Consider the following 240,303-nt stretch of genomic DNA (forward strand, 5'->3'; position numbering starts at 1 on the left):
GCGGCCAAATGATGAGTCCATCGAAGGTGGCCGTCTAAAATCACGCCGAGAAAACGGTGTTTCCGAACCAGCTCGATATAATTGCCGTCTGTTGAAAGACCAAAATTCCTGAACTTTTTTCTTGTGAAAGGCAAAACCGTTGATTTGGCATAAGATATCTGGATGCCCCGTTCTCTTAAATAATCATCTATTGCATTCAAAGCTTCCTGCAGCCGATGCTTGACAACCTCTAGAGACTTGTTCGATGTCCATACGCAAATGTCATCAGCATACGTTTATGTCTGCTGGAAGTAGTGCTTGTAAACCTGCTATTGATGCATTGAAGAGAAATGAACTTAATACACTTCCTTGCGGAACATACATCGCGTATGTATGCGGCGATATCTCCTTTTTATGCAGTTAGCGAAGGCGTTGCAGCTAGCCCGTGTTCGCTCCGTCTCTCCTTCGTATGCTTTGGTGGTAGCTCGAAATCGATATGTGTTCGATCTGCAGGCCGATGATGTTAAGAATGCACTGGTTGAGTAACAGGCACACCTACAGTAGGCACACGTACAACAGCTTATTGCTCTTATGTTCGCGGCCAATATTGTTTTTCGTGTGAAACGTTTCGCTGGTCACAGGCGGCGTGCATATTCATGCGCCAACCGCATCCCCAGCTCCTTAGGGTCAAAATGAGAAGCACTATCAGCCGAAACAAACTTTCTGAAATAGAAGCCCAAGCAGGTGGACACGAAATTTTATGCGTATAATACGTACGCGATATCCTGCTTTTTCGTGCCTTGGCAAGTGATGACACAACGCCAACGTCGCCGGTGGGCGACGTGATTGCTGCGAGCAGGGATCCTCGAGCGATCATTTTCGGGGATACAATCACACGCGATTTCGCATCTTGGCATCGGACGCGTCGGAGGCCGTCTGTTACGCTGTTCAAGGTGAGGTGTTTTGTTCACTTGTAAACATATATATATTCATGTATGACGGTTCTAATTGTATGATGCCCTTTGATTTTTTTCCGAAATCTTATCAGATATGCTTGAATGTTGTCTGTTTCTGTATAGCAAGGCAATTATCCTCTCAATAGGCTTATACATGAATATGTTAAAATTGATTTTGTACGGGTTGAACTGCTTTGAACTGTTTGTTCAGTGCTTATGTTACAAAGGACTCCCTGTTATCGCACTGTCATGTACATGCAACAACGCCTCTTGGGTCCAGTCGAGCTCCTTATGGCACCTTTTAGCCCACGGAGGAGGACGTTTCTAGTGTATACTAGAAGAAGTAATAAAGTTCAAGTTGAAGTTGCAGGTTGGCCCAGTGCGCGTCCTGTGCCGAGTCGCGCGAAATCTCGCGAAAGTGATCGTATCTCTGAATGCAACTATGTATTTTCAAGCTGGCAACGCATAAATGGGCCGACTACACCGAGCGTGCGCCGGCCTCGCGGGGCGCTGCCATGCTGGTAGCATGTTTACATTTATCCCTCGGCCAGCTGGCCTGGCGTTCGATTTTGCAAACTTCAGACAGCTTCGGGTTGTCTTGAGATCCCAGCCCACGTGACTTCCTATCAGGACCGGAACTAGCCGGCTGCCGTCTGGCTGCCTGTGGGCTGCCAGAACTCCAAAAATCGAAGAGGCCCAGTGGGGGGGTCAAGTGCCCCCTTGTCCCCCCCTTGCCTCCCCCCCCTTGTCCCCCCACCCCTCTGGTAAATACGCCTATGGAACGGCCGAACACATTCGCCCCTAGCACATGGCGTACGTGCACGTGGGCTTGGGAGTTCCTAATTCGTTCCATTGCTTTGTTTCGCGCTGAGGAGACGAAGTACGTGATAAAATGGATGCGCAAGCTCAAGTGCTTGCCACCTCTTTTACGTTGTTAGAGTATTTCTTTGACCTAAACATACGAACGGAGATTGTCAGCAACGATTTAAATGTAGGCAATGGAGCGCGTGGTGTTAAGAGCCCAAGAATTCCTACACAGCTGCTAAGTGGTTACAGAGAGAGCAAGTTCTAAGCCTGCCTGCCGCTGGGAAAATGCTTATACGAAAAAAAGCAGTGCCGATCGTAAACGCCCCGGCATTTTTAACTTAAAGCCGCCCTGCAACACCCTCCGCTGACGCATTTATTTGCTTTTCGTCTCGACAAACGCTTCGGATCAACGCCTCCTAGATGGCACAAAGCTGGTAGCTCCAACTTATGAAATCAAACTCCTGGGCGGCTGCCTTCATAGATATAAGCGCGTAGCGGCGAAAACATGAAAGCGATAAGCACTTCATGTCTGCTGGACGCAAAGCGTCCTGGATAACTTCCACTGACACTAACGTTGCAAATCGTACTTTGCATTAAAAAAAGAAAGAAAATAAAAATGACAACCATTCCACTCTGTGAAGATGGAATGGCAGAGAAAGCTGACGACACTCAAACAAAACGACACTCAAACTGACGACACTCAAACGAAAAGCGAAGTGCTTTCGCTGCCATTCCATCTTCCACAGAGTGGAATGGTTGTCATTTTTTGCGTTGCGAGTCTGACATTGTTGCTCGTTCGGAGGTGTCCGGGCTCGCGATTGTCGTTTTCGTTCAGCATCGCGTGAACGTTCTCCGTCGGTGGTCGTTTCCCGCCAGCGCCGTTTACACTCTCGTTGCTGTTCCCTCCGGCGCTCCTTGTACGCATGTTGCTCTTCGGGTGCACGAACTATACGTGTCCGCCCCATCGATAACGCAGCTGTTTTTAGCGCCGATACCTCTCCTGCTTATGTACTGCCATAACCTTGACGTCACGCATTTGTTCACGGCGAGTGTTCTAATCTGTTCCGCATTTTGACATCTGCGTCGCCGCACTGCACGCGTATGGCTTTGTTAGAAATAGCCAAGTCCGTTTCTGTTGCCGGACGCCGAAAAAAACTGCGGAAGGTTATTCATATACAGCTTTCGCTGTAAAAAAAAAGAAAAACATGTATAGGCGCGTCAAGCTTCGTTGGTTTCCCGTTGTGTTTTATAGGCTGTAGGCTAACATGCGTGACGTCACTGTTCAAAATGCAAGTGTTGTGTTATCTCAGAGGCGTTACCTGCTGGAGTGACTATTGAAAACATGTGCTGTCAGCCAGGGGCGTAACCAGGAGACCATCTCTTGGCCGGGCCGGTCGTTCTGCCATCTGAGCTAACCAGGAGTCTAGCAGATTGCGGTGCGAGGGCGAATTAATCGACAACTCGAATGCACATGAATATGGCAAATCAATTCTGCGGAAGGACGAGGAACGTTCATAAAAGGGAAAAATTATCACTCACCCGACTGTAGAACGAAGCTACGGGCTACATTCCGGACATAATTACGTGACGGATGAACACATACAAAACCAGAGCTTTAAGAAAAAGTAAGATCAGTTATTGCATTCTTGGAAACAATACATTGCCTTATGTACCCTGATGCGCCCTGATATTCCGTACTGATATAGTGATATAATAAGTCAAAATGTGCTCTGTAATGATATTTTTAATGTGTTTCATATCAGCAGTGCTGCTTCATTTTCATTTTTCTTCTTTTTAGTGCATTGTTCAAGTGCACTAATGCACTTCTCTCTTTGTGCACGTTAAATCGACTCCTTTAATAGCCCGTCATGGGTTGACAGTATCAATAAATGACCAAATAATAAAATCATAATTGTGCTGTCTGACGCGGCAAAATCATGATCTTACATATGGCACGTCGGGGGGGGGGGGGGGAGGGGCTTCGGAATAATTTTAGCCACCTGAGGTTCTTTAACGTGCACCCAATGCACGGCACATGGGTGTTTTTGCATCCCACCCCTATTGGTATGCGGCCGGGATCGAACCGGTGCCCTCGAGCTCAGCAGGGCGACGCCAAAGCCACTGGGCTGTCGCGGCGGGTAAAACCGAAGTTCAGACGAACAGCGTTGCGCAGGCTGGAATTTGTGCGCAAATTGTTTATTGCATCTGATGCTGCGCGAAACACTGCAAGTCTCATTGGACATATCATTGCTATACAACTGCACTGCCTATCGCTGCCACTGTTGTTCGCGCTTCTCGAAACTAGTGGCAGAAAGAGTTCAGGGCTCTTAATACGGCTGCGTGCCATATACAGGGTGTCCCAGCGAATTTTAGCCAGAGTTTAAAAACATGCGAATGCCACGTAGCTGGACAGAACCAAGGTAATGTTATTTGCCGTCGCTTGGGGATACTCAAACTATGTTTTTCATTCCGCCTAATTAGATCATTAGTCTTAATTAATTAATCAACTTCTAAAATATTATAATTAGCTGAAAAGTGTCAATGAGAAAATTGTAGAGCGACATGAAAAACTCCCGATACAGCTTTCTGTTGCTCAATACGTACTACTTAAAAGTGTTTTCTCGAGCGGGAAAGAAGCCCGCAAATGCACGCAAGATTGCCGCGCGACTGGCCGCTCGAGGCACTTTGCACGCATTCGCGGCCTTCTTTCACCCTCGGAAAAACTCTTTTATGTAGTACGTATTGAGCAACAGAAAGCTGTATCGGGAGTTTTTCATGTCGCTCTACAATTTTCTCATTGACACTTTTCAGCTAATTATAATATTTTAGAAGTTGATTAATTAATTAAGACTAATTATATAGTAAGGCGGAATGAAAAAAAATTATTCTGAGTGTCTCCAAGCGACGGCAAATAACATTAGCTTGGTTCTGTCCAGCTACGTGGCATTCACATATTTTAAAACTCCGGCTAGAGTTAGTTGGGACACCGTGTATATACTTAACGAACACTTGGACAGAAATTGCCTCAAATTAAAAAAAAAAAAGAAAAAGAAAATTAAGGTGAAGAGGAAGCTTAGCTCGGGGCGAAGTCCGATTTTCCAGTTCAAGTACATTTAAAACGCAGAGATGGCTTGGTGAGACGACCGCTGGACCTATCGAATGAGTTTTCTTGCATTTGAGAGAAAAAGTTACACGCTGGCGACTCTAGAAAACAGAATTTTGATTTAGGGCCGCGAATTTTTAACAATTGCCGACACCTGACAACTTAAAAAAAATTGAAACGTAGTTTACAAATTCGTAACTCGGCCAAAAAAAAAAGAAGCGAAAAAAATAAACTCATATCGCTGTTTTGTAAACAGCACCTGTTAGAGTATTTCAAGTGGGCACGTTTTATCAATGAGTTTACAGCTTACGTTCAATTTTTAGTGTTTACGAGCGTTCTGCAAGAGCCCTACTCCCGTCCCAAATTTGATATATATATATATATATATACATATATATATATATATATATATATATATATATATATATATATATATATATATATATATATATATATATATATATATATATATTTTGATACACCCCCTTTGTACACTTTGTATGTATTATTAGGTGCAGTTTCATAAATATGATATCGTTTATTTATTGCTGCGTTTCAGAGCTGTGAACTTAGTACTTCATTTTCTTCACTTTTGCAATCTTAAAGTGTTTGTCTAAGAAGAATTGCTGCCATAAATAAATTGAAAATTCGCTTCCTACAGTTACTGACTTTTAACACTTTCTTTTAAATGCAACGAACCTCATTATTGTCGGTGCATTGGTTGCCGAGAAATACGATTTCTTCGTTCCCATACATATATATAGGAGCTCTCGAGCTAATGCTTCCTTTTAAAGACGAGAGCGAGGATATTAAAGGCAATGGGACGGCTCATATAATGCAGCAGACTTCATTCGACGATACGGCACACCTCTTTCACAGCAGCACCGACCGGCCGTCATAAAATCGTGAGGTACCCACTGCTCGCGAAACCTATTCGTTCATTACAGTTGAGTTGAAACGACGAAGCAGTTTGTTACAGCGCCAGTTGGAGTGCCAGGTGGTGCAGCCGAGTTCGTGCTGCCCTAAAGAGGGAAACCAATATACCTTGCGCAGCACGATGTTTTGAACGCTCTTTTTAAGCGCAAACAGAACTGTTCCATTCGCCAGTCCACGAAGCACCTTCTCATAAGAAAGACACAACAGGTTACCTATGAGTACGCTTCATTTTGGCCACCTCAGTGACCTATTGTAATTTCAGTGTGCGCTGCACAACTAATGATGCTTTGGCTTCTTGTTGGCTGCAACCGCACGCGCACGGTCTCGGATGCATATTTAGCGTAAAATTTTGGGCCGAGCTGCTGCGTCAGATTTGTAAAATGAACCTGTCGTAACTGTTCCCGAAGCAGCATAAATCTTTAAATCATTGACTCGAGTTGAACGTGCACCGTTAAAGGGGAATAAGTTCTTGTCACTGCCTTTCCATATACTGACAACTGAGGCTCTCAACTCGTTTCATTCTATAGTCACTGTCTCTTATGACCAGCGTCAAACAGCCTACTTTTGGTAAGCATCACAGAGAAAATAGCGCCGGCAGAATCTCGATTTCAGTACTATAGTTCAGTCCTGAAACGCGGGCTGCGTACAAAACCGGCTCGGCAAAGACAACACGCAGATTGTTTGTTAATTGGTATCCGTGCACTGTGCGAAGCAAGTCTACTGCGCCTATAGTCGGATACAACTTAAGTGTGCTGCGAAGCCCCACCCACGCCCTCATAACTGTCAGCCACTGTCCCTCCACGAGGCTGCAAATAGTTAGTACTTAAAACTTTCCCTGTTACCTAAAAATGCGGTAACCATAAAAATAAAATTATAAGCGCGTAATTTAATTGGTACATTTTCACTCGTCTATTATACTGAAACGGTGAAAGCCGAATTCTTTATTGAAATGAAATAAAATGCTTGCTTCGCTGCAACTTATTGTCAAGTTTCACTTCAGTTGGCAGTGAAGTTTCATGAGTAAAACGGGCTCAGCACTGAAATGAGCTGTACAGCGGACTTTTGAAGAGCGAAATTCTCAGACTCCATACACTTTATTCATGGCTGTTGCACACCTCATCGCTTCCGGCGATGTAAAGACTCTTCAAGAATAGCAGACGCTCTGGAGGTATCAAGTACCACGCCATTTTGAAAAGAACGCATGACGACGATTGTGTTTGTTTCTGTGATTGGCTGGCGGAGTAACACAATCCCGCACGGTCCATGTGCCTTGGTGGCCAACTGCTGTTTTTTTAAACTTGTATCCTACTGTATTAGTATTGCATATATATCAGTGTTGCCTTTTTAGCCGATTTTTCGCTCTAGTGAATTATTTATTTGCTTAGCGATAAAAATGCGCTTTCAGCGGATAGCGAACACATTAACAAATTTTGAAAAAATATTTAAGCCAGTGGGGTGCGTTATAAAGGTGCGCATTGACTAATGCGCGGTTGCAGTAAATTTCCCATGCAGCCCAATGCTGGCGTCTACATGGGAAGGCATGTGCTTTGAGCACACCAGCGTGATGCTGCGGCTTGGAGACCTTTCGTAATCTGAAATAGTATACATATTTAAAGGAAGTTATGGATAATGGGGGTGAGTGCAAATTTATTCCTAAAATCTTGGTAGCTAACCGCAAGAATATCCCAAGCACAACCACGGATATCCGTCGGAAGTCCTACGGATATCCGTTTCCGATATAACAGCCATCCAGATGTCCGCAAATCTCCAACAGACGTCCATCGGCCGTCCGATGGATATCTAAAAAGAAAACAGATTTGTACATCAGTCGGACATCCGAAATGGGATCCTGTGGCGGACGTATTTCGGATGGTATGTGTGTCGTGTATATGTGTTTGTGTGTGTGTGCACATACGCACAAACATCTCTAAGCAGCGATAGTGGTATGCATTCAAGCACACCACCAATGTTATGTAACAACCGGTCGGGTGCTTCACTGCATTTCCCTGTCGCCGCACTTTGTAAATAAACAAAAGCACGGGTCCGCACCAGATTAAAAATGCAATAAATCCTTTACTGCCACGTTATGTTACAAAATCCACAAAGCAAACACGAATACTGTTCATAGCAACAAATATACGTGCTGATAAAACAAAAACTTGCAGATCTAGATATCATGACTGTAGTTAGGACAGCACAAAGACATAAAAAACAAAAATAGAAACATCTTTCAGGATGGTAACGAGAGTCTAATAAATGTGAGGAAGACACTACAAATAAATGAGGTCTCATGTGATTATACTTATTTTACTTTTTCATACTGTCAAACCTTACGAGGATTTATTATAGACACATGCTTTAGAATAAAGAAAGGAGACTGACAAGCAAGAATAAACGTGTGCCCGAAATCACAAAAAGACAGCACAATGCGTAGTGAAAGTGTAAGCATCAAGTTTAAGCTAATACAGACATAAACAACAATCTACACAGAATAATGTAGGATAGCATTAAAACACAGTTATGTAGAATATGTCAGAAACAAAATGCATTTGGAAAGACATGAGAAACAAAATGTGACGCACCTGGCAAACTCATAGTGATGGAAAGGTTTAACACAGAAAGTACTGCCATTTTTGCCAGTTCGAGGAATTGATGTATCGTTGAACAATTATTAAAATTTATTACGCATACAAAAAGCACTTTTTTCACCCGGAAGCTTAGTAAGAAAAAAAATTAAGGGCATGACACTTGAACCTGCGATCCTCTATACAGCTTTGTCTACAAGAAAGATATAGCGTGACAGCCATTACACATATTCATAACTGGATGCGATAATGTCCACCACAAATGTATATTAATAACAGTACAGCCAGTACTTGCACTTAGCGACCACAGAATGGCGAATTATCTTTACCTCTTTAAACATAAATCCATTCAATTTAATGCTATAAGGATCTTTAATACCCGCTGCGCTTGAGAGCTGAGCCCGAGGTCGGGGGTCGCGTTGTGTTCAAATCACCGGCGTTAACTTCTGAGGCCAACATCGGCCAACATCGCAAGGCACATAAACGTTCGCGTGGATAGGACAATCCAATCAACGCATGTGTGCGGCGTACATATGCATGCTGTGTACAAATCACGGAATGGAACTATTTAGTCCTTCTTTAGAAAAGGACTAACAAAAGGGGATACTGTAATGCACAGAGTGACTACAGTCCCTGTGTTCATTATTTTCCCGTTTTGTTAGTCCCCAGGGTTCCGCTGAATAGACGAAACCATTGCTTCTCTCATGTTCTCTGTAAATGTTCGTGAGAAATAAGATGTGACAGCGCTTGGACTGTGCTACTTTATGTACAGGTGGCCTTTTAGAGCGCAGCTGAGAAATGTATAGGAGGAGGAGGAAATAAAGAGAGAAGGCAGGGATGTTAACCAGAAATGCGCCTGGGTGGGTACCCTACTCTGGGGGACAGGAAAGTGGGAGGGAATAGAAAGACACCTCTGCGTATATGTTAAAGTCTCAAACTCAGCCATCCGGCGCGCTTCTGCGATGCACCGCACGAACTCGGTATGCAAAGGCTCGGTGTATGCTTGGTACGAAGCAAACAAGGTACTTCTCGGCGACTACAGACTAGTAATAAGGCCATATGTGCACTGGTTTTTGTTTACTTTCTAGAATTTCCCGTTTAGGTAGCATATTTCTTACTTGCTGTGCGTAAAAATTTCAGCTTACTACGTTTGATCTAGTTTCTCGGCGCATTTGTTTCTTGGTGAATGCTTAGCGGATTCACCTATATTTAGTGAATTCTAACAGATTGTCAGTGCTTATTTGGCAGACTCTATTCACAAAAACAACAACAACAAGAAAATGCAACACAAATGGCTATCACTATCAGTGCTTTGCACTTAGGGTGAAACTACAATATTTTAATGCAATTAGCATTCTTTGGGAAGTGGACGTCAGAGATAACACGTCCTCAGTTGCGCGCGAGGCTTCAAGAAGCCGCGACTTCCATGTCGGCTATCTTAGCGAACAAGGCCTCCAGATTGCACCTGAGAAATGTGCGCTGGTCGCGTTTACGCGGAAGTCAATGACGTCCCACGCCATATCTATCAATGGAATGGCGTATCGTAATCGCCGATGATTACGATACTTCCTAAAGCGAAATTTGAGCGCAGCTGCTTAGGTGTTTTGAATGCGCGATATATTGAGGCAACGAATTTGAATCTGAACGGCCGGGTCCACTCGGCGGCGGCGCTGCAGCCTCTGCTCGGGCAGCTCGTTTAGCAGCAGTGGCAGACGAAGCATTTCCACCGGTGGCCTCGCTCATTGTTCAGAAAGAAAGCGTGAACACGGAAACGCCAGGCGCACGTGAATCGCATTCATTAGCGGCGGTGCGTGCGCAGTGGGTTCGAAGCCCACCCCAGCGCTTTGTTTCCATATGTGGTGTCGGTGGATGCGCTCGCCACCGATGGAGCTATCGGCTACCGGGTGACGTCGCACGCTACATGTGGCGCCATCTCGTAGCGCCCTGCCGCCGTGGAGCACGTCTCATGCGGCACTCCACTTTCCTCCTCAGCCTCACGGAATACTCTCCCCCTCCACTTTTCTCCTCATGATTCTGTTGTATCCTCCTCCTCTGCTTTTCTCCTTGCGCTCTCTTCGCTATCGCCGTCTTTGATCTTCCGCTGCACTCTGCGTTCGCTGTTTATAGAGCGCAGCTCTTCGAGCCCATTCCTGCGGCGAGCGTCGGCAGGGACTCGGCGTAACCGAGTTCCTGCCTGCGTAACCGAGCACCGTAACCCACCGTTTTTTAGCGTAACCGAGCGAACGAGCACAGCGATAGATGAAAGCGAACGCGGAGCACAGCGGGGGATGAAACACGCGAAGAGGAAAGCGGAGAGGGTGCAGCGGCACCATGAGGCGGAAAGCGCAGGAAGATATGGCGAAAGCGTGAGAAGAAAAGCGTAGTGCGGTGACGAGATGGCGCTAGAGTAGCGCGCGTCATCTGGGAGGTCAGTCGGCGGCGGCTGCTGAAAATCGCGCTGCCTCGCTAATCTCCCGATTAGCGAGGCAGTCATGCTGCACCTGGCTCCATTTTCAACGTGCCGCACGAGACAGATTGTCCGCGCCAGTCAAAATATCGCGAAATGAAAGCATGCATAGAGCTGCACTGAAATTTTGCGTTAGGGAGTATCGTAATTGTGGGTGAAGTTTTTATCCTTCGGTGGGCTCGTTCGTTCAGCGGGTTACGTCGACGCTCAACGCAGAAACGGGTGCCTGATTGCTGCGCTCTAAATATTCTGTAGTATTCTGTAATATTCTGATATATTCTGTGAATATTCTGTAATATTCTGTAGTATATTCTGAAGGTAGTACAAGCCTACGCTCCAACATCCAGTCACGACCATGAGGATGTAGATCAGTTTTATGAAGATGTTGAATTAGCCATGAGAGAAGTGCAAACTCGGTATACAGTAGTAATGGGTGAATTCAATGCAAGAGAGAGAGCAAATAATAAAGGAAAGGTAGGGAGGTTAACCAGGACTGAGCCCGGTTGGCTACCCTACACTGGGGAAAGGGAAAAGGATGCAAAAGTGCGGAAAAAGCAGGCGGGTGAACAGGCAGTTGGCAACTACGGCGTCGATCCTAGAAACGCTAGAGGAGAGATGCTGGTAGAATTCGTAGAAAGGAATAAGCTGAGAATAATGAACACCTTTTTCAGGAAACGTAGCAACAGAAGGTGGACCTGGAAAAGCCCTAAGGGCGAAACAAGAAATGAAATTGATTTCATACTGTCTGCCGATCTCAGCATAGTGCAGGATGTAGAAGTGATAGGTAGGGTAAAGTGCAGTGATCATAGGTTAGTGAGGGCTAGGAGTCACCTGAATTTGAACAGAGAAGGAGTAAAATTGGTCAAGGAAAAACAGGTCAATTTAGAGGCAGTAAGGGTAAAAGCAGACAAATTTAGGCTGGTACTTGCAAACAAGTATGCAGCCTTAGAACAGAGAGATGATGATGATGACATAGAGGTAATGAAAGAAACCGTAACGAGGCTGGATTCAGAGGCAGCAATTGAAGCGGGAGGCAAGGCACCAAGCAACCAGTAGGCAATCTCTCCCTAGTAACAAAGGACCTAATAAAGAAACGACAAAGAATGAAAGTGTCCAATTCAAGAGATAAGGTAGAATTCGCGGAACTGTCAAAACTGATCAACAAGGCGAAAATAAGTGATATTCGAAATTATAACATGAGAAAGATTGAAGAAACCGTAAAAAATGGACGCAGCCTGAAATCAGTGAGAAGGAAACTTGGCATAGAACAAACCAAAATGTATGCATTGAAAGATAAGCAGGGTAATATCAGCAATCTCGAAGGTATAATAAAAGCAGCGGAAGAATTCTATACTGACCTGTACAGGACCCAGAAGACTCAGGAGTACTCCATTCGAAACAATAATGAACAGGATACAGAAACTCCTCCTATAACTAGAGATGAGGTCAGAAGGGCCTTGCAAGACATTAAACGGGGAAAAGCGGCAGGGGAAGATGGAATACCAGTCGATTTAATTAAAGCTGGAGGAGACATGATGCTTGAAAAACTGGCGGCTCTCTATACAAAGTGTCTATCGACTGCAATGGTCCCATAAAACTGTAAGAATGCGAACATTATACTATTCCACAAAAAGGGAGACGTTAAAGAACTGCAAAATTATAGGTCCATTAGCTTACTCCTAATATTATATAAAATATTTACCTAAATAATCTCCACTGGAATAAAGGCAACACTGGACATTAGTCAACCAAGGGTCGAGGCTGGCTTCAGGAAGGGATACTCTACAATGAATCACATCCATGTCATTAATCAGGTTATCGAGAAATCCGCAGCGTACAATAAGCCTCTACCCACCGTGGTTGCTCAGTGGCTATGGTGTTAGGCTGCTGAGCACGAGGTCGCGGGATCGAATCCCGGCCACGGCGGCCGCATTTCGAGGGGGGCGAAATGCGAAAACACCCGTGTACTTAGATTTAGGTGCACGTTAAAGAACCCCAGGTGGTCGAAATTTCCGTAGTCCTCCACTACGGCGTGCCTCATAATCAGAAAGTCGTTTTGGCACCTAAAACCCCATAATTTTTTAATAAGCCTCTCTATATGGCTTTCATAGATTACGAAAAAGCATTTGATTCAGTAGAGATGCCAGCAGTCATAGAGGCATTGCGTAATCAAGGAGTACAGAGCGCTTACGTAAATACCCTGGAAAATATCTGCAGAGATTCCACAGCCACCGTAATTCTACACAAGAAAAGTAGGAACATACCCATAAAGAAAGGGGTCAGACAAGGAGACACAATCTCTCTAATGCTAGTCACTGCGTCCTTGGAAGAAGTATTCAAGCTATTAAACTGGGAAGGTTTAGGAGTAAGGATCGACGGCGAATACCTCAGCAACCTTCGGTTTGCCGATGACATTGTTCTATTCAGCAACACTGCAGACGAGTTACAACAAATGATTGAGGACCTTAACAGGGAGAGTGTAAGAGTGGAGTTGAAAATTAATATGCAGAAGACAAAGATAATGATGATTAACCGGGCAAGGGAACGTGAGTTCAGGATCGCAAGTCAGCCTCTAGAGCTTGTGAAGGAGTACGTTTACCTAGGTTAACTGATCACAGGGAACCCTGACCATGAGAAGGAAATTCACAGAAGAATAAAAATGGGTTGGATCGCATACGGCAGACATCGTGAACTCCTGACTGGAAGCTTACCGTTATCATTGAAAAGGAAGGTATACAATCAGTGCATTTTACCTGTGCTGACATATGGGGCAGAGACTTGGAGACCGACAAAAAAGCTTGGGAACAAGTTAAGGACCGCGAAAAGAGCGATGGAACGAATAATACTAGGCATAACTTTAAGAGACAGAAGGAGAGCGGTTTGGATCAGAGAGCAAGCGGGTATAGACGATATTCTAATTGACATTAAGAGAAAGAAATGGCGCTGGGCAGGTCATGTAATGAGCAGATTAGATAACCGTTGGACCATCAGGGTGACAGAATGGGTACCAACAGAAGGGGGAAGCGCAGTAGAGGACGGCAGAAGACTAGGTGGTGCGACGAAATTAGGAAATTTGCGGGTGCTAGCTGGAATCGATTGGCGCAGGACAGGGGTAATTGGAGATCGCAGGGAGAGGCCTTCGTCCTGCAGGGGACATAAAATAGGATGATGATGATGATGATGATGATGATGATGATGATGATGATGAAACATTCTGTTGCGCCAGGACGCACAGATTCTTAAAGGGCCCCTCACCACGTCTGGCCATTTTGAGCTGACAAGCGCAGCGCATACATTGCGCGATAACAATCGTGTCTGCATAGTACAACATCGCTACGCGCCGCGGAAAGATCCGAAATTTCAATCCGAACGCCGTTTTTCCTTCTCCTTGTGGCCGCCGCGCTCCAAGCTGGAGGATGACGTGCTCGCGTCCCGGCGCCTGCGTACTCGAGCCCGCAGTGTGACGTCGCTCGTGGTGACACGCGATTTCGATAATTATTCAAGACAACATCTGTTATTTGTGCGATGTGTTGCTTGAATTTACGAATTGAAGTTTAGAGAAATAATAAAACACACTAACGGAATGTCTGCGTCTTTTTTGTTTTACTTCGCACCGAAGCAAGAGAGATGTACTTCCGTTTCGTGTGCTTGTTCCCACGGTCGTGCGGTCACATGCGTAGGTACCGAAATTATGCCATTTTCTACCGTGCTCCAGGGCGTGATCACCTCCGCGAATCGCTTGTTCTGCCTCAGTATTCGTGTAGCACTGAATTATACCGCTTGTTATGTGTCCTTGTGCACAGCGCGCAAAATCGTGCGCCGCGCGAACGAGACAACAGCTCGCGCGCGACGCCGTCGGCGGAAGTGCGTCGAAAAAAAGAAAAGCGAGGAGCAAGAAAGAAAGAAAAAAAAAAAAAAAGAAGGCGGGGCCTGTGACATATGCGTCACGCGATCCTCGAGGTCCGGAATGGGAGAACGCAGGGAAGGAATTTCGCTTGCGTATCACTCTAAGAACAGTTTACACCCTTTGGCGTGCCCCTTCTGCCACACAACGATAATCGTCATCTGCCTTGATGCGTTTCCTTTTTTAAACGCTGCGAGCCCGGAACTTTCCAGTAACGAACGGCACGCGCGTTATCAGCATAGAACAGTTTACACCCTTTGGAGTGCCCCTTCTGATAACGCGCGTGCCGTTCGTTACTGGAAAGTTCCGGGTTCGCAGCGTTAAAGAAAGGAAACGCATCAAGGCAGATGACGATTATCGTTGTGTGGCAGAAGGGGCCCGCCAAAGGGTGTAAACTGTGTTAGACGGGGCGAGGGGAGAGAGCGTGTTGCTTGGCAGTGGAGTCCGCCTGCTGAAATCACGGGATCGCGGCACTGAAATATATCTATCTCGGCTATTAATGAGCCGACTTGAAAAATGTTTTCGGCAGAACGCCCCTTAGAGGACACGTAACAACTTCCAGCGTATAACCAAAATTTGCTATGGGGCCTGGTGAGGGGCCCTTTAAGGGTGATCATTGACCGAGAACTCAGCTGGAGTCCTCATGTGGCCTACCTGAAAAAAAAAAGAAGAAAAAAAACGTCTAACGGCCATTTCAGACCTCTTCAAATTTCTTGGAGGGAAAACGTGGCGTACGTCAGTACACGCGATGTTACAACTCTACAGGAAGCTGTTTCTCGGGTATCTAACATACAGCTTACCTGTACTGAGCAATACCTGCAGAAGTAACATCCGCACAATCGAGAGTGCTGAGGCGCAAGTACTTAGGGTTTGTTTTGTATTGTCGTGCTGCATATCAACAGCGGAAACAGTTGGGATAGCCCAAGAATAATTAGCCAGTCACAACTCCATTGGAAGTGCTCAGAGCACACATTAGGCACATTACCCGTGCACCTTTCCACCACCTCGCCGCGCTGCCAAAATACCGGCCCAGTGCCTCCTTTTGCTAGGAGATATCGGCGTACCGTGACTGCCTCCTTAGAGATTATACGGCTGCCGAAAGGCTGCTGGCACCTCCTTGGTGTTTGGCTCGCCCACAAGTTCTACTCTCGGTAGCAGGAATTCGAACGAAAGCCGTATTCTTGTCGCCAGCTCTCAAGCAGCTATCTCGACTCATGCTGTACGAGACCTACAAGGACCATATTGAAATTTACACCGATGGCTCGACAACTGTGGACGCATGTTCAGGAGCTGATCTTCTCCGCAAAAGTCGTTACCATTCAGCAACGTCAACTGCTGCGTTGCTAGCTGCACGTCGCAGCACATTTCGCATGATTCATGAAGACCATCCACGAGTGATGGAGTATATTTACCGATTCCAAGGCAGCCCTGTAATGTCTGCTATCCGCTCTACGTCGTGGACCAGAAGACCAACATTTGCTGGAAATAAGGAGGCAGTTATATCACCAACTAGCAGAGAAAGGACATCACTTTTCAGTGACTCCCAGGCCACTGCTGCATCATGGACAATGAACATGCCCCTGAGACTGCTAGGAGGGCTCATGAAGATGCCGTGAAGGAGCCTGTACTCCTATCGAATTATGGGGTCTTACATGCCAAAACCACGACCTGATTATGAGGCACGCCGTAGTGGGAGACTGCGGAAATTTGGACCACCTGGGGTTCTTTAACGTGCACCTAAATCTAAGTACACGAGTGTTTTCGCATTTTACACCCATCGAAATACGGCTGCCGTGGCTGGGATTCGATCCCGCGACATTGTGCTTAGCAACCGAACAACATAGCCACTAAGCAACTACGGCGGGTAAGGAATGTTGGCAGTTCGACGAAGGTAACAGTGGGCACGTGAGACAATTTGTTTCCATCCTCATTGCGCTAGAATCGATACGAGTCGCCGAAGAATGACACTGTAGAGTGCATTGTATTTAATGTGATGTAGTCCGCGTCCAAAATTTGAGACCCGAATCACCCTGTAACGACTGACGACCAGGCATCTCGCTTATACGTGCAGTCGCCTGGTAGCCGCCGGGCGCTGGCATCGGGCACAGGACCTACTTTTCCTCTCTTTAACACTTGCCGTCATTCTCGCCTTATTTCGAACCATCGCATTTCAGCTGAACTGCTTCAACAGCCAATTTATTTGTCCCGATGCGGCTGCCTTGGCCGGGATTCGATTCCGCGACCTTGTGCTTAGCAGCCCAACACCGTAGCCATTAAGCAACCACGGCGGGTATCCCACTATCAAGAAGCGATGCAGCAAGAAAGCTTCGCATGCTCGCCCGTGCAACTTTTATAGCCAACGTCTTTAAGTATGATTTTGAAAGAAATTAAAGCAGGGTTGGGCGGAATCGTAGCGATATAAATTGGTAGAAGAAGGAAAGGTAGGTGGACGGGTTCTAGAGAATAAAGAGGTGACTATAATGGCAACGTGCATGGTACTTATTCTGCTTGGCTATTATGCGCACTATAACCACAAATAAATAAATAAATAAATAAATAAATAAATAAATAAATAAATAATCAATCGATCGATCGATCAAATCATTCAATCAATAAGAAGCAGCGACGCCACTCCGAATTTAGGAGTATAACGGACCTACACTCTTGGCATTGACACCTCTTGAATCTGAGTCGATTTGCGCACCTCAACTGGTTTTGCGGACAAGAACAACTTAATTAATCGAATTTCTACACTGAAATAATTGAATTCCTGGATAAAAAGAACATATATAGTTGTTAGTCTGCGGTGTTCAAATCTCTCTCCCTCCTCCCCCCACCCCTTTCTTTTTTTTTATCGTCCGCGTGTGAAATTAGGCTGGCATATGCAGTTCCCACCTTGTCTATTCAGGGAGTTTCGCGTAACTGGTGCCAAGGATTTAAAAAAATTGGTTAGCTGCAGCTGAATGAAACTAATGGCGTATGGTTCGCCGTCAGTGGCGCTCCTTAGAGCATTTTTTACATACCGCTTAATTAGTTATTTAACTAAGGTGAATTATGCAAAATTTTAATATTCACTTTAGGGCCAAGTGCGTTTCGTTGCATTGTAGAGCGGGTTTAGAAATGATCGATCCAATTTTTTGTGGCTACGTATACATGCTGCGTGGCGATTTCTTTCGGCGTTTAAAGAAAGCCCGCGCGAAATATGGAATAAAACCACGTGACTGCGCTCGTGCGCTATCGTATTGCAGCGCTCTCAACCGTGCGTCGAGCCTATCGCTTATCGGGGACGACGGCGCTTCCTTTCCGTGTGCCACCGCCAGAGATGCTGACGCACTGTGAAGCCGATGTGCGGCCGCTCACTTCGCCACGGTCCGCGCGCACGGTTCTTTCGCACGAACCGCGAATGAGAGGCACTGTTAGTGAAGTACGGAATTCTCCCACTGGAAATCGCCATTGAAAACTGAGAGTGTCTACTTACGAAGTTCTAACCCGGAAGTCGCTGAGGGCCATTACGGAAGCGCGCGCGGCGACCACTATACGAGTACAGTTGCCTCTGGTAACTTCCTGGAGTCGAGGCAGCGTGTAGAGTCAAGAAACATTTCAGAATAACTCTGATAATAGCGTGAGCGGACGTTTCTATCCCGCGTTGGCTAGAATGACAGGCTGCTTGACTTGTTTAGGCCAAGAATTTGGAAGGCGGGAGGGGGGGGGAACGGGGGGGTGCTTTTGCGTAAAGCTCGGTCGCTGCTTGAGTCTGCGCGTGCCGACCTGCCGTGTTCTCTTGAATTTTTTGGTGCATGCTTCAATGCGCAGGTCGTCAACTCTCTGCACTGTCGGTGGTTATTTTTGGGTGCAGTTCCCCGCACTTGGCGCGATCAAAAAAGGAACAGCGCATCTGAATTCTGCCCCGGGTCTGGGTGATTCATTTGTGTAGCAATCTCGATCCAACTCGGGCAAAGGAGGAGTGACAAAAAAAAAAAAAAAATCTTGGCTACCATACCCACATGTTGGTCTACCATACGCACATGAGAGACGTGTTCATTACCAATTACGAGTCAAGGGAGCATACTTTACGGAAAACAATAAAATAAAGAAAGTGCGCCTAATTGAGAATTCGCTAAGATATCTTCGCCTTTGATTTTAGCAGTGTCGCACAGTAACTTAGTACGTATGCGGCAGGACTGTAAAAAGACAGTATCGGAGCTGATTAGACACGGGCATGAAAAGAAGCGCTTGAGAGCTTCTTTAATATAACCATAAATAGCAACCGTAGAAGAGAATCGCAAATCCGAAGGACACGTGTTGGAAGCCGGGAATGTTCACGCTAGATGAGTGGAAATAATGAAGTCAGCAGATCGAAACTCCCATGACGCATTTAATTTGCACATATTGACAACGTGCACGCACTTGTGAGTGACTCCGACGTCGGGTATAGCGCGGACCACGCCCTATCTTAAAATTGCACTATAATATTGGCAAAAAAAAAAAGACTTGGCAGACACGATGCCGCGGATTATTCCCGTCCGGGTTTCTTGCGTCTGCTTCCGCCAGTCTTCTCCCGTTTCCTGGTTGCGTTGGCACAAGACCCTTTCTTTTCTGCGCACAAACAGGGCCCTGTGTAAAGGCGCGCCAAATACTTTCGGGTTCTTAGGAATAGTCACAGTGGCGATGTTGGAGGGAACGCAACAAAAGCATCATCCGCATACGCGTGCGAAGCGTTCGGTGATATGATGACAATGATGATGAGGCGCCACGACGACATCATTTCAAAAATAGTCAACTGTAGTCCACGGGTCGTTTACTTGTATTTGATGAGTACACCAACAAGCGAATGATCTCATCTTACGTCCACCGCGCTTTTTAAGAGATTTGCTTTAAACCTTATCGGAGTGGTACCGAAGGTACTAAATATCTAGTAGACACATTGGGGGCCAGTTACTATAGCTTTAGATCCTCAAGAGCACTGTTTCAGGCATGTCACCTCACGCCCAAAGAGGACACGTAAGCTAAAGTTATCTTATTTCTTTTCTTTTCGAGCGTGTGGACATTCTTTCGCTGTTTGGTGGTATGAAATTATTCGTATGTCGGCCGGATCAATTCTGTAGTAGTAAATGAAGCGGAATATTTTCTCCTGGCACTGTCCAAAGATGCGAAGCTTAAAGGACGTACTCGCACGTTGCTCTATCAAAGTTATCGCATCTGGTGCGCGTGCTTGTTCCCGCAGCCTGCACAAAAGAAGAAAAGGAAATAGCCGAGAAAACTGAACACAGTGGCCATTTGTTGGCCACTGTGTCGGAAGACGATGTTGTTCTTTGTCAAGTGGTCTATACACCCGAGCGTGCAGTGCTTTCGTGCACGAATGATGGTCATGTATGCAATATGGACTTGATGATTGAAACTGATCATTCACTTAGTTTTACAAGCGGTTGGCTAACATATCACAAAGTTGACAAGAAGAAATGTACAACAGAATATCTAGCATACGCGCTTTCCAAGAGGCATACCTTAACATAAGTTCTTCCTTCTCGCATTCTTTCCTTTATTTCGTCTTCTGAAATGAATGAATGTAATGTGTTTGAGAAGAGGGGTGGGGGGTGGGGAGGGGCATGTTGTAGGGGTTAATTGAGGCTTAGCTGCGCCGCTGAGAGAGTTTGCTGCGCGTTCATTGGACAGCTCGCGCCCATGAACTGACCAATCACGCAGTCCGAATCTGAATAATACAACGAAGAACGAAAAGTACAACGAAACCAGCGTACGGGGAGGTAGGTCGGTGTTGCGAGATGAGGGAGCAATGTTTTTTCGAACGGAACGCTGCAATCTCCCTGGACACACACGCGCACACTCACGAGCGCGCAGCCCCACGCGGCGACTCGCGTTTTGTTTATAGGCCGTGCGCTCCAAGCTTTCCCTCCACAAATAAGACGTCCGCGTGGCCGGCACCCAAGGCAACAACTCCACGCCCGCACGCGCTTGCGCACCACCGCGGTGATCAGCGAGCCAAGGCTATGCAGTCAACCAGCGGCCGAGGGGGGGGGGGGGGGGGGGGGAGCTAGGAAAAAAAAGAAAAAGAAGCGGAGTGGATGCGGCGCGCGCACAAAACAGACGCCAACACCTTTTTGGCAGGCTCCCGTCGTGGCCGCGGGAAGGGGGGGGTGGAAGAGGGGTGGGAAAGCCTGCGCCGGGGCGTCATCCCTCTAAAAACGGACAGACGAACCCGAGGCCCCAAGTCGAAAAACTCCGACGCGCGCCGACGCTATAGCGCGCTCGAACCCGAACAGCCGCCGACCGACGAAGCAATACGCACGCACTCCGACGACGCACGAGGGACGTTTCGGCACGACACACTGGTCACTGCTCTGGCCTCGTGATCTCTCTGCTTGCGGAGGCTCCGAGCTTCTCAAGGAGAAGACGCGACTCACTCCCTCACGCCAGAGTTTGCCGCGTCAGCAGCGAAGACGAAAGAAGAGCAGGCAGCCGAGGAACGACTGGCAACGCGTCCATCTCCGAGCGTGACCATGGCGTTCCAGCGGCCATTCCTCATCATCCTCAAGCGTGAAGAGCCCGGCCTGCCCTGGGGATTCAGGGTCTCTGGCGGCGCCGACCTAGCTACGCCCCCCAGGGTGGACAAGGTAGGGCGACGGCATACGTGCCGGCTAGCACGTAGACGTGCACCCACGGTGCCGCTGAGCGCGCTACTGGTGACTTATAAACTTGGGTTCTGACGTAGAAATTAAAGGACGGGCACTTTCCAAGACGGAAAATGCTCGTTGCTCTTGTTTTCTGCGAGTTCTCTGTGACAGCTACACAGTACTACTGTCGAACAAAGCAGATGAAATGTCTTTTTCACCACGAAATTTATTTTTTTAGATGTTGTTTTCTGGCGTATTAGTTTGAAGGTAGCCAGGATAAGATGCGAGCTCATGCATATAAAGGAGTCCACTGCATGCTGATGGTACGGCCTCGAGGCGATGGGTGCTACTTTTTAGGCGTCGCGCATTGCTTTTTCTGAGGTGTTTGGAATGCTTGTAACAATTAAGCTCAGATACATGATCACCTTAAATGCTAACTGGTTAATGCCTGCATGTTCGTCGCAAGAAAGACACGTTTTATGCCACAGATAGGTGTGCATATTGTCACGCGTACATTGTTTTACTTAATATTGGTGTGCGTGTCTCTGTGTGTGAAAAAAAGTAAAACAATGTACACGCGAAAATGTTTCACTAAGGACTCGTGAGGGTCACGTGTTAGAACTCTCGGTACGGTTATTGGCATAAGAGCATGCCAGATATTTCATACGTACACAGGAGGGCTAGTGAATTCCTTTTAAAGCAGCGTTTTTAACGCCTCACTGCACTGGTACGTACAGCTGCAAAACCCTCATTAGATAGCTAGGTGCACGTGTGTTAATTTGGAGAATGTGGAGAATATACTTAGAAACAAAGCTTCCTGAGATCTACCCCAAAATAAGTAGAAGCAAAATCAAGCAGCCGGAAGCAGATTGCTCTCACATTTTTTGTCCGGTCCCCCGGTTAATTTTACCTGCACTCTACACCGGAACGTATTGCATGAGCAAAGGAATTGAGAGTGACACCAGCGTTGCAAAAGCTCGCAGGGGTCTTGTTCCCTCAGGCTCTATTTTGAGATGAGTCGCCTACACGTCGACTTCACACCTGTGACAAGCGACAATGCGGCGAAGCAGCACAGCTGAAGATACCGGTGAAATAAGCTCGGCTTAGAAATTGCCATCTGTGATTTCAACGCAGTTTTGTGCGTCGACCTAAGGACGCATGAAATAGCTGCACGAACTTCGAGGCACTGGTTACTTATGAGAATTCTGGCAGTGCTGTAAATAGCCTTTCTTCGTTTAGCCATGTAGTGACCCACTGTCATAAAGCCTTTCCAGTTTTTAACTTTCTTTGCCATTTCCTTCTACTTTTCCACTGCTGCTGCTGCTGCTGCTGCTGTCTGGAACGTCGCGTTGGGGGGGGGGGGGGGGTTCAGAGCATTTATGTAGATTACAGGAACGTGGCAGAGGTGAAAGGCGACGTCAGAGACTTATTTGAGATCTATTAGACCTTTCCAACGCGTCGCTACAGTACCCCCTAGAATGTTGTAATCATCAGTGAGCCCCACACAAAAGCATTTCAGAAACTCACGCGCAACAGTTCCGAAGGGAGTTTGATAGAATGGTACAGAAGAGCTAGACAAGGGAAACAGCGAATGGGTAAAACCAACGCAGTCACGAATTGAATGAATAGCAACTTTGTCTTTCTTCGCTCGTGGCAGCTAACATACAAACAGGAGAGAGCGGGAGAGAGGAAAGGCGACGTAAGAAGGCATGCATCGTTTCGGGGCTCTTCAATAGAGGAAACGCCACTGCTAGACATGGTTGCAGTTGAAGACAAATTGGATAAATGTAAATTCAAGATACGGTACGTTTCTGCTGTTTCTGAGAAGTAAACACAGTGCTGCAAATTTGTCCATCGGACAAATGAAGCAGGCGTGTGTGCAGACGCAGAGCTGCATTATGGCACCGCAGCGTCAAGACGACACTACGCCAGCGGCGGCCAAGCAGATCAACACTTCTGTACCCGCCGCTGTGGTTTTGTGGCTATAGCGTTGATCGAGGCCGCGGGTTCGAATCCGACCGCGGCGACCGCATTTCGACGGGGACGAAAGGCAAAAAAAAAGAACACTTCAGTCGTTAGATTTAGGTACATGTTAAAGAATTCCAGATAGTCAAAATTAATATCCCCACTACGGCGTGCCTCATAATGAGATCTTAGGTTTGGCACGTGTAAAGCCCCCTAAGTTAATTAAATTTGACACTTCTGCCACGATGCGATGCGCCGTGTGAAGCAATGACAGTGCTAACCTTTTCGCAGGCTATGAACAATGGTGCAAGCTAACGTTTACCATCAACTCATATCACTCGTATTGCCCTAAACGTTGAAGAACTTAAAACATTTGCCGTGAGCATAATCGCCAATTATCGTCAATGAACGTGGACAGCTTAGCTCACATCGATCCCACAGCGCGTAGAATCCGAAATTTCATTTTCTTTTCATAAAAAAAAAAAGAAACGGTACTTCGTGCACACGAGCGCAGTTAATTATTGCTAGGATTCTGCGTTTTTGGAGTTAATTTTGGTTTAAAGTCAGAGTGTGTATTTCGGAGCTTATTTTTAAAAATAAATTCGGAGTTTATCGGCGCGTTTGAGTTTAGCGTACGATTCAGTTATCAGTACGATTCAGAAAATCAGTTTTCAGGGTCTTTCCTTATTTCTTCCAAAATTTAGACAATTTTTTTTCTAATACAAGAACACACTGTCAGTACTAAAAAAAGGTTTATTAAGCAACTAGTACCAGAATTATTGTCGCTAGTTACAACGTGTTGCAATATATACAGGCATACTTTCCGATGTTTTCATCCGCGACTGTGGCACGCTACTTCTTGGCAACAACACGGAACATAGAAAACGCCCTTTCAACGTTCGCACTGTACTATATACAGAGGAGGCTAGAGTGGCACAGTGCATAGCGTGAAAGAAGAGGGAAGTCATGGGCATGCATGCGCCAGAACACCATCGGCTCAGCAATTTCTCTCACATCACATGCCTGATACTGCAAGAAATCTGCCGTAATCTGGCACAACTAGGATAAACAATGGCAAGTAAGTCTCGAATGTCCGGGCCAAATCTGTCTTGACATTGGGGTTGACAATTTGCACCCAGTACGAGAGTGAATCGCTGTTATACTGCCGTGCACTGACAATGTTCCTTTCGACAGTACGGTTCCACTCCTAAGCCATTGTGTAAAAAACAAAATTATGGGGTTTTGGCTGCTAAAACTACGATCTGATTATGAGGCACGCCGTAGTGGGGGACTCCGGATTAATTTTTACCACCTAGGGTTCTTTAACGTGCACCTAAATCGAAGTACTCGGGTGTTTTTGCATTTCGCCTCCACCAAAATGCGGCCGCCGTGGCCGTATCAGCCACTGTGTAGTAGTACTTCTTAAAACTAGTATAGTATAAGGGAACGGTTAGGCCGCAGGTCTTCCTTTTATTTCATCGAGCGAACCACCCACCACTGCGGCCCCAAGTGGGGATAATGAGTATGTACAGATGAGGAAGATGAAACGCACACGAATCGCTCACACTGATAGCAATTGGTTGCTTATCTTAAATAACTAGATAAATAAAGGAAAAGGAAGAGAAGGAAGGAAAAGAGTGGCTGGTGGCTGTAACTGTCTAGCGAAGTCTGATGACACGTGAACCGCTGTTAGCAGTGGAAAGGGGAAGGGGGGGGGGGAGTAAATGCACAGGGAAAGTGTATAGAGTAAAGGAGAACTATTTAAAACATATTTAACAGTATATCGACTAGGTTAAAAAAGAAATATCCATAGTTCGCTTGTGGAGTGACTTCTCCGAGGGAGCTTCTCACCCAGCCGCGCACACCGGCACTGTTAGGCCACGCAGAGCAGCCGGATGGCGAGGCCCGACTGATCGAGGAAGTCACACAGCGTATTATAATGTGCCCCCCGCGCACGAGGGGGACCGCGTGGCCATAATGGCGCCTCGGCGCTGTCAACTGCGTCAGATCGCTTTTCCTGCTCAACAATGCCCAGCATGCAACCAACTTCCTCACCGAAGCTCACCAACGTCTCATCGCTTCACTGGGCAAAGAGAGCATTCAGGCGCACAGCAAGTTCACGGTGGACTCTGCACCAGGAGAGGTGCACATGTGATTATGGTGTGTTATCACAAGGAGGAAAGCGCGTGTGGCGCCGCCAAATGGGAGAGCGCAGCGCGGCGAGCAGCGCTGTCTGCGTACTCCTTCTTGCTGACCGAACATTTTCTTAGCGAGGAAACTTGTTTTAATTATGTTTTTGTATCTAGCTGTTTGTTGCACTTTGACTTGTGGCTTTTCTAAACATGTCATATGCATTGCGGTGCTTGCGGCAAAATGTATTGGCAAGAAGTCCGAGCAGCAAAAGCCTTCCACGACTATACCGAGGCTACGTGCCCTCAAAATTCGAGTTTTCTGGATAAATCCGAATACGGAAAAATATTTTACCGGCGAGCGCTCTTCGGAGTTTTTCGGACTTATGCGAAAAACAAGGAACGCTGGTTATGGCGCAGAGTCCAACTTTGTGTTGTGGGCATGCCATTCTACTAAGTTGCAGTTTTCTTGTAATCGTAATACAGCTATACACCGCCACGTAATAAAGGCGTTACCAGACCTAGCGATTGAAAGGGAGAAAAAAAGGATGGAAAAAGAAATATAAGCAAGCGTCGTTCGCGTCACATTTATGTCAACACCCCAGCGCTTTGGTGCGTAGTAAACTGCAGTGTTAAGGAACCTAATATATAACAGGCTCGTTGATAACTAATTAAACTGATTTAATCGACAAGAAACTCCCTTCCACTGCCACTCGGCCCTTCTTCATTTTTATTATTATTTTAACGTGTATACTTACATTTCAGCATGCTGGCGCGAAGGCTTGATAGTTTTAGTAATTTATGAACAATACAAAAAAAATAAAATAAACAAAGGCTGTCTTCGTGTGCGATGGCTGATTAGCAGTGGTCAATGCCTGTCCAGCACCTTTATGTCAGACATAAGAAAGTTTGACAATAGACTCACGTGGGCAAAGGGTAAACTAAATCTCATTTTCGCTGTGGTATCAAGGGAGGGGGTCCAACAAAAAGAAAGAAAGAAAGAAATGAAGAAAGAAAGAAAGAAAGAAAGAAAGAAAGAAAGAAAGAAACCAGACACCGGTCGCTATCTTCCGTTCGAAGGAATGCGGGGAAGGCGTGAATACACAAAGGAAAGGAGAGTTGTTTCTCGTAGTTCAGTTCAGTTCAGTTCAGTTTTATTTCCTTAAAGACCCCTGTGCTGGGGGTATTACATAAGGGGTGGGTACAGTTGATAATGCAAATATAAACACAGGTATACAGAAAAAATTGTACATGGAAGCTAGATTTTCGCAAGTGCATAAAAACAAATAATAACACGTGAAAAAAGCAGGTTATTGATTAGCCAACAAGGACACATTTTCGAGAAACGATGTCGGGCAAGTGATTGCAGCTACGTGGTGGGGAAGGGCGTTCCAATCTGATGCTGTGCGGGAAAAAAAAGACGAGGAAAAAGTAGTTGTGTGGGAGCGTGGGCGTAAGACTTGTAATGGGTGCCCAGTTCGTAGCGATATGCGTGCGGGTGGTGTGATATATGGCTCGTGAAATAAGGAACTGTAAAAAAACTTATGAAAGAGGCAAAGGCTAGCAGTAGCGCGGCGACGTGCAAGGGGCTGTAGATCAGATTTTGCTCTTAAGGATGATACGCTTACGTCGTATGAGTAGGATGAATGGATGTATCTGACGACGCGGTTTTGAAAGGACTCGAGCTCATTAACTAGATAGACTTGATATGGATTCCAGATGGGTGATGCGTATTCAACTTTCGGTCTGATAAGGGATTTCAAAGCTAGGAGTTTTACGTTCTGCGGGGCGTCACGCAAGTGTCGTCTCATGAAGCCAAAAGTTCGGTTAGCTGATGAAAGTATGTTGGAAATATGCGTACCCCAACTGAGATCACGAGAAAGCGTGACGCCCAAGTACTTAAATGATTCTACTGATTCTATGGGAACGTTTACTATAGTATAAGAGGACAGGAAAGGGTTACGGCGACGGGTAAAAGATATATGTTTACATTTGTTGGGATTAAGAGTCATCAGCCAATTTTCACTCCAAGACTGCACGTTGTTAAGACTTTGTTGTAAGGTGTTTTCGTCAGTAGCATTAGAAACTGGATGGTAAATCACGCAGTCATCGGCGAAAATTCGTATCTTACAAGATACGTGTTGGGGTAAATCATTAATGTAAATTAAAAAAAGAAGAGGACCGAGAACTGATCCCTGAGGGACTCCAGAAGTCACAGGGAGAAGAGTGGATGATTTGTCATTTACAGAAACGAATTGGTAGCGATCAGTAAGGAATGCTTCGAGCCATTTGAGTACGTCATTGTGTAAGTTCAAAGAAGAAAGCTTTAGTAGTAAGTGGCGGTGAGAAACTTTGTCAAAAGCCTTTCCATAGTCCAGAAAAATAGCGTCAGTTTGTTGGTTAGAGTCAAGGTTTACATGTAAGTCGTGTAGAAACAGAGCTAGTTGCGTTTCGGTAGAGAAACCTTTGCGGAACCCGTGCTGTGCCGAATGAAAAAATTGATTTGCTCCCAAATGATTTATGATCAGGGAGTAGATGACGTGTTCCATGATTTTGCAAGGAAGACTAGTTAGAGAAATGGGTCGATAATTTAGCGGTGTGTTCTTATTACCAGACTTGTAGATGGGAATGACCTTCCCCACCTTCCAGTCGTGAGGCATGGAACCTGTAGAAAGTGACTGCGAGAATATAAGACACAAGAATGATGAAGAAATATATTTTGTATTTTTTAGCAGTTTAGAGTTTATACCATCTATACCTGCTGAGGATGAAAGTTTAAGGTTTTCAATTATGCGCAAAACACCATCAGGGTAAAACACCACGCTCGGCATGCTAGAAACTATGTTGCAGGGGACAGTAGTCAATGGAACGTTATTATCATTAGAAAATACTGACGAAAATGCGTTGTTAAATATGAGTGCGCACTCAGTTTCAGGCACGATTTCACCCATATCATCAACAAGAGTTACAGTGCGTGTGTTACTTGGGTTGATAACTTTCCAAAATTTCTTGGGGTTGTCTGTTAACATTTTAGGGAAGTCATTATTGAAAAAAGACCATTTGGCATTGCGGACAGCACGTAAGTATTCACTCTCAGCGGCGTAATATTTATCCCATGAAGTTGGGCTTGGTTTCAACTTGGCACTACGAAAAAGTCTTTTTTTTCTTATTTTCCAACCTCTTTAAATTGTTATTGAACCAGGGATTCTGATGATTCGCACGGAATGTTAGTTTCGGAATATACTTGTTTGCTAGTTCATTCATTTTATTTCTAAACAGTTCCCAGTTGTCTTCAACAGACCGTTCATTGAATGAGGTTTCAAAGACTGCAAAAAAAGTGCATAATTCTTCATTTATAGCTTCAAAATTTGCTTTTTCATACAGGTTGATAGTTTTGCTGGAAAGAACACGGGGTGCTGGGGCAAAGTCAAATGTGGCATGAATTACACTGTGGTCGCTGATAGGACGAAGGTAGGTAACCGATGATAATGTCTCTGGATGGTCAGTAAGTATAAGGTCCAAAATGTTTGCGCAGTCGCGCGTTACACGTGTCGGCTCTGAGATAAGCTGTGTTAAGTTGAAATTCAAACAGATGTCGATGAAATCCTTCGCCTCAGTGTTATTTATTGTGGAAGTTAGGTTATTCCAATCAATAATGGGAAAGTTGAAATCACCGAACAGAAGGATATGGGCGTTAGGATGGCTTACTGTAATCTGGCATAAAGTACTGTTAAGTTCTGGTGAGAAGTTTGGATTACTGGTAGGTGGCCTGTAGCACACACCTAGAAGGACATATCGAGGGGAAGAGCGAATAAGAAGCCATAGTATTTCTAAGTTCGAAGAAATAATAATGGGTGTACAGGATAATTCACGACTACAAGCAATAAGAACGCCCCCCCCCCCGCATGCCCCTTGACGGTCGCAGCGATAAACATCGAAGTTTGGCAAGTCTTGGACTACTTCGTCGTCCTTAATTTCACTTGTGAGCCACGTTTCTGTTATAACTAGCAAGTTGCTGTTAGATGACGTCACGAGATTTGATATTGCGTCACGTTTGGGAATGGAACTGCGGGCATTAGTGTAAACGATAGATAGGGAAAGGTTTTTCTTAGCGGCGGAAGGGCGGTTATTAACTGCATGAATTTTGTGCAATGATTGCTACTGAATATTTTTAACTGATTTCGTCAAATCGTCATATTCATAGCGCTGGGAACCCATAACGAGCGTTTTGAAACGCATGGAAAAAGGCAGAGAGTGACTTTTGGCGTAGGCGATAAGATGTTTTCGGGCGTTCCGAACTGCGGGTGAAAAATCTTCGCTCACGCTATAATTTGTGCCTTTCAGTTTGCGGCCGTTAGACAGGACAGATTCTTTGACGCGAATTTGATAATGATGGGACGGTGCCGGTTAGGTGAATAGCGTCCAAGGCGATGAGCACGTTCAATATCTTTGGACTCAAGGTTTACATTCATGATATCCATGATTTCATCAATGATCAGCTTTTCTGATTGTGCAAAGGTTTCTTTGGGGTTAGTATCAGGAAGGCCATAGAAAATTAGATTATTCCTTCGGGACCGGTTGTCTGCATCGTCTAGGCGATTTACGAGGCCGGATATCACGCTGGCAGTTTGAGCAGCGGCATATTTGACAGCTTCTAATTCATTTTGAAGTGGTATCATGGCCTGGTAATGATGTTCCAGTTCGGTCATTCGTTTGTTCAAGTCCATTAGAATCTTATCAGTATTTAAAATCTGACTTTTTAAGCCTTGAACTTCACTGATTAGTGTATTCTGACTGGCTGAAATATTCTGCAATTCTTTCAACACAACGTTCGTGTCGGGTTAGTTTCAACGTCGCCAGAGAGTATTAGTAAGCGGCGAATCCCTTCCACACATTCACCCATAAGAGCAATTCAGCAATGGGGGCTCGGAAGCTGCACCAGACAATAGTCGCTACACCTCTTAGCAAAAAGGCTGTGCCTTGTACCAACCTGCATGGCGAAAACCAGTGGGTTAGACGACAGTGTCGTGGCGCAGCCACCGAGCCCACAGAGCGGCCGCAGTGGTAGGCTGTCTTTTACAGTGGACGAGCTGGAGAGCGTCGATGTCGATGTCGATGCAGGAACCCACGATGAATCGAGCATCCATTGCTGTGCTGGCAGTACGTAGGTAACCGGAAAGGCGCAGTCATGTGCGGCGCCTCGCTGATCCAAAAACCGGTCACAAAATGGCGCATGCTCCGAGGGGGTCCGAGAACAAGCAGCCGCCATAGTCTATAGAGTGTTGTTTTAAACAACAAAAAATATCGCAATTTAGTTTCGAAACACTGCACTTTGACTTGAGTGAGGGTTCATGGCTTTCAAAAACAGGACTACAGCGTCACGAAAACAGCTGACGAAACTTCACTTTCAAGGCACACGCCGGCGTATACACCGCGCCTATTGCATCCGTCTCGCGAAATGCGAGGCTTAATTCGCCTTCCCAAATTAGTCTCGAGCTCTCGAATTGAACTAAACTGAGTCTTCGGGTCAACCGAACGTGTGCTGAGCGGCCAAAGGTGGTATCGCTTACGGGTACCGCCGCTGCAGAGCTGTGCATGTTTCAGGAAAAGAGGGATTACATGAGAACTGTATAAGTAATGAACTCTCAGAAAACTAGCTCGCTTGCCGGGTACGCCTACTTTGCATAAGTTTCGGAACTTTGGGCTCAGCCTTGTTACTTAATCCTTCAGGACATTTCAGCTTAACGCGATGCGTGATGCGCTACTGCGATACGCGGTCCCGAGATATCACGTGCGCCTGTGCCTGCAGCACACCTGCGCGTGCGCAGACTGCACCTCTGTGGAGTTGTTAACGTTATGCTAAATCTCTAATTTAATCACGTACCTTTCCTACGAAGGCAACTTTTTTGTATGGTGGAAATTGAATAACTGCCAAGAAAGCTACGATGAAGTCAGCTCATCGCAGTTAAAAATAAATTCACCGGATTCGAGCTCTGAAATTTTGCGAGTGCGGTGCTCCAGCGTGCATCGTGTGATTGGTTGGCACAATACACTAAAGGTGGGTTAGGAGACTAGATAAAACCATGCCTCTCGGAAGTGGACAGATCATAATAGCTGAAGGGGGTTACACTCAGAATTCGTTTTTACAGCTGACTACAGTTATTTATAGTTTATTTTTTTTTGGTTCCGTTGAAATGTTACCTTTGAGAGCAAAATGTGGCTGCGATGGACGACGGCTGTGCTTCCGTATACAGCTGGCACATCTGCTAGGAAACGAACGACAAAAGTGAAGTGACAGATCTACCTGAATTCTCTCCAACCTACTCTCTCGCGGTTTCTGTTAAAAAACGCCCCTCTCCTATCAGCTATGAAAAATTTATTCCCTTCAGAACAAATAATATGTAAGCTTATTAGGTGGGCCAAATAATTGCCGAATAAATTTCGTCATGAACTTTAAGACAAACACAAGAACAAAACAAACTTGAGGAACTGTTTTCGCGGAGCAGTGAGAGAGGGCTGTGAACACGAACGCTGAGATGTTGTGCCGGGTGGACAGCTTCCAACAGTCAAGCTAACAAACGAATACGTGCTGAAAGCATGTCTTCGTTTGATAGAAAACAGCAATAAAACAGCGACTGTTTTACAAAGCGATGGAGTTGCTTTTCATCGCGGTGCAGAGACAGTTGCACTGCAATTCCCAGCGAAGAACGGAAGAAAAGAAAGGACATCACGCACTTGTTCATTTGTTTTGCTTTGCCTTCGTGCCCAGCATCGTGGGGCGCTGTGACGAGACACCATGCGGCAACTTTGTAGGTGAACCAAAAAAAAAAAAAAAAAAGAGGGGTTTTCGGGTTGTCGGAGGCACTGCAAAAATGACAGCGACCCGCGGTTTTGTCTGTCGTTCGCTGGTCCTCACTGTCAGGTGTCCCCGCAGATGTCCTCGTCAGTTGCGGGGCGCGTTCCGGCAGCGCCACTCGCCGATTGTGACAGTCAGACCGGCCGGCACCCGGGCACACGTATAGCGCGCGCGTTGCACCTAGCGCGCCGCCCTTCCAGGAGCAACAGCGACAGCTATCAATAAGGAATTTCCCCGTGATGACTCGGGGTCCTCGTGTGCACGCGAAACCTCGAGGGTCACGGAACGAATGTTTTCTCGCGCAGTAGGGGAAGTCTGCCTCATTGACAACAAAAGCGGACTTTGCTTCCTTCAAGCACCAATTCTGCACTTCCACCGCATACGGCCCCCACGCCGCTCCCCAAGAAAAGGAAAACTTTACAACTATCGCTCCCCTCCCCACTCCCTTCTCTGGAAGGTGTAGCATTGAACACTGACAGAAACCAGGCAAAAAGTGCTTGGCTCTTTCATATATCTGCGGCCATTTTTATTGGCGAATTACAGGGTGTCGTCACCAGCTGATCGTAGTGCCTGCTTTCCCCCCAAACGAAACCAATAGAAGAAAGAAGAGTAAAAATGGACAGGAGAGAAAATGTGGCCCCTTCCGCAGCAGAAGAAAAAAAAAAGGAAGTCAGCTTGTACTTATGTCAATCTAGTTACTCAATTTAACCTAGATTGCGATGGTGCCGCGACGAAACGAAGACAAATTGAAGTTACAGGGGATTTCAGAAGTGCTAAAATTCTAAAGAAAAGAGATGCGTTGTAGGCGTAACTGATTAACGAAACGCTGTTAGCAGTCATTTTGAGCGACGCGGAATACATATTGCAAAGTGCCTATTTAGCTAATTATTAACGGTGAATGCGTCAAACTTTTTAAAAAGCTTTCTTTCTAGTGTGCAAACGCTATACGAGTTGCAAAGCGATGCCGAAAACGCTCAGGGCACTTTGCAAAGAGATACATCTTGCGTGGTTCTTCATTCGGGGCCCTGAATGAAACTCATAAATATGAGGGAAGATTTAGCGTTCACTACGCGCGATGGGCCTAGAGTCAGGCGCTTTACAGCGTACCTTTAGAGAACGACACTCGAATGCTGGCCACAAGAAAGCGTATGACGAGCTTTCAACCGGCTTTAGTTTCTATCCTGTCGCTTACAAGTGGCGGCCGGAGGCGCTTTGCATCGACAAAACGAATTTCACAATTTGAGTTCACAGGATGACAAAGAATAAAACTACTCTTTGTATGAAATTACATCTGGCGATGGAAGCCCTGCATGCCGTGGCTTGTTACAGTTTTGTAGGAAAGATGTGGGCTTCGTTGGTTTGATTTTCTTTCCGTATCTCACTTCATGAATCGAAAGAAGTTGTTGAAACAGTGCGCCTAGGTTGCCTCGACACCGCGTCGCTGGTCTCGAGGCAGCCTAGGTACACCGTGCCACATTTTTTTTAAGGCGAAGCTCTCAGCCTCACTGATTCGTCCGTGATCGTCGAAAACGCACTGCAGGAAAGCCAACTTACAGATCTCTGTAGAACACTACAGTTTACATTCGCAGTACCGCGCCAGCGTCGACTGGCCAGCCGGTCAGTGGCTGATAACGGCGCGAAGCGATGTGCTCCGCAAGTGTAGCGCATGCGCACACATTTCACTGGAAGCTTAAGTTGCGTCTGCTAGACATGACACCACCCCTGTCGCGATTAACTGAGCTTTCCTGCTTATCGGAGACAGCAAGTGCGCGTGAACGCAGGCTCGTTTTAGGATATGGAAAAAAAATGAAAGCCTATTTCTTAAATAAAGATGATTGAACGCCACGCTATCCAGACGAACTGTTTATATCTGCATTGCATTACGCGCGTCACACAATGCATTCCCGGCCGCCACCATGGGTAGGCCGCGGGTGCAGCGCACGGCAGAAGAGGCTCTTGTACAACGTAAGCGCGAGCGCGATCATGCCCGTAAGGCCGATCCCGTGTATCGGCAACGGCATGCAGAAGCCATGTGGGAGACGCTTGTTCAGTCGAGATGCCTACTGGTCTTGTGATCGTCAGCGTGTATACATCAGACCGAACACGTCTCGTTGTGACGGGGAAACGTTCCTGGAAGAAACGATGAAGACCTTAAAGCCACAAAGCATACGCCGATCCTCGTGTGCGGTTACTTTAATATTGATGTGGTAAAAGAGCACGGCAAATGGATCGAGGGTTGAAACTGAAGACGCTACAGAGACCCACGACGCAACACCGTTCCTGCATTGATCTCACGTTTGCAAACTGGCTGTGTCACTTCACGATGGCAGAGCCTCTGACCGTCTACCACAGCGATCACAAGGAAATACTGTGCAAGTGTAGAGTCGTCCGTGAAAGTGTTAGTGTGTGCGTGTAATCAACGCCTACATGATCTAAAATCACATTACCTTGGTTCGGTCCAGGTAGGTGGCATTCGCATTTTTTAAAACTCTGGCTAAAGTTAGCTGGGACACCCTGCATACGATGCGGGTTCGATTCAGCCCAAGCGGAGGAAAACTTATGTAATATATATATATATATATATATATATATATATATATATATATATATATATATATATATATATATATACCATTGAAGAGCGGCGCATACTAAGTGGCACATGTCCAGTGACCCAAGTTTGCATCAAAGAGGTTCATTGAAAAGTGGCGCATACCCAATGCACATACCGAGTGGTCTTGGCGGTGGTGGTGAGTTGTAGCAACAGGCGGGTTTAATCTGGCGATCAAGGCCTAAAATTGCTCCGTTCGAGAGCCTCTTATAGTGTATCACTGTGGTGTTTCACCATATGTCCGTCAGACCAGTCTCTCTTATGAATGCGATAAGGAGACGTGAAGCTTCTTTGCGTTCTATAACTGTTCCTTCGGGGAACACGACGGGTTGCGAGCACGCATGCGGGAGGTCCTTTAGTTGGAGATTTTCCAGGAGAGCGTCCCTTTCATCTTGGAATTTTGGGTACGAGCAAAAAAAGTGTTAGATGTCTCTTGTCTCGTCGTCGCATGTCGTACAGTTTGGAGAATTGATACGCCCCGTCTTAAATAACCATGCCGGTGCACTAGCAGATCCTGTCCTTATTCGACGTAGAAATGAGACTTCCTCTCGACGAAATCTTTTGGTTACGCATGGCATATGTGGTGGAACCCACAGTGAGCCAAAGAGATTTCGAATATCAGATTTTTTAACTTGGTTACTCTTTGGGCCCTTGACTTTGGGAGGATGATGGAGCGCTGCGCATGCAAGAGCATCAGCTTTTTTGTTGCCAGCAATACCAAGTGGGAAGGAATCCACTAAAAATTTACTGTGAAGCCGTTGTTGCTGAGTTCTTTCACGAGGGCTAGTGACTTGCGCGGGAACTTGATGGACAGTAGATCACGGAAGAGTTGTTGCAACACGCCCTTTGATTCCGTAAGGAGGAGCACATTCTGTGGAGGCAATGTCTTTAGTTTGCGCAGAGCAGCAGCTATTGCCACCCTTACCATAACTGTCGACGAAGCTATACAGTCTAGACGGCTAGACCATGCATATCTCAGAGAGGGAATATAGAATGCAGCTGCGCAGCGGCCTTCGTCTACTTTGACAGAGCTATCTGTGTATACTTGGAGGTGATTTGGGTAAGCCTTGCTCAAATGTTCCAGAACTAGTGACGTGGCTCGTGCAGCTGGAATGCATTTCTTTGACTGATATCGTAGCACACTTCAGTTGTATGCGATATACTCGAATATCCAGGGTGGGTCTACCTTTCCCCTCTGTCTCAAGCACCGCAATCCTAAGACTCGAAGCGTGTTCAGTGCTGCATGAAAATGGGAGCGCGGCCTGTTACCTACACGTTTTAAGAGGGCTTTACCGGGCGAAGACTCACTAAAATGTAGTAGCTGGGCCATGACAGTATGGGAAGCCTGAAGTCGCAGAGGCCGTGACTCAACTTCGTAGAACGCTTTTGTGTTCGATGCCAGCTGAGGGGCTCCCAAGCACAGCCGAAGACCTTTTTTATGTATGGCTTCTAAGCGCTCGTATTGACTATCTGGCGGTGACATCAGAGGTAGCTGGTATAGGATCCGACTTGTAACATGATACATTGTGGGTGAAGCAGCACACTGACAAGCACAACACGAAGACACACAAGAAAACACGACACTCGCTGCTTTTTTTCCATATCTATATACCAGCGCATCCTCCGACGTCAAACATATGCGAGGCGAGATTAAAAGCATTTTAATTTGCCCGCACGTACTCGGGCGTCAAAGATAGGCAACCTATCTATCATGGTGTGCAATCCTATCCTATTTGTTGCACCCCTAACAAAATTATTTTATTACGCATTTTTTTTCTTTCTTTCTCTTCTTTCTTTTTCCTAATGTTCTTCCAAAAAGGCAACCTCACTATGGCTCAGAAGAACAGATGGTTGACTGATACAACCCTCTCCTCTCTTGTAAATGTGAAAAGCTTCCACTATTTCCCTGGGCAGCTGATCCTTATGGTGTGATAAAACTGTAGTGTCATTGTAAAGCGGCCAGCACCCGTGTTGTGAGCGATGCCCTTTAATGTAGAAACGAATGTTTTCCCCCAGTGACCTTTTGTGCTCCAGCGAGTGTCGTAATTTCTTCTGTGTCTTCGCGTTGTCCTTGCCAGTGCGCTGTTTCACCATCAATGTATGATGATTAATCACCAACTCGCCCAACTTTCCACATTACCTAACCGACTTGTAATCAACGCTGTATGTAGCCGTAGCATCGACGTCGTGTGGTCGCCCCAGCGTATGCCAGCAGCTCGCTTGAGCGCATGAAGCCTCTGTAACGATGACGCCACAACGTGGTCAACAGCGCGGCGCCAGAGTAGCTTGTGGTCCGAGGTAATGCCAAGAAATCGGACGTTGGTGATTTGTCGAATTTCGTACCCGTTCAAATTCAGCTTCAAGCGTGTAGATTTTCTTCTGATTCCAGGAAATCGTATGAATGATGATTTATCTGCTGATAGTGACACGCCAAGCGTTGTCAAGTGGCCCTGGATGGCGTTTACTGCTTCCTGGGCTATTCTGAGAAGCGATGATGCTGGTAGCCAGAAACCAATATGCCGATATCACCGGCATATATGGACGTACTCGCGATTGTTCGATGGTTTAGTATTCTTAGGGGAGTCGCCATAGTTATGTTAAATAATAAGGGAGATAAACACTCCCCTGTGGTATGCTGCGAAATATACCAATTTCATCGCTCAAAGTGTTGCCAAGACGAACTCTGATGCGGCGCTCATAGAGAAACGTATGCATGAAGTGCAAGAGATGGCCCGTGACGCCTATAGCTTGCAAATGGCTCATGATGGCTCCAAGCCGGCGTCAAGGAGATTCATTGGCGAGTGGTATACATACGCGATGGCACATACCCTGTTCCGCATCCCCAGTGACCTATGTCGGCGTGAGGTTCGTTGAAAAGTGGCAATAGCATACATGCCTCATACCCACCGACTCAAGTGGGTCCAATGGTTTGTTTCGAAACCTGGTCCGTGATAATGATGATGATGATGTATGTTTTTTTTTTTGCGGGGGGGGGGGGAGGGGGCTCGAGGGCCAGGGATGGCCAATGAGTGCCAGAAATTGTATGAAGCAGTCAATGACGCGGTAAATGACAAATGGTAAAGGTAACATGGCTGTATAGAGGCCTAAAACATTAGATGTAAAGGGCGTAAAATATATAGGTATTAGAAGAACGACAATGACTAGTGATATGGCCGATGACCATTAAATGCATTCTACAAAGGAATAATACAATAAAATGTGTCCCTACCGGTAGCACAACCACCTTACCTGGGCCCTTGAGCCAAGGGCCCAGAAGCGCGTACTTTATTACCCTGTATACCTCAACAGAGCAGCCCGATGCTCTAACCTTCGACCATGGGCTATCCAGTGACTCAGGTTGAGACATTTAGAGACACAGATATAGAGAGATACGCAGTTAGCTTCCGGAAAGTACGTGAAGTACTCTATTCTTAGGGTACTTCACGCACTTTCTAATCGCATTAATAATGTTTTCGGCGCGGTCCACTGAAAATGAAATTGGCTATTTTTTGTGCGAACGGTAGGCTTGGTTGTAAGATTCGTCGCAACAAGACGAGGTCATTGCCGGCATCCTCGTCATATGGCACACGAACACATAGTATTCGCGGCACGACTTATTTTGATGGTGCGGTCTGTATTGGAGAAATTGTCCTTTGAATAATCGCTATGATCATTCATTTCTTTTTGAAGCAGGGCACGTGATGATCTGACTTACGCCCGACCAACGCACGTCGTCATGGACCTCGCAGATTGTCCCTCGTGTAACTTCAACTGTAAATGGACTATGCAAGAAGTAACTTGCTGGCAGAGAATTGCGTCCGATATTTCTTTACGTGCACTATACGGATTTTCGAAAACTGTATATGTTCAATAAGAGACAAAATACCCAAAGTAGTGCGAGTATTATGTACATAGTCCATTGTTTTTGTGTACATACCCATCATCATTCATTTATTCATCTACGCACTGGCACATTGCTCAGAAAAAAGCGCTTAGTGTATAGCTCAGTTGGCCTGTCTCGCAAGTGGTGGAGATGCGGCGTAAAAATACGCAGCCAGAGCCTTAAAGTGAAGTTTTTTCGTCGGCCATTGTACGTATCAACTCGTATTCATCATTCTCAAATAGTTGATGTGTCCCTTGGTCGCACGAATACGTGCTTGGACTCATTTCTACCGAGGGTATCAGAGGACTGGAACTACCTCCCTGCCTCCTTCACTGCTATCTATAGACGACTTTATATAGGCTTCATGGCCGTCACCATCTTGGGCTGTTGCACAAATAATGACCATGCTTTATCAGACGCAACGTGGTCGTGAAACGCTGAACGCATTTATACAACTATTTTCATGCTTGCGAATCTACTGTAGTAACGCACACTTTGTCGTTAAAGACAGAAAACAGCAGCGTTAACAGCCCAAGATGGCGGCACCTAAACCACTTCCATAATATAGACTATAGCTCCAAGAACTTCAATAAAGCTGCTAAATCATATTCTTGCCTTTACTCTCTGTATAGCCTTCGGGCGATTTATGGTATGAAAATAAATAAGTAAGATCAGCAGCGCCGGGAAGGTGACAGTCGCTGTAATCTTGGTGAAGGGAAATGTATTGAGGCTTGTCGAGGCGCTGGCACGTGGCTGTAACAACGCGAAAAGTGGGCCGGGTTTTACATGACGAAGGCGTTGAACGCGACGGAGCCGAAGCAATAAGATGTGACGGACGTTTTCAGTCTCCTTCACGCCACTCTTCTCACTGCGGTAGAGAACCCGAACATTCTCAATGTGCGAGGTGTCTGACTTGTGGGATATAGTTGGAGGTGGATGTATCATTTCTGTTTGACGACCTCGGAACGACCTTATGGCTCCCGGAGGTGAAGGTAGGACGCAACTGGGCGGTGAACTCAGATTAGACAGCCAATGTCGGTTTCGCGGTAAAAAAAAAATGCTTTTGCAACAGGGCAAAGATAAAACGCGACGTTAATCATGTTCTGGAACTTACATATCTGTAGATGTCCAGACAATAGGGGTGTGCACATGGTAGTTTTTGAAAACAAATGGAATGCGAATCGAGTAGTGCCAGAAGCGAAACGTATCGAATGCCGAATACATATAGAATAGTTTTGCGAATAATTTACAGCCTTCTCACCATGTGCATCAAACAATTTTCACATCCTGGTATTCGCAGCATTACACTGCACATCATAAAGCATGCCTTATTAAAAGCGCAAGTGTAGTATTATGTAGGAACAAATAAGCAGTTTATTCGCAAACTCAGGACTCTTCGGAGCATACACGGTCATGTATTATCATACACAAGTTATCATACAACGGGTAATCCTGCCTGCCGATATAAAATATGTGTGTACTTTCCCGACCAAACCAGAAATGCGCGTCATCTGAAATGGTTGCAGAGGGGAAAAAGCAACATTTTTTTATCTAGTTCGAATGGTAACGGCAAGATGGGGCCACTATCGTAGCAAGTCAGTTGCAATGAAACGTATTCAGATTTAATGCGATGAGAGGACACAAGGGCTGCATCTGTATATAGTACTAAACAATACCCGCGGCGGAATGCAATCTCTAAGAACAAGTTAATGGCAGTGGTCGTGTCTAGCCGGCAAAGTATGAATGTCTGATTGGTGCAGCGTACGTTATGTTCTCTGTGAATGGGATGAAAGTTAACGCATCTCTCTTAAATTTTATTTCTGATGATGTACAATCAGCGACGTGAGATATTCAAAAACTATTTGACAAATATTCTGATTTCCGAATGGTGACTATTCGATTCGAGGATCGAATCACTAGGACAATGTTCGATTCGTTATTCGAAAATTGTGAGCATTCGCACACTTCCACGGAGACATTCGTCGATGTCGTCACTGCGAAGTTCGGCAAATGCGTGTCGTGGCTGTCGTCGATGCTGAGGCGCAGCTTCTTCTGTTTCAGTCTTCAAGTCGCTGCTCGCCGCAGAGCGTTTAGAACACTGCGTTGTGCTGCCGGTTATCGTTTGTCCTCCGCATGTCGAGCACCTTAGCTGACGGCACATTGTAAAACGCTACGCACTTCATACACAACTTGATTCCGCATGCCGATACATATACTTTGTTACTTTCGACGTTTTATTAAGTGCGCTCAGAAATACCAATCTTCGATTTATGTCGCCTATTTTATGTTCTCGTATTCCTAAACGAATCATATTTGTCCTGCGCAATGCGCAAACATTTGCACTCGCACCTCTTTGTTTTGATGACCGTGGTTAGCAGGGCGGAAACCGAAAAACTTGGGACGTCTGTTTTGTGAAGAAAGCGCTACGATGACGTCTTTTGCAAGTTTAAAGTGTGGCAGCGTGAAGACGGTGCATGCAGTTAGGACACATTTTTCTCGGGGCTAGAGCCCGGGCCATGTTTGGCTGCGTCATATAACCGCTTCATCACACATAGCGTGATGAGCTAACTGCTAAAGCTTTGCGACGACTTGAACCGCGCGCCCGTGTGCGCCAAGGTGACTGCACATACGAAACAAGCGTCTCAAAAGCGCGAATGGTAACTATAGGTCTCTTGATTCGGCTGCACTTTCGGCACTAGTTCCGTTGCGGTACCGTGCGAGTGCAGCAGAGTGCAGTGCCAGTTAAGAAAGTTCAAGTGCAGTGCCCGCATTAACACTGCACGTTTATTTCCAAAATGAATAGAAAAGTGCAAGCTTTGTCGTCTGCTTGGTGCATTTCGCTCGTTTTGGCACATTGTGTCGGAGCGTCTGCCATTGTGATGCGCCACAGCGTGCCTCGGGGCGTGTTGCAGCGTCTGATGCAGCTGCATAGCAGGCGACCGAACAAGCCGGCGCGAGTGTCAAATGTCGCCAAGTCTTGCACCCACGTGACCACCTTCTATGCCGGGACGCCACAGCACAGTGACCTCCTAGGAAACAGAACCGAGACCGGCCGCGCAAAATTTATTTATATTAAATTATTTAAGGTGCTCTGAGGCCCCATTGGCAGCATTTTCCATCATTTTCGAGGTCCCGGACATTAATTTAAACAAGAAAACAAAATGGGAGTTAGAAATATCATGTCAATACGGCTTTAAAGCCGCGCTGAGACACTTCTGGATGTACTCCATATAACGGAAGGCTGTCGGCACCGCATGGAAACAAATTTTTCCCATCCATTCACATTCTTCAGAGTCAACCGGGCTGTTAACGAGGAAAGGATCCCTCCAGCGGGTCAGTTTGGCCCACTCCCGCAGCATACGTCAAGCGCGACTTATGTAATCCACAGTTTAGCTTGCGTGTGTGCTCGTGGGGAAAATGAAATTTCTTTTTTTCCCAGGAAATTTCTTGGATAATCTGGAAACATATGTGTCGAAAGCTGTAGCAATTCGTTGATCGAGCACAAGCGAAAATACCGCTCTAAGAGCGCGGTGTCTGTCCACGAGCCGTTTCTCAGCGCTGGTTTCACTCGCTCTAAAAGCTCGCAGGTCACGAGTGAGGGCAAGTATTTGATGCTTCTGCTGGATCGCCACGTTACTAAAAGCCGTGATATTTCTGACAATGGAATTTGAAGCATTTGCCGGCGCGCGGCCCTGTCGCCAACTTTTGCGCCATATAGCACGCAGCGTGGCCTTGTTCGGGGTGCGGACAATGCACACTTCAAAAAGTTAAAACGGGGGAAAAAAGGGGGGGTGGTGTGGGGGTGGAGGTTAAACTAGAAATGCATGTAGACAAAGCCGTAATCTGCGAGGTGCATGCTCGTATAGCACCTTATCTTAGTGTCTGAAGGACTGTGCGACCTCGCTGGAACAGTGACGCCTAGTTCTTTAACTGCAGCAGCACTACATACCTGGGAAGAGCACTGTTAGTGTACTCTACGTATGCAAGCGTCGCAGGTATCTTGGACACATAAGTTGGAAAGTTGGGAGTTAAAAAAAAAGAAAAGGAAGCTATCGCCGCGACAAGGTTTCAAAGTCCCGAAAAAAGTGCAAAAACATCCTAAAGGTTTTACTATACAGTTACTAGCGAAGAAACTAAGTGACTAGCAGTAGAAAAAACATCCTAAAGGTTTTACTATGCAGTTACTAGCGAAGAAACTAAGTGACTAGCAGTAGAAGATCACAGTTAGCTCCAAGAGCGTATGTTGGCAGTAGAGAGCGAGAGAGAAATTATTTGTAGGAAGGCCGAGAGCTCGGCTTGAACTAGCCCGCTCTAGCCTGCTGCACTTCACTCTGCACAGGGTAATGGGTGACCGGGACGTATAAAGGCCAGGTGAGGGATGGTGAAGACATCGGAAAGGGATGCACAGCGGTGAAGGCGAGTTTAATATTCTGTTGATAAACAACCAGGAATGTCACCCAAGAAGCCACCGGGTTCCAACTATTGGTGTAGGTCACTAATTCAAATGAAACTTTGGAAATAGGCACAGAACCAGGGCATTACAGTACGTAAAGAGCTGCTGTAAGCGGCTCCAGTAAGGCGAGCACCTGCACGTCGCTTTTAGTGGCCGGAGCCTGGAGGCTACAGAGAATTACGTGCATTGATTCGAGCAAATATTTCAACATTTTCTCAACGCTTTCATTCTCATTGTGTCCACCTTGTTGCTTGCCTATAGTGTCGCTGGCTTTGTTGGCCCTATCATCCGCTTCTTTGCGTTGCGGACCACTGTTGGCAATAGAAAAAGGTCGTCCATCCATGAGGTAGAGACGGCCTACAGAAGATCGCTTGCTGTTGCTGAAGTTGCCGGCATTCGATGAGTAAGCGACCCACATAAGCGTATGGGTGCCAGAGTGAACACATTGAATAAAGAAACACTTGTGGATGGATAGAAGCTACTTGCTCGCGACCATCTCCACTTACCTTTGACTGCAAGCAGCTTGCAGCACCGAATGGAAGTAAGGAACGTCACAGCACAGGAGTTACAAATGATTTGACTGGAAAACTGGAAACGATATAGCCAAACGTGGTGTCGCAATCAACCGCCAGTAAATAAAATATAACGGCACGGCTTTAGAAGTTCAGTTTAAGTCAGTGCTCTTAAGAGGCTGTGCCACATGCAAAATAAAAGGATATTCCATTGCACGCAACTCTCCTTTCAGGACCTCAAGCAGCCTATGGCGAAAAAACAGTATCTAAAGATGATCGAATATTTCCTAGCGCCAGAGCTTGACGCGGTACTTCGCCTCCGCTGCGAGCGATGAGGTAATCTTTTTGCGTAGCAGCGCGTATGAGAGATGCTATACTATTCGGTTTGCCACACTTGCACCATAAACATTCCTGCGTCAGTTTCAGACGAAAAAAGAAAATCTTTCGGTAGGTAGCGTACACCCGTAGTGGATGTAACATAAGCGTTCCAGACGGTGTTGAACGTCCCAAAACAACAAGTCTATTAGAGACGCCGTAGTGGAAGGTCGCGAAATAATTTTGATCACCTGGGGTTTCCTATCGTTCACACAAAGAGCTGTCCACAAGCATTTATGCATTTATTGCCAACCAAGGTGTGGCCGACACGGCCTGGCGTCTACCTCGCGACATCGTGCTTAGCGGCAGAGCGGCTTGTAGCCACTGAGCTACCATGACGGGTGAACAGAAATGTCACTGCTTTATCAACGTACGCAACTTAAGGGGCAAGTCCGAACTGACCATCCCTAACATTTTCTCCTAAATTATGTATTTAGAAGCAATGGATAATTTAGAAGAAACCTGAATGCTAACGTCCTGCTGCTAAAGTGGAGACCGTTTTCATCTATGGGTTCATGTCTATGCACACCGTGGATGTACATGCATACAACAACACGCCCCATTCTTCGCTTTGCTGATTGTCACCTGTGTTGCCTTCGTGCCACGCAGGTGGTCGACGGGGGCCTTGCGGCGCTACAGGGGATGCACGAGGGCGACCTCATCATACAAGTGGGGAAGCACAACGTGCAGGATCTGACCGAGGCCCGTATCAACGCCCTCCTCGCACAGCCCGCCAAGAGGCTCGAAGTCTTCATCGTCAGGTGAGCGCCCGAAATTCGTCGTCGAGGCCGCGAGGGTGCGTCTACGGTTTCCAAGTTTTCTGTCCCGAAGCCTAATCACGTATTAGCTCTACAGGTTCTCTTTCTTACAGCTGGTGGGTTGCTGTACATCTCAACAGGACAGTTAAATTAACTAAAACATGCAACTTCTCAATAGTAAACATGCGAGACTATTATCTGGTATCTTGAGTACTCTGATTTGCGGGGACGTTATCAATATCGGTAAGTTTGGCAGTAAGAAAACCAAAGGGCCGGAGGTGGGCGGGATAGGGGCAGAGGTCTTTATCGGCTGGGCGAACGTATATACATCACTCTATTAGACACGTAGACACGCACAAAAGAGAAAAAAAGGAATGTAAAATCTGCTGTCAAGAAAAATTAGCAACGTGCTGTCATTCACTGAAATTGCAAGCTTGATGTTTAAGGGGTGCATTTTCCCTGATCTGTCACTTCTGTTGTCGCGAGTTTCATTCGCACGAAGCCGTGCCCCTGCGTGACTTATCGTTATATTATATGGCCCCAGAGCCGGTGTTATGTAAATATCCTTTTAATTTTCTATTATTGCTGTCCTCCGTCGTCGGATAGCATGGCTCCTTCGTTATCTCCAGCATCGGCCACTCGATGCGGCGGGTGGTACGAAATGAATAGAAGGAAAAAAGGAATACTTACATAGTGCGGCACAGAACATGCCATCTTTTCCGTGTGCCTAATCGTTTGGTGAATAGTTACTGCAGTATACGATGATCAGCAAGTCGGTCAAGTGTGTGGGAGCTGTGGGTTCCCACCAGTGGCGGGTGACTTTTTTTGTTGTCATTATCCTTTATCACCGAATGCTGAGATAAACCTCAATTTAACAATGCTGTGCGATTGTTTGATAGTATAATTAAATAAATATCATTTCCCTCGGGATTTCCTTGGCTTTAATGTGCTTGCTGGCTTGACTAAAACCGTTAACTTGGGCCCGCCTCGCAAAACTCTTTGTACGCGCACGTCTTCCGTATGTAGGCCTGCTCAGCCAAGGACAAAATTTTCTTACGAAAGAAATTTTTTGTGAATTCGGCCTGACCGAATTGCCTAAGTGCCTAACCACCGCCTACATTGTTTTCAGTTTCGGCTGTGCTCATCAAAACAACGCCAAGTATGCTGCTGTTGTTCGGTAACCAAAGATAAATAATATCAATATGGCGGGGCGGGGGGGGGGGGTTGTGCCTCCATACGTATAGAAGAGAGAGAGAGATGAAGAGGAAAGGCAGGGAGGTTAACCAGATATCAGACTGCGGTTTGCTACCCTACACTGGGGATGAAAGATAGGGGTTAGAAAGAGGACAGAGGAAAGCGTAAACACACACACACACGCACACGCACACGCACACACACACACACACACACACACACACACACACACACACACACACACACACACACACACACACACACACACACACACACACACACACACACACACACACACACACACACACACACACACGCACGCACGCACGCACGCACGCACGCACGCACGCACGCACGCACGCACGCACACATACATACATACATACATACATACATACATACATACATACATACATACATACATACATACATACATACATACATACATACACACACGCACGCACGCACACACACGCACGCACACACACACACACAAAAGGCGTTCCAGTTAGAGACGTTCACAAAGGCCGGTAGATTGCAAAAAGCGCAAAAAGCGCGATGGTGTAGAATTATTTTTTCCGATAATGGTTGGTCGTCCAGCTGGTCAAGTTCGTGGCGAAGGTATTCCCTCTGTGGACTGTACTGCGGGCAGGCGCACAAAATATGGCCAATCGATTCTTCATGGCCGTAGTGGTCACAGGTTGCGGTGCCGGTCATCCCTATGCGGAACGCATAGGCTTTGGTAAAGGCGACGCCCAACCACAGTCGATACAAAAGCATGGCGTCTCCACGGCGAAGCTTTGATAGGGCTTGAAGACTTAATGTTGGATCAAGGGAGCATACAGTCGAGAATTTCTTAAATGTGGCTCATTCCATTGCGATTTGGTGCACTTCCGAGCAAGCAGGCGGAGCTTCCGTGCTGCGTCAGTTCTAGAAAGTGGAATTGGTATGTGGTGGTCCTCAGTATGGGCTGAACGGGCTGCTTGATCGGCCCGTTGATTGCTGATAATCCCATAGTGATTTGGAAGCCATTGGAAAGTTATTTTATGGCCTGCATCACTTATATGATGTAACGTCTCTGTAATCTGAAATATTAGCTGTTCGTGCGGTCCGCATCGTAAAGGTGACAGTAGAGTGCAGTGCCGCCTTTGAATCGCAGAATACTGTCCACTTGTGTGGCTGTTTATTATACCAATGTAATGAAGGGCAGTAAAGAGCCCTGCGAGTTCTGCTGCTGTCGACGTTGTCGCGTGAGTCGTCTTAAATTTGATTGTTGTGGCTGTCGCTGGTATCACGATTGCCGCCGCGGAGCTGTTTGGCAAGACAGATCCATCAGTGTAGATATGTGTAGAGTCACGGCAGCTCTCGTACAAAAATAGTAGCGTGAGCTGTTTAAGGGATGGTGATGATAGATCAGCTTTTTTCGTGATGCCGGGTATTGTGAGGTTGATTTTTGGCTGAGTGAGGCACCATGGAGGAATCGAACGTCTCGCAGCCGGAGTCAAACAAGATAGCAGTGATTCATCATGTGCGGTAATCATTTGGCTGAAAGATGTTCGAGGTCTGCCCGCTGGTAGAGAGGCTAAGTGGTGACGAGGAGTCCTGGTTAGATGCCTTATATGGGTCTTGAGCACTTCAATTTCAATGTGGGTCTTCACAAAGTAGTCTCTAGCCATTGCTATCGTAGCCGCTGTTGATGCACTCTGAGGCAGGCCTAGACAGATCTGGAGCGCTTGAGCTTGTGCGTAAATTCGTTTTACCTGTGTTGGTTATTGCTGGGAAGCTGTGCTACAGAAAGCATAGAAAAATCACCCTGTACAGTTGTAACATGGCACTTGTCGACATTCCCCAAGTCTTGCCAGTGAAAAACTTGAACAGGTGGCAGATGCCTGTCAAGCACTTTTTCACGTATGATACGTGAGGGCTCCATGAAAAGTCCCTGTCGATTATGGCACCTAGAAACTTGTGCGACCGAAGTTGTGGTATTATTTGGCCATTTATCATTACGCTGTAGTTCGCCATGGGTTTGCGCGTTAATGGCACTAGTGCGCATTTCTCGGAGGAAATTTCCAGGCCTCGATTACGGAGGTAGATAGCAGTTTGAGTGGCGGCTCTCTGAATTCTTGCTTGCAACTGTAGGCGTGTTACTGCAGACGTCCATATGCAGATGTCATCCGCGTACATTGATAGCCTCACTATGCTTGGCACGTGCTGAAGGAGAGCAATTAGGGTTAGATTAAATAACACAGGGCTAAGTACACCGCCCTGGGGGACGTTGCGGTAGCTATATTGTAGAGAAGTATGGCCTACTTCGGTGCTTACTAAAAAAAAAAAAAAAAAAGATCGTATGGAGAGATAGCTCCGTATCCATTGAAACATCTGAACACCCACTCCTACCTCTGCGAGAGCAGAGAGGGTGGGTTCATGCGTAACGTTGTCATACGCCCCTTTGACGTCGAGGAACAAAGAAGCGCAGAGACGCTTACGGCATTTCTCATGCTGAACGTAGGTGACCAGGTCGACGACGTTATCGATCAATCGACCACGTCGAAAGCCCGCCATGGCGTCCGGGTAGGTGTTGTGGTACTCCAAGTACCACTCCAGGCGTTCTAGGACCATCCTCTCATTTACTTTGCCCACACACGTATAAGGGAATGCTTTGAACTGCAAGTCCTCCACCATTCTCGAAAACCTTGTGAAATGGCGCGGGAGTCTAAATGCGTTAATCGAAAGGGTAAAAGTCAGAGACGACGATAGTATGTACTGACACTAATAGAGGCTTATGTCCCAGAAGGAATCGCGCAATTGAGCAAAGAATAATAACATAACAATAAAAAGACGTTGTTTTGCCCAAAGCTCGAAGAAGTGAAAGCGACTACAAGCGAAAATTTGAGCATATGGAGACTCCCAGTGTTTCGTCCAGTATCATGAAGTTTCAGTAAACAATCGCAATGGTGCTCCTGCAGCCTGCGCAATACTGTCGGGTACATAGCTATATTCTATAGCGTATATACTGTGTGCCGCAGCTAACATTAGCGAAGCTTGTTCAACCAAAAAAAAATATAGTTAGAAGGCACGGTGCAAGGTGCAATTTTAAATATCACGGTGTTCGGTCGTTGGAGGCCTGACGACCGAACACCGTAGGTCTGAAAAACGTATTTTGCACCATGTTCTTTTAAATATATTTTTTTTTTCGTACAACAGCTTGGCTAATGTTAGCCCGGACACCCTATAAAGGGTGTATTTTTTTATTAGACCGTACAGATTCTTTATAAAAAATTGTATAAGTGCAGTGAACGTGGTGTTTTTTTTTCGCAGAGTAGTTCCTAGGCGATGTAGACATACTTTTCCGCGAATAATATGCGCTTCCTAAGGTAATTAACCACAAAAGATAATTAATTAACTTTTTATTAGTGACTCAGGGACAGTTTAAACGGGGAAGTTGAAGACAGTCACATTTGAATGCACCCTCAATTAAAAAGAATCTTGAAATTCGCACCTAATTTAAGATATCATCGAATTACAACGGTAAACGCAGGCGATATGGAAACCTAGCGCGCCGGGAGCGCAGAAGAGGTGGCCGCGCTGTCATATCAGGCGGAAACGCCCCGTGTCGGCAAGCGCTAGCAAGCTTGAAACTGAGCGTCTGGACCAGTCGGGGCGTCGTGGCAAGCATGTGCCGTGGGTTGCCGTGCCAGGGTTTGTCGCGACATGCCATCATTCGAACTTCACCCCACACTTCTTTACGGGGCGTTGCCGTCTGACGTGCAGCGGGACACACTCGGTCTCGTATTGCCTCGATTGAGCTGTGCAATTTGATGATCAATGTCTCGAAATACGTGCGATTGTCAAGATTAAAAAAAAAGAAGAATGGGTGTGCAATAAAATGGGACCACCTCCAAATTTAATGAATGTTATTTAATGAATGTTTGCTAAATAGTCCTTTGCAGCTCACATTATTAGCTGCAAAGTATATCCACCTCGGAAAGGAACTCGTCTGCAAAACCGTCACGTTCGCTACGCTCATAACTTTTTTATAAAAAAATCTGTATGGTCGAAAAAGAAAAAGAAAGAAAACAAGAAACAACAGTATAACAACGAAAAAAAAAAAACGCCCTGTGTACTGGAAGCACTGTCTCCTCTTTAGAGGAGTCATGTGCGCTGCTATACACGAGGTCGCGGTATCAAGTCCCGGCCACGGCGGCCGCATTTCGATGGGAGCCAAATGCAAAAAAAAAAAACTGTACTTAGGTTTAGCGGCACGTTAAATAACGCCAGGTGGTCAAAATTAGTCCGGAGTCCCCCACTATGGCGTGCCTCATAATCAGATCGTGGTTTTCTCACGTAAAAAACCCATAATCTAATCGTTACCCGTTAACCCCTTCTCCTATCAGCCGTCACCCACGGCGTCGTTCCTATAACAACCACCACGTTTTCTGCAAGTCAAAGCCTCCACTTGTGCTTCTTCAGTCAGGCAAAAGTGTCATTTTTGGTGTCTCTGTGCTTGCTGTCGTGCGTGAGACAACTAATTTTGTATAATAACGCACAAAACAGTTTTAGTAAGGACAAAAAAAAAAGCACCATTAAACACCGCACGTCAACATCAGCATCAAGTACAAAAATTTCGGCGGAACGCGTCTCACGATGCCTGTCGACGTTAGTGTGGGGAAATAGGCTAACAACGTTAATCGCATTAATACACGCATGCGCAACAACGTGTACACATTCAGAGGCCGCTATGAAAACTTCACTAAATGCGGCCTCCCAACCGCAGCCAGTTTGTCCCGCTGGAATTGTGGCATTAAGGTTCAACATACCTTGTTTCGAATGAACTGCGGTTCAATTGCTCAGGCGTTTATTTCAGACGTAAAACCTTCATTCATTGTCAGTTCGAAGAGCGGGTGTTTTCACTTTTACCAGTCGGACATGCACTTGTGGTGTGCGCTCGCAGCAGGTCGATAGAGGTTAGAGAGGCAGCTACCGTTAATCCCTCTCTCCCCGCTGGCATTCGTGGCGCAACGCGGCAAAGCGCAGGGTTTGTTGCGCTTGAGGAACCCGTGTGACGCAGGTGTGTATACCCAGCAAGGGATACATTTTTTAATGAATTTTTAAAATGCGATTAGCATTCTTAGGATACTTCGCGCACTTTTCTGTTTCTGTGCCGGTATCTAACCGTTTTTATTTCACGCCAGCTCGCATGGGTCACTGGGTATGCTTCTTGAAACTGTAAAAGCGCACAAAGTTGAAAACGAAGAGAGTGGACAGGACGGGGCGCTTACTCACAACTGATTTTTTTTCATGCGCCGCTCTTCAATAAACATTTTTGACGCCAACTTGAGTCACTGGATATGTACCAGTAGATATATGCGCCACTCTTCAATGACCAGATATCCTTTAACGTTTCTCCGGTGCTGGGCAGAATCGACTACGCCTCATACAAGACGGGTTCCGACGGTGGCACTATGGTGTGTAGCTACATTGCCTCTATGCTAATCGCATTAACGCCGACAGTCATTGTGACTTGGGCTCTGCAGGAAGGTCGGGGAATGTGGTGCGACACCGATCCACCGAATCCCAAGAATGCTAATCGCATTAAGGAAAACAACACTTCATCGAAACCGAAACTTGTTTAGGCAGCCCAGAAGGTTGCTTCTCGTGACGTTAGTGGAGGCGATAGAGTAGGCGCGCGCACGCACGCACGCACGCACGCACGCACGCACGCACGCACGCACGCACGCACGCACGCACGCACGCACGCACGCACGCACGCACGCACGCACGCACGCACACACACGCAAATGTAAAGTGGAGCTCTAATCAAGCAGCTAATTAAATATTTTACAGCCAAATGCGATCCGTACGTACAATTGTGTTTATTTTCACCCTATGCAGCGTGTAATCCCATGCATTGTTTATACGGATGCACTACACCGTTCACGATTTATGTCCAAAATGCCAACACCAAATCAAGCGAATGCAGAGTGCGAGACCTCGGTGCGGCAATGTCACGAAAAGAGGACGCATAAAGCTTGTTGAGGGAAGAACGGCGATGTGATGTGCGTGGCACACAGAAGTATGGCGCATTTCTGAATGCATTTAAGGAGTATATATGCATTGTGTCAGAGGGGCTCATAGCCACTGGCACATACCCAGCGGAACACAACCAGTGGCCCGAGAATGGGGCAGGCTGATTATAAGAAATTTAAGAAAATAAGGAGGACGTTGAATATAATGCGCTATTTCATTAAGAGGTCTGTGTACTCGAGATACCTATGAGCCGACATTGCATGCACACATATTTTTATCGTAATTTATATTTTTATTAGGCAGAACATATTTGCGCTCGCTGGCAGAACTTTGTCCATGAACATTCAGTGCTACACCGGGTATTTCACGGAATGCGTTCGAAATTGATTAAAAACAAGAAAGAAGAGATAATTGATTGATCTACTCTTGATTGATTTTACCACAGATGCATTCATTCGAAAATGACTCGATGTAGTAATTACTCAAGTAATTAAGCAAATCAGACGAATTAATTTTAAACAAATTAGTCTTACGATGTAAGGAAGACTTGAAGCGTAACTTGAAGCTCATAACTGTTCCCAGAATTCCAAAGTCTTGACGCTGCTAATTTTTACAGCGTAATGAATTTCGGCCAATTTCACACATTGAGGCGAAACGGAACACCCGAAGAACGCAACTGCCACGCTTTTAATAGATGCCCATGAGTGACGTGACTGCTTGCGCCTCACTGGTGGGCGAGCATCGATCGAGCTTCCTTATTAAGCCGCGATTTCGGCCGCTTCATGCTGGTCTGGTGTAGGTTTCTTCATACGATGAAGCGATAGGGAGGGGCGAAGACACTGCCTGCCGAAGCCGGGAAATAATCCCGCCCTACCATTTGAGCCACCTCTTTCACAAGCAACATCGGGTTCACGAATTAGGGTCGGAGATGTATGTGCAGCAAACGACGTCAAGGGCAGCATGTGCCCCTCAACTTTAGCACACCCTGCGTGGCTAACGAAAAGTTCGCTAGAGGTTAATAAAGGTTGGCAAGGACCTGTAGAGTGGTTTCGCGAACCTTCCGAGTCTGTCGATAATCGCCTTCCAGAGTCAGCAGTACATTGGTGCATCGTTGTTTGGCTTTTGAACGCAGTGTCGATATCCGCGCTATCTGGACGAAGGCGTAACGAAATAAAGGCAACGAGGGCGTCCACTTCGCTAGTGCAATGCGCTTTACTTGGCATGTCCCTGTGCGACTTCGACCGAGAAAGATTTAGTATCGTTCAAAAATGTACGAGCTCTCTTTCCCGCATGCAACTACCGCCAATATTCGCACGCTACAAGTTCAAGTGACGTCCCCCTTACAAGTTACATCGCCCTTACGTCACCCTTACGGTACAAGCTCAGATCCGTGGCTGTAAATAATGCTATACGTTATAGTGTGCGCCCACAGCAGCGAATTGAAACATTGGCTTGCTCGTAAACTATGTATCGAGGGCAAACGCTTACCGCGACGACAATTGTTGCGGTGAAATAATCGTTCCCTTCTTTGCGCATGCTGTCTAATATACAGCGCACGTACGAGTACTTCACATAGCTGTAGGTTTAGATGTAAAGCCTTAATGTTAGTGGCACATACCCACTCTGGCGAATTGGCGAAGAACTGTAGAGACCATTTTATTTCCACGAAAGCAGATGATTCGCCGCACTTAATAGTTACTCGAACAATTGTAAACGTCTCAGTGTGGCGATGCAGTGTGCGTAATGTATGTATAGCTTTTGAACTGCTAACGACAATCATTTCAACAGCGAGCCACCTAAACAGTATAAAAAAAAAAGATGTACACGAGTCCCCGCAGCGTGAACACCGGCTGTCTATCTGCAGCGGTCTACTTCGGGATCATATACTTCCGACGCTGCGCCGGCGCTTTCGGCTTGAGACGTGTGGTATAGCGTACCTCACGCCGGCTCTCTAATGTGATAGTGTAGGCACATTCAGTATCCCAGTTGTGTTCGAAAAAGGTCTGCCTGCCTTATTGTTCCACTGTGGTTGGGCTTTATATCTAGCGAAACGAAAAAAAAAAAAAAAACAATAGTGCATCAAGGGCCTCGGCGGACGCCAGACTTCTCCCAAACGATGATGTAAAGACTCCTCTGATTACATTCCGCTCCTGCAATCATTCCAAGGTTTCTTTTCATAGCTGATAGAACAACGCGTAGATTGTTTTTTTTTGTAACTAGCTACTAAGTAGAATTTCAGCAGTGTGCGTCGGCGCTTTATGATCGTCCCATTGTCGCCCTTCATACCAAAACCTGTAAAGTAAAGGTCTCTTGCGTCCGGAAGCGTACTTTGCAGGATGTTTCTAGACCCCAATTCTTACACCTTCCTTTGAATATAGTTGAGTGTTTGGCACTAGCGACCTTTTGGTATCTTCGGAATTACCCATAGAAAATGGCTCAATTTGTCGGGCAGTTTCAGTATGCCAAACCACAAATCGGGAATCCAGTTCAATTTTTCACTAACAGACAGGACCGCTTGCCAAGCCTGTACAAAACATTTCTTTTTTCTTCTTTTCTTTTTTTTTTGCCTCCAAGTTATGATGAACCAGTTAGCATACAAGTAGTTCTTTTGTTTTGTTCTGAAAAATTCAGAGCCAAGGGTTACATCATTTTATACCGGTTCAGGTTCTGCTCCAAAATGGCAGCACACATTTCGGTGCGGTTTCAGTTCCTGCTCCGCAACAATATAGGCAGTTCCATTTCGGCTATAATTAGACTTTCTGCTGTCAAGCGTTGCTTTGAGCAGACGTAACAGGCACGAAGAGTGGGAAGAGCGCCAGCACATCGCATACCCTCTTGGTGCTATTGTCTAGTCTGTACATTGTCCACTCTCTTGGTGCAGACAAAAGTTGCACGCGAGTGGGACCAGTCATTTTCGTTCACCCTGTATCCTTTCTGTAAACATTCCGGCAACAACATGCGCATTCATTTCTACAACGTAAAGTGTCACATCTCATTCTTGTCCCCGATTTTTCGTAGAACGGGTGGTATAGCAGTGAGTTGTACGCCACATTATACCATTCGGAGTGCAGATATCTCCGCAGCCGCGGAAGAAATTTGTACGCACGCCTTACTGCCCGACGAGAAAGTAAATATCGACACGAGTGAGTAAAGGGGTCGATGGTGTCTCGAGTAACGCCGGGCTTCAGACTTTCAATCACGCTGCGAAAGGAAGCAAGTATATTCGTGTTGTGTTTTGAGCGGCTTACGAAGTCATAGCTGCCAGCTTGCTGTAGTATAGGCTCGGCTGCGCGTGGTGCGCCGGCCTCGCAAGAGCCCTCGCTTCGACGGAGAAGGTATAGCGCGGCTGTGCAATCTCCGGGAAGCAAAGCGCGAGATTCTCCGCGCAGTGCCCTCTGCCTGTGCGCTTACGTGTCGTCGGAGCTAGACGACGAACGACTGCCCCGGCGGCGGGCTCCAAAGGGGCACAGTGCGAGCCAGAATAACATTGCCGCGCTGCGCATCAATCTCGCGCGTCTGGGTCGCCGACTTGGGCCCGGAAAACGACCGCCGGCGAGACGGCTCACTTCGTCCTGCCGCGGCACGCTTTGCATTTCGCCGCGCCGGCAAGGCGGGGCTGCTGCGCGGGCCGGTGTCTGGCAAGCGTCTTCTCTGCCCGGAACACACTGTTGCGTAATCGAGCCACTTCGTTCTGTCAACCCTATAGCGGCGATGATTAATCACCTGTGCACGATTGTCGCTGGTTGTGACGAGCTTCTTTAATGACGTCACAACGACATCGCAACTCGGAGTATATAGGACTCCCAGATGATTGTGTGTATGAGTGGGCGCTTCTATCCGTACAAAAGTTTATTTTACCGTAGTCGGACAATAAACTGTTCGCGTGGTGGATGGAGCGTTATGTGCGGGCCATCCATTGCGGCGTTTCAAGCGACAACCACATGGAACGTATTTCGTGCGCTACGCTACAATCGACGATAGGGCGTGCTGCATGCGGTTGCCTTTTTCGATAAAATTAAATGGGAGTCCATTCAGCATGACAAGTGCGCCGTCATATACATACCGAAGATACTTCGAAAGTATCCGCCGTTGACTTTATGTATGCATTACATGTTTGTATAACAGAATAGTCAAGGAATAAATATGTTCTTTAATTTCTCGTGTCATCCAGTTATAACGCTTTGAACTTATTGTTTACTAACAATACAGTCTCAATATGGTGGTGTAAAGAGTTGGCGTTTAGCTAGTCTGCACGGACACACTGAAATTGCCATTAAGTTGATCCTCGCTTAAACCGAGTCTATTTTTGCTCTGCGTTTCTGTAACGATAAAACAGCATTACAACAAATTGATGACCGAGGACATGTTGTGCACACTTTGCGTGAAAAAGAGACGCCTCTCATTTGAAAGTTATTTTGACAATAAAAAAACAGAGAAATGAACTAACATAATGAGAAATATTCAAAGACAGCCAAGCTGTTAGGCTTAACTCCGACTTAAATACTTCGAGACAAAACGAATTTGTTGCGAAAACTTCAATTACTCCACGGAATGCTGCTTCAGGTGTCTGGGTGTTCTCGGCCTGACTGTACTTTCCTCAAAACCTTTTCTCTGAGTCAGGCTGAGAGACGCAATCACGAGAGTCTTATCGAAACTTACCTTATGGCCGGAGCCACCTGCATTCTATACGATGGTCCGCGCGCATTATTCGCTTGATGGCTTCCGCCAAACTGCTGCAGTTATCTGTGGAGCCTGCATGTATCCGGAGACTGTGGCGCAGCTAAAATGTTCTCTGTCTTCTTTTTTCTTTAAAGTTTTTTGTGTGGAGGTTTGGAGTGAGCTGATGGGCTTCTAGAACTTGGCAGAGAAAGCGAGGGCTTGCGGCAGCATTTCCCCGAAGCCCCTGCCCTTAACAATGCGAGCAAGCGTTGCAATTATTCATGAAGTTACTACATCATATATAGAGTAGTTTGTAAAGAGCAGGCGTGGCTTTCGAGTCGTGATAGCAAACGTGTTATTACCGAGGTTGGCCAGCTAATGAGAAACAATTATGCGCGAAAAACTTTGTCAGTTCGATCCCAAATAGTGTAAAAACCATGCAGTGGGCGCGCACAAGGCCAGATGCGTGGCGAAAGCGTAAATGGGGGGGGGGGGGGGGGGGGGATAATGGAGCTTTAACTCTATCATGAGTGGCTGGCCTCTGTTATCACGAACTCATGTCGCATGAAGTTGAGTAGAGTAACTAGTTGGGCTTGTTGGTTTAACATAGTGAAAGGCTACAGGGCGAAAACCGACGGAGGCAAAGGAGGCACACAAAGTACACAGACACAGCGCTGACTTTCAACTATAATTTTTGTTGAAAGTCAGCGCTTTGTCTGTGTACTTTGTGTGCCTCCTTTGTCTCCGTCGGTTCTCGCCCTGTAGCCTTCCACTATGTTCCATTATGTAGCATGCAAACTGTTATATTATATGGCTCCTGGGCTCTATTTTGCGCTCTAAGTTATGATCCATTTACGTTTGCTATAATCTTACTGGCGCCGATTGACCGCGGCAAGCTACTTATATGTAAAATTTTCTCTAAAAAAATACTAAGTTGGCCAGAAGAGGTAATCTCAAGTCACGGCTAGTCCTTCCCTTGACGATAAAAGAGTTTCTCTCCGCACAAATCTAAGCCAACACAATCGACCATACACGGAGCAGATTTTGGTACTCCGGTATCGGCCGTATATCAGGGAAAGGTTTTCGAGCTCTGTTACTATGCGCGTGTGCGTGCTCAAATACGCCCTTTGCCTTGTCCGTTTCTCTTCATTTCTTTCACCTTTCCTCGTCCTCCATTGCAGGGTAGGAAACCAGTCGCAACTCAGTAAACGTCCCGACATTTTCACTTTTTTTACTCCTTCTAATTTGAGCGAACAAGTTTTAACGACAAGACAATAAGCTTCACCATAATCCCTGAAACCAGCTTGTGCACGAAGCACACGACTCAAACGTGTTCGTTCATCGGAGCTATTGTTCGTTTGCTACAATTTCAGCTATAGTATCTACTTGGCTATCACGATAGGCGGCCGACTTTTCTACTTCTTCTTGGCTGTAAGAAGTGTTTTGTGAACCAGGGTCATATAATTCGTGAATAGGATGTTTCGCCTGTGGAAGAGATATGTTACCTGTACACAATAAAAAAAAAATCCGATTGAGATAAGAAACAATACGAATACATGCCATTGTAGAAGCAAATTAAGGTGGATGCTTCAAGTAGATGGTAATCATGTGAAGGAACGAGGGTAGAAGACGAAGACAAAATCAACTGCGTATGTCCGCCTGTTTCTCTGTTCTCGTCCCCTGGGTGTGCTAAAGTGCTAAGATGTAGACGTTTTTGAGGACGTGTTTGTATACTTTTGCGCTTCCTATCCACAAGCCTCTGGGAGGCTCAAGCTGCGTGTCCACTAGCTGTGTTATGTTAAAGTCGCAGTGCATCTCTAGCGCAGACGCCTTCTACAGAGTTCCCAACAAGGGCCCGCGGCGTGCGTGCAAAGGTCGATGCGCACAGGAGAGCTGAACTCATTCGCCACCGATGCTCTCAATCAGCACCGCCACGATCGGCTCGACGCGTGGCGCCCTGCCAGAGGTGCCATCGGTGCTCGTGTAGATATACCCCGGTTGCGCTGCCCGTTTCTGGACGCGGCGCAACGTCCGGTCGCGCTCACACACTTACACACGTGTCGACACGTCACGCTTCCGTTCTCATTCTGGCAGCTTTTTTTTCTTCTTTCGTCGCCGATGTCCAAAATGACGTGGCACACGCCGGGTCCAGCCGCAAATTTGGGTTCCTAGGGGAGAGAGCGTGGTGTGATCTCTAAAAAGTTGGCGGAATGCGTCTCGGGAGACGGCGCGGGGCATCCTACAGTGGCCTCGCACTGACTCATGCACCGGAGAGCCTGGAAGGGGATCGGCGCTGCACCGGCGTAACCGGTGCGCGCACGTGCCAAAATTAGCCGCGCTCGCGCGCACCGCACTGAGGAGGGGGGGATCGCTGGCACGCTGGAAAGGCAGGGAGGGAGGCTGGTCCACAACCACACGCCGCTAGGGGCCAGGTGTCGAGAGCGGAACACGAGGACGCGAGAGACCCACTGGGACCGATCACCGCCGAGAGAAGCCAGGGAGAGCGCGCATGTGAGTACACTTGCGCTGCACGCATGCCACCCGCCTCTTCTTCCTCCCCCGCACCGCGCCTCCAGCTCGCGTCGCAGGGGAAGAACGAACGCTGTCCGGCGTTGCGCCTTCGCTTCGGCTTTTTCGGCGCGTCCTCTTGGTGCGCGACCTCACCGCAAAGAGCGGACGCGCCGGGACTTGAGCATTTCGCTCATGCAAAGCACGCGTCGCGTCGCGAGTCCTGCCACGGCAGAGCCTCTGTCAGCTGTCCGCGCCAACCTCGTGCCGTCGCATGCCGTCCACGCACGCGCGCGCTCAGCGCACTTGACTGATACCGGAACGTAGCTTGGATTCGTGCAATGGTTTCGTGGCTGGACTGCTTGGTCAACCAGTGCGCGAGTGTGGCTGGAAAAGTTTAGCGCGCAACGGACTAAGTACGCAAAGTTTCGTTATGTGTCTAAAAAAAAAAGAGGAGAAAGGAAATAGGCTCAAACCTGTAGGTGCGCCTTTCGTATCGCGGTCGTAGATTCGCGCCGTCTCTCTCGTTTTACCGGTGGTTTCGAGAAGGGTTTTCCCGCGCAGTACGCGGTCGCCGTCGCAGGCGGATCAGTCTGCCACTGAGTTGCGCGTTACCCACGCTCTTGTTACGATCCCATCTACGTCTAATGTCCAAAGGTGGCTTCTGAAAACAAAAACACTTTTTAGCAAGCATTTCACACTAAATACAAATTAAGCGAGGAACATATTTGAGGTGCGACAAATAAGCTACAGACAGGAGATGTTGGCTGAGGTTGCGGCGACAGAAGTGCTGAAATCGTATGGCATGTTAGAAAGAGCGATTTTTCTGTATGCGGTGTGTCATAGTATAACTGCAGCAATCTTGGGTACTTTCTGTTCGCTGGGTAGTTTTTTTTTTTTTGCTGTAAATATATACTGTTCTTAGTGCTGGGTTATGCTGCAGTGCGCCGCAATTCAGTACAGGGTTTCTTTCTATTGTGTGTGTGTGTATTTTTTTTAGTATAGCGCAATGCTCAAGAACAGAAACTGTCGAGGAGAGCAGTACTTCAGCTTCTTCGCGGCATTCGCAATTTGTTGGAGCTGCAGGATCTTTGTTATAAAGTCAATGCTTGTGTAGATGCCAAGCAGATTTCCGCTCATTCTAGAGCTTTTTGTTACCTTATTGATCGTATAATGCGCTTGAGAAAGGAGAAAACTTTGTCATCTATCTGCTTTCGTGTGTGAAGCACCACGAGCGCCATAACTGCGCACCTGGAAGGGTATGAACATTCGGAACAGATGGCATGCAAAAAAGAAAGCAGTTTTGTTCGGTAGTTACACTTACCCAGACAGTAGTTATGAAAATTAATTTTGGTCTAGCTTGTTTTTCGTCGTATACCGTATTAATTACGATGCTCGCCAGGCAGCTGGTATACTAAACATTATTAAACGAATAGATCGAATGTGCAGCAATAAAGAAATTAAGTTATTGGGTTTTACCTGCCACAATCACAACTTCATTGTATCGCACGTCGTAGGGGTGGGGGGAGCTAGGGATTAATTCTGACCACCTGGGGTCCCTTGACGTGCACCAAATGCACGGTGCACGAGCGTTTTTGCACTCCGCCTCCATCGGAATGCGGCCGCCGCGCTTTCTCGCAATATTTTCAAAGCAAAGCTTCCTGCAGTGATAAGTATAGCAGAGGATGCTGCCGATTGTGCCATAAAGAGACCAAGAAGCAGTATCGATTTCTTTTTAGAAGCCGATCATTGGTTCAAGTATTCTCAATCTACAGTAAAACTGCTGCGCAGATTTAATTAAGTCAAAATACTACAAGTATACGTTATCGGCAAGAAGGCAATGAACATTGACTCCAGTGGCAAGAGAAGCAAGGTCGGGCAAGAGGATGTGTTAAGACAGTATCGTGAGTGGTTTAGGCGCCAAGAAGCTGAGAAAGGAGAGAGGTGTTTGTTAAAGAGATGTCGGAGAGAGTAATCAAAGTACCAGTATATTCAGAAGCGGGGCGAACGTATCACATGAGAATTTGTTACATATCTAGTAATTTCGTTTGAAGTTATTTTTTTTGTATACAATTTGGGGCATAAATTGACATTACTGTATATGAGTGATATTAGAATGAGTTTTTTATATACTTGTAGATAAATCAGTGCTGTTCTACAAATTGGTTACAACTATCACATTTAGTTAAGAAATTGTAGCACGTACTGTTTAGCACATATTTTACAGTATTCATATGCCACACAAGTGTGTGAAATTTGCACCATCAATCTTTTCAAGGAGGCAGCAGATTAGTGCATCTTGATGTTGTCACCCTCTCGATGGGAATGGGTCGATGAAGTGAGTATGAAAAATAATTTCTTGATGTTGGAACAATAACTATATTTGCAACCAGTTACGTTTATTATTTCGAGAGCAATGTCATTTAAAGCAGAGGTATGCCTTCAGTTATTTTTTATCTTCTAAATTTCGTTTCTATTTATCACTTTACTCACCAATACTGAGTATAGCGGGCCAAACCTTTAAGGCAAGCGTTCCACATTTTTCTTCGCAATGAACATTAAAGCGCGCGATCGGAGATCGTTGTTCGAAACGCGGGTTCAGTTTGCGGTCAGTTTCCGCTCACGCTATTGGCCTAGGCCACGGCTAACGACTCGGCGCGGCCTAGGCCAATCGCATGAGGCGAAATTGAACGCAAACAGAACGCGCGTTTCGAAGACCATCTCCGATCGTGCCCCTGATGATGATTCCTGGGCGTGTAACGTGCCAACACCATGATTTGATTATGAGGCACGCAGTAGTGAGGGACTAGCGATTAATTTTAATCACCAGGGGATCTTTAACGTGCCCTCAATGCATGGCAGACGGACATTTGTCCATTTCGCCCCCATGAAAAAAAAAATAATTAACTATATATATATATATATAATTTGCACTGGTGCTCTTAAAGCGCAAGAGGTAACAAAACTGTTCGGAGAGTCTATGTTCTTGTGCACTTCCTCTGGCACAGCCTGTTGCTGAGACATGAAGTATCGCAACTTTCCAAGGTGTCCTACAGCCTCGGCTAGAATTACAGGATTTGAATCTGCCTCTGCCAGTGCATCTTCCTCGTCACACTCTTCTTCTTCGGGACTATAACACTGGAATCAATTTCCAAATCTGATAGCTCAGCGCAGGTAACCAGTTCACTGTCACACTGCACATACCCGCAGCTGGAGGGGCGATTTGGGGGCGGCGGGCATCGGCTACGCCAGCGCTGCAGAGCGCAAAACTTCGTTGAGCTGATTTCAAAAATGAGCCTGGGTCCACTGATCAAGTTCGTTCAACTGAAATATTCGCTATGCAGAAATTCGTTTAACTGAAAGATTTTTGCATTGAATGCATCGGAAGACTGCCGGGGATTTTCTAGAAGTTCGTTATTCTGAAATATTCGTTAAACCGACGTTCGTGCAAGTGAGAGTTTACTGTAGTTGCTATAAAAGGAAAGCATGTGTGAGTGGATACTGCGAAAAGGTTTACTAGCGTCCGCTCTTGAATGTCGCATAACCATGACGCACTCACTTTCACAGCGCAGAATAAAAATAATTTTTCTGTAGTTGCGATTCTCGGAAGCACCAACTTCTTTTGGATTAAGTTTAGTGCCAGCGACTAGAGTTTGAAACGAATCTCCTGTTCGCTTGAGGGTTTATAAGCACGCTCCTCTATTTAAGCACGGAAATTAAGAAACCAGTGCTTCCGGCAGTGGTTGTAAAATAAAGGCCGGCGGCACGACTTTTATTAAAAAAGAGGGGTGGTTATATAGTCTAGAAAGAGCGATGAAATATTATGTCTTTCTTTTGTGCCAGACTTAATCTCTGCATGTTAAGAGCAGGAGAAGTTCCCGAGAAAGGCAACGGCGATACGAGCAAAAAGATAATGCGCATTCAGAAATGCAAAGCTAATTCATAAGCTTGTAAAGGGATACGCGTTATTGTTCCGTAGGAGACCAGTGTTTTCAAATATGGCTGCCATGTTTGTGACAAAACACTGCAGCAACAAACGTTAGTTGTGAAGTTCGGTTCGCTTTTTCTTGCTCGGACGCGTTGAACCGGGATAAGTGTTTTCAGGAAAGATACGCGTATATCTGTACATATCCTGACTGACACGGCAAATTATGATTAAGCGAATGAAAGGTATCGACGGCGTCGTTCAATGAGAAATAGTTGTCACAAACGAGAGGCTTCGTAAATCTCGTGCTGTGGTCACAAAACTTCTGTAAGAGTGTTTTCTTATTGGCCGGCGCTCGGGTGCTGGCCACTCACGCTAGTGATTGCCGTGATAATGAGTCGTCCGCAGCGGCATTGGCCAATCGCGGATAGCCTTTACGAAAGAGAAGTTTTGTTAACGCTGGCCCCAGGCCCTTCAATCGTGATACGCACGGTGATAATGGCATGTGCGTCAGCGAATAACAGCTATTAGTCGTTTATCCATGCCCTCGGTATCACGTAGGTCCTAGCCTTATATATAGTATAGTACCCGTATCATCGAGGCTTTACTTCATTGTATCACGGCTAAACGTTTACCACAAGGCGTTACAGAACGTGTGCAAAACAGTACTAATCACTCCAACACCAATAAAGTGGCGTCGGCTGGCTTGAGTATACTGTCAGTACAGAATGGTTGGCGCAATTTAATAGCCTTAAAGCTAATATCTACGCCGTGTTCACATTGGGTCTCGTTGAACGTCAGGAGCTAGCGAAATTCTTCTTACAGAGAGACTGTGTGTCGTGCACTTTTATGTGAACATCCATGCCACTGACATCATCGGTACGATAGCGAAGCCTCGAAATTCTGCCGAGCGATCTATGAATGGGGAAGCCGAAACCTGCTTGACGTGACGCCATTTTCAGCTTTTAACGCATGTTCGCTCGCGCTCGTGACTTTCTCACCGAGTTCTCATTGGCTGGCAGCGAGCGATGCAGGCACCAGTCTCGAACTGATCAGCGCAGCGACTTGCTTTATTGTTCTTTGTTGTTGAATTGTTGTGTTGCGTTCGAGCCTCACAGTATTTCATTAGAGCAGTCACGCGTTTCGTATTCGTAATTAATTAACTTTGATTGCGTAATCTTTAGCGAGTAAATAAATCACGGCACTTTCAAGCTTGCGTGTCTATCATATTTTTTTTATATTCTAAGCACTTATCCTTTTGCTTGTGTTGTTCTAAAAACCACCGAATGGTAAAAATGACAGTATAAATGGGCCTGATCGCTGGCACGCAACGAATTTAAGACGAATCTAGAGATTATTAACATAAAGACTCCAAAATTCTCTGCAGTACAAATGGGCGAAAATTTAGACAAGTCCATGTGTCGCTCATCATTCCCATGCTGACTGAGCAGCCATTGGCACCAGATTTCGCTGCAGTATTTTTCGCATATGGATATTAAAGTCGCCGTTTTTGTCGCTTGCGCAGCATGCTTGCGTACACGGGTATTTCTAATTCACCTGTAGCTGCATTTTTTTTTAATTATATGCTCGCATTGATATGTTGGTAGCTGTAGAAGGCGCCGGCAATTCCTCCTGAAGTTTGAATAAAAATCAAGAGAGTCCAGAAGAACGGAGGCCTTGTGTTAAAATGGTCACAGAGAAAAATTGCTATACATGAGCATCCTGGATCTAATTCCCTATATTCGCCCAAAATTTGAAAGACAGCACTGTATACGCACGCGCTGCACTTCAGGCATATCACTACAGGCATCACTGGAAGCGCCGTGTAGCATACTAGTCCTAGTATTCTTTTTCCCTGTAAATCACAAGTCCTTATTTCTAGTACGGTCACAGAGGAAGCCTGTAGGTTTGCGACGAATGAAGCAAGCCGCTGCCGGGAAAGAAGAAAAGCAAACGAGGACAGGTGGCACAGGTTGCTGGCAGTACAGTTGGTCTCAGTAAATCGTGAACTCGATATTGACGAGCCTCCCAGCTGGATTTGACATCAAGGCCGCCTGTTTGTTTGTTATGGGCGATAGAAAAGAGAAGCACAGAAGCGTCCTTCTTTTTTGGGGCCGCTTTGGCAGCGAGCTTGAAAACATGCTCGCTGTCTTCTTTGTGCAGTGTTGATGACACAGGAGACGGAAGGACCTGGCCCGGCGCCGCCTAATGAACCCAAAATAGCAGGCGCCGGTTTGTTGCTCAGTTATTTTGGCAGGAATGTGGCCACCGCTTTCTAGAAAGTCTGCGAATGCTATGCCAAATCTTCGAGTAGAGAAACATGTTGATCACGAATTTGAAGAAAGTGCGATCGTAATAGCAGTCATGTAACAAGTTGGCGCGCTGAAAAATAAAGTTTTGCACTTCTACCGACCTGAAAGTCCACACGAGCACGAAGAAGTGTGAAGCTGATTGTACAATTTGTAATAACTCCAAAGTAACGCAAATGGGTAGCTAGTAAAGAAGTAAACATTAACCTGCTCTGTTGGTGTGCTTATGCATAAAGATGCGAATGACTTTGTGATCCTGCCTCGCTGCTCGTGGGTACGTATTGCTAGGTTTTTTCTTTTGTTTTGTTTTCGTGATTTCTTCAACATGCATCCGAAATGAGAAATAATGTAAGAATGAAAAAAAAAAAAAAACTCTCAGGATTGCGGAAGCACGACTGTTGCAGGAGACTATCATACGTCCTTGGTGTTTAGCATTCAGTCCATTGACATTTCAAATGTTCGGCCTGCTCCATTAGATTTTAACCTTAACAAATGAACTCTCAGTATACATACAAAAGTAAGGTCAAACGGCAACTCTCATACTGTATGGCACGTTATGTGAAAAGCTGAGGGGCCTTGTGTTAGTAGTTTCTGTCTGTCTTGTTGCGGCGCTCGGTTAAGTCTCGAACCCGGCTCCATATGGTAGCATGGCGGAGGCTTCGGGTTGAAGAAATCAGAAACTCTGAAGTTGGGAAAACGAAAATCAACAGGTTTACTGGCACTTTAACAAAACTTATTTACATCGATGAATATGAAAAACAGAAAAAGGTAAAGTGTTTAGCAACGAGCGTCTGGACGAGCCTCGTTTCCATGGCCCTTGTTTTCTCTGCACCGTCATTATGACACCTCTGTTCAAACACTCCCTCCTGGCGGTAGCCAATTACAGACAGGCTGCGAGGAAGACAGCCATTGATGAAGTACATAATACAACACTGTCGCAGACGGATTATCGGACCAGCAGTTAGAGCGCGCGCAAAGGCGGAGAGAGGGTCTGGCTGTGGGAATGGGAGAGACTCGCAACTGGTCTTCTCCACTGCTTCTCAGTAGATGGGCAGGCACCAGTTCGTGGCAGCTTGCTTCCGGGAAACGTCCACCAGTGTTTCGCGTCGTCTCGGCCTCCCCTGCAATATGACAACTCTTTCTTCCCTTTGTGTCGCTTCTTCTCTGACGAGGGGATCTAGTTGGGGGAAAATCAGCAGCGCCCAGCATTGCATGCGAACTGTCTTCCGACTGTCTTCCCAGCGTGGCCCTCGCATTCTATTCTTGCGCGTGACAGCATGTTGTCTACTGCAGTGATAACAGCCTTATTTAGAAATACACAATTTCGCTCGCCCGCTCCTGCGCTATACCAGTGCAATCTCAAATTGCGCCTCAGTTTTATGAAAACACGACTTCGCAAAATGTGGTTCGAAGGTAAACGAAAAGGTGGCACCATGGGTCTCAAGCACGCGACCATATACGCAAGAAGCTTAGTATGCGGCCCACTTGGCTCTGTTGACTACCAGCCATATGCCTTGTTTCCTACACTTTTAAAACGCGCTCTTGAAAACTTCACAGTGTTCATGATGTACTATTTTTCGCTCAACGATAATTGGCGTCATTCTCGTGCAAGCTTAATCCGTCTGACGTTCTCTATATGGCCGGTGATTTCCTGTCAGAACAATACCCTTTGCGTATGCAGTGCGTTATCAAGAGGACCAGTAACGTGTTCACGCTGCACGTTATTGGCAGTAAGTGAAGTCGAAACAAAAAGGCAATTATTGCTGTCAAACAAAAGTACTCATGAACCTGCTCAAACTCATTGAGCGGGTAATGGCCGTAACTAAATGTATGCACCACCCACTTCTCCAACGAGTACACCAAGTAGAGGCTGGTTGGGGAGCCGCGTGCTTTTTAAGCGGCCTGATGGCCTAAAGTGAGTTGGAGACTACTGCGCTATATATACGTTGAATTTCTGTGCCACACCGCGTGCCGGTGTTTATTGACGCGTTTGACACTTAGTTATTTTGAACAAAAATATTTGCAACGAATAAGATGTCACTTTACCAACGAGATCACGCGTCCGACGTGGAAAATACAGCTTACGGAAGTGATAATCGCCTAAAAAGAAAATAGATAGCCGGAGCCGCGGAAACTTCTAACGTTTGAGTTGTGGAGCCACGTATTTGCGGATGTGCAAATGTCTGTCTCCTTGTCAGATTTAGAGAACTTTGACGTTAAGCCACGTTCGAAAGCGGAGTACGGTGTTTGATCTGTACTCTGATCTAACAGCGGTCTTATGCACGCATTTATCACCTTTCGTAAATGCATAGTTATTTTGGGGTGGCTTTCGAGCACAGCAATACCATTTAGAACAATGCGTATATGAACACTATAGAAGAAAGAAAAAAGAAAGAATATACAAAAAAAACGCAATGACTAAAATGTTACCTGCTATGACGTTGTTCGTTCCTTAGCGCATTTTGTACCGTGCACTAAAAGAACGCACTCAACCGGCCAGGACAGCTGCTATAACTACGCAGCACGCTTGCAAATGTAGGCAGATTGAGAGGGAAGGTGGACGTGAAATTCGAAGGTAGTGCGCTCTCGCCGGCTGCTGCTTGCTGCAGGATTTCAGCGCGAGAGGAACGTATAATCAATGTTGGCTGTCTGCCCGGAGTTGTGCGCTGTAGGTTATGTCCGATAGCAGCGTTAGGTGTAAAGCGAAGAACAGTCGTCACCACAGTTGTCTAGAGCGCGGTGCGGCTCGCTTAGAAGAGCGTTTTGCGCCGTCTGCTGTAGGCCACTGGTTCGAAACAACTTGCCTTGAGCATGTGCCGCCAGGTGGGCTGGTCGCCGTTACTCGTGATTCTCGCTATGCGATCGCCCACCGCGACCATAGGAGCTTTGCGGTCGCGATAGGTGACTCACCGCCCTTCACTGCTCCTTAACAATACCGAGCAAGTCGCAGCAGGGGACAAGATGCAAAACAAAATCGTGCCTTTATCGCCCCGCCTGAACAATTGCTCAATGCAGCGGCTGCCTTGGCTGCACAGTTTGCAGCGTGGGTAGCGATGGATTGCCAATGGATTGTAATGGATTGCCCCTTGCTGAGAAGGAAATTGTCTTGACCCAGCGACTTGCACTATACACGGCGCAAACGTACGCTTCGCACACTGATCTCTCCGCTTCCACGATTTAAACTGGGGCTGCACATGCTCCTGGTCGCGCGGTTAGGACAGACTGCGTCGTCGATAATATCGGTATGCATAATGTCAGAATGCATATTGCTATTATATATATTAATGCAATATCATCTGCTACCTGCTAGCCAAAGGTAAGCGAGCGGTGTGTGTAGCGTAAGAAACGATTACGCTGCCTATTATATATGCGACGTTCCCAACACCCAAGGCGCGCGCACAGCTTATGCAAAACAAATTCAGAAATTGGGAAGTGGGTGGGCCGTGCAGGCTCATTACGCGAGCGCTTTAACAGTCCGCGCAGTCAGCTGTGTCGTGCGGAGGCTTGGCGCGCGTCCCCACGACCTACCGGCGCAAGGCCGCGTGGTCTGTTCATCTCTTACAGACGAGCACTGCGGCTATATCTGGTCGTCTGCGCTTCGCTCTCTCCAATTTGACGCGGGGCTTTGTTTTCATTCGGGGCAAGCACGCGGAGCCGCGTTAGCTCTACTGTAAATCGGAGTAGGCTCTGCAGCTATCCGGGGGTGTGGATGAAAGGGACGTCTTGTTCATATCCGCGACACCGGAAGAAAACTGGAATTGCGCCAATGGCGAATAGACGTGCGCGCGCGTCCCCTACTGGTCTACGCCAGACCTGCGGGCCTTAGGCCCCACGGCCATGAGACACGGTATAGCTTTGCGCTGAGTATATCGGGCGCTCCGCGCGGGGTCGACGTGGGTTGAACGAAGTGCCCCAGGGTGGTCGCCGGGAACTGATTCGCGTGGCCTTCATTAGTTGCAGCATTTAGCAGGTGCTACATGCTTGCGGGATGAGCTAATTGATGCTCAGCATGTGTGGCCGCAATCTAGTCTTCTCCATCTCTCTCTATTTCTCTCCCCCCCCTTTGCCTCCTTTCCTGTGCGCTCCGGTTGGTGGTTAAACAAAAGCGGTGGTTTGTCTCGCGGTTCAAGCAATGCACATCAACCAAAAGAGCGCCGTCGTTGTTTTGGGCGATATTGGCGGTACGTGCGCTGCGTCGCGTTTTATTTGAGCACACCTTTATCTTTCTTTTCTCTCTGTCTTTCTCTTTTCATTTCGTCTCTCCTTTTATCATCTTTTATTCCCTTTGCTCCCCTAAGCCAGCACACAGTAGCCAGTGGCTATTAAAACAAATAACTTTCTTTGCTTCTGTCGGCCATTTTTGTGGTTGGCGGCGGTCGGTGATCGGTGGTCGTTGGTTGACGGCCGGTATACAGTCGGACTTGGGATACAAAGGCGTCGAAGGAAAGGGTACGTGCACTTGCACAACTGAGTGGCAGGGAGAGAGGGTCAGGCGTGACGCAACTGTCGCACATGATCTTTGTGGAGTGCAATGGCAATGAAAACTTCGTTCGTTCGATTGTTCGTTCGTGCTATCCGTGTTCACTGACAACCATTGTCAATGGTTTCTGCACAATTTTTTTTACACTGCAACTTTCTTATATTTCCCTCTCTCCCTTTTGGTGGCACGCGTTGATTTCAGTTTATCGTTGCCGCCGAACTGGTCTTCATAGACTCCGTTTTATACATGAAGTACAACAGTGTGGCGGTACGCAAATATGACCGCCGCATTTCACACTGTTTCAATCCACGATTTTCGCGGTGTAGGGGTTTAGATGCAAGTCTAACTCTGGCGCAATGTGTCTTGAGCTGAATGCCATGCGGAATAGCTTGTTTATTTTTTTCTTCTTTGTGACTGAAACCCAACAGCAGTTATTCCACGTAAAACTTTCAGGGCACCTTGCGAAATTAGAGCTTTAGTTTAGGAGACGCAAGCGGCTTGCGTACGCAAGAACTAGGGGCCATGGTACTGCGCATGCGCAGACGCTGACGTAGGGGTCTGCGCATGCGCAGTACCGTCGCCCCTATTTCTTGCGTACGCAAGCCGCTTGCGTCCCCTGAACTAAAACTCTCTAATATCTACGTGCTACCCTGCAAAGCAGGTTCAGGTGAGAGTCAGCCTCGTGCGTGTGCGAGTCCAGCTTGCGTCGCCTACGGGACGCCAGACCGGGAAGCGCAGTGTTCTTGCCCACTCCGGATGCGTTGATCTTCCATCGCTAATACCCTGCTGCAGCATTACAGCAGCGTGGCGTCCTTAATTTACCCTTCAACCGCGGGTGCGCCTGCGCTCAGGCTTTCCAGCTGTAACGCCGTTACGAACAAAGCGGTCACCCCAGCGCTCACTTTGACGGTGCATGCACACCTGGCATACCCCGCGGGCAAAAGATGTGCCAGCTAGAAAAATTCCCGCATGCCGAAAGAGTTGGTCACCGGGGCGCTTAGAGGCAGGACGAGAGAAAGCTAGAGTTGCCGGCAGCTGTTCAGCAAAAATACGCGCGAAAAAAAAAAAAAAAAAAGGAAGGAGCATACGGAGACGAATATAAACAAACGCAAATTCTCTAAGACATCTTCTCTAAATTCATTCTTATCTGATACCACTCTGAAACATCCGTTGATAATTGCCTCGACTCATTCGGCATTATTATATTCTTTGCCTGGCTCCGGACAGGCCGCCATTGGAATATGAACCTGGCAACGTTTAACGCTAGAACGTTATCTAGTGAGGCGAGTCTAGCAGTGCTATTGGAAGAATTAGAGGGCAGTAAATGGGATATAATAGGGCTCAGTGAAGTTAGGAGGCCAAAAGAAGCATATACAGTGCTCAGAAGCGGGCACGTCCTGTGCTACCGGGGCTTAGCGGAGAGACGAGAACTAGGAGTCGGATTCCTGATTAATAAGAATATAGCTGGTAACATATAGGAATTCTATAGCATTAACGAGAGGGTGGCATGTCTTGTTCTGAAACTTAAGAGGTACAAAATGAAGGTTGTACAGGTCTACGCTCCTACATCCAGTCATGATGACCAGGAAGTCGAAAGCTTCTATGAAGACGTGGAATCGGCGATGGGTAGAGTGGAAACAAAGTACACTATACTGATGGGCGATTTCAATGCCAGGGTAGGCAAGAAGCAGGCTGGAGACAAGGCAGTGGGGGAATACGGCATAGGCACTAGGAATAGCAGGGGAGAGTTATTAGTAGAGTTTGCGGAACAGAATAATATGCGGATAATGAATACCTTCATCCGCAAGCGGGATAGCCGAAAGTGGACGTGGAGGAGCCCGAACGGCGAGACTAGAAATGAAATAGACTTCATACTCTGCGCTAACCCTGGCATCATACAAGATGTGGACGTGCTCGGTAAGGTGCGCTGCAGTGACCACAGGATGGTAAGAACTCGAATTAGCCTAGACTTGAGGAGGGAACGGAAGAAACTGGTACATAAGAAGCCGATCAATGAGTTAGCGGTAAGAGGGAAAATAGAGGAATTCCAGATCAAGCTACAGAACAGGTATTCGGCTTTGACTCAGGAAGAGGACCTTAGTGTTGAAGCAATGAACGACAATCTTGTGGGCATCATTAAGGAGTGTGCAATAGAAGTCGGTGGTAACTCTGTTAGACAGGATACCAGTAAGCTATCGCAGGAGACGAAAGATCTGATCAAGAAACGCCAATGTATGAAAGCCTCTAACCCTACAGCTAGAATAGAACTGGCAGAACTTTCGAAGTTAATCAACAAGCGTAAGACAGCTGACATAAGGAAGTATAATATGGATAGAATTGAACAAGCTCTCAGGAACGGAGGAAGCCTAAAAGCAGTGAAGAAGAAACTAGGAATTGGCAAAAATCAGATGTATGCGTTAAGAGACAAAGCCCGCAATATCATTACTAATATGGATGAGATAGTTCAAGTGGCTGAGGAGTTCTATAGAGATTTATACAGTACGAGTGGAACCCACGATGATAATGGAAGAGAGAATAGTCTAGAGGAATTCGAAATCCCACAAGTAACGCCGGAAGAAGTAAGGAAAGCCTTGGGAGCTATGCAAAGGGGAAAGGCAGCTGGGGAGGATCAGGTAACAGCAGATTTGTTGAAGGACGGTGGGCAGATTGTTCTAGAAAAACTGGCCACCCTGTATACGCAATGCCTCATGACCTCGAGCGTACCGGAATCTTGGAAGAACGCTAACATAATCCTAATCCATAAGAAAGGGGACGCCAAAGACTTGAAATATTATAGACCGATCAGCTTACTGTCCGTTGCCTACAAAGTATTTACTAAGGTAATTGCAAATAGAATCAGGAACACCTTAGACTTCCGTCAACCAAAGGACCAGGCAGGACTCTGTAAAGGCTACTCAACAATAGATCATATTCACACTATCAATCAGGTGATAGAGAAATGTGCGGAATATAACCAACCATTATATATAGCTTTCATTGATTATGAGAAATCGTTTGATTCAGTCGAAACCTCAGCAGTCATGGAGGCACTGTGGAATCAGGGTGTAGACGAGCCGTACGTAAAAATACTGAAAGATATCTATAGCGGCTCCACAGCCACTGTAGTCCTCCATAAAGAAAGTAACAAAATCCCTATAAAGAAAGGCGTCAGGCAGGGAGATACGATCTCTCCAATGCTTTTCACAGCATGTTTACAGGAGGTATTCAGAGACCTGGATTGGGAAGAATTGGGGATAAGAGTAAAAGGAGAATACCTTAGTAACTTGCGCTTCGCTGATGATATTGCTTTGCTTAGTAACTCAGGGGACCAACTGCAATGCATGCTCACTGACCTGGAGAGGCAGAGCAGAAGGGTGGGACTAAAGATTAATCTGCAAAAAACTAAAGTAATGTTTAACAGTCTCGGAAGGGAACAGCAGTTTACGATAGGTAGCGAGGCACTGGAAGTGGTAAGGGAATACATCTACTTAGGACATGTAGTGACTGCTGATCCGGATCATGAGAGTGAAATAATCAGAAGAATAAGAATGGGCTGGGGTGCGTTTGGCAGGCATTCTGAGATCATGAACAGCAGGTTGCCATTATCCCTCAAGAGAAAAGTTTATAACAGCTGTGTCTTACCAGTACTCACGTACGGGGCAGAAACCTGGAGGCTTACGAAAAGGGTTCTACTTAAATTGAGGACGACGCAACGAGCTATGGAAAGAAGAATGATAGGTGTAACATTAAGGGATAAGAAAAGAGCAGATTGGGTGAGGGAACAAACGCGCGTTAATGACATCTTAGTTGAAATCAAGAAAAAGAAATGGGCATGGGCAGGACATGTAATGAGGAGGGAAGATAACCGATGGTCATTAAGGGTTACGGACTGGATTCCGAGGGAAGGGAAGCGTAGCAGGGGGCGACAGAAAGTTAGGTGGGCAGATGAGATTAGGAAGTTTGGAGGGTCAACATGGCCACAATTAGTACATGACCGGGGCAGTTGGAGAAGTATGGGAGAGGCCTTTGCCCTGCAGTGGGCGTAACCAGGCTGATGATGATGATGGTGATATTCTTTGCTTGCATTATTATGATGCACTGTTCTTTGGTCACGAGTGTAAGTAGTGAGAGAAGACGCGCCTGCGTTTACAGGGTATAGCGTAGCACTAGTAGTATATGAACTAGAAGAAAGGCGACGAAATATTAGGGACATGGTTGCATCATGTGTTTTTTCTTTTACATGTTAACTCTAATTTCTTCTATTTGCGCTACCAGAGTTTTGGCCAATCCACATACGTAGTAGGTATGTCACATACGAGTACTGCTTCCGCTACTTGTACAGGAAAGATATGAACACGAAATGACGTGGGGCTGTTTTTTCTCCTTTGAAAGCCAATAGCTTTGTTTGGTTCCTTCGCCCTCTTTGGATGGGAGTTGGTAGTGGCTGGGCTTTCACCGCTGATACAAAGAGCACGTGGTCTCGCGCAACTGAGTTGCGGGGCGCATCGGTTCACCGATCGCTCTTTGAGACGCACGTGCTGTTGCGCGATAGCTTTGGGGCGTCTGAAAGTTTGAATGCTGTGATGGAGCACTCGTTCTATACACTACCACTACAAATGCGCTGCTTAACGGCTCTGTTCTCTGCAAAATGCGCAATGAAACAACAAACGTTACCTAAATGTTCTCATTGCAACCAAAACACGCCTTCAAGTGCATCTTTCCCTTAATTAAATGAGTACCTTTCTAGAAGCGTTCGGCTATTTCACTGTAAACACAGTTGCACCCTTTGGGTTGTATATTTGCCACACAACAATAATCGTCATCTGTTTTGCCCGCATTTCTTTTCTTTAACGCTGCGAGCCCGGTACTTCCACGGCAGCAACGACATGCGCGTTATCAGCCTAACAGAGCATTCTCGACAGGAAAGTAACGAGTGCAGCGTTTTCAAGAAAGGAAACGCAAGCAAGACAGATGACGATTATTGTTGTGTGGCAAATATACACCTCAAAGGGTGTAACTGTTTTTAGAGCAAAGCTTAAATTGGATATCATCGTCGGTGGTTTCTGCTCGATGTTTCTTAGCACGGCGAACTAATACGATTCAAAGCTATCGACTATCGTTAACTTCTACCGCTTGATGCAAGAACCATTACTTAAACAAGAAAGCTATTGCCGAAATTATGATACCATGTTTGTCGCGGCGTCGTTTGGCTAATAGACAAACTAAAATGACTTATTTTCTTTGATTTATGGCTAGAATTAGGCGCACAAAGTAGCAAGCAAATCCGCATATGCATGGAAAAGTTTAGCTGCAGCTTAATTCCAACCTTCTCTCTCTATATACTGTTGAAAATAAGCTATCCACACATGTTTATATCAACCACGCAGCAGTCCTGAGAACGCGCACGTTATTTTCAGCACTGCAAGTCGGTGTTATATAAGAGTGTAAGTCTTTCGACGTGTACTCTTACATAAGACGCTCGCCTATACAGCCACACGTCGTGGTTGGGGCATCATATTCTCAGTTGCTAACTCGAAAGCCCGTGACCGGCCTAGCCTGTAGCTGGCCGGGCACGGTCCACCAAGTCTTTGTCACGAGCTCGGAACGGACCCGGGCCAAAGTGTCGTAACTGACGGGCACGTTATGTGCAAAGCCCGGATCCAGAGATGTACTGAAATGCGAATTGTCCAGTCGGCGTTGCAGCTGTTTACCGCAACCGACATTGTGAGAAGCGCCACGAGCCTTACTGCACGTAATATTAAGCAGCCTGTCCCTGTCACTAGTGCGCATTTTCGGAGAAGCTTTGCTTGCTTTCACACGCACAATTGTTTGAAAATAAGCACAAGTTTAGAGAAAGCAACGGAATTCTGAGCAGCCGATGCTTGTGAACAAATCAAGCAATCGTTTACAGATGATAGTCGGCCGCGTTGTCCAGAACGATTCCACGCAATTTCTTGAATAGCCAAAGCCGCATGCTATCCGTTCTGCATCAGTCGTCGCGCTTTCTTTATACATATACACGTATATCTGATGGCTTCACTTTCCTTTAAGTTAAGCTAAGGAATCGTGCATAGAATTTCATAGGCGCTGGACCGCTCTGTAGGAGTGAAAATAATGAATGTGACGAATTTTGCATCTACAAATCCGAATTATTTAGAAAGTGCGTTTGTAAACTCCTACTGTACAGGTAAATTTGCATGAGGGCCCGCAGTTCTCATCGCAGCGCCGTTGATATACGCTATACGTACTGTATATCTAACGAAACTTACTTTCTGGATACTTTTGATAAAATATATTAGAAAGTTAGACTGTGAAGGAAGTCCTCCGTGCTTCTCTCTGCATTCACGCAAGTACAACTATAGGCGATGATCCATCTTTGCCATGAGAACCAATTGTATAAATCTACATATTCATAATTACCGTGCTCGTGCGCGATCCCTTCAGCTGATCGAATTATCGTGATTTTGGAAGGATGGTAGTTTGTCTATTTCATGATTAATTACGTAAGCCTTACGGTGCTACCACGACGAAAAGTTGATATCAACGGCTCTGGATGCATCAAAACCTCAATCATTGCGCGCCCTCTCGAGCTTGCTCGCATTGCACAGCCAGATGTTTGCACAGCTGGGAAAAGCACCGACAAAAGCCTGCGTTATGGCGATTGACGCGATAGAATTCGTTAGCGCAAAAGAAAAAAAAGGCGCAAAAAACATACAGAGAGACACATACAAGATTTGTACTGTCCCATCTTCTTGTGTCCTATGTATTGGCGGGCTGCATTCTATGTGACGTTATTTCACTTCTTCACGAGACATCATTACCTGCTGAAATGTTTGTCCGCCCAAAGGAACGCGGTGCAACTGCAGCGTCTTTCTCAATGGGCCTGCTGACGTACCACATGTGGCGGTCGGCGTCCTCTGAGCAGCGCGGCAGCCATTGCGTGCGTGGGCCGCATACCGGTCCGCGCGCCGTCCGTGCGACGGCCCGCGTTACTCGAGTTTTCTCTCCATAAAGTTTGCTTTTTTTTGCCATCACCGAGTAAAAGCACCGGGTCTGTTTGACTGCGCGAACGCTTTTCAAAACAGGCACGTCCGAGGAGCGACATCCATATACTACACTCACCTCTCTCGGTCTCCCCCGCGTGCGTTCTGGTGTGTGTGCGTTTCCGTTAGCCGAGCCGTCGACAGCGTCGAAATAGCCGCCTTGCTGATGCTCGGCGACGCGCTCGGCCGCCGCCTTATAACAGAGCACTATTCATCATCTTCGAGTACTCTCCTTCTCGGGGAAGTGCACTTGTTTATTCTGCGAGATGAGTGCTCTCGCGCTAGCTCGCGAACGCCGTTTCGCAGAAAGCGCGCGTTGCGCAATCTGCGTGGAACGCGGTGGCAGCGGCGCGCGCGCGCAAAGCCTACACAGCCCGATTGAGAGCGGGTACACTACCATCACTGAGGGACCCGTAAATTCGACGCTGCGGCAACAAACAGGGCGACCCTTAACCAAGGAAAGCCGCCTGTTACGCGCTCTGGCAGTGGTACAAGAAAAACACTGAAGGGAGGGCGTCGTCGCGGGCGCTGCCGGCAAGACAAGCAATGGGCAGCGCAAGGTGATTTGAACTGAAGCTCGCGCGCAATGCGCCCGGGAAACACGTGTTCCGCGTTGCGAAGCAGATGGGAAAGAAACACATCCAAAGATAAAGAAAGGTTGGATGTTGGGGAAGGGATGATAATACGGAACTCGAACTGAAAGTAGGAAAAGTGCCAGTCGTAAACTTTGCGACGACTTGACTGCGCTGTCAAGACAATCTGGCGAGTACCATGGCTACACTTTAGAAGAGTCCAGGAAAAAAAAAAAAAAAAAACGAATGAGTAGTTGACACGGAGAAGGAGCGCGAAAGGATGTCGGGAAGCATCATAATGCATGCGAGCGCGAGTCTTTTGATGTTGTCGTTCTCTGCGTTTCACCCCAAGGTATTTTAGAGACCTATAATATAAAAAAGGAGCGTTGGAGTCCAATAGGACAGCACCGGCCACTGCTTTCTTCCACGTGGCACCGCGAGAATCGTAACGCGACAAAATTGGGAAGCTAGGAATATACAGTGGTAGAATTTAGACTCATTTTGCAGCAAATGCACACGCTAGGCGAGGTTCCAACGTTGGGGACTTTCAGGCCGTCCTTTATGACTGCATTCGAGAACTAAACGCGAGAGTGGTTTACTTAGGCCGCTTGTTCACTACTGCATACATAATAATAATAAAAAAAATTCGGGTACAAGAACTTTGCAGCAGAATATTCACACTAGTGGTATTATTCATTTCTTCGTCTTCCTCCCGTTATAGGTAAAAATAATAATCGTCGGCTCCAGGCGGTGCCGCGCATTCAGGATCAGTGTGGATGCATATATTTTCAAACTTTTTTTTTTAACTTCACTATGTGTGTTCCGTTCTATTGTAAGGGGTGAACATGCAGCACTTGTGGCTTGAATGAGCGTGAGGTGCTTTGCATTTTGAGAGAAGTGACAGTCGACGATCTCATGCAATAGAAAGCGACGTCGTAACGGTCTCGGGATAGTTTGAATAGTTTTCGTTCAAGAGAAAGGTGTCTAAAGGTATTTGCTAATTCTAAAAAAATCATTCCCAGTTCAAATAACAAGTATTTGCGCAGTTACGCATTCAACGAAATGTGCATTATTATGAAATGCAGCGTGCTAATGACTAGTCAGCGCTCGTAACGCGAGGGAAAGACGCGAAAAGACGCGATAAACTTTTGTACGCCCTCAACTTGAATATGCTTCATGGATCTGGTCTCCTCATCAACAATACCTAATAGATAAATTGGAATCCATCCAAAATCGTTCCGCCCGCTTTATAAGTTCTAACTACAGTCGTCAATCTGGCATTCCCCAATTTAAACGCGATATTCCCCTGCTGGACTTGGATTCCCGCCGCTCTGTTGCTCTTCTATGCCTCTTTCATAAATACTACTATAACTCACGGTCCAGCCGTTTGTCGCTTGAAATTCCTTCTCGCACATCTACTCGACTTCATAATCATCTCAGTTTCAGGCGCATTTTTGGCCGCACACAGTCATTCAATAACTATACATTACCGCGCGCCATTGCACTATGGAATAGCCTTCCAAATAATATTGTCTCATTAAAGGATCCTGCCAAATTTCGTGAACTTTGGAACTTCACATGTTCGCTTGACAATGTTGTACGACTTTATATTGTATTCGCCTTTGTATCGTTTTTCGACTTTGTTTTCTATTGCATGCCCTTGACTTTGTATGTATTTTTTCCAATGTTTACCAGTGCTCCTTTTTTCCAGTGTACGAACTTATTTGTTTCTCCTACTATGTAGTTCCCTTTTTTTGCCTTACATATTTGTCACTTTTCTGTAACCCTCCCCCCCTACCCAATGCTCCTCCGAGCCTGTAGGGTAAACTGAATAAACTGAATAATTTATTACCGATATCTGAAATTTGAGCAATCCTGCTGTTTTTTCAGAAGGGCTTTATAAACGGTGTCAAAGCCGATTTTCAGCGCCCATTCGTAAGGCCATTACAACACTGAAGTAAGTGCATAACAATGACGTTGCTTTGAGCGTGGCGAAAGTTGCTTCCATCAAGGATTGCAGCCCACGAACACGCGAGATCATTTCCATTAATGTGAAACCTGCTCAATATATTCTGCTAAGCGAACGCCGGTTGAATACGCCATCCCGATCGACAAACTGTATAGCCGATGAAGACCCTTTCCATTTCGGTGTGGTTATGGTCACACTGCAAAATTAATGGGCATCGCGTCGTTCACGAGGGACGCGCTGATGAAGAAAGCCCACTCGTTGCGATTATTCACGGCGATGTACCTATATAGCTGCTTCAGTAGTTGCGCGTTGGTCATGCGTATCAACCTGCCGAAAATTCCCGCAGACTCTCAAGACGCACCGACATTGCGGGAAGAGATCCGAACGAGGACACAGCGGCACATCGTGCGGGAGCATTTCACGCTGCAAGTTGAGCGTGCAAGGCCAAAAACAGAAGTGTATAGGAGGGGGGGGGGGGGGGGGGGGCGAAAGGAAGAGTAAGACAGAGAGTCAGCCTTCGAGTCGGATAATCGTCAGTGCAGCTTGTTCAGAAGCAGAAATGTTTTACATTGTCACTTTATATGTATCAAAAACCAGCCTCCAGTGTCTGCGTCTCTTCACAACAAGGGAACGCGTTAACAGCACCCTCCCCCTCCCCCCCCTTTCTTTTTTGTCTTTCAAGTCTGCGCGTCAAGCAAACGCCGGGTTCCCCGTCGAGAAGGGACAGAGTCTGATGTAAGTGAGTGAGAGAGCTGCCAAGAGCTCGAACAGCTAGACAAACTTTCGAAACGGCACAGCTCGTGCTCACTTGAACCTACGGGTAATTTTAGGTAAATGGGGGGGGGGGGGGGGGGGGGCATAGGCATCGAATATTCGACTAATGGATGAATTGCTTTATTTTCTCGTGCCACGTTATACACATTAGGGAGCATTAGAATAAGGGCGCCCAAGCTAAGAGTGCCCCAACCAGCGACCTTTTTGTGTTCCCGTGTTACACCGGTGCGGAGGCCATTTAGTATAGGGTTCCCGGAATACGTTATGGCGTCGCGCAGTTGCAGCGCTCTTACAGCTTCAGAAAGAAATTCTAGAAACAGTGCTTGCGAAATAAAATAATAAATGATTACAATACGCTAGTAACGTATTATAATGTTGTAGTTGTTCAACGCTACGGTAATTGCTTCACGTAATGATTCCACATAAGCCAGAGCTTCGCTAAATAATTTGTCTTTGGGACATTCGCAGTCAAGACAATTTTGGTTTTCCTGTTGGAAGTAATGCAAAGTAGCTGCAGCGCCAGCAGCTAAGGGAATCCAAATTGGCGTACACCATCCGAAAACATCAAGCATTAAGCCTACGAGCTCTCGATTGACAAACGATGTCGTGAACAGCGGCGATTTATTGTTCAATTTTTGAGTGAAAGTGTTGGCGTTTATCAGCGTTTGTTTGCCACAAACTTTACCAGTTACTGAGAAATGAGGTCAGATTTGGTGTTCGGCGGGAGCTGTCGCTTCGATGGGTGCCACCATGCTTGTTCACTCAAAGCTTAGGGACACCTGAGTGCGAGCCCAAACTGAAGGAAGCAGTTTGCGTTCAGCGCATGCGCCGCGACGAGACGTTATTCGTAGCACGCCCCGTCCGCTCCCCATCTACCTTTCTTTATTATTTTGTGGTACTGACATGATCTGTTATGAGGAGTTGGTTCTTTAGGAGGTACCGGCTAGCTTGGTGGCTTGGCAAAGAAAAATATTATCACAAAACTTGTAAAAAAAATGTAGCACAAAAGTATCACACACACACACACACACACAAAAAAAAAAACTCAGTCAGCCATATCACAAGGTTCTGTGCAGGGGTCCAGGAACCCACAGAAGGTGAACATGTATACAGCTGCTTATGTAAACACATGTGCTTCGTATTGTCCGAGAACACATAGAGAAGTTCAATTTCACAGAGGAGAGCACAGACCGTAAGTATACCAATACGTAACATATTACATAAAGATTTGACAACCTAACAAGCATAGATTTACATCATACATCACCTTTCTACGGTCACTAAAATTTAATATAGGCCTAAGAAACTGGTGTTCGATAAGAAAACCTTTAAAACGGCAACTGCTTTTTCTCTGAAGATCCGCTGTTACCCATGGGTCAAGTATATATCTTTATGTTAAATGGTCGTCGATCTAACGCATTAAATCTGCCCTCAAATTTCATCTTCCAGTTTCGTGCCTTGGGCACTCGAGAAGGAGGGGGTGCACATCTTCGTCTGGGTGGTCACGCGAGCACTGCGGACTATAGGGGAACGTTTCATCCCGCACAAAAAGTACCATGTATATGCTGTACCAAGTCGCAAGCAATGCAGTAATTCTCAAATTTTCTGTTATTTCTCAGTTTGGGCGAAATTGACATTTTGATGCATTGGTCTATAAACAACAACTCGGAACTCTAAGACTGTTGATCAAACCAGGTATTTTCGCTTAGACGACCGCATAACTAACTCAGGAGCAATCGGACTTCACTACGTGAGAGAGGAAGATTTGATCTTTCTTCATTATTGTGTGCCTGATTCGCTGCTGCATCCGAAGCAATGTTTCCAGGGATATTGCAGTCACCTGGTAGCCACTAAAACGCTATAACGTGATTCTTCGCATTTGCTTTTATGAGCTCTTCAGCGCTTCGTACGTAAATATGCATTAAACAAATTTTTGTCTATGCCATAGCAGCTTCTAACTCTTCCATAGAGAATGGAGCCTCCATACTTGTATCCATACTTGTATCCGGACTGAGTGACCGAACGATATCCGCAGTAAGCTTTCTCTTCTTTTAATATTTCCGTCCCCTTTTCCCTTTCCCCAGTGTAGGGTAGCCAACCAGGCTCAGTCCTGGTTAACCTCCCTATCTTTTCTTTATCATTTGCTCTCTCTCTCTTTTGTCTATGCCTTTTAGTGATGCGAGTGCGGCTTGAGAATCACTAAAAAGTACCAATTTTAGCGCATTTTCTACTGATGCTATGAAGCGCTACGCCTATATTATAGTAGACTTCAGTGACGATGGGAGATGTCACACGGGATAATTTAATGTTTGCGGTAATGCCAAATGAGGTATGAACGTGTCTCTATTAACTACTATTATCTCAACTGATAGTTCAATTTGGGTGTTGTTAGCATCCAAGGAGGATAAGTAATATCCGCTTTGTATGATTCAAAGCTAGGTAATGCTTCATGTTCCTGAACAACCTCGTGAATTTTGCTTTTCTCTCTTTCTTTGAGGGTTTGGTTTAGTGAATGCTTCTCACGTTGCTTTAAAATGCGGTAAGCGTGTCGACAAGTTTCAACCGTACGTATAACTGACAATGCCGGATAACGAGTTTCGGCGATGAGAGGACTCGAGGTTGCTTGGGGCACGCAGAGACACAATCCGAGTCCTCTTGCCAGTAAACGTTGAAGCCGACCCTTAAATGTTTGCCACAAGCCTTGAAGAATAGGTGCGATATGAGCAATTTCATGCTTTGTGAGTGCACTATGTACTTGTAATAGTGAAGTGACTTACGATCCTTTGTGCGAGTTTCGCATGCCATGTGGCATGACAGGTGCTATCGGGCATGTCTGCACTGCATTAGGCTAAATGTTACAAATAGCAAATACGTCCTATTTGTAAAATCAAAGTATAAAGATCGCCACTGTGCCTTGCGTGCAAGGCACACGGGAAGACATAGCCCATTAATCTGCGCTTGCAGGCTATTTGCACTGGAAAGAACAGCCTTAATGTCCGCACTGATCATTCGTCAAAGACTGTCATCCCTTGAGCTAAGACACATCCGTGGCCCACGGACTAAGGCTGCCTGTGCGCGTCGGGCTATGAAAGCAATTTTAACGCAATAGCGTCAAGGAGCCCGCGTCGCAGAAAATCTGGCGTCCGGCGTCGGACGTCGTTCGGCAAACATACTTTCGAACCACCCATACGCAGGACCTCCATGTGACGCAAGGAGTTTACTGAACTATTTGAATTTCTCATGCTACAATTTGGGGGAAATCGCAAACTGCGACTTACACACAACCTACAGACATAATAGCTCTCGGATTGTAATTCGACTATACGAGAAAACATAATTCTGTTACGCGAAAACTCAAAGAAACCCCTTTTCCAGCGTTTCTACCATTCACAGACCGGCCGCGGTATCCGCCATTTGCGCGCGCCGGCACGCTGGTTTCTTCGAGGCCACGGAGCGGGTCACCCGCTTCCTTGCAATACCTTCAGCTGGCGCTCGCCTCCGTCACATCGCGGCCCATGCAAGAAGCCATGTTTCTACCACAAAGCCCGCCTTCGTGCATAGCACTCGCAGCCAGTGTTTGCCGCTAGACATTACGGTTACATACGCTCCAGTTGCCGGGAAGCGTGAGAAGCAGTCAGGGATCTTTGAATGCTATCGCGTTCCATTCTTGAAGGCGAAGCTTAAGCGTCCTCCAAATTTTTAAGCTTGCTCAGAGAGACTGATATCAAGGGTATATTTTAGCTTGTGCATATTTTAGCTTGTGCCGCATTGTGGTGGTGTTTTTTGTACGTTGTGTGTCTGTGACGTGCACTGTTGCATATCATTTCATTTTTTATCATACTCTTCTGGAGTAGCATGCTAGGCGTTTCGCCAGGCAAACCTCTCCAGGATTCATGAAAGAGTAACTCTCTCTGTAAGGGTCCTTATTCACAAAAAAGTTCTTATGCTAGAACTATATCATATAACAGATGCCAGGCGATGCTAATAATATGCTGGACATATTATTAGCAAAGGCAGCCGGCCAACGACAAACAGCTCTTACGAACGAAAAACTTCCTGAATTCTGCCGCTGCGGTGGCTGGACGTCGTTTTGTCTACCTGAAGTTGCTTTCGGATGCCTTTTTGTCGGCATTAGGGACGACAAGGATCAAACTAAAAATTGGAAACGGAAACACAAACGCCTCTGTCCAAAGAAGAACAACAACAACAAAACAAAATGCCAGAAACCTTCACAAGGCAAGGTTGAACTAAATGCCTGCGTCCGTTCTTCCACTTGGGGCGCCTCTCCAAAAGTGCTCTATTTACAGGTCGGGGAAGAGCTGCACGCTGCCGCCGCCATCTACCTGACTCGGGTGCACTTAAGTTGTTTTGGGATGCTTGGGGCATGTCGTGCTCTCATGACGCGGAGCCTTCCACACTAGAGCTTGAGGGAGCACAACTCATATCTTGCGTGTTTATCTTGGCCTGAGCCCGTATTCACAAACAGCTCTTACGATACTAATTGTTCGTCAGAAAAATCTAGCTTGTCCAGATGCTAAACATGTCATTAACGAAGGGGCCTGGCCAATAGCAAGGAACACTTACGAATGAAAAGTTTTGTGAATTCAGCCTCTGGGCCCGCATTCTAGCGTAAGATTCCAGCCAGTCCCAATGCTGGACATAGTATTAGCAAAGTGCTCAATGCCAATGCCATTGAGTGGCATTGAGCACTTATGAACGAAGTACTTTGTAAATTCGGCCCCTGTTTCTTAGGCATTCTGTCGGAGCTGACTCTGTTCTTGCCATCGAAAGTTATGGCAGCGAAAGGACAGTAGTGTTGCGATTAATATAATGAAACTAAAAATAAAAAGATAACTAAGAAAGCGTCTTAGTACATGAAAACTTATGCTGATGATATACAAAGTGTTTGTTCTTCGCTGCACCAAAATTTTAAATATTGCCTGTGGCAACTAAAACCCTTGATCTAAATTACTCAATGAGGCGGCCATTGGTTCTACGGGAAATGAAAATGCTTAATTAAATAAATAACACAATTATGCTGATTAATTCTTCAATTAATTATTCTACGGCACTTGTTTTAATCTACGAATTGTAGCTAGGGAGTTCGCATGGCGTATCCACGTGGAACGAATTCTCTGGACTGCACCAGTTTCAAGGTATTAATTTTCAAAGCGTCCGACGAAATGCCTTAGTGTTCCAGTTACTTTTGTGGTTCGGTGCATTAGAGAACGTTTTCTTTAAAACAAAGTAATTAGAACGCCAACGCATTTCGTCGAACACATTGAAAATAAGCATTTTGAAACTGGTGCCGTCCAGAGAATTCGTTCTAAGTGGATACGTTTTGCGAACTCACCGGCCATATTTCGTAGATTGAAATATGTGCCACAAAGTAAATAATTCAAAGTTAATGAGCGTAATCATGTCAATAATTCAATTAATCATTTTGATTTCTCGTAGAAGCAATGACTGCCTCAGTGAGTAATTTATATGGAGGGTTAGAATTGTGCTATCTACCTTAGGCAATTGGTGCAGCTGAAAAAAAGAAACACACGCAAACACCCTATATATATATATATATATATATATATATATATATATATATATATATATATATATATATATATATATATATATATATATATATAAATATATATGCAATGTAAAAATAAGGCGCATTCGATTGTGCTTACACTGCCTTAATAACGCTCAACGCATAATTTCTCTATAGATGAGCGGTAGGCTCATCTATAGAGAAACGCTCATCTGTATTGGCTGTGCACGAATAGAACTTTTCACATTACTGCTGTTATCATTACAACTGCATATAAGTGCACCTTTGCTAACACGATGCACCTGATACAGCCATCACACATGACGACGGTTAGTGAATCGCACAACTGTCAGCGCCATTACATTGATGACAGTCCTTACATGACGGAAGATTATAATACTTTTTTCTTCCCGGTATGGACATCAACGCCTTGCTCCATAACTGAATCAAAACCTCTGTGGGGCGGCAATTGGACAAACCCAAACATCGACAAGAGCGCCTCCATAGACTTGACGCTGGTTTGCGATTCCGGCTTCCACTTCGGTTGCGGAAACGTCAGGAAACACCCATCCACCGATTACGGCTCGGTGTGACGTACACTCACCGATACCTTCGCAAGGTTGGACGAGAATGGGACCCTGACTGTAGTGTATTTCACACTTCCGACACTATAGCTCACATACTTTACACAAGGGAAATCATGCATACACAAGGAAAATCATATCGTAGCAATCACTGGTGTAGCTGTCTGGCTGGTTGGCCAAGTAAGTGAGGAAGTAAAAAAGCACCCATCACAGCAAGACGAATGCGCGTCGTTGCAGCAGGGTTCAGTTCAAATGATGGCTGGCCTATTGGAAGTCGCAAGTGCACGAATGTTGGGGAATCTTGACGACAAAAGTCATGAAATTATTTGAGCTCTGATGAGCCACTGTAATCTCAAGCCTCAGCGAACCAGGGTTGTTGTTACGTTCATTCTTAAATCGAGAATTGAAACAGTTCGACCGCGATTGTTGGAACATTGGGAGGCTTCGTCAGCCTCACATCCTCAAACTGATGCCGCCATTCGGTTTTAATGTCACAGGTGTTATTGTTAGCTCCTGACGATGCCGCAGTAAGCCGGCTAGTCAGAAAAAATTACACCGTGTCTTTTCACTCTTCATATATGATGAAAATATTTAGTCATTGTTGTTTACTAAGTTATGATGTCCTGGGAACATAGGTCACCGAAGAGCCGCCTGTCCAAAAAATCAGCTTCGGTGACTAAGCAATGTAAAAAAAACAAAAAACAAAAAGGAGAAGCAAAGATAAACAAACACTAGAGGAGAGATATAACATCGCATATAGCTTAGGCATAGCCTGTTATAATATACGCTTTGTCAGAGCACGATATATCGGCGAGCTGTGAACGTGTACGCAGCCCTTTCAGCACTTTTAGCTGCGTGACAGTGCCCACAGAAACAGTCTGTGTGTACGTGCATGTGTGTGTAGTTTTTTTTATTATTTCTTTTTTTAACCTTCTCTCTCTCACCTATCGCATCCCCTTGCCCCTCCCCCAGTACAGGGTAGCCAACCGGAGATAATATCTGGTTAACCTCCCTGTCTTGCCTTTGCCTTTCTCTCTCTCTTTCTCTCTCTACACAGCACTCGCAGCGCTCGTTACGGGAACACCCATTAACTGTACAGTCGCAACGCGACTTGCATGCAGCGAATACTTTAACGCATCATTACAGATACTACGCGTAAGATATTGGCAGTATACATTCCCCCAAATAAAGCAGAAAAGATTGGTGCAAGTTCGCATTCATGAGAGTGAACGAATTCAGATTATGGACGCAATTACCATCGATCGTCTTTCAATGAGACTGCGTAAGGTTACTGTCTATTAAAGTAAAGTGACAAAATGCTGTCACAGCGTGTCTGTTTGTCTCGGCGCGTCCATTGACCAAGAACCTTGCCTCTATAGCAAAAAAGTTCTTACGCTAAAACTGTTCGTAAGAGCAGATGCTAGCAAATTGTGAAGTCGAACACAAGCGAAGGCGGTCGGCTAATGGCAAACATCACTTACAAACGAAAAGCTTCGTGAATTTGGCCCCTTGTCCATGTATAAAGGACGCCTATCGAGCATGTTGAAGTGGCTGCGCAGGTTTTCTCCCTGCCACTAGTATTGCCGGAAATTGTTTGTTCACTCGGTCATCGGTGCATGCACCGCAGTGGGATTCAATGCGCTTTCTTTGCTGTACAAAATAGGATGCGTAGGTGGCGTGGGGCTGCAGAAGTCTGTGAGCGCCGATTCGGTCTATCTTGTGAGATAGACCGAATCTTCACTTTTAGCACGACACAAGCTTTTCCCAAAACTGCATCGCATCGATGGAGGTGCAGAGTATTAACGTCCCATTAAATACTACTGTGCCTGTAATGAAAAAAAAAAAAAAAAACCTAAGGAAATCACTGCCCAAGCACTTCGTACAGATGGTTAACCCGCGAAGCTGAAACGTGCGGCCCTGGTGTTTACCACTGGGTTAATGCCGACGGTTCGTTAAACGACGGCTTGGTAGGCTGCCGGATCCTCGGTACGCAGTTGCTGCCTGCGCTCGGCTGCAAGAGCCTGTTCTTGGGCCCGGGCTGCAGCATATCGGCACGGCGTAGACGAGCTAGTTCCCGGTTCTGCTCGCGGCATTGCTGATCTAAAGCTGCCTGCTCCTAAGGAGTACGTATGACGCGTGGCCTATCCATTTCGAAGCCGGAGAGAAATTGCACGCGTGCTTGGCTGCGACTCAGAGCAACGACGTCACTACTAGCACAGCCAATCACGCGCCTCTCTTTCTCTCCCTTTTTTTTTTTGCGCATGCACATGGGGTTGCGCCGGAGGAGTTTTCGGCGTACAGGCGACAATCGGCTAGCCATATACAGCTTCGCTGTAATAATGCGCTTTGTCTGAGAACTGGCGATGTCAGCGTAGCTTTGCCTTTGTTACCAGGAATGCACATACATAATGTACACATTTTTTATGTCATTAGCCGCACACACGTAACTGCAACCGGTACTTTGACCATGCTATCCCTTTCTACCTTGGTGTTCTCGTACCTCTCGTCTTCTTTGGAGAGTAGTCAGGATGTATGTCTTGCTGACGTCCTTGCCTTTTTGTTCTCCATTCCAACTTATTGTTTTCATCGCTTACGACTGCCACCATGTTGTCGTCCTCGCCTTGTTGCATCAGGATATCAAGAAATATATATCTATGTTATTATTCTTCCACTTATTTTGTCACACAGAACTTCCCTTCCTCAATGACGAATTTAGTGCCAGCGCCAAGAGTTTCAATTGGCTGCTCGCCATTACTGTTTCATTTTGTTTGCTTCGCTTGTTGCCAGCACTACCAGTGTTAGCACTGAAGCAATATAGGTGAACAACGCGTGCAACCGCTCATCTCTATCAGCAGAGTTGACCTGGGGAGCATCGATGAGACCACTCCTGACGGATGACGTTTCCCTTGGTTGAGTTTCACGCCACACAGTTTCAGCAGGAATGTGGCAATATTCGTGCAGAAACGAAACTAACTTGAGCACTGTGCCAACCACAGTGAGAAGGTCATGTATGTAGTTGCGAATACTTCTATAGAAAGTGGACGTTCCCGATTGAGTATATATTGGGCATAGCTTAGTGGTCGCGAATTCCTTAGCATGAATTAAATATGAGGCATCGAGCGCCTTATGACGAACCCTCTCTGCTGTGTACTTTTACCAAGGCAGTTGACTGCTATGAATGGACAGATACTTCAGCGAACAGCTGTGTAAAATATATCCTACTTGGTGCTCCTCCTTTTGGCTAGCCCGCAATGCAGGACCCATTGTAAATAGAAAAAGAAAAACTGCTGGAATATTAGAAAAAGGAAATGTAAGCCCCTGTCAAAATTACTGTGAGAAGAAACTTTGTACGACGAAATTTTGCAGCGAGTTTTCGACATGCATTCGCCGAGATGCTGGCTTTATGCAAAACAACAGAGGATAGAAAGAACTACAACGAGGCAGCGTCAAGCTTGCAGCACCGCGGCCGCTCTTGGTTGCGCAAGCACTGCGGGTAACCCCCGCCGAACAAGACGGTACACAATTCATCTTTTACGAATCTGCCAGCCGCTTTTGCCCGGTGTCTCGAAGAGAGCGTTCCGGGCCGCACAGACAGACGGCTTATAGGCAGCAGCTCCCCCCCGAGGGGAGCGTTCCGGTCGCTGCGGCTATTTTGGACGCGCCGGAAAGATGCCTGCTGAGCATCGGGTTTCATAAGCGGTGACTCAGGCACCATCGCCGCTTCGTATAGCGGAAGTGAATACACCTGCCGTACTCCTTTCCGCTCCATCCTTTCTCCATCTGCTATCGAGCAGATATCAGGTTTTGTTGTTTCCTTCTTTCTTTTATTTGCAGCAGCACGCCGATGCTTTCGTCCGGAATGCCAAATATTTTAAATAAGTGTATGCGGCAGCTTTACTGCCTCGCAAAGAAAGAAACAAACAAGCTGCCTTTGAGAGATGTCTTATTCGACTGGTTTCAACGTGGGGATGAAATCTCGGCTCGCTGGCGTTGCTCCACTTCTACGTCAGAAAAAAAAAAGTAAATAAAATCGCGGCCACCGTGACCCGGGTTGATGCTGGAAAGAAAACAACACTTCGTTCTTTTTTCTTTGCACTGCAAATAAAGAAACGCCACATTCGCTATGCTGCTGCGCAGAGTGGCAGGGAGTTCTTTCCAACCGGGCTTTATCGCTTTTTTGTCTTCCTCTTTCAGTAAGAAAACCCCGTAACAGCAACCTCATTACTATCGCGGAAAAGCGCAGTTATCAATTGAATTGGTGCCCAGAGGCCCAGAGTGCATAGGCTATGCCGCTCAAGTTTCCACGCCAAAGGGCTCGTAGGGTGAAACGGGACACGAATGGCGGCGCTTGAGTCATTTGTACTGCGCTCATATAATTATACAGATTTTTTTACACTCGGAGACCTTGATAAACACAAGCAAATAAACTCCATCATATGGCTTTGTGTCGAATACTGCTTCCAGTGCTTTGTCTTGTTAACTTCTTTGACAACTGTTAGATCACGACGCTGATGTTGGTTATAAGGGTTTCCTTAATTGCCGGAGTGAAGCCGGTAACTTATGCTGCAAGTGTGCAAGGTTGGCTTTCACGTTCGGCATTTTTTAACATTGTGTGCTGTAATGTCTGTCGCGTATATAGGTATTCTACCGTGCAGTCGTTGGCATTTAGCAGGGAAAAAAAGCTTTCGAGAAATGCGCCATTCTTGCCGGTGACCCTCTCGTGATAGCCCTGCCTTGTACAAATATTTCTGCACGATCAACAAACATTCGTCCAGAGTAAACATTTATACCTATTGGACTTAAGCCATTGTTAAGACTGCTATAGTTCCTTTCTTCATTCTTCGTATAGAAGTGCATTAAATACCTGTTTGGATGTCGTGTAGATTAAAGTATGTCTATTTGCTGTAACGCATATGCACGTAAGAATTATGTGTGGTCAGTTTCTTACATTTGTCGAAATAGCTTCGAAGTATGATTTCTGGTGGGTTCTATATCAAGTGCTAGACATTTAAGGCCTTGAAAGTATAGGTATCAGTTCTTTCAGAGCGGCTGAAATGCATACTCACAAAGACATTCAAAAGATATTCGTACGCAATTACCATCTGCAAGGACCGGCTTGACCAGTCGCGATGACGAAAAAGGTCATAGAGGACGTGTCGACCAACGCGAAGCAGCGTTTACAAATGAGCTTTGTGAAACCGGTCCTAGAATGTGTTCTTCCTAGAAAATGTGCTTTGAGCTGTTTATATAGTGAACATGAATGTGGGGTCATGCAGATTACGTTTAATATAATTTGAGATGTCAATTTATCTACAAGCTTGTCATGCTATTCCAGATGAGTGATGAAAAACGAGAAAAAAAGTAAATAGAATGGGCCCTAGCACATACACGCGCACACACCGTTCCGAGGCAGTTTAATATGCTTGGTTGAGGGCCTTTGTTTTCCACAAAAAATATCATGGCCCGTATTCACAAAAGTTCTCACGCAAGTGCCACCTGCGATTGGCTATCGCCGCAACGATCGTCTCGTTGTCAATCCGATCGGTATAATGGCTGGCAAGCGCTCTGAAGCAGTTCAGTGAAAAAAAGACTCCTAGCGTAAGAGAAGTTTCGTGTACACAAGCCTAGGGGCGACCTTGCAGCGCCTGATGAAGAGACAACGAACTACGGTGGTTCAAGAACGCCTCACATCGCATCTCATAGCGCATGTCATGGCATATTCGTTCAGAGTAGTTTTTGAGTTGGTCTTTCGTCTGCGCGTTCAGATTACGTGGTTCATATGCTCCTTATAACACTGCGCGTGTAGCATAAATAGGTAAATTGCGAGCAAAGCTTAAGCAGGAAATTATTTGTGCAGACAGAGTGCAATTAAGTGGGACGTAGGCATATATAGAAGCTCGGGTCCATCGAGTTCACGTATCGAGGAGAAGTTGCAGCTAAAATGAAGGCCGCGCAAGGACATGTGTTATCGCTCAGCGTCACATTACAGGCTGTGCTGCGAGCGCCATTCAACAGCGGACACAAGAGCCACTCGTCAGTCGTTATAACAGCGGTCAAGATGAGCTCTTCCAGGAGGCCGATCAGCTGTGACGCTGCCGGCTAAGGCACAATGGGCGGGAAACAATGGCTGCTATGCAGTATAACTAACCGACAGGCCTTTGCAGCAGCCTGCGAAACTGGCCATGAAGTTTTCGGACAACATATGCCACTAAAGCTCTCCGAATACCATGCAGCAAGTCTTGCTGACGGACCGCAACAATGACTTTTGGCTGCATTTAGTACGTGGTACTCTTTCACGCGTTTGACACTCAGGACTACCCAATAAAAATGCTGAGATGATTGCGCCAATGAGAGATGGCGCATTTTCTTTCATGCGAGTTCTATAATCGCGCCGACTCAGAAAGTTCTCTTTTTGCTACTCGCTGCTACAGGCAAAGACAAAATAGATCGATCAAGGGTGATGATATTTGCTTCTTACATTTAAGTGCTAATTCTGTTCGGAGTCAAATGTAGACGAAATGGTTCTCGGAAGGAGGCGAGTGAGGGAGACAGAGAAACACAGGAAAGTCAGGGTGGTTAATGAGAAAAAGGTCGTGTTTGCTAGCCTGCACGGGGAAAAAGAGAACAATGAATTGAAAAAGATGGGAAGGGAGAAGAGTTGTGAAACCGAAATAGGCGTACAAAATTCTGAAGTGGCACACGTCACCATCACCATATCAGGCCCGTTGACCGCAGGAAGCGAATTGGCGCTCTGGTTTCCTATAGCGTATATGTCCGTAACGCACTTGACAGCCGGCCATTGTCAGTAAAAAATATATTAGGAAGGTGGAGAATGATGAGAAAATAAGAGATTAGGAGGTTAAGGCAGCTTTTCTAATCTTTTGTTGCCCAACGACTGCAACAAACGTCAGGGCGCATCTTCATAAAAACGCACTTAGACTAGGATTGTTCGTAAGAGCAAATTCTAGTCAAGCCTAATGCTCGTCGTTTTATTAGAGAAGGCGAAGAGCACCTAGGAAATGCACTTACGAAGAGCGCTTATACAAAGAGCACAAAGAAAGTGCTTACGAACGAAAAGCGTCGTGAACTCCCCCCTCAACTGCACACGTCGCCACCACAATCCGAAGCACACCATTCGCGCTTTTTTATGGACAAGCAAGATATTGGCCGCCTATTTTGGGGTTTCGGCGTAGCAATCGGTCATTCGCAGTGAGTAGATCGCGTGGTGATGATCGTTTCTGCATGAAATTACGCCGATTTACACCGCGAAAACAGCTGAAATTTCGCATGATACCCTGCACGCTCTTCTTCCCGAAGAAGCAATGCCGGCCTCGAGCGAGTTAACGTCACAAGCATGGTGATTACGCGTAAAACGCATGCCACCCGCAGAACACCAATAGCCAGCAGCAGTGGGAACAACTAAACGCCTCTGGAAATGCGCCGTGCAGCAAGAAAAGAACGGAGGAAAAATGAAAAATAATAAGGAGGTCTTTGCAAAAGAGAAAGGGGTGGGCCCTGGGTTCCAATATGGGAGAAGGCAAGAGAGGAAGCTTGCTATAGGGTGGTGGCTTGGGCGAGTCGGTGATGCACAATCTACGTGCACAAGCGCATACAAAGACGAAACACAAAAGTGAGAATAACGCACGCACACGCAGTGCCGTGTGCGCGAGCAGTCTTTTTCTTTTGTGTCTGGCCTTTGTGGGATCTGTACGTAGAAGAGCAGCAGAGAAATGTCACTTGCGGGTGGGAAGCAACTGGCCAACGCGCGGGGAGGGTAGCTGGTCTCCTCGCACTACTGCTTTACGACCTTGCTTTGCTTCTATCCAGGCTACTATGCAGAACCTTTCTAAAGAAATTCTTGCGATTAAACGCTTCCTGCACGGCTTTTTACAACCTCTAGCGTAAAACAGAAATTTACGATTGTTCATGACGTTGGACACTTTAACGATTAAGAGCTCAAAAGCAATTAAGAGCTCAAAACTGGGTTTGCTGCGCCCGTCCTTCCTTGCCGTTACGTCGTCTTCTCGTCGTCGTTATCGTGCTATCGTCGTCAGGCCATTTCCTCACCTCACCAGCTCGTCAGAGTCATTTTCGCCATCATTATATGGCAAAGGAAAGCAGAACTTTGCCCACAACCGCTGCCGGGGACCGAAGTAATGGCCCTGGAGCAACCCCTGGATGCCGGCTGCGCCAATTGCTGCAATACCACTTAACATTTACGCTTGGTAGTCGGTGCGGTTACGCTGAGTGTGCTACGCACACTGAGTGTGTTTTTGAGATACTTCCAGGTATTAATCCTCGGTGACAGTCTCGAAGTGCTAGCGCAGCATACGCGTATATCTATTGCGTGATGCAGCAGGCGTTCGTAGCGCTGCTTTTAGCGCAGCAGCAATTCTCGCCGTACCTCCTGCTCTTCGCTGTCTTGGATGTCAATCAACGAAGTGTCGTCATGTTGCTGCCGTCGTCATCATCGTCGTTGTCGTCGCCGTTGTCATTTTGTCATCCTCCTCCTTGTTGAACGTAGTAGTTGAGGCAACCCACCGTGGTTGCTTAGTGGCTGTGGTGTGGGGCTGCTAAGCACGAGGTCACAGGATCGAATGTCGGCGACGGCGGCCGCATTTCGATTGGGGCAAAATGCGAAAACACCCATGTACTTGGATTTAGGTGCACGTTAAAGAGCCTCAGGTGGTCCAAGTTTGCGGAGCCTCCCACTATGGGGTGCTGTATAATCAGATCGTGGGCTTGATACGTAAAACCCCATAATTTATTTAATTAGTTGGGGCATTGTGAACAGGATTGAAGGTGTTTTGCGCAAAGTGGGGGTTGTTTGGAGCAGTTGGGTCAATAACTGCTGTCGCAGGAAATGAGTTCAGAGACAGAGAAATTGGTGAATTCTGTGGGTTCTTAATGCGCTTAGCATTATTTAAGTACTTCACCCATTTTGCTGCATGTATCTAACCTCTTTCACACACCCAGTGACCCAAGTTGTCTACTAGCTTGGGCCTCTAGGTATGTGCGGACTGTTGTCTCGCCTAGTAGACAACTTCGGCACTGTGTATGTGATATTTGTATGTGCCCATTCTTGGCTAATCCCCCGGAATGATTATGCGATGGTGCCATCGAGTGGGTATGTAGCCTTAAATATATTAAAGCGGTAGCGCCTCATCCATAACAGACACCTCCATCAAGCGGCCGTGTCGAGCGTGGCCAAACAACAAAATATACCGTGCCGTGCAACAAAATTGCAACAAAAGATACGGTGCCTTAGTATCATTCGGCATTGTAGTTGGCAGCAAGATTGCCATTCGTGTGTCTGCTGATGTGCCGAAAAAGTTTTGTGATCCTCGAATGGCACGGGGATATGACATGAAGATACAATAATCACAATAATAACCATCATAACATGTAAAATATGTCATCACCAACAACACAACCATCATAAGGAAGATTGCCAATCGTATTAACGTCACGAATGATCTCCATATTATGAAAATTGTTTCCTCTATGTTCTACCTGTCCAATTCATGCCAGAAAAACAATTCGGGGCTCCGCTACGCCTTGTGGGCAATGTTGTATTAGCTGCTTGGAAGGGGTGATGCACATCTCCGAAAACGGGCGAGCAGCCAGGCTGACAAACTGCTTCCACCGAATCCGACTCAGGGACGCTTGCTCAAGATTACACTCTATCTTATGAGTCATTCTTGGGCAAGTCAGAGCCGCCTTTGCTGCTGCCTTCTTTGCTGCCATGTAGCACTGTAAACGTGTTTCCCTGAGGTACGCCAAACTCAACGCCTCCGATTTCCAGTAGTACGCGCAAGCCACGCCGGTGCATCAGCGACACCAGTTGGACGCAATCACGCGCCGGCTGTCGAGGGCTGGCGGCCCCCGGTGCACACGGGCGGCTCTTTTTCCGTCTTCCCGGCTCGCGGGCCTTGGTTCGTGCACGGCTCCCGACGGAAGAGCAGCGAGAGATGAATTTGCCCCGGGCAACCCTGGTGGGGCTGGGAAAATATATTTTAGGACGCTGTTGTGAAGGCCTCATTCCCTCTCCTCGCACGCTGCTCCAAGAACGTGCGGTCTTCTTCGCCTTCCCGCGGTGCCCTCTTCTTGTCCTTTTTTTTTTATTTCGCGTTCCTCCACCTTGGGCTAGGGCAGTTTTTGCTGAAAAGAGAAGAGAAGGGAGGGAAAGAGTGGTGAGGCTTCCTTCACCCTCATCGCCGTGCTAGAGTCGCGCTGGAGCTCGGGTCTCAGACACGAAGAAGGCCACCAGGCAGGAAGAAAGCAGCGAGCGCTCTTGGAAGGCAGCTCCACTCACAGGGTTGACACGCGGTTCCCCGTCCGTGCCGCAGCTCCTGACTCATCAGGTGACCATCACTGCTCTTGTCGCTTTCCTCTCGTCGGTACACTGCCTCACTGGTCGCTACCACCGCTTAACTAGTCTCTTGTCTCGTGCGCTTTTTAGGTTGTCGCCACCTCACCGTTGACATATCGGTTTTCTCGGCTCTGAAGCGCTCATCAGGATGTTCGAGCTTCCGCCGTAAGTGGGACCTTTCTTGTCATGCTGAGTGGCAGCGCGTTTGCGTTTTCGCCGGAGCGAAGGACGCGCTCGTTCTCGTCTCGGAATATCACTTCACCGGCTGGAACCTCTGGCCTTAAAGCCGAGGGCGCATTTTAGACGGGTCGCCAGCGCCCGTGGAGAGGAGGAACCTCGCAGGCGTCGCGTTGTGCTCGACTAGACGGGCTCTGGCGCCGATGAAACGAGAACGACCGTCACGTCACCGTGAAGGAGTGGCCGCTGGCACTCTCGTTCCACACTTGTAGAACACTGTGCGGACGGCCCGGGCGTCAGGCGTTGGCCTCTCACGCAAAGACGGGGAAGTTGCGACATCGAGGTTACCTTTATTCCTTCTTTTGTTTACGTGTACTGAGCAAAAAGAAACGCCCTGGAAATGGACATTTCGTGCACGGGCTCAGCACTTGCACATATGAGTATCGGTTCAGGCATATTGCTTCTTTGTTACATTATTAGTTATTCGCAACTCATTCGGGCATCCGTATTCATTCATTCCTACCAACCCAGTACTTCAACTAAGAACAACAAGAAATTTTGCAGCTGTTCTTCTCCGAGAGAACTGTGAAACTGAGCATTGAGGTAGCATTTAAACGTCAATATTGCAGCGTGCGCCCTGATGTGCGGCGTATAGATTGCGTATGTCGAAAAGCCTGGCTATTACTGGCTTTGTTACCCGTCATAGCCACGCTTCTCCTAACTTTACGACTTGCTGCATTTAAAATGAAGTAAAACGCACAAGACTGTAAGGGAAGTTAATAGCTGAGGTTATTTAAAGTTACTTGCTTTTTCTACTCGCAGTGTGTATTGTGTTTCGGGTGTTTTCGCTCCAAATTGCTCTAAAACATTTAACTCTTCAACTTCGCCACAACTTGGCTAGAAAAACATCATGCCGAGGATCGTCTTCCTGCGAAGCACAGACGGATGCCTTACTTCTTCAAATGCGTTCTTGTCGGCTGGAACTGGTGTGCTGAAACAAACCGTTCTCACGCCACTAATTTACGAACACTTCAATATGGCCGAAGGACAGCCAGTGCACAGCTACTATTGTGGTCCTCGCAAACTTACTCCTTTCCCTCTGAAATTGTGGCACATTTTGATGTGAGCGTGCAGCGCAAGACGGAGGCCAGGACCACTAACGTTTGCCTCTTGCCTCACAGTTTCCTAGGTGTTTTATCAAATAAGAAGACAGAGCAGAGAGAGCGACGGACTTGGGCCCAAGGTTTCAAATTAGAGTCAGAGGCAAAGAATAAAAATTAAAATAAAATAAAATTATGCTTGGTCATCGCAGTCATACCTTGATTATGGAGGCAGTTATGCACCGTCTGGTTTTGATGTAGTCTGAAGTAACCTTTTACATTCCTCAGCACATCGCGCCAAAAGTTTGATGAATGAAAATGTTAGGAAGAAAGACACGCCCGATAAGCTCATTTCTTTTTGCTCGCGAAGAGAAAACAGGTGTGAGGAAGGGTGGGACACAAAGAGAGAAGTCAGGGTGGTAATCTGGGTGAGTTGGTTATTTATGGGGGGCTCGTTTTAGGGCTTGCAGACACGTACACTTAAAAAAAAAAAAATGGGCCAGCACACACGCTTCGTGTGTCCTGTGCCCCTTTTCATGTGTTCTTGGCTGACCAGCTCTAAAAACAAGTTTAACAGAGAGAGAAGGCTCGTAGCTGACAACATCAGCTGGCCTCGCATACGCGTGCCGGCAACGCCTCCATCAGAGGGCCGCCCCCTTCGGGCATGTATTGTGCATAATTACTGTGCCGAGGTGGAAGTAGGCTCCATTGTTTGACGTCGCCGAGTTCAGCAGGCTTTCAGCTGTCCTCGTGCCTTGGCGCATTAATCTTACTCTTGCGCAAGCGCATGCCGTGCCATCGTAGATTTATCTAGATCTCTCGTTTTCTCGATGAGGTCTTGCCGTGTACCGTTTAATTCCCACTCTACTTGGGCCTGACATTCACAGCCGTACGCTTTGATGTTCACTGACTGTTAACAGTCTATACGCGGGGATGTTGCCATCTTTGCTGTCAGTCCGATACTTCTAAGATCTGCAGCGCTTGTAGTCATATTCAAGAAGAATGAGAAACAAAGGAGATAAAAAAAGAAAAAGCTATAATGGAGCCCCTCTCTTTAAAAGAATTAGCGCGTGCGATACTTTCGTGCCTGTCTGGAGGAGACGTATCATCTTTCTATCCATCGTCATTGTGCAATGCATATAGGTGAGCTGGTATAAAAACCATACCATGGTACCAACAAAGCAACCAATACCAGGGTCACTTAGGAGGTCTGAATGTCAAGGACTCGTTCCGCGAATCATGAATAGCAGGAAACGCGTGCTATATATATATATATATATATATATATATATATATATATATATATATATATATATATACACACAACAACAGTTGAGAACGCCGTAAATGACGTACGAACCGGATTAGTCAATTACCCGTCTAGCTTCTTTAACTGCACCTTCGCCGCCTTTGCTGAATATGGGTTAGAAGTGAAGTAAGATGCCCGGCATTATCTTGCGTGCGCAAATGACACACCGTTGCGCAAAAAAAAAAAAAAAATATATATTTATATGCAACTCGGGAATCTTCAGCTAAATGAGCTCCTGACCAGCGCTTTCATGATAAAACTTGCTAAACTACATCTACCTCGTTTTGGCGGCACTAAGATAACAATTACAGAGATGCATCTTTTTTATACAGACTTGATGAAGGGACAGAGCGAAGGACACTGCATAGAACAAGCTGCATAGCAGTTGCGTCTACGTCTATTTGTTCCTTTCTGTATCTGTGTTCCACAAGTTCTGCTGCTGCAATCTTCGAAGAAGGAACAAAAAGATACCTGAAAAAAATTTGGGCAAATGGCAGGAACCAACGGGATACAGAACGTAGTGGTGCTCCAAGGTTTGGAGCTTAGTAGCGGAGGCACTTATTTTGAGCTGGTTCACTTTAAAAGCCACACGTTGCGGGCGGCTCACATATCTCTTGATTTTTGGCACATGCAGCCTTTAAGTTTAGGACACGCCGAAGGTTTGGACAGGCATCCCTGCCTCGCGCAGCAGCGTGCGACTGAAAAAAGCCTCACGGCCGTGCGGGGCACATCGCGGGCCTGGAAAGTAGCCACGACGAAACGATGAACTTCGTGAGGGGAGTTAAATTGTCATTAGTCGTGAAGCTGTCAGGGCCAACTAGTAAGACGATACCAGACAAAACGGCGCATACGCTGAGGACCAGCGCGAATTTCACTAAAGAGCAAAGAAATGGCTGAGAACGGCTAAATTGCAAATGTATCTCTTGTCAAAAGTGTGTACCTGACAACCTGCGCCTTATTTTTTCGGTATCAAGTGCACGCGAATGGGAGAGAGTGCAAATTCAGGAATGCGTGTTTGCTGTTCTCCAATGAAATGGCTTCTTCATTGAAGCTGGAAGCACGAGATCGGAAATAGTTTCTCTTAACGCTGGTACAACTTACATCGTGTAAAGATGTTTTTAATTTTTTCATCTTATAGTGTGGTGCGCATGCGGCAGCACTGTACAAATCGCTAATGCATTCTTAAAATAACTGACGTTGTTCTTGCTGCCTTAAAGAGAGCAAACTTCATAGGCGGCTGTGGTTATTTACAAGATACGTGCGCGCAGGCGTTCTTTCGCACTTCAGGTGAATGTAACCACGGCTTGTTATTCATTACCTTTTGTGTTTCCGGCATCAACAATCTTGTCCTGAAAAATGCCTGTCCATGCGGGTGACTAACACAGAATAAGTTGCAGGTGCGTTGTGGAACTCAGTGTGTACGGAACCGTTCTACTATTTCTATTGCTGGATTTCCTCGTCGAAATATCCGATTTGCGCTGCAAGAACGCTGGTTTATCGTAAGAGTCGCTTTTCTCGCACGCCTTAAATATGTGTAGTCCCACCTTCCTTTCAGGCATGTCCTGGGCGTAGTGTCAAAATTGAAAAAAAAGGAAAGAAAAGTTCTGAGAGGGAAGGACAGAGAGAGAGAGAGAGTAAGAAAGCCAAAAAGTAAGCGTCCCTGTCGCATCTGATAGATTGGATATAAATCGAGCGTTGCCTGCAATATCGCGGGCTACAGCGTGATCACCATTCGGCTAACTTAAAGAATCTCATAAGCAGGACAGAACAGTGGGTCTTCCTCGGGCCACCAATGAAGAATTTATCAAGAATAGCACGACACATCCCCCGGTCGCCGACGAAACTAACCGGTTCGCCTTAACTCATGATGCAACGCGATGCTGTTTTGCTCTGTATAGGCCAGTTCGATAGGGCTCCAGTGAAGGCCCCTAGCTTCACTAAATAATGAGTCTGTGCGCCTTCCCTGTGCTGACAGGTGAAGGTTCTTTCAGACAGGGACAGCTTAAAGCTCTTTGGCATCAATTCCCGTAGTTACTGCCCAAGGCTCACTCTTGTAGTACCTGTAACGTGCATTATAAATTAATACCAGCATGAAGGACAGAAAAAAAGAGACTACTTGTAAGAGCATGCATTCTGCATTATGAACGATGCATGCGCGAAATGCACTTTCTGAACATACCAGACTACATTTATCGATGCCATGCCATTACTTGGGAAAAACAGCGCCGTGAAAATGTCGCTCGAGCAAATGTAAATACGAAGCCTGAGAGGCGGCAGCAAGCCACTATGATATGTGCATATGGAGGGATGTCAATTTACACATACATTTCATTTCTTTTTCCTTACAGAGAAGACTTTCTCCAGAAGCCGAGAAAGGTAAGCCAACATTTGTTCTTTGTCCCCGTTAAGCAGGCTTCTCGAAGAAAATGCGTGCTTACTAGGAGAACTACACCCACTAAACAGGATTATCTTCGACGTTGTGCTGTTAGGATATAAGGGCTACTTAGGAGTAAGAGGTTTAGGGGATAATAAAGTATTAGAGGCTGTGAAACTAGGTCGCAAGCTAACAGACATACTGTGTACCACGGGAATATTCGTTATGGCTGCGGTCGAATTTGGGGCTTGCATGTTGCGGACGCTCAATGTCAAATTGGTGCAAACGAATAAAGGAAAGAGGTGGAGTAGGGTCAATGAGCACTTTCACGTCCGACTTGAGAGAGTCTATACGTCGACGGAAGCAGTGAATGCAGTGATTGGAGAATGGGGTTCTGCTGTTCGATAATCTGGTTAACTTTATGGAAGCAGAAGCGCTGTTGTGTCAGCCGCGCTTTCACCTCTGTCACTTCAGCAAATTAGATCGACAAAAGGCAATAATGAAGCATTCCAGTCAATAATCAATCTTCTCTACTTTCAGAAAGGAGGCGCGACAGCTCTTTTAAATTCTTATTTCAGTAGTTCATTGTGCATATTCATTAGATGACCTGTCGAATACCGTGCATGGTTTATGGAAGAAAGAACCGTGATCGCACTAAGTGCCACCATAACTGGCAAACCAAGAGATGCCATCTGTTAAGGCGTGACGAACTTATGACTCCGGGATTCTACGCTGCACTGTAGAGCGCAGCGGGCTAATTATCAAGAATTTCGGATCATTTCGCCGCACAGAATTGTGCGAGTTCTTAATATGCCAAGTGATGCCGTAAACCAGGACACACTACTTCGCACTGCTTACGTGAGGCAGCGCCACTCGCAGTTTCAGATGTGGCGGCAGCAGACTGTAGCTTATAAAGCACAAATGTTCAATTCTCCAGGGACATAAAAACAGAACGGGCTTTCGCTCACCCGCTAGCGTAATGGCACATCTTTCTAAAGATTGCTGTACTGCTGTACGGAATGCAAGAACGCTCGCTTACCGGTGATTAAGGTGCGGGTAATATAAACCCAGGTGGCCAAAATTAACCCAAGGACCCCCCCCCCCCCCTCCCATGGTGTCTCTCATGGCCAGGAGTTGCTGTGGGACGTTAAGCCGCATGATTTCTTTCGAATTAATCACCGTGCACTTTAATTGCGAAACAGCAGTGGGACCTTGCGAATGTAACATATTTGCAGATAAATATGCAATTTTGTGTAACGCCCTCTCCTTTTGATTTTAAGCATGTCTCGTGATTTGTGAACGTTATTCTGGATTATACGTTACTGATGAGTTGTGCCTACTGTATGTGTGCAGGGCGAGCCCTCGACAGTGAAGGCAGTTGTACACAATCAGTACAACTCGCCCCTGCAGCTCTACTCGCAGGAAAAAGTCGCCGAGACTTTGGCATATCACGCCCAGGCCATCACCGCCGAGGACGGGTGAGCACTACCACCGTCATGAGTTGTATAACTCTCATATTTCCAGACGAGCGCATAACGCTCTAAATAACTCACTGACGTTTGCGAAACTAGGTTCTCGAGCAATTAGAAACTCTGAAATTGGCACTATTATTAGAGATGTGAAATACCACAGGGAAAGTGTCACTACGAGTTCTGCCGGAGTTAGCGAGACGTCATCTCCTATGCGACATCACGCTGTGCAGCAGAGCCGGTTCGCGTGTTTTGAATATCATGTCTCCTGTCAGGCTGTGGAGGGACCACTACACAGTCAAGAGAGTGCGCAGCAGTCGGGAAGAAACTATGATTTCAATACGAAGAGTTCAAAGAACATAAAAGCCTATAGTTCCTGAAAGAATAGTGTGAGGATAAGATAGTACAAATATACACCTGGGAAGGACCATGGACGCGTGGGGGCGTGTTCTGACCTCCACCATACCCTCACTCTACCACGTCCTACCTACGCCAGTGCGCCGTTGATAATAACTTGCACACAGATATTGCTGCTGGAACGCCACAAGTCAAATGCACTTGTATCCTCAAGTGCTCATTATAGACGCAGCAGCTGGTAGAATGCAATAAGTGATTCCTGTTTAAAGCTAAAAGGGAGCAACCTTTGTAACCAAGACGTACGCGGCAAGATAATGTGAACGCCATCATTTATCCTACAGCTGCCAGTAAGTGTTGCAGCATTACTATTGCGATGAGGTGCTCACCACTCGCATGTACAGCATGTCCCACCTAACCTTACCCAAGCTGTTGAAAGAAAAAAAAAAGATTAAAAAGGCATGGTGCAAGATACGATTATAAGACGGTGATTGGTTGTCAGAGCTAGGCCTGACGACCGAACACGGTACGTCTTAAAATCGTATCTTGGGCCGTGTTTATTAAGTATTTTTTTTCTTCTTTCAACAGCTTAGCTAACGTTAGCTGGGGCACCCTATATGGTTGCTCTGGTAATAACACTTCGACAATGCTGCTCTTAACGAAAATTATCACTGATACGTAGCTAGAAAGAGAGCGTCATGCGCATTCCTAGCTGTATTGGTAAGTTGCTCTTCAATGCCAAAAATAGCCACACTGACCGACAGGAGGCGTGATAAGCCAGGCAAGTCTCAGCAACGAAAGACGGGTGGCGACGTCGCCTTAAAGTTTGCGCATCAGCTCGCCGTGACGCCACAGATTTGGAGGGCGTCTGATTAGGCCTAGTTTGTTTCTTTTAATCGCTAAAGGTAAACTAGATTGTATTCTAACTAGAGCCAAATACTGAACATAGCAAATTTGGATAACTTTTACTGCGCCACAACGAGCCAAATACGAAAAAAAAATTTTCGACATCTGTGACGTCATACTGTTTTCATTTTTCTCTTTCAGTGATCGACCACTTACCGCAAAATTAATGAGAATATGGTTTTTAACGACTACTTTGTCAGTCTAGACTGATCTTGTGTTTTTTTTAGCGTCCCTTTAACTGGTGTCAACGAACCAACTGTAAACTAAAGCAGGACGAGGAAGTAGAACGACGATATGCATACTATAACAACTGGCGTGAAGCACGACAAATTAGTCACCAAGAAGACTAGTCCAACGAGGCGAGCAGGTGACAAGCAAGGGTGCAACATTTTTTTCCAGATGCTCTGTGCTTGGCGCATTATAGCCTGCACGGATGCTGCGCCATTAAAATACCCAAATCATCATCACCATTTTCCAGCCGCTAGTTATGAGCTGTAAAAGAAGGTGGGGAAAGAGATTGACGGACGCAGAGCGCTCGCTAAGCAGAAAAAAATGCATTTAAGAAGAATATGTGAGAGCGAAGCGACGAGCAGATGTAGAACATCTTCGCGTGCTTTAGTCTACGGCTTGCGGCATCAGCAACGAGCACAAAGACACGAGTATCGGAAAGCGAAAAGAAAGAACAAAGCCTCTGTATATAGCGCGGAGTGTCACGTCGAGGTAGGCATGTCCTCGACGCGGAGATTTTGACGTTTTGCCAGACGTCAAGAATGGCAGCGCAGGCAAGCGTGAAAAATGCGCGCTATACTCATGGCGTTGCTAAAAGGCGCGACCGCTTCCTAGCACAGAAAGAGTCATCGCTGTCTCGGCCTGCTCAGTTTAGAAGTGGCTGCAACCAAGAGAAACCGGAGATGGATTTTGTTGCACAGTGAGTGAAAAAAAAAAATGTATATATCGCAAGAGAAGGGAATCGCAAACCTGTACCCGTGCTCACAAATTTCTCTTACGTAAGAGTACGCCATTACTGGCCAACATTCCGGAGCCCATCAATCAAGATAGCGATCGGCGTGATAACTAAACGTCTCGCCACAGCGATAGCCAATCACAGACGGCTCTTACAAAAGATGATTTTTGTGTATACGGGCCCTGAAACCGCATAGTGATAGAGAAAGACGAAAGAAAGGAGAGAGGCAAGGAGGTTTATCAGAACAGAAATTGCGGTTTGCTACCCTACACAAGGGAAAGGGGGGAGGGACTAAAAGCAAAGTGTGACGAGGCAGCGTACGCTCTGTACTTCGAAATACTTGGGCGCGGATGCGCCAGTAACCGATGCGTCACCATAACGTGTTGACTTTGCGACTGGCGTTTAGCTTTCATGAGCGAAAAGAAATGAGATCGAGACAAATATGCTTTTTCTTTTCTTCTGCTATTAAGATAATACTACCACGCAGAAGGACGCATTTGGATGAATTTCTGGTGTATTTGTCATTTCAATTGTATGATCTATGATGCCGATGGTATTTGTTTTTTTTAATTTATCAGCGGAAAACACCGTAGCATGTAAAATTGCACGAACATATAGCAAACGACCTGCTTTATGCTCCACAGTGACTGTAACAATTCACGGAAAATGGGCTTCATTAGAATTGCTGTAGTCGTTATTATATGCAACACGGCCTCCATTTTTTCCTGATAACATAGGCAGAGATATGCAACCAGTGTTTATTCTCAGAGTTACGAGAAAATACATGTTGTCCATATTTGTCAATTTAAAACATTCCTGGATTCGCAGAGCTGCTTCATCTTTATAGGAATATTCTTGTGATAAATGATCCGAACAACCATTGCGGTGTTAACGTCGAGTGTTATTGTGCTTCCTGCGCGCGCAAGCCGGAGCGCATTTCGTGTCACTCCGTGAGACGCTTCCGCGACGACTCGAACATATCACTTCGCCAATTATAAAATTTTCAATCATGCCGCCGCGTCTGTCTGCCGATAGAGGTTATATATACACGCTGGACAGTCTACAGTTTGCGAATGTCTCTGACTACTTCATTTGTCATTATTAAAACTGAACGACAAAAATCACAATGACTTACTTCGAACAAGACAGAGAAGATTGAACTCGATTTAAGTGTTCGCTGACTACCGCCGAATTAATCGAGCGCTTGTTGAAAGAGCATTGTCCACAGAGCATGGATAGGGTTTGAAAAGCAGAAAAAAAGAATGTTCGCAAAGCTTTACCTTTGTGAATATGAAACCTGAAAGAAGTTGGAAAATTTCCATTAAGAAACAGGCCCGTTGTCTGGAAACGGTAATCAAGTATCGAAAAATATTCTTGGCGCATACGACACGGTCTATGATTAGCATAGCCATCAAAAAAAGAAGGGAAATAACGTAATGGGGAAGGGCATTCGTTTCCTGAACTTTGTCCTGTAGGGCATACATATTTATCAAGGGCCGAAAATACTACAACGGGAGATACCATAAGTTCTCGCTACTCTTCGTTATAATTTTTCAAAAATATATGAGTTATAATAAACAAAAACGTAGCAAAATTATATACAAAAGGGTGACACTTATCACAAAATGAAGTTCAAGAAATTGTTTTGCTCATGGTAGAAAAGAAGAAAATAAGCTATTTCACTCGCTATACGAATATGCAGAGGCAAAACGCGACCTTACATCGTCAGCTTTCAAGAATAACCTCAGCCTATTCATATTACCAGTGTGTCATTGAAATATATTATTTAAGCATGGCAGATCTCAGCGTACGTTACCCAAAGAACAGTTTTCGTAGGCTTTATTGTTAAAATTCGCACATTAATCGTGTTTTCAATTAAGGGCGATTCGGCACTGGGACTGTAGTTGTCATGCAATGATACTACTGAAGGGAGCCAAGGCGTGACCTTCCAACATGCATCCTCTGAACTACAAAACGGTGTTGGCTCATGCGCCGCCTGTAAACGTTCACAAAGTGCAAAGGAACAAAGAATTTCTTTGGTTACGTGGTCAAAGTGTAAATGAAATGATGTTTCGGAGACATTCGCAGGCATTTCGGAGACATAGTTCAAGCTTTTCAACCGTGTGACCAAGGAAACCGTAAGGGCTCCTCTGAAACATATTTCCTTTTACACATTGACTTCATCAGTGACTGCAGTAATTTTTGTAGCTTCACATCTGGCCAGACGAGCTTTCGTCGCACCATTCGCTGCCTCCATAGAATTTTCGCGCTGAAGCTGTTGATGGTTATCCTCAGTACTTTGCACATGCTTAGTAGTACTGCTGTCACGCGAGTGTCATTCGTCATTCGCACAAGTGTCATGCATGCGCAATGGATGCAAGTATGACTTGTGAAAAGACCCGAGTGCTGGTTGTAACTGGAGCGGGCTTCGTGATAAGGGTGGAAAAGGGGAAGCGTGATGGGACGATAAAAAGGCGCATCATTTGAAATTTGGGCTGCTAACAGACGCAGTTCTTTACGAGAATGTTGAGCCAGGGCTTCACTGTTGCTGTCCCGCGAATATTCATTCCATAACGACTGCTGTCATCCTGGAAGCTTACGCGCAAACCTACGACGTTGCCCGCAGGGTCAACGACATCCAACCCGTGGGGCTGCCCCAGAACCTCGTTCGCTCCGCTGTCCTACAGGCTTTGAGCGAAGACGAAATTGGTAAGCCCTTCTATAGTGGGTATGTGCCACTTGTGATGAGAGAAACGACGACAACAATAGGTACCAAAGTGCAAGCCACAGTTTACTCGCAACACTCCATGGGCGGAAGTGACGCCGGCGTCACACATTGTGTGTAGCAACTATAGGAAGCCAACAGACAACGAAGCCAAAAATAGGTGGTTGTCACTAAATATCGGGCACCTCGATCGGTTTCCCTTATTCTTCACACCCTGGTGAGAATTTATTTTGCAGATATGTTACATATATGTGATTAGAAATAAAAGAAAATGTTATGAAGCCAATGAGCTTGCTGTTATTGACAAGACAAGCCAGTAGTTGGAGCGGGACATGGCAATTTCTGTAAACAAGCATATACATTTTAAGAACAGTTTAAATGGACTTCAATGATTTAATAAGTGTTAATTAGTAGACATTTAAATTGCTGTCTTGTACTCTAAAGCAAGAGCAAATAACCGTCAGTATATTCTCTCCGAAACAGCCAGCAGTGCTGTTAATTGCGACATTGAATTGCAACATTTTGTTATTACGTTAAAATTAAAATTAAATTCTGGGGTTTTTACGCGCCAAAATCACGCTTTGATTGTGAGGCACGCCGTAGTGGGGGACTCCGGAAATTTGACTGCCTGGGGTTCTTTAACGTGCGTCTAAATCTAGGTACCCAGGTGTTTTCGCATTTCGCCACCATCGAAATGCGGCTGCAGTAGCTGCTATTCGATTCCGTGACCTTGTGCTTAGCAGCCCAACACCATAGCAGCTAAGCAACCACGGCGGGTTTGTTGTTAGGTCGCTTTCGAAGTTCATTACCGTAACGACTGTTAGATTATGAAGCAGGCGCTATGCAGTGCCCATAAACCTCGTGGCCCCGTCACGTTGCGCAAGCAAACTTTGCCGCTGCCGATGTGGTCAGTTACTTAACAGCGACTTATTTCACGCGTTTCGTGGATTTGCGCAGTAGACCGGAAACGTTCGTCCGTCTTACGGCAGTTGTGATGCGCTCTTGGCAGTTGTTTCCTTTGGCCACCTGGCTGGTCAAAAAAGAGGAAGCAGAAGACGCGGAGGAACTGAGGCTGCGGATAGCGCGACCTGGTAACGAATTTCAGGGCTGGAAAGCAAAGCGCAGGACGCCTGGCCACCGTGCTGCGCAGGAGCGAAAACTACGACATGAGAAAGCCCAGCAACGCCTCCCGCCGCTTGCACCGTTTCGCCGCGAAGCAGCCGCCGTCCCTGCGACGGAATGTCCCTGCGCCAAAATAAACCGGCTCTTGGGCCGAGCCCAAGGAGAAACGCCCGGCGAGACGCGGCGACGCACTGCGCTAAAACCAGCCCCGGAATGCAAGCTCGCCACTCCGCCGCCAACGCTGGGGGTTCCAGACCGAGTGTTTTCGATAGCGCGCCTCGGGCACCGCTTTCCTTTCTTGCGATCGTTCGTTTACCTTCACCGTCCGTTTACTTGCCGCACTGCGATTTAAATTGATCGCTCGCTGCTGCTAATAGCGCTCTAACGGGTGCTGTTTTGGTAAAGAGGTCGGCCATCTTCGTCACGCAGTGCCACATGGTTGCTGCAGCGGCCCTCGAAACGGTACTGCTACGCTATTGCACTACGTTCGCGCTTGGTAATTCGGGCACGGTATTGCGTCCAACACAGGCTCTGAGAGCGGTGGCGTCTGTGCGTGCATTTTCCCAATCTTTCCTGTCAGCTTGGAAGCATATTTAAATATAGCTGCTTTCTTATTATAATTCCGAGGGAAGATAATAATTACCCGTTAAGGACCAGTCCTGCCGAGCCTGGTATACGGCTGACGGATGCTCATTTAATGGCGAGCTTATATTGGACTGTCTGTGTAATTTATACTTAAATTGCCCCTCACCAGGCCACACAGCAAATGTTCGTTATACGCTGGAAGTTGTTACGTGGCCTCTAAGCAGTGTTCTACCGCAAGAAGTTTTCAGTTAGTTAATAGCAGAGATAGAACTATTTGAAGTGCCACGAACCCATGATTCCAGGAGGCGAGCGTTACCGCCAACACATGGACGCTCTTTTCACTTGCCCCCGTCTAGCCTCCGCAAGCGAAATTCCTTCCTTGTGTTTTCCCACACTGGAGCCGGAGGCTTGCATGACGAATACGCCACGGGCTCCGCCTTTCTCTCTCTCTCTCTCTCTCTCAAGTTTTTGCGGAGTGGCGCACTTCCGGTGAAGGTCTCGCGCGCGAGCTGTTGCGTTTGTCTCGTTTCGCGCAGCGGACCATATTGCGCTATGTACAAGAACACCTGATTAGCGGTAAAAGTCAGTGCCGCAATCACGAGCACGGGGGCAGGCGTGAGAGGATGAAAGAGCATGATTGCGGCGCTGGAACACGGTAGAAAATGAGACAGTTTCGTTCTTTAACGCACGACTGCACGACGTGGGAACAAGCAGATAAAACGGAAGTGCATATCTCTTGCTACGGTACGATGTAAAACAAAAACACGCAGACATTCGGTTTGTATTTTTATTATTTCTCTAAACTTTAATTCGTATATTGAAGCAACAGATTGAACAAATACCTTATGTTGCCTTGAATAATTCTCAAAATCATGTGTCACTATGACGTCACAGCACTGCCATGTACGTAGACGCACTTGCGCGATAGACGTCGACTCTCCAGCTGAGGGTGCGGCGCCCGCGAGGAGAAGGGCGAACGACGTTTGGTTTTAAATTTAACCTCTTTTTGCGGAGCGTAGAGGTCTAATACATGGCAGACATGATTGTTAGCGCGCATTGTATGCGCTGCGCTTGTCAGCTCAAGATGGCCAGATCTGGTGAGGGGCCCTTTAAGATCCGTTTGTCTCATTTGGCTGTTCGGGGATACTATGGATGACTAAAGTAGAACGCCTACTTCCATACCAAAGAGTTTGTGAGCACGAGAATTCAGACTATTAGAACGTTTTCGTGATTTTCCCGTGACGCCAGCGTTTGCCGTATCTTTCAGGTGGAAACCCATATCGAACCGCGAACGGGACGACTGCTGTCCAGAGGTAAGTTACTGCAAAAATTAGGTATTCTTTTTTAATTACTGTTTCAACCAAATGAAGAGGAGCAGCCGTTGCAAACACACGGAGACAACGACTCCTCTAATCATTTTCATCTCAATGTAAAAGAAAAAAGAATAATGAGCCATTCCACTCTGTGAAAGTGGATGACCAGCGAAGCTATTTAACACATGACACAGAGATGACAGAGAATTTTGAACAAAGGTAAGAACTCATTTACCGTGCTTTTTATACACATTCGCGTGAACGACGGGACCACCACCGCGAGGATCCATAGGAAACTAGACACGCGGGACGTTTCGACGGAACCGCCATCACGGTAGAGCGGAAGGAAAGGAAAGTAGACACGCAAGCGCTTGGAACGCCGACAAAGAGAGGGCTGTACGAACGTAGACATGGCCGACGCGGGTCAAAGTGTAGTACCTGTTCTTATCAACTTAATATCTGATACGGGTTCTGTTTGGACCCAAGATATTAATCTTATCTTTGCACGTTGGCGGAGTGCTTGAAGCCTGCTTCACCTGCGCCGCGGGTTGGCCGGCTATGTCACTGTCTCCGGGATCGGCCCACGTTTTTTTTTTTTTTGCACACGTGGAAGAAAAATGCACGGGACTCAAGCCTAGCCATAAACAGCTCGCTGTAAAAGAAGTTTGCCCCGTAAATTCCCGTTTTTCGCTGTTCATTACACTACGCTAAAATGTTTCGAAAACAGTAGAAAATACAAGGAAATCACGCTGATGACACAAGGATTCTCCAATGAAACCCGCGAATCATGCGCAACTACACTAAAAATAAAACGATGTTTTATCCCCGAGCTTATCGAGCTACTTTTTTTTTTCACTCTGAAAACAGCCCAAGGCTGCTGAAGGCATACGTTGTGGCGATTATGAAGCAATCACTTTAGGAATTTGTGGTTCCAAGCGAATGCTACAAGAAGATTCTTGAGGTGACTAATTCGCATCAGTAATTTTAATGCGAAGCATTCTTCGCCTGATTTTCGGCACTTTACGGTAGGTAGGTTGGTGGGTAGGTTACTGTCTCGCGTCGCTTTAACCCTTTAACTGGCAGCTAAACAATATTGTTGACCTTACAAAAATATCTGGAAACACTATACAATACCAAATATTAGTCTGTGCCTTTCAATTTACCTTAATTTGTGCACCTGCTCAACAGTGGTAGTCACAGAAATGCCGACCGTGAGCAGCAGCAGATGTTTTGGTGACAAAACTCGGAGACCTCGTCGGTATCGTCTTAGCGGACGTGGTGGTCATATTATCGCTAATGCGAAATCTTGCCTTTGTTTAAGAAGGCTAGTATTTTTTTCTCCATTGAGGTGCATCTCAAGAACACACATTTACCTTGCCAAACCAAGTACCAAGCACAAGTTTCGGACCATGCATTTGCCTCAAACAAGCTGGTCAGCAATATTTTCGACCCGCTGTATCTCACTTAGTTTTCAAAGAAGCCGTTTAATATTTAATATGGTGTGTATTTGAACGATATCGAGAAGAAATAAAGCAATAACAACATACTGGTTAGGTGTTTCTTATCTTACCTGTTAAAGGGTTATTAAAGAGAAAGCAAGGTGTGACCGATGGTGGAATTGAACCTCAGCCGTGGATCACAGCAGCCTGGTGCTCTAACCACTATGCCACGATCTGTTGTTCTTCTTTCGCGTCTTTATTGCGACAGCTCGTGCTTTGCGGTGCCGTGTTAGACTGCACAATCTCCGGGACCGGTACACTTTCGCAAGCACTCTCCTCGTAGCAGTTTACGCTAGGTAAGAACCATATGCGACGTCGTACCAACTTCATGACCGCCCAAGTTAATCGTGTTTTCACATTTTTTTTCGCCGGCATGCCATCGTCGTTTAAACATATGCCACGTGACATAGCCATAGGTACTTGTATAACACGTAGTTGCTGATGACGTCACAGTCCGTGTTTCTCTCGGTTATCTACTACTCATGTTGAACCCAACAATCCTCACGTCGTAAGCTTGCCTCCAATGGACAGCGCAGAAATCATGCCTTTGCTGCCATACGATTGTGTTCGTCATGGTTGTCGTCGTGCTGCTGTCGTCACACGCGCGTACTCGCGACCCAAACGCACTACTCAATTTACACAAGCACTCATCTGGTAATGGCTTGCGGAACCCCAAACAATGCTGGATAGCCAGGCACCTTCAAAATGCATCGCATAACATCGATTCCCACAGTGCGTGATATCTGCACAAATATTTAATCTCAGTTTTTAACGACACCAAAAAGCGTTCGCTTCAAGAACGTACAGCCGAAGACAGAACGCACACACACATGTTTAAACAAGCAGTATGATTTTGCTGGCATCGCGGGTGTGCATGCACTTACAGAGGAAATCTTTCCACTTCTTTACGAGGGCTCTGACTTCCCGTGATGTTGAAGCCTGCCCACCCATTGTGACAGTAGCAAACTCCCCTGTTGTTGTCTGCAGGGTTACTGCGCCTCCAACACCTCCACCAAAACCGCGGCCTCCATCTTATAGCGGTGGACCGCCGCAGCCAGAGAGGCCGTACTCTTCGTCCGGGTACCACGTGACCTTCTCCAACCCGGGAACTCCCGGCACGCCTCCTGTTCAGCCGCACCACACCTACATACCACCTCCCCCGCCGCTGCATAGCTACCAACAGCCTACCTACCAACAGCCAGCTTACCAAGAGCCGGCTTACCAACAGCCAAGCTACCAGCAGCAACCAGCGAGCTATCCGGCTCAGCACGCGCGGCAGAGCAGCTACGAGGAAGTCGACGAGCGTCAGCAGAAGATTCGGGAAGCCGAGCTAAGGCAGCGCCAGTACGAGGAAGAGCGTCTGCAGCAGGCGCAGTACGAAGAAGGCCGCTTCCGTCAACCACCGCAGGACTTCCGGCGCGTCGAGTTCGACGCCGAGCAAAGGAGACTCCGCGAAGCAGAGGAGCGCCGCCGACGCGTGCTTCAGGAGGAAGAGAGCAGGCGGCGCCAAGAGGAGGTGCAGCGCCAGAGGCGACTCGAGCAGGAGGAGCAGGAGCGCCAGCGGCGCCAGGAGCAGCAGGAGTACGAGCAGTACCAGCAGCACCAGCAGCAGTACCAGCGATACCTCGAGGAGCAGAAGAGTAGGGACGACGAGCTGAGGCGGAGGAACCTGGAGCAGCAGCAACAGCAGCAGCAAGAGGCCGCCCGCCGCCGGCAGTTCGAAGAGCAACAGAGAAGGGCCCAGCTCCAGCAGCAGCAGCAGCAGCAGCATCAACAGCAACAGCAACAGCAGGTGCGCTTCCAGAACGCCCAGCGGGAGCCGCTGAACGTGCAGCGAGCCCAACAAGAAGCCCAGAGGCGCTTCCAACCGAGTACAGCCGTCGCCAGTTCGCCGCAGCACCAGGAGCAGGTGGGCTCTCAGGCGCAGCGCTGGGAGAATAGGATCTGGGAGGAACAGCAGTCCAGGATGCCCGGCACGCCGTTAGGATCGCCGACCGTTTCGCGCCGGGCGCGCGATAACGTGTGGCCACCAAAGGTGGGTACTAGGACGGCTGCCGACGCGAGTACTCCACCCCACCCCTCCCCCCACCGCGGCTGACCATGGTTCAGGGTTCAGCAGACTCCGCCAGACAGTTACTGCAGTCAGCGGCAATTTTCCTTCCCTTCATTTTCGTTTATTTACCTATTTATTTAAACAAACAACTTAATTACTACTTCTATGTACCAGGACTTCCATATTCGACCAAAACGTGGGACGGTACTCCGAAATCTCGCTAAGCGCTGGTCTTTTTTTTAGACCGTTGTCATCCATACCACATGCAGGTAACGGAAAGAGTAGCAATTTGGACGCGACAGCACAGAAAAGTACTAGGACAAGGGGATCGGAATTTCCGTCAGTCTTTATGTGCACACAGTCTGTACGTGACACCAGTGATACTGCACAGACTCGTTACATGCACGTTGCTTTGAACGTTCAAGTGTTTAATTTCATGCGTACGCTATGTCCTACACCGGAAGATGCTGTTGGTGTAATTTTATCAAGATAAAGTGATGGAGCGTTTATGGTCCTACACATAATCAAACTCAAGGGAACACTTTGACCAGTTATAGTCAGCCGGACACCAAAGGAAAATAATCTGGTTTCAGTAATCTGAGCATCTTATAGTACTTATAATGCGGAGCAGCATTGATCAGGGTTTAATCTCTATACATGAATATGCTGCGTTATGTTTGGTCACGCTTACGCCTGTAAGAATTATGACCTTGTGCTTGCGTTTGATAGGCACTCTTGCAAGTGAAGCAGGCAGCTGTAATAAAATATTTTTGTAAGTACTGCGAATTTCTTTTCGTGCCTTCCTGCAGAACATCGCTTGCTGAAACCGTTCTATTTAACAAATTGCTCTTAAAGGGTCTCTTTACCATTTCATGTTGCTATAACTCGAACATATTGACGTTCACATGATACAACGAGTAACTGTCACTACTGTAACGTGGCTAAATGTGCTTCTTTTGTTTTAGTTCTACTACAAAAAAAAAATAAAGAACACGATGTTAAAAATGTCGCGGATTTATAACCAATGCCTCTTTTTTTCTTCTTTCCAGGAATCGAGCGTGCGATGGACACCTAAGACGGGATTTTCCCCGCAACTGACACGACAAAGTTAGTGAACACTTCATGAACCTTCCATATAGTATATATGAGCCCGATTTGCAGCGCGCATACAGTAATACGATTGGTACTTTACTAGATGTATTAGCGATAAGCCTGCCGACACTGTTGCTTTCGTGCAATGAAATAGACACACACACACAAAAATAGGAAAGAAAGAAGAGAAACCTGTGAACAGGTTTATTTTCTATCGCACGAATTCCGCTGTAACACCTTGGAGACACATTAATTCAGCCGACTGTGTGGAGAAAATTATTGCTCGGAATTGACACGCCTGCCGCTTTCCATAGAATTCAAAACTTGAAAATAAGAAAGGATTAGTTCAAAAGGAAAAGTTAAACTGGTAGCAATGGAAGGAACAATTGCAGCGATTTCATTAAAATCTCCCGGTTGTCTTGTAATATCAAGATACTTAAAAAAAATCGCTGGTGGTGCGAGCTGGCGTAAGACGCAGCGCGAGTAAACTTCTGTGTTCTACATGACAATGATAACATTTGAGCGCGTGGCTCTTGCTTCCTCCTAGTAGTTCGCGTACGGTAAGCGGACTGACGTTGCATCAGCGGACACCACGGCGTCATCATCTCCTTACGCGCAGGTTCGCAGGGTGCCAAGCAGTTCGTGTGGCCACCGCCCAAATCCGGCATGGCCAACGGAGATGAAGGCGGCTTCCCGTCTCGGCCTCCGAGCCGCTCGGCCGTGAACGCGTGGCACCCACCACAGTCGCCCACGTCCGGGACGCGGACGCCGCCGTTCGCGCGCTCCCCGTCACTGGGCCGCCGCACGCGCGACATCGCCTGGCCGCCGCCGCAGGCCGAGTCGTCGCCCAAGTTCGTGCCGCGGCCCGTGAGCCGCAGCGGCCTGCACCGGCCCGACGAGTACATCCACCAGAACGCCAGCTGCGGCGTGCCGCCCACCTACAGGCCGCCGCCAAACTCCTCCCAGTACCTGTAGACCGTCCCTCCCTTCGGAGCCACGTAGGGTTCCCTTACGTCCCCCGCCATAGGAGATGTGAGGGAACGCTACCACCACACCTCCGCGCCCTAACACTGCGTGCGCACACCGTCCCCCGTTGCCCTCGTTTTCCCTTCGCACCGCGCGCACGCACGCTCCCCAGACCACGGCCCTTTGGCGCCTTCGCTGGCCTACCGGACCCGTTCTTAGGACGGGAACCCGTGAAGCCAGGCCGCTGCTGTTTCGAGACCGCGAAGCGCACAGGGTCTCTGCTTCGCGATTGACGTACTAGCATAAATTTTAAGCTCTCGCTTGTTCCCAAGCAGCAAGATAACGCTATTGTGACTCAACCACATCTGGGTGCGGCCACACCTGAACTGGGACGCTTTGAGCGACACTTATGTGTTTAGCCTTCGTAAATATCTGTCAGTGACTCGCAGAACAGATAGTGCCTCGTGCTTGTTACAACTCCGCCGCCGAACGAAGCCGCCCTCGTTCCGAGCGAGTTCACTCGCCTGGCCCTACGATATAAACTCAGCATCAGGGATTTAATTAAAAGTAATCGAGTGCTAAGCTTCACCGTTTACTAAGAGGCCGTGGTCTGTGGAGACAGTATACCACCCCAGCGTGATGGACTAGAAATATATGGGGAGTGGTTAGATACGTGATGTTCCTGGTGCATGTTCTGAGCATGGTTATTCTTGTTTTATTCTTTTTTATCAAAGACAGCGTGGCGGGCAAGGAGACAATAAAAGTCCGGCAAGAAGAAAAGTAAATGTCTAGCGCGATGTTCAGACAAGCGCACCTAAAGCAAATACTCACCCGCCACGTGGTCCGCCCATGAACACAAGACTCGACCACGTGCGTCTAGAACTTGCACCAGGGACGTCGCCCTTCTTGCGTTGCACACATACACACACACACTAGCTGAACAGACTGCGAAGAGTTCGCAATATTTTGCGGCCCCAGAAACGAAAAAGACGAATTCGTTACCGGGTGACCTTAGAACGGACTTAGTGTGTATGTGCACCGCGGAAATGGCTGCAATTCTTTTTAGAGAGACGTTCGCGAGACGTTGGAGTTTTTCACTGCTTATTTAAGTTTGTCTGTGTTACATAAGCCCGCCCCTCCGCGGATTGTACATGCGCTCTCCACCATTGGCTGGTGTACTATTTATTTTTCCTCTTAAATGAAGCCAATTTACAAAGAATCGCTTACGCACTGTTATTCGTGGCATAAATGTTTTGTTAAAATTAAATTGCGAGAAAAAAAGCTTTTACAAACTACACGCGCACACACATTTAAAAGAACTGTGATACGATATGAAAGGGCGAAATTTTTCTACATTTCGCCCGCTGGCGTCAATAACATTTTTTTCAAGGTGGCTTGGTGACCTAACATATTCTGCCCTCCGTCTTCTGCCCAGGATTAACAGACCAGAGGGGAATGTGACTGTAAATATACAGCAACGCAGCTGGTTTTACTCTGCACATAATCTGCCTCACTTTTACTAAACCAAACACACTAACACTGACTCAGGACCAGCGGGGCCACAGATCACGCCTTTACCAAGCGGTGTGCTGTCCTTGTTAAAGGTAAATATCATTCGTGCCCCTCTGAAATTAACGAAAAATAAAAAAAAAACAAAGATTTATCGTGAGTAGTCCGTGTTTCACAAAATTTAGCTAAGTAATATTCTTAAACTCACTTTGTTACACGTTAACGTCTAAGAAACCATACTTAATGTACGAGAAGATACAAAATTTGTAATGCTTCTTTTTCAGTTCTTAATTTTTTTTCAACTCACTGTTACTTAAGGGGCCTAAAAATAGCTTCGCAAAACTATATACTGGTTTTGTTACGAGCCATAGCTTTATTTTTGTAAACATTTAATACGGTAAAATACCTTTTCAAAAGATGAAACCAGTGCTGATGTGCCTATTTTAGTTTCGTGTTAAAATGTGAAGTAATGCTTCGAATGAAAGTTCCCCTCAAGAAATTTAGCGTAAGAAAGCACGAGCGATTAGAGCGCCCCAATGGAACGAGCAGTAACACCTGACCCGCGCACAGAGTTGACGGACAGCGGAGTGATTTGAGCGTGTCTTCTGGTAACATATTTTCACTAACATAGTACGTTGATATTTATATCCATGTCTCACGCTTTTATGACACCCTTTTTGTCGGGTGTAAAAGTATACATGCTGTTTCGAGTTCTTTCGTTCTATGTCTGCTTATGTGTGAGCCACTTTCATTAATACTTGATATAACTTTTTTTTGATGCTGTGATTAGATATGTTCGGTGTGTTTCTCAACTAACCGGTGGATGGTATTTCTAGTCAGTGAACATAGAAAAAAAAAAAGAAGTGAAACCTCGCTAGGTGTGCTCTCTGCGCACGTACAGTTTGTGCCACAATCTTGCAAGAGCTCCAGAAGCCTCTTTGGAATTTTAGTTTTCAACTTCTCTCTTTCTGCCTTCTTCCCCCGCTTTCTCACTATCCTCTCTTCTTCTTTTTCTCTCTTTCTCTCTTCCACAGTCGGGACGCCGAATGCGCACGTGATGCGTGACCTGCTACCTCTGTCAGGAAAAAGAGAACGAACGTTATTAGGCAATGCTCTTGCAAAAACGCGCTCAGAACATCAATGCTTTAGGCGAGCACGCATTTTTTAAACATTTGTTATACGCCTGACTTTCTGTTTGGGTGCTGTTTTTTATGTTGATGTTTGAATAAACGATGAAGAAAAAGATACCCCTTGTTGGCGAGACCATTGTCTTGTGTGCTTCTTGTGTGGCTAACGCCGCGCGCGTAGGCGAGCTTGAAGAGCTCCCCTGTTGTTCGTGCGGGAAGGGACCGAGGAGAACAGTGACTCTTCTTACGATGGAGAAAGAGGACGATTTCCTTGGCTTTCCATGGGAGCCTACAAAGACGACACTTTGTGAGAGTTGGCCATCCACGCTGTTGTATACATTACTGCGAACCAGGTGCGGACATGTAGGAGTGAACGTGGTACATACACTGCGCCGTCCATGTGCGCATCGTACTTCTTTTTTTTTGTCCATGCCTTATTAAAGTTAATTTTTGTAATACCCTAGAAAATTTGCGAAATACGAAGCAGCTTATCGGCCAAGTGAAAATGAGCAAGAAAAAATCAATATCGCGCGTGGTTTGAGCTAGCTTTTACAACAACAACAACAACGTCGACAACGACGACGACAGAGCTTAATATAGAACCACATGGGAATAAAGAACCTCCATCCAGCGTTCAGGGTTAATTGTAGTAAATTTGCAAGCCTTAATGTGAAGCGGAAAGAAACTTTGTAACGCCGTGGTAGACTTGTTAACGCTGTACCATTACCACAGAAGGCAGGAGCAAGCAAATATGCTCGCACGCAGGTTGCACCTAGAAGGAGCAGCAACAGTAGCGGAACAACAGTATTGATATACGTTGCTGACCATACAAGTCAGCAGGCAGCTAGCTTCGGGATGACTGCCACATGCAAGTACTCGGTCCGGCAATTCGGCGGTGAACAATGAACATCATAATTCGCTACGCAGTTCCAAGTTCCGATGGTTCCGGGCATTTGATCTTTAGTGTGACTATAACGGCTTAATATGTGGGTTTGGTTTTTAACCATCAAGAAAATTGCGAGTTTATTTGACATTATACTGTAAGAGCGCCGCGTCCTGATTTACCCTGATTTGTTCTTTGACAGTACGGTGAGGAGCGTTGCCATCCGATAACGCAAGAGCGCAGTTACGGCACTTTTTTAATAATTCGCGGGCTTTTTTCAGGGCCTCGAGAAAAGAACCACGTAAAACATAACGTCATGGAAACAAACTGCGCATTTCTGAGAACGCTCTACAGCTCCTCCAACACAACTTGTGCCTTAAAAGAAATAGTAACGCGAATAAAATTCTTGGTAATGACAGACTATAGTTTTCTTTCCGGCTATCTAGCTATCCAGGTACCGCACCAAAAAAGCGTGCCGATCTTGAAGGTGGCGCAGTCTAAAATCCGGATCGTTCACGTGGGTATGTGCTACTCAGCAGGTGCCGCTTTTATAAGGAACCTCTTTGGCACCAACTTGTGTCACTTTGTGGGTGCCACTAAGCATGCACGCACTCACGGTGGCGCCGGCAGAAGGCGCGGCGTGTCCAGGGGGAATAAGCGCCAGAGAGGAGCCCCGATGCAGCACACGCACATCTCATGAGTGAGGCGTTTCGGCTATTCGCATGCTTGGATGGTCATCGTAGATAAGTTATGGCCAACGTTTTCTTCAAAATTTACACGATTAACCTAATTAGAAAACTAATCACACTTCAAAAACTAGTCTGAATAACTCTGGACGGCTACGAATAATATACCGTTGGTCCCATTCGTTTAATGTGCACCAGTCTACTTTTAAAATTTAGTTTAGATTACGTGAAACACCCTGTATTCATAAGCTTCCGGTCGATTTTAGGTCATGATTTATTGTTTTCTTACCCAGAACAGATAAGGCTGTTTCACATGCTGCGACTGCAACGACGAAAATCGGTGCTGTCGCACGCATCGCAATGCGATTTTTTGAGGGCTCATTTCACATGATTGCGATTTCAACAATGCGACTGGTGCGACGCCCAGGGTTGCTTACTGCCAGGCTTCGTGGCACACGCTGCATAATTCTTTTATTGTAGTGAATAAAACGTTTACACTATAATATTATTGACTTCTCTTGATTAGAAGCAAATAATATGTACGTTTACTAATTTAAATACGTTAGTTAAGATTTGTCTTGGGGTGCGCGACGGCGGTTTCTGTAGTTCAGTGCGACATCACGCACGTAAACAGCTGTTCGCAGGTGGTTCAGCGCTGTGTGTTGTCTTATCTACATTCTATGACCGTTTCGTTCTGCCTGCGCTACAACATTCTACAAGATGACCTATCGACAAGTTCATATAGCTACCCTCACCGCATATGCAGTATTCGGAATTCGGCTGCCACGAAGTTGTAGTGTCAGCCCAACAAGATCCTCGCGCTAGCCGTGCTCGGCGTCAGCTTCTGGAGAAATGATGCGTGTATATTGCCCGTCATTGCGCATATGTGGTGCCTGCTCCTAGCCATATTCTTATGCCAAACGCAACAAGAAGCACCAACCCGAACGCCCGCGTGTGTCCCTGAACGAAGCCTCAAACGATCTGTGTGATTACGACGTGGAATGAAAATCGTGTTGTGAAATTCAACCTTAGCGCTAGCCTGGTTCGTCCATCGCCGTGCCTGCGCTGCGAATATATATATGGGAGCCCTCTCTAAATATTTCTAAAGGCGCAAAAGCCGACGCATCAAATGTTTCGAGCAGTTACCGTCACTTTTGTAGAAACCTGTACGTTGTAACATAGCATTCTAAAAGACACGCTTCTCGTCCACTTTGTTGTCCCGTGTCTCGCGCTGGTAGTATACTCGGAACTTCTAACAAGAAGACCATATCAATACGCGCTATTCGTAATGCAGGATCGTAGGCCCACGGCAGGCGCACTTGCCGTAGAATTTTTCAGCTTTCTGCTCAGCCTCGCACGCCTCTCACGGTTAGCCTGTTTTGTGGAAATAAATATTATTATTATATTATTAATGTTATTAGATATTATAGTTTCTTCACTGTAATATATAGCAATCATCCAGATTTCTTAAGCTAGTCATGCATTTAATCTGTATTAGATCAACATTGTTACGACATGCTTATGGGAGTCATTTCAAACTAGATTGCTCAGCCAGAGAAAGTACAAATGCAAGCCTCAATGTTTATTCCAATTTGGTATTCCTAAACAGATTATATTGGCAGAATTTTATGCCTGCTTGCATTTCCTGCAATTCAATGTTCAGAGCTGGAAAAACTGATTCCTTTTCTAGCTGTCGAAAGGCTGCTTCAATGTCGATAGCAAACTATAATTATTCATTTCGAAAGTGTGAACCAATGACTATATGTCTAAGCTTATCAATGCGTTTTTGTTCCACGCACAAAATGAATGCATGACGTGCTTATGTACTTATTTATTTATATACCTCGCAGGCTGCAAGGTTGGAGTATTATGCAAGGGGGAATAAAAAAGTTGTTACAAAAGAAAGAAGGGCACAACATTAAGAAAAAAACCAGCAAAAAAAGCAGTACCAATACATTGCACCAACTAGCCCAACGTGTTTTACTGGCACAACATTATACAATACTTAACAAACAATAAGAGAAAACGTTACTGCCCATGCACCCTGTAGAGACGGTGAACCAGCAAAGCTGAAATGTGCAGCCCCGGTGTTTATCACTAGGTTAATTCGAATGGTTTATTCAAGTCTTTCTATATTATTGGTTATGTCTGCGTTTCTTAATGAGGTTATGCACATGTTTGGCTTCGGTTTATCACATTTTTTATTTGGAATGCCACACATTGCACTTTGCAAGATCACCATCATAGAAAGTGCAATGGAGTGGTTCATTGTGTTAATCCAGCGGGTCCATCAAAGTCTTTCTGAATTATGTTACGCACTTGTGTTCTGTAATGCGTTAATCATAATGTTTATGACTCAATTATGCACTGTAGTTACGAAGTGACACACTGGGGCTGCACATTTCATTTAATTAAATACAGGGACACATTTTCGAACCTATTGGGAAGTCGGAGAGACTTCTGCACGCGCACTCTGCTGCTAGAGAGAAACGACGCCACTATCTGTCTAGCCAATGGCCCACCACACCTTTGCTGTGATAATAATGACATCATGATCTTGTCTTAACCCCATCCCCCTCTGTGTCCCTTCCCTGCAATAATACGCAGATATAATGTATGTTTGAAATGCATAAGCATTTCTATGTCTACCCAACAAGAAATGTCTCCGTCCATCATGCAAGACGATTGCAATGGCTCATACCCCTACACTAGGGTTTTTGGGATCGGACCATGAGTGTTTCGCCTAGGCATATACAGCTTCACTGTAAAAAGAATGAACGCCTTTCTGCTAGAGACCAAGACAATCATGAGGTGTATTAACAAATGAAAGTTTATTGAACATGCCGAGTAAATGCTGTTTGACAAGCAATAAATCGAATTTACACAAAAAGCAGAAGCAAGATCTGATGTGTGTCCATACAGATCCCAACAGGAAACGCATCCATCTCTGAAAGTGTAACAGCGGCCATGCTGACACAAGATTCTCCCAGTGTATTTGCATCTACAGCATCCACAATTTCTCTAGGCAGCCGATCTCCACAGAATGCTAGCTTCTTCCTCTACAATGCACTCCACATCTGAGCGTGCATTGTAGAGGAAGAAGCTAGCATTCTGTGCAGATCGGCTGCCTAGAGAAATTACGGAAGCTGTAAATCTAAAAATGCTGGGTTAATCTTGTCAGCCCGGCCTTCGTTAGAAATGGATGCATTTCCTGTCAGGAAACGCACATGAATTTTTGCTTCTCCTTTTTGTGTATGTTTAGTCTATTGCTTGTCAGCGAGCATTTACTCGGTGTGTACATTAAACTTTTGGTTGTTAGATCATCTCGGTTTTCTTGTTTGTCCTATGTGTTCTCTGGTGCCATTTGCAGACAGGCTATTCATTCTTTTTTTAGACTGCAACAAGTCACTTTAATGGCCCTCATGATACCTTATGAAATCTTTTATTTGGCCAATGTAGCAAGAATGTACAGTGTGAAGCAGTAAGAACAGGGTATGCTAACTTCTAATTAAAAGGTTTATTGTGAAAATGCAGTGATCTATAAAGGTTACCACAAAGTAGTACAGCAATAAAACCTGATAAAGACTAGTGCTTCATGAAACCAAACATAAAAGCGGGAAAAGGAGAAAATACATATAGATATACAAGTCCAGGGGAAAAAAACATTGTGATCACCAAGTGTGCATGTGGCTACCTTCAGGAAACTCATTTTTTTCCCAATGGCATGGAACTGGAAGAATGTGCTTGCATAAGCAAGCTGTCAGTCTGTCTATTGGAATAACAACAGTGTTTCTTGAAAGGTGCCGGCATGCAGGATTGGCAATTGTAATGATTTTTTCCTGCACTTGGAATTTTTCTCTATTTTCTTTCTGTAGCATATTTATTTATGTTTGGCTGCATCAAGCACCAATTTTTATCTATCCTTGAAAGATGTCTTTCTTTTTCTGGGGAAAACTCGGGGAAGGCAGGAGATGGAAATTCAAGACGATGAGCAACATGAGAACAAGGTGAAAGTAGAAGCCAACGTTTCCACACGTGGACCTTGAAGAAGACAAGTCCACTTGTCGAAACATTATATGGGGTTTAAGTTTATGTAGTGTCATACTACTGTTACACTGCTATTGCCAGATCAGTGTACTATATGTGCCTTATGTTTGCTTGCATCTTCTTGATTAGCAACCTCCTCTGTGTGTTTGGCAGTTGCATACAGTCTCCTGGCCTAATTCTTTGCCCCCATATTCCACGGTACGGGCCTGTTATGTTTCAAGTTCAGGTACTCCCGAGGTTGTGTTTCTGAAGGGAGGGGTAGTCGTCTTTGCATCTCATATGCTAGCTGGCATAGTATCTTGGGACGAGGTTCTGAGCTCTTGAGACAAAGAATTTGTGCTGCAGGCTGCAACTCTACTCTGTCTAGGTGCTTGTTCGTTAGCTCTTTCTCATAGAGGTCTTCAAGCATGGTACAATTATAAAGACCTGTTATTACTACCCGATGCCTGTATTCGATGAGTTGTCTTTTTTGTGTGCTGCTGGTAATGCATACCGTACCACACCTTGGACACAAGCACAGCATCTGCGATTTTCTATAGTATCCACTCGTCCACCCCCATTATTTCAAGATTATTCTTTTCACCAGGTGTGGAAGTTGCGTCCAGTCATTGCATAATTGTTTCACCCACGTGCTGGCTCTGCCGTCATGGGCTTACACTAGCTGAGGATTTGCGGATGTTGACTTGCGGGCATATTTGTCTAGCTATGTGGATCACAATGTGCAATCTGGGGTAGTTCTTGATTCTAGTCTTTCTTTTTTTTCCGACGTCGATATGAGCTGACTTATCAGAAAGCGAGAGGCCAGACTGGCCAAGAAAGTCTGCCGTGTTGTCGAGGGCTTGTTGCATCATTCTTGATTTCTGTACAAGATAGCTTTCCCATAGACTGTAATACACCATAGGCTGTAGTGTTTCTTGTAGTATGCCTGTGTTGTTGGTGTGTGTGGGCCTGATGTACCTCCAACTCTCACCTGGAATTTTCTGTCTTTCAGAAAGTTACTGTTTAAGTGCTCTACCAGAAATGTTTTTGCTCATCGTTCCTCTTATTAGAGCAGCATGAGCTACTGCTGTTAAAAGCCTCTTCACTCTCTTCATTCTTTCATAAGCGGTATTACACAATGTCCTGCAATAAAGTTTCTGCTGCTTATGGCCCACTCATATCTGCCAGAAGGGACAACTCTTGAAAAAGGTTTTTTTTGTACTATGTGTGCGACGTAGTATGAGCATTCATGCCTTGACATTTATACATCTGTAGAACCAGCTTCCTGACAGAGTACTTGCTATATCTGATCATGCTTATTTGTGCAGTGCTGTTGAACAGTACATATTGATGCAATGAATATTTACACACTCGAATTATCATGAAAGATGGTTGTTTTACAATTCTGCCCTTTGCTTTCTATTGGTGTTAGATTTTGCATAAGCATGCCCCCCTATGCAATAGCATTTTGAAGTGTAAGGGTTCAATAAAAGGTGAACTAAACCTAAGTGCAAGAGCTTTTTTTCTCACCTACGACTCCCATCGAAATGCGACTTCCATGGCTGGCAAATCAACCCCTCGCCTTGTGTTAGCAGCAGATTGCTATAGCCACAGTGGCAGGTGAACAAATTGAAGAACAATATTTCTGTCTATAATTTTTTTTCTTCCCTATATGTAAGTAAAGTTTGGAATAAGTTTGTCATTGCAAAAAAAGCCCAGTTTGTGGTCTTTTATTGAATAAACAACATATTGTGTATAGTTGAAATGCAGAAATTTGTTCTAAAATCCTCGGTGATGTATGTTCTTGCAAGTAGCATGGTATTTCATTACTTATAAAGATAGTAATCGCAGTGGATATCGTTATATGGGTTTACACACTAATATATGTGAGCACAAACTTATTAGAAACTTACTAGAAACATGTAAGGCATGAATGTTTCTGCACACTTGATCAGCTGTGAACATGCAAGAACTGCTTGTACTGGCTGACTTCACTGCACAGTTTTGATTTACTTTTCTTCAGCGTGTCGTTTTATACTGGTTTATCTCCACAAGAACAGGCCGTTTGCCTGCTTTTCGCATTGTTGCACGAGCTCTACATAATTGTGCAGGAGGGTACGTCGTCACTTTGCCACTATAGCAAGCAATTTAATTAATCTACTAGCTGTACAGTTAATTACCTTGCAGAGCAAGTGTTCATACAGATGCAGTAAGGATACAAAGTCCGCAACATAGTCTATGTTTATTGGTTTCTGTGCAAGAAAAAAAAAATTCTCCAGAGAAGAGGTGCAACTTAACGTGCATGTAATATTTTATTCAAACCACGGATTTAATGCTATCGTAGCAAATTCATTACGATAGCCTACACTTTTGCTCTGTCAAATTTAATAAGAGGCAAGATAAGCTTTCAAGATGCATCGGGAAATTCATGCTTGAAAACCGACAAGAAAATGCAACTGAACGGTACCGCGTTCAGCGCAACGTTGAAACTTCGGGTACTTTGCTGTCTTGTCATTTGCCCTTGCCGAGGTTGAAATAATTCAAGCTGCTCCGTAAGCGCGATTTTACAAAAGAACATTGTGACGACCTCGTCGTCTGCTGGGGATCGAACACCTCCTAGCACTGACAACTCGCAAAGGCGTACGAAGCAAACGTGAAAATGCACTTCATTTGCTGTGTAGCGTGTCAACAAACGCATAGCAATCGGAGAATGCAATCTGCGGTACAAGTTTTTTTATTCCCCCTTCGCGTACGTACCGAATTCGACGATCCACGTCTCCGCGCATTGCACTTGTCGTACGAGACGCCATTTTCCAAAACAAACCGGCGAAATAGCTCCGTTGACAGCTCTCCGCGCAATTTCTACGGAAAATCGCAGCGATCGGTGCGACAGTGCGACTGTGCGACCAACCGGTTGGTCGCAGCCGAAAATCGGGGGGTCGGCACTGCGACTGCGATTTTCATCGCAAACGACGGAAATCGCACTTCCGGTGCGACGAAAATCGCATCATGTGAAACAGGCTATACGCGCTCGCTGGCAATAGCACTCGGAACATTGGTTGCTTATCATTAAATGCAATGTAAGCTGGTTTATTTGGCGAGAAAGCCATGAAAAACGGGTAGTCCGTTATTGTAGACAAGACATCGCTTTAATCATTTTTCTACGGACGACGAGCCAGACCCGTCATTGATATTTGCGCCGCTAATATTGAGGACCAGCTGGGCCCGTCCAACCTAAAAGCTGCAAACACGAGTTTGGCTTCGCTGCGCATAGGATAGTTTGCCTTATCTACATGCATTAATTTTTTTTTATGTGTGGCAGGTGATACGATAGAGCAGCATGCTTTGTTTACTACAGCTTACCAAATGACGTCCTTGTCTTGTAGAGGCTCTGAATGACGAGAACTCTCAATCTCACAAAATGGATGCAGACTTACAGCTACTCATTCCACGGCTTGTCGATCGCCACTTCCCCATATATATTCTACTGCTAAACGCCAAAAATCAACAAGGAGATGCTTTTTGCGCTCAAAACAATTCTCAGGTGATCGGAAGAGAAGCACTTGAAAGGAAACTAGGCCTTGTGCTAAGACTGCGGCGTGGCTCGGTGCCTTATTCCTTGCTTTCGAGTGTTCCACAGAAAGGCCAACTTTTAGAATGGACGAAGCCAAGCTATATTGATGTTCGTCAAAATCATAGTATCGAAAAGATTACGTCGTCTTCAACTAACCTTACGATTTTGAAGCTTCGCAGTGAAGCTAATATTAGTGCTCCGGTTAAGCAATGTTTCCGTTGTTTTAAAGATATTTTCAAAGACTTTCTCTAAATAAATATTTTCAGCGGTATACTTCTGGCTCTCTTATTACGGATCAGTTTGTTTGAACGAATAAACAATCGGTATATTTGGATCGTTTTTGCAGAGTACTCAGTAAAGGAAGGGTAAAAACAAAGTTGCGATCAGTGAGTTTTCTTGCAAAATTCTTGTGCGCAGCAGCAGAAAACAACTACAGTATTGCAACGATGCATTTTCTGCGGTTAAGTAGTCTAGTGAAAAGGTTTCGATATGGTTCGAGCTACATATCAACACGAAAGAGATTGAAGGTGCACAAAGGTGCACCAGAACGTGGCCAGGTATTGGAAATAAAGGCTTTCATAAAATCATGGCCCTTAAGGAACACATGCACAAAAACAAAAGAGAGCGAGAAAGAAAAAAGACTACGACAAGGCAGCGTGAACATGACAGACTAATAGTTCCCTCATTTCCTTGCATGAAGCGATGGGATAAAGAACAAGTATAATATATTCCGCGTGAAGTTGAACTTTACCGTACATAAAGTTTGGGTGGCCTAAAACAAAAGCAATCTGGTTGTTCGCAAATTATAACGCAACACCCGTTACCCTTATAACCGGTAAACTCGAGTCCCTGATGGGGACAAATTAAGTTTTCTTTTTTGGCGACTTCTTGTGGAAAGTAAGCATGACCCGAAAACAGATGACACCAAACCTGCATGAAGCAGTAACATGATCACGGAAATTAAGCCTCGGAGAAATTAAGTGGGGCTGAAATTGGAATGTAGAAAATGATAAAGAAAAGGGGGGGGGGAATAAAAGTGGACGAAAAAATAACTTGTCACCGGTGGAAGCCGAACCCACAACCTCCGCATTACGCGTGCGCCGCACTAGCAATTGTGCTATACGGTGACGGCTATCAATTCGCCCGCTAACTTGGGTATTTGTGCTTACTAGATCTAGCTCTAGGAGTGTTATACTAGGAGAATGCCAGCAAACTTGAAAAAGGGAAAAAATTGAGAGGCAGGCCTGGACAACGTGACAGGAAGGTGGCTGGTCTAACAAATGAAGTTTATTCATGAAAACGACGTCCCCGAAGTCCCTACTGAAGATGCGCAAGGCACAACATATCATATACACGATAATCACTTTATCTATACACGGCGAAATTGATCAAGAAATTCAAACTCTTTCTTAGGAGCACTGATGGACACACATATCGGGGCCAAGTGTGACAAAAGAAGGTTCGTGGCAGAAGCCCATTGGAAGGTTCTTGCAACGTTCTTTGAATGATCTTGCTACTGAAGACCCGTTAGGCATTGACAGTTCGAACGTAGTGGTCGACGCCTTGAAATCGGGAGCGCTGACAGCGAGCACGGACTTTTCCGTGGATATTGAAGCTTTGTATTACTCTATCCCACATGAAGAATTTTTTGTAGCAGTGCAGGGAGCTATTGAATATTAAGGGGAGACTTCTTTTTAAGGTAGTTGCGGCCTCTCACCTGTGAATGTTGCGGAACTCTTATCTTTTTACCCGTCGGCAGCTTTTGTTAAATTCGAGGGCAAGGTGTTTTTACAGAAGACTAGTATATGTATCGGGACCAGTGTTGCGCCGGTGCTGTACGGTATTTTCTTAGCGAAGTTTGACAAGTATCTCTGTGACGCCATTAATGATTACCGTGCTGCCCATATTTTTAGCTATGTAGATCATTTCCTTGTTCTTTTAAATATCGGACGAAGTGATTGTCTCACTGGCATCATTCACAGTGTCTTATCAGTGTTTCAGGATTGCTCTAGACATCTTCGTTTCACCCACGAAGCACCACACGAAAATACCATCAGGTTTTAGATCTGACTCTAGCCTTTCATACTCATGGTCACATTTGCTGGGTTTATAGTCCACGAACTAAGATGACGCCGCTACCATGCCAATCCGTCCACTCGAAACTGGTCAAGCGTGGTATAGCCAACTTGTGCTTGTCCAGTGCGGTGGAAAAAAAGTTGTACGCGTCTAGTGCAAGACAGTGCCACCCAGCAGGAGAGGAGACTGTTAGCGGCAGGCTATACTAATGCTTTGATCACTGCAATGGCTGAATCTGCGCACAAACGTTTGAAAATGAAAAACAGAAGGAATCGTGAAGTGCGGGACAAAAGAAAAACGAACCTGATGGTTATGCCGTGTGTGCGTGGTATTTAACACAGACTGAAAGCGGTTGAGGCAATAAACGACGTCACTTTAATTTGTTCTGCGCCTTGTAAGCTTGCAAAACTTTGCATGAGGGTCTCGCAGCACAAATCGCGACTGAACGCGTGCAGTACCAAGCGTGTTAACAAGTTTTGCACGTGCGACCCATGTGTAGTGTATAGTATTCCTTTAAATGTGTAAAAAAGTTTACATAGGGCAACCCGGTCGCTGTGTGAATGGTCGGATGCGTGAGCATGATAATCTGGTGCCCACAGGCACGGGTGGTGGTCTGCTACATTGTGAGGAGTGCGGTTGCACTGCCATTTTCGGCAACGTAACAGTCACGGGGAAGGCTAAGACTCAGTAGGAAAGACAGTTGATTGAAGCCTAACACATCTACAAACTTGGCCCCGAGAAGTGTGTAAGTGCGATATCAGTGAACTGTAGTACGGTAGCTATCTGGGCGAGTCGGTACATCTGCATTATTGCTTACAGCGCACCTCTCTTCTTTGTCCGTGTTTGAAGTGCGCGCTGTAAGAAATAATGTAGCGTATAGATAAAGTGATTATGGTGTATATGATATGTTGTGCCTTGCGCTTGTTCAGTACGGATATGGCGGACGTCGTTTTCATGAATAAACTGCAGTTGTTAGACCAACCACCTCCCTGTCGCTTCGTCTATGTCTGCTTCTCGATTTTTCGCTTTTTCAAGTTTGCCGGCATTCCCCTAGTATAACCACGTAGCAAGTAGCCAAACGAACCCCTCTTATGAACCTAGGAGTGTTAGCCAGCGCTTATCGAAATTAAACTTAATTTCCCCGATGCTTTCCTTGGTTTCATTGTCTGTTGGCATTATGTGATCATGATTAACAAAATAGAGCCCTCCGGTTCCCCTTCTTCTCTCGTTTATTCTATCACTGCGAGGGTCTCCAATCTGGCAACCTTTATTTTATTAGGTAACATGCGAGGGTTTATTAACCACGTGCCTGCTCTCCTAAGATCACGTGTTACGTGACGCCATCGGGCTAAAAAGGATGTTCCAGATCCGCCCACCATGGTTCTAAGTGGTGCTGGCTAACACTCCTATGGCTAGATGTAGTAAACATAAACACACAAGTTAGCTATAGCCTCGAGATTGACTGCTGCTGTAGATGGGGTGTGCGCCGTCATGCTGGAACCATGCGTCCCTTAGATCCGTTTGCCACGAAAAAATAATTTTGAAGATTGTACTTGCTGAACGACTTCAGCAGGCGCGTCTGTATGGATATTACCTCAGCATGTAGATGTTTGATCAGTATGAACAGTATGATCAGTATGTGTCGCAAGGATTCTTCTGCCGAGGCACTTGCACTTAGCTGATCAGGTCACCAACCTCCTTTGGCGACACCAACTAAAGCTACTACGGGCTCACGTGAACAAGGATCGACGGAAAGCAACCAGTGACGTCGTCGTTCCAGAAGGTTTCAGCCTTCCCAACAGTGTGCGCAATGTTTTTGGTCTCGGTCCAAAATCTACCCAAGCTACCAGCCGGACTAAACCGGAGCTTCTGTCCGTCGTAGGTGAGTGTCCAAAAGAGCCCCGGAAGAAGACTGTGGGAGGATGAACTCGGAAGGTTTCGACGCCTTGTTACGATGTAAGCCCCAACCTTTTGAGTTGCCTGTAAAACGCGTAGTCTTACCTGAAGAGTAATCCTTTGTGTGTCATACTGGCAGACAAAGAGGGCGGTTTTGCCGTTTTTCCCTATGAATGTTTCTCGGAAAAAGCCTATCAAGCAATTTCTGCAGTGTTCAATGAGCGTAAGGATGTGTCACCTACGAAAGTAGAAGCGAGAGCAAGTGAAATTTGCAGAAAGTTGAATCTAGATAAACTAAAGAAAAGTCTACTGAAATCAGACAAGAAGTTCCTAGATGTATTTCCTTGTGCTAAGACGCACAAGGAAAACGTTCCTTTTCGGGTTATAATTTCCGAAAAGGGCACCTGGCAGAAGCAAGCTGCCCTGTACCTGCTTTCAAAGCTGAACGTTCTAGAGATTGATGACCCGTTTCTCGTAAAAGAGCCTGACGAAGTCCTCGATTTTGTTAGGTGTCACGCCGAAAAGGGCTTCAAGGCCTTCTCAGCTGATTTCAAAGAATTATATTATTATATCCCCAATAATGACCTTCTTCAGTGTGTCAAGGATTGTATTCACAAATATGGCGCCATAAGGTTTCTACATGGAGCAGGTGTTTCAGCAGAAAGGCTTTTAGAATTATTCCGTTTTTACCCGTCGTCAACCTTTGCATAGTGAAACAATAGGCCTCATCTGCAGAAGAAAGGCATTTCCATAGGGTCGTGTCTGGCTCCCGTCCTTAGCAACCTATATTTAGCACAATTAGATAGGCATATGTATGGACGCCTGACGGGTCTAACAGTTTTTCACGGAGCTTTTAGATTCGTCGACTATTTTTAGTGTTTCTAGATTGCCTTAGCAAGAGTTTCCAAGAAAAATGTGCTGATGTCTTTACGAATTTTCACGAGTGTTTGAGATCTCTTTACTTTTGAAGTGCCTGTCAACAATAACCTTCGGTTTCTTGACGTTCAGTTAATTTCTACTGATAGTAGGGCTTGCTGGGCTTACAGCCCCGTGGGCTAACAAACCTCTTTTCTAATTTCAATAATCCCATTAGCAGTTGGTGAAGAGCGGCATAACTAATGTCAAAAACGCCCTTAACAAATCATGCCCACCACATAATGAAAACTGGTTTGCAGTAGCAGTCTGAGTGTCTTGAGGAGGCTGGTTATCCAAACCATGTCTTGAGATCGGTGGCGGAAAGACTGCTCAAACAGGAACAATAGAGAAAACGCCCCCGTGAGAATGCGAGAGCTAGCGGCCGTGACCAGGTAAAACTGCCGTGATACCGTACATACACCAGGTATCGCATAGTCAGAAAAAGATAGGAAGTCGAGGTAACGTGCGGATTGTTTTTTCAGCTCCAAATCAGCTGAGAACCTTGTGTAAAACCGCTAACCCAATGAGTACAAAAAAAGCTGGCGTGTGATAAGAATAACAAAGGTCAGTCCGTCGGATGCACCGTAGGGGGCGGGGGGATCTATGGTATTTCGCTGTCATGCGGTAAATCCTACATAAGCCAAACCGGAAGATACATCAATGAGCGCTTAAGAGAGCACAGAAATAAGTATCAAAGTGTATCAGGTGACGGGTTTCTTGCTGTTTATTGCAAAACGTGTACTTGTCGCCCTCTTCTAAAAGGCACCGCTATCATAGCCAGGGATAAGCGTGAGTGTGCAAGATTAATAATAGAAAGTGAGCGAATTCTCTCGTCCACTGACCAATGCATCAGCAAACCGTCACTATCATTGTCCGCGTGAGAGATTATTCGCGCAGGTCATGAAAGCTGACTGCATTTGCAATGTATCATTTGGGTTTTCTTCGTGTTTTCTTGATGTACCGGTTTTAGATAGTTTTCAAGCCGTCACGTACGTATCTTCAAGGTTGATATCGCTGTGTACGCGCTTTTTTGGTCGTAGAAGTACGACCGATCCCGGAAATAAATTTCGTTATTGATAGTTAGCGCTTGTCTTCGTCTTTGTTTCTGCTTGTGCCCGTGTTTTGCTGCGCTATCCTAATACCATTTCATGCTAACATGAGGGTCCGCATCCACGAACGCCAGGATGTCTGTCTCCATGTCTTCACTTATGGCCGAAGTGCTATGCATTATCTTCTTGAACGTCCCCGTCTAGTCTTAGCGTCTGGTAAGTTTTCATTATAGTGGATGCAGTTGGTCTTTCTCGACAGTGCCAAAACTGGTATAACTTTGAGGGCTTTCTCCTATTGCCGGCCGGCGCTCCCAAGGCAAGCACCATATTTGCGTTTTGCTCATTTGTAAAGCGCGTTATTCAAGTCTCGGAAAGACATGATGAACTGATGCCTTTGTGTCAAAAAGTCCCTTTGTCGTTTTTGTGCCTTTTTTCGACACTCACACTGTGGTTGTCGAGAGGCAGCGTGCTTGTGGAGTCGCACAAGTCGCACTCCGCTTGCAGCCAGAACGTCTGTGAAGTCCGCATATCGCAGATACCGGTCGGCTTGGGCAAGCAACAAGGCAGCCTGAAACTGTACTGAGCAGCAAGGCCTAACCATTATTCAAGTGAGAGAAGTCATGGAGCGTGTCGATGCAACCGGCATACCTGCTTTGCGGGAGGATGGGGGCTTTAACTCTTGTTGAGGCCAATTCCTTGGGGCTGAAACACTTGTACTTAAGCTACGCCAACCCCTCCATGCCTACAGATACGGATCGGTCGGCGTGGATTTTAACAGCTGTACCGATTCATGTTAGATCACGTCACTCGGCGCTCCATGATGTGGCCGTTTGGACTGCCTGTTTTCTTCGGCTATTGAAGAGATTGCTCCTGCTCTTCACATACTGAAGAGCTGACCTGGACAGAACACTGTCAAATTCACAGATTCGAAGTCAGCATATCAGCAACTTTCTGGTAGCATATGCCTCCAAACAAGTCCTGTCATCAGTAGCTGACTTCACTTAAAAAAATCGCGAACAAAAAGGAATAAATTAACGATTCAGCGCATATCTTCTCATGCTGGTGTCACCGTTAATGAAAGAGCAGAATATCTTGGCAATGAAGTGCTTTTCAGGACAACAAACTGTCAGAGCTCCGGTATATCACCAACTTCCTAAATATAAAATTCGTCGCCATTTTTTCTAAGTTTGGAAGCCGCCGCATAAGCCCAGTGTTGTAGAGGGACTCAACCACACGGAAACGTGCCCACTATACAGAGTAAAAACAGTATCAGCCTACATTCCAGCATGCGCATTTACGGCCGGCCGGGCTGCTTCTCCATGTTACACTGAGTGGAACGAAGTGAGCGATGTAAAGCAGTTGATCTGGTCCTGCAAGCGCTTCTGTTCTGAAAGGAAGATACTTCTCGACAGCATGATGAGAAGGAGGGGTTTTTCTCACGGACGTGTAGAACGGCTATAATTCTGTCGGAACGAGCGCGGAAAATCATAAAGGGGGTGTCGCGCATTCTATGCACATTTCTGCGAAAAACCGAATGGAGAAATTTATGATGACCTATATTCATGACATGCTAATAGCCCGTCTGAATGGAAGGATGCGGTCATGCTGAACAATTGCCGGGCCAAGTCTGCCAAGTTAATCCCGCTTATCGCTTCATAACCATGCTACGGCCAACGAAAGAGAACGGCACAAAGAATCAGTTTCTGGCCTTTGACTTTAGACATGCCGAGTACCTTTACTCTCAGTCTTCTGTAATGTGTGCATCGGTAGCTTATCCTGCGTGGTCTCAGTTCGGGCAATTGTAGCAGATCCCAGGAGCCTTAACATTAGTTTCGACAGAGGGAATCAGTGCCACAGCTTCTAATTTGTGACCCATATGCGACGTGTTTCGTTACAGACTTAACTATTCTGCTGAGTTGCATTGAGGCTTGGCACTTAGCTCAGGTCAGAGGCGCATGTCGTTTCAAAAGGAGGCTTGACATAAGTTTCGGTTTCAAAACGCTACGTCTCTTGAAGCTACGGTCCCCTGGCTACACAGCGAAGGCCTTGGTTCACTAATATGTCCAGATGATGAAGGCGACGGTTGCATTTTGCAGGCGTGAGGGGGGGGGGGGGGGGCTGCGATGGCGATGATCACTGAGCCTTTCAGCATACAGCCGCCTCTAAACTATACATCATAGGAAAGAATGGCGTATACGCTAACAGGGTTTAAAGAGTACTCGACATTTTGAATGTCCCCTTTAATTCGCCTTGTGATTGTAGTGACTTCAAATGATGCAGAACTGCCGCCGAGTCAGCAAAACTCGGTGTGATACATCATCATCATCATCATCATCATCCTGGTTGCGCCCGATGGTTGTCGTCAAATGGGAAGGAAAGCTGCCTCGCGGTGGAGCCAATTACCCAGTGGTAGTGGCATAATTCTTGCTCGATTTTTGTAAAATACTATGCTCCGAGTAGTAGAATGCAAAGGTATCGGGTGCTCTACACATACAAAGATGTGAGATTAAGATATTGAAAGACGCAGTTTTCCGGCACCCATATCCGAAAGGCCGCCTGTGCCGCTGTTTAGTTAACTACGCTTGTGTTTGACGGGGGATCATAAATTAACAATCTTCGGGGTGATATGCCCCAGTTTTGCACTGCGAGCTATAAGAGATGCAAGCGGGGAGGACTCAGAAATAAGGGAGCTTTTGCTGGCACGCGAGCGCCACCAACGGCGGAGCAAGCACTTATGAGAAATGTGCGTATGCCGCAAAGACGGGCGTCGCCCTTTTGCTTTCCTCCTACGCCGTACGAGCATCTGTCAGCAGTAATAAATGAAGTAAATTTAGCAAGCTTACGCATGTTACTACTTAATTCAAGCAAGAACGTTCTACTGCATTGTTTAGCTGCGACGGGCCTCTCGCCTCTTTGCGATGCCAACCGTCCAATGTTCCCGCCTGATATTACGGCTTTTTTTTTCGGTTCTTTTTCCAGCTCAGCTAGGACGCCCCTTCATCTATTTAGTATACACACCCTTCGACTCTGATTAATCTTGGTGATGGCCAAAAGTAAAACTTATACATAATAAACAATGCGCAGATTGAATACGAAACCCAGCAGCATGTACCACCGCTGCAGAGGCAACTGTCATGTAGACTTATTGGTTTATGTTTCGCCTTGTTTCATATTCCGTTTTTTACAAGTGAACGTTATTTCACTCTTCAATGCCAGGTAGAGGGAGAGGAGTTTGCTTGACAGTTTCTCGCACATTTATTTAAAGCATAACAAAAACGATTCATTTCCTTCCATATTAGTTTTGCGGTAATGTGAAGCGGACCATGTCATAAATGCCTGCGACACGTCTGAGAGTGAAAATTAAATTTTTTTTTAATGTGCTCCGTGACGTTGAGCAAGCGTTCTGAAAAAGAAAATCGCTTAGCTGCGATTGGTGGTTTAATAGAGACTTTTTAGCGTGTCCGCTATTCCGGCAAACAGGGGCAGTTTGGGCGCATAGCCGGATGGTCGGGGCCGTAAATGTGAGCGGCCGGAGCGGTGCAGCCGCCTGGTGTTGTAGAGCTCAACCAGAGCAACACTGGGCTAAAATTGCAGTAACCTACTTTATTCTGCTTCTCTGCTGGTACAAATTTTCGGCAGCGGCGTAATTGTGGACACAATTACGCCGCTGTAGAAAATTTCACCCCAGCTAAGAAGAATATAGTAATTGGCTCTGTGTTTAGGTGGCTGAGCTTTGCGCCACCAGCTGCCCAATGTGGCCGCTCACGTTTACGCACCCGCTCGTCCAGCAAACCACCGGCGCTTGTCGGAATACCGGACGCACTAAAATTCTCTAATGCCTGAACCATGCTGCGTATAGCACACGCCCAGAAACAGAGGGAAAACGTTCTATTAAGTTTTTACGCAGTGCAGCTGTTTACAATTACTTTCAAAGTGATTGTCACCGCGAAGCAGCAGCCTGTTTCACCTGTGACAAATGTGCTCAAAAGAATATGCTACTGCGAGTTACGTCGTAGTTTCGGTGGGGGTCACGGCACACGAAGGCAATATTGGGAATACTCGGGCCATACATTCTATCGTAGCTCAATTTTTTCTCATGAAGAAGACGGGAGTATAGGCGACATTTCTTTCCTTCTTCCTCTCTATCTCTCTCATCTCTCTCTTTTGAGAAATCAAAATACATGAGCGCCCAACTTGCGAGCAACCAACCGGCGAGTGCCCTTGCCGTTTCTAAAACCTCACAATGTATATGTGCTTCTCTTCTTAGACCACTTTGGCAGCAAAAGAGGCACAAACAGCTCGGTGATAACCGCATGGACTGCGTTATTGCTTTGCCATTTCTTGCATAGAGATACAAATGCAGATGCTTGCGGGTACGTGCACTTAAGTAGCGATAAGTGTCAAGAAAGAAGCGGCGCCCTTTTTCTCTGTGTCTCTTTTTTAAAGGCGAAAGCCTTAAGTGGCTCGTTGAAATGGCTCATACCCCCCCAAAAAAAAGCGGCGTCTAGTCTAGTGAGACAAAAAATATCATCATCAGGAATGGTAAGCAAGCAAAGGTGCGATGACTGATGCATCACGGCGATACCAACCTTACAGGAAGATATCCAACTCAACACAATTGCAGAGCTGATTTTGCAACGTGAAAAAGCACGTGAAATCAAAAAGCAACTTCTTCCGGCTATCGCTGCGTTGCATACTCATTTTCAATTCGGCTCTCGGATTGACAATCAGCCCTATCCAATGCCTCCCTGGGAATTCACCAGCATTACAAATAATAATCCAACGAAGTTAGGATGCAGCGATACAACAGGTATTATTGACGAACACAATATCATCGATTCATCATGCGCACCTGCAAAGTCTATACGGATGCTGCTATCCTACCAGACGGCGGGAGGATATCATTCCTCAGTACTACGCGTAGTTTCATCAGTGGTCACCCGCGTTATTTATCTAATGAAGCCAGCCCTCTAGTAATGGAACTTCAAGCCATCCACGACGCTGTGCAAGATGCCACATCTAAATTGACTACAATCAAGCAATTAGACATCTTCACTGATTCTTTAGCGGCTATTCAAGAACTCAAGAAGGTTTCCCATACCCGAAAGAACGTCAGCAGTTTCAATTCTATAGATTTCTCATGAGTAGTTGGGTTACAACTGCTACACAGCCGACCGCGTACAGCATTGAAACGGAACAGGAAGTTGAACAGAATTGTTACGTTTCCTTTGCTGCAGCAAGGTGTATGAGCAGGCTTCAAGAGCCTATATATAGGCGTTATAAATACCACGAAGTAACGTAAAGCAGTTCTCGATTACTCGCGTAGCACCCACTTCACAACTGTAGATTCTCAATTAGAACTGGCCTAAGTTCGCGAATTTTTTTTTTTACTTTATTTTCCTTTCCGGGTGCTTCGAGTGTCATGTTCAAGGGATCGTGATGGTACAAATGATACACAGATACGTAGGTCATAACTGCTTAGCGCAGTAGAGTGGTACAAGACCACAGGATGGTGTAATCATGTGCCTATTATAGACAGAACAAAATGTAAAATGGAATATATATTGACATTCAAGTTTTATAAGAACTTCCGCAGTATGCTGGAGTGGGGGTGGCACATGCCACCACCCAGTTCCGAATGGTAATCGTGGCACCTCATCATCATCATCCTAACATTGTAATGATGTCCGAAATACGGAATGATATGAAGATTAAAATTTATTTCTTCTTGATTCATGACTAAATATAGCTCATTACTTTCTTCTGTAGGAATTCAGAAAACCAAAATGTATGAAACCCAATAACAAAAAGGTAACGGCGCAAGTCCACGTGAGAATACAAAGATACGCCTACATTACTGGGGCTCGAGCGCACTCAAATACTCGAGTACTCAATCGTTGTGTCTGTGCTGCAGAGAACAGGTTAATCGATTTCGGATGTGTGGTTCTCGTCTAACCGCCGATAAATTTGATGTGGCAGGAGGTCAAGGTCGCACTTTCCTTTAGACCAGAGGTCGGGGTGTAAGCCATAATTGATAACAGTCCGGAAATTGTTGAACTTATTGGTAATTAATATCAGTCCAGCAGACGGGCGCGATATGCGATTTGAATGTACGACGGGTAAACGGAAATTACAAATGACTAGCGTTGCTAAGTTTACGCAAATATTTCGCCACAATGCGGCTAGACATTGTAGCATAAAGAAGATGTGAAGGTAGCATTTCCGCTTTCCGAAGCCTGGCGCATGCGTGTCAAAGGCTCGTATCTAACGATCACATGCAGGGTTAATCGGTGTATGGTTAAAGCTGAATCTGCTCCGGGCGAAATGTAAATGCACAAGACCTGTACGAAAATTTAATAATGAGGGTTTTACGTGCCAAAACCAGGATCTGATCATGAGGGACGCCGTAGTAGGGGACTCCAGATTAATTTTGACCACTAGGGGACCTTTAACGTCCGTGCCGGGACATTGACGTTCTCGCCCCCATCGAAATCCCGGCCGCCGCGGCCGGGATTTGATCCCGCAACCTCGTGCTTAGCAGCCCAACACCATGGCCGCTAAGCCACCGCGGCGGGTACCTGCACGAAAAAATCAGTAGAAGAGAGAAAAATTGAAACGTTTATTTGAAAAAGAAACCCGAAAAATAAAAGCAAATATAACAAAAGGCAACTCCCATGGGGCTTCGAGTAGCGTGCCTAAATTAAATTTATTGTTTTATTCCTCCAACGTTGAAGCAGCAAGTTGACGTAGATGGCTTTGTCGTGGGCTGAGGTCCCTCAAGTAACGACTGAGCTCCCTAGCCCTGCAAGGCAGCTGTTTCGCAGTGTTGATAGGCTAGAACCTATGGTGCGCAGTGGCGCGCTCACTGGCGTCACAGGTGCCACTGGTCGGGCCCACACTCTTCAAACAGTTGCACACTGTGGGGTGTATATTTGTCCTACAACAATAATCATCTGTCTTGCTTGAATTACCTTTCTTGAAGACGTTGCGCTCGTTACATTCCTGTCGAGAATGCTGTGTCACGCTGACAACGTGCACGCCGTTCGTGACTTGGAAGTACCGGGCTCGCAGAGTTAAAGAAAGCAAATGCGAGCCAGACAGGTGACGATCGCTGCACGGCAAATGTACACCCCAAAGGGTGCAACTGTTTTGAGAATGCAGGGACTTGCCGAGCTCTCAACGCTGCCGTGAACGCCGCGCTTTCAGGAAGAGGGCTCGCCTTGCAGCACACTTGCAAACACATGATGATGGTACAATTTTGAAATATCCATCTATACGAAGAAATACACCGATGAAAGAACGCCTGTAAATTGAAAAGCATTACTGCTCATAGAGAGAGAGAAAACAGAGAGAGAAAACAGGGATAGGAAAGGCAGGGAGGTCAACCAGAACAGCATCCGGTTTGCTACCCTACACTGGGAGTGGGGGAAAGGGGAATAGAAAGAGGAACAAAGGGAGAGAGTAAGCACTGAGTACGTGTGGGAGGGACACCATACACAAGGACACTATAAACGGTCTCTTAAACCGGTGCACTTCAAGTACAGCACTAGTGCACGAATCGCTTTTCGAGCCAGTGACGGGTGTGGCCACGGTCCGAGTATCTTTGACTCGGTGAACGGTCTCGAGTCCAGTCGGTGTAAAGTTGCCCGCAGAGAGAGGCGTTGGACATCGTAGCGAGGGCAGGTACACAATAGGTGCTCGATGGTTTCCTCGCACGCACACGAGTCGCACATCGGGCTCTCGGCCATTCCCATACGGTATAGAGTATGCGTTTGTGAACGCCACTCCCAGCCACAAGCGGCACAGCAAGGTTGTTTCGCCGCGGGAAAGGCTAGATGGTAGTTGTAGCCGTAGCGTGGGGTCCATTTTGCGTACTCTGCAATTGAAGGCACTTGAAATCCAGAGATCTTGTGACTTCTTGCGTGCAAGTAGGCGAAGTTCCCTGGCAGCGTCCGACCTCGCCAAAGGTGTTGGACGCGTCTTGGTATCTTCGTGGGCACACCGGGCAGTCTTGTCAGCTAGGTTGTTGCCGACAATGCCACAGTGAGCAGGAATCCATTGAAATATAATGTGGTGTCCTCTTTCCAGAGCTTGGTGGTGCATTTCCCTGATGTCAGATATCATCTGCTCGTAAGTTCTATGATGTAACGCTGATTTTATACTGTGAAGAGCTGCCTTAGAATCACAAAATGCGACCCACTTCTCTGTTGTCTGTTCGGTGATGTACGTCATAGCGGCATGGAGAGCTGCAGGTTCTGCCGACGTAGATGTAGTCATGTGTGACAACTTGAATTTAACTGTAACCTGCCTAGCTGGAACGACGAAAGCGGCAGTTGAGCTGGTAGGTGAGGTCGAACCATCGGTATATATATGAATGTGGTCATGATACGTCTGGTGCAGTAATAGGAGCGTAAGTTGCTTCAGAGCCGGCGCTGGATGATTGGACTTTTTTGTAATTCCAGGAATAGCAAAATTTACTTGACGCTGTCGCAGGCACCACAGAGGAGATGAAGGCTTCGCCACCGGTGTAAAAGATGTCGGTATACACTCTTGATGACCGCTAATCACTCGTAAAAAGGTCGCTTGAGGTCTCTCGGCTGGTAGGGAGGCCAAATGATGGTCGGGGATCCTTGACAGATGGCGAATGTGCACTCTGAGAGAGTCGACAGCTACGTGTGTCTGGATCATTGGTCTCCCACGATGGCAATTGTTGCTGCTGTTGAGGTGCACCGAGGCAGCCCTAAACATGAGGTCTCCACGAGAGGTTGCGGTCAATGAAGACGCCTAGAAAGCGATGCGTCTTAACAGAGGAACAGCTTGACCATTGATGGAAACAGGATACAATGGCATTTCTTTGCGCGTAAAACCAAGTAATGCGCACTTTTCAGTAGACACACTGAGGCCTTGTTCTCGAAGATAAGACGCCGTCATGGTTGCCGCTTGCTGAAGCCTGGCTCTTAGCTGAGGGCGAGTCACCGTAGAGGCTCAGATGCAAATGTCGTCGGCGTATATTGAGACATGAACTGTCTGTGGTAGGTACTCCGCTAGTACTACCAGGACGAAGTTGAACAAAATAGGGCTCTACACTCCACCCTGCGGCACACAACGGCAGGTGTAATGGTCTGAAGTTGGGCCGTCTTCGGTCTGTAAGAAAAAGCGCCTCTTAGTCAAATAGTCCCGAATCCATTGATATATCCAGCCATCAACTCCAACAGCCTCAAGTGAGTTCAGTATGGCCTCATGGGAGACGTTGTCATATGCTCCTTTTATATCTAGAAAAAGTGCTGCAGATAGGCGCTTGAGGCTATTTTGATTTTGGACGCACGTTACTATTTCAATGACGTTGTCGATGGACGAGCGACCTCGACGAAAGCCTGTCATGGCGTCCGGATAGATGTTGAATCATTCTAGATACCATTCCAAGCGAACAAGAATCATTCTTTCCATCACTTTGCCGACGCAGCTCGAAAGCGCAATCGGACAATGTGATGAGATCTCAAGCGGAAACTTTCCAGGTTTCAGAATGGGGATCAAGCGGCTCGATTTCCATTGTTTAGGAACGGCGCCGTTCTGCCAAGACCCATTGTAGTAGTTGAGCAGCTCATCACGTGCGTCACGTCCAAGGTGGCATAGGGCAGCATACGTGATGCCATCAGGTCCTGGTGACGAAGAACACCTGCAGGTCGCCAACGCAGCATCGAGCTCTTCGAGTGAAAATAGCACTTTCATGTCTGGTACACATGCCTCAGGGATGTCATTTAATGCTGCGTCAGTATTGATGGCCACGGACTCAGCAACCCGTGCACAGAGCTCTTCAGCCACTTGAAGTTCCGAGCGGAGTTGGTATAGGGCCAGAGTAGCAAATGGCTTCCTTTGATGCGGAGATGAGTGAATACCCCTAACCGTTCTCCATATGTGCGAGAGCGATTTTCGGGGATCAAGCGAGGGACAGGAAGTTTTCCATCGCTTATCTTCCAATTTATCCATGCGACACTGGACTTTCTTTTGTATGCGTCGTGAAGCCCTCAGATCCAAGACGGACTTCGTGCGCCGATACCTCCTCTCCGCCTGTCGGCGTGCCTCACGCAGCCTCTGTTCGCCTTGCTGGCCTTGTAACCGAGCAGATGGATGTTTTCAATGCCTCTGCGATTGCTTCTTCGATAGTGTGTGAAAGGCCTTCCCGACATGTGTCATCCATATCCTTCTTAAACTTTGACCAATCAACTGTACGCAAGACAGTAGAGGAGCGTTGCTCAACTCCTCTAATGTTTATGTATGTTGGAATATGGTCGCTTCCATGTGTTTCTATGTCGGTAAACCATTGGACGCTCGAGGTAAAGCGCCGTGACCCTAAAGTTAAGTCCAAGCAGCTACTATAGGTTGTGCCTCGCAGAAATGTAGGGCTACCGTCATTCACACCGCACAAATCATGGTCGCCAGCAAAGGAGGCAAGACTCCTGCCTTTGGAGTCAATTTTAGTGCTTCCCCATAGCTGGTGATGCGCGTTGAAGTCACCTGTGATAACCCAGGGGCCATTGTTCATTACTAATATTTTCTTAAGTCGTTCGCCGTCAAAGTGACCCGTTGGGGATATGTAGGCTCCAAATAGTGTAAATGACACATTCTTCTTTTGGACATTTAGGCAGACATATTGGTTGTCGTCATGAGGCTCTACCGCGTTAGTGACATATGTTAAGTCCGTGCGGATGTAGATGATTACTTTCGTGCTCGTACCGCATGTGGACGAGACGAAAGATTCGTAACCGGACAGTTTGAGTGGAGTTGATGTATTTGGTTCGCAAATGACCAGTATGGGGAAGCGATTTGTAAAAATGAATTGGCGAAAGTCTGCTATACGGGTCCTTAGACCACTGGCATTCCACTGAAAGATCGACGCACTTTTAACTTCAGTGCGGAAGGGGACTATTGGTCGAGCCATGATGCTTAAACGATGCTAGCAAGCACTGGATTTAGTGCATCCAGTACTTGCAGAGCACTTCGAGCTGCTGGTGTTTGCAGCTTGTTCAGTTTAATGCCCATTGTATTAGTTAGCGATTGTAGCATATCAGCCACCTGCCTGTCTTGGTCGCACAAATCGCCGACAGTGGACGTCGGGGGTTGTCCAGCGAAAGTTTGCTGTGATTCTGTTGGTGAATGCTGTCGTTTCGGTAGAGCCGGCCAAGATTCTGCAGATGTGGTCTTCTCAGTGGCCTTGTTCTTCGCGGTCCTTTCCACAGTGTCTGGCTTGGGCGGCAGAGGAGGAGGTGGTGTTGTAGGAAGTGGCATGCGCGTCGCAGAGACAACAGCCTTCCTTAAGGAGCGCCGGCGACGTGAACGTCGCTTCCTGATTTTATCGGCGGCTTCGCGATGAGATGAATGATCTCTCGCCATCCCTTTCAAGATGGCCATTTCCTTCTTAATATGTGGGCATTTCTTCGATGAAGCTTCATGTGATCCTCCGCAGTTTGAGCACTTCATTACAGTCGCGCCACATTTATCTGCAGCGTGGCGTTCGCCGCAGCGGGGGCATGCTGCCTGATTATCGCAGACGCTGCTCACATGTCCCAGTTTCATGCATTTGCGGCACTGAAGAGGTTTTGCAATGAAAGGCCGCACTGCATGTCTGAAGTGTCCCACTTTAACATGCGAGGGTATATGTTTACCCTTAAATGCTATTTTCACGCAGCGTGAACTGCCTAGCCGCTTAACATCAACAATGACCTCATCATTGGCTGGCTTGATAAGAATCGGCAAGTCGTTATTAAGGATGGAGACATCTACGTCGTAGATAACGCCGGTGACTACGTCAGATCCCAGAGGGATGTAAGAGCGCACCTGAATGCCATCGAGGTACGTTACGCTGCGTAGAGTGGTCAAAGCAGCCGCATGCTGGCGTTACGTTTCGCCTACGACGCGCGGTATAGCCGGCGCGGATGCAACGGACGCCGCGGCTTCGTTCAAAGCGGCGGACATTTTGGCCCGTTCAGCGCTGCCGCAACGCCTCCCCGCCAAGCGCGTCCAGGCATGTTTCAATGCCACGTGTCTTCGTGTGCGCGTGTGTGTGTGTGTGCATGTTGGTGCCCACGCTTGTCAAAGCGCGGCAGCCGGGGAGAGGAGCTCCCCCAACTGTGAAGCGAGGAGGTCTGACCGGCGCCGCCCCGGCGGATGCGTCACCATCTAGCCTCAACGTGCCCGAGCACCGCCGTCACGTGGCCTCATCCCAAGCCGTTCCTTCTTGCCCTCGACTCCGAGAGTATAAAAGCAGCTGCTCCCGGACGCCGAGAGAGGCTCCGATTTCTTCCGTTGAGTAACGTGCTCTCCCGTCTCTCCACTTCGGTCGATCTGACCGGCCGCTCTTTTGCGATGCTAGAATAAACAAGTTGTTCTGTTAGCAGTCGACTCATGCTTTGCCGGGACCTTCGGATGCTTCCAGTTGTGCCCCAGGCCGCCAGGCCAACGCTACCCTTGGGGCTTGCGACCCATATGCAACACTGGACATCAACCGCCAGTAGATTTTTTCGGTTGTTCATTCGAATGTCCGATATTTCATTTGGCACCAGGGCTTCCAGTGACATCGACACAGATTGCCTGTTAAGTATCTTCTGTAGCAAGTAGGTGACGCCCCCTCGGACATAATCTTGGTTCACCTGCCAAGCTCGGTGGCCTGCTATAGCTCGGCAGGCAACAGTGGTCACCCCGCACCACAATAAACACCGACGAGCACGGCAGCTCGCCGGTCAGTAATCTTTCAGCACCACCAAGCTGAGAAGCCCTCCCTTGTTCACGACCCGGGGTGGATTGTGACTCTGGCGACGAGGATGGGATCCTCGTGACTCTGGCGAAGAAGCTGGCGACAAGTACCTACGGAGCGTCCCACGCCGCCGCGAGCGGCGAAACACCGCCCCCCGTTGCTGTCGCCATGCCGCTGTACGGAAGGCTCGAGCCGTTCGAGGGAGATGGGTCCGCCTGGCAAATTTACGAGGAGCAAGTCCACGTGTTCTTCCGGGCAAACGACACACCCGAGGCCAAACAGCGGGACATTTTCCTGGCCAGCTGCGGGACCCGCGTCTTCAGCCTCTTGCTCGACCTTCTGAAGCCAGCCACGCCGCACGTTAAGACGCTGGGTGAGCTGCTTGCCATACTGCGCTCGCATTTTAACCCAGCACCGTCCACGCTAATGGAGCGTTTCCGCTTCAACAACCGGAGCCGCCGGGAAGGAGAGACCCTCGGGCAATTCGTTGCTGCGCTACGAGGGTTAGCGAGTGCCTGCGCCTTCGGGGACCAACTGGACTCGCTGCTCCGGGACCGTTTCGTCTGCGGAATCAAACACCCCGCCATGCAGACGCGACTCCTGGAGCTTCCCGACCCGTCGCTGGACGACGCCGTGAAAGCAGCGCTGGCAATGGAAGCTGCCGCCAAGGACGCCGGCGAGATTTCCCGTGCGACTGGCTCACCGTCGGCGGAAGCGGCGGTCAACAAGTTCGCGACAAAGGGCAGTACCTGCGGTCGCTGTGGTGGTGCCCACTCCCCTTCACAGTGCCAGTTCTCTCAAGCACAATGCTTTACGTGCGGGAAAACTGGGCACCTGGCACGTGTATGCCGAAGTGGGAGGACGAACAGCAAGCAGCAGCCGCATTCAAGCCCAGGTACAACACAAGCCCGCGGCCAGGGTAGCCGTCGCAAGGGTACGCGGCGGAGGCATGCGGCAGCAAGCTCAAGCTCTTCCGCGGCCAGGCTCCACGTCGTGGCCGAGGACCCGCCGATTTTCGACATGTGGCACACAGGCTTTGTACCGTCGTCTGTGCCGCCATACATGCTGACCGTCGAAATATGCGGGCACCCCATTTCCATGGAGCTGGACACGGGGGCCAGCGTGTCTGTAATGGCCGGGAAGCTCTTCAAGCGGACTTTCCCCGGCGTGTCCGTCGAGGCTTCGGGCGTGATGCTGCGCAGCTCCTCCGGGCAACTCTCCCAGGTCCAGGGTCAGGCACAGGTCAGCGTTCGTTTTGGCGACAGGGAGGCAACCCTTCCCCTTTACTTAACGAAGGGGTCGTCGCCGACGCTGCTGGGCCGAAACTGGATTCATGTACTGGGCATTCGTCTGCCAGAGTACCCGGAAGCCAGCTTGCATGTGATGCAGAGCTGCCAAATCTGCCAGGAGCATCAGCGAGCCTCGCGTAATGTGGAAAGCACCCCCTGGCCGTTCCCACAGAGACCCTGGTCCCGCCTACAGGTGGATTTTTGGGGCTGTGGCGGTGGTGGCGGAGCAGCCCCCCTGCGCTTGGAGGACCTGCAGAGCCAGCTCGAGGAACAGCGGGAGCTGGCATCGGCACGGCTGCTGGAGCTGGAGCAGCTTCAGCTTGACCACAAGGAGGCCCTGAAGACGGTGGACCGGCTGCGGATAGAGCTGCGGTCGCTGCCCAAGAGCCTGGTGGTGAGCACGGCAGAGTACAAGTGCCTGCAGAGCCAGTTCTCCGTGCTGTACAACGAGAGCATGCAACTCAAGACTCAGCTGGACGAGTGTCGCTCCTTGCTGTCGACAGCCAAAACCTCACACCTTCGCCACATTGAGCAGATGGAAAGCGAGGAGCTGGTTGTCCAGAAGAAGCTTCGCTCGGAGGTCATCCACCTCGAGGACAACATCGCGCAGATTCGTCGAGAGTACGAGAATCTACGCACTGAGTTTGAGGCGTCGTCGGTGTCCAGCGAGCAGGCTAAGCCAATCAACCGGGAGATGCGGCACATTATAACGAGCCTGCAGAGCCGCAACAGGCAGCTCAAGAGCGAGGTCTCCCGCAGCAAGCGCAAGCTGCGCAAGGCTCAATCAGAGAAGCAGAAGCTGGCTGCTGACCAAGGGTGCCGTCCCGGGCCTTTGCCAGAGTCGGGAGCTCCAGTTTCCGCCAGGAATTTCCGTCCTGGCCCACCCTGGTCTGCCGGACAGGTGGTGTCTCCTGCCAGCGCCTCATCGCTGCTCGTCCGCATGCCAGATGGGGCCATGTGGCATAGACACGCCTACCATGTCAGACCTCGCCTCGGGACCTGGCCAGCACCCTCAACTGCCACCGAGTTCCAGCCCGCAGGAGGACTAGCGGCAGCACCAGTCGCTTCTAGCGGAGTACCACCTACCTCGGAGGCGGCAACCGTAGCCAGTGGTGCGGCACCCGTTGGACCGGTGTCGAGCTCTGCACCACTCACGAGGCCGACCACTACGGACCCTCCGGATGGAGCGAGGCTGGCCCAGGCAGCACCCGGTGTTGCCACACCCGACCCGTCAACACCGGTGCCCAGGCGGAGTACTCGACGGCGGAGGCCACCAGACCGTTACTCGCCTGGATAGCAGGCACCGTCGACCCAGCTAGGGTGGAGGCAGAGCCTCTAGTGTGAACTTGGACGTTTGTTTTTTATTTAACAAACAAACTGGGGGTGAGGGGTTGTAGCAAGTAGGTGACGCCCCCACGGACATAATCTTGGTTCACCTGCCAAGCTCGGTGGCCTGCTATAGCTCGGCAGGCAACAGTGGTCACCCCGCACCACAATAAACACCGACGAGCACGGCAGCTCGCCGGTCAGTAATCTTTCAGCACCACCACGCTGAGAAGCCCTCCCTTGGTCACGACCCGGGGTGGATTGGGACTTCTTCATGTTGACGGTGGGAAGCAGGGGCACAAATATGATGGTATTGGTGTCCGGCCTCTGCGTCTGTCTTACTGTTTGCGTGCTTGACGATGAGGACATCCAGGCGTTCCTTCTCTTCGCTCTGCAGCTCTGCACAAGCTGGAAGTCGTCATGGGAAGTGTCCTCACTGCTGAGAGAGTAGACATGGGTGTCCTCACTGTCGCTGTCGCTCTGCAGACCGATGCGCTTCCTGGAGGCGGCCGCCGCTGACGCCGCCGTCACCGGCAGACGTGCGGGTCGTCCACTTCCATAAAGACCGAGCAGGGAGCGAGGACCAGCGGATGAACTTAGGTTTTTACAGAAATAAACCGGAGCTAGAAAGAACAGCGCTGTATGGTATGGTATGATATGGTATTCCTTATGCGATGGCGCACACCCACTGTGGGGGATTGGCCAAGATTTGGATGAAATTAGGCAATCTTTATGAAATACTAAAATTGGTAAAGCTAACTGGAGGCAATGAACAAAAATAAAATGTTTAAGAATTCAAGACAATCTCCTTGTAGCAATTATAAATTCCTCCACGGTTGAGCAAATATCCCTGTGGCACTTTCCAAGAGAGGAGGCTCCTATAGAGAAAGGATATTGTGAACGGTGCAGACGACGAAGACGTCGAAGACTGGTTTGCGTCATATGAACGGGTGAGCGCGCACAAGTGGGATGATCCTGCTAAGTTAACCCACGTCATCTTTTATCTGGCTGGTGTTGCCCAACTCTGGTTTCACAACCACGAAAGTGACGTACCCACATGGTCAGTCTTCAAGACAACCTTTACGGAAGTGTTCGGCCGACCCGCTGTTCGCAAGCTGCGTGCCGAACAACGCTTGTGCGCCCGAGCACAGCAGATGGCAGAAACATTCACGAGCTACATTGAAGACGTCGTGGACCTTTGTAAACGAGTCAACGCCGCAATGTCCGAAGCTGAGCGAATTCGCCATATACTGAAGGGCATCGATGACGGCGCATTCCAGATGCTCCTAGCCAGGAATCCGCGCACTGTGTCTGAAGTCGTCAGCCTGTGCCAAAGTTACGATGAGCTAAGGCAGCAACGCGCTTCGACTCGGCGTGCTCTGGGAAGCGACGACTTGTTGGCGAGCCTTGACAACATGTACGACCCCTCCTCATTCTTTCAGCGGGTCAAGGACTTCGTGCGTGAGGAAGTTGCCCGCCAACGTTCTTTAGTCCCCTTGACTCAGGAGCCCACCTCCCGTCTTCCAAACACGCTCCGCACCCTCATTTTCGAAGAGGTCGCTCAAGTTGTCCCTTCCACATACCATCAGCCGCCTGCAGCCGCGAATTTCAACTCTGCGCTGGCAGTGCAGCCTGTCGCCACGCCTCTCACCTATGCGCAGCCAGTCCTGCCTGTGGCCGCGCCTCTTACGTACGCGCAGGCAGTACGCAGGCCTCCACCGGCGTCGTTTGCGACCCAGTCCCAACCGGTGCCACCGGAAGCCCATGCTGCATCTTGGACCGCACCGCGAGCTAATCCTTGGAGGACACCTGACAATCGTCCCATCTGTTATTCTTGCTGCACTCCCGGACACGTCGCCCGATATTGCCGCCGTCGCCCTCAAGCGTTCGGCGACGCCTCTCGGCCCTTCCAGTACGGCAGCCAGTCATTTCGCCAATACGCCGCTCCTTCCCCCTAACCGTACGCTCGTGCTGACATCCCAGAATTTCCTTACCGTCGCTCGCCATCCCCTCGCCGACGCTCGCTCTCCCCAATGCGTCGGCGACCCGCACCACCTGACCAGGAAAACTGAACGTCGCAGTTCAAGAGGCAAGAACTGCGCCCCATTCGAACTGTCTAAGTCCTCGCGCCTCTCCTGCTAACGTGGTCGAAATTTGTGTAGAAGGTATTCCCGCATTCACTCTTGTCGATACCGGCGCAGCCGTTTCTGTGATAGCCGCCAAACTGTGCCGTTCGCTGCGCAAGGTGACCACGCCGCTTTCTGGACTGTCGCTTCGTACGGCAAGCGCGCAGCACGTCACTCCGCACGCAGCCTGTACTGTACGTGTGCTTATTCACGGCATTGTTTACATCGTCGAATGTATTGTTCTTCCCACCTGCTCACATGACGTCATCCTCGGATGGGACTTCTTATCCCGTCATTAAGCCGTGATCGACTGCGCACGCGCCGAAGTTGAATTTTCCCCTTGTGACGCAACCTTGGGCGAAGATTGTGACCGCCCTTCTAAACTTACTTTGCGCGAGGACACAGATATTCCACCTGGCTCCTTCGCCCTCGTACCCGTCTCTTGCGACGCCGTCGCTGATGCAATGGTCCTCTTCACACCGCCCGACGTCTTCATGAGCCGTAAATCTCTCCCACTACCCTTCGCGACGCTTGACATGGCTGGCGGCTGCAGCAATATATACTTTTACAATCCCCTCTGCACGCCTATTACGCTGCTCGTTGGTGAATGCCTTGGCTACGTGGAACTCCTCGACTCTTCGTCTTTGGTTGACGTCCCAGGAGATTCTTTTGATGTCGACTCCGGCCAACCAACTTCGGTTTCCGCGTTTGAGGAATCGTCCAGTGATGCGTTTTCGAATGCCATCGCCGATACCCTCACACCTTCCGAACACGCCGACCTCCTTGATCTCCTGCACAAATTTAGAAGTTCATTTGACGTTTCACAACCTCACCTGGGCCGCACGTCGGAAGTGCAGCACTACATTGACACCGGTTCACATCAGCCGTTACGTCAACGACGGCTGATGTGAACCGGTGTCAACGTCACGACGGCAGAGACGCGGTAAGCGTCTCTGCCGAAGAGCGTCGTGTCATTACCACCCAAGTCGAAGATATGCTGCGCTGTGATGTTATTCAACCTTCGCACAGTCCCTGGGCATCTCCTGTCGTTCTCGTTCGCAAGAAGGACGGGTCTATTTGATTTTGCGTCGACTACCGTCGGTTAAATAAGGTAACGCGCAAAGACGTCTATCTGTTGCCGCGCATCGACGACGCGCTCGACAGTCTTCAGGGAGCAGAATTCTTCTCGTCCCTTGACTTGCGTTCAGGGTACTGGCAGGTCCCGATGGCTGTGGCAGATCGCCAGAAAACCGCATTCATTACGCCTGACGGCTTACATGAATTTAAGGTGATGCCTTTCGGGCTTTGTAACGCCCCTGCCACCTTTGAGCGACTCATGGACAACACGCTGCGTGGCCTCAAGTGGTCTATATGTCTGTGTTACCTCGACGATGTCGTGGTTTTCTCGCCTGATTTCCCTACTCACCTGCTCCGCCTCAGACAAGTTTTGACCTCTCTAACGAACGCTGGCCTTCAACTCAACCTTAAGAAATGCCGCTTCGCCGCGCGAGAGCTTGCCATTTTAGGTCACGTTGTGTCCAAGCACGGCGTTCTACCCGATCCTGCAAAACTTCGAGCAGTCGCTGAGTTTCCGAAGCCTCAGACGATCAAAGAACTTCGAAGCTTTGTGAGCCTATGCTCATATTTCCGGCGCTTTGTTCGGAATTTCACATCGATCATGGCGCCATTGACTCAGCTTCTACGCGGTGGCGTCGCCCTCTCTTGCTGGTCCCCTGCATGTGACTCCGCCTTTGCTACGCTACGTCGTCTTCTCACCTCCCCCCCTATTCTTCGCCATTTCGACCCGTCAGCTGCAACTGAAGTACATACAGATTCCAGCGGGGTCAGTCTCGGCGCCGTCCTAGCCCTACGAAAGCCCGGCTACCCCGAATATGTAGTCGCATATGCGAGTCGCACGCTGACGAAGCCTGAGGCCAATTACAGCGTGACCGAAAAAGAGTGCTTGGCTTTAGTATGGGCACTTGGCAAGTTCCGACCATACCTGTACGGGCGCCCATTCGACTTGGTCACAGATCACCACGCGCTTTGTTGGCTCGCCAACTTGAAAGATCCCACTGGCCGCCTATAGCCCGTTGGGCACTACGCATCCAGGAGTACGATATTCGCGTCGTATACCGCAGCGGACGCACACACTCCGACGCAGACGCCTTGTCTCGTTCACCTTTACCTCCAGACTCGACCTCCGGAACAACTTCCGCACATTCCGTGTCATCTTTCGACATGGACTCTTTGCCACCGCACAGCGTCGTGACCCGTGGATCGCTTTTCTTTTCGACTATCTTTCTGGATCATCGACCATCCCTGTATCCCGAACCCTCCGACGCCAAGCAGTTCATTTCGCCATTCGTGACCAGCTGCTGCACCGACGCAATTACACTCCTGAAGGTCGTCGGTGACATCTGGTGGTTCCTCGCAGCTTAAGGTCTCAAATATGTGCCGCTTTCCACAACGATCCGCATTGTGGCCACGCCGGAGTCTTCAAGACGTATGAACGAATTCGCCGCCGCTACTACTGGCGTGGCATGTACAATCTTGTACACAAGTTTGTTCGGTGCTGTCTTGACTGTCAACGCCGCAAATCGCCGCCTTTACGCCCGTCTGGTGCCTTGCAGCCGCTCCCGTGCCCTGCCACACCCTTCGATCGCGTCGGCATCGACCTATACGACCCGCTTCCTATGACGCCAGACGGCAATCGGTGGATCGTAGTTGCTGTTGACCATTTGACACGCTACGCCGAAACTACTGCTTTACCAAGTGCTACAGCGCGGGATGTAGCCTCTTTCGTCCTACATCGCTTCGTGCTTCGACACGGCGCACCTCGAGAACTCCTCAGCGATCGAGGTCGCGCCTTCCTCTCAGAAGTCGTCGAAAGTTTGCTTTCCGAATGCCATCGGACAAGCAGGGCATACCATCCACAGACTAACGGGCTCACAGAGCGATTTAACCGCACACTTGGTGATATGCTCTCTATGTACGTGGCATCTGATCATGGTAACTGAGACCGCATCCTTCCATTCATCACGTTCGCGTACAACACCGCGATCCAGGCCACTACGGTATTTTCACCTTTCTTCCTCCAGTATGGCCGCGAGCCTACGCATACCATCGACACGCTCCTTCCATACCGTCCTGATGCCTCCGAGTGTCTACCTGTGTCCGACGTCGCCCGACAAGCCGCAGAATGCCGCCAGCTAGCGCGCTCCTTTACGGAAGAGCAACAGCAGCGCCAGAAAGAAAACCGCATCGACACGCTTCCAAACACCACCTACGCTCCAGGCGTTCTTGTGAGGTTGTCGGTCCCTTTTCAAACGCCGGGGCTTTCTTCGAAACTCGTCCCAAAATTAGAAGGGCCTTACCGAGTCTTGGAGCAAACATCCCCGGTGAATTTTCTTATTGAGCCCCTGTCACCACCTGAAGACTTGCGCCGGCGTGGACGTGACATTGTCCACGTCTCGCGTCTCAAGCCCTACCACGACCCTCTGTCTCCCGATTCTTAAGGCGCCAGGATGTCTCTTTTTGTCTAGGGGGAGATTGTGAAGAAGAAGACGCGCCTCACAGCGCAGCCGCATCGCCAACGCGCGGCTCGGTTTCGGCTCACGCTGTTGATTGCTGGCGTCCTTTTGGGACAGTGCTTCGGGCTGCCTCGCCGTTCCCGGTTGCTGTGCCTTTGCATTAGGAGCCGCCAATAAACCTCTTCTCAATATTTATAATTGAAAAGCTTAAACCAAGCTTTGTAAATCTTGATTCTAGAATATTTTTTCTTAAAGAAGTAAAACGGTGGCAGAATATGAAAAAATGATCTATTGTATCAAAAGACACTTCGTCGTCGACCTTCTACTGCTCATAGGTTTCTATTGCGTCTACGGCATTCAGGAAATGCTTTCGAAAAGTGTTGCCAATGGCTGCTTTGTTGGCGTTATATATATATATATATATATATATATATATATATATATATATATATATATATATATATATATATATATATATATAGGCGACGTAACTTTCAACACATATTATATATATATTTATATATATATATACAGGGTGTCCTAGTTAACTTGGACCAAGGTTTTAAAGATACTCAAGAGCGCTCTAGAGAAATCGTACCGACTGCATAGTAGCCGTAGTCGTATGTACTTTCGCCCAGTATTTTTTTCATCCTGAAATATTACTAAATTAATTACTTTTAATTAGTGAACTTTTTAATTATAGCTTAAATCGCAAACATATCGATTACAAAGTTGTAAGGCACCTTAAATAACCTCCGAATCAAGCACTTGTTTAGTGCTCAGCTTTGCCTCGTTGGTTTTTCCGAGAAAAAACAAAAGCGCGCAAAATATCCGAAATACGAAATAGATACGCGCTTGTGCGCCGCTACTCAAGCGCTCCCAAGCGAATAGCCACGGATACACGGCTTTACCAGCGGTGGCAGCTCGATACAGGGCTTCACACTGTGTGATGGTCGCGGCATCAAGAGAACACGCAGCTGGTGCATTGATAAGCGTAGTGGAGCCTTGTACGATGCGACGACAAGAGAATGCAGCTGTATATCTTTGAATGGTTGCTTGTAGGCGCTTGAGTAGCGGCGTGCGAGCGGGCATCTATTTCGTATTTTGCGGGCTTTCGTTTTTTCTTGGAAAAAACAACCAGGACCGCTTCTGCACGAAATAAATACTTGATTCGGAGGTTATTGAAGGTGCCCTACAACATTGTAATTAATATGTTCACGATTCAAGCAATAATTAAAAAGTTAACTAATTAATAGCAATTAACGAATTAATACTTCGTGATGAAAAAAATCCTGGCTGTAAGTACATACGACTGTCGCTACTATGCAGTCGGTACGATTTCTCTAGAGATCTTGGGATTTAAAAAAATCTTGGTCCAAGTTAACTTAGCCATGGTAGCCCTAAATTATCGAAATTGTCAAAAAAAAAAATTCTGCAGGACCTGAGAAATGGCAACATTGAAACAATTTCAACGGCTAGTTTTGGAAATTTTTATCACAAAAATAAACATTTCTACTTAAAGGGGCTTTAAATTGATGAATTGTAACATGTGTTACAATGCATGTATTTATTGTATAGGTCTGGAATTTCTTCAAAAGTTGCGCTCACGAAATACTGCGAAATTAGTCCACTTTTTACCTTCTATTTCTTATAGTTTATGCAAATACAAATATGTTATGTTAAGGTTGTGGAGTTATTGAGTTGTAAACACTATGTTGCTTTTATTTTATATTTAAAGTTATTTATTTATTTCACAAATCTATTAGCACAACGCTGTTTGAGGACCTCCCGTCAGTTAAGGCATGTAGATCCAACAACATGATTATGTAAAGATTGAAACCATAAAACAATTTCAACGCACTCATAGGATGGCATATGCAACACGTTGACATATTACATTGCATATGTTGATTTTCGGTAGGCCTTTCGGCTATATTTAATAAACAAATAACTAAATCTGTTTTGAAGACATCCTACGTTTGAGAAAACTAATACGCTCTAGAGCCGCCTATATCGGAAATTTGCGACCATCGTTCACTATCAATTTAAGTTTTCCATTGTATGTAATAAATTTTATTGAAATGAGTTCGGTGATTCCATAATGAAGCTATTAACACGTGAACTTACTTATCTTTCTCCGGTGACCGCTTTATACCGGCTAAAAAATGTTAAACGTTATCGTTCGGCGCAGGACGCACCTTCATGTATGGGAAGTTTCTCGCATGTTATCGATGGTTCTATCCGTTGTTTGTTGTCACCGATTGTATGCGTGACACGTATTGTGTAGTAGTTTCTGGAAGGCACGCGGGAACCAGCCATTAAGCTGGAAGCTTCGTCGAGTCATGTATAAAAGCCGACGCGCTTGGACCGCAGATCAGGTTTTCGACGATCGCCGACTCTGCTGGCCGCCATTCGAGAGTTACTTGTGTTGCTGGGCACAAGTTCGCCAGGTAAAGAGTTCGTTTCGCAGTACACAGTTTTTGATACTGCGTTCTTCAGTCATTACAACGTCACAATGTCTCTTCCACAAATATTTCAGTTGGCTCGGAGAAAAGAAAAGAAAATTTCAGTTGGCCCGGAGCTACATGTTAAAGCTATACTAAGCACATACTCATAAGGATAGACTTGTTCCGCATTTATGTGTACAAAGGACAAGTGCAAAATCAAGTAACAACCTGACTCATCCCGGCCCGTAGTCGCAAAAAGTTAATACGCTAGAACTGGTCGTAAGAGCAGATGTCAGTCAATCATCGTGTCGGACATATCATTAGAGAAAGCACACGCCCAAGGGCAAAGAACAGTGACGAACGAACTGCTTTGTGAATTCGCCCCTAGATCTGTAAACGCAATATGCATAAACAAATACTGTTACAAGTAAGTAACGTTGCTTCCAGTGTCGTCAACAAATAACGGACGACGTGAGTTCAGGTGTTGTCAAAACACATGCATAGCCTGTCGATATAGAAATAATGTAACAATGAGATATCTCTTCACGAAGTGAAACTTCGCAGGAAGGTGGAGGACGTTCATATCAGATCACAAATTTATACATAAAGTACTGACTGCTTTTCTTGCAGGTAGTGATTGTTTTTACTTTTCTACAAAAGTTTGCATCGGTTCAGAGGCAGGTAGAACAAAAATGAGCGTGCCGGAAATTCCAACGGCGAGTCGTCGTATGACGTTTACTCGTATTTCATCGTCCATCACAATTCTAGGCCAATCAGCTAGGGGACTGAAAGCCACAGATTTGAGTACATGAGACAAACGTGAGACACAAATGTGGCGTTATCATTAAATAATATTTTTGTTGTTGCCATACGAAATATACGTATAGTATGCAAGAAAACAACGCGAACATGAAATCAGCATCGTGGCACAAAAATCACGTTCTTCTCCGTTATTCAAAACTCCATTTTCTGGGTCAGCTTATAGCATAACTGAAAAAAATATTCAGTGTAAATTTTGGGAAGGTAACCTAAGAGGCCCTTATAAGCATAATACTGAGCGTCTACATTATTTAGGCCTTTGACGAGCTTCACAGGCGTCAAAGGTGTCACCGAAGTGGTCTTGGAATCTGGTGTGCACATCGCTGTCCTGCACTCTCAGTAGTGTCATAGTCACTGTGATTTACTGAATAGTACTAGCTTTTAACAGTATTTTCTTTTCTTTAGCCACACTTTTTTTTTTTTTTTTTTTTTACAACGCGCTCTTGAAGGCACCTAGGCCGCTAAAGCCCTTCTGTGATCTGGCCACAGGGCCGCGGACAAAGTCGTCTTCCTGAAGTGATTGCAAGTGCAGGTCCTCGCCTCTTAATTCACAGACGAGGGTCATTATAACGGCTGTACGAACGTTACAATATGGTAATTGACGACGCTCTGATAAGATTCGGACAGCTGCATTTGCCTCATCAACACCACACGATGGCCAGCAATGGACCCAGATTTAGGAGCGCATTTCGTTTCGCCACTTTTAAGGGCTCAAAGGACATTTAGTTTCTGTCTACCACTTCTAAGTTGGACTCCAACCAAAGCTAGGTTGATAGTCTTCACAAACGAGCACTCGATTCCCATTCAACCTTATGAAAAAGAGGAAAGAAAAAATAAGAAAGAAAAACAAAGCATAAATCTCAGTTTCCCTTTAAATATTTCTTTGCAGTACGAAGCTGCTCTGTGGCAAAGCCCGCTTACGTTTGTGCAAGTATTCTTTATTGTTTTCTTTTAGCTTTTCACATTTAGTGTTGAGTAGTCGGCGAGAATTGTATGCTCATTGAGAGTACATAGCTTCCATTAACGAAGTAGATAAGCAGAACAAAATATACGTGTGTTTTTGGACCTATTGTGCTGCTTTGTGTGCGCAGCATCGTTTTGACGACGAGTATAGAAGCGCAGCTAGGCAATTTACGAATTGTTTTAACTTGATTCTGTTCTTTTCTTATCACCCACCCCTTATGACGGGCCGATAATTGTAACAACATAGACAGAGCGATGTTCTGGCCCCAGACAAAGCGCGGATCATCTTAATGATCACATTATTCCGCCCCGCCTCTAGTTCGTGGGTAAAAATGACTGGTCCTGCCTCGGTGAATAGAAGGACAATGTGATAGAAGTAGAAAGGGAAGGCTCTAAAAGGCAGCATTTTCTGCAGACTCTGATCTCGTATTCGCTTTCTACGCGCTCTTACCTCTAGTTGTATTTTTATTTCTTTTCGCCTTCAACGCTCATAACACTAAGTGGGGTTCGGTGCACAGAAAAAGCCACACAACGTTGGCGCGATGTGCAGCTGGTGTATCTTTGAGTAGTTGTATTGAACTCTCAAATGAACAAAAGCTAAATAAATGCAGCAGCGCTTCACATTACAAAATTCCACCAATCTTACGCGAGCATCGGTAACACCGCTACACTCTGGGAGCCTGAAGACCGCAGGCGATGCTCCTCCACACCGCGACTCTCTTCAATTTGCGGCGCGCATTAGCTGTCCATTCAGGAGTGCTGAAAAAAAGATGATATTGTGTGCACACAACATGATCGGGTTCGCCATGGGAAAGTGCACTTATGCGAGCAGCACCATCACTTATTGTGCAAAGTGCCTGACTGGTAAGTGCGTTCTCAAACATCCCCGTATCTCATGTGCGAAAAGCTTTAGTCGTTCAGCATGAACTTAACAAGTGTTGTGCGATGCGGTTCGGTTGAGTTTCAGGTGCCAAAGACCTATAACTGCACTCTGGAGGTTTGTGTCCTTTTCATCTGGAACGATGAACTCGATGACGAAAACCATTTTTCGAAACTGAATGTTCGGCTTGTCGCGTTTTGGTTTACTATCTTTCTTCGACTTAACGCACGAGACTGGTGCAACAAATGACATTACCTTTTAGATCTTGCTGTAGACGATACAGGCCCTTTCGAATTGCTTAATGTTGTTGCGGTCCATTGATTCCGGTAAACTGGCAAGATAGGCTATGAACGAACCGACCAGAATGATACTTTCTTTTTATACTGGCGTGTACTGGAAAGAATTGAAGGTTGAATAGTCTGCCTAGTCGCATGCACTGTGAAATAATTTACACCCTAAAAAGGAAAAAAGGGCGTAAATGTGTCTATAACTCACACCCTTAGGGTGTCCTTTACATAGACAACACCCTAAGGGTGTGAGTTATAGACACATTTACACCCTTTTTCGATTTTTAGGGTGTAAATTATTTTACAGTGTGAATCTACAAATGGTAAATTTGCGGCAATACAGAGGTGCTGATGGAATCTGATTATAGAGCAGCAGAGTACGCTTCCATGCCTGGTAACTGCACTTGAAGAGTAACTTACAAAAGCAAAAATAAGTGTCCCCACAACAAAACGCACTCGCGCGCACGCACGTACACAAACCCGTAGCGATCAAGAAAGAAAAAAGAAAGAAATATTTGACATTGTTGTGATAATTTTTAAGTTTTCAGAATTTTTAAAGATCGCCTGTTGCAGATAACACAATTCTAGTCCTTGAGCTGTATTGCTCTTACAGGCGGACATAATTTGCACTAAAAATAAAGGCACATATTTGGTTAATTAACGCAACTTCATTATTTAACATTCTAATTGCTTAGATTACGGTGAATATTGCAATTTACGAATTGTAGCCCCGAAGTGGATGCATCAGGCGATTTACCGATTGGATACGTCAGGCGTATCCACTAAGAATAAATTTACAGAAAGACATAAGTTTAGAGATATGCGCCATCAAAGTCGCCGTAAAAATGCACACTGGATTCCCTTATGTTTATAACAATACGCTCTTTTATGTTTTGAAGCACAAGAGTAACTGGAACGCCCATGTATATTGTCATAAATTTTTGGGAAATAATATATCGCAATCAGTATCATCCTGGAAATTAATTTCAAGTGGATTCGTCTTGCAAACTCACCGGCTACAATTCATAAATTGCAATATGTACCGTAAAGTGTTTAATTAAGAAGTTAAGCAGTGAATTTTGTTAATCAGTTGAATATGCGTTCCATTTTTTTTTGTTCTAGTAGTGTCCGCCTCTTCGAATAATCCAGCTCAACGACAAGAATTATTCTATCTGCCACAGGCGATCTTTAAACATTCTGTAAAACTTAACAATGATCACTCCGTATAATCCTTCACAAAACGACAATTCCACTTAGATGAGTTTCGGCCGTAATTCTATTTTTGTCATTGTTCTGTTTTATTCTCTGAGATCTGTCATCTCGTTCTTTCTTTCTTGCCTGCTTAACATTTTCCATGTCTATGTTTCTATCTCCTCCTTTCTGAAGAGTAAACCGGCGTTGTGCCCCTTCCAGTGGCAGTTGCCAGCCTGTTCCTTCCCTTTCCTCTCAAGTGTACATATGTTTTCAAACCGAATAATAATAAAATTCTGCGGCGATTGTAACGGTAAGTGCGAGAGAAATGCGTGAGCATTACGTCGCACTGTTTTGAGGTCCCGGAGCAGACCAGCATGAGTTGCACTATACATGGAATCCCAACTATCATGCACCGAGATTTAAAATATGCAAGTGCCACGTAGCTGGACAGAACCAAGGTAATGTTGTTTGCCATCGCTCGGAGATACTCGTATCGTTTTGATTCTATCCAGCTACGTGGCCACGATAGTTGGGACGCCCGGTATATTTATACAATACACACTTTTCTAAATTCTCCCAACCCCTCTCTAACTCTACCACGTGACCGGCTTCCTACACTTCACACACATACACTTTTTTTTCCACTGAGGCTCTCCTAGTGCTAAGGCATTAACAATAATAATTCTTAAAGGGCGCTTTACCACGCGCCGTCGAAAATTTTGGTGCAACATGGCAATTGTAAAACTCCGTCTGGGCATCGTTTTTCCGAAGTGACTTTTTCAATCAGTTTATTATTGGAGGAGGTGTAGGAAATTGAATGGTATGTTACCATACCGCCAGGAGGCGACCATAACTGCCAAAAGAGATACTCTCTTGCTCTGCCACGAGTAGCATCCGCAAGCGATGTTACTTCACCCTCCTTCTGCCATACCGCAGCCTATACTCGCGGACAACTTTCTGTGGCTATGAAGGGAAAGCTGCGGAGGCAAAGCGCGCACAAGTGAGGGCGCTTCTGAAAAGAGTCCCGGGTTTTAATCCACGTTGGTTCAGGCTGGGGAAGACAAAACATAAACACCTTATTAGAAACAGTTAAATAAGACAAAACACACCACTGACTGTAAAAGTTTACTTATTTTGCGGCTTTTCCCTTCCGCGTCTGGTCAAACGCGAAACCGTCGCACGCGGATGCTGCGTCGATTCCGCGTCTGTTCCGAGCAACCAAAAGCGCTGGCAAACGCTGGCGGACTACTCGGCGCGGTAACACATGTGCAGAAGCTCCGCCCACGTAGCTTTCCCTTCATAGCCACAGAAAGTCGTCCGCGAGTTTAGGGACCGCGTCGAGCTTACATGACGAGCGCCTCCTCCTTTTTTTTCTTCACTTCTTTTATTGCTGCACGGCGCATTTCCAGTGGCGGCGTTCCGCGTTCCACATTACCGAAGCAATAAGTCATGGCGAGTGACGTTGCTAGGAATGCATTTTACGTCACGGCGTCTTACGTGTTATCTCGACTGCCTGGCTCTTGGCGAAGCTTCCTCAAGAAGGAGGGCGTGTGGCGTTTGGCTTGACATTTCAGCTGTTTTGGGCGGCACGCAGTGCTCTAATACTTGGCAGACACGATAGTTCGCGCATGGTGTATACGCTGCACTCTTCTTTTTAAAATGGCTAAGCGGGCTGAGGGGCCCTTGAAGATCAACTCCGGTGATTTCTCGACCTTGATGGATCTCAAGATGCTTTATCACAGCGTCTACTCTTTCACATTCTGATAATCTGTGCCATGCGCTACGGCTGAGAGTTATTTAGTCTCGCTGAAAATGAATTGAAAGAATGTCACACAGGCTCCCGAACCACTCCGGCGATTTGCATAATTTTTTACTGGGCACACGTGTGCTTGCTGACGCCAGCACCTATTTCGCGAGCAGCCGACGGTGACCGTAAAGCAGGTGCCTGCCAAGTAGTGGCAATGAGCACACTCGTGTTCTACGTGATCAAACAATAATACACGACATAAAACTTGAACGTGTACGTAATGTCCACTCCTAGGTGCACACAGTCCTCTTTATGGAATGGCGCGTAATATTGAACGGCTTCATTGATTTTAATAAAAATTTTTATATCTGGTATTAATGAAAGCTTTCGAGCTCGCGAATCCGAACTGCTGTATGCTCTTGAAGGAAGACTCTTTGCCGACGCTGTTCGCCTTCGCGAAAAGTAGGCTCCACCTCTCTAAGCTACCCAGTTGATTTTCAATTTTGATTCTTTATTTTTGATAATTTAAAATTATGTTCTAGCTTTTAAACCGATAGACGCACCCTGCGTGCGACAGGAGCATCTATGCAATAAAAATATTAAAAAATCATTTTCCTAACGTTTTTTTTCCTTGCGACAGCGTGCCTTTTGACATAAATGCACGCTGTTGCTGTTTTGGCATATATAAATTCATTTACTCAACATGGTAAAATAAAACGGCGGAGTTGCCATTTAAGTACTCAACTCTGCCTCATGCATTTTAAGATTTTCCTTTTTCTATAGGTTAACTATTTTCTTTGTCCCATCGCATATTATTAAATACATAATTGTTAGAAAATGTTGGCGCTTATAAGGGGCGCCAGCTGCTCCTTTTCAGATAAAAGTTATAATGTTGCGTACATTTGCTCTGAGTTCTCTTTTGAAGTGAAACGATTGTGTCACGAGTAACAGTCTTTCATTACCGCTAATATGTGATTTCATATTGCGTTGAGGCTGTTTCATAATTGAAAAAGTCACTTTTGTAGATACCAATACCTTAGCAAATATACACTGAAGAAAATCTATTTTCCGTACTGACCATCCAACAGTGCTGTTGAGTTTTGTGCCATAGTGCTTGCTGCTCTTCGTTGCTCACTTCTTGGGATTTGGTTGGTGAGGAAACACATCTCTGTGAGAGAACAGGACTGGTGGACACATAGGGCGCTATAACGTCAGGCTATTTCAAACTGTTTGTATTCCACTTTTGCAATCAGCCCCCCACAATTAGTAAAAAATTTGGACAGTCGCAACACTTCACCTGTATGTCACGAGACGTCACGAAAACCGCAAAAACTCTCCATCTGAAATGACGTGTACACACTGATTATGCATGATTAGACCGAACAAAATAAAGATAATTATTTTCGAGTACACACCTCTTTCGCCAACAGCCAACCGCTATTGGTCATAAGTTTTCGGGTTGCATCCACTTCACCTGTCTGTCGCGCGACGTCACAAAACTGCGAGAACTCAGCACATCAAATGGACTTGCACGCATTAAATATACATTAATATGCCGAACAAAACAGATTTTTTGGGGAAGAATAGCGGCAGGCTGCTGCGTTCTGAAAGGAATAGAACATGTCGGCTTACCGATCACTTGGACACTGTCTGCTCGTAGCTGCTAGGGAGAATAAATTTACTTACGTGTAATAAACATTTTAACGTGGCAATATAGCGTCGTCGAGCCTGTTCAGCACGTTTACGACATAGCTCTGCCAACTCTTCTTTGCTGAAGATCCGTTTTCGCGTCATTCTTAAGCTTCCGTTGCACGCCGACGCGATTTTCGACGGGTCACCGTAAGCTAAGCAATGAGAAGCGGGCCAATCGTAGACGACAGCACCACCCTCTTCATCCAGTTATCTATTTTCACTGCACCAGCTTAACCCTACTGACACCCTCTCCAATTCTGCGTGCTCCTAGCCTCTTGTCATCCAATTAGATAAGAGAAACCTGCCAAAATAGACTATGCGATTCGTTTCAAACAAGAGTGACTTGCTATAAACGAGGCGATCGTTTCATTCGTCGGTTCAAACAATGCCGTGGGTCGCCGCCCGATGGTTGCGTCGGCGGTTACGTAAATTTGATGCCAGTTGATTGGAACAAAAACAGATCAGTATAGCGGCCCTACAACGCAACACTATTCCAACCTGTTTTTATTACAATCTCTTGACGTCAAATTTACGTAACCGCCGACGCAAGCACCGGGCGGTAACTCGTAGCCTTGTTTGAAAAGCCCAATCAAACGCGCTTCTTGTTTGCAGGATGTCACTGCCTTCTGCTTTCAAAGCGAATAGCATTGCCTACGTTAAGCAATTTTTTTAATCTAATTTGCTGAGGAGAGGCGAGAAGCACGCTGAAGTCGAGAGAGTTTCGATGGTGCCGAGCCAACATAGTGAAAGTAGATAACCGGACGAGGAACATGGTGCCGGCTGAAGCCGGCGCTTGGGATTGGTTCACTTCCCGTTACTACGTTTCGCTGGCTGGTCGAAAATCGGGGCGGCGTGCAACGGAAGTTTAAAAATGCCGCTAAAACGGATCCTCAGCAAAGAAGAGTTCGCAGAGTGATGTCGTACACGTGCCGAAAGGTCTCGATAACGCTATACTGTCACGCAAGATTTTTTATTATACGCAAATAAATCCATGCTCCCCGGCAGCTCCGAGTAGTCAGTGCCACAGCAATCGATGGACAACCATCTTCCATTCCTTTCGGAACGGGGCAGTCTCCGGCTATTCAGAAAATATTTCAGTTTTGTTCGGCATATTAATGCGGCTTTAACGAGAACACGTCACTTTAACGCGGTGAGTTTTCGCGGTTTTCGAACGCTGCGTTACAGACAGGCTAATGGGCGCAGACCGAAAACGTTTGACCAATAGCCATTGGTGAAACGACGCCTTTTTCTCTATAATGGCGGAAAATGCGTCGAATCAGGAATTATTTTTTTTTTCTTTTGGTGTAATCATGCATAACCGCTGCTACGATTCTAAATAATGCGTTTATAAATGTTTTCACACCTACAAGACATGATAACGAATTTCCAGGGCTATAGTAATTTTTTCTCTATGGATCCCACAATTTTTAACTCTACTGCATAAAAAATGAATAGACAATTTCAAACTTACGTCTTCTTGCGGAGCAGATGATATCACGACAAAATTTCTCAAGAATACTTGTGAGTACTCCTCTATGATCTTAGAGAGCATTTTTTCACAGTCGTACCTGTCTTCATCCTTGCCTCATGAGTGGAAAACAGCAAAACTTATTCCGGTCCACAAATGTGGCTGAACTCACGATCCCTTCAACTGCAGGCCCATGTCCATCACGTCAGTACCGTGCAAAATAATGGAGCACATTATATTTTCTACCTTATTAACTTTCTTGAAGAAAACAATTTTGTCTCTAATAGACAAGATGGCTTTCACAAATTCTTTTCTCGTGAGACTCAGTATGTTTCACTAATAACTCGCATGTATATCTTGATAGCGGTTTTTTGACTGATTGCATAATTTTGGATTTTTCGAAAGCTTTTGACAAAGTTAACCATGTATTGCTCCTACACAAACTAAGCACACTAAAAATTGACCTGGGGTAGCTGGATTCAATCGTTCCTTTCGTTTCGTTTTCAATTGGTTGTAACTAATGACTCTATATCTAACATGGCCCTAGTTGAATCCAGTATTTCACAGGGGTATGTCCTTGCATGGTCCTCTTTTATTTTTGATAAACGTAAATGATTTACCTGATAACATTTCCTCACAAATTTGTTCATTCGCTGACGACTGCGCTCTATATCGTAACATAACTAATGCTTCAGATATAAGAAGACTTCAATCTGATTTAAATAAAATACGTGATTGGTGCCTCACTTCGCGCATGGAGCTCAGCATTACTAAATGTAAATCTATGTACATTTCTCGTTCTAACGCCACTTGCCACATCTACTCGCTCAATAACTGCCCCCTTCAATCCCTTGCACCATTATCTTGGCGTTCATATTGTAGCACTCTTCAATGAAGCACACTAAACAAACTGGTTTATTTTGGGCGGACGTGCCCGGAAACTCAATACTAAAGCATTCACACAATTTACAAGAAGAGTTAACAGGAGCCTATTCAACAGTCAACCACGTCTCCACACCGAACAAACTTTCACGCGCCCCCGAAGGCCAGGAGCCACGCCGTGGCTTCTCATTGGACGGCAGACTCGGGCGCTGCCGGGTACGCGTGCACGGGAGACACGCGCTGTATCGCCATTCGCGAGGCGTTGCTGGCGCTCTTCTAATGGCGATGCTATGAGTAATACCTAGGGGCTTTAGCGATGAGGCGCTTGGAAGGGTATCTCATGAGACTGCTCGTAACTGACATGTGGAGAGCTCTCTGCGGCAATATAAGCAATGATATTTCTTGGAAGCAGCATGTACGATACCTAATATCTAAAGCTAACCGCTCGTTAGGATACTTCAAGAGAAATTTTTCGCCGGCGCCTGTTTCATTAAAACGGCTGTTGTACACAACTTACGTCCGCCACCAATTGGACTATACCTCATCCATCTAGGATCCTCATCAGGTCACATTAACTGACGAAATCGAATCAGTACAAAATCGCTCTGTTCGTTTCATCCTAGCTAACTACCATGGCACTGCTAGTGTCACATAAATGAAGAGTAACCTTCAAATGCGATTATTATCTCTTCGCAGAAAGGAATCACGCATATCCTTTTTCATAAAATTTACTACCACGGCGCACGTCTTCGCTCCCTTTGGATCCGCCCAGCGCCTTATTATTCAGCTGGTCGTGATCACGCACATAAAGTTAACGTACCCCGTCATAACACCGTGGCGTGCTCACAATCATTCCTGCCTAGGATTTCGGTTGACTGGAATAATCTAGCTGCGTAATTAGTAAGCATCAGTGACCCTACTCGATTTAAGAATGCACTAATTAACATGAAATAACGTATGGTAGCAAATGGTACAGTTATATACTCATTCGTGGCCATTGCCTGTTTGGGAAAGTGTAGTCATTCTGTATTTATTTGCTCATAATTATTATGTGATGTTTCCCCGGTTGTTACTGAAATTACTACTGCTTTATTACCTTGTTTTGTTTCCCGTACTGTGATTTCTTAGAACAAATCCTATATATATATTTTACTGTTGCATTGCCTTCTCGCCCCTCCCCTCTGCAATGTACGAATATGTACCTTGAGGACCCGCCGTGGTTGCTCTGTGGCTATGGTGTTCGGCTGCTGAGCACGAGGTCGTGGGATCGAATCCCGGCCGCGGCGGCCGCATTTCCATGGGGGCGAAATGCGAAAACGCCCGTGTGCTTAGATTTAGGTGCACGTTAAAGAACCCCAGGTAGTCTAAATTTCCGGAGTCCTCCACTACGGCGTGCCTCATAATCAGAAAGTGCTTTTGGCACGTAAACCCACATAATTTTTAAATATGTACCTTGAGGGTTTTACAAATAAACAAATAAACAAACTGTACTGAAGGCACTGGGCAGTGGGCATGGTGCTGGTGTGCTGGTGCAAGAGAAGACGACGAGAAGTGCTTGCTTCCCCGTTACGATATAGCGCCGACCTGTTTACGCCTAGTGCTACAACCTATATCTAGTTACCCTTCTGCTAGGCGAACACCCCCATTGCATTTGGTGGAGGTGCTGGGTTTCTCTTCGACATCCTGGAACTCCGCAGCCGAACGCTACCACCAGCTGTTGCAATGGATGAACCGGGACCGTCCCAGGCTGCCGCTCCCGTGCCCCCCGCCATCGTCTGTTCTGGCGTCATCCGGCAGCGCGATCCGGCTATATTTAGCGGCACAGACGACCACGACGTGGAAGACTGGCTCGCCGAATATGACCGTGTAAGCGCCTATAATAAGTGGGACGACCGCGCCAAGCTCACAAATGTCATCTTTTACTTGACTGACGTGGCAAACCTATGGTTCCGCAATCATGAAGCCGATTTTACCACCTGGTCGGCTTTCACGGCAACTTTGGCGGAGGTCTTCGGCCGTCCCGCCGTTCGCCGGCTTCGCGCTGAGCAGCGCTTGCGTGGTCGAGTTCAACGCCAGGAAGAGACCTTCACTAGTTATATTGAAGACGTGCTCTCGCTATGCAAGCGCGTCAACTCATCTATGGACGAAGCTGACAAGATTAAGCACGTCATGAAAGGCATCGATGACCAAGCCTTCCAGATGCTCGTCGCGAAGAGTCCGCGGACGATTGCCGAGGTCGTACAGCTCCGTCAGCACTACGACGAGCTGCGCAAGCAGCGTGCATCAACGCGCGCTGCTCAGCAGGACACCACGGATCTATCTCCGTTGAATTTCGGCCGCGACGCTGCCGATATCTCTGCCTTAATGCCGGAGATAAAGCAGTTCATCCGTCAGGAAGTGGCACGCCAACTCTCTCTGGCGAACAGCACACCCGAGCCGTCGACAACCTTGGCTCCCTCGCTTCGCCACGTCATTCAGACCCAAGTTGCCGCGGCGCTGCCATCTGCCCCTCCTCCGCAGCCTGCAGCTGGACCGCTCACTTACGCTAACGTTGTTGCCCGGCCTTACGCTCCTCCGGCTCCTGATGCCTACCGGGCCACTGGCACCTTCCATGTGCCGCCGCCACCTTCACGCCCGATGGTCGTCCCTTACTCGGCCGCTGGAGCCCCTGTCGTCAACCCGTGGCGTACATCTGACAACCGGCCAATATGCTATTTCTGCCATTTTCCGGGCCACGTAGCACGATTCTGCCGCCGTCGCAGCCCCCGTTTACCTGCCAGTGGGGGCGCCTCAAGCTACAGGCCTGCTCGACTTCCGCGTCAGGACCCATCTAGCCTTCCTCCGGACTCATCTTACAGTCGCCTCCCTTTCGATGCACGCCGGTCACCTTCCCCACGTCGCCGATCCATTTCCCCGATGGTTCGCCGACCCAGCCCGGCCCGTGAGGAAAACTAACAGTCGCAGTTCCAGAGGCAAGAACTGCGTTTACGTCGAACATTTCAAGGCCTCATTCTAACCCGGTGAACGAAATTGAACTGTCCGTAGACGGCGTCACCGTACACGCACTTATCGACACCGGAGCCGCTGTTTCTATTATTAGTGAGAAGCTTTGCCGCAATTTGAAGAAAGTGACCATTCCCCTTACCTCTCTTTCTCTGCGTACGGCAACCTCGCATCGCATTCAGCCTTCAGCGTCGTGCACAGCCCGGGTTGTCATTCAAAGCGTTATGTATGTTATAGAATTTGTCGTCCTACCTCGTTCCTCACACGACGTTATTCTTGGATGGAATTTCTTATCTGTCAATCAAGCTCTTATCGACTGCGCTCGTGCCGAACTTACGTTATCCGTGCCGTGCTGCGACCATGACGACCATTCTTCTCCTAAAGTTGTTGCCGCCTCTGACATCGATATCGCACCTTTCTCCGCCGCTCTGGTTCCTGTGTCATGTAACTCTGCTGCGAACTCATCTGTTCTGTTTACACCGTCGGCCACTTGTGCGCGCCGCCGGAACTTTCTACTTCCGTTTGCTGTCGTCACTTTTTGCGACGGTTCTGCTGCCCTTTACGTGTGCAATCCGTCCGCCTGCCCATCATCCCTACTCCGCGGCGAGTGCCTGGGTACCGCTGAAGCTTTCGATAGCGTTCTCCCGGCCACCATGTTTGGCGACACGGCATCACTTCCGATTTGTTCCGTCACTAATCCTGCCGCGACTGATGCCCCTGTAGACGTCTTCGCTCGCGCCGTCGACGCAGAACTCACACCTGCGCAGCAAACAGAAACCATTAAACTCCTCCAACGTTTTCGTTCCTCATTTGACATTGACCAACCATCCTTGGGCCGAGCGTCCGCAGTCGTTCACCGTATCGACACCGGTCCACAAACACCATTGCGCCAGCGTCCGTATCGTGTGTCGGCTGCTGAACGCCGTATCATCGACCAGCACGTTGACGACATGCTGGAGCGTGGCATCATCCAGCCCTCTAACAGTCCCTGGGCATCTCCGGTTGTCCTCGTTAAAAAAAAAGATGGCTCCATTCGGTTCTGCGTCGACTATCGCCGCCTTAACCGAATAACGCGCAAAGATGTCTATCCTCTGCCGCGCATCGACGATGCTTTGGACTGTCTGCAGGGAGCGGAATTCTTTTCGTCGCTCGATTTGTGCTCCGGGTACTGGCAAGTGCCAATGGCAGAGGCCGATCGTCAAAAGACAGCCTTCGTAACGCCTGATGGGCTATATGAATTCACTGTCATGCCGTTCGGCCTCTGCAACGCGCCTGCCACTTTCGAGCGAATGATGGACACCATTCTTCGAGGGCTGAAGTGGAAAACGTGCCTCTGTTATTTAGGTGATATTGTGGTTTTTTCCACCGACTTTGGGTCGCACCTCAACCGCCTCGAGCAAGTACTTGCGTGCCTCTCCACTGCAGGACTGCAACTAAATTTGAAGAAATGCCACTTCGGCGCTCGTACACTTACTATTCTCGGCCATGTAGTTTCAAAAGACGGTATCCTTCCGGACCCCACAAAACTTAGCGCCGTATCCGAGTTCCCTAAACCAACCACCATGAAAGAGCTTCGCAGCTTCATCGGCCTGTGCTCCTATTTCCGACGCTTCGTCCGTAACTTTGCCTCTGTCATTGCCCCCTTGACGCAGCTTCTCACCGGCCGTTCTGACCTATCAGCCTGGTCCTCGGCGTGCGACGACGCATTCCAAGAACTACGACAAACAAATAACAAACAAATAAATAAATAAATAAATAAATAAATAAGTAAATAAATAAGTAAATAAATATCATATAAGATGGGGCGTTTTCGCAGTTTTCGGGACGTCGTGTGACCGACAGTTGCAGGGAGGGGGGGGGGGTGGCTCACATTTTTTTTTTTGACCAGTCGTATAGGGCTGAGTGCAGAATTGGAATAGAAAAGTTTGGAATAGCTTTACCTTATAGCGCCCAGCTTTACTTTATATGGCCCATGATGAGATATTTCGCAAAGAAAGACTTGCTCAAACTGAGCAATCGCCGACCAGGTCTGTCAGGCTAACCCCGCCTGTAACATCAGCCTCACCACCATACACTACCACCACCTTAAAAACCGATCATCTTCAGTGATTCTAAGGGAGCTCTGCGTTGTTTGCAATGCATCTCACAACGTAAACCGTGGATGAGCAACTATTGCTAGAAACTCGAAAGTTCCTTCATCGGCTCCCCGAGCAAGGACTCAACCTCCCTTTTCAGGGGCTTCCAAGACACTGTGACATAATGGGCAACCTGCATGCCGACGAAGCTGCTGCTGCGGCTTAGGGTGGCTCTAGGGCAATGAAATCAACCAAGCCCATCGAATACTACGTCAGGTTGTAGAAAATAAAGGAAAAGGGTTTATTGGCTTCGTTCACGGCTTCAGTACGGAAGCCCACTTCATGCCGGAGCATGTTCAACGTTGAAGTTCACATCAGGACCCTCTGTACTCACTCTCGAGAACTCTCTGCTTTTAATCCCGTCGTCTTCCCTAGGCGAGTCGACTAGGGAATCTGAAGGCTGTCCAGCCGCAAATCACACCCCTCGACTTCGTGGCTATACCACGCCCATGCTCACAATAACCTGCAGTAACTCCGCCTCCAAAGAGACTGGTTTGGAATATGTGGCAAGAAAGCAACCTGCTACTCTCAGGTCGTCGACGTTGTTCCCCTCCTTTTCATCCTTCGCTCAGGCAGTCAGGTAAAGGGCGGGGTGAGGGCCTTTTGTGGGACCCGTCAAGAGTTGGTGTGCACGCTGCGTTGACGTCTGGATAGGCGCTGATGGATTGGTGGTGGTTTGACTCGCGGCAAACGTCCAATTAACGCCTTTGTGGTGTTGAGACGGAACACTGCTCGATCTGCTCATGAAGAAGGTGTGCAGGAACTTCTCCCGTTGTCAATACCAGCTGCAAAAGTGAAACTCCGCGTGCTTGCGAATGATAACACACCGTCTTTATGGAACATACCACGTTCCGAACACACTCGCCTGCATCACTTTATATTCGGCTCTTCGACTTTGTCGCCCATATGGACTATCCCGAACCGAGAAAACAATGCTCTGACGACTGTGCTTTGACGCAACCTTCATGAACTTGTTTAGTTTCCGCATAGGAATGGCCGACAATGCTGCTTGTGACGATTGCGCCAGCGGGAAAACTATCGAACATGTTCTTCCTTGCCGCTGTTTGCTACAGCGCGCAGACGCCGTCGTTTTCGACCGCATTGGCCTGTTTCGAAGACCGGCCGCTTCCGAAGACTATCCTGGACTGCCGGCCTCTACGGTCGTCACGCGAGAAGTCTGTCAAGGCGCTATTGAAGTTTCTACGTTTTAGTAACTTGTTGGAGACACTCTAATGCCGCATCATTCTCCTCCCCTCCCTTTATTTTCTCCGCTTTTATTTTTTATCCGATATTCTCCTCCTGTTTTCTTCCGTCTTCCCCGGCATACGGCAGCACACCAGAAGGCAGGACTTAAAGAGCGAAATATGCCCTCACGGGACTCATGAGCAGTTGGTACGTGAGATAATAGAGGACCGCCATCACGCTCTCGATAAAGGGAACGGAATCAGCTTTCAGTGGCTTTCTGGGCACACCGGCAATGTTTGTAATTATCTGAAGTAATTATATAATATTAGTTGGTAATTATCTGCTGGTATTTATCTGAATTATGAAGGAGCTCGAACGGTTCTGATCACCATATCCAGAGCCGACTCTGCAAGGAAACTTGATTTCGTGTCTAGAATTATGACACACACATATTGGTATTCTTCTAACCTCTCCTACTGTAGTCTACATACACTTGATGCTTTCTTAAAGGGACACTAAAGGTTAAAATTAAGTCAACGTGGACTGTTGAAATACCATCCCAGAAACCTCGAAACGCTTGTTTCATGCGAAGAAGAGACTTATTTTAAGAGAAAATGCGTTGTGAAGCGTCCGCGTACCTCTAGCGCAGTTCAAATCGCCCGCCCTCCGATCGAAGAGTGATGACGTCATGGTCTCATAGTGACGTTGCGCCGTCGGTGAGTAAAATGTCGCCCGCAGACGGCGCTACGGCTTTTCTGCGCAAAACGCAAACGCGCGGCCAGAAACAGAGCCGGAACAGAGCCTACAGCAGCGCGAAAGCGGAACTATATATGGTGGCTAGCGCGCGACGATAAGCTGATTCTTTATTTTATGACGCCAACTTTGACGCTCGTTGCAATGGACGATCCTGACAATGACACATTGGCTCGCGATTTAAGCACTGATGAACGTGACCTGCTGCGGAGGGCTCGCGCTGCCGGCGTCGTTGCGTACTACTACGACGGCAACTGTATGTCATGGCTGTACATGTTCGCACATTTGTAGCTTTTGCTTCGTGAAATTCTAATGCGGCACTCACTGCCCCGTCTTCGACCTGCAGTTGTTTTTGCGCTTCGAAGAATGCAGGAAAAACCGACGGAACAGCGCCACGGGAAAGCATTGCTTTGAAAGGCACTCCACACGACTTCAGTAAGTCGGCGTTGAACTCGCAATCCTCTGGACGAAAGTACAGCGAGTACACTATGCGATTTTTCGGCTCTTTGCCAACGCGCTGTGGAAGAGGTACGGCACTTAACCACTTCGAACGAAGAGGTTCACTCGGCACACAGTGATAAGTAACGTTGGATTCGCCGTTGAAACTGCCCTTGGCCAAGTTCCGCGGACCGTTCGCGCATCCCACGACATCCCATGGACGTGGCATTCTTGCTATTTGTTCCAAATGCAAGTTTCACGAGCCAGCAGAACCAGCGCAGCGCAGCACGACGCGATAACGAAACAACTGAAACTCCAAAGCACGCGCCGCGCACAGTCGAGCGCACAGAGTCAAGCGAAAACGAAATTTTCGACCACCCATACTACTGAAGGGTAACGTCAAAATGTTATGTTTTCTTAGAATCGAATAGAAGTAGATAAGTAGCATTTTCTTCCGTCTTATAACCTGATGAAATTATCTTTTTAATACGAGTAGTTGAGTACTAGTGACATAAATTATGATGAGGAGTGCATTCGTCATCGGGCTCGTACCGGAACGTCGCTGGGGTGGGGTCTCAAATCGTGTCATGCATGTACCTCACTTTCTCGGTTACTAAAGCTCTGTTCGCTATTATATTGACACCTTAGACGTTCTAGAGCATTGCTTTATCACTTTAACTTGACTTCATAGTAACCTTTAGTGTCCCTTTAAAGCTAAACGTACCGTCAAAAGTTTCCGGCTCTTATGCCACATTGTTGTGGCGCCTCTGCCTTGGGATGATCATTACAAAAGCTTACTCGTCCCGCATTGAAATTGGTGACACGTTTGTGTATGACTTGTTCAAGCAATGAAACTATTCAACATTCTTTGCGCCTTTGTCACCGGTTCGACGTCGAGCGTGAACCCCTCCGGACAGCATTAGGCTGGCTGGACACACGACTATTTTCGGAGACGAAGATCCTTGGGCCATGGTCGTAGGCATCGATGGAACAGAAAGCAACAAGAGCATTATTGCAGTACTTCAAGTTATACAGGTTTCTGCGACCGTTTGTAATCTTCCTGCTCATCTTCACGTCTCCGGACAGCTAGTGCTAATTTTCTCTCCAATCTGTCTCTTTTTGTCTCTATATACATATTACTCAGCGCAGAGTAGCAAAACTGACGCGTGTCTGGTTAACCTACGCGCTTTTCGTCTCTTCTATTGATATCCCCATATCGTTCCCATCTATATAGACCCTCTCTGTTGTTTGGCTGACTGAAAGATAGAGCGACATTATTAAATGGACAGCTGAGAAGATTACCTGTCCGTAGGCATAGCATGCTACTTCAAATTGCGTGTATTATACAAGAAATAACACACACACACACACACACACACACACACACACACACACACACGCACACGCACACGCACACGCACACGTACACGCACACGCACACGCACACGCACACGCACACACACACACACACACACACACACACACGCACGCACGCACGCACGCACGCACGCACACACACATACACACACACAACACAGAGAGAGAGAGAGAGAGAAAGCGCAAAGGAACGATAGGGAGGTTAGCCAGAGGATACCTTCGGTTGGTTACCCTGTAACGGGGAAGAAGGAAAAGGGTGCGAAAAATGAAAGCAAATGAAAGAGAAAAAAGAAAGAATATAGAACTGCCTCTGTGGGCGCTTCACACAGTCTGCGAAGACACCACGTAGTCTTACACAGTGTAAACGTCCTATTAAAACATTCAGCATCCCACAATACACAGTCTCAAATGTCCCACAGTCCAGTTTCTCTTACGCAATACACTGCAGCTGCACCTATATAACGGCTTGCGCTGATGTCCGTGTTGGCTAGCGTCCAAGAATTTTACTTTCCCTGAGTGGGCGCTTCTCTAGCTGGTCTAGGGAGGCTGCGAGCGCTGCTCTTTGCGGGTGGAAACGAGGGAACTTGCAAAGAAGGCACGCAATCGTTTCGCTACACCCGTAGACGGCACAAAGGGGGCTATTGGCCATCCCAGACATAAAGGAGTACGCGTTTAAATATACTACTCCGAGCCATAGACCGGCTAGAAGGGTGCAGTAGATGGTTGCAGGTTATGAAGGCGTGAGGTTGTAAAGTCGGACGATTTACATTGAACATGTTATGTTATGTTACGCACAAGCGCGCTAAGTTTTCTTTTTTTTTCGCTGAATCGGCTCTCGAAAGGGAGTGAAAACACAGTTGACGCCATACACAGAGAAGACACGCACACAATATACGCAAGCATACATACTGAGCTGCGATTAGCGCATCTGATTATTGCCATTGTGCCCCACGCACCGATGTAATGAGCTTGCTTGCGTTTTCATAACATTCGTTGTTACTTGCTCATGGTAATGCGTCGCTAGCAAACGTGTGCACTGAATGCCATGAGATTCACTAAGCTTTCATCATTGTTTCGTTAATGTCGCACTAATATGTGTGCTGCCTCGTGAGTTCACCATGTCGTAAGGTTAAATACTTAATGCCTTCCTCTTCTTTATTGACTGCAAAATATGGGAAGTCTATGGGAAGTCTGCCTGGGTAGGTCTTCCTGACCTTTCATGTTTTTCCCTGCGTTGTCTGTACTACTAGAACGCCAATTAACAAACAAGGGATTATCAGTTGTAGCATATCGAAAGAGGATAAGAAAGCTGATGACTGTGGAGAGTTGTTGCTTACAATAAGAAGGGAGTGGGGGGGAGCAGCGATTCATATTGTTAAGCACATTTATTTCGTCTCTGCGCACCAGACCACCGCCGCAGGCAAAAAGTTCACTCAACCTATAGACTTATTACGAGGCCAATGCTTTTAGAGTTAGTCTCGCGTCCGGCAATACAAAATGCTGACACAATTTAGTAAATACTCGACAGCGGGTGCAGTTTTAGTGTCTAGGCTGCTCTTTCGAGAATAGCGGACGCGTAATCTAGAAATCCTTCCAGTGCACATCTGAGGCTTTCGTTGCCTTAAGCGATCTCCTAATGGCTTCTTCCAAATGCTTTTTATAAGAGCCGGGGTAAACAAACCGGCAGGGACTACTTTGATGAAGAGTTGGAAGTTACGCGCAAATATTGCACAAAACCTGGGGCAGAAGCACTGCGGTGCGAGCGAGCCACGTCAACTCAGAGACGAGAGCGATTGATGGCTACTACATAGGCGTACACTGCCCGCCGCTTTATGACATGAGATTGAAGTACCGATTACTTACTACCCACAGGAATATTTGATTAAGCTGATGAATTACATATTTTACCTGTGATAAGGAAATTTCACCGAGACAGGAGTATAGGCAGGAAAGCGAAGGCTGTTTGATGACGTTGATCCATACCGTGCAGGGTCTTCCAGAGAACTGGCTGGTTGCAGAGCGAATGAAGCTGTGCAGCGTTCGGGCCGAAGACGTACGGATTCTACTGTCAAATATACATGTCAATGCCAAGGCGACTGTTTTAATAGCCTTCACAGAGATATAGGCGCAAATTTTCCAACGATCAATATTTAACTACCTGCAGCTGAGGATCTTATTCTAGTGAATGTATTTAATGCGACAGCATTAAATCATGAGATGCTATTAGGATGAACTTTGTTTAGGTGTCACAGTGCAGAATAAAAGCACGGACGCTATATGTGAACCAGTGCTGTCATATGGTAAAAAAATAAATATGCAGAAGTAGCACACATGTTGGAATCTACGTGAAGCGGTTAATTAAACGGAGTAAAGCAAAATACACTACGTACAATCGTTCTTATTATCATCCTATGCAACTTGTAATCTCACGCAATGCTTATGTTTATGTGCCACTAAGGTCATAACTTTAATGTCACACAATGTTCCAGCATCGAAAAATCTGTTCAGCATTTATATGACACCTATGACAAGTTAAAGGGTTCTCTCAGTGGGCAGGAGAAGGGAATTTGAGATTTGCGCCACCGAGTCGACACTGTCGAGAAGTCAGAAGAAATGACAGAAATTGTCCGACTAAAACGGTAAGTTATCGAGTTCGAGCAGTACAGCCGACTACAAATCATCCAGACTCATGGCCTTGCTCCTCGCGAAAATAAGAACCATTTACAATAAGTTAATAAAACAGGACGCTGCCTTGAAATTTCTGAGATTTCCGAGGGTGGTGCAGATAGGATGCACCGACTCCCGCCTAAAGAAGGCAGGCCTCCAGTTGGTATTCTCTGATTTTTATCAAGAACAATGCGGGCGAAATGGTTCGAGAAACGAAAGCAACTAAGGATCAAGCATCTGTGTGCAAGATATTTTGCCAATCTCACAGAACAGCCAACAAGCGACTACTCTGACTGGCGAAGCAATAAGGGAAGGAAAAAAAAAGCTATAAGTTTGTGTGGACGTCAAAAATGACGAATCTTTGCGTGCAAGCGTTCTGAGTTGCACGCAATCAGAATCTCGACAGAGGAAGACCTCAGCAGAATTGCGTAGTGTTTGCGTGATAGAGAAAGGCAGTTACTATTGAAATCATTGCCCCTTATCATACTTCTGAATCTTTCAATAGATTATAGTACAGGTTGGGAACTGTTTCTGCAAGAACCGCGTTTCCCTCTTTCACATGAATGCAAGAAACCTCCGAAGCAAACGGGTACAAATGGAGGCATACCTACAGCTTTCTCTGATACTTGGTACTTAGACGATGCAGAGGTGCACAATTTCCCCTATCGATAGCCATGTTTTTATTAATAGACATGTTTCTAGACGGAGTAGAGGTGTGTCCCTGTATGTTCGGCAGCACAATCATTTCAACACTTTAGGAGATTTTACCTACATCTACGATGATTTCGAAACAGATGCTATTGTGTGTCGCACTTTTGTTGTTATTTACCGTCTGCCTCAAGCGGTACTTTCAAACTTCGTAGGCTACGTTGAAACGCTGTTTCGTTACGCCAATGCTAAAATATTGCAAGTTATTGAGGCGAAAGCCTTAGATGGCTCATGGGTCGAAAAATACGATGTCCGGCGTTTTGGCACCAAAACTGTGTGCCACCAAAAAGTGGCACCAATACACATGGCCACTGGTGGGGAGTCGAACCCACGAGCTTCGCTGTTAATTAATGCGAATTTAATTAAGAGACAGTTAATTAACATATAGTTAATTAAGACACTCGAACCCTCGACCTTAGTGCGAGTCGAAATCACGACATTTGGTGTTAATTAGGGTGACCTTAATTAAACCATGATTAATTAATGTATGGTTAATTAAAGCACTCGAACCCACTAACCTTGGTGGGAAAAAATAAGTAATGGGAAGTAACAACGCATTCGAATGAGAAGGTCAAGTAATTTAATGAATGTCTCGGTTGCGCAGGCTTTCGCCTTCATCCTCTTTAGCATATGCTAAAGTGACTGTTAACCTTTACTGTCGGCGATCTTAATGTAAACTTTTTTTCCAATATTCAAGCAAAGTTTTAGCTACTTGAGGTTATGGTTGCGAACAGATGCGATAATTTGATCGAACAAGCTGCTATAGGGTTACCGTGCAGTCTTATACGCATATTGTTTATGCTTTACAAATTTACCAAAGTCTAAAAGTTGTTCTGCAGTACTAGGTTCGAGTATTAGTGATGACGTATCCGTATTTGCAATTTTTCCAGCACGCGATCATTCAAATAACGTAAATTTCACTACAGGAAACATAAGTCATTGCAGCATAAGCTTCTTTCAGTGGCTAGTCGCAAGCACAAACTGGGCAAGCGTTTATTCCGAGCATAATCCATCTCTATCTTATGAAGTGTTTATTTGAAAATTACAGCTAAGTTACAATACTGCATTTCCTCTCCTAAGAATAGTTAAGCATAAGAAAGCCCGAAAACCGTGGATTACAAATGACCTTTATCAACGTATTAAACATAAGGAAAAATTATTCAGTCAATTTCTAAAGACACGCGACCTTCATATTTTACAAAAATTTCAGAATTTAGGAACACGTTAAGCATGGGCATGTAGAAAGCTAGATTTGCGTTTTTGAACGCAAGTTCGAAAGCGTTACCCAAAAAAGCCGCAAGACATGGAAGGTCTTTCATGAATTGACTAACGCTCCTGCAGCATGTGTGCCATTAGAATCACAAATAAATGGTATAAAATATTGGGGTCATTCGTTGGCCAATTCGCTGAACATTTATTTTATAAACATTGGAGCCACTATAAACATTGGAGCCTCCCGTTCTGTTTGACGAAGCTGTTTGACGTATGTGTGCCATGTCATAAAAGGCGCGCTATTTTTGACTCCTACATCTGAAGATGACATCATGTGTGTTTTGAAATCTCTTGTAAACAAGTCAGCATCCGGAGAAGATGTCATAAAAGCTTTACCATTTAAGGCTGTTGTGTAGGAAATTGCAAAGCCACCAAACCATATTTTCAATGAAATGTCATCTGGTGTCTACAGCAACAGGCTAAAAATTGCTCGCGTAATTTTACTTCATAAAGATGGAAAATACAATGAATTAGATAATTACAGACCAATATCTCTGCTATCAGTTTTCTCTAAAGTTGCTGAGAGAGTCTTGCACACACGCTTTACTAAATTTTCATAAGCCAATAATATTTTTAAGGGAATGTTGGGAGTATAAAACTATTTACAATATATATACAAGAATAGTCAATGGGGTTAAAATGGCTGACTAGTAACAACACGCAGCAGCCAGCGTCTCGCATCTTCTTCTTCCTCTGTCTTCTTTCATCCTTCCGTAACAGGATCCCCGGGTGGTGAAGTGCCGTCTCGGCGCATGGTAGGCGAAGAACTGCGAGCGAAGCATGGCTTCAGCAGCGAAACGTGCACGACGTCAACAGGCGGCGGACTTGAGGATGGATGAAACTGTAACGGCGCGATCTCGTAATTGACGTCGTTAACTTGACGTAGGACTTCATAAGGCGCTGTGTAGTGACAGAGAAGATTCTGAAAGAGGCCGACCCGACGACATGGTGACAAAAGCAGCACTCAAGCACCTGGGGCGAACTGAACATCGCGATGGCACCGGTCGTAACGCTGTTTTTGCAAATGCTGCGAGGCTAATAAGCGAGATCGGGCGACTTGACGCGCTATGTGGACGCGATCGATGACTTCACGAGCGTACTCAGTGGCAACGCGGGCCACAGAAGGTAGGATGGTGTCAAAGGGCAAAGCGGGGTCACGACCATACAAAAGATAAAAGGGTGAATATCCTGCGGTGTCATGTCGGGACGAGTTATACGCGAATGTCACGTAGGCCAGCGTGGCGTCCCAGTCGCGGTGATCGTTGGAAACGTACATCGACAGCATCTCTGTGAGTGTTTGGTTGAGACGTTCCGTAAGACCCTTCGTTCGTGGGTGGTAGGCGGTGGACAGCTTGTGCTCAGTGGCACAAGAGTGGAGGAGGTCGTCCACAGCTCGCGACAAAACGAGCTTCTGCGGTCTGTAAGCAACTGTCGAGGTGCACCGTGCTGGAGAATGACGTCGTGAAGGAGAAAATCGGCGACGTCAGTTGTGCAACTAGTCGGCAACGCCTTTGTTATCGCCTAGCGTGTCGCGTAATCAGTAGCGACAGCGATCCACTTATTCCCTGTAGTCGTCATCGGAAAAGAGCCAAGCAGGTCAAGGCCTACGCGAAAGAATGGTTCAGAGGGAACTTCAATTGGATGGAGTCGACCAACAGATGGCAGGGGAGGTTTCTTCCGGCGCTGACACAATTCTCAAGTTGCGACATAATGATGGACAGAGCGGTAGAGACCCGGCCAGAAGAACCAGCGTCGTACGCGGTCGTATGAACGCAAAACTCCAAGGTGTCCCGCCGTCGGTGCATCGTGAAGTTGTTCGAGAACGACGGATCGCAGATGACGAGGAAGGACAAGGAGCAACTCAGGGCCATCAGGGTTGACATTGCGGCGGTAGAGGATGCCGTCATGCAGCACGAACAAGCGGCACGGGCAGTCGGTGCTGCAAGATTGCACTTCGGCGATGATGGACTGTAAGGATGCGTCGCGTTGTTGTTCAGCGAGCCTGTCGGTCATGTCAGTCAAAGCCATCACGCAGGTCATCGGATCGTGAGCAACAGAATCGGAAGGATCCACGGGGTGACGCGAGAGGCAGTCAGCATCCTTGTGCAGACGTCGAGACTTACAGTTGACAACAAATGAAAATTCCTGGAGCCGCAAAGCCCAGTGACCAAGCCGTCCGGTGCGGTCCCGGAGGGAAGACAGCCAGCAGCGGGCGTGGTGGTCTGTAACGACCAAAAACGAGCGGGAGTACAAATATGGCCGGAACTTGGCGACAGCCCAAACTAAAGCCAAGTACTCCCGCTCGGTGATGGAGTAATTTCTCTCAGCTGGAGACAGCAGGCGGCTGGCGTAAGCAATCCCGCACTCGGTACAATTCTGCTGTTGGGCGAGAACAGCGCCGATGCCGTGGCCGCTTGCGTCAGTGTGGACTTCGGTCGGTGCAGATGGATCAAAGTCGGCAAGTATGGGAGCGGTGGTCAGAAACTCGATGAGAGCGGCGAACGCGTGAGCTTGCTCAGGGCCCCATGACAACGGCGTGTTCTTCTTTAGAAGATATGTCAAAGGCCGAGCAACGTCGGCGAAGTTTTTGACGAAACGGCGAAAGTAAGAACACAGGCCGACGGAGCAGCGCACGTCAGAAGCAGAACGTGGCACAGGGAAACTGCGTACGGCGCGAACTTTTTCCGGATCTGGTTGGACACCGGATGCGTCAACGAGGTGTCCCAACGCGGTAATCTGACGGCACCCGAACTGACACTTCGTGGAGTTCAGTTGGAGGCCGGCTTTTCGGAAGACCGCAAGAATGGCAGTGAGTCGGGTGAAGTGGCTGCCGAACGTGGAAGAAAAAAACAATAACGTCGTCAAGGTAACAGAGACAGGTGGTCCATTTGTAGCCTCGCAGAAGAGAGTCCATCATACGTTCAAATACGCCGAAGGGCATGACTTTGATCTGATATAAGCCATCCGGCGTAATGAAGGCCGTCTTCTCGCGGTCCATTTCATCAACTGAAATCAGCCAGTAGCCGGATCGAAGATCGATGGACGAGAAGTATTTAGTCCGTGTAAGCAGGCCAAGGCGTCATCCATGCGTAGTAGTGGGTAGACGTCTTTTCAGGTGATCTTGTTTAAATGGTGATAATCGACGCAAAAACGCCAGGTACCATCTTTCTTCTTCACAAGGGCGACAGGCGAAGCCCAAGGGCTAGCTGATCGTTCGATGACCCCTTCGCGGAGCATTTTGTCCACTTCTAATTGGATGACTCGACGTTCAGCATGCGATACACGATAGGGACGCCGACGAATAGGATTCCTTTCTCCAGTGTTGATACGATGGTGAACAACATATGTTTGTCCTAAAGGCTTGTCGCCGAAATCTAAGATGTCAAGGTACGATTCGAGGAGGAGACGTATATCCGTGGCCTGTGCAGAGGTGCGGTCAGGTGCAATCATTTTCGCAAAGACATCCATTAGGGAAGCAGAGCTGTGAGCTGCAATTGGTGTTAAGAAACCACGCTAGGCATTCAGACTTTCAATGTCAAATTCAGAAATATTAGAAACGCTGGCCAAAGACAGGCCGGCTGGAAGCACTTGAGAGCACAGGCTGAAATTTAGAAGCGGAAGAACGACGTTGTTATTAGTAATTGCCACAAGCGTACGTGGAAGGGCTACATTCCGGTTCAAAAGCACGTTGATGACGGGGCGAAGGACATATTCACCGTCGGTAATCTGTGGCTGTGCGATCAAAGGGACGTAAGTGACTGCCTCAGGTGACAGACGCACATCTTGAAGCGAACACAAGTGTGGTGGAGCGGTGCTCGGAGCATCAGCGAGTTGAAGCAGTTCTAACTGAAGAACGCCTGTCGCGCACTCGATGAGAGCAGAATGAGTGGATAAAAAGTCGAATCCAAGGATAACGTCATGAGGGCTGTTGTCGATCACAGCAAACAGAACAGAAGTAGGGTGGCCGGCTATACTTAAACGCGCAGTACACGTCCCAAGAACAACCAGCACGCTACCGTCGGCCACACGAAGCACTCGGGCAGCTGCTGGGGTGAGGACCTTCTTTAAACGTCTACGTGAGCTAGCGCTCATCACATAAACGTGGGCTCCAGTGTCCACGAGTGCTTGGACAGGTACGCCGTCCATTTGAACGTCAATTACGCTTCCCCTTGTGGGCACAGACAGAGGATTTGCTGCAGTAGTAGGCAATGCAGCACCACCTCCGAGGGCTGTATTTCTTAGTTTTCCGAAAAGTTGCGGCCAAAAGCCGCAGGGTACGAAAGGCGACGTGGCTGCGGCCAACGGGAAGTTGGGCGAGGTGTTTGCGGTGAGCGCGACTTGTCCGCGCGGCGATTATGAGCGACTGTACCACGTGTTCCTAGAGTTGTCGGCGCTGTTGGACTCGGTGGTGGGCGAAACATTGCGGGCATTTCCATTAAAACGGCTCAGGTTGGTCGCCGTGCGAGGTGTTGAGGGCCACGAGTTGCGACAGTATCGGGCGACATGACCAATGCGGCGACAGGTGAAACATATCGGCTGGTCGTCCGCAGTTGTCCACTCAGTGGGGTGGTGATAACGCGGAGAGAAGCGTCGGGGTGGAGCAAAAATATTAGAAGGGTGTTCGTTAGCTCTGGGGATTGGCGACAGCACACAGAGACTGTAAACCAATGTTTTAGGGTACCTGGCGAACGATGGCTTGTACGAGGGGAACTGAAAAAGGGGTAGCATCAGGGCTACGCGAACACAAAGCTGCGGGCGCCATCGCGTCCAGTTCACGTCGAATGATTCGCACCACGTCCTCTGATGGCGACGCATGCTGCTGTGCAGGCCGATCTCCACACGTCGACGTTGCGGCAGTATTGGGAAGTCTGGTGAATGGGTGCAGGACACGTCGGCTTTTGGCCTGCTCTAATTGTCGGCACTCTTTGATGATGGCATCAACTGTATAGCAGCTTTTGCACATGAGCAGATTAAAGGCGTCGTCAGCAATTCCCTTGAGCACATGCCCTACCTTCTCAGCTTCTGTCATGTCGTGATCGGCTTTACGACAAAGCGCCAGCACGTCCTGGATATACGAAACATAGGACTCTGTGGCGAATTGGGCACGAGAGGCCAGTTCCTGCTTTGCGGCAATTTTACGGCCGGCTGGTTTGCCAAACAACTCTGTTAACTTCTCTTTGCATTGGTCCCAGCTGGTATGCTCCTCTTCATGGTTTTCGAACCCCACCTTTGCCGTGCCTCTTAGGTAGAACAACAGGTTAGCTAGTATAAGAGTAGGGTCCCATTTGCTGATTCCACTCACACGTTCGTACATATAGCCACCCACTCTTCAACGTCGGCGCCATCATTCCCGCAAAAAGTTCCGGGATCCTTTCGTTGCACAACCACAACCGAAGGGGACAGCGACGTAGCGGCGATGGTGACGTTGGAGGCGGCAACGACGTTGATCCCGAGTGCTCACGGTCATTCATGCTGAGGACGGTGATGCGACGTCCACTGCGGAGCCTCATTTCCAGCCGTGGTACCCCGCACCTCCCAGCAATATGTTACGGAGATGTTGGGAGTATAAGACTGTATTTGCAATGTATGTACAAGGAGAGTCAATGGGTTTAAAATGGCTGACTAGTTAACAACGCGCAGCAGCCAGCGTCTCGCGATCTTCTTCTTCTTCTATCTCTTCTTTCATCCTTCCGTAACAATATCATCGTAGAACAACAATTCGGATTTCAAAAGGACAAGTCGACAGAAAGGGCACTAATGGGAATTAAAGATCAAATCATCAAAAATATTGAAAAAAAGGTTTATTACAGTTGGGACACATCTAAATTTTCAATAGGTATTTGATTCCATCAAACACTATATTTTGTTCCGTAAGCTTGAAGGGCACGGCGTTAGAAGGAAAAGCGCAGAGCCTTATCAGTAGTTATCTACACAATCGATTGCAATACATTTGTATCTACGATGTTCAATCGTACAGAAGTCCAATCAGATTTGGTACCCGCTGTGGTTGCTCAGTGGCTATGGTGTTGGGCTGCTGAGCACGAGGTCGCGGGATCGAATCCCGGCCACGGCGGCCGCATTTCGATGGGGGCGAAATGTGAAAACGCCCGTGTACTTAGATTTAGGTGCACGTCAAAGAACCCCAGGTGGTCGAAATTTCCGGAGCCCTCCACTACGGCGTGGATCATAATCAGAAAGTGGTTTTCGCACGTAAAACCCCATCATTTTTTTAATCAAGTTTGGTGTGACTCAAGGCTGTGTATTTGATCCCCTGCTATTTTTAGTGCATATAAATGATATTGTAAATATTCCTACTACTAGTCAGCTATTTATGTATGCTGATGACACGAGCGTCTTCTTCTCTGGGGCTGAATCGGAGGAGCTCGAAGCGACATCAAACAACCGGTTGTGCTAATTTATGGGTCTCGTCTAACAAACTAAAAATAAGTGCAAAAAAGACAAAAATTATCTTGTTTCCTACTAAGAATAGAATAGATTACGCAGTAATACTTCATTACGGTACCTCATTACTTGACCTTGTTGATTATCATTCCTTTTTAGGCGTCTCGTAAGCGTCACTTAAGCTGGTCGTGGCACATAAACAACTTTAGAATAAAGGTCGCAAAGCCCCTTGTCATGCATAGCCATTTACATAGTTTCTTACCAATAAGGATAAAGAAGGAGTTGCATTTTTCTACCATCCATGATCGATTCAGTTATTGCGTGCTCGTGTAGGGAACGGAAAATAAGATTGATAAGGGTAAACTGTCTGCGTTACAAAAGAAAGCAATTAGACTATTCAACTGTGAAGGTCCCATTGGTGCATCGGCCATCATGTCAAAGCTTGAAATTCCACACTTCTGCCTTGTTTATTAGGTTAAATTATCAATGTACATATATTGTAAGGTATCGAGAGACTGCCGTGCCTTTTATTGTCAGTTCCTGAGAAGGAACATTGGTCCTGATTTGTGCAAAATGCGCATCATTGCAGAAAGAGCGTGAGCGAATTGTGGAAAACAAACAATAGATTATAAGTTATATACTTGTGTAACGAGCACCCTGCTATTACTGAAATGGCACAAACAAGTGCAACTACTCAAAATTTCAAATTCCATAATCGCTCATTTCTCAATTTAAAGAAAAATCCAGAAAGATATACGGTCCAGTTTGATTACGGTTAAGTGTGCATACTGCCGTCTCTCGTATATTTGGAACTTATTGTGACTTTTGCCTACACTATTACAGAAGTTTGCACCCATTGGGTCGTATCTTGTCCCACATAAATATTCGTCGTCTGTTTCACTCGCATTTCCTTTCTTTATAGCTGCGAGTCCGGTACTTCCAAGTCACGAACAGCATGCGCGTTATCAGCGTGACATAGCATTCGCGACAGCAGGAAAGTAGCGGGCGCAGCGTATTCAAGAAAACAAACGCTTTGCACCACGACCACCACCACCACCACCACCACCACCACCACCACCACCACCACCACCACCACCACCACCATCATCATCATCATCATCATCATCATCAGCTTCTTCTTCTTATTATTATTTTACTACTTCTTTTAAGTCCACTGCAGGATGAAGGCCTCTCCCTCCGATCTCCAATTACCCCTGTGCTGCACCAACCGATTCCAACTTGCGCCTGCGAATTTCTTAATTTCATCACCCCACCTATAGTCTCTAACCCTAACCATTCTGTAACCCTAACGGTCCACCGGTTATCTAACCTACGCATTACATGACCTGCCCCGCTCCATTTTTTTTTTTAATGTCGATTAGAATATCGGCTATGCCCGTTTGCTCTCTGATCCGAACTGCTCTCTTCCTGTCTCTTAAAGTTACGCCTATCCTTCTTCGTTCCATCGCTCTTTGTGCGGTCCTTAACTTGTTTTCGAGATTCTTTGTCAGTTTTCAAGTTTCTGCCCCATATGTTAGCACCGGCAGAATGCATTGATAGTACACCTTTCTTTTTAATGATAATGGTAAGCTTCCAGTAAGGATCTGAGTATGTTGTGGGACAAATATACACCCCAACGGGTGCAACTGTTCTAACAGTGTATTGAGTTTTTATGTTATAATTTTCCTTATAATGCGTCATAACAACGTTTACCAAATGTGTGAAATGTTGCTATTAGTACATTGTTATTGTACAACTGGAACTTGTGTAATTTTGACGCTTCTTGCGTGGCAGCACTAGTCTTCATATTTGTAAAAAAGAAATTTTGTTCATTTTGTAATATGAGTGCTGTTGCTGTTGCGCCCAGTGCAAGTAAGACCTCGTCAAGAGGTTAATTACCTCGGCTTGCCCTGACTCGCGGGCAATGTCCTGCAATGTCCAAAGAAGTTGAATAAATAACTAAACTCACTAAATAAATAAATGTTTGTCTTTATGCAGTACACTCTTAGACAAAATTACACCCTTTGGCTCGTACCTTGACACACAACAATAATTTTCATCTGTCTTGCCCGCATTTCCTTTCTTTAACGCTGGGAGCCCGGTACTTCCAAGTCAGGAATGGCATGCACGTTATCAGCGTGACATAGCATTCGCGACAGGAAAGTAGCAAGCGCAGCGTTTTCAAGAAAGGAAACGCAGCAAGGCAGATCACGATTATCGTTGTGGGACAAATATACACCCCAAAGGGTGCAACCGTTTTAAGAGTGTAGAGGGTACGCCGTTTTCTAGCTACGCCGAAATGCAAGGAAGAGTTGATGAGAATGCACACCGCGAGACGTCAACGGAGTGAGTTCAGGAGGCAGAAGGCAATGTTTGATGTTTGTCGAGGAAAGAATGGTGAGGGGAGCTGGATGGGGAGAGATAAATGCGACATAAAAGACAGCGGTGAGGTTGGCTGTCGTTCTCCCGTTTGATTATTGAGTGTGGGGTCTAATGAAAACTTACGCTCTCGCACGTGCTACGTGACGTGACGCTCGCGGCTATACTCGAAACGCAAGCAGCAGCAACCACGGTCAGCAAAGAAAGCTTCGCTTTATAAACTAAAGCGGTAGCTGCGTATTAGTTGCGCGAAGTAGCCATGCATCAGGTTGGAAAATGTCCTCATTCATGCGTGCGTGACAATTGCGCAAATAAACTTATCACATTTTCCCTTTTTCTTTTTGAAACATTTCCAGAAAAAAAATTCTAGGCTAAAAGCCGCTATCTGCAGCTTGATGGGGCCAACTGGATGCGAGACTTGACAACGTGGGGCACATGGTGCCAACTCGAGTATACATCATAGCGGGTAAATAAATCATCTACCCAAATACAGGGTGTTTCACGTAGTTTGAACCAAGGATTTTAAAAGAGTGGTTAACCGTAGCTGAATGAAGCCATCGACATATGGTTTGCCGTCATGTGGCGCTCCATAAAGTATTATTTATATTCCGCTTAATTAGTTAATTAACTAAGACGCATCATGCAAAAATATTAATATTCACTTTAGGGCCAAGTGCGTTTCGTTGCGTTGAAGAGCGGATTCAGAAACGGCCGATTAAATTTTTTGTGGCAACGAACCTGTTGCGTGGAGATTTTTTTTCGGCGTTTAAAGAAAGCCCGCGAAATATGAAATAAAACCACGTGACTGCGCTCGTGCGCTATCGTATTGCAGCGTTCTCAACCGTGCGTCAAGCCTGTCGCTTATCAGGGACGACGGCGCTTCCTTCCCGTGTGCCACCGCCAAAGATGCTGACGCACTGTGAAGCCGCTGGCTAGAGCCGCGGCCGCTCACTTCGCCACGGTCCGCGCACACGTTTCTTTCGCACAAACCGCGATTGAGAGCGCTGCCATACAATAACGCATGAGCGAACTCACGTGGTTTTATTTCATATTTCGCGGGCTTTCTTTAAACGCAAAAAAAAAAAAAAAATCTCCATGCAGCATGTACGTTGCCACAAAAAATTGGATCGGTCGTTTCTGAATCCCCTCTTCAACCCAACAAAAGGCACTTGGCCCTAAAGTGAGTATTAAAGAAATTGCATGATTCATGTTAGTTAATGAACTAAGCGGAATATAAAAAAAAAATATTCTAAGGACAGCCACATGACGGCAAACCATATGCCGTTGGTTTCATTCAGCTGCGGCTAATACCCCTTTTTTGAAAATACTCGGTTCAAGTTACGTGAAACGCCCTGTATAGCACATAATCAGAGCACGTTGCAGAATGTCCGATGAAAATAAAAGGAGTTGGCCATACCAGAGTAAATAGAAAAAGCAAAAGAAAAGATCGAAAGCAGAAAGATACGGCATTTTCTAAAGAAAAAAAAATGAGTAAGATATTTGAAAATTAGTGCTACATCAGTTAACTCGGCCAAAATTACAGTACAGAGAAATGAATATGTATAATTAAAAAAGTTTTCTGCAATGGGAAACGAAACATCACGACACAACTTGGCATCAATGTCTCATGCCAATTGCTAATATCTAGAGAGACATCAAAATGCTCTATACGTTGAACAAAACTTAACTTGCTCGGTTTAACTTCTCGAAACTGCGCAAAGAACTACGAGGGACCCTGCTGTGGAGAGCTCCGAATTAATTTTGACCGCCCGGGGTTCTTTAACGTGCACGTTAATCTAATTATACCAGTGTGTTCTCATTTCTCACGCACCGGAATGCGGCCGCTGCGACCGGGAACGTTCAACGAAGAATAAAACACGCAAATCCAAATTTTCAACATAGAAATGTCATCGTAGTTATTTCGGCGTGGTTTTGGTTACGTCTTTCTACGTATTAAGAATGTGCAGAATGTTGTGTTGCAAAGGTAACTATTCCAAAAAAAAGGACGAAAGAGTTGTCTGGTTCGAAGTCCATCGATGACTTGGTACAGCCACGCGCTAACGTGAGAAAGAGAGAGATATATATACAAGTTTTAACGATATGCGGCATATGCTATATAGCCTGGCAGTTCGCTTGAGATCCTATAGCTCCAGGGGTGGGTGATGATTATGATATATATGCAGTGATAAACAGTTAACAGTACATATACACTATAGAAGGAGGTCTAGAGGAATTTGACATCACACAAGTAACGCCGGAAGAAGTAAGGAAAGCCTTGGGAGCTACGCAAAGGTGGAAGGCAGCTGGGGAGGATCAGGTAACAGCAGATTTGTTGAAGGATGGTGGGCAGATTGTTTTAAAAAAACAGGCCACCCTTCATACGCAATGCCTCATGACCTCGAGCGTACCGGAATCCTGGAAGAACGCTAACATAATTCTAATCCATAAGAAAGGGGAGGCCAAAGACTTGAAAAATTATAGACCGATCAGCTTACTGTCCGTTGCTTACAAAGTATTTACTAAGGTAATCGCCAATAGAATCAGGAACACCTTAGACTTCTGTCAACCAACGGACCAGGCAGGATTTCGTAAAGGCTACTCAACAACAGACCATATTCACACTGTTATTCAGGTGATAGAGAAATGTGGGGAATATAACCAACCATTATATATACTTTTCATTGATTACGAGAAAGCGTTTGATTCAGTCAAAACCTCAGCAGTCATGGAGGCATTACGGAATCAGGGTGTAGACGAGCCGTATGTGAAAATACTGAAAGATATCTATAGCGGCTCCACAGCCACCGTAGTCCTCCATAAAGAAAGCAACAAAATCTCAATAAAGAAAGGCGTCAGGGAGGGGGAAACGATCTCACCAATGCTATTCACAGCGTGTTTACAGGAGGTATTCAGAGACCTGGATTGTGAAGAATTGGGGATAAGAGTTAATGGAGGATACCTTAGTAACTTGAGATTCGCTGATGATATTGCCTTGCTTAGTAACTCAGAGGATCAATTGCAATGCATGCTCAAGGGTGGGTCTAACAATTAATCTGCAGAAAACTAAAGTAATGTTTAACAGTCTCGGAAAAGAAACAGCAGTTTACGATAGGTAGCGAGGCACTGGGAGTGGTAAGGGAATACAATTACTTAGGCCAGGTAGTGACCGCGGATCCGGATCATGAGACTTAAATAATAAGAAGGATAAGAATGGGCTGGGGTGCGTTTGGCAGGCATTCTCAGATCATGAACAGCACGTTGTCATTATCCCTCAAGAGAAAAGTGTATAACAGCTGTGTCTTACCAGTACTCACGTACAGGGCAGAAACCTGGAGGCTTACGAAAAGGGTTCTACTTTAATTGAGGATGACGCAATGAGCTAGGGAAAGAAGAATGATGGGTGTAACGTTAAGGGATAAAAAAGGAGCAGATTGGGTGGGGGAACAAACGCGAGTTAATGACATCTTAGTTGAAATCAAGAAAAAAATGGGCATGGGCAGGACATGTAATGAGGAGGGAAGATAACCGATGGTCATTAAGGGTTACGGATTGGATTCCAAGGGAAGGGAAGGAATACGTTGGAGGGGGCGGCAGAAAGTTAGATGGGCGGATGAGATAAAGAAGCTTGCAGGGACAACATGGCCACAATTTGCACATGACCGGGGTAGTTGGATAAGTATGGGAGAGGCCTTTGCCCTGCAGTGGGCATAACCAGGCTTATGATGATGAGGATGATTATGATGAAACACTATTGAAAAATCACCGCCAAAGCACTCCGTACAGATGGTTAACCAGCGAAGCTGAAACGTGCGGTCCCAGTGTTTATCACTGGCTTAGTCCTGACGGTTCATAAAACAAAAGCTTGGTAGGCTGCCGGATCCTGGGTACGCAGTTGCTACGTGCGCACGGCTGCGCGAGCCTGTTCTTGTGTCCGGGCTGCAGTATTAGCATGGCCTAGACGAGCTCGTTCGCGGTTCTGTTCGCGAGGTTGCTGATCGAAAGCTGCATGTTCCTCAGGAGTACGTATGACGCGTGGCCTACCCATTTCGGAGCCGGAGGGAAACTGCTGCGCACGCGCTCGGCTGCGACTGAGAGCAACGACGTCACTACTGGCGCAGCCAATCGCGCCCCTCTTTTTCTCCCAATTCTTTTTCGCGCATGCTCATGGGGTTGCACTGGAGGAGTTTTCGGCGCACAGGCGACAGATGGACGAATCGGCTAGCCGTATACAGATTCAGTGTAATATTTACAAAGTTTCGTTAAGGATATCGTGGCCCGCGAGATCATCAGTAGCGCTTTCGTGACGCGTAACGCGCAGGTGGTGCTTTGCTATGGGTCAAGAATGTGCCACAGTTCCAAGCTCGTGTCCCGTCGTTAAGTGTAGTGTCGCCTTCGAAGACAATCTTTCGGACGCATAGCGGCAGCAGTCGCACAGAACATGTTTCAGGTGGTCAGGGGCGTTATATACAGAGCTCATTGGAGAGTCCGTCAGTTGAATCTTGCACTTGAAGTAGTTCGGGCCAACCACGTTGAGTCTGATGCGGGGAAGTCATGTTTGGCCTTGTGTATTGATACCTCGCGGCATATGAAAGTCACACGATGGATTAATTTTGTGCAGGGGTCCGCAATAATGACTTGCATCTGTCCAGAGGGATCGCTCGAAGCGTCAAGCGTGTGCAGATACCAGTGTCAACGCGTCTTTTCTCGAGAAAGGTATCTGTAACATTTCTCTCAACGTGTCGGGTCCAGCATTGGCAGAACAGTCGGCATGGACGTTGCCTTCTAATCCGCCATATGCTGGTAACCACTGCAACTGCAACACAGCGTTGTAATGCAGTTCGTAATCTTTATTGCATAAGCATCTGATGTCCATGACGAGTTGTTCATCCGTGCGTAAGGACTTCAGGGACTGCAAGGCCGGTCTTGAGTCAGTGAAGATGACCCAAGACTCAGCTCTCTGGTTTATGATGTAAATAAAAGCTGCCCGCAGCGCAGTCAGTTCAGTGGCTGTAGCGGAAGTGCGGTGACTGAGAGTGGCAGTGATGTTAACACTCACAGACGCAATCCACACACCAATGGCAGATTATGTAAGTGTAACGGAACCATTAGTGTAAATATGACGGTGAGCCCTGTAGGTGTTGTTAATATGCTGCAAGGTATGTCAGCACTGGACTGGGAGTATTTCTCTTGCTCTTGAACCCCGACATGAAAGGGACAATTGACCGCGAAGGAAATTTCGACAGTGGCTGCGTTGGCATAGAAGCGCTGCGCCACAGGATCGCTGTCTGAAGCAAGCAGATGACCCGACACTCTGGTAGCAAAGCGCATATGAACTCGAAGAAACTCCTGCTGCAGAAGCACTGGAACCAGTAGGCGTCTTATACCTTCCTGCAAGGGTTCCTACACTTGATGTGTTTTTCGGTAGGCCGAGGCACACCCTCAATGCTTTTGCTTGCGTACCAGTGAGCGGCTTTATGTTGGTTTGAGAGATGTTCTGCAGCATAAGAGGGCTGTATCGCAGGAGACCTTCGCAGAGAGCCGTATGCATGCATAGCAGAGCATTCATGGAGCAGCCCCCAGTGTTGTTTGATAGCATACGGAATATTCTCGTGTATGACCTAATTTTTTCTTTAATATTCGAACATGGAGTGTCCACGTGATTCGTCTGATGATTGTCACGCCCAGGAACTTGTGATTTGACACATGCCGAATGGGAGAATCCGCAACCTTTAATGTGTAGCGCGAGACATCATGCTTAGTCAAAACAATGGCGGTACACTTATCTGGTGAACCTGAGAATCTGAGAACAGAAATTTTCCGAAAGATTGATAGCTTTCCGCAATCTTGCTCGTAGGACACGTCTGTTGCAACCACAGCTCCATATGCAGATGCCATCTGCATATAAGGAGATTTCAACCGATCTGGAAACGCACTTATCCAATCCAATAAGAAAGATGTTAAATAAGGTCGGGCTTAAAACACCGCCCTGGTGAACTCCTCGATACCACCGCAGAAGAAGGTGGCTGTGTCACCTTCTTTTGTGGACATCTAGACTGACCGATCAGTGAGGTAGTCTGACATCCAACAGTACATACGACCACTAACTCCGACGGACTTAAGAGCATATGAGATAGCCTCGTGAGTCACGTTATATAAACGCTCCTTTGATGTCGAGGAATACGCCGATCGTGAAGTTGCGTGCAGCTTTCTTGAGTTTTACGCAGTTGACAAGGCTGATCACGTTGTCTATGCTGCTGCGGCTCTTTCTGAACCCTGACATTTGCAGAGGGTAGACATTCATGTTCATCAGGAACCCGTACAGGCGCGTCAATACCACCTTCTCTATAAGATTTCTGACACCACTCAGAAGAGCTATTGTACAATAAGAGTTTATGTCTGTTGGAGACTAGCCAGGCTTGATGACAGGGTCACCACGAGCTCGTTTCCAGCAAGGTTCAAGATGGCCGCTCTCCGAGCTGGCATTGATGATGGTAAGAAAGTACATTTTTGCCTTGTCGCCGAAATGTCATCACTCGGCGTAGCTGATGCAGTCAAGGCCAGGAGATTTCGCCTTGTCCAGCAATGCCAAGGCGTCAAGCAGGTCCACGATAGAAAAAGGTTCGTCTGCTGCAATAGTGCTCACTGTCGCTGAAACCTTCTGTGCTGCTCGGGGAAGAATTGTGAGCGCCGCTGCAGCAGGGATCTTAGAGCAGAAAGTCTCCGCCACGTCCAACTCGTTAGTGTTACGAAATAGTGCTGCAGAACTGAAAGGATGCAGTTGAGTTGGCGGGGTTCTTAGATTGCGCACAATGCTCCGTATTTTTGACAGCTGTTTTCTGTGATCAAGTTTGGAACAGAAGGCGCGCCATTGACTCCTGTTTAGTTTTTGGAGGTGACGTTGGATGTCATTGCATTCGCCTAGTGTCGCGAATGTCATCGGCAAACAATGTCCTACGAGCATGTCTCTCAGATCTACGGCATATTGCTCGGAGCCTATCATACTCAATATCGGCCGTTGAATGAGTTCGAGGTGGTTTCAGGTGTTTAGTCCTGCTTTGTTTTGCTCGATTTAGCGCACTAACAAACTCCTCGCACGCCAATCCAGATAGGTCTGAGTCTTCGATTGTAGTATTGTGTACGTCTCAGCTAGTGCAACGAGCCACCCTTTGTTGTGTGCACTGCGTAGGACAGTCCAAAGAGAAGCAGGATGGTACGTGGTCACTGACATGACTATCAACGTCTGCGAACCAGATCGCCGTAGATATGAGGTGCGAGGAGATCATGGTGACGGCGAGTGCGCTGGATCGGTCTTCCTTGTAGAAGGCTGGCGGCCCTTCGTTAAAGGGAAGCTGAAAGGTTTTCCAGAAAAAATGAGTGAACATCTGTACATAATGGTTTTCAACCCTCCGAATTGGAATATCGTATCGAAAGTGAGCGAAAGAAAGCGCAAATATATTTTATTTCGACGAAAAGTGCAGCAGCGGACACGCCCAGCTCGCGCGTCTCGTTTCCGCCTGTGATTGGTCGGGCGCCTCGTGACGTCAACACTAGTAACCGACCGCTGCCGCTACACATGAAGCGCGGTGCCAGGTAGTTTGGTGCTGTTTTTCTGAGATGGTAATGGAAAATTTAGAGAGACTGCGTTTTTCTGAGGAGTTCGGCGTTACTCCCTACATGTACGAGCCGATTGCGAAGAGCCGGCCTCTCGAAGAAGCAAACGATGCTGGTGCGAGCAGTGCTTTCGACGCGAACGAAAGCGAAGTCTTGGGATCTCCTCGTGTTGGAAATGCTCTTTGGTGAGTATGTTTTTTGCAAAGCGATCTAGTGATCTGGCCGATCTTTCGACTATCTAGTGAGCTAGTTTCCGGTCAAACAACTGTAGTGTTGTGTTCCTGCATGCCTCCTCGTGGAACGTAAGCGGGGATGCGATCATAGGCATTTGTGCGCTGTCCAAAGCTGTCGGCAATCTACAAAGACGGTTTAAACGCGTGAAAAGCTTCCCCGTTCATGCAGTACGTGTAGTGACCTTCATCTGTGCGCCATCCGCACACTACTCGTAACCGAAGTCGTAAAGGCGGCGAATTCCGTCGGCTACGTGAGACGGTCGGTTTCTCGCTGTGCGCGAGAGAAGGGGGGAGCGTAGCGTCCTGGCGTGCGCCGGCTTTCCAGCACATGCAAACTCTACATTTGCACTGCGTTATGGTAGCTGCATGCAGGCTGTTTTACAATACACGTGCAAATAGAAAATTCGCGGCGCTTTTTTTTTATGTTTTATTTGCCGGGAGCCGGAAGCCTTCTCGAGGCAAACGCTTTCTCGGCGCTCCGAGTTCGAAGAAAAAGGTGCCGCGCCAATTTTCTAACATATTTTGGCCACGGAGGACTACACATGAATCCTACAATGCTTGAACTTAAATAGGACCAAGCGAACGCGTCTACGTATCACGTCTTCACACGTACGAGCTTTCCGAGTAGAATTACGCGCGGCGCGCAGTTTCCGGTTGCGAATTTCGCATAGCGTAGCCGCAGTCTCGATATGTGATATGATGGGAGAGCTGCGCACGAGCCTAACCTTGAAACGCTTTTTTAGTACGGTGCCGTTTGCTACCGTTCTCGTACAAGCGCCGTTTAATTCAGGCGTAACGCCTCACTGTTACCGAAAACCGGTACACCAGCTCAAACTCCATTTATCTGAAAAAAACATTGTAGTAATCACTAGCTTACACGTATTAAACTACACTGAACAATGGTTCGCGCAGTCAGGTTCTTACCTCAAGCTTCCTTCTTTTCGCGAAGGCTGGCCTTGACAGCGGTGACGAGCTCCTTGTGTACGCGAACACTGACGGCACTGCGCCGGGCCTTAGACGAGCCGACTTGACTGGCAAACCTAACGCACGTTTTAATGATAAATTCTGGTGATAATCGTCGTCACGGAAGTGGTTGGAGCACAGCACTGTTGTTCTTCAGGGCTTGAAATTCTTTCGCTTCACAGCAGCCTCCCACTTCGTTAAAAGCTTCTTGTCTTGTGGGAAGTAATGGAAGACAACATCGTCGCGGCCGCTGGTGTTCGTGCAACCGTAGGCTGCACAGAAAGCCGGCATGATCGGCCCACCACTTCAGTTGATGCTGCGCACGTTGACTACCACTCTACATACACGCAGACGCACCAACAAAGGAATGCAGGGTCGATCGAAGCAGATTACGATGGCACGCACGCAGAAACAAGCACAGTCAGGCACGGTGGCGGAGGCTGCGAAGGAACGGAACACTAGTGTTGACGTCACAACACCGCGGTTTCCGCTCTCCGCTCGCATCGTCAGCGTCAGCAGCAGCGCGCGGCATTGGATGGGGGGCGGAGCTACAGCGCAATATTACCCGACGATTACGTCGCTCCTAATTGAAGAAAAAAAAAACCCAAATTTTACCTACATGGTTTATAAGGTTCCCGCATCCGTATATGAGCGTCTTATTGAATTCGACAGACTCTTCAGCTTCCCTTTAAGAATTGCCAAGCTATTTCGATGTGCTATATAAAAAAAAAGGCGTCGACCGCGGAATGAAGACCTCCTACCGCCCAGGCGAGGTGCTACATCTATTATGTCCTGCAGTCTATCCACATAAAATGTAGCTCGAGGTGGTATGTATGCCGCAATCACCGTAAGGGTCAAATTGTCCCACTTCACTGTCATTGCAGCATATTCGTTGGATGCATCGGCTGGTATGGCATGAAAATTGATAGTTAAATCATTGCGAACAGTCAAGCGAACTCTGCTGGTATCCGCTCCTTTAGGTAAAAGTGTAATGGGTGTATCCAGAAGGGCGAATGCCGGTGCGCACTCGGGACTCTGAGATAGCGATCACCGGAAAGCGGTGCTTGTGCACAAATTGTTTGAAGTCGGAGTGACGACAGCGGAGGATGCAGGCGTTCCACTGAAATATGGTGGCTTTGTTTCGAATGTTCTTTGGGTTGGGTGGTTGCGCCGTGAGCGCCATTGTGCCTGAACAGTAGAAAGTCAGGCAGCGTCAGGATGCCTGTCTGAAAGGACATTGGAGTGAGTACGCTGCGAGTAGCATCTACAAGCGCAGATAGCAATGAGTATGTGTTTTCAGGGTCTTGTCGAGTGCGGCACTCGCGTGGCCCATCCCAGAACGTTGAGACCCGTGTCTTTTCCGACGGTCCAGCTGTGCTTTCCTGGGTAGCTCGCACAGGAGGAGTTCGAGATGGTAGGCGAGTCGGTAGAGACGGGAACTCACTTGTGTCTTCAATTTGTGGGAGATTAGAGGTGGTCATAACTGCTTTCTTAGGTGTGCCTTTGTGGCTGCAGGCGTCCTTGTTTGGCCACCGCCTCGAGTTTACTGTTGCTTGCGTACTGTTGTCTATTTACTGTGGCCTTTGCCGATTGGTACCCAACGTTGTTTTTCCTGTTGTAGTTGTGTATCTGTTTCTCTTTACGCAAAATAGCGCAGCGAGCAGACGAGGATTCGTGCTTTTTTCCGCAGTTTTTTCCGCAAACCACGTCCAACTGCCTGTGCAAATGAAGAGCCATGGCGCCCCAACGCGGATCAAGGGAATCGTGATTGTTCTACAAGAGTTAAAAAAAAGTTTTTTTTTAGAAAAAAATAATCAAACGTTGCTAGCATTAATTATATACCCATTAAATCATCGCAACGTTTGCCGTCTAGCGGCCCGTCAAACTAAGTTGCAAATAATTCGCACGAATCAAATTGCGGACATTAAATGTGTAGTCTAGCTTGTGCTGGAAATAGGAAATTACCACGCAACACTTCCTTAGTACTCGCGGAACAATTTTACGAAGATGTGAATATTATCACTCGATTTTTAAATTTGAGCTGAAAGTTGTACCAAAGATATGATTGTTCATCATCTTTTATGTTTGTCACAATATAGCAATATTCTATTCATTTATGCAATATCTCTCACAGTTTGTTGAGGTAAATGCCAAAACTCGCGTTCATTTCGTCTTTTTATTTTACTTAAATTTTTCGTTTGTTACTCTTTGTCAGATTAGGCCACGACCTTTTTCATTCGGAGTTTCTAAACTTCGTACTTCCAGAATAAGAAAAAAGTGATTTGCATACAAGGAAACTTTTATCTGATGAGCCTCGTAGCTGAAACTCTTGTATTCAAAGTTCTCGCGGTTCGGCGAAGAATTTTATACATATATATATATATATATATATATATATATATATATATATATATATATATATATATATATATATATATATATCCTAATGCACCATACCTCTGCACAATCTGAAACTCTATGCGCTGCCGGACAGGCACCGCTGTTTTCCACAGAAACTTAAGCACAGCACTCAGTGCCAAGGCACTTGGACAGTGCCCGCCTTTCGCTGCATACATTCCACTCTTCATTTCCATATTCCTGGCACTGTCTTGCGTCCATTTAACGCGCGCCCCTCACGTAATAAATCCCGAGCAATCGATCATTTGCAGCTTCTTTCCTTCTTTCTTTTTTAAGTCGCCTTTGCTTTTCCTCCCTGTCAGTGACATTTAGTACGCCTACGTCGTGGTTCTTCGAATACAGCTCAAGGAAGCTTCCCCTTTGTTTGTTAATTTCTTACTCTGGCGAGGGACGTGTGAGCCAAGGTGACTTCTAACTTCGCTGTCCACATGGTTCTAGCCTTTGCCTAAGAATACAATCGTTCTTTGTCCTCTTCCGCCACAACTCCCCTTCTCCCCCCCTTTTGAAAGGGTTTCACCGAGCCATCTGCAGCTGTCTGCTTTACACCTCGAATTACTTTAGTGCTTGAGTTGAAAGGGAAATATATTATTGTATTTAACTTTACGATCGTAGAGTTCATCTAATAGTCTTTTTTAGATCACGTTGAGCCCACTGTTTCGCTGTTGCAAGATTGACGCTGAAAAACGTCAATCTTGCCGTCAATCTTGCGGCCGCTGGCCGCTGTCTCGCGGCCAGCGGCCAAGTTCTCAACGTTTCCTACGCAAGGAAAATTTGAAAAGGAGGTATTCATGACTGAGAAACAAAGCTGACACGCACTATATTTGCTTTGCTTTGTTTTCTTTAAACTGAAGTCCTTTAAAGTTGCGGGCGCAACTCTTGAGTATGCAGATATAGCATCGGTGAATCAAAGATCTAGGCGCGAACAGTGAAGTTTACTTTTTTCTCTTGCATTACTGCGATAGCAATTATATGGACACTTTAAGCGAATTTTCACCGTTGCCGTGATGTTCCGCGTATATTTATGTATATGTGTGCTATAAGTTTATTACCCGCCGCGGTGGCTTAGCGGCTATGGTGCTGCGCTGCTATAGCACGAGGTCGCGGGGTCGCATTTCGGTAGGGGCGACATGCAGAAACACCCGTGGGTTGTACTGGGGGCGCGTCAAAGATCCATTGGTGGTCAAAGTTAATTCAGAGTCCCCCACTATAGCGTGCCTTATAATCACATCGTGCTTTCTTTTCCTTGCCAGAGTTGCTTAACCAGAGTTAGGTTTTAACTCTGGTTAACCTCCCTGCCTTTCTCGCATTTGCACCTCTCTCTCTCTCTCTCTCTCTCTATCTATCTATCTATCTCTCTCTCTCTCTTTTCCTTGCTTCTTTCTTGGGGGGAAGGGCACGTAAAACACCAGAATTCAATTATATGCGTTTATCTATGCCGTCTACATGCAAGGTAGGTGCCATACTATCAATTCATGTTAGTTGCTCAAACCTGTTCTGATGTTGTTGACCGAACGATTCCTCAAAATTTTCGACAGTCACAGAGCACAAACAAAAGTCCTGAATAATTTCATTCACAGCGTATGGCTCATGCCTCAAATTTTCTGAGACATCTAAAGAATGTGAAACCTCTCCACTTGGACCCCATTGACCCTACACCTTCCTACCTAGAGGTGAGCCCGAGTGCGCCACCTTCTGAAGCGCGCGTTGGCGCGAGCGCGCCGTGTCGCCAAAAGACAGGCGCGCGTAGGACTATGGTCTCCGAGGCTGCCAACGCAGCCCCGCGCCCACAGTCTCGGAAGCGCAGCTCGGACAGAAGAGTTTCGCCTGCCGGCCGGTGGTGGCGCCGACGAGCTCGTCCTTGCTCGGTAGAGGCCACAGAAATGCGTAACGCGAAGTGCCACTCAACGATGGCGCCTGCTGACAAGCTTGACGTGAAGCAAGAATGTTTATTCATAGCTGAAATCCTCGCACCTCCGGCTCGGGTGACACTCGTATCTGTTGCCGGTGGATGGTGGCGCTAGGGAGGTCACTACTACGCAGCAGGGTGTACTCAATTAAATGCCTACCACTGGGACCTGTCTAGCTTGCTGCTTGAAATGCCCCAAGTTAGACGAAAGATGATGGCGATGGAAAGCAGCGAAGCAAACGCATCCCAGCTTCGCGGATGTTTAGAGAACGAACAGTGGAGCAAGAGGTTGTGAAGTGAATTTTGATTCCGGATTACGTACTCTAATTTATATATATATATATATATATATATATATATATATATATATATATATACATTACCTACCCTAATATGCGTGCGATGCTCTACCATGCGAACACGTGGGATCGTTCCCCACCTGCGGCAAGTTGTTTTTCCTCCACTTTCATTTCCATTAATTTATTATTTCTTTAATTCGATTACAAGTAATTTCCTCTCTGTTGTTCTTGGTGTCATTGTTTGTTGGCTTCTTATGATATGATTAACAAAAATCGGGCCCCTCGCGGTTAACCCCTTTCTGCTCGTTCAAATATATATCTATATATATATATATACAAACAACTGCTTTAGCTCTAAAATTTAAGGCTGAAAACGGGGTTGCACCGGGGGGAGGCAGATAATGATTACTGAGTACAGTTCATTAAGAAGAGAGCAAGGCACTTTTTGCCAGCAACTCATTCTCTACAGCCAAGAATAACACGATAGTCACTAATAAGCTTATTCCCATGGCCAAATTCATTATTTTAGTGACTAACGGATGTTCCTATTGCGGAATTCGTTTGATTGGTGTAAGTGTAAAAAATACATAACTGCGAAATACGCGGCTTACTGTAGAGCTCCAGATTATCATTGCGCAACCGTGCGGGTTATTTTGCACATTTTTCTTTTCTGCCTCCACCTGAATGAACGCGCTGGCGGAAACGTAACTCGTGATTTCGTTCCCAGCAGCACAATCAGACAGCTGCGGAGTCGACATGGCTGCTGTAATTGCGGTAGTTAATCGAATCAGGGGTAAAGTTGCGCGCGTTTTCAAAGAGTCTTGGCCCGTATTCCCAATACTTATGTACAGTCGAGTTTCCGAAATGGCCGGTGTTCGGTCGTCAGCCGCTCTCGCAAGCAATTGTCGACATGACAGGAAGCCAATCACTGCAGCGATGGCATAATTTTGGACGCAACTTGTATGCTAGAGTTGTTTTGTGAGTACCGCGGCGCTTTGGAAACACCGCAACAACAACGACGTAGACGACAACAACGACAAGAGCGGGAACGCTCATTCTTTTTTGCATAAGCAACCATGAGATGAGAGGAGGAGGTGGAGGACGACCATCACTGTCACCAGATAGTGAGGTAGGTGTATGGTCCAAGTTTCCCGAGCTACATACAATCAAACGAAGCTCGTCAAATTTGGATAATGATGGCCACAAAGCGTTACTCTAGTTGTTTGTAGGCTTTCAAAGTCCCACGTTCAGCATTCCCGACGCAAACGTATTAGTACATTTCAACAGAGAGGAAATCTAGGGAAGTCGAAACACAGTTTGAAATCATTACTTTGGACTTATCTTAAGGTTTACTGTCGTTCTGCATTGATTTCACCTAGAGTTCCGCAAAATAAACGAAGCTCCATAAAAGTTAACTTTCATGCTTCCTACCATGCCAGTACACAAATAATGTTAACAAAACAGCGCATTTTATAAAGGCTGGAGAAGCGTAGATTCATTAGAGCTTGTCCAAATTTTTACATGAAACTGCACTTTGCTGATCTTAACAAAGCAGTTACAGATTTTTTTACTGTCGGCGTTAGTGCCTTCCAGACATAAAAATATGGGTGCTGTCAAGCGGCCATGGTCGCGGCACACTATCCGTGCCCATACCACGTACTTTCTGGCCGTAGCAAGGTCTGAAAGTTCATGAATATCGTAGATTAGAGAGATATAGCCGTATATGGGGGTAAAAAGCGCCCACTGTCAACTTATTTTCTCATTTTGCTCATGCTGTCTGATATATGGTAAACATGCTTCTGATTTCGATACGCTGCATTGTAACGTGTAAATAAAATTCATAATATTTTTTCTTGTTTTCCTCCCAAACACTCGTTTTAGTTCACTGTTTGTCTCGGATTGATTATTCAGTCCTGTCCCATAGTTATGTAGTGCTCACTTAGTGAACTTTAGGCGACGCGACCACCTTACAACACTATGTAACCAAGAAGCTCCCCATGTACACTTCGTTGAGCGCCGGCAATAATCTACTGAGAGTGATGTAACTGTACAGAATTTTACATTTTGATCTGCTGTTGGTTCAAATGTGTTACATGCCTAAAACTCTTTTTGCCTCTGTAGATAAGAAGAGAAAGAGACATGGCTTACACGCGCAGGTAAAGGCCCGATTTCCAATCGACGTCAAGACACAAATAACTCCATGTTGTGTCTTTATGAGTAGTCTTTATGAATAGTTCGAGAGCAAATGACTAGGAAGTGAGCTAGATTTGCCCTGGGAGATCACAAGATCGTAGCAAACCATAAAATAGAAGTAACCTACATCGTCAAGTCCTTAGAACGCCAAATAAGCATTCATAATCCGGCGCAAATACTCAGATCCCAATCACCTCATATGTACAGGATAATACTAATTAGTCTAGGATACGAAATAACGAACTTACTTCTGATACAGCGGACAGCCCCACCAGCGAATAATTTGCCTAGAACAAATATATACCTCGTTCGGAAAAAAGTCCACCCAGAAAGAATAGAAAACAGTGAGGTCAAAAACGATAAATGCCGTAAAAAAAAAAAAAAAAAAAAAAAAAAAAACATGTAAAGAACATTTTATACAGATGCCTGTTGTCACACGGAAAGTAGTAAAGCTGCAGTAGTAGGGAAATATTCAGTGCTTGTGAAAAATTACTTGAGAGTTCCCACACTTCAAAGCGCAAATTGATGCGTATAATGCTTGTCATAACCGAAAACAAATGCGGAAATTAGTCACGATTATCATTAGAATAAGCAGTTAAGTCGGCTGCACACGCATTCAGAATAAATGACCTGTCCCGCACGAACCTTCAAATCCACATTCATGCGACCACTTTAAGCGTACGCATTCAATGGGTTCCATGGAACCGTCACACCGTCATGGATTGCGAGGAAATCCAATAGCGCACCAGCCCTTCCACGGAGATTATCTAAGACCTCCTATCCTTCTGGCCTGTGGAAGTCGAACTTTTTTCAAAGCAACTAGGAGGCCGTCGAAAAAGGAACGAAGCTTGACGGGGCACCTGCCCCTTGAAATCCCGATTCATCCCTAGTGTGACACAGTTTTAATTTTCCATAAAAAGTGCTTCCAGTGCACACACACAAAGAAAGCGATAGGTACAAGCACAAGAAACTGGAATGTACAGTAACACTCTTGTGCAGAAAATATGCAGAAAACAAGAATTATTACATACAAGATACAAGAAAATATACAAGGGAACCAAAAGGCGACAAAATTTAACGCAGTAAAATAACAGCGACAGATTGCTTTTTATTGTGATTTTCAACTAACACAAAGGGTAAAAAAGGGGCAAACAGCAGACACTTTTTAGGCAACATGAGGCAATGATTAGGCTTGTATTCATAATAAATATGAAGTAATTTTCTTTTAAAAACATTACGTGCGCCACTCTCCTCGTTTAAGGTAGCTACAACAGGGTATCGATTTTAACATTGCGGAGTCTGATAGCTTACCTTTTCAGTGTCGTATTTGGTGCGTGGTTTTTCTTTTCTATAAATCTTATAGAGTATATTGGGACGGTGGTCTTTCGCAATATACTCCTGAAAAAAAAAAAAAAAAGAAAAGCTGAAGGATCAGACTTTACTTGGGGGTAAATGACCATTGCCAAGTTTTTCTTCTTGACGTTTGTAATAGTACTTCCAATTTTTTAAAAAGACAGGCGGCGTTTTAAACCTGTATGACACTGCTTTAATCAGGGGTATAGCATTCTTTAGCAAGGCACTAATACTATCGGTGTTAGCTTTAGTCGTATTACCCCATACGTTGAACTATTGTGTAATATAGTTTTTTTTTTTTTAATATTGTGGAAGCTGTTGTAATTTACGAACGATAGCCGCAGATCTTAAAATGCTGGAGCGGACGTAGTTGGTGCGCATGGACCAGTTTATGTTCTCTCGAAAAAGTGCCTAAAGAAATTTATGTGCTCTGACGCGTAAAATTTTTTGTCCCTCAAAAGTTATGTTATGTTGTAGACATTCAGAAATCCAGCAAATAAAAAAGTGCAAGATGGAATCCGAAAGCAATTGTAAAGATGTTAACATCTCGCAGGACAGCATACCACTCTTCTCCGCAGGACATCCTACACCAATTCAAGAAAAGTATCTGTCGTAAGGAAAGGACAAGCATACCCCTTACACAGACCGCACTCTACCCGTTATCGTTGACAGATGCCCAAGTTCTACAAATTGCAGACAGTTAAAAGTTTACCTATCGCACATCCATGCCTTGTGGGAATGCTCTGTGGCCTCCCCTTGCAAAAATATTTTACCATCAGCGTTACGACCACACAAGCTTCCAGGAAGCTAAGTAGAGTAGACCAATAACGCACAAATGCTCGAAAAGGTGTGACTGTCGCTTCTGGTGTGGCACAGTGAATCTATATACAGGAAAAGAACCCTTAGGCCCACTATAGAGGCCACAAATGGGGCCTTAATTTCGTGGAAACTAATTGATGTTACCTCCTTCAAAGCCACTGTACGAGTGGAAGAACCCGGTCAATTGCAACAAGTTAATCGGGGACAAACAAAACTAAGAGAAAAAATATGTGATTGAAGGGACGTTCGTAAGGCTAGGGCAACTAGGAAAACAATACCGCAATGATGAGCGCAAGCGTTCACTACTGAAACAGCTTCCTTGTGGCGTCTTAGCAGCATAGACGCTGAAACCCCGGTGTCGAAACCTTTTCACTAAACCACGACGAAACTTCCTCAACTTTAGCTTTTCAAAGATGCGATTTAACGGAATTTCATTAAGGACGTAACAAATTACTATTCGTCCTCGGTTACGCTTTTGAAAAAAATTATAATAGTTTGACAGTGTGCACGGACACATTTTACTTGGTGCGCCCACCAGTATGCGCCAAGAGGGATCCCAACAAAAACTTTAACATAAAACATACCGTTTTATAGGACTGTGATCTGACATGAGGCCCGAGAAGAAAAAAAAAAAGACAGGTTAAGCTGCTTCTTCCAACTTATTGGTTATCAGCCTAAGCGGAGTTTATCATCTGCGAAAGAAAACAAAGACACCTTATTGTTATTTCTTTAATATGGAAGATTATGTTTCACAGCTACAACATGTAATGCTACTTCTGTGATGGCGACGCATTGCTGATGAAACAATCGAAGCAGGGAGTGCATGCCATTTTATTGCGCCATGTGCGTTTACCGAAGAGCTCTTCGGTGATATTTTAAAAAGAAAAGTAATATCCCTTAATCTGCACGGATGTAGCAGCACCTCCGTATTTTTATACGTTATCTCAATAAAATTGGTATTAAGACAAATAAGAAAAGGCACACAAGTTTTAAGAAGCGGAATTTATATCGACCTTTCTTTTCCTCAATGTGTCACAACGACGATAAAACTACGTAGCTGATTCTCTCCTGAAGTTTTACTCCGAAGGAAGATTAAGAGAAAGGTCACTTCTTACAAGGACATCCTTAAAAACATTGCTGTCGAAAGTTCTGCTAGGAAGCCATAAGCATAATACAAAGTCTTGAGATGTGTCACATGAATCTATTCGGGAGTATATAAAACGCCGCGAGGCTCCTGTCATTTGAATCCAGGGAGGCATTGTCTCTGCAAAGAGTGCCAACTAAGACACCGAATCTCGTCACCTCACATCCCACGCACACTCGAACGACTCGGCACAAACCAGCATGCCGGACAGATAGCAAACGGCCTTGGGGCGCGCCCCAAGGTCCCGTAACCTGCGCCGAGGCGCACCTATACATATTCACGTGTACGTGACGACATATGACACGCACGAATGTGTTATCGCGCTCCTGCTGTCGCATGTTGTCATATGTTTAAAGCGAGCCGCCGCAGTGTACTCACTCAATCCGCGGCGCTCGAAGGGCGCGTGTTTTGCTCCGAGCGAGCGCCAGACAAAACAGACGCTCAGGCATTTTTTATGCGTCGCGAGACGTGCTTGTGTCAGGTTCCTCGGAGCGCGCACGCTGCATGAACGTCGCTGACTTCTTGCAGCTCTCTCCCGCGCCATGGACCTTCTTGCTTCTTCAATTCGCACAAGTGGTGCAAGTGACGCGCACCTGCTGAGGGCGAAGGGACCGCTGTCGCTTTTCCGGTGCGCAGCTCTTTGTGCCCATGCGTTGTATGCGGCATTTGTCGCGTGATTCGCACCCGACTCATACCTTCAATCTCCGTCCAATACTAAACTGTTTATGACCAGCTAAGTGCAGTTCCTGACTTCCTAGCCTTTTTTTTTATTTATAAACTGAGCGGCTCGTATTATGCAGTACATTTAATATTAATGTTAGTCTCAAACCCATTAAAGGTCCGCTTATGCAGGCATTCTTCTCAATGTATCTCACCGTGTTGTTGCTGCTTAGAGGGGGCTAAGGCGAACGCCTAATGGCCTTGACGAACGGGAGTGGCGCATGTTGTTTCAGCCTCAATGTATCTTACAAAAAGGGTTATCAAGCCGCGCTACGGCTTTGGATGGTGATCAAGGCTTCGTTTTTTTTCCCCTCTTCTTGTTTTTCTTCTCTTCCGCCTCAACGCGCGAGAGGTTTGTCAGTGTTTTCGCGCGCATACCTGCATGAACTCTACAGGTGGCCGGTTGAGCTGTCTGCAGTTGCTTCTGCCATTGCGTGTACGAAGCAGAGCAACATATTTAATATTTGAATGCACAGTGTAACCGCGCAAACAACAATGGGCGAAGAAGGAAATACACTGGACAAGCGTGGAACTTCCACTCAGATTTACTCGAGGAAAGCCACATAGTTATACATGTATCATAATCACACTTGATAATCATCGGAGAACCATCACTCGACATTGGCATGCGGGCTTGAATGGCACAAATTTCTATGTAAATAATGTAACACTTTTTTACTCAGTGACACTGAAGAGCTGCTTACGCAGCTGCCAGATTGGATTTAATTGCGAGATGGTCACCTCGGTGCTAGAAGCCTTTGCCAAGGAAGCGCAAAGCCCATCAGAGCTCCGCACAAGCGATGAGCCGCAACGCCGGGGACCTGTTGGCCCCTCGTACTACCACCCACATCTCTCACGGCCCCACAAAGGTGGCTGAAAAAGGTGAAGTCCCGGTGTTTTTACGGTGCCCAAAAAACTGGCGGGCATGTGCAACATGGTGCACGGAAGGAAGAAAAGGAATGAATGCCGTATCAAGCACAGTAAAGTAGAAAGTTGGGCTAGTTGGTGAGTAATCATCATACCTTGCTGGTGAAGCAGCGCACTGACACGGACACAGTGAAGACACACAAGAAAAGATGACACTCGCTGCACTCGCAACTATTTTATTTCAGAACACATACTTCATATTTATATACCTGCGCACCCTCAGGCGTCAAAGATGATCAAGGCAAGATTAAAGGCATTTTTTAAAAATAATTTGCCCGCGCATACTCTGGCGTCAAAGATATGGCACCTATCTATCATGGTGTGCAATCCTATCGTAATTTGTTGCAACCCTAACAACCATTTTTATTACAAATTTTTTTTTTCCTTCTTTTTAGTGTGCTTCCAAAAAGGCAACCTCATCTAAGCCATGGTGAGGTTGCCAAGTCCAACGAAAACAACGGCATTCGATCCAGCGCAAGTTGAAAGACCGCCCTTCGAACCGGAACATTAGCATGCGACCACCTCGTCTTCGTCGGTAACACGAAAAGGAGTAATCGACCGGGCGCTGACGCAATTAGCACCCTATAGAGAATTTCTCTTCCGAGTTGAAGAGAAATTTCCTATCTGGAAAATGTTGGTTTGCACGTGCGATGATTGCTACTTTGTGTTCGTTTGGTCAATAAAAGTACCATGCCCTTCTGAAATAAAATCAGTTTATAGTTAGCGTATATCTCCTGTCGTATTTCTTGTCCGTGTCAATTCAGCGCTATATGACATCAATAACTGCAACGAACCAATTCACCCAGAAATCTGTATTCTTGAACAGTCATGTCTTGTGATCTCACTTCTTTACATTGGAAATGTGCAGTGGGTTCAGATAACCCTTTTTTTAATTATGGAGTTTTACGTGCCAAACCACAAACTGATTATGAGGCACGCCGTACTGGGGAACTTCGAAGTGATTTTGACAACCTGGGGTTCTTTAACGTGCATCTAAATTAAGTACACGGGTGTTCTTGCATTTCGCCCCCATCGAAATGCGGCCGCCGTGGCCGGGATTTGATCCCGCGACCTCGTGGTTAGCAGCGCAGCACCAAAGTCACCAAGCAACCACGGCGGGTTTCGATAACCTGTAGAGTCAATTGGGAACGAGAAGGTTAGGTTCGCGTTCTTTCAAAAAGCGGTAAAAAAAAAAGAACACCAGGAAGAAAACAGGAGAAAGGAGCTCTCCACCACTAGGTGAGAGATGAAAAATCTGCATGTCTATTTTAAACCAGCGCAGACGCTTTGGCTCTCAGCAGCAGCAGTAACGACAGCAGGGGTGGTGGCAGCGCAAGGGGAGAAGCTTGCATTCCTTGGAGACACCTATGCAGGAGGGCGCGGGAAGTCCGGGTCTCGCTCTTCCGGGGCCTCGTCCCGGGCCCAGCAGAAACCAGAGAAGAGCGACCGCATTCCGGCGGCTATTCGCGGGAATGGCCCACAATCGGCCCGCGCCTCACTCGGGGCGCTACATGCCGGTGCGACAAAGCGAGAGAGTGGCGGCCCCTGGGAGACCTCGCCCTGTTCTTCACGCCGGTGGCATTGCACCCAGGAGGCCGCGTGCACAAAACGCTGAGTCCATCTGGGTAACACGATGCAGGGAGAAACGCTACATCCCAACATTCGGCTCACGCTGTATTCAATCATGCAGTGGAAAACGGATATTCTGCAATGATCCATAGTGCATCGACAAATACAAAGTGTACTATTATACAAGGCGCACCAAATAACATACAGCAAGTGTAATCATACTCGTCACGGTAGCCCGGTGGCTATGGCGTTACGCTGCTGAGCTCGCGGTCATGGGTTCGATCCTGGCCACGGCGGCGGCGGCATTCCGGTGGGGGCGAAATACGAAAAACCCTCGTGTACCGTGCATTGGGTGCACGTTTAAAGAACCCCAGGTGGTCAAAACTAATTCAGCGACTCCCACTATGGCGTGCCTCATAATGAGATCGTGGATTTGGCACGTAAACCCGAGAGCTTAAATTGCTTTTAAGTTTAATCGCTTTGAAACAAAAGCCTACTGTGAGCATGACACCGACCCTGTAACAGCATCCATGAGGATGAGGCTCCGGAATTTACCGTATTCCGCCTAATTGGTTCATTAGTAAGCACCAATTAGCTAATTTTCAGGGCGCTCATGTTTCAAGGCGAAAACATTTGATAACCTTTCAAGTAAATGTACCTTGGCTTAAGAAGCGTTGCCGTCTGTGCACCGTTCCTCGGCCGGGATAATGTCATGATTCTCTCTGCCCACGATATCACTGGGATCGGCAGGCCTTAATCGGTGGATCATAGGAACATATTCCAGTGAAATGAATTATTACAGCAAAACAAGCCCTATTTTCACGCTGAACACGCGCTACCTGCTCTGCACCGCTACTCTCAGGCAAGTCGCGAATAGGACCACGTGCGAGCCGACACGGCCGAGCAGCCCATAAATGTGACATGTCGCCTTTTTCTGAGGCGAGGTGGTACCTGCATTCGTGCCAGACATTGTATTTGCTTGAAGGGGAACATCAAGAGCACGTGCCGGCGTAATTATGGATAGCGCGGCTATCGCTGATTGCCTATCGCCCTCACAAACTGTCGCATGCAGCCGACCAGGAGTGGGTACAATACTGTTCGCTAGTGCAACCTTAGCGGTCACATGACCTTGTAAAACGTCTACGTTGTGGCAAAGCCAGGCATAGAACGGAATTATAAACCATTCATTCGCTGTTTGTTTCAGTGAAGCGGTGCAACGAGAGCAAGTGTGGTGTGGCGTGTACTATTCTTGGTTACATTTTGACGTGAAACGGTCTTTAAAGGCGGTCAGAACAGGTCGCTTGTTAAAACAGGATGTAACGAAAACATTTAATAATATCATCGCCTATATCCATCTTTGTTACCGTGCTCCCCACGCTCCTTGCTTCGGCATCATTCTGTAGGCGAAAGAAGCCATTATTCTATCATACATGCGTTGCGTGCACGATGACGCTGTGCATGACGCAATCGCAGCTAAATTTAGCCTCGCGTGCGGCGTTCAGAGAGGCGCAGCTCGGCAGTACGTTTGCACATCAGAGAATGAATAGTCGCGTTTGAAAGAGCTCATCTGCCACAGCAGGTATAAGTTATATCAAACTCAAACTGGTGCCCGTAAGGAGTTATAAGACCTACAAGTGTGCAATTTCTTCCAGAAATTTCGCGCTTGCTCGGTTACGGGCCACTGCGTTCAACACGCGGGGTTCAGAAATGGCGTGAAGAGACTGCGTAATTCCGTAGAGAACCGAACCGGCCACCGGTGCATCTGTAGGGGTATAGTACGGATGGGTCTGCACATAATCAGATTGATTACACGAGTGCTGTGCTGTGTATGAGCTATTCCCTAAGAGAGCAGCAGCATCCATTGCCAGTGAAGAAACATAAGATGCTGCATTCAAATATGGGTTGTCAAATATATGCCTCATGAGCCAGCCAATAGGTCATAACTTATAACGAATTACACAAGACGCAAGAAATTAATATTCTTGCGTTTTCTTCCCGTGACATCGGACAATCTACATTCACTTTCACGCACGTAAGCACCTCCTTTTCTTCCCACCCGTGCGAGGACACTTTGAAGAGTATTCAGAAAGTGGTGCCGAATTCAACCCGCGCACTGACTGCGCAGATTGATTTACAACAAAAGAATTTAAATTCTTTTGTTATAATCCGTCGCGTCGCGTGGTCGAGGTACGCCGATGTTCGAGGCAATGACAATGGGAGAAAAGAATTCAAAAAGGAAATCGTTGCAAAACTGATGTACGCTGAATTATATCGTGGATTCACTCTGATTATTCGTGACAGGTCGTATTTATAGCACCTCGTTACAAGTGGAAGGCATGTGATAGGCTTTCGTTTACTCGCCAACGAAGCTGTCAACTTCGATTCATTGGAGGCGTTACCCATGCTTGGAGCAACCTTCTATTTTTTCGTTATAGGAGTAAGGACCTTCTTTATTTATACGCAACAATGACCTCAGGGCCTATGAAGGAGCGGGAAAAAATCAGCGGGTATGGAGCGGCAAAATCTGAGAGAAAGGTGGTAGCATTACGTCGCACCTATTCGAGGTCCCGAATATATGATATATGACGGTAGTCCGGAGCAGACCATCGTCAATGGTACCATATATATATATATATATATACGACCGCGGATGGAAAAAATGTGTCCCGTAGCTATTTGAGAGAGGGGCACACGTAGACCTCAACGCGTAAGGGGCGAAAGAAAGAGAGAAATCCAAGGGGAATGAGGTAACCCGGTGGAAAGTCGTTCGCAGTGGGACGCCTCGGCATTCAGGAAACCCAATCGCTGCGTTGCACGCAGCCTAGGCTGATATTCATGCTTCTGCACGGTTTCCAGTTGCGACTACGAAAGAAGACTGCTCCGGGCTCTTCACACCTTCCGGCGTTCGTATGACGACCACGGCTACGGAAACCCGGCTCAATCCGTTCTCATATAACACGGTGGCACTTCGGATTCGTGTGTAATGCTAGCATTCTTGTCGAAAGGCGCGGCTACTGCGACGCTATTTTTCAACGGTTCTTTTCCTTTTCTGTTGCTTTTGCCTTTCGTTACTGGATCGTGCGAAGCCCTGCAGCTGCTGCCGCGCAGGATCGCCCACACCGCGTGACGGATTGTAAGAAATGAGTAAAATCAGAAAAAAACAATCCTCACAACTTGCTGCAGAGCTACATTTGACAAGCCTGGCTGTGCATGTGCGTGCATCCTGACATGGTGTTGCGTAAAAAAAAATCTTTGCGAAAAGAACGTCTGTACCGCGATCACTTACCCTGCACGTGGCGGTGACGCAGCGAAACCATAAAAAAAAAGGAATTTTTTTATTGGCAGGATGCAATAGGAGAGGTTCGGTGGCACCGGCTACTACTTGTCGCTTGGCAAAGAAAAATATGGTCACTTAGTTTTTTCTTCTAACACTTAGCTTGGGCGTGATAATCCCAAGGTCAGTCTTGCTATCGCCTTGCGAGGCGAATGTGTACACAGTAGCGTCGCTCGACAAGAGAGAGAGAGAGAGAAGGGAAGAAGGAAAGGCAGGGAGGTTAACCAGACTGAGTCCAGTTTGCTACCCTACACGTGGGGAGGGGAATGGGAAATTATCACTTATGGTTCTGAGCTGCCGATCAACCGCTGCCGTTATGGTTATGTGTTCAACAAGAATGGCGGCTAGTGCAGGACAACATCTTTGCTGATATGGCAACTTGGCGAACTAAGCATTCAGCGCAAGACAGACAGCGACACGAATAATACTAACACAGAAATGTCGACAAAATATGCACCACGTATGCTGTTTTTTTTTTTTTGTTGTTCATATGTAATTAAAAGAACGGTTGGCGCCTTTATTGGAGCCGGTCACTCCTCTTCGAAGGGAAAGCAAGAACAAAAGCACAAAAGGACTGAAAAAACACTGAAGACAGTCAAATATCATGAACATTTGCGTAGTATACCCAGACAAGTTGGTACTGTTGTTCTTCGTGTCCTTGTCTTGAGTGCGTGGATTCTTAGTCCGTGATGGACCAGCCTAGCCCACTCCAAGGTTCTACAGCAACAAGTTGGCGCTTGTCACAACTCAAGCTACCGCAGTTGTTTGGGAAAAGGAAAACGAGAGAAAGTAAAGAAAGAAAGAAAGAAACAAACACACACACACACACACACTGAAACAAAAACCAAGTGCTCTAGGGAAGTCGTACCGACTGCATAGAGCCGCAGTCGTGTGTACTATCATCCAGTATTTTTTTCATCACGAAGTATTAAGCTTTTAATGAGTTAACTTTTTACTTATTGTTTGAATCGCGAACATATCCATCATAAAGTTGTGGGGCACCTCAAATAACCTCCGAATCAAGCATTTATTTTGTGCTCAGCATTGCCTCGTTGGCTTTTACGAGAAAAAACAAACCCGTGAAACATCCAAAATACGAAATAGATACGCGCGAGTGCGCTGCTACTCAAGTGCTCCCAAGCGGATAGCCACAGATACACGGCTTCACTAGCGGCGGCAGCTCGATACAGGGCTTCAAAGCCCGAGACACATGGTGCGATTTTGGGTGCGATCGGTCGTACGACCATTCGCATCGGCAGCCGCACTCAACAGGTTCTCAACCAAATCCGCCGCATGCGGCGTCGAATTGCACGCCGCGCATGCGACAAACTTGCTTGTCGTGCGACTGCCGCATTGATCGGACGACCGCAGCCAATGACAGCGAAGGTAGCGTGAACGTCATGGCCACGTGGTAGACCGGGCGAGGCGGGGCCGGCGAGCGAGCGGCTAGCCGCTCCGATCATGTTTGTATTTTTTTTTTCTCCCTGGTCGAAACGCAGACCTCTTTCACCGCTGACGGCGGCACATAAATCGGCTACAGTTCGTTTCTGACACGAAATAACTTGCAGAACAAAGTGAACTAGAAAGAGTGCGTGTTATAAAACGTTGTGCGAAATAGTAAATCGTTGGCGTTATTTCTACTCGGACGCGGTCAGCGCAGAGGCGCCAGCAATCGTCTATACGAACCGGCTCGCCTGACTGGCGTGTTACTAATTGCTACTAATGGCGCCGGGAAAACTAACCGTATTTTCACTTAAGAGAAACATAAATGTTGAGGTATTTATTGTGCTGATGAATTTAGGCGCTTCATTACGAGCTGCGGACGCATCGCAAGAGCCCTCGGTCCCGGATAGACGTCCGCCGAGCTAGGCCTACACCGTCTCCCAGCGATAGCAAGCACGCCTGGCATGTTCGTTCGCTTCCGTTGGCGCCAATGAAATCAAATGGGCTGCAGTTTAAGCGTGACATAGCTGTGTACACTAACATAGGCGCTTCGTTATACGAGCTGCAAGCGATCGTGTCACAAGCGCCACCGGCGTCGGATTCGATGGCCGAGTGAGCTATGCCTGCCGGCTCCTAGCCATCGGCGGCTGTCAACGGAGCCGATACTGCTAACGCGGCCTTGCGGAAACACGTCGACAATGCTCGTGTAGACGTGTTTATATTGTCAACGTTTGCTTCAAACAAGAGAGCTGTGCAAACACGTTTTCTTTCACTTTCTGTTCGAAGTTAGCATTCCGAGCATCCACGCAGGGCGCCGGTTCTGGGAGGAGCCACCGACTCCAGATAGGTTGCCCGAAGAATAGCGGCAAGTGGTTGTGATGCTTCGGTCACTCATATATACCCTTCGTATACTCTTAAGCAAGTTGCATGCTCCGTCAACCCAAAGTGCAGTGCAAGTGCTGGATGATCCTAATTCAGTGCTTGCAAGTCTCGAGCAAGCCCCTTGGCTCAACCACAGCCTCCTGTTGGCGCGACGACTGCTGGTCCTTGGGTCAGCCCAGATGTCTTCAACGCACATAACCAGCTTTGGGACTCGACTTTGGTGTCACGATGCTTCGCTGCACACACAGTTATCATTTCCTCCCTTTTTCCCGCTTTCTATTCCCCCTTTCCTTTACCCCTAGTGCAGGGTAGCAAACCGGACCTTCGTCTGGTTGACCAATCTGCCTTTCCTCTCTTTGCAATCTCTCTCTCTCTCTCTCTCTCTCTCTCTCTCTCAATTTTCTAACCGCAGTCGTGGCCTAGTGGTAGAACAGCCACCTCAGTTGCGGAAGGTCGTGGGTACGATTCCCACCACCGCCGACTACTCACTTGTTCGTTCAGAAAGGGCGCAAGGGTACCCCAGCCTCGGCTTTCTTTAGGGGGGATACATTTGGAAAAGGCGCCCACGCCCTGAAATCCCCCCGAAAAACTCGTGAGGCCAAAGAAAAAAAAAGAAATAATAATAATAAAGAAAGAAAGGAAGAAAAAGAAAAAAAAGGAGCAAAAGAAAAGGGAGTTTGGCGGTCTCGTGCCGCTAACTTGTCAATGGGTGTGCGTCGTCCAAGCGTCTGGAACTCCCGGAGTTGCCGAGCACCTGACCGGACGCGCGCGTTTACCTATTTTACCGGTAGGTACCCGCCGGCAGCGGCGGATGCTCGACTACTTCACCGAAGCTGTTGTGGGGACAAGGGACGCCCAGCGACCTTCGCAAATCTCTATAGGGCCCCCTTTCGAAATGAGAACCCATATAATTTAACCCGAGCGCCTGGATGTGGGTCTCTCTACCTATTAGAAAAAAACTCGCGGGTTTCCAGCGGCACCAGGGTTCGAACCTAATACCTCCCGGATACGAGACGGACGCTCTACCGTTTCAGCACCGCTGCGGTGCTTAAAAGAAAAAAAGAAAAGAGTCTCGCCCCCGCACTGCCAACTTCCCAGTAGGTGGGTGTCCTTCCAGCTGTCTAGAACTTCCGTTGACGGACAGCGCACGTAGTTCCATTCTATGAATGATTCATTTAGGGCCCGAATTTCTTTAAAAATGAGCATTCAAAAATTGGTAAGATTAAAAAAAAGTGGAAGCACGAAGCTTACAAATTCATATCTCTGTACTAAGAACAGATATCACAGTTCTGTAAACAGCATCCGTTAGAGCATCCAAAGGGGACAAATGTGATTGATCAAGTTACATCTTATGTGAATTTATTACATTGCTTGCAAGGGTTTTGCAAACGTGCTACTCACATATTAATAATTATTTGAGAGCCATATATAATGCATCAATTTTGTCCGCTTTAGATGTACTATTAGATACCATTCACAGAACTGTGATATCGCTTTTCATTGCTCAATTACCGAGCTGTAAACTTCCTAGTTTTGTTTTTCTGGAAATTTTCGATTTTCAACAATTTTTACGAGAATAATGACGACCCAAATAAAAAATTCACAGCCAACACTCACTAGATTTCAACTTTTATTTTAAATGCAACAAACCTAATCAAATTTGGTGCAGCGGTTACCGAGAAAAACGATTTCTCATTTCCCATGTATTTAGAGAGGAGCTCGCGAGCTCAAGCTTCGTCTTAACACCAGTTTCAATGTCAATCTATTGGGAATACAGGATAGGATAGGATATGAATAAACTTTATTTGTCCAACACATAACTCAAAGCGTGAGTTTAGCACGCGAGATTATTTCCATTTGGCGCTCACTAAGTCATCTCTTCCCTTTGTAAGGTTATCACTACACTAATAGACGCCCCAGTGTTCCTAAGAAATCGCAGCTTACACTGGACACTGGTGGAAAATCACCATGTGGAACGACAGGAAAATTTGTTGGCGAACGCTGCGTTCAAACGATGTTGATGATTTAAAGCATGCAATACGTAAATTGCAGACAAAATGGCAACCGCGAACGGCTAAGTCAGCTTAGCCATAGCTACCGCTCATTCGTCACCATTTTAGCTTTCGTCAAAAGCATATTATTGAGCTCATTGGCGAAGCTACGCGACGACGATAGGGCAAGCTAAACAGAAAAATATTTGCTTAACAGTCGGAAAGTTGGCTTGAGGACGAAAGCACGATCGTATCTACGAAACGTGGGCTAGACGCTGTGAATTCCGAACTCCCCCCGGGCTCTGCATGGTTACTCGGAATTCACGACCTCACAGCCATTCGGCGCTTCCCAAGACCGCCCCTGAAACACGAGAGAGGTTTCCAAACACCGGCTCATCTCTAGTTAGCCAGCGGGCACAACGCTTCGCAATGCTCCACCGCCACGCCGCCAACCACTGCGGCCGAGAAGCGCAGCCAGCGGCAACAGTGCCTTGAGGTGAAGCCCACCTATGCACCATACACTGCGAAAGAGGGCGGTTTCCCGGCAGCCTCGAGAGTTTCGGGCCGGGATTCATTCCGGACACCCGGGGCCCCTGTCCAATTGTGGCTAGGAGAAAAGCGATCTACGGTGACGCAACGCGAGGCCCGCGAGAGGCGAACTTGCGAGCGCTCTATTTTGGGGGAGGCCGGCGGCCAGAAAAAGCGCTCCACTTGGCCCGCCTGCGCTCCGGCACGCGCGTGGCGGCGCCGCGGGGTTTGCGCCGCCGCTTGGCCCGCGTGTTCCCTGAATGCTTCTGCTGCGCCGCTCTTTCTCTCGTTGTTGCTTTCTTTTCCTCTTTGCTTCCGTCCCAGAGCGGCTGCTGCTGCCTGCTGCGGCCGCCGGACGCGCTGAGGCATCGCGCCGGGAACGCGAGACACGGAACCCCCCGCGCCGGGAAGCGCGGTATTTCAGACGTGGTGTACGCGCGACGCAGCCGCCGCAGCGTTGCGCCGGAGCGTGGGTTGGCTTTCTCGGCAAGCCTACAGAGGTGAAAAGAAAAGAATGATGAAAGTACACTCAAGTTCTTAATTGCGTCTGCGACCTTCGACATACCTCTGCTTTCGGGGGCGGACACAAAAGGGACAGCGGCATGGCCACTGCACACGCGTGTGTTTACGCGTCCCGCTGGATCCCGGCGAATCAAGAAGCGCCCCCTTAACCGTCACCCGGGCTCTGTTAACTTGAGCGTGTGGTGCAGTGTATACGCTGTCAGGGCGTTTTGTTTTTCTCGGAATTTTGTTGCGCCGCGAGGAGAGAAAAAAAAAAAGAAAGAAACGAGAGAAAGCGAAAAAAGGAGCAGTGCTCGCATATCCAGTAGGGCTGTCCGTATTCTTTTCTGCAGCACCGTTCAAAGAAACGCCAGTGTATTTCTTGAGCTGCAGATATGACGGGTTGCAAAAAAGACGACGTAGAAAGTTTCTGCCGTGCTTACGGTGCGAGACAGGGTAAGAGTCTTGCCCACTGAGTCACGTTGTTAGCACATTCGCAGGGGGTAACCCGAATAGATCTATGAAAGCCAAATAATTGCCTTCTGGAATTATATTTCGATGCTTCAATTAGCTACATATGTGATAGCAGCCAAATCACTGTTATAAGGTCTCTGACCATTCTCCTTAAGTAAAGAGGGCATGCAAAACCAGAAAGAAGCACACAATCGAAGACTCCTTATCACGACTACGCTATACCACTACATAATTTTTTGTCTTTACAATTATAACAGAATATCTCGCAGTAGTCCCTCATATAGATCGCACAGTTGTGCTCTTTCGGTTCACTTACTCGAAGAGCCACACATACCGCAACCAAGAAGTAACAGTACAGAATTTTCTAACAAAATTCCACTTATCAACTGATCTATGGTCACATGTCACAGTTGCCTGACTGAAGTCAAGCAACACTCAATTCGTGGCCATTTACCAGGAATCATGAAGCTACACTACTTTCAAAGTAGCCGTTCCTACAGTTTGCGCCGTATACATTGGCGTTTCACGTAATATTAAATCGCTCCCCCCTCCCTCCTTGTTAAATGAAAATCAAAAAGGTTAATAATATAAAATGCCTTAGTTATATGAGTATATTTCGTGAGCGTTGTGGAAAGGAATATCTCAAATGTGGTCGTAGTCGAAAAATTTCCTTTAAATGTATTTACTTGGAGTCTTGTAAGTCTTTAATTGCGCAGTTATCACATATAAAAAATTATGCAGATACGCGCCGTGGTTGCTTAGTGGCTACGGTGTTGGGATGCTAAGCACGAGGTTGCGGGTTCGAATCCCGGCTGCGGCGGCTGCATTTCGATGGGGGCGAAATGAGGAAATGCCAATGTACTTAGATTTAGGTGCACGTTAAAGAACCCCTGGTTTTCCAAATTGTCATGGAGCCCCCACTACGGCGTGCCTCATAATCAGAACGTGGTTTTGGCACGTAAAACCCCATAATTTCTTTAAATTATGCAGATACCACGTACGGCGGGAATCGGTGTTATGCGAGGCCTTTTGCAGGTAGCTGACTATGGCGTTAACGCTATGGCGGTGCGTCTCGACCAGCTGTTTGACTTCCTCGATGACTTCGAGCAGGCGCTCATTGTGGAGCGCAGACATGCTGAGGGGCACAAAGAGCATGGGCTTGCCTTACTGCTCGATCATTGCAAACACGTTCCTCTTCCACTCCGTCAAGTAGTACTCCACTAGTACGTCATCTTGGAGCTGCTTAAGTAAATCCCTGATGAACGCAAAGTGCAATTTGACGCTTGTTTCTACAAAGCTGCACCCATCTAAGAGCTTCTTAGTTAGCGTCAAAAGCCGGGGTCGTCGATCTGAGTCGGCGTAATGACGCTGCCATGCTGGACTTCGGCGCAGCGTTGTCGTACTCAGACTCCATGTGCAGCACGAAAGAGCAGGCCTCGATGCTTGATTAAACGGCCCGGTAATTAAATGCGAGATGGGTCGTGTAGGCCCGGTGCGAGCGTTGAGAGGAATGAGTAGGCGGCGCGTTACTGTCCGGTGATCGGAAATCAATGTTCTGGGGGTAACTTGCTTTTCAACTTGTTCGTACGGAGGAAACCACCACCCGGTGTTCCGCGGCCGAGGTGCCCTTAAGCGCGTCACCTGCAGGGCTCGAGCGCAGGTAGTATGTGAGAACCAGAGGCGACAGTCGAATTACGATGCTCGAATGACGATGATGCCGCGACCAAGACATGAGTATATATACCCAGCAGTTGAAGTTGGCAGGTACCATCAACACCGCGGCGTAGAGGATTATAGATAGATGGATACGCTCGAAGTGTTTGAAGTTGGTGAAGAATGAGTTGCATTAATACAGTTGATGAAGTGGAATCATGCTATCTGCTACCAAGCTATGCCGTAACATTTTGTTCTAAACAAATAAGGAAAAGGTAGGTGGTAAATGCTGCGCAGCGTGTTTGCACAGTATACTTGCTGCGTACACGCCACCCAGTAAACGCGCCAAATTTATTGCTCACTGATGTAAAAAAAAAAGAAGAAAACCCTGTAAATACTTCCCGATAGCACGTGCCAGCGGCAAATAATATCGCAACAGCAGATATTTGAGTTGAGTCAGACTACCAGTGGCGCCCTACTATATATGGACACAACACCGCAGATATAGCAATATAAGGGCGAAATTCACACTGATAAGAACTCACTTGCAACGCGGTCAAATGCATGGATCTGCTTAGAACAGGGCAGCGCTATAGGATTGCTCAGCCTTTTCGTATCGTCGCAAAACTTAATTCCTCCCTGTGATGATGGGCACCATGAAGGGAGTGTAATGCGTAACTACGGTAAGAAACGAATTAAGATATCGTGATATCGCTTAGTGCTGTGTGTTGCGGTGGCTTGCAAGCTGGGTTATATTTAACGCGTGAACTCACAGTCTAAGCCTTAGCTCTTGGCACGTTTGAAAGTGGTGAAGGAAAGGGAAGGAGCGGTGCACGAGCAGGGAAGGGCACCATGTCGGATCCTTCCTTCAGGCGGGTTGCTTAGAACATAACTTTAGAGGCGTGCTGAATAACGGGGAAGAACTTTCGGCTCGGTTTTCAAATAGACTGCGTTGTAGCTGCATGACACCTCCGGTTCGTTAACACTCAGTACTACCTAACTTTCCTGAACCCTCTCGACCCCGTCTCCCGGCGACAAAGCGACCAATGGCAGCAGTAAAAAAACAGGAAAATTGGCCTCGTGCCTGCTTTGCCCTGTTTTCCTCGGACTTACTTTCTCTGCTTGACTTGTCCTATCGTCACCAGAGGGCGATGTACAGCGCGTAAACACCAGGTCTATGGAGTGCAACGACCAAGCTTTCGACTCCTTAAAGGCAAATAAGCGCACTATATGTTGAGTGAAGTGTGACATCTGTAACAACCTATATAGCGTTAGTGCAGTACCATAAATAAGCGAGTGTGTCAAATCGGCAAAGGCACAAGCCGAACGTTCGTAAAGTGTCATGCCGAAAAAAAAAAGAGAAAAAGAAAACGAATTCCTGGAACGGAGTGTCTTGTATTGCAGCCTACTACCTAAGTCATCTAACCTTCTATGTTTCCTACGAGTTGGGTGTTTAGTGAGTCGAACGGTAAACTATTGGGTCCCCTCTGTTAATTACTTCGCTATTCTCGTGCATTTCCTCCCGCCTTCCCTCCTTCTTTTTTTTTTCTGTCTGCACACCAGTGGCACTGCATCTACCAAAGAGAAACGCCCCGCAGACATAAGCAAAATATGCAAGCTTCGCTTACTGCCCGCTAGTCCTCTCATCAGTCATACCTGAGGACTCAGCAAAAGCCCCCGTCCACGAAAGTTACCAGATAGCAGGAGAAAAAGCAGTTAACTCGTTCTCATTTTTTTTGTTGGCCCACTATTCAGCCGTGGATATGCGGCTGAAAAGGATATCGGATATCCGGCGAACTCTTTCGGCAGGTGACAGTGCGCGGAATCAAGAGAATCTCGCGCCAGAGCTTGGCATCACCCCGTTTAGACTTGCAAACACGGCGCTCCAGAGCGAGCGGCCAGTGCCACAGATGTGCAGGGATAGCGGTGACGCTGTGCGTGCGCGTGCTTGCGGCGGCGAGCCGCGCGAGCCGCGAGAATGACGACGCCACGATTTGAGCGCCATAAAAAGCCGGGCACGGCGACCGCGAAAGCAGCGCGAGCGAGGCCTTCCTTTTCCGGTGTTCCTCCGATACAACACGGCTGCTTTGTTTCTTGGCGGGCGGCGAACGCGCGGCTGAATAAACGTGCGCCCCGCGAGTTCCGGCGCTAGGCGGCACGCCCGCCCTCCCGCCCGCTGGGCGCCGGATGCGTACGGGGCTCACGGCGAGCGAGCGACGTACGCGGTCGTGGAGGTAGCGCCCTCGTGTTGCGCCGCCGAGCGGGAATACGAGGGGCCCAGTGCTGTAGAGCGAAGCTGACAGCAAACAACCAGACGGTGCAAAGCCCCAGCGCTAGGTCTACCTATACCAGTTGTGACGCACTCGCTAGCTGGCCAACAAACTTAGCAGAGGCCTGCCTCGCTTTGGTCTCGCGACGGTGACGCGACGGTAGTAAGAAGCGCTCGGTCTTTGTCTTGTCTGGAAAGTGTCGCCGGAGATGAGTAGCTGCGGCAAAAAACACTCATCATCTGTCGAAAAATACCTCGAGTCATTGCCACCTCAACCTGAAAGGGCGGTCAACCGCAAGAAACACTAAGCAGAGAAAATAGCTGGCGCGCTGGGAGAATTTTTTCGTCGTGAGGGTCGACGAATAGGTTGCTGACAGCGCCGTCGGTGCAGTGAGTTTTTAGTCCTATGGTGACTTTTTTTTTTTTTTTTTTTTGTGACGACGACGAGGAGAGCGAGGAAGAAGACAAAGACCTTGCCTACTCTCAGCTGAACCTCCGGGAAACCGTGATTTCGCGTACATTGGCGAGTGTAGCGCTACAGAGGAAAGCAAAATAAAAAAAAAAGAAAGGATGTTTGGACAGCGAAGCTGTAAATGACAACTAGCATGAATACCCATTGCAACGTAGGTTGAAATTATTCATGTGGCGAGACTGACATGTACTTTACCTAATTATTAGCCTAAGACGTTTCGACGGCCTACTACTTGGATTGCGCCGCTACTTCGTGCAAAGAGAGTGGACCAGAGAGAACAGAAATTCGTCGCGCCTCGTGTGCACGCTGCTCTTCAGGAGTCCTCGCCATACGTGGCTTTTCCATAGCACTGTCACAACACAAATCGGTTGCTATGCGGGTTCTTCTTTTACGTAGGAAAGCGCAGTTACGTCGCTCCCTGCTTCATATGCTACAGTCAAGCTACCGCCGCCGCGGCAGCTTGCGAAGCATTAATGTTTACCGGGAAACGTATGCGGGGAGTGCTACGTGCTTTGCATTGCTTGTAGGCGCAGGAGCCCCTTATCGTGAATTATGGGTGTTCTGATGCTTGTCTTGATCTTCTTTATTATTGAAACGTATGCTGTTCTGTATGTTGTATGCGTGATTATCAAGGAATGTATGCACTATTAGTTTCACTTTGTTGACTTCTTGTAGCCCCTGCCTTATGAGCCATTGCATTTGGGGGCGTGAGCCATACATGATAGTTTTCTGTCGACGTTACGGCACGAAGAAATCTCGGGATCCCAGCCATAGACAGCTTCGCTGTAACAAGTAACAGGTATGAAATCACTGTTCTTTTGGCAAGCAGGTCAATCAGCTTTGATAGCGAAGGAATCACTCCTCTGCCTCTTTGCAACCAAGTAAGCATTCTGCAGAAGACCCTTGGTTATATCCTGCCTTTTAAAGCGAAGGCTCTCTTTGGCGAATTTGGACAATTTGGAAGGTTGGACAGTGTCGCACAATAAACAGTGGCGTCATACCCAGGGACCGAAGTTGTCTAGTAGCTTGGGTCACTAGTTATGTGCTGGCTGCTGTGTTGCCGATCAGACAAGGGGCACTGTGTACGTGCCCCCGAGTATACACCTTGCTGCTGGCTGTTGTCCGGCCTAGTAGGCAGCTTGGTTCACAGGGTATGCGTTCCACTGGGCGTATGCCCGAACATACAACTTCGGCACTGCGTATATGATATTGATATGTGTCCATTCTTGGACTATCCCACAGAATGGATGTGCTGGGGTGACACAAGGGGTATGTATTAAAGCAATAGCGTCTATTACGCAACAGATACATCCGCGTCGAGCGCGGTCGCTTGCTGTATAGTCGTTGCAACGAAATACTGGGAATACTGGAGGTTGCTTAAGGAGTTTCAAATGAGGTGCAGTGATTACAGCAAAATATACCATGTCGTGGTATCATTCGGCATTGTGGTTGGCAGCGAGATTGCCACTTCATGTGTCTGCTGATGTGCCCATAAGGTGTCGCGATCCATGGATGGCATGGGGATGCGCTGCAGGTTACACAACAAAGCTATCATTGACTTTGACCATCAACATCATCAACAACGACAACGACGATGACAACAACAAAACAGTGCTTGGACTTTAATGCAAACGTGTAACAGCACTGTTCGTCTAGCTACATTCTTGCTTAGGCATCACTTACCGTTCTTCAATACGGGCTGTGTAGCAAACAAAGAGCACCTTAATTATCATCCCCGCTTTCTCTTTTCTCTTTCTGTCCTCTTTGTCGGCTTCTACAGGCCTCTGAGGTTGGCTTTGCGCACACTAGATGTCCGCTTCAGATGTGTACGGGATTTACTTTTCTCTTCTATCTTCCATTTCCTTCAGCTTAAACTCATCTTTCTTTTCCCCATGTGCCTAATAACGAAATGAATGTGTCTGGCTAACCCTTATTCCATTCGTCTTGTCTCTCTCTCTCTCTTTCTCGGCTGCATTCGCTTAGTTGGTGCCTCCAATAATATTCTTTTAAACTGATGTTTCGGCCACCACAAGCGAGCCTTGTTCACAATGCGTACAGGACTTGATTGATTGTGAACAAGGCTCCCGTGTGGGGGCTGACACGTCAGTTTTGTTGAAGAAGTATTTCATCTTAGTCGGCGCTTCCTTCTTAGTGGCCTGCTTCCTTTTTTCTTTTTTTTTTGCCATAACTTTACCTGACCAGACTCGATTTCATCAGACTCCCGAATTCACCCCCAATAATATGAATAAGGACGGACTCAGGCCTTCTCCCAACTAAGAATGCCAAGAAGAAGAAGGAAAAGGAGAAGGAGAAAGAAGCCAGCTGCCTAATTCAGCAGAAATGTTTGCTTGGCAATCCCAAATTACCTAATTGAAACCAATCGATTGCCATGTTAGACTGATCGTTCTCCCTCTCCACCATAGCTTTTATTTCTTATCTATTACTAGATTATTTTATACACACGGTTTTCTTCTGATTATTTTTTTTCCACACAGAAAACGTTAACTTTTTAAGCTCCAAGGTTCAAATTGTTAACTCCCTTGTTTTTATACACCTAATTAACCATCCGATTCATGGCCAATCGCCCACTGTCGGTATGTGCCACAGCCACTCAGGGCAACAACAACAGTGCCAGGCCCCGATGGCATTACTACGGCAATAATAAAAGCTTTATTTAAGATATCATGGCACAGATTACTTTCCATGGTAAACCATTCTTTTAAAAATTCCTGGATTCCTCCGGAATGCAGACTTTCAAAAGTAATCCCATTAATAAAAAAGCAAGGCGCCGGTTACTTATTAGATAACATTAGGCCAATATCTTTTACATCAAACCTAGTAAAACTCATCGAAAGAATCTTACACGACCGCGTAGATAATTGGCTGATAGAGAACATAATTTGGAGCACATGTCAAATTAGCTTCAGACGTGGGTGCTCAATTTGGTGTGCCCTTGTCGGCCTAGAAAGGCGTATTCAACTAGCTCGATGTCAGAAAAAATATGCAGCCTTAGTCACTTTGGATATTACTAAGGCGTATGACAGCGCAGAACATGTAAGCCTAATAAACGGGCTTCAGAATACTCGGCTGCCAAATTATTTTGTCGCATGGGTTTATGAATTTTTGAGCGGCAAGTAATTTTACTGCTCTCCACGCGGATTTTCTTCATTAACGTACCAACAGTCAAGAGGTCTACCGCAAGGATCAGTCCTATCGCTATTGCTGTTTAATGTTTTACTGAGTACTGTACCTTTGCAACAGGATGTGTATGTGTACGTATACGCCAACGACATCGCATTTTTTGCTGCATCGGTAGATTTACATGCTTTGTACCAAACTCTACAGTCCTATATAAGCCACCTAAAATTGTGGCTTGATAGCATTAACCTCTCTTAATATCAGAAAAAGCGCCATCCTAGTTTTTCCGCAAAGCATTCCTGAGCAAATTTTGGTTCTTTATCGACAAGACAGTATCCCACAGGTGAATTCATTTAAATATTGGGGTAATTGGAGTCCACATATACAGCAAAGGAGCACGCGCGGTAGGAATGCTGCGTAAATAAAGCAGCAATGGATCAAGGTTGCATCGGCATGTCTTCATTATGATCTATTACATGTATGTTCGCCCGATAGTAGAGCTCGGCTGCGTTATGTTTTCTGGCGGACCTGCATACAAAATTCGGCCTCTGATTCTATTAGAACGAGAGGCATTATGTCTATGTTATGGGCTTTCTGAATTTGTCGGTAAGGATATCTTATATCAAGAAGCATGCCTGCCTTCTCTTTTCATGCTATTTCATATCCTAACAGTATAAACTTTTCTAAAGATATTCATCACCACAGAGAAGATCACAATATGTTTTGATTATTGAATCGTGCTCATTTTTTAACCATCAGTGGTGTATCACTCACGTTGCCCTCAAGTTATTTTCGCACAAGAGCTATTGGACCCACTAAATGTTCATCTATGCGAGGTGGCCTTACTAAATTCCTTGGTTCCAGGCGCTAAAATTGAATTTTATGATATTTTTCCAAATATTTCTAAATATCTTCGCTATCACTGCACACCTGGATACAAAGACCATTATAGCAACTGACGCTTCCGTCTCTGAAGAAAAGACAGGTGTGGGCATTGTATCACCACATCTAAATTGATATTTTTCCATTCGGCTACTTGACTTCACGCCTATCTTTTGAATTATTGGCAATTGTCTTAGCTTTACGCAAATTACCATCGTCTATGTCATCAGCCGTAATCTTAACTGATTGCCTGTCTGTCTGCTCTTTACTAACCCCATCCATATGGTCAGATTAAGACAATCTGCATGTCATTAAATGTAAGTAAAAGCGCAATCTTAGAATTCCCGTTCACGGATCCGATTTTAATTTATATATCTTATAAGCAAGATCCCATTCCTCAGGTTGAGCATCTAAAATATTTGAGAATCATCTATGATAGAAAACTAAACTGGAGTCCACACAGAAAGTGTAGCGCGTAAGGCACAACGTGCTTTAGGTATACTGCGCAGAATGAGTAACCGACAGTATGGACTTCGTAGGGATTTTCTGCTAATGATTTACAAAATGTATATGCGCCCAATATAGGAATTCGGGTATGTATTGTTCTCAGGTGGCTATGCTTATAAAACAAAGCCTCTGGTTCTTTTAGAGCGCGAAACGCTGCGCCTGTGTCTGGGACTCCCCAGGTTTGTGGCTAATAATGTCATCTATCAAGAAGCGCGCCTACCAACACTGCCCTGCAGATTGCGCATCTTTACGATTCAAACATATCTGAAATTTTACAGCTTGCCCCGCAGACGATCTGAATATACCTTTAATAATGATTCGAATTCTTCTTTCTTGCTCATTTGCTTCGTTTTTGCATTCCACAGATTGTATTCGTACAAAAAAGAATTATCTAGTCTGAATGCGAACATTCGAGAGGTAATTCCGTCAACTGAATCAAATCACAATATTAAGATAGAATTTGACGACATTTCCCCCCGAAATCCGAAGTTTCAATCAGTCACATTCTTAAGTAACCTGCTGCAATATTACCTTGCACACGTACAAACAAATAACATAATTGCTACAGACGCTTCAGTGAAAGACGAAAAGGCGGGCGTAGGCATTTTCTCACTTTCGTTTGGCTGGTCATTCTTGAGACGGCCAGATTTCACTCCTGTTTTTGAAGCCGAGCTTTTAGCAATAATTTTAGTGCTTCGGAAACTCCCTTCGAACGCAATAAGTGTGGTTATTATAACAGATTCCCATTCTGCCTGTACTTCGCTTACAGCTTCATCCAATTCACCAACTCTAAAGACGCTTCTATTATTGTTTCCTCCACAGTTAAATTTTTCTAAAGCTATCATGGGTACCAGGTCACTGTGGATTGCATTTAAATGAAATGACAGACTCATTAGCGCGAGCATCCCTGAGTGGACCTATCATGCCGGTTCTTCCAATAGTGGCGCACATAACACCAATTAGATATTGAAAATATTCAATTCATAGCGATGTCATTGAATCAGTAATAACATGGGCAGAATTTCGGCGCCTACAATTTTCACGGAAAACCCAGTGGTGCCCATCAAGACAATCAGAAGTAGTGATTACCAGATTACGCTGCCGTGTGCCTACATTAAACCTACATTTACACAGGACCGGTCTGACGTTATCGCCTCCGAGTCCATACTGCCAAGAAATAGAATCCCTAGATCACGACTTTTTGTTATGTCGCCGGTACGAATTGTTAAGAAAAATACTTTTAGAAATTCCGCTTGCTAAATTAGGGTTAATCTTATCACCAGAAATAATGCTATCGTTCGGTGCGTCCGACGTGGGAGTGGCCCGCTTAGTGGTTAATTATCACTACTTGTAGGACCAAATAAAGTTTTCCTTCCCTCCTTCCTTCGGTGCGTCAGTTATTGGTTTCAGCCACAGGGACGTGTTTGATGCGGTTTCCGGCTACATACAATCAAATAAACGAATAACTTTTTGAATGTTCTTTCGTTATTGGTTTCTTTCTGTATGCTTTTTTTTTTCTTGTTTTAATGGCGTATGTAATACTTTGAAAGAATAAGTAAGCGCTTCAGCACACAATTCTTGGCCAATCCCCCAGTGTGGGTATGAGCCATATTATGAGGCCATCATCATCGTCATCATCTTAATTGTGTTCGCCTGCAACAGCCGACTCTTTGAAGAAAGCCCGTAAGATCGTCCGAAGGCAATTAGAGATACGTTGGTGAAAGGCAGCGAACATTCTTAATGCGGGTCTCTTTCCAATGACCCGGCTACTGGAGGCGGACACTGGGATAAGAAGCGTCTTTCTGACCCCTCCGGTTGAATGGGCAACCCGTAGAATTCAGGGTGGTAACTTTTAAGTTTTATGGAATTTCGAAAAACAGCCTGTTGCAGATAGCGTAATTCTGCGCATTGAGCTGGATTATTCAGAGAGGCGGACATTACATACATGAGAAATCGTAACAAATAATTAACTAATTAACAAAATCCACTAATTATCTTTTGAAATAATTACATTTCGACACATATTGCCATTTACGAATTGAAGCCGCTGAATTTGCAAGGCGTATCTACTTGAAATGAATGTGCAATATGTGCCGTGAAGTGTTTAATTAAGAAGTTAAGCAGTGAATATCTTTTAATTAGATGAACACGAATTTTTGATTTTTCGTGGTAGTAACGTCCGCCTCTTCGAATATTCCAGCTCAAGGACAAGAGTTACACTGGCTACCAGAGGCGATCTTTAAAAATTCCATAAAAATTAAACATGATCACCCTGTATATGTGAATGTGTAGAACACCGGGAACAGCCTGCTTAGCCTCTCTGCCTTTCCTTTTCTTTTTCTCTAATCAAAAACGACTACTACGCTCCAAACGCATGATCGTTTATAACGCTGAGCATTTTTACTTACTTAGCTAGTATCTTTTTTTTTAAATAACAGACCGTCCGTGGTGGCTGTGGCTATGGCGTTTTGCTGCTCTGCTCGAGGTCGCGCTTTCGGTTACCCTCCGCTGCGACCACATTTCGATGGGGATGAAATGCGGAAATGCACGTGTACCTAGATTTAGGCAGACGTTAAGGAACACCAAGTGGGCGAAATTAATTCGGAGCCCACCGCTACGGCGTATCTCGCAGCCCCAGTATGTGTTGCTTTACTACATTAAGCCCCATGATTGAATCAATTCCTTAAATGACTACACTCAGTGGCGCACTGGCTGGGATATCTTGCTATTTGCCTTCTCGGCTGAAGGTATAACCTATCTTTTTTTAATGAAATATACAATGGCAGTACAGAGGCAAGTTGTATGACAGGCGTCACATTACACACGTCTTAACGCTAAGCCGTGGCGCCGGAGTTACATATAGTTCACTCCGGAAATTTTTTCTCCGTTTGATGGCAACGTTAGACCTGACGAGAAATAGCGCGAGCAACTAAACCTGCGTACGTGTTTTGTATTTGGAATAAAAAAAGCGCCGGTTACCTATATATAACAAAATCGGCACCTCTATAAATGAAGTGGCAGCGTTTAGCATGTACTGTCCCTCGCAGTAGTTGATTCCATTTTTTTTATGCTCTCCGGAAGCGAACCACGTTCGCCACCTTATTATCCCTTACTATTGAATTGGGGGTCTCATACAATTTCTGGCGTGTATTTTTTATAGTAGCTTATGTTGAGACAACGATGTTCTCTGTACACGTACTGATGGGCTATAGTTAGTCATGATCTCAGTTAAGGTCGCGTGATTACAAAACCATGTATAAAAACAAAGAAGCAACACTAACACACGCAGAATAAGAAGAGGCACGAAGCGCTGAAGTGGTACTACTCATTTATTACTCAAAACTATGCTCTCAGTGAATGAAAAAAAAAAAAAAAAACGAAAATACAATTTTTAAATGTTCATGCTTTTTGAGTGGCAGCTTGCTTCGCAGCCCAATTAGCCTATTTAATGTTATGGTTTAATGTAAAATATAAGCCTATATATTCTTTGTATCAGGATGTTATGCTGACAAAATTTACACAATAAGAATTTTTGAAAGCTTTGGACTCTCTTTTTTTTTTTAGAGAGAGCTTTGGACGCTATGTGGCTCACGTGATTGCAATATAGCCCGAACTGGTGCAAATTTTGTTCAAAAAGTGAGGATCTTGAGGTTTGCTGTATATTCATATTAGTAAGAGCGGATGACAGCAGATGCAAAACAGGGGATAAAGTGTCTTACCTGCGAGATTGGGTTTTCACTTACGTTATCATCACAAACCTGTTATTTATGAATGGAGCTATTGCGCCTTTAGATGGCTTCACAAGTTCACTAAAGAGAGAGAGAGAGAACTTTATAAAATGTGCTTGCTGGGGTCAAGGGGGCGGGGTCTGGTAGACTAACCCCATCCGAGCACCCCTTCCTCTGGCGGCAGCCAGACCTTGAGTCTTGGCGGCTTCGTCGGCCAGCCGGACTACCCAGGCTTTGTTCTCCGGGCATGCGCTGAGCAGCAATGCCTCCCCACGGTTCGGGCGTGGTCATTTGAAACGTAAGGTTACTGCTGTGTTTAACGTGTCGCTGCAGGTCATGCCCAGATAATATGGTCGAGCCACGTCGACCACATTCAATAAAGTTCAATAAATTCAATACAATAAAATTCAATAAGCTCAATAAAGAGTCGTATCGCCATTCCGAGGCATAATATTATGAATGTGTTTGAGCGCTCGCAAAATAGAAGCGAGAAGTATTCTGTGGAACGAATGAAAATTTTTTTATAATTTTGTGGCAGCCACGTTAAATTATACTTTCAGAGACTATAAAGAATAACACAACATTTCCCACTGAAAATGTTGAGCAAGAGTGCCCTGGCGTAGTTTTTTTTTCCTCCGCTAGAATGCGGATAGGATCCCGTGAAAAGTCATGTATTACATGCAAAATCTTATACCATCCCAAAATTGATATAATCAAGCAAAGGAAAATCACAGGATACAGATTCTTTATGCTTCTTGGTAAAGCTTTGAACTACACCCGGCGCGTACTTTAACGAAGCGCCTGATAACCACTGTCATCGACAGGAAATGCGCTGTGATGAGTGCAATTGTTGATATTTGCGGACTTCGGAGATTTTACGCACTAGGCTATCACGGCGGACGCAGATTGTTTCTTGACGTGGAATAATGCACCATAAAAGAAGAAAAATAGCATTTGCCACGGCTATTGGCTAAAAAGTAGTGTTTCAGGTCAAAGGTATAGTTGGAGTTTTCTTCCGGAGATATCTCAACGCGTGCGCAACAAAATTCACACCGAGTTGCTATTAGTCAATGCAACTCACCCGAGGATATCCATACCTCGCATACTGCGGGTACTCTGAAATGCATCAGATGACAGCCTGTGCAGAAAGGCTTACGAGACAGCGAAGACTGCGTAACAATGGGTTGCTGCGAGAAAAGAAAAATTCAGAACAAACATTTCCTAGACGCGGAAATGGTGACACGAAAGGCATGGCACGAGTGGTGGCAACCGACAGATTACGTTGTTTGCTAACGGCAGTGATACGCGCTTTCAACTCTGCACAGTGCAGGCGTCTGTCTTTTTGTACCGATTCCGAGCTTCGCTTGCACCCTTTTTGACAGTAGTGGAAGGGCAGTCAACTTTTTATTTCTTTTCTGTTTTAGAGCGCAGCTCTTAGGTGCCCGTTCCTGCGTCAAGCGTCGGCGTGCCTCGGTGTCGAACCTCGTAACCGAGTGAACGAGCACAGCGAAAGATGAAAGCGAACGTGGAGCGCAGCGGGAGATGAAAGAAGAGAGCGACAGGACAAAAGTGGAGGAGGAAGCTTCAGTGAAAGCATGAGGTGGAAAGTGGAGGAGAAACGGAGGGGAAACGGCCTGAGCATGCGTTGAGTTGCCGGCGGCCATGGCATCCGCCGCCGCGTGGGCGATCTCATCTGCGCTTCCGAGCTGGGCCAGGGTTGCGTGAAGTGGGGAGGGCTACGCTCGTCCGCAGTACGAGCGTGTGTGACGGGGATCACTACTCTTTCAAGGGATGATGGCGAGCGGCTCGAGTAAGCCGCGATATGACACTCCCTTGGGTGTTGTCGCTGCTGACATTGGCGGCACCACCACTTCCCCGCGACGAAGGGCCGCTCTCGTCATTGGTGGAGCGAAAGCCTGAGATGAAAAGTATAGCGCCACCCAAGACGGGCTCTGCAGCGACGACGGCTACGATATGGCGCCAGAGTAGCGCGCGTCGTCTGTATGGAAACGAAGCGCTGCATGAGCGGAGGTCTGTCTGCGGCGGCGGCTGTGAATCGCGCCCACGCGTCACATACGCGCCGCCTCTCGCAGTTTCCCGCTTAGCGAGGCAGTCGCGCCACACTCCACTCCGTTTGCAATGTGCCGCACGAGATAGATTGTCCACGCCAGCTACGCTACTGACATCGTTCTCTTCCTGATATAAACCGTGTACCTATATAACCATAACACTCAATATTGACACGCGAAATGAAAACACGTATATAGCTGCGATTTAATTTCGCATTAGGAAGTATCGTAATCGTCGGTGAATTTTTTAGCTGATTATTCACCTTCAATCATATACCAATTGGCCCACCTTTCGACCTCGTTGCTTCACACGTTTGTGTTTCTTGAAAACGACCGGCTTGTGCGAACATCTTTAACTGCTTGGTGTTTACATGGTGCCTTCACACATTATTCAACGCGTCTTCCCTTCGCATCTTTCTCATCTTTCTATTATCGTAATTTCTGCGATCGTAACTCCATTGTATAGGATATCCCAACCGGTTATTCTTTATATGGCTAACATCGCTACATTCTGTCTTCTTCTGGGGCCCCATAACGTAAAACTGTTCCAATCTGTTTTTATTCCATTCTCCTGAAGTCAAATTTACGTAATCCCCGACGCAATCATCGGGAGGTAACCCACAGCGTTGTTTGAAAAGCCCAATCAAACGCGCTCCTCGTTTATAGGAGGTCACACCTTTTTTCTTTCAGAGCGAATAGCATTGCCTACATTGAGCCTATTTTCTTATAGAATTGGCTGAAAAGAGGCGAGGAGTACGCTAAAATGGAAAGGGATTAGCCAGGGCCGTGCCAGCACAGTGAAAGTAGCTAGCCGAATGAAGAGGGTGGTGCCGACGTCTGTGATTGATCAGCTTCCCCTTATTTAGCTAGCGGTGGCTGGGCGAAAATCGCGGCGGCGTGCAACGGAACGGTAAAAATGCCGCCAGAGTGGATCCTCAGCAATGAAGAGCTGACAAAGTGATGTATACGTGCCGAAAGGGCTCGATAGCGTTGTATTGCCACGGAAAATTGTTTATTATACGCAAATAGATCCATGCTCCCCGGCCGTTCTAAGTAGCTATAGTGCCAGAGCAATCGGCGGGCAGCCATCTTCAATTCCTTTCGGAATGGGGTAGACTCCGGCTATTCAGAAAAATAATTCTGTTTTTTTCGGCATATTAATGCGTCTTTAATGCGTAAATGTCACTTTTACGCAGTGAGCTTTCGCAGTTTTGTGACGTCGCGTGACAGAGAGGCGAAGTGGGCGCAGCCCGAAAACGTTTGATCAATGGCAGAGTATTATGGCAAAAAAGGCGTCGAATGAGGAATAATTATTTTTATTTCATTCGCTCTAACCATGCATAATCAATGTGCACACATCCTATCAGATGGGGCCTTTTCGTGGGTTTCGTGACGTCGCGTGAAAGACAGGAGAAAGGGGGTTGGCCCGAAAATTTTTTGACCAATCATGGAGGATTGATTGCAGAATGGGAATAGAAAAGTTTGGAATAGCTTTACGTTATAGAGCCCCTCATCTATCTTTCACATGCATTTTATCGCAGGCATTTAACCTACAAATTCATTGCTTTCTACAAATTTGCGTAATTTTTTTTTAGTTTCGTGTTTTTTTTTGACGTTAATGTTTCCAGACCGGCAGTGATTTTATTTAGTCGAGGTTTTGAAAGCTTGTAATAAATGGTTCTTTTTAGTTTCCTTGTCCTTCATGTAGCACCCACACGTAACCAAAAAGAAAGCAAATCATTATGCGCAGAACAAGATAACAAAATATGTATCTCTATATATTTCTGATTCGGACATCATGTTTATCAATAATACAGACACCGCCGCCACCTTTTTCCTTCTTCTTCTATTTTTCTTTTTTTAAGAAATAAAGCTCATGCTCTTATGCCTTCTTTCTAATATTTGGTGTTTTTTTTTTCTTGTAAACGTCTCTTCCATCCTTTTAAGCTGCTTGTTGGCTCCATTGTTCTTCTGCTCCAAGCTGTTAAAATGGTGCATCGGTAGAAATACCCGACAAAACATTTTCATGAGCAACAACATCATCATCATCAGCCTGTTACGCCCACTGTAGGGCAAAGGCCTCTCCCATACTTCTCCAACAACCCCGATCATGTACTAATTGTGGCCATGTCGTCCCTGCAAACTTCTTAATCTCATCCGCCCACCTAACTTTCTGCCGCCCCCTGCTACGCCTCCCTTCCCTTGGAATCCAGTCCGTAACCCTTAATGACCATCGGTTATCTTCCCTCCTCATTACATGTCCAGCCCATGTCCATTTCTTTTTCTTGATTTCAACTAAGATGTCATTAACTCGCGTTTGTTCCCTCACCCAATCTGCTCTTTTCTTATCCCTTAACGTTACACCTATCATTCTCCTTTCCATAGCTCGTTGCGTCGTCCTCAATTTGAGTAGAACCCTTTTCGTAAGCCTCCAGGTTTCTGCCCCGTAGGTGAGTACTGGTAAGACACAGCTATTATACACTAGCAACGTTCATAGTTTATTTGACAGGGCCGTTCTTCCTAGAACGCATTACGGTTCACTTCCACAGCTTCAAGGAAGGAAGGAAATCAACTTTATTCAGGTCCTGCAGGCCACGGGAGTTTTGGGCTCTCATGGAGTGGGGTCTCCCACGACGGAACCGGGAGGTTGAGTTTCCTGGCGGCGTCGTGGACCTGCTGGACGGCCCAGAGTTGGGGAGCGAGTTCTTCTCTCCGGATTGCTTTTTCAAACTTGCACTTGTCCGGTTCGGAGTTTATGTGAGCTCGCTAGCACGGGCAGAGTAAATGATATACGTCAAGGGATGTATTGCAATTGGTGCAATAAGACTTGTCGTAGCGCTCAGGCATGTAATGGTGTAGTCTGTTTTGCGTGGGGTATGTGTCTGTTTGTAGCATTCTGAGTGTAACTGCTTGAGCTCGAGTGAGTGTGCGGTGTAGCGTGCTATACTGTATACGTTGTAGGTAGTAGTGTTTAGTGATTTCATTGTATGTAGTGGGGGCGTCCTTATTGTCCGAGTGGTCGGGTGAAGCCGCGCGCTCTGTAATATAAGCGCGCGCGCAGCCTCGTGTGCCGCTTCGTTAAGGTTGGGGACGTCGCCGATCTTTGGTCCTAAGTGTGCCGGGAACCAGTATATGACGTGGTTCCTAATCTCTTTCTTTGAAACAATTCTGAGAGCCTGTGCGCAGACCGTGCCCTTTCGGAAAGCTCTGATAGCGGCTATGGAGTCGCTGTAGATATGGGAAAGATTGTCGTCGGTGAGCGCAACAGCGATCGCAACCTGTTCGGCCTGTTCAGGCTTCCTTGCAATTACCGTGTGGCTGCATATCTTGTGGATCCGCGGCCGTCCACAACCGCCACTGCGAAAGCTTTGTTTCCCGCGTATGCCGCCGCGTCCACAAAAGCTGAGCGTTCACGGTTCGCCAAGGCTTGGTTAAGGAGGAATTGTCCTCTTGCTTGTCGCCTGCCCCTGTTGTTTTCGGGGTGTATGTTTCACGGTATAGGTCGGACTGTGATCTTGGTGCGGATGTTCCGTAGGAGGTCCGCAAAGTCTTTTTCTATGTCTCCTTGAGCAAAGCCTAGCTTCTCTAGGATCGTGCGCCCCGGAGGCGTCGTTGAAAGCCTAGAAAGCTGGGCTCGCTGCTGGGCTTCGGCAATTTCTTCCAGGGTGTGGTGCATGCTGTGAACTAGCCAAAAGGAACACGCTGCTAGCATTGACCACTGTTTTGTAGATTGCCAAGATGCGGCATTCCTTTGGGACATTCTGCAAAGGACAAAGTACGTTATTATAAGGACAAGTACCATCATATTCAATACGTTTTCTACCATTAAAAAGAAGGTATATGAAACTGTGTAATCTGTATCTTTTGTCCTTTGCAGGATCGATGTGCCAAATGAACACCACATCTTGCAATCTACAAAAGAGTGCTCCA

The 240,303-nt window shown here is 46.6% G+C and overlaps 1 protein-coding gene and 1 pseudogene across 2 annotated transcripts; both read left to right on the forward strand.

The window, feature by feature from the left end:
• The first annotated feature begins 20,950 nt into the window (after positions 1–20,950).
• LOC126547383 (uncharacterized) lies at positions 20,951–119,653 on the forward strand. Of its 2 annotated transcripts, none has more exons than XM_050195362.3 (10): positions 20,951–21,366; positions 44,760–44,911; positions 101,810–101,837; positions 103,189–103,313; positions 108,155–108,237; positions 111,228–111,273; positions 113,760–114,807; positions 115,875–115,932; positions 116,537–118,487; positions 119,427–119,653. In XM_050195362.3, exons 1-9 carry the CDS (start codon positions 21,253–21,255, stop codon positions 116,890–116,892), a joined length of 2,010 nt encoding a protein of 669 aa, XP_050051319.1. In that variant the 5' UTR covers positions 20,951–21,252; the 3' UTR covers positions 116,893–118,487; positions 119,427–119,653. The 2 variants fall into 2 exon arrangements, with proteins under 2 accessions (XP_050051319.1, XP_050051321.1); XM_050195364.3 differs by lacking the exons at positions 20,951–21,366; positions 44,760–44,911 and adding exons at positions 96,747–96,867; positions 96,966–97,040.
• Positions 111,684–111,863, forward strand: LOC126547501 (U2 spliceosomal RNA; annotated as a pseudogene).
• Positions 119,654–240,303: the final 120,650 nt, after the last annotated feature.

The sequence above is a fragment of the Dermacentor andersoni genome, chromosome 1, assembly GCF_023375885.2.
Source record: "Dermacentor andersoni chromosome 1, qqDerAnde1_hic_scaffold, whole genome shotgun sequence".
Taxonomy (NCBI): Eukaryota; Metazoa; Arthropoda; class Arachnida; order Ixodida; family Ixodidae; genus Dermacentor; species Dermacentor andersoni.

Bases quoted from the DNA above. Each gene is read 5' to 3' on its own strand.
- LOC126547383 (XM_050195362.3), top strand. From the start codon at position 21,253: ATGGCGTTCCAGCGGCCATTCCTCATCATCCTCAAGCGTGAAGAGCCC. The intron at 103,314-108,154 runs GTGAGCACTACC...CGTTGCCCGCAG, and splicing joins GCCATCACCGCCGAGGACGG to GGTCAACGACATCCAACCCG. The intron at 108,238-111,227 runs GTAAGCCCTTCT...CGTATCTTTCAG, and splicing joins TTTGAGCGAAGACGAAATTG to GTGGAAACCCATATCGAACC.